At 40.4% G+C, this 288,358-nt stretch overlaps 2 protein-coding genes across 3 annotated transcripts in view; both read right to left on the bottom strand.

Moving 5' to 3' along the window:
• Nucleotides 1-46,397: 46,397 nt before the first annotated feature.
• RSU1 (Ras suppressor protein 1) lies at nt 46,398-220,981 on the bottom strand. Of its 2 annotated transcripts, XM_058532488.1 has the most exons (9): nt 220,860-220,980; nt 220,506-220,617; nt 201,047-201,097; nt 183,479-183,599; nt 177,390-177,508; nt 175,391-175,473; nt 175,006-175,120; nt 133,654-133,786; nt 46,398-47,042 (listed from the first exon to the last, which is right to left on the bottom strand). In XM_058532488.1, the coding sequence occupies exons 2-9, from the start codon at nt 220,612-220,614 to the stop codon at nt 46,940-46,942; spliced, it is 834 nt and encodes a 277-aa protein (XP_058388471.1). In that variant the 5' UTR covers nt 220,615-220,617; nt 220,860-220,980; the 3' UTR covers nt 46,398-46,939. The 2 variants fall into 2 exon arrangements, with proteins under 2 accessions (XP_058388471.1, XP_058388472.1); XM_058532489.1 differs by lacking the exon at nt 201,047-201,097 and having other exon boundaries at nt 220,860-220,981.
• A 7,565-nt stretch (nt 220,982-228,546) lies between these two features.
• Nucleotides 228,547-288,358, bottom strand: part of CUBN (cubilin) — a 258,176-nt gene continuing 198,364 nt past the window's right edge. Inside the window, exons 55-67 of the mRNA XM_058532490.1 lie at nt 287,661-287,817; nt 286,032-286,181; nt 274,965-275,165; nt 272,332-272,461; nt 269,606-269,823; nt 251,233-251,441; nt 241,921-242,083; nt 241,327-241,532; nt 238,382-238,529; nt 237,275-237,456; nt 234,023-234,188; nt 231,963-232,198; nt 228,547-229,037 (exon numbers count right to left, since the gene is read on the bottom strand). Of these exons, the coding sequence (XP_058388473.1) occupies nt 228,930-229,037; nt 231,963-232,198; nt 234,023-234,188; nt 237,275-237,456; nt 238,382-238,529; nt 241,327-241,532; nt 241,921-242,083; nt 251,233-251,441; nt 269,606-269,823; nt 272,332-272,461; nt 274,965-275,165; nt 286,032-286,181; nt 287,661-287,817 (2,274 nt within the window). The 3' untranslated portion in view covers nt 228,547-228,929. The remainder of the gene's footprint in view (nt 229,038-231,962; nt 232,199-234,022; nt 234,189-237,274; nt 237,457-238,381; nt 238,530-241,326; nt 241,533-241,920; nt 242,084-251,232; nt 251,442-269,605; nt 269,824-272,331; nt 272,462-274,964; nt 275,166-286,031; nt 286,182-287,660; nt 287,818-288,358) is intronic.

Raw genomic sequence — 288,358 nt, forward strand, 5'->3', positions numbered from 1 at the left:
GTGGCATCAGAATAGAATGGTGTATTATTTTGCTAGGCTGCCATAACAAAGTACCCCCCCAGTACAGACTGGGGGGCTTAAACAACAGAAATTTGTTTTCTCACAGTTCTGGAGGTTAGAAGCCCAAGATCAAGGCGTCGGCAAGGTTGGTTCCTTGGGAAACCTCTTTTTTTGGCTTGTAGGTCACTGTCCTTTCCCTGTGTCTTCACATGGTCTTCCCTCTGTGTGTGTCTGTGTCCTAAACTCCTCTTCTTATAAGGGCACCAGTCACACTGGATTAGGATCCACCCACACGGCTTCATTTTATCTTAATTATCTCTTTAAAGGCCTTGTCTTCAAATACAGTCACTTTCTGAGGTACTGGGGATTAGGACTTCAACACATGAATTTTGGGGGGACAAATTCAGCCAATAACTAATGGTCTAGGTGTGGATATGCCCAAGAGAAAAAGGAATGATGAGAATTCCAACTGCCAGCGGGGACAGGGACTTGCCATCCCTTGAGCCTGGAGACCTGTTCAGCGTTTCCAATCCAAGTTTGGCTGCATTTTCTGCATTTTAATTGCAGCAACAGATGAGCTATGGATATAGGCAATGCTCCCCTCTAGGTTACCATTTCCAGGGAGTTTAATGAGTATGACTTATTCCATGTTACTAAGAGATCTGTATGCCGACTTTGACTCAGTCGATTCTTCCTTTGAAATTATCTCTAATTTTGAATTTTTCTTCCTCCAATTGCTGTCTAAAGCAGGTCTTTATGACCACATGCCGGGCCCCTCACAATAGCTTCCTGCATGATCTCCTGGCCTCCAGCCTCTCGCAGTTCTCATTCATTCTACATTCGGAGTTTAGATTCTTCTTCCCAAGAGACTGTGTTCATTGTTCCTCCCATCTCCTGGAATCTTCAAAAGACTGTCAGCCTAGTTGTCTCAAGATAAATCCTCACTTCCTAACTTCATGCTAAGGGCACTTTTATCACCTCGCTATACCCTGCATATGACTTTAATTTCTATTGCTACCTAAAAAAACCTCCCCTGAGTCCCCCTAGATCTATTTCCTCACTTTCTGCTGACGTATCTCATACACATTTCCAGCCCGAGTCCTTGTTTATGTTACCTCATCTGGAATATCTTCAAAGGCCCCAGCTCTTAAGGGACTTACAATTAAAAGAAAACTTCTCCCTGACCGTTCTGTCTAAATAGTGTTTCATCCATCGAAATCCAATAACCCTGCTTTGTTTTTCTTTATGGTTCTTTATGGGCTGAATTGTCTCCTTTTTGGAGATGGGGTCTTTAGAGATGTGATTAAGTTGAAATGAGGGCATTAGGGTAGGCTCTAATCCAATGTGACTGGTGTCCTGTATTAAGAGGAGATTAAGACACAGACACACACAGAGGGAAGACCAAGTGAAGACAGAGAGAGAAGACGGCCACCTACAGGCCAAGGAGAGAGGCCTGGAACAGATCCTTTCCTCGTGGCACTCAGAAGAAACCAACTCTGCTGACACCTTGAGCTCAGATTTCCAGCTTCCAGAACTGTAAGAAAACTAATTTCTGTTTTTGAAGCCCCTCAGTCTGTGGACTTTATAATGGTAGCCCTAACAGACCAATGCATGTGTATATATCACTACCTAACTTTTAAAATTTTTTTGTCTATTTCCTCCAACTAGAACATCAAGTTCATAAGGGCAGAAACTTAACTTTGTTCACTGCTGTATCTCCATATCTGGAGCAGTGCTTGGCATATGGTAGGTGTTCAATAAATAGAGTTTGAAATGCCATTCTATATGCCTGGCTCCAGCCATCTCTGCCTAATTTTGGGGTTTAGCAAAGGAAGCCCATCTGACTATAGATAAAAACTGCATCCCAACCCCAGCTGTATCAGTAACAAAGGTAGCACTTTGGTCTCCATTTGCTTTATATTATTTCTCAATTAATTTAGAACTGGGGCAAGCAGGAGGAGTGCTGGTTATGACCCTCACTCCCTAATAACCTGCAGTATCTTGCAAATGGCAGAGGCTCAATGAATATTTTATCCAGAAATGTCCTATTTATGTTTCCTGACAATTTCCATATATGTATATTTTGATTCCCAGCTTCTAAAGGGCAGGGATGGTCTTCAGTGCCTTCAAGTCTGCCCTCTGGAAGCAGTGGCTCAATAAATCTATGAACGAATGACCCAAATCCACACTCTGTGGAGCCCTGGGGAGTATTAGCGCCGTTCTCAATGACCCCCCTTCTCCGAGGGTTTTCTCACTTCCCTACCCCCGTCTCTCCTCCACAGTGTACAGAGCATGGAGGTGGAAACAGGCGAGTTTGTACCCTGAGTCTCTCTCCTCTTCCCCTGGGCCACAGATACTGGACCAGAGATGGACACTCTGCCTCTTGGGTTACTTCTCCCAGACACGTGGATGGAGACTGAGACTCAGGACGGCCTCTTCTGGCTGCCTTTTTTTGTATACTTCGGCAATGGAAGGAGGGCAGTCGAGGCCCACCTTGTGGCACAGGGAAGGAAAGGCAGGTCACAGAGACAGCGAAGGAGTATGCGGTCAGGCAGAGAGGAGCAGCAACGGGGGCCCCGAGGGCTTTCCAGGAGCTTCCAGAAGCCAACTTCCCCTTCTGCCCATCATTTCCATTTCCACCCCACACTCCTGTGTCCCTGTCATCAATTCCCCTTCCTTTGCTTAAATTAGTTTGAGTGTGTTTCTGTTGTTTGCAAAACAAAACGCAAACATAAAACAAAACAAACAAAAAACAAAACCATTAACTCACTCACTCCTGTGATAGTTTTTTTGAGAAACAGGGGTCATTCCCTTCAGAAAACAAGGCATAAAAAGCCCTGTCCCCCTCCCCGATCTCTCCAATCACCCATTAAAGCCGTTTGCTCTGAGGGAACTGGGGAGCTGTTGCTCTGCATCAGCTAACATACAGCGTTGGACCGCGTTTCTTCACAATTCTTTCCAAATAGAAGAAAGTACACCTGTGCTCCAAAATCTACCAGGAACACTCAGTGTTTTTAAATCTCTTTTTCTAAATTGCCTCATAAATCCTCGCTGTTCTCAGGATCACCCTTCTCAACCATCCCAGCTGAGATGAACTCAGGTGGCTATCCCAACAGTTCCAAGATGTTCAATCTGAAATGCTAAACAAAGATCTTTATGGGAAGAAGGCGTTCATTTTTTTTTTCTCCTGTTTACAGCTACATTGTTCAAGAGAAAAAGGCGGGGGAGAAAGCCTTGTGTATGAAATGCAATTCAGATTGGACTGAAAGGACAAAATTGTTGGACTCATCTTCAAGGACTCCCACCCATCTTCATTTGTATCTTATTGATAACCAGTTAGGAGGCTGCTGCAATAGATCAGGCCAGATGGCAGCTTAACCAGAGGTCTCAGAGGAAATGGTGAGCAGTGGTCGGTGAGAGCCCAGTGAGAACAAGAACCCAGAGGCAGAAAAAGAAGAAATAGATCATAGACACAGAAATGAAACGTACCAAGCAAGGATCAATTGTGTGAAGAAAATAAAAGCAGGGGGATGGAACACTGCTCTGTGGACTACCTTAGGACAGGTAGTCAAGGAGGACTTCTCGGAGGAAGTGATATATAAGGTGAGACTTGGAAAATCTGGAGGGATAAAGAGTCCAGGCTGAGGAAGTAACTAGCAAAGGACCCTCCATTGTGAGCAAGACTGACGTGCTAGAGAACCAGAAGGAAGGTCAGTGTGGCTGGAACGGAGTCAGGAAAGGGAGAGAAGAGGTCAGGGAGTGGGAAGGGGACAGCTCCTCAAGGTCTCTGATAATATGCAGCCATTCAAGGGGTCTTTTTTTTTTTTTAACGTTTATATAGGATTTGTCCTTTTTAAAAAAAATCAAAATTTATTTTCTAGAGCAGTTTTAGGGGTACAGAAAAACAGAGCGGGAAGTACGGAGTTCCTATATACCCCTCCGCCCTCCACACACAGCTGCCCCTGTTATGAACCTCTCTGCATTAGTGTGGTGCATTTGTTACAACCGAGGAACCAGTATTGATACATTATTATTAACTAAAGTCCATAGTTTCCGGTTCACTCTTTCATTAAAGGGGCCTTAGCGCAGGCAGGGGGATGGAACTGACATGGTCTCGTCTACAATTTTGGAAGACTCAGGTTCACAAGGCTGTTGTTACCCGTTGAATTGTTTCTCCTCCCAAAATTCATATGTTGAAATCCTAACCCCCAGTACCTCAGAATGCGACTGCATTTGGAGACAGGGTTTTAAAGAGGTAAGTCGGGTAAAATGAGGTCATTGGGGTGTGCTCTAATGCAGTATAGCTAGTGTCCTTATAAGAAGAGGAGATTAAGACACAGACAGACACAGAGGGAAGACCATGTGAAGACACAGGAAGAAGACGGCCACCTACAGGCCAAGGAGAGAGGCCTCAGAAGAAACAATTCCGCTGACACCTTGATCTTGGACTTCCAGCCTCCAGAACTGTGAGACAATAAATTTCTGTTGCTTGAGCCCCCCAGTCTATGGTACTTGGTTATGGCAGCCCCAGCAAACCCATACAGCTGTGAAGAACTGCCATAAGAAAATCTACCGGGCGATTTCATGCAACCAAGTATTTTCCAACAATTAAAATCAGAGGACCCTCTTTTTTCTATTGACTACCGACCCTCTACAGGCTAGCATTTTGTAGGTCACATGTTGGGACACCCTGAACTAGAATATAAGCTCCATGAGGGAAGGGACTTAGTTTTCATCATTGCTGTATCCCCAGCATCTGAAATTGTGTCTGGAATTCAGTCAATATTTGTTGAATAATGAACTAAGCACATGACTTTATGCCTTTCCACATACATCCATCTCCTGTCTATGTTCTACTCCAGGTTTCCTTTACAAATCTTGGTACCACCTGTCCTCAGGTGAAAGGTGAGAATTACCTCATAGCTTTCCTTTATTTTCCATGAACATGTCACAGGGAATGCGGGTCAACACCATCCAAAACCAGCCCATTGATGCCCATAGCTTCCACAAGATTGAAAAATGCCACGTGCTCCCTGGTGTTTCCTTTTCATCTAAACCTTATAATTTTTCTATTTACATATTTTCTACAATGCTAAAAAAAAAACTGAATAAAAGGAACAGCCATAAGCAAACAGATACCAATTTTTTCTCATCATTCTGACCAGGGAAGTCTCTAGAGGTACCTGGTTCTCTGGGCGGTGTGTACCAGGTAACTGTACTCTCTGGAGAACTGCTGAATCATCTGTAGAGTGCTGGTGTGGCAGGCAGACTCTATTCCTAGAATTCAAGTCTACACAGTACCACATGAAAACGAAAAGTGGTCATCTTTGTTCCATATGGGTGTAAGAGTAATTTATGAGATATCTAGGAATAACGATAATACCTGTTCTAGGGATTACCTGAGGCTATTTATAGCAGTCTATCACAGTAGTATCTATGGTCGTATGTGTGGCACTAGGATTATTCTGAAAGAAGGAACGGAGGCTCACTTCAGCAACTGAAGCAAAAGAGTGTGTGTCAGAAACACGCACATGGGGCCGGGCCGGTGGCTTAGTGGTTAAGTGCGCGCGCTCTGCTACTGGTGGCCCGGGTTCGGATCCCGGGCGCGCACCAACGCACCACCTTTCCAGCCATGCTGATGCCGCGTCCCACATACAGCAACTAGAAGGATGTGCAACTACAACATACAACTATCTACTGGGGCTTTGGGGAATAAAAAAAAGAGGAGGAGCATTGGCAATAGATGTTAGCTCAGAGCCGGTCTTCCTCACCAAAAAGAGGAGGATTAGCATGGATGTTAGCTCAGGGCTGATCTCCCTTACAAAAAAAAAAGAAAGAAAGAAAAAAGAAACACGCACATGGGCTAGAGCAGAAATCATCAAAAAGTAAGATGTCTCCAGGGGCCAGCCCGTGGCGTAGCGGTTAAGTGCGTGCACTCTGCTACTGGCGGCCCGGGTTCAGATCCCGGGCGTGCACCAACGCACCGGTTTTCCGGCCATGCTGAGGTGGCGTCCCACATACAGCAACTAGAAGGATGTGCAACTATGACATACAACTATCTACTGGGGCTTTGGGGAGAAAAGGAAAAAAAAAAAAAAGGAGGAGGATTGGCAATAGATGTTAGCCCAGGGCCAGTCTTCCTCAGCAAAAAGAGGAGGATTGGCATGGATGTTAGCTCAGGGCTGATCTTCCTCACAAAAGAAAAAAGAAAAAAAGAAAGATGTCTCCAAAGACTGGCTTGATTTTTCTAGTGTCCACCTTCTCTCTTAAGTATCCCTTCTTGCTTTCCTAATGCTGTGTGAGGCCTAGATTCTCCTCTAGGTCCTAATTGCTCATTCCTTTACCTGTTCTCAGATTCTGGAGGGAACTAGTTTTCTTTGCTTAGTTAGTGTAGTGACTTTGGGCAGAGTCCTTAGGACGAGGTTATCTCAGGTCATTGGACAGACTTATGCCCAGGCTGCCCTGGACCACCTCACAAGCTCTACAGGTTGTGAATAGTGACTCTGGGGTTGCCCATGGGCCATGTGCACACCACTGGTCCAGTCAGAGACCATTCTTTCAGAAGGAGTAATTGGAGTGTCCGTGACCATGGTAGGCATGCCCGAGATGCCTTCTTTTGCATCCCATTCACTTGAATCTCAATTGCCACTTAAGTTCTTCCTTGAGACTCATGGTCTGAAACGGTACACAGGGGTTGACACAAGCTTAAGATATCAAGGATGATCTCTTTATTGGTTATTCTCATATCCATTAACTTTGTTTAATTTACTTTGCCAATTATATTTCATTTGCACATACGATAGTATATGCAAATCCCAATCTTGTTTAAAAACTTCAAATATATCTTAACTTGAATGCAACATCTTGATAGTAATTTCTAAATACATATCTTAACTTGTAAACAAAAGCCTGATAGCAAATATAAAATGTGACAGTAAGTACGTGGTTAAAACATTGTCAAGTAGCTGGGACTGACATGGTGACGTAGTGGTTAAATGCGCGCACTGTGCTTCAGCAACCCGAGTTCGCAGGTTTGGATTCCGGGCGTGGACCTATGCGCCGCTTATCAAGCCATGCTGTGGCAGGCATCCCACATATAAAATAGAGGAAGATAGGCATGGATGTTAGCCCAGGGCCAATCTTCCTCAGCAAAAACAGGAGGATGGGCAACAGATGTTAGCTCAGGGCTGATCTTCTTCACCAAAAAAAAAAAAAAATTGACAGGTTAAACGATGTTTTAAGAAGCTGACAACGAAAACTGACATCTCTATTTCCCTTGCCACCTGAGTGAGAGCACGGCGTTGGCTCACAGGATTTGAGGAAAATTGAAAGTTTCCAGCAACAGGAAGCATAACTCTCTGCCCCTCCACAGCCCTTTTGACTGAAGGACACACTGTCATTACAGCTCAGACAAATGCCCACGTCCCAGTCCCTTGCCTTCATCTGAAGGTAGCAAGGAGAAAAGAGTCTGTCTCCTGAAAAACAAATTCTGCAAGTTCCAAAGATCATCTCAAAGAACCTAATTTATTTTCCAGCAACCTCTCATAAACGCAAGGGCCACTGGATCTCAGCAAAAAAGACAGTTCTTGTACAAGCCAAAGAATTGGGATAAAAAAAAATTATAAAAGCATCTAGTCATTAAAAAAACATATCAATAGTACTTTTTAGATGTATAAACATTTCATAAAAAATCTTCTTAGTTATTGGAAAGAAAAGAGGTGCCAAACCTGAGAAATGGCAGCTTCCACTGAATGTGTGAACGGGGAGAGAAACTGGTTTGTTTCTCACTGTCTTTGTGAATCCTGTTTTCACTGGAAAAAGGCTGTCCTGTTTCTCTTTTCACTATACACTTAGCAACTCTGCAGCCAGATTTCTTTCAGAGGAGCGAGGGAGATTGGTGAGAAGCAAAGTATGAGTTTTCCAGCATTTGGTTGGCACCATGCTTGTTAAATTGGTTTATATCACTTCCTATTCCCCAAGAACCCCAAATAAACTCTTTAAAAAGAAAGAAAGATATAGACAGAAATCAAATGTCTTTTTTTCCCAAAAGGATAATAACAACAAGTAGTTGCTTTACATTTTAACACAATCTGCCATAGTTGAACTTTAATCTTAGACGTCCATTTTGTTTTGTTTTGTATTTGCTTTCTGTTTATTTGTTTTTGCTGAGGAAGATTAGCCCTGAGCTAACATCTATGCCAATATTCCTCTATTTTGTATGTGGGACACTGCCACAGTATAGCTGCCAACAAGTGGTGTAGGTCTGCACCCGGGATCTGAACCTGGGTCGCCAAAGTGGAGCACACCAAACTTAACCACTAAGCCATGGGGCTGGCCCTTAGATACCCATTTTTAATTTTTTTCAAAAACACCTGATATAAACTAGGAGTCATGTTTCTGCCTCTTCCTTTCTTTCTTGCTCAGCCTGGATCCCTTTGGCAAGCATCCTTCTATTTCCCTTGGCTTGGGCAACAACATATGCCAACTACGGTGTTTCCTCCATATTTCCTGCTTGTCAAAAGTGATGCTGGTAGACTGCATCTTCAAGCATCAGTGTTGTGTTAAGGGAAAGGGCTGCTGATGGCAAAAAGTAGGCTCCCTCTGCCGGTTGTGGGCTTCCTCTGCAGAAACAAACGTCTGAATATCCATTTAGAGGCTGGATTCTTTCATCCTCCTGCCCAGCCACGAATGCCTTTCTCACAATGGAGGTGAAGAGGGTCAATGAACCTGAGACCACGGAGACCCCACAGAAAACGCTGGAGTGGATCCTTCTGAGGAGGCTCTCTGAGATTTTCCATGCAAAACTTGGGATTCTGGACTGAGTTAAATTATAAGGTTTATCGCTCTGAAAGGGACAGATGGCAGACCCACCCTGAAATAGCTTTTCTGGAAGAGTAACACATGGTAAATTGCATTAATTGTAATAATTGCTTTTTATGCCTTGATAAAAACTGGCAAAGCCCTTCAAAGATCTTCTAATCATGGCAAATTAGCACAGCTCCCCTTAGCAGTGACAGAGCTAGGGAGCTATGGCTTTGGCTTCTGCTCAGAAGCTGCAGGATTAAAAATCATAGGAGCCACTGGCTCAGGAAAGAGACGGGTCGTTGAGGCCCAAGATATACACAAGCCAGAGAAGTATCTAGTCCCATTCGAGGCCAGGTTGTAGGTATTTCTCGTAGGTACATATTTGGTTAATTTAATAGTCATGGACAGAAGGATTTAGAGAAGCTCCTTCCTTAGCATATACTGCAGGTGAAGGTTATGTTGATGTCACAACTTCCTTCCTTTTAAACTCAATGGAACAAGGGAGGGTGGTGGATGGCAAACTTTCCTGCAACGTCTATATTTTTCTTCTGTAATTTAACTGACCACATAACTCAAGGAGAATTTCTATTATTGAACAAAAGCTTTCCAGTTTTTCCTTTTCGCTTTCTTCTACGAAGACTTTTATGTCTCTGCTTTATTGCTCCTCCTTTAAGTATGTTGAGTCAAACTTCTGCTTTGTGCATGGAATTAGTCTACAACTTTGGGGATTTTCCATTATTTTAATCTTCCAGGAATATTTCTCTTTCTCTCTTCCCTCACTCCTTCAACAAATGCAAGAAACCTTTACGGAGAACGCACTAATTTCGGGCATTCTAACAGTGTGGGGCATTTTAATGGCGTGTGGGATTCAAAGGTTATTTATAGCTAACATTTTTTGTTTCAGATGCCATTCGAAGTGCTTTTGCAATATCTCATTTAATCCTCACAGCAACCCTGTGAGGTTATTATCATACCTGTTTTGCCAGTGAGAAATCTGAGGCCCAGACAGATGAAGTAATTTTCTCAAGGTCACACAGCTCATAAGTGGCAGAGCTAAAACTTGAAACCAGGCAGTCCACTTCCAGAGCCCCTGTTCTTCATGGTCTCAAGGACTAAGACTATGAGGATGTGGCTGGGCAAACTGGTAAATAAGCAAACAATTTCAGCCCAAGATGTCAAGGGCCCTATTACACATATGCAAATGTTTTAGAGCAAGGGTCAGCAAACTTTTCCTGTCAAGGGCCAGATGATGAATATTTAGGCTTTGTGGGCTATTAGGGTCCCTGTTGCAACTACTCAACTCTACCACAGTAGCAAGAAGGCAGCAATAGACGATACAAAAACAAATGAAGTGGCTGCGTTCCAATAAAACTTTTTTTTATAAAAACAGGTGACAGGTTGGATTTGACCCACAGGACTGTAGTTTGCCAACCTCTGTGCTCTGTGTTAGGGAATTATAAGGAATTGAGCACCAACCTTGCCTACAGGTAAGACAGAGATGTTTGGGGGCCGGCCAGATGGCGCAAGCGGTTAAGTGCGCGCGCGCTCCACTGTGGTGGCCCGGGGTTAGCCGGTTCGGATCCCGGGCGTGCACCAATGCACCGCTTGGCAGGCCATGATGTGGCGGCGTCCCATATAAAGTAGCGGAAGATGGGCACAGATGTTAGCCCAGGGCCAGTCTTCCTCAGCGAAAAAAAAAAAGAGGAGGATTGGCAGATGTTAGCACAGGGCTGATCTTCCTCACAAAAAAAAAAAAAAAAAGACAGAGATGTTTGAATGAAGCCTTGGCTATCAGGCAACAAAGGAGAAAGGTTTTCCAAGTAGAAAGAAACATGTTTGAGAATTGGGGACATCTGATAGAAAATGGATATTTGGGAAAGATGTGAAATTGTGAGTGATGAGAGATGTATAAGACAATGGCAGAAAACAAGTTTGGAAAGGAGGATTTGTGCCTATGTGAACAAATAGTTTATCGTGAAATAACTGCTTTCTAAGTGTGGTTGTTTTATATTTTTTGTGGGCTTTTGGTTTTCCCGTGTGAACAACTTGTTCCTCTTTCTCGATACAACTTTGATATTTTCCTCTTAATGTGTCACATGGAAAATGTCTTCATATGCAATTTTATCAGCAAAACAGGAAGAAGAAAAATCATAGAGGGTCTACCACCTACACATAGATAAACATGGTCAGACAAACATGATATTCCAGAGATGCTGGACTGAAACATTCTAGGAGATACGCAGATAGAAGATGAGGACAAATTTTTATCTTTTGTAAAACCCTGTGGGTGTAATTTTGCCATTAGTCAAGATGGATGTTTCTATGTTGCGACATGAGAAATCTGTGGGAACATCAAGGGCATAACAAGAATGCTGCAGGGAAACGAGTTGATTCCATTCTTTTTCTTGGGCTGTAAGTCAACCAAAGTTGCTTATGACAGCTTGCTGATGAAACATGATTTATAATGTTCATAGACACTTGTCCAAGTTATTAAGTTTATTAGAATTATGGCATAGGTCTGAAAGCCGTTGAGTACAGTGTTGGATTGGAGTCTCTAAAATCAAATGATCTTCCCAGGGGTCTATCCGGGACAGCTTCTCACAACAGTTGAGTCTCTCTACGATAGAAAAGAGTGGGGGCTGGAAGATAGATCAGTTTCCCTCAAAACTTGGGTATGTCCTCTCTACACAATCAAGAGAGTGCCTTGATTTTAAGATTCCCCATCTGGAAAAAATAAATTAAAGTTTCAACTGAAGCACTGAGTTAATTAGATGATATTTCTAAGTCAGGTGCCAGGCTAAGAGGCAAGTTTTCTCAAAAGAGAAAACCAAAGAGGATTACATGATTCATAAGCCCCCACCCACATCCAGGGGAAAAAAGGGTATAAAAGAGAGCTATTAGGGTGCTTTGAGCCCCACTTCACCACAGTCATTCAAGGGAGCAAGGTGGAGAGACTGCCCTGCACTTCAAGCCTAGTGGGGCTTCATCTGGACCCCCACAGTTAGAATGACATGGTGGGGCTCCTACTTCTAAAGAGCAGAAGGCAGGCTGGCTAGGTGAAGGAAAGATGGTTGAGTTGGGGACCACCCTGCCTGCAAGAGTTTGAGCAAAGGATCCACCAGTGTCTCTTGTAGAGTGGAAATGGGTCATGTGGGAGAGAGCAGACAAGCAATATTCTTAATCCACTCTAAGATGGCTGCATAGCAGGTGAACGGTCTTCAGTGGAAAGAGGCTGGAGGTGAATCCAGATTCACAGAGGTTGAGGAAAGAGCACTTAGAGACCAACGGGAAGAGAGACTCATTCTCCCTCATAAGGGAACTGTAGGTGGAACAGCCCTGAGGATGTCTCCAAAGAATCCAGAGAAGCATCCACAAGGGAGAGAAAGTGTTCAACATCTGCCAGCCCCAGAAAGCAGGAAGCCAACTTGGATAGTCCCAGTCAAATAAGAACTTTCCTGCCCACCTTCCACCCTCTCTTTGTGGCCCCTCCCTTCCTTCTGCTGCAATGGTGGGGGTGTGAGAACTTAGCAACATGGCGGCAGAGGAGGAGGGCAAGGTAAGTAAACAGAGCAGAAACTAACCACATCATCTTCCCCAATGGCAACTTCCAGACTCCACTAGGCCCGAGTTGGGAGAAGGAGGAGAAGCATCAACTTTGACCAACTTTAAAGTATTGACTCTTGCAACTGGACATTCTCATCGCTAAATTGAATCGGTCTGCTATGACCTAAGAATGATCAGAGAAGTCACAAGGTCTGCTAACATTTTTTCATCCAAGGTAAACAATGAAGGAGCCTCACAAGGAAATTTAAGCAAAGGGGAAATAAAGTTGCTTTCATTTTGCATTTGTGCTGGTCCTGGGCCTGGTTGCCCCCAGATCCATTTTTTTTGTCCCTCTCCACTCTGGTCAGTATCTCAGGGCTGTGGTAGCAGAATTCTAAGATGGCCCACATATCTTCACTCTGCACAATCTCCTTCCCTTGAATGCGGGCAGGATTTGTGAAAATAATGGAATACTCAGCCCCTTGATTAGGCCGTGTTGTAACTCTGCCTTAGCAGACTGGAGAGGGAGAATCTCCTGTTGGCATGGAAGAAGGAAGCTGCCATCTCGTGAGAGGGCCAGGTGGCTAGGACCTGAGTGTGACCTATTGGGCCTGTCTAGACTCCACACCCAGCAAGAAAACTCAGTCCTACTCAGGGAGATTAATTCTGTGAACAACCTGAATGAGCGTGGAAGAGGACCAGAGCCTCATATAAGACCACAGCCCTGGTCAACACCTTGATGTCAACACATGAGACCCTGAGTAGAAGACCCACCTAATCCAAGCCTGGACTCCCACCCAGGCAAAATATGAAATAATCAATATGTGTTGTTTTAAGCCTCTAAGATTGTGGTACCCTGTTATACAGGTATAGAAAATTAATACAGGAGAGTTGATTCTGGGAGGCTGCTTTCCCAGGCTCCCATGTCAGCTGGGCTCCAGCTGGGTTTGGTCAGTGAGAAGTGCTGCAGAGAGATGGAGGTGCTGGGGGGAAGAAACCAGGGTATTTTCCCTGCCTCTCTGCCGTGGATGGCCTCTGGGATGGTCACTATGTTTCCTTGGTGGTTCCAGCTGCCACCAGGGTCAGGTAAGAACTGTCTTCCCCGACACACCCCATACCCTTCCTCCTTTTCCCTTTTAATGGTTCGACATGTCGGAAACTGTGATCGGCCAGATGGAAAAGAGAAGTAGAAAAAACAAGGGGCAAGAGGCATAGAGAAAAAGCTCATCACACTTTTCCCTGACTGCAGGTGCCAGTAATCCCACCTCTTTTCACCCTCCCTCTTGCTCCCTGATGTTGCCAATTTCTGGCTCATCTCACTGCTCCCCATTTAGCTTCTCATCCATTCCACACTTGGGTAACCCACTATCTGCATTATAGTCCTTATTTTTAAAAACTCAAATGGTTTCTGATTCCTGGTTAGACCCTGATAGAGCACCCCGTGGGTCATGCATGTGTGTGTGTGTCTGTCTGTCTATCTCCCTCCCTCCCTATCTATTCATCTATGTATTTAAGTATGTATATGTACATATGTATGTGTATGTATACATGAATTTTTTTTAGTAAAAGAATGAGCTAAAGCAGGTTCAATGGTCTACTAACACTTGCAGAATGCTTTCAGGTTGGTAACAAACTTCTAAAAGAATACATTGCTTGCATTTAGGAAAATAAGATGCTGAAGATTTTCATAGACCGATCTTTGATTTGATTGGGCACCCCAAGTTTATTGTCTTGCCATCTAACCTATGACCTCACAAATCTTTGGATGCCCTTAGTCTTCTGGACTATAAGCTGAGCCAGTTCCAGGGACTCTGGGGAAAAATTCTACCTCCTCCTCCTCCCACACCATCCTCTCATGCCTTCCACATGCACTTGCATCGCTGGCCTAAATCCACAAAGCCCAGAATTAGCAAGCACTAGAAGCAGGGATACCCAGGGTATCCTGGTCATTCGACAACATGTTTCATCGACAGTAAAATAAGACATTTCAGAAACCTACTCAATTGGTCATGCTGGCATATTTTGCTGTAAAATGGAGACACTTCCTCAAAGGGGTGAATCCCTAGACCATTATAAAACTTCAACTTTCTTGCCCTTTTTATGGCATGCCATTTATGGATTAAATTTACAAAAAAAAAAACACAAAAAACACGTTAAGAGGAAGGAACACTCAGACACAAATGCTCAACAACCCAACAAAAGTGCAGCTGCTGCACCATCCCTTTATTTAACATTTGTGTATGTATTAAACAGCCCGTCAGTGACCTGGACTGTGGATGAGGGCTCCATATGGGCTCTCAGTTTCTCACAGAGGTAAACTGTTTTATAAATGCTGACTCAATCACGAGACCTAGCCAGATGCCTCACTCATCAATAGCCCAACGGTAGCATTAAGCAGACAGAGAAGGAGAGAATGATTCAGTGTGATCTAACTCATAATGGAGGATCAGTATAGCCACCTCCTGATATGCAAGTTTTATTTTCTACTGGCTGGCCTACCCAGTGTTGCTAGGGAGAATCATTAATATGGCGTGGAAATCAGCTTCTGCCATTACCCACATGGGGCCGTGATAGACATGCCCATATGAGAAGAAGATTGGTTACAAATCAACAGGCAACGCAGAGCACTTACCTTTCTGACCTTTGATTTTGAACTCACAATGATGCCGTGCACAGAAAAACCAACAACAATGGATTCAAACGTGAGCCGATTGTTTCTACAGAATGCTTTTGTTGACTTTTGACGAATTCTTGTATCTGTAGGCAAGCTCTGGCTACAAATGACAAATGAGCATAGTTCTGACATGACTGTTGGTTGATATTTTTGTTTACGTTAATGAGTAAGAGGAAAGTGGAACAAGAAGGAAGATGCATGTTGGAATTTCACTCATTCATCAATGACATGAGTGACTTCCTTGCTGAATCAGGTAATAATTTTTGAATTCTAGAATACTGCCTCCATTTTTTGTGCTATTCACAATGAAGTAGCTACAACTACAACAAACTTTTAAGTTTAATGCACATGGTTAACATTTTCTCCATCACCTAATCTTAAGTCTAGAAAATCAACAAAACAATAAATTAAGCGCAGATCTATAGTGCTTGTCAATTTCCATGGTGTAAATTTTAGTATGTAACCCTCAAATGTTAATTACTGAGCTGAAAGCTTGATGAGGGCAAGTCAGACTCTACCTGCTATGCTTAATGCTGCATCCCCAGGATTTTGTACATCTCATGGCACATGGTAGATGCTCAAAAGATACTCATTGAAAGAATGAAGAAGTCCTCTCTATCTTCTCTATGCAGAAATAAAGAGAAAATAGAAGCTCCTCACCTTTTGGGAGTTATTTTATTAAAATTTCCTGTTTTAGAGTTTCTTGTTGCTTTTGGTTCCCAAATTATGACTGAGATCTGGCCACCCCGAAGAGGCCTAAGGGCGCCTTGCAACACTTTCCCTTTCCTTGGTCAAGAACAGAGATGGTTGAAGGAAAGAAGCGAATCAGAAAATCCAAATGACATTTCTGCTAACTTAGTTCAGTACAACTTCCTGGTGGAACAAGGACTTGCGTAATGAGGAAGAGATGGAAACCCATTCTAAACTTGCCTTCTTCCTCCTCCTATTTGTCCTTCTTCCTTCTCATATTTGTATCAGTGATAGTTTTTCTTTCCCCCTTAGCATCTTCATTCTGGTCCTAAGTGAACACTGCCTGCTTCGAGTCTTCTCTTAAATATCACTCTGCTAGTAAGGCTTTCCTTGGCCACCATGTTTAAACAGTCCTTATCTCACATCACCATAATCTCTACCCCTCTCTTCATTTTTCTCTAAAACACTCTACATACTATATATTTTTATATATAAATTATCTATAAAAATTTATATATTTTTTCTCTAAAATATTCTATATACTATATACATGTTTACTTGTTCGTTTTCTGTCCCCACCCCCCGTCCTCTTGCTAGAATGTAAGTTCCATGAGGGTAGGGATATTTTTGTGTGTGTCTATTTCACTTACTGCTATATGTCCAGCTCCTCAAACAGTAAACGTTTCTTAAGGACATGAACAAATGTATTCATCGCCTCTTTTGAGCCATAAACTGTGCTAGAGGATATGTCACCACTATCATAAGACAGATGTGATTCTTACCCTTAAAATTTATACTCTCTGGGAAGACCATTAAACAAAAATCACACAACTAATTAATTAATTATAATTTTATGTAATTTTAAGGAAAAGTACAGGGATATTAACCTAATCTTAAAGTTATGGAAAACTTTAAAGATACAGATTTTTAGGCTGAGAGCTAAGGGAAGGTAGGCAGACACAACCAATAATCAGGAAGAACAGCCACAGAAAGGATGATCAAGCACACAAGAACTTAGGGAGCACAGAGCCACAAGTCCGTCTTGAACAAAGCTGTTTGCTAACAAGATCCAGCCAGTCAAGAATAAATAAAAATGAAACCTTTAGGAATGAACAAACTATGGTGGAACAACTAGCCATAAGCGTTGAATCTATTGAGACAAAGGATTAAGAATAAATATAGTGGGAATTATGATTATGGGCCACAGTGGAAATGTTATAAACCTTCACAACATAAAAATACTAACATAATCACAAAAATAGGAAGAGGAAGGGGAAATCGTAGAAGGAAGTGTGTTAATTTCCTCATCTTTTGTAGCAAGGAGTTAGCAGATTCTGTTAAAATCAAAATATGTAGTTAAAAAAATTATCATATCATTGCTTGTTTTCTTGAGTTTTGAGTTGTCTTTCTATATCCTGGACGCAAGTCCTTTATCAGATATGTGCTCTGCAAATATCCTCTCCTCGTCTGCAGCTTGTTTTTTCATTCTCTTAACAATGTCTTTTGAATAGCAGTTTTACATTTTTGATGAAGTCCAATTTATCACTGTAATAACCCCAACTTGGAAACAACCCAAATGCCCATCTACAGGTAGTGATAATCAAATCGTAGTATAGACATACAATGGAATACTATGCAGCAATCAAAAGGAATAAACCACTGATGTACACAGTGATGCACACAGATGAACCTCAAAATAATTATGCTGAGTGAAAGAAGCCAGACAAAAAAATAGTACATACTGTATGATTCTATTTATACAAAACTCTAGAAAATTCAAACTAATCTATGTGATAGAAAGCCCCTCCCTTTGACTGGGGAGGGGAGGCAGGGAGAGGGAAAAGGAAGGGATTTGCAAAGGGGCATGAAGAAAGTTTTGGGGGTGAGGGGTATGTCCACTATCTTGAGGGTCGTTATGGTTTCAGGGGTGTGTACACACGCAAAACTTACCAAATTGTACGTTTTAAGTATGTGCCACTTATTGTAAGTCAATTATACCTCAATAAAGCTGTTATAAAACAGAATGATTCTACTAATATTTTGTGTTTTTATTAACTTTAGAGAGGTTTTCTAGGAAATAATATTACTTATGGTGAAGAAACCTGTATCTAAAGTTTAGTCCTTTCAGTTTCCCTTAGGTTTTAAATTTTTTTATAAATTCATAAATGTAAAATTTTTAACTTAAAGTACTATGTATAATATCCCATTTCGATCAAGTTTTAAGACTCTATCATGCCACTCATGTAGAAATATACACAAAGTACATTTTATTTGTATATATGTGTATGTGTATATGTATTATATTATATATAATATATATATGCATGTGTATATATAAACCGTTTGAAATAATGTTACATGTGAATGATAGTTATTTTTTAGTGGTGGGTTAATATTTTAAACATTATATTTTGAACTTCTCTGTATTGTTTGAGTTTTTTTCAAGCATGTATATTTTTTTGTAAACAAACATAGTTATTATGTTATGAAGAAGAAGGAAGGTGAGGGAAGCCGTAGGAGGAGGCGCCGCTGGCAGGAGGAAGGGCATTGACGCAATGGGAGGATGTGCGAGAACAGCCTGGAGGAGGTGGAGCTTGGCATGGAAACACACAGACAGACAGACACAGTGCAACACGAGGGAGCGGCCAGAGATGAGGTGAGGACAGAAAGGGATCCTAATTCTGTAGGACCTTGCAGGCTGCTTCAAGCATTGAGGACTTTATCCAAATTTGAAGCAGGGAAATGTGATGAGATTTGTATAATAAAACTATCAATCCTTTAAAAATCTACCGAAGTGGCCGCTGTCTTACAGAGGCGAATAATTTTCCTCTTAAGAGGAAAATAATCATTGCTAGTAAACTTAATTTAAAAGGAAACAAAGGGCCAGCCCGGCAGTGTAGTGGTTAAGTTCGAGGCACTCCGTGTCGGTGGCCTGGGGTTCACGGTTTGGGGTCAAGCCATGCTGTGGCAGCGACCCACGTACAAATTAGAGGGAGATGAGCACAAATGTTAGCTGAGGGCCAATATTCCTCAAGCAAAAAGAGAAGGATGGGCAACAGATGTTAGCTCAGGGCCAATCTTCCTCACCAAAAAAAAAAAAAAGAGAGAGAGAGAAAAAAAAATAGAACATAGGGTTTTCACCTGAAATGAGGTGCATTTTTTCAGTCCTACTGGACTCATCTATGCAGTCAGTATGTTTGCCCTAGCTGGCATCTGTGGCACTGAAGTGGATTCTGGTTTTTGCATTTGGTTCTACCACCATCAGGAGATTACATAGGCATTGTCAAATATGTGTTTTCCTGCACAACATGAAAATCAGGCTTTGATTAGTTATAAAAGATAAGTAAGCAGAGAGAGATGCAGAGGGAGGAGGGAGAGAAGGGGGAGGATAAGGAGGGAGGGATGGGGAGAAGGGAGAAGGAGGGAGGTATGGGGAGAGGGGAGGAGGATGAGGAAGGGGGAAAGGGAGAAAGAAAGATAGAAAGAATTGGAAAACTAAGCATAGCTGAGTGAAGCACATAATGGAGCTCAAGGCAGAAAAAGAGACAGAAAAAGGAAAAAAAAGAAAAAGAAAGAAGGAAGCGAGGGAGGGTGGAGAAAAGAAACAACACAAAACGAAAAGCATCAATGGCAGCAGACGGGAGCTGATCCCTTCCGGCCCCGGCCTTGCTGTAATTATTTAGTTCAACTGGTTTGGGCACCAGGGGATGGACCCCAAAGGGCTTGGATCAGGCCCATTGCTGTGACCAATTAGTTTCCCTGCGTTCCCTGCTCTGCCTCAGCCACTTTTCATCACCTCAGGTCATGTACTTCAGTTTGTCACACCCCAGATTATTTTTCTATAAAATGGGAGCAGTGATATTTTTATCTACCTCGTGGGACTGCTTTTAAAAACCTGTATAATTTCCTTGAAGGAAACCAGAATGTCAATATTTAAAATAGAATTCTCACTTCAGAGCTAATGTTTTTGGTTTTCCCAGTTTGTCAATAAACAAAGATTCACTAAGGGTCTATGTTTGTGTTCAAAAAGCTCTAGCCAAAGTTCAAAGCTGTGGAGGAGACAAGAGTAGGTATGAAAAAGAGCCCCTTTTCATCAAAATTCACAACTTCTGGTCTTCAAATGACAATGTTAAGAAAATGAAAAGGCAAGCCACAGACTGGAGAAAATATCTGCTATATCTATCTATCTATCTATCTATCTATCTGATGATGCTTAACATCATTAGTCATTACCCACAATTAGATATCACTATACACCCATCAGAATAACCAAAATTAAAAAGACTTGACACCACCAAGTGTTGGCAAATATACGGGACAACTGGTGGCGGGGATATAAAATTGTTCAACCCCTTTTGAAAACAGTTGGACAGATTCTTATAAAGTTAAATATACACTTACCACATGTCCTACCACACTACTACTACATATTTACCGAAGAGAAATAAAAACATAGGCTCACACAAAGACTTCTTCATGAATGTATAAAGCAGCTTCATTTATGATAACCAAAAAGTGAAAACAGACTAAATGTCCATCATTAAGTGAATGGAAAATGGACACACACATGGGCTATCTTCATATAATGGAATACTAAGAAGCCAAAAAAAAGAAGGAATGAACGACTGATACTTGCAACAATATAGCGGAATTTCAAAAGCATTACACTGAGTGAAAAAAAGTCAGACACAAAATACCACAGTCTGTAAGATTCGATTTATATAAAACCTAGGAAAGACAAATCCAATCTATATTGACAAAATAGGTTAGCAGTTGCCTAGGGCTGAGGAGGAGGGGAAGTTGACTGGGAAGAGACAAGAGAACTTTTGGGGTGAAGAAAATGTCCTATATGTTGATTGTGGTGGTGGTTACATGGGTGTATAAATTTACCAAAACTTATTGAAATGTATTCTTAAAATGGGTGTATTTTATTGTATAAAGGATACCTCAAAAAATTGATTTAACTTTCTAAAAAAAAAAAAGAATCCTTACATCAAAGGGTGTGCAGTCTAAGAGGCATTATATCCTTAGGGAATTTTATTCCAAATTATATCAGTTTGAGGAGGGGGAGAACTTTCTAGTAGGTGATCTTAAAGCCTGTTCTAATATTAACATACTTTCTATATTAATGTTACCATCAATCATAGCTCAATCTATAAAGCAACAAAGATGCTAAGTAAATCAAATAGCATACCAACTCCCTCTACTGACATCTTGACTATCCTTTATAATGTCATTTGCCTTCAAACAAATCAAATTTTGTCCTAAGAGGTACTATTCATAATATTTGTACCATCAGTTTTTCATTTACTGTGCATACTGGCTAATAGCAAGGCTTTTTAAGCTTAAGAGACTTAAGTGACACTTGAAAAATATCTGAGATGAAAAATATAGGAGATGAATAATTTCCTTAATCAGTATAATCTCCAAGAAATTGATTACCACAGTTTATAACTGGTTCATGGGAATATTTTTAAAGTCTTGGACGACTGTAAAAATAAATGTGTTACAAATGATCATTTATATTATAAAAAGAGAATTAATAATTTAAAAAAAGCTACTTTTTCATATCCCTTCCACTCAAATTATTTCCAATTACTGTCACTCAATTCTTTTGTGGAATTTCTTGCCATTACCTTTTCGTGAAAAGTTTGGGCTCTGGTGTATCCACAGGGAGCAAAAATCGTCACTCTACTGCAGGGAGCGCTGCTCACAGCAAAATAACAGACCTCAGTTACCCAAGAATGATGATATTTCCTTGCTGTCTTAATCCTTGCGGAATGTTCCTTGTCTAGTTCATGCTAAAGGTGCTGATTATAACCCTGTCAACCAAGGTGTGGCAAAAAAGGTCCCTTTTGGTCCCAAGATACAACAGACTGCAGTGTTAGGGGATGCAGAGATCTCACGCCCACCTTTTGTTTTAAATGTAGCTATTAGGGAAACTGAATGATAAGAATGAATTGAAAGTCTGCTGGAGTTAACCAACACCAAGACCCTGCTTGACGTGGAAAATAAGATTTTTGGTTTAGCATCTACCTCTGGCATCTCTTTTGGGATCATATTGAGCAATAGGTTTCATTCTTGCTTGAACCACATCCATCACTCCCTTAAAATGAAACAAGTGCCTATTGTTTGCCAGGCACTGAGGAAAGAGTTTTAATTTAATCCTCCGAACTTCTCTACAAAGTAGTCTTGACTACTATTTTTTCCATTTTGCAGAAAAGAAAACTGAGACTCAGAGTGGTTATATAATTTCCCCAAGGACACACAGCAAATAATTAGAAGAGGTAGGAGTCGAATGTAATCTGTCTGACTCCAAAATCACCAAGGCATGCTACTTTTCTTATTGGGTAACTTGGTGGCTACTTATTCAGGCATGAAGGACAGTCAGACCATGTGCAACAGGAGAGAGATTTTGCACAGAGAATATGCAATAGACTCATACTAAATCTAAAAGTCCATTTGGGATATAATTTTGACCTTGCAATCTACTGCAAGGATATTAAAATAAGAATAGTTGTTATATATGTTAATCCTCTACTAAAACTATACTAATTTTCAACAAGTTTGATCCAAATAAATTCATTTTTTAAGAGCTAATTAGCAAATATTTTGGAGGGCAGATTGGCAGTATCTAACCAAGTTTAGATTGTACATTTTTTTGACTCAGTATGTCCACTTCTAGGATCCATTTTACAGCAAAACTTGTATACATATCGAAATACATATATGTACAAAAACATTCTTTGCAAAGGTGATCATTCTTTGCAAAGGAGCAAAAATTGAAACAATCCAAGGAGGCGTCATTGGGGATTGGTTAAAAAAGTTTTGCTACATTTATTCAATGGCATTACCTTGTAGGTTTAAAAGAAAGAGGTAGGTTTACATGATGTAGGAAGTTATCCAAAATATATTAGGTGGAAGCATATGTTGCATAACAATATGTATACTATTTTTGTAAAAATAAAAAGATATATATTTGTATATGAATAGAAAAATCTAAAAGGATACATGCTAACTGTTAACAGTAGTTATCTCTGTGGGAAAAGATTGATGAGATGAGGGAGAGGAATCTTTTGTCATCTTAGGTACTCCTACATGTTTGTGATGAGAATGTGTGTGTGTTTTTAAATAAAAGCAAAGTATTTGAATTTATATTGCTCTTTACTTTTTATAATATATTCATATATATACATTAAAAAAACTGAATACATCTGGATAGTGGGGCTCAGATTTATTTTTAATTTTGTGTATACATATTTTTATACTTGAAAATTTTCCTTAATGAGTATGCATTAATTTAATAATCATCATAAATTATGTGAGTCCCTGGAGAGACATCCCCCTGTCTGGAATTTGGCTCTATCAGCCATCCCAAATAGGTTAGACTGAAGGAGTGGGATTTTCCTTTATCTCATTAGGCAAAACAACACATTCTCAACCTAAAACATTTGGCTTGACCAAACAAAACGGAGTGTGGGTTTTCTGAGCATACATAGGCATCTTCTTATGTCTCAGATGGCTTGGGAATATTTGTTTGGGAACATTCTCATCCAATCAATCAACACAGACTTCTTAGACATTCATTTTGCTTGGTAGGTAAGGTGCTAGGGTGAAATACAAGAATGAGACAGGGTATTCACCTTCAGGGAGAAGGCCAGGATCTATCTGAACACAGAAATACACATACAAGGAACAGGAGACAATATCCTACACAACTGCTGAAGGTTTAAGGTGTGTGATACAGACTGACAAGCATTATAGGCATTAAGGAGCGTCAGAGAAGATGTAAGGAGTAGACAGAGCTCATGGCATTGCAGCCCACTTGCCTCATTTGACACATGAGCTCCTTAGGGAGCTAAACTGAAGTTACTCAGTGGAGCTCTGATTGAGTCCTGTCTCTTGTACTCGTTCTGCTAGGCTAGGTTTGCTTAATCTCGGCACTGTTGACATTTTGGGCCAGATAATTCTTTATTGTGAGAGGCTATCCCGTGCACTGCAGAATGTTTAGCAGGATCCCTGGCCTTTACCCTCTACATGCTACTAACACTCCCTTACCCAGTTGTAACAATCACAAACGTCATTGCCAAATGTCCCCGGGAGGACAAAAATCATTGTCAGTTGAGAACACCGTACTAGACCAGGCTGATTTTGGATCGATTAAGAGGAAAGTGGGAGCAATTAAGATAGGGGATGAGAAGGTAAAATACACTATCCATTTTGGGGAGATGGGCAGGAAATCAGCCAGTCTGATGGAACCAATGCACATTAGTGAACAGCGGAAAATATGGTTACATAGGCAAAGTAGGATAAGGCTCTGGAAATACAGATGTACTTACGTATGAAAGGAAATACGAGGCCACTGTAAGTTTGAATAGGAAAATATCATGATGACATAGCGTTTAAGGGAGACTGGCTCATCTGCATTATAAAGATAGATTTTCTCGGGGACAGACTGAATTCAGGGAAACAAGTTGAGGAGAAATAACAGTACCCTTGGCAGCTAAGGGAGTAAAATAGGGTGGTGCAAATGGGAACAGAAAGGAGTGGCAATTAGATATATTTTATAGGGAACACGGACAGGACTCGGCTTGATATGGAAGGTGAAGGAGAGCAATGGATCAAAAGTGACAAAGTTTTTGATCCTATGTGACCACAAGGAGGGGGGTAAAAGTGACAGGAGTGGGAACGTCAAAAAGGAAGCCAATTTTCATTCATCGGTGATCATGAGTTTCTCCATAAACATGTTGAATTTGAGGTCACAATGACACATCCAAATGGAAATGACAAGACCATTGGAGATGAAGACCAGAGTATTACGATAATTATTCTACATTTACCAGTCCCAAATGTGGAGACATGACCTCAAAATGGTGAGATCAATTTTGTGGATGGTTTGTGGGTTTGTGAATCTTTTTTTTGCAAACACAACTTATACAAAGCACAAAGAACTTAAACTCACAAACTTAAAAAACACCACCACCACCACTGATGTGGCCCAGACCACAGGTACAAAACACTTTCAATCCTATTAATTTCTCATTTAGCCATTCCCTCGTGAAGAGCATATAGCATACAGGCTGAGAAGAGAAGATTATTTCTCTGAGGAATTCATTTTATGTTTTCAGATATCATCATCATCCAGAGGGATTTATTTATTGCCAAATTAAACTCGAGCTATATCAGGTACTGCACAAAGATAACAGCACAGATGTGGTCCCTGGCTTCTAGACCCTTACTTATACAAATAGGTAAGGTATTTACAGATAGAATAAAAAATTCCAAACAACACAGAAATAGGAAGTATGCATATTGTGTACAAGTTGAAAGCATTGGGGAGGAGAGTAGTATTGGGGAGAGAATTGCATAATCATACAGAAGGGCACCAAAAGCAATGCAACATGAAAATGAGGCAGTCAGGGGACCCCGCCACCCCACTGAATCACAGAATCACTCCATGATCTTCAGCAAATCAATTCAATTTATGGAGTTTTCATCTCTCCATCTGTTAAATGCCACTGATTATCTGTTTGAGGACACATTCATCTATTTGCTTATTCAACAAACACTGATTGAATTTTACCTCCATATGCTGGTCCCTTGTGAGTGGATCTAGAAATGTAAAAATGAAAGTGACATAACCCTTACCTTCAGAGGGAGGAAGTTGGTAAAATAACATAATAGGAGGGAAATGTATCAATAAGCATGCTCTTGACTACAAGCAACAAAAGATACAACAAAACATGCCTTAAATAATAAAGATATTATCTCACATCAAAAATGGTCTCAAGGTAGAAGATTCTAGGGTTGGTTCATTCAGTGGCCCTGTGTCATCAGGAAGGACCCAAGTATTTCCTGTCTTTCTACTCTGACATCCTCAGCATGTTGGCTTCAGTCTTTAGGCTTGTCCCTCTTCATGGACAGAGATGGCTGCCACAGCTCCAGGCATCATGTTCCGAGCAATTTAGATCAAAACTCTGAGACCTAAGAGAAGTAATGTGATTATAAAGGTGCTGGCACATAGACATTACTCAATGGATGTTAGCTTTTCTTCTTTTCGATATTATGTCATACTATTTTGCTCCAGAGAAACTGTTTGTGTTAGTTTGCCAGGGCTGCCATAACAAAGTATCACAAATTGGGTGGCTTACACAACAGAAATTTATTGTCTCAGTTCTGGAGGCCAGAAGCTTGAAACCAAGGTGTCAGCAGGATTGGTTCCCTGTGAAAGAAGGATCTGTTCTAGCCTCTCTCCTTGGCTTGTGGATGTCTATCTTTTCCTGGAGTTTCTTAACATTATTGTCTTTGTGTGTGTTTCTCTTCGTTGGCATTTTTTTTTATAAGGACACCAGTCATACTGGATTAGGGGCTCATCCTATTCCAGTATGACCTCATCTTAACTCATTACATTTGCAATGACTCTATTTCCAAATAAGTTCACATTCAGAGGTACTGGAGGTTAGGACTTCAACATATGAATTTGTGGGGGACACAATTCAACCCATTACACTGCTTATCAATGTGCTTTAGCTCAGGCGTCTTTATTTACTTTTCCTTTTAAAAAAGAAGAAATATTTCCTCTTTAAGAGAGAGGAAATAAGAACTTGGCCAAGTGTTCCATGTACTAGGTCTCTCTTCTAGTTAGCAAATTCCCTTTCTCTGACTACGGGTGGATTTATGATCCACTTGGAGGAGAAAGCCATTGAGGGAAATTTTGCATATACTGAGCTCTTTTTACAAAGAATTATGTTGTCTTCCCCTGGTTTTATTTCCTTTACTCTTTTCCCCTCCAACTTCATCTCACTTATTTTCTTGTTCTTTTTAAGAAAAGAAAAAACAAATCCTATTGTGTTCATTTGCATTTCTTCCCAACATGGGGGAGAAAACCAATGGCCACGAGTCTACGAATGTGCTCCTGTTTGTTGCCATCCTTTTCTTCTGTTAGAGACTGTGCCTGGAATTCGGCCATGGTTTATGTCTATCACAGAGTAAAACAAAGCATAATACTTTTTACCAACTCACACATTCTCCCGGGTGCAGGAAGAGTTTGTAAGCTATTAAAAGTCGTGTGAGAGCTCTCAGCTGCTTGAGGGAAACACCAAGACCATCTGCCTGGCCTGTCCTTCCTTTACCTAGGGCCATAGTTGCTCTGTCCTCGGCCTAGAGAAAAGCTGGATGGAAGAGAGCCCTGGGTTTCATTTCTGGAAAGGGACTGAAGCTGAGAGGGGACCTAATAGGACTCTCCCTCCTGCTTCCCAGCAGGATGCAGACTTCTTCCTTATGCCAAGCTGAGAATCAGTCTGGTCTCAGCTCCCTCACTTAGCCCAGCCTCTGTCTACCTCCCTCTTCCTTTTCCACCACACCTACTAGTGTTTAGGAATCGGAGCTTTTTAATTTTGCAAATCTGAACCATCCAATCTGGAGCTGCTTCCACTCGTGCAACCTGGCACATTCTCCGCACCCACCCGGTGGGATGCAGAACTCGGCATTTGCCCTGCCATTCAAGTAAAACAATCAGGTTTATTCACTGTGATTACTCACAGATGCCTTATTCATGTATACGTACAATTTTTAATTTCAAACGAAGCTTTCTGAAAACCAAATTAAATACTTTTCCTTTCTTTTTTAATGCTTACCATTAATATTTTTTAAAGAGAAATGCAGAAAGTTTTAGCATATCCAACAGTGTGTTCCATGAGTTTCCTGGTGGGAGGTGATAAAGGCATTTTTTTTTAACGGACTAAAAATGGTTAGCCACAACACCATGAAAATATCTCAGAATGTTTTAAAGTGAAAAAACTCTGTGACATGGAAATAGCAATTTAGAGGGGGGTCCAGGGGTTGTCGGCAGCTTTGAACGGCTGATTTTAGTCTTCTCTGGACCTCCCTCATGATTTCCAAACCAATTTCCATCTACTTCAAAAAAGCAAGCCTCCTGAGGTACAGAGGGGAAAAAGTATGGGACCATTTGTTATTTTGGACTCAGTTGGATGATTCCAACTGAGGGAGAACATTAAAATGTTTCAAGAAACACAGCCTTTGAAATACAGTAATAGATTCACATCTATCACAGACTCTTCCGTAATATAAACCCCCTCAATGGAGGGCAGAACCCTTTTATGACTCTGCATGCGTCAGATCCCACCCCCTAGGCACCTTTTTAAGTAGTGGAATTTAGCTAGAGCCTTTACTGATGCTTATCAACTACTTGCGCCACACACAGATCTAAGCATAAAATTATAGTAGACAACATCATTCTAAAAACGTCTACCATTTGAAACTTTTCTATCAAAAAGAGGGTGGAAGTACTCTGCTTTGCCATATATCCCTGGAGGGGGATTAACACCACACTTGTAAAGCGCTTTGTGTCTCTTAACAGGAAGATTTCCATTGATATGGCTGGAAACCAAAAATAATTTAACTTAATTTGCATGTCCAAAATGGAAGTGTGATGAAGGAGACTTAATTATTACTTACTGTCACTTCAAATAATATGGAATAAAATGTGAATCCCATCATTCCAGTTGTTAATGACCCAAATTATTTTGTTGATATGCAGATTTTTCATGACCATCTTTCTGCTACCCTTCTCTTTCTCCTCAATTTTATTCTAGTAGTTTGAGGAGTTGGATGCCCACGAACCAGCCTACTCAAGGACTTTCACTCAAACATCTTTCTAGATGCTTATTTATTCTGGTCACTCCTTGTTTTTCATTTACTCAAGCTCCCACTTACTTAGCGAGAGCTGCTTAGGGCTTGTAACATTTTCTTGGAAGAGGTGGAGGGTGCCAAGGGCTGGAAGAGAGAGCAGGAGAGACAAAAGTACAGTAAGATGCTTCTGTGCATTTCAACCAGATTTAATGTTTAAGCCATCCTAGAACAATGATAAAAGAGCAATGAACTGAGATATACAAACCTATCATTTAGCACCACCATATTATGTTGGGATTCTTTAAGTTTAAGTGAAACAACACACAAAGACCCAGGTACATATTAGGGGCGAGGAGAAACGAGAGAGAGTCTCCTTTCTTGGTCTTCTATCTCTTTGTTACTTTGGGAGGGAAATCCAGTCCCGACATGAACAGATTGGCCTAGAGAGACCCGCTGACAGTATATGTCTCTGTTAAGTCGGGTTAGATGGCTTTTTACTCAAATATAGTGCTCTGCTTCAGGCAATCTTCAAAATGTGTACAAAACCACCAGTTCCATTTCACTAGCCCTTGATTGTACTTGATCTTTCTCTAGGTTTTGCCAACAAACAATGCTCATCTTTGGAAGAGTTTACGCTCAATTTTCTCAGATAGCTAATGAAGGGGGTTTGTTTTTGCTTTTTAGGGTTGTGTTTTCCCCCAACTCAAATAAATCTCTGAGATTATCCAAATAAACATCCTGTTATATCACGTTCCAGATGTGAGGGCTTTGCCATGTGGCCATCAAGCCAGCTGTGATTTGATCTGAGGGGTTTGGCTCCACATGTACAGGTGGGGCTGAGGGGTTTGCACCACAGCAAAGTAACTGATACGCCATGTTCTTAGGCTCTGATGCTTTGCCTTTGGTGACTCCAAGTCCTCCCCAGACATCAGATCTCCTACATCACACAACTCCTCAGACAACAGACAGAAGAGACAGGTGTTGTCATTCTCACCTTTCGGATGAGAGAAGCGAGGTGCACTTACATATGGTGATTATGCAAGCTCCGAGGACAGACCACATTAGCATACCTTTCCCTGGTTTGTTTCTGTTCTTTCCCTTTAGTATTTTATCAAATGATCCCTGAATTATGTCTGGATAGCCTGATTCTTGTCCTGACTTGGCCGCTAAGTAGGTGTGAGTTTTGAGTTTCTGGGATCACTTGATTCTGGGCTTCAGTTTTCTCTTCTGCCAAATGCAGGGGCATGAGATTTGGATGAGATGGTCTCCAAAAACCTTATCTGAATGAATCCTCCCAGGTTCTTTGACATCCTGTTTTTATACTATGATCTTTTTTTAAGAGGAGGGGGAATGTGAATAAGATGGCAATATTTTACTTCTCAAAGCTTTGATTAAACAAAATTGGCTGAGTAGGGAACTTATATCTACCCTTGTCTCCACATCTAATGGCATAAGTTGCTAACTATATGCAAGGAAGCATTTCTTGGGAAAATGTGAAAAATGTAAATGTGGTAAGAACTCTTATTATGCATATATATGATCTCTACTTTATCAAGTTGGTGATCTCTGTTCTCTTACAGTCAGAAATCACAGAGAAAAAGAATCAATGAGCTGCTAGGAGGGCTGTGTAACTGCCCTTGAAGAGTAAAACAGCAAAATAAAAGTTTTAACAGAAATATTAATTGATTCAGTGGGATAATTTGGTGCCTGGTCTTATTCTGGTGTTGTTATATAGCCCTGCATTTATAACAGTTTGCTAAATGATGGTGCAATGGGGAACTTAATTTGTGTTAACTGCTCTTCATGGTAAAATGAAATTGATTATCTTTTTAAAAAGTTAGTGGCCAAAACAAATAACCAGATTAAATACTGCTTCTCAGTTTTTGGTTTCCTACAAAAACTTTTTCAGAATGGACGCACCATTGCTGTGAAATAGAATGGCCGCCATTTTGCTATCTGAGGCCAGTAAAACAAACATTGGTATTGTTAACCTTGGTATCCAGGCAGCAAAGTAGCCTGACAGAGCTCATCACCCAGGTGTTACTATGCCAAGGCAGTCTGATACATCTATTCTCTGCTTCTTCAAAGTGGTCTTCTAAATATCTATATCAGATCATATGAATTCTCTGCTTCAAATCCTTCAATGGATTCCCTTTGGGCTCCTGATGACATCCAAACTCCATAAGACGGCTGAGGAAGCCCTGTGTTCATCTACTGCTGTGTTTCTAGTGCTGGAACAGTACCAGCCACGTAGTAGGTACTCCATGAACACTTGTTCAATGAATGAAAATCCTGTGTGATCTGGTGCCTGCTCACCTCTCCTCCCTCTTCAGTCTTCTCCAGCTACTCCGGCCTTTTTCCAGTTCGAGAAACGTACCGAGCTCCTCTTCTGCTCAAGGTTTCAGCTTGACCTCTTTTTCCCTCTTCTTGTCTGGTTAACTTCTACCTTCTTTCAGAGAAAACATCATTCCCTCAGGTTTTCAGCGACACCCCAATCTTATTTGGTCCCTTGTATTATTCTTTCTTTTGTACCAAATTCTTCTCTTTCAGAGGATTATCACATTTGTGATTTTATAATTATCTGTGTGAATATTAGTTTATAGATGGTTTCTCTCGTTAGGCTAGACTATTAAGTTCCATGGGGGCGGGGATGGTGTCTGCTCTGTTTAAAACTATATACTCCACAGTTAGCACACTGTCTGTACATAATGCATGCTCAATAAATATTTAAAAATTATTTTAGAGCAACCATTGGCATGCTAAAGTTAAAATTTTATTTATTTATTCTAAATATTTGATACATGTAGATAATTTTAAAAAAAGATAGACAGTGAAAAGTAAATCCCCAGTTTCTATCCCGAGAGGCAACCTCTGCTGTTACCTATATATGCTTCCAGAGATAATCTGTGAGAATAAGCACATATTCCACATATATCCAATAAATGTTCTTTGATGAATGAATGAAAGAATCACTTCTATTATCACAAACCTATTGTGAAAGATTCTTAGGGAGCAACTGGATGTGAGCTTTTCATTCTGTTCATAAAACTGTACCTAGGCAAAAAAGAAAAAAATAAGATAATTTAGCCAGCTCGGAAAAAAGTCTGTTCATGTTGAGTCTTTTTTGTCTTTGTTTATAGCTCTGGATCAGAAAATAAGCGTGAATACAGAATGTCACCCCATACCTATAAAAAAATGAGATTTCTTTAATGAGGTAACCAAAAGTTATTCTTTCCTCAAAAGAGATCATTCTATTTTTAGCCTTTTCTGCAGGAAGAGAAGCTACTTGATGACATAGGAATCATCCAGGTTCTTAATTGGGGAACTGGATGCACAGCCAGGAACAGGGTAAGGCATCTCTCTTAGCACTTCAGGGGCTCACAGTCCAGGCCGATACGCTGGATCCTAGGATGGTGGCCAGACACAGTCGAGGTCCTCCAACAACGGAACGAAAACCGCAGACAGCCGTAGTCTGGCTCTGGCTTCTCCGTTCTGATCAGAGGGGCAATCGCTGCTGGCCATGCATTATGTTCTGTGGTCCTCGCTGGCCTCTTCCAGGAAGGCAGCCCAGTTCTGCTCTGAGCTGGTTCTAGATGCCTGCATTCATTTCCTAGGGCTGCTGTAACAAGGTACCACCAACTTGGTGGCTTAAACTAACAGCAATGTATTCTCGCAGAGTTCTGGAGGTGAGAAGTCCAAGATCAAGGTGTCAGCAGGGCCATGTTCCCTCTGAAGCCTCTAGGGAAGGATCCTTCCTTGCTTTTTCCAGCTTTTGATGTTGCCAGCAATCCTTGGTATCCCTTGGCTTGTAGCTGCATGGCTCCAATCCTGTCTCCATGGTCACTTGGTCGTCTTCTCTGTGTGCATCCCTCTGTTTTCATATGGTGTTCTCACAAGGACACCAGTCATTGGATTTAGGGCACAGCTAATCCAGTATGACTTCATTTTAACTTATTATGTCTGCAAAGGCTGTATTTCCAAACAAGGTTATATCCTGAAGTTCAATGGACATGAAACTTTGCAGGGACACTATTCAACCTAGCCTAATACCCAAGGCAGATGACTTGTGACCAAGAAAAGCCAAAGGCTAAGCTCATCTGAACACCTCCATTAATGTGGATGGCTCCCTCCCATAGCAACTTCTTCCCGGCCCATGGGAACCCCGGTATCTTCATGTGTGTCCTCCACGCTCCTGCAATTTAAGCCACCACTCTCTCACACTGTTTGTTCAGGATCAGGTGTGATTTTTATTGCCTTTCACCCAAGTCCCTTCCATCACTGATCCCAACAAAATAGCAACAACAAAGCTGCATACTGGAGCTGCTAAATGGTTAGACAATCCGGGAGCTCAGACCCCGTCTCCAGGGCCTTCCCTAATGGAAATATCGGTCTCGCAGCCGCGTTGTGTGATTTAAGAAGTGGCTCTTTGTTAAAATCGTGGTTGCATAGTGACAAATACAGCGCCCACACAAGCAGCGAGACTGTCCGCCTGGTGTGGCAGGGCTATTTTGGGTGGCACTCCGGGGGAGTTGTGAATGGATTGGGCTGCTGTCCCTACTTTCAGCTGTTAGCCGTGGAAGCTGCTTTCCTCCTGGGGCAGAGATGAGCCAGTTTTGCTGACAACACCTGTACATGGAGAATGCCAATTTCAGAGCACGCTGGGCAGTAGAAGCACCAAGAAGATGGTGCCTCCGGAGACAGATACAGTTGGTCCTGTGAATGTGGAAACTGAGAGGCTTTCTGGAGTGGGAGAGCGGAATTCTTGACCTCAGGGAGCTGTCTGTACTGTCAGCTGCGTAACCAACGTTATGGTTCTTAAGTAGTTGGTGATGAGCAAATTTCCTAACTAAACGCCTTTTCTGATAACCCTACCTTCTCACCTGACCCTGTTTACTTAGTTTACTCCCATTTCCTGGTCCTGAAAACTTATTGAGGATACCAGGGTGAATAACATGGGATCTCCCCTTGGTCTCTGAGCCCCTAAAAACAAAGTCACAAGGGGTCTGATAATGCCAGGCCAAAATTGCTTGAAATTGAAACCCAAAGACACATTGCCACCTATTTCAGGAGCACTGCTCTTTGGGTGGGTCATGTGAGAGAATCTCCTTTGGAGTGAAATCTTTCCTTGATGGGACAGTGTGTAAAGCATGAAATGCATTTCTGGATGAGACAGGAAAAGGCAGAGCTATTCTCAGGAGTCAGGCTTATCTTGCTTTGGTCAATACATCACTGGGCCGTCAGAGAGACGCTGTCACCTTACCAAGCATGGGGGACAGAGGCACTGGAAACCAAAGGTCCAGCCTGTAAGCAAATGGGACAATGCTTCACTAACCTGGCTGTCATCATGCACTGACTTAACGTGTTAATAAAACGAACACTTCAGGAGATCAAAAGCAGAAACTCCAATTTAAGAGATGATGGGAAGGGAAACTGCTGCCTTTTGGAGAGACTAAGGAAGTCTTACTTGACAGCAGAGTGGCAATGCGGGGTTGAGGCAAGAATATTTGCTTTAGAATCAAAAGAACCTTCTTTTACATCCTTACTCTGTCACTATCTTTGGTCCCTTACGAATGTTTCTTAACCTCTCTGAGTCAAATTTCCTATAAAATGAGGATGACCACTGAGTGAGAATGAAAGAAAACATAAATAAAGTGCCTGAGGGGCTGGCCCTGTGGCTTAGCGGTTAAGTGCGCGCACTCCGCTACTGGCGGCCCGGGTTCAGATCCCGGGCGCGCACCGACGCACCACTCCTCCGGCCATGCTGAGGCCGCGTCCCACATACAGCAACTAGAAGGATGTGCAACTATGACATGCAACTATCTACTGGGGCTTTGGGGAGAAAAAGGGGGAAAAAAAAGGAGGCAGATTGGCAATAGATGTTAGCTCAGGGCTGGTCTTCCTCAGCAAAAAGAGAAGGATTGGCATGGACGTTAGCTCAGGGCTGATCTTCCTCACACACACAAAAAATGCCTGAGACATGCAAGTTCCTCAATAAGTGCTATGAGTAATATAAAACATATTCAGGAAAAAAATTAAGCAATGGCAAATTACCAAATTCTGTTATGTATGAAATAAGCATGAGGTAAGAGGTAATGTCACAAAATATTTATATGCAGTATTAATAGAAACATGACATTTTTAAAGAGCACAGGGGTCTCCTATTATTATTGATGGAAAGATCAATGACATACACATGCACACATATATATTTATATCTATACACACATATATACACTATATTTGAAGGTCAATGACACACATATATACACTATATATACATATACATAGTATACTATATAGCACGATCTTTTGATCATATTCTAGGTGGATAAATATACACATATTAATGCCTAATTTGAGGTCACAAAGTGTCCAGAACAGAACAGACACCAGTAGTACTTTGGCTGCTGGTCCTGCTGTGTTTAAACATCACTTTCCAGAGAAGTGGATCTTGGTGAAAATCCACAGGTTCTTTGAAATTGACTCACACTGACCAGAGCACTTTGGAGTTTGCTTTTGGACCCTTCCTGTGGACTCACAACAGGTAAATTGGGGTGCAGCACCCCTCAAGTTCAAGCTGCAACAGAAGAGATTAATGGTTATTTGAGGAAGGTTTTAAATAATCAAGTATGAAACAATTGGATCCTTACACAGGAACCCGAAAATTCAGGTAAAAGTTTGTTTGAACTTTTACAGGGTTGAATAAAGTCTCACCTATAATATTCAGAGACTATTTTTCCCTTATGGACATTTGGCCTTGATAAAGTGGACTCAAAGTACAAAACAGAAAACTCTAAAGGAATGTCTAAGATTTTCCCCTTCCTTCTTCCTTAATGATAGCTTTATATTATTCTAATGACAATAGTATTGAATTTAATTAAACAAACATTTATTGAGCTCCTAGTGTATATCAGGCACCATTCTGGAGATACAACAGTTAATGGAATAATCAGCAGATTTTTTCTATAAAGGGCCAGACAGTAAACATTTTTGGCTTTGTGGACCATACGGTCTCTGTCACAACTAGCCGGCTCTGCTGTGGTGGCACAAAAGCAGCCAGAGACAAGAGGTAAATGAATGAGAATGGCTGTGTTCCAGTAAGACTTTATTTTCAAAAATAGGCACGGGCTGGATTTGGTTTGTGGGCCATAGTTTGCTAATTCTTTTCTTCATGGAACCTACATTGTAGGGATGATAGAGCCTATATTCTAGGGATGATGGAGCCTACATTCTGGGGGTGGAAGACAAGTAATAAAAAAAATAAACTACAATTTAACACAGGGTGGGCAGGGTAGACCTTACTGAGAAAGTGACTTTTTAACAAAGATTTGAAGCTGGTGAGGGAGATATATTTGGGAGAACAACATTCTAGGAAAAAGGATCAAAAGCACAAAAGGTCTGAAGTGGGAAGAACCTGGAGGCCAGGGTGGCTGGAGTAGAGCAAGTGAGAAAAGTGGGAGACGGAAGGCCGATCATGTATGACCTTGCAGACCACAGTCACTGTGGCTTTTACTCTGAGTGAAAGGAGACAAGGAGACACCAGTGGGAGATTCTGAGCAGAAGTGTGTTGTGATGTCTGTGTTAAAAGGATCACTATTGAACAGAGAGGGTAAGAGGACAAGAGTGAAAGTAGGCAGCCCAAGCGGAGGATGGTGCAGTAATCCAGGTGAGGAGTGAGGGTGGCTGGACCAGGGTGGAAGAAGGTGAGAAGACTGCAGTTTGGTTATATTTTGAAGGTAGAGCTCAGAGGACTTCCGAACAGGGTGTACGTGCGATATTATTATGAAGCTCTGTTAGAAACTTAACTGTCAGAAACTTAACTTTGCAAGTCAGTGCAACAAGTATTGAGTGTAAGTAAAACAAGAAACATAGTATGTGACTGTAAGTAAGTAAAACATAGAAAGTTAGGGTCAATTTCTGTTCTATATTTCCAGCAATTAACATCGAAACAGTGACCGAGAGAGCCCAGTTCCCTCCGGATTCATAAGATTTTCATTCTATATCTATTCCAATTTATCAAAGTGAGGATTCACCTATGCTGAGTGGTTTCCAAGCAGCTTCGATTCCACAGAGGGAATCTGATGTGACTCCAGGTCAGTTGCTTGATCCCATAGGGAACGTTTCCCAACATGGGTTCCACGGATTAAAACTGCATTGTAATGTTTAGTGAAAAAAGCGGTTCTGTGGTCAAATTGCCCAGCATACCATAGCTCCTTCTCAGAGATAAAAAATGCCCAGTAAGATGGCAAAGTCTCTGCAACAAAAAAACCCAAAAATCTCTTTAACAACCAACTTCTCTCCCCAACCCCAATCTCTTCCAGTTGCTTTCACTTTCTCTATTTGCTCCTATCTTAATGGAAAAAAAAAATCAATAGACTCATAATAAACTGAACATTTAACTTTCAGTAGAGAAAGAGAAACACTTCTCTTCTAGACCTAAGAACCATTATACAATTTATTCCTAAATAATCCTGCCCTGCCTATCTCACAGGGTAGTTGCAAGGACCGAATGCAATTATGTACATGAAAGTATTTTGCACACCATCTCTAAGGTATCCAGCACATGGGAAAGGCCAGTGTTTTATATAAAGAGGTGAAGAACGAGGAAAGATGTTTCAAACGAGGAATACAAAAATATCCATGGGCTCCCACACAGGCTCAGAGCACTGGAGCAGAGGCTACTTTGAGAAACTACAGGGCATCGCCAGCAACAACCAATCTCATCGTTGTCCTGAAAAGGTCAGGTTATCTTTGTTAGAAGGCTACCTTTTAGAGAGAGTGACATCACCAAGATGGCGACATATGTTGTTCCTGACTTTGCTCCCCACTCACAAGAAGAACTAACAACTATTCATGGACAAGACACCACTGAGAAAATCCTAGAACACGGCGGTGAGGCTGAAGTACCCCCTGCACCACAGAGACTGCATTAGAAGGGTAAAAGGAGCAGCTACACACTGACCAAGTTGCCCCTCCCCCAGACCAGCACACCACCACACAGAGAGATCTCCCCTGAGCCTACAGTTCCTCCAGTGGGAAAAAGAGAGCCTAGGGTAGACATCCAGCTCCCCCGGTAGGTTGCTTCTTGCGAGTCTCCACTCTGGGGGATTCTCATGGGGAATACAGGGGAATCTGCAGGGCTTGACCACTGGGAATCTGATTGTGATGGAGAAGGGGGGAGAGGCTTGCAACAACCAGTGCTTGAATTTTGGCAGAATGAGTTCCTACCTGTAGAGCCCAAGTAGTAGTCCCAACCAGTGACTTTGCTCATCTGCAGAGCTAAAACTGAGGTGCAGTCTGACCAGGGAGCTCAGTGGGGGACAGGTCTGCCTGATTAGGATCTTCAAACAAAGAGCCTTGTTGGCCCTGGAGCCTGGTCTGCCCTGGGCCCAGGCAGGGGAGCTGAGTCATAGCCTGGCCAAATGCTGAGTGTAGCTCCTGACCCCTCCCAACCAGAAAGCCTTGTCAGAACAACTGGAAGCTACTTGGCCCAGCAACACTCAAGTGGAGAGTTGGGCAGGCAGAGCTAATCATCCGCAGAGCAGAGCCAATAGCACCATTCAGCTAGGGAACTTGGGGTGAGGTCACTGGAGTCAAGATCACAAAAAAAGAGCCTTTCTAGGCTTGGAGCTGGCTCTCCCATTCTACCCAGCCAGGAGAGCTAATCATAGCCCCACTGAATGCTAAGTGTAGCTCTGGGCCCCACCTGACCAGAAAGCCTTGTTGGGAAACCTGGGAGGCAACTGGGAGCTGACTTTGCTGCTTCACCCAAAAAGGGGAGCTAATTCAGAGCCCCACCCACTGCTGAGTGTAGCTCCCAGCTCGCGTGACCAAAACACCTGGAAAGCTGTGTAGTCCAGCAACACTGGCATGTAGGGTCCAGCAGGCAGAGCTGATCTACAGAGCAAAGCCAGTGGCACCATTCAGCCAGGGAACTTGGGGTACAGGTTGCCAGAGTCAAAACCAAAAAGAGCCTTGCCAAGCTTGGAGCTGGTTCCCCCCTCTACCTGGGCAGGGAAACTAATTCACAGCCCCATCCATTGCTGAATACAGCCTTCAGCCTGGCCAACCAGGGAACCCACGCAGAGTACACAGGAATTGCACAGCCCATCCCAAAAGCCCTGTTCAGTGTCAGTGTCACTTGAACAGAGAGCACAGACCATGGCTTGCCCCATCTACACAGCAAAACTGGTGGTCTCCTCTGGCAAGGGAATTCAGTGCACTGTCTTGCAGGATTTGGGTACCTAATCAACAAGTCTTGGGGCTCATTCTGCTACTCCACCAGGGCAGGGAAATTAATTCATAGCCCCACCTACCTCTGAGTATAGTACCCAGTACCAACTATCTAGAACACCTGACCAGAGAGCCCAGGCAACCACAGAACCCATTCTACAGCTTCACTTGGGCAGGGAACCAAGCCAGTAGTCCTAACCAACTGTTCTCAGCCAGTGGCAACGATCCGCCCCCACCTCAAAGCTCAAGCAGTGGCCTTGCCCAAAAATTGATCCTGAAAGCAAGCCCTCCTTGCCCAAGGACATTACCACTGGACACATGCAGAGACCTAAACTGAGATGATGGGTAAAGAACTATCTCTGCCAAAGCAAACCTACAAAGTCTGGAAGAAGAGACCACTTACTCAAACACACAGATACCAACACAAGGAATCAAGGATCATAAAAAATCAGGTAAATATGACGCTACCAAAGGAAACTAATATAACTCCAATGACCCTAAAGAAATGGAGATCTATGAACTGTCAGACAAAGAATTCAGAATAGTTCTCTTAAAGAACTTAAGAGAACTACAAAAACACACGTACAGGTAACTAAATTAGGAAAACGATACATGAACAAAATGAGTAGTTCAACAAAGAAATAGAAACTATAAAAAAACAACAGACATGCTAGAGATGAGAAGTACAATGACTGAACTAAAGAAATTAATAGAGAGCTCCATAAGCAGAAGTGGCCATGCAGAAGAAAGAATCAATGATTTAGAACACAGGACGTTCGAAATTATCCAGTCAGAGGGGCAAAAGGAAAACAGAACAAAAAAGGGTGAAGAAAGCCTATGGGATTTACATGACACAATCAAAAGAAACAATATCCACATTACGGGAATTCCAGAGAGACACGAGAAAAAGAAAGGGACAGAAAGTATATTTAAAGCAATAATGGCTGAAAACTTCCCAAACCTGGGGAGAGAAATAGACATCAAGACCCATGAAGCCAAAAGGATTCCAGATAGGCTGAACTCGAATAGCACCACACTAGGACACATTATAAATTGTCAAGTCAAAGATAAAGAATTTTGACAGCAGCAAGAAAAAAGAGACAAGATATATACACGGGAACCCCCATGAAACTAGTGGCCGATGTCTCAATAGAAACTTTTCAGGCCAGGATAGAATGGGATGATATACTCAAAATATTGAAAGAAAAATACTGGCAACCAAGAATTCTATAGACAGGAAAGCTGCCCTTTAGAAATGAAGGAAAGAGAAAAACTTTGCCCAACAAACAAAAGCTGAGAAGTTCATCACCACTAGACTTGCCTTACAAGAAATGCTAAAGGGAGTTCTTTGAATGAAAGTAACAGGATGCTAATTAACATCATAAAAACGTAAGAAAGTAATGTAAAACTCATCGGTAATGGTAAATATATAGTGAAAGTTATATTCTGTAATATGATAATGGTGGTGTGTAATTCACTTACAACTGTTGTTTAAAAATTAAAAAACACATAGCAAAAATAATCATAACTATAATAATCTGTTATTGGATACACAATACAAAAAATGTAAACCGTAGAATCAATAACCTAAAATGTGAGGGAGAGGAGAAGTACAAGTGTAAAGTTTAGGAATGCTATCAAAGTTAAATTGTTATTAGTTTAAAATAGGGTGTTATAATTTTAAATATTTTATGTAAGCCTCATGGTAATCATAAAGGAAAAACCTGTAGTAATTATACAAAAGAACATGATAAAGAAGTCAAAACATACTGATACCAAAAGACATCAAAACACAAAAAATAGCAGGATAAGAAGCAAAAAAACAATGGATCTAGACAACAGCCAGAAAACAATTTACAAAATGGCAATAGTAAGTCCTTACCTATCACTAATTACTTTAAATGTATATGGATTAAATTCTGCAACCAGAAGACATAGGATGGCTGAATGAACCCCTGAAAACAACAATCAATGACATGCTGCCTACAAGAGACTCACTTTAGCCTTAAAGACAGACATAGACTGAGAGTGAAGGAATGGAAAAGATATTTGAAGCAAACGGTAATAACAACAACATGCAGGGATAGCTATACTTATATTAGATAAAATGGAGTTTAAACTAAAAATGGTAAACAGAGACAAAGAAAGTCACTAAATAATGAAAAAGGGGTCAATCAATCAAGAAGATATAACAATTGTAAATATTTATGCACCCAATGTCAGAGCTCCTAAATATATAAAGCAAAACCTAACAGAGATTAAAGGAGAAATAAACAAAAATACAATAATAGTTGGGGGCTTTAATACCCCACTCTCAACAATGGATAGATCATCCAGATGGAGAATCAATAAGGAAACAGCGAATTTGAACAACACTATCGACCAAATGGACCTCACAGACATCTACAGAACATTCTATCTGACAACAGTAGAATACATGGTCTTCTCAAGCACACATGGAACATTTTCTAGGATAGATCACAGTAGGCCACAAAACAAGTCTTAGCAAATTCAAGAAGATGGAAATCATACCAAGTATCTTCTCTGACTATAATGGAATGAAACTAGAAATTAATAAGAGAAAAACTGGAAAACTCATGAATATATGGAAATTAGACACTCTCCTGAACAATCAATGGATCAAAAAAGAAATGAAACTAAAAAGTATCTCGAGACAAACAAAAATGGTAACATAACATACCAAAACTTAGGAGACGCAGCAAAAGCAGTTCTAAGAGGGACGTTCACAGTGATAAAAACCTACCTCAAGAAACAAGAGGAGCTGGCCCAGTGGCACAGTGGTTAAGTTCACGTGCTCTGCTTAGGTGGCCCAGGTTCACGGGTTCGGTTCCCAGGTGAGGACCTACACCACTCATCAAGACATGCTGTGGTAGTGACCCACATACAAAATAGAGGAAGACTGGCACAGATGTTAGCTCAGGGCCAATCTTCCTCACCAAAAAAAAAAAGAAGAAGAAGAAGAAGAAACAAGACAGATTTCAAATAAGCAACTTGACTCTTACACCTCAAGGAACTGGAAAATGAACAAAGCAGAAGAAAGTAAGTAATAAAAATCAAAGCAGAAATAAATAGAGAACAGGAAAAGAACAGAAAAGAATAACAAAACTAAGAGTTGATTCATTGAAAAGATAAACAAAATTGACAAACCTTCAGCTAGACTAACCAATGGAAAAAGAGAACCCAACTCGACCAAATTATAAATGAAAGAGGAGATATTACAACTGATACCACAGATATACAAAGGATCCTAAGTTGCTACTAGGAACAAGTATATACCAGCAAACTAGACAACCTAGAAAAAATGAAAACATTCTTAGAAACATACCTCCTACCAAGACTGAATCAGGAAGAAATAGACACTCTGAACACACCAATTAGGAGTAAGGAGATCGACGCAGTAATCAAAAATCTCCAAATAAAGAAAAACCCAGGACCAGATGGCTTCACTGGTGAATTTTACCAAACATCTAACCAAGAATTAAGGCCAATCCTTCTCAAACTCTTCCAAAAATTTGAAGAGAAGGAAACACTCCCAAACTCATTTTACAAGGCCAGTATTACCCTGATACCAAAGCCAGAAAAGGACACTACAAGACAAGAAAACTACAGGCCAATATTCTTGATGAATACAGATGCAAATATTCTCAATAAGGCTTGCCTTGCTAGTATAGTGGTTAAGATTTGGCGCTTTCACCGCCACAAGCCAGGTTCATTTCCCATTCGGGGAACCATGCCACCTGTCTGATGATTGTCATACTGTGGTGGCTTCATGTTGCTGTGCTGCTGAAAGCCATGCCACCAGTCTTTTAAATATCAGCAGGGTCACCTGTGGTGAACATGTTTCAGTGGAGCTTCCAGACTAGGACAGACTAGGAAGAAGGACCTGGCCACCCACTTCTGAAAAACTTTGCCACGAACACCCTGTGAATTGTCTGATATAGTGCCAGAAGGTGAGAGGATGGTGCAAAAAGACTGGGCAAGGTTCCACCCTGCTGCACACAGGGTCAATGATGAGCCAGAGTCAACTCAACAGCACTAACAACAATAAATTCTCAATAATTCAAAGAGAATTCAGCAGCACATTAAAAAGATCATTCACCATGATTAAGTGGGATTTATCCCTGGGATGCAAGGATGGTTCAACATACACAAATCAATAAATGTGATATTTAATAGAATGAAAGAAAAAAATTATATGATCATCTCAATAGACACAGAAAAAGCATTTGACAAAATTCAACACCCATTCGTGGTAACAACTCTTAACAAATTAGGTATGGAAGGAACGAATAAAGGCCCTATATGACAAGCGCATAGCTAATATCATACTCAATGATGAAAGGTTGAAAGCTTTTTCTCTAAGACCAGGATCAAGAAAAGGGTGCCCACTCTCACCACTCCTACTCAACGCAGTCCTCAAAGACCTAGCTAGAGGAGTCAGAAATAAAGAAACAAAAGGCATCAGAATTGGAAAAGAAAAAGTAAAATTGGCTCTAGCAGATGACATCATTTTATATACAGAAAATCCTAAAGACTCCACCAAAAAAACGTTACATCTAATCAATGAATTTAGTAAAGTTACAGGATACAAAATTAACACACAAAGATCAGTAGCATTTCTACACACTAACAACCAATTATCTGAAAAAGAAAGAATATGATCCCATTTACAATAGCATTGAAAACAATAAAATACTTAGGAATATATTTAACCAAGGAGCTGAAGATCTCCACACTGAAAACTCTAAGACATGGATGAAAGAAACTGAAGATAAACAAAAGGTGTCCTGTGCTCATGGTTTGGAAGAATTGATATTGCTAGAACGTCCATACTACTCAAAGCCATCTACAGATTCAATGCAATCCCTATCAGGATTCCAATGGTGTTTTTTACAGAAGTAGAAAAAAACAATCCTAAAATTTATACAGAACCACAGAAGACCCCGAATTGCCAAAGCAATCCTGAGAAAGAACAAAGCAGGAGGCATCACACTTCTGATTTCAATCTATATTACAAAGCTAAAACAATCAAAACAGTATGGTACTGGTATAAAAACAGACATTAACGAATGGAACAGAATCAAGAGCCCCCAAACAAATCCATGCACATATAGTCAACCAATGTTTGACAAGGGAACCAAGAATATTCAAAAGAGAAAATATAATCTCTTCAATAAATGGTGTTGGGAAAACTGAATACTCACACAATGAAATATTATTCAGCCATAAAAAGGGAAATCCTGCCATTTGTGACAACATGGAGGGACCCTGAGGCATTATGCTAAGTGACATAAGTCAGAGAAAGACAAATACTGTATCATCTCACTTACATGTGGAATCTAAAAAAAAGAAAAAAACAAAATTAAAACAAAACAAAAAACCAAACTCATAGAAAAAGAGATCAGATTTGTCGTTACCAGAGGCAATGGGTGGGGATGATGGAATTGGATGGCAGTGGTCAAAAGGTACAAACTTCCAATTATAAGATAAATTAGTACTAGGGATGTAATGTACAACATGATGACTATAGTTAACACGGCTGTATGGTATATTTGAAAGTTGTTAAGAGAGTAGACCCTAGGAATTCTCAACACAAGGAAAAAATTTTTTTTTCTTTTTTCTTGTGTATCTGTATGAGATGACGGATGTTAACTAAACTCATCGTGGTAATCATTTCACGATATATGTAAGTCATTATACTGTACACTTTAAACTTATACAGTGCTGTATGTCATAATTGACAATCTCAAGAAAACTAGGGGAAAAAAGCTACCTTTTCAACTGTGGATATTTTGTTAATTCAGATATCAAGTAACAGAGTGCATGAAAAGGTTTGAAAATCCACTTTAGTGACAAAAGAAAAAAAAAAAAGACCACCACCCTGAGATTTTATATTACAATTTGAATTTAAAAATGTGATATTTTCCGGATTGCATAAAATACCAATTTCATTTTGAAAAAATATGCATTTAATATTTTCTGATTACAAAAGTATACAGGCTTATTATAGAAAATTTAAAGTACAGAATAAGTATAAAAAGGAAAATTAAGAAAAAAATCTTAACCTACCATACAGAGATAATTTATCAGCCACAGTTCTTTTCATTTTACCGTGCATACACATTATAAACACAATTTCCTTTTTACACAACTGGGTTCATCTTTATATACCATTCTTAAATTTTGCTTTTTTACTTAACTGGATGATATGGTTAGCTTCCTTTGCCCTTAGGTATTGTTCAACTATTTTTAATGTCTTCATAAAAGTTTATCACGTGGATACCACAATTAACCCTTCTTCCATTGGTAGGCATTTGGCTTTTTCCCATGTTTCCATTGTGTATACAATGCTATAACGGCCCTTTCCAAACACTGTTCTTTTTGTGCATCTCTGCTAATTTCCTCAGGATAAATTCCTAGAAATAAAAATCCTGGGTGAGAGTATACAACTTTAAGGTTTTGCTACAGATTGTCAAACTACCACCACCTTTCTGGAGAGAAATTTATATTCCCAATACTAGTGTATAAGAAGGTGTAGCTCACGTTACTCCTTTACCACTTAATACTGCCTTAAAAAAATATCTGCACATTTCCCATTGTTACACATATCTTATTTTTGCTTTGTATTTTTTTGATGACTAGTGAGTCTCGACTTTTTTTCATGTTTCTTGGAGATCTTCCTCCTTGTGAATTTGTGTATTGCTTACATTTCTATCTAGACTGTTCATCTTTTTAAAAAATTATTCCTAAGTGTATATTGTTATATTTTTACTAATGCTTTGTTGCTAGTTTTAGATGAAGTCTTTCCAATCAACAGCAGTAGAGGCATCGATCTTCCTCCCGCAATTTCATACGCTCAAAAATGAATTTAAAAACTCAGGCTGAGGCAAAGATTGCACCTAGAAAACTCACATGAACCATATACCCCCAAACAGGTGATGGCATCTGGAATTCTTCTTCCCACAGCGAATTCTATCAGGAAGTCATCCAGAAACTAGAAGTGTAGACCTTGATTGGCGCCCTCTCTTATTTAAATGCGAAGTCCAATTACTAAGTAACTCAGGAGTTTTGGTTTTGATTCTGGCTTTTTACATGTTCCAGTCGTCCGGGTCCTGGGGGTTCAACTGTAAAACTGAAAGGAGATGATGCAGAGTAACCACGATCCATCTGAGAGTAGGTGACATCTTCACACATCTTTTGTTTCAAGACATTCTGGTGTTGACAGCCCTCTTGTTAGTACAAAACTGCTTGGATTTATTTTCATTTACATACTTATTACTGCTGATTAGAACAAAGCTGCCTATCACAGATGTTAAACAACTGGGTGTTTAATGACTCTGCAACTGCAGTTTCTACACTGGGTGTGGTAAAGAGTGTGCACATTAACACGACTTCTTTGGCATCATCAAAGTCACTTAGAAGAACGCTTTGATGTGAGCAGATTTTCTGCAGTGACAAGAAACATACTTGAGTTTTTTTCTCTCTCCGTTTCACAGCTCTTGTCTACCAGCCACTGGCAGAAGTCACCATTTCTTCAGCTAAGAAATGCTGCGTTCCAAAATCCTTTGGCAGAATCCCCTAGAGATTTGTTTTTCTGCTCCTACCTAATTTAGAAACAGTCTTCAAAGAAAAAAAAAAAAAACCTGACAAATCGATGTGAGAAGAAACTAACTCTGATTTAATTTTGCATTTTTTTCATGGAAAGTTTCAGAGTTTCTTATCTACAACCAATAAAATTGGGCAAGATAATTTTGGGGAAAAAAGTAAACAAAAATGTGTATACCCCAAGATCAGATTGTTCTTTATTCTATTCAAGAGGCAACGTGTGATACAAATGCAAGATTTTATTAAAATCATTTGTAAGTTAGCATATCTTGGTGGTGAAGGAAAACTTTTAATAAAGCAAAATAATGAGTTATGTGAATAAACAGAATGAACAGTGTTAACTGTGACATTTAAATGATTACATGATTTTAATTATTCTTTTGATAACAAGCAACTTTGTGAACATCTATTCAAGGAACTGAAACCTGTGCCTACTATGGAATTTGCAGTTGAATTACAGCTTTGTTTCCAGCCTTTGATAATTTTAAGGAAATGAATGGAAATCGTTTTAAGAACTTATAAAAATCTAGCACCTACCAAAAGGATTTAAAAGGTAAGGTAGAAAGCACTAGAAAGAGAAAGTGAAAAGGAGAAAACACACACACACACACACACACACACACACACACACACATTGTATTTATTTGTGGGACAGAGCAGAAGAGAACGGAAGTCACAATGAGAGAAGCGACCAGAAGCCCAGCTCATGCCAACCCCTTATTTGTTCTTGGCTGTCAGTGGTTTCCGGCTGATCTTTTTTGATTTGTCATTATTTTTCTTCGGCGGTTCTGGGTTTGCCTGCATGTGTCTGCCGTAGAGGCTGAAAAGAGAGAGGGAGGGAAACAGTGAGGTCCACCTTACTAACACAAGATAAGCTTCTACTGGTAGAGCTTTAAACAACAGATTAATCTCCAGGAATATTCAGTAAGCCAAAAAAAAAAAAACTAAATGATCACTTCTGTTTTCTCTGGATCATACATTGCATTTAAGAATTTAAAATTCTTTTATACAAACACACACACAGAGCACATCATGAAGTCCAATTCTGGACAAGTCTCTTGGCATTTTACACTAACTCAGCAGAGTGTGAAACACTGCAGGAAGAGAGACCCAGGACTGTGAGAACCAATAATGCTCAGCCCAGTGTTCCAGACTGAAGCCCAAAAGGCTTGGAGTGTTTAAGTCGACAGTGACACAAATTGGGTCGAAGTGAAGAGATCGAGTGTCCATTTAGTGAAAAGCGAGCGTCATGCCTGGCCCAAAAGCCCACGGGCTGGATAATGTGACAGAGAGCAATGGCGTCCGAGCCTGCTCTGGCTGCTCACGCATGATTGATGGCGCTGGGATGGCGACCACACATCAACGCCACGTTAATAAGTACGGCTGATTAAATGTTGACAAAGTGCCCTACAATTACGGCAGACGGCATTCATCGCAGAGCGAAGCTAGCTCTGTGGCTGAGAGGATTGAACCGAACAGCAGATAGTAATTAATCGATAATTTATGAGTAATTCTGATTAAACTAAATTAAAAGCCATCCTAAAATAAATACAGCTCAACCATAACTCCCCTTTATTGATATAACTGTGTCCCTGAGAAAGCCTTGTGGGGGGTCTCAGTTCCTCCAGAGGAAAGGCATTGGCTGACTCTGCTTGTTACAATTGCCTTGTGCCAAGTGAACGAGGGTTGACACAAAGACTGACCTCCCTACGCGAGGCATCCCTTGTTCTAAGGTCCACTCAAGGAATTGACACCCTCTCCTGAGGCTCGCATTTTGCCAGGCAAACTGGTGGCCGTGCACAGTGTGGCACTACTTGGCATATACTGATGCTCTCGACGACACCAACACCATGGGTGATGGCCAAGGGATGGAACTGGCATAGAGAGTTGTCCCACTGATTGAGTGGTTAGGGAAAGTTGGATACTAGGGTTTTGATAGGTTATACTGTATTCTATCTTCACCAGAAGAGTCCAAGCATCTCCTTAGAACAGATTCCACCGACAGTGGTCATGACCATAGGTCTCTGCTCCCGAGGAGTTTAGAATGCGGATCTGGAGCTGGCAGCAGACAGACCCACAAGCTGGAGAATGTATGTCCAGCCAGGTTTTGGGGATGTTTTCCAGGTCGAGGAGAAGGCCATCTCTTGTGTCAAGGAGGTACCATATGTCCTAGATAGATAATGTTAGAGCCTGCAAGCTAGCTTTCAACTTCTGTAGAAGTTTGCTTAGAAGGCTTTTTGCTAATCTAACGGAGAGGGAGGCCCAGTCCTGCCCAGCCTGCCAGTGGGCCACCCTGTGTGCCCACAGGAGAAACACCTCCTTCCCCAAGAGAACTTGCTACCCAGGAAAACAGATCTTTAAACCTACACAGGTCCCCCTCCCCCACACTTTGAAAAGGGCCACTGATCCCCTGAAGTCTATGTCATGGACACCCGGGGGGCCTGGGTCCCAGGTAAAGAAGCATTAGCTCAGGCAGAGAGGAAAGTTGAGCCGCCCCAGCTTTACTGCTGTTGTTGCCCCAACCCCTAGTGGTGTCCTTGTCCCAATTCCTGGAAGCTGTGATTGTCACCTTACATGGTAAAAGGGACTCTGCAGAGGTGATTAAGTCAAGGCTCTTGAGATGGGGAGATCATCCTGCATTATCTGGGGAGAGGGGCCCAATGCGTGCACCCGCTTCCCTCACCATTCCTCCAGCATCTCTCCCAGATGCATCAAATAGGTAGAAGAAACCCTGAGCCCAAGGAGACTCATCCTTTATATTCTTCACCTTTATCAACACACACTGAAACATACCTATCCTCTACTAGTCCCTGCCCTTCCCCTCCTCCTAGGATGTTGATTTCTTCAAGCTCAGGGTTTAGCGCTGCAGTGTGACATGTCCTGGAGGCCTCTGGTCGCCAAGCTCCTCTCACCTGGCACAAAGCACAGGTCTGAGTGTGCTCTGTGCATGCACGCGGTCTCAGTACCTTCAGTTACACAGCCTTCTTACAATAGCCTCAGGATCTTCCTCCATTTTCCAAACCCTTATCCCATAAGGGAAAAAATACACGTGTTCTTACTCAATGACAACATCAAACTTTAAGGGTTACAAAAATCTGCAGAAATACAACTCCACGGTTCACGCACCTGGAAACCTGGCGATACTTAAGTGTCAGGAAAGTGGTATCAACAAAAATAAGAGGTGAGGGGAGGGAGAGGAGAAGATTTGGAAGGGCCTGCCACGTGCCATGACCTGAACGAGTAAGAGCCAAAGTGGGCATGGAAGGCTTCCAGAAGGAGTGGCTGTTTTGCTGGGCCCCGACAGTGGTAATCTGGCAATGTCATTTCAGAAAGGGCTGCAAAAGCTGCTCAGGACTCAGCAAGGCTCCTCTCCTTTTCAGGAAGGAACTGGAATGTTCTAGTATTTAATGCTTGCCTTTTTTTTTTTTTTTTTTTTTTGTGAGGAAGATCTGCCAATCCTCCTCTTTTTGCCGAGGAAGACTGGCCCTGGGCTAACGTCCATGCCCACCTTCCTCCACTTTATATGGGACGCCGCCACAGCATGGCGCACCTGACAAGCGGTGCGTCGGTGCGCGCCCGGGATCCGAACCGGCGAACCCTGGGCCGCCACAGCAGAGCGCGTGCAGTTAACCGCTTGCGCCACCTGGCTGGCCCCAATGCCTGCCTTTTAATATTCAGACCTCACTGTGTGTCTGGGCTTCTTGGGGCTACACTATAAAGGGCCACATGGGAGACAGCAGTCCCGGGCAAATGATTAGCAACCCTAACCCCCACTGTGTCTCAGTTTCTTCATCTATAAAATAACGATGTCGTTTTCCTCGCCTGGTGGCCATGGTGCTTAAATAAGCCCTGCACCATGGCAAGCCTACTGGAAGTGGCCAGTGAATGCTTGTTGAAAAAGAGGATTGATGTGGGGTTATAGTCAGAGTGACTAAATAAAGATAATTCTATGATCACTTTACTTCTTTAGGGCTTTTTCCTCTGAAAAATAACATGGAATTTTCTATCCACGCCAAATCCCCAAGCATCTCTGGGAGAAAGGTTTTAATCCTCTTTGAAGAACCCAACTAAGGCAGAGCTAAAGCATCGCCCCACTTCCTGGGTGAGTCACCACAGAGCTGGGATGACTGTGCCCTCGTCTGCGTGATCCCTTCACTCCTCCAGCGGAGTGGGCAGATGGGAGTCAGCGCTTGACTGAGTGGCTGTTCTCACGTGGAGACGTTGCTGTGGCAGAGCAGTAACGACAAGCATCTTAGGGTCCGAAATTGGGCTCCTTTCCTGGCTCTACCAGTAACAGCCATGGGGCTTCCATCTGGTAAGTGTGGTAAGCAGAATAATGGCCCCCCAAAATGTCCACATCCTAATCCCTAAAACCTGTGAATATATTATATCGCAAAAGGGACTCTGCAGGGGTGATTAAGTTAAGGATCTTGAGCTGGGAAGATTACCCTGGATTATCCCAGGCCCAGGGTAATCACAAGGGTCCTTAGAAGAGGGATGCCAGAGGGTCAGAGTCAGAGAGAGATCTGAACATACTACATTGCTGGCTTTGAAGATGAAGGAGGGGGCTACCAGCCAAGGAATGCAGGTGGCCTCTAGAAGCTAGAAAGGCAAGGAAGTACATTCTCCCCTAGAGCCTCCAAGAGGACGCAACCCTGCGGACACCTTGATTTCAGACTTCTGACCACCAAAACAAAAGATAATACATTTGTTTTATTTTCAGCCACCAAGTTCATGGTAATTTGTTACAGCAACAACAGGGAACTAATACACTAAGTAAACCTCTCTGGGCCAGACAGGGCAGCCTATCAGTGAGAATTCTGCTCCATTTCAGCAGGAAAAAATGGCAAATTTCTGAGGTAGCAGCTCACTGAAAAGAAGGACAAGTTAAAAATTAAGTTTCAGAAAGGGCACAAAGTATGCCCAAAGGAAAGATGGGTGCTGTTTCGACCAGAAGAATGGGAACAGGCAGGCAAACTGTCCCCTCTCCACTACAGTCAGACTGGATGGTCCCTGCCCCCTCCATTCTCTGAAGCTAACATCCATGGTGCTTGTTTTGAATATACCTAGAATTTAATTTACAGAGGTGACTGAGTGATGACATGGAGAGGTCAATGCCACTGAAAGAAGTTTTATTTATATTTATATGCAGTTCCCAAGAGGAGGAGGCAGGCCATGGCACAAAGGGCCATGTGGGGAAGCACCAGGGTTCGTCAGGAAGCAGAAGGAGTGAAGGAGGGAGCACGGCCCAGAGTCTTGACTGTGGTTTCATGGGAAGAATGGGTGAGGCAGGGTAGGCAAGTTTGAGCAAGTTTAGGATTGGATAGTTCGAATAACTGCCATGGGCTCTGGACTATAGGGGTGGTCTCCAGCCGTCTGGCACCTGGGCCTGGGATGACTTAGGGCAGGGGAAATATTGGTTTGTGAGTTAGATAAAGGAGGTGGTTGTAGGTACAGGCTTTGTATTGGTTGTTTTCCATATCAAAGGCATGCTAGCAGAGAAGCTGTTTGCTGTCTCTAGGAGTTAAGCTAGGCCAGGGAAGGGCAGTCTCTCCGCAGCCAGCGAGACCCCGAAGATGTCAAAGTATCATAAAATACAGGAAGCAAAAAACATGATTAATTAATACAGCCCACAGCCTTCAGCATGGATTTTTGTCCTCCTGACTGCCCCATATCCTCCTCTCAGGATGTACTTTTTCCCTTAGGGCCTTGGTGAGTACAGCTTCCCTTGCTCAGCCTGTTCCTTCCACCTCCTCCACCTGGGTGAACCCCAACCATCCCGCAGACCCTGACAAGCACACCTCCCAAACCAGCATGTCCCCTCAGTGCTCGGCTCAGGTCCACCTGTCCTGCCCCAGAGAAGCCCACAGCACCCTGCCCTGGGGATACCGGGGTACAGTCCCAGGGCTTCAGTCACCTCTGCACTCTAGCACCCTGCTTCATCCTGAATAACGTGTCACTTTGGGAAAGCGACTAACTTGCCAGAGTCTGATGTCCTCATTGGCAAAATGAGGATGAAAATTCCCAGCTACCTTGCAGGGCTTGGGGGAAGATTAAACCAGACATGGAAAAAGTCTTGTCCGTGCAGGCACACAGCACGCGTTCAGAATGGCAGCTGCCGCCTTTAACCTCTCACAAAGGTCCAAGACTCAGGCTAAGATGGCCGGTTGCTTCCACTTCTCAGACGCTGTCTCCACGCACAGAGCACAGCCAGGAATCCTGCTTTGCCGTCACGTGCCTTTGGAGCAGATCCCTTCTCAGAGAGGCTGTTGGTGGGTACTGAAATCTGGCCAGGCCAGCTTGAGTGTTGACAAAGGGAGCCTGGCTCGAGGTCACCAAAGGGGCAGCAGCTGCCAGTGGGCAAAATGCTCAACCCAGAAAATGGAAGGACCCTATGGCACAGAATCTTAGAAAATCTTCTCTCCCCGGAAATCTGAGGTTTATACAGGGTAACTGGGAGATGATTAACGAGGGGAAAAATCAAAAAAGAGCAATCTAAAGTGACAGGAAAGGACCAACTAATGCTCAAGACTCTGATGAGCAGTCTTCTGTCGCTGGAGAGAGTCTCAAAGGCAGGATGCCCATGGATGCTCTCCGCTGTGGGAGATGAGCCAGCAGCAGTGCTCGGCTCACAAGGGCTCTCCATCCTCGTCTGCGTGGGAGTGGGCCCTGTCCTGAGCAGCCCCCTGAAGAATCCCTGAGGACTATCTCTGGGGGAAACATTCTGAAATGATTCCACAGACTGCCGGGGTCACCAGACTGATCACTTCAGAGGCATCTTGTTAAAGCAGCAGGCGCACAGGCCACTTTAAGCTCCATGCCACTGAACACCAGAGCTCACTGACATCTAAGATTACACAGCAAAAACTCCAGTCCGCCAGAATCAGAATAAACCTTGCAATAAACGTTATATTCAGCAGGATGATATCCATGCTTTTCTATTACTGATACGTAAATTTTATCTAATATGGGCATCTTCATTTTGAGGGAAAAAAAATCCATATGAGTCTTATCGTTTCCGTTGGATCCAAGGATCTCTTGTAGACCCTCAACCCCTTCATGGCTGCAGCAATGAAGTCACAGTGGACAGCCACTTTCTTCTTGAATATTTCCCCACTTGGCTGCAGTGCATTATCCTGGTTCTTATCCTCTCTCCCAAGACTTCTTCTGCCCTTGTGTTTCTGCTTCTCTCTCTTTGTCTTCTCTTCCCTAGAAAGATCATCGAATTTTGTAGCTTCAACAACTATCTCCGAGCAGCAGCCCTCCAAGGCACTGCCATCTTCAACCCCTGCTCTGCCTTATTCCCACTGGAACGCTTAGTTATTAAACCCAACCAAAGCACATAATAGTTTCCCACCCCAACTTCCACAGGTCTGTCCTCTATATCCCCAGACCTTCAGGATCAGAACGTTCAAGTCATTTTGACTTTGCCTCTTTTTTTCGCTCATCATATGAACAAGTGTGATTGAAGCTTCCTCTACCTTAGAAATTCTTAGCCTGGGACCAGCGAAGCATCTGAAATTCCAAGCAAAGCTGTATGTGTATCTTTCAGCAGAAAGGGAACACAGCTTTCACCAGCTTCCCAAAACATTCATAACTCAATGGATCAGTTAGCCGATTTATGCTTATTCTTATTTCCACCATCCTATGATTTTATCCATTCTGTTTTTCTTCTACCCTAATACAGACCCATATCACATGGACATTTGATTATTATAACGGGTTCCTTCTTGGTCTCCTTGATGTTGATCCCCTCCCTCCTCCAATGCGTCCTACACACAACTGACAAAATAATCCCCCCTTAGTTAATACATAGAAAACAGCATCCACTGCCCACTGGATCAAATACCCCGCCTGGTACGTGGCATAGAGCAGCCACAGAATATGCCACATAATGTCTAACTTACCCAATTTCACCTCTCTCTCTCTACTAACTGACACGAGTACAGTCACGCTGGTCCAGAGGAGGCCGTGTGGAGTACAGGAAAGATCGATCAAGTGTGAGTTCTTCCACCTGTTAGCTGAGTAAACTTATTGAGTCCTATATCCTTCCAGAACCTGTTACCTTACCCGGAAAATGCGAATATCTGCTCACTGTCTACCTCACAGGTGCTTTAGCAATCAGACTGGCTTAGGCTCACTGAAGTGCTTTGAAAAATAAAAAAGGGCTAAATTAGTGGGAGGCCTGGGAATCGCCTTCCCTGCCAGCCAACATTCTTTTGGGTGTCTCTGATTTTTGCCAATCTGTGTTACCACTGCCTGGAATGCCAGCCTGGGTCCTGTCTGCAATTCAGATCTCATCCATATTTTTAGGTCTTTCACTGTTTCCTCCTCCAACCCCACCCCAATTTCTGCCTTCACAAAATACTCTCAGATTTATCAGGATTTCACCATTGAGTCTTTGATGATACATAAAGTGATTCCTGCTCTTGGCTCATTATTTCGAAGCATCAGTAGAATGCCTTGATATCATACAATCTGCCTTCACGTCACAACAATCCAATGAGGCAGGGGCTTTTATTATTATTTTTCAAATGAGGAAACTGAGGCTTAGGAAGTTTAGACTTGGATCAAACCCAGGGAATTACTCCAAAGTTCAAACTCTTAATGCACTAAGTTATCTCGTCTCCCATCCTTTTGGATTTCTCAGTTTTGTCTTCTTAATAAGTCTACCATTTTCTTGAGGGCAGGGACTGCAGACTTCACTTCTTTTGTGCAAGAATGTTGGAAGCACATTGTGTGCTATGTAAATATTGTGTTTCAGAATGCCAGGTACATGAGAGGTACAATATGCTGTTCTTAAGTCATTTGCTCATGTCATATGCATCCCTCCTGTTGTTTTGGGTGTTTCCATGGAAAGTCCTTATACAGACCAAGAAAAGAACCAATTTTAAAATCTAAGTATATGGCCAGTGACAATAATGGAGAGAAATAATTTTGTTTATAATCTGTAATTTTATGGTAGGATGCTAAATTTAAAATCTCCCCAAATAAATCTGTGGACAAAGTGTGAAGCCTGGATTATTAATAAGCATTTGCAATATCTTTATTTATCCCATCTAGCAGCTATGAGGGGCTGGTGACAGAACCTTAACACATAAATTGCTGAGTCTTAAAGGAAAAAAAATTAACAGTCACCATATTCCCATGAGAAGTCTCATTAATTCAAAAGGCAATGATTTTTTGAGATCAAACTTCCAAGAGATGGTTCCGTGCAACTCACTAATGGCCATACATGTCTTCCACATTCTTCTCCATTATAACCCTCACTGCTCTCCATCCCCAACACACAATGTAAAAAGAAAGTATAAACATACACGTACAAATGGCATCCATATAGCCAAAAGGAATTTGTACCTGGCTTAGGACAGATATTAGGCTATACAAAAACAAAAAAATATAAAGCAGGTTTAAAAATACCCCATATATTCTAGACTCACTATCTGCCCCACTGGAGGGGAGAAATGAGGATGCTGGCAGAGCAAAACTAACAATCTCATGCACAAAAGATGCTCATTAAACTTCATCATCCTGTCTACTCTAATGATGCTCTCACTTAATAAAAATTCCCCGAGCAGTTGCAAGGATATTAAGGCAAGGTCTTCGGTTATGTATCAGAGGCCTGAGCTGTCACCAGCAAGCATGCAGTTCAGGGGGTGTGCTCCCTGGGGAAGGAGCACATACAGCTTTCACGGAATACACGCAGAGAAAAATCGATAACTGCAACTTGCTTCCCTGCTTAAGCATTTAAGAAAATAGGTAATCCTTTTAAATTAAACTGCAAAGTGCTAAATGTTGCAATTTCCAGAATAAACTAAAAGCCAAAGGGAAACAAGTCTAAGGGTATTTGTAAGTTTTCTAAACAAGCTACTTCCTTAATACACTTCATTCCTGGAGCACTGGAGAATATTTTTTATGAAAATTATTATTTTGTGATCTAATCCTTGGCATTCATAGAGATTAAAAAAGAGACACCCCTACCATATATGTTTGTATGTGTTTGTAATAAACACATAGATATACAAGCTATTCATAAATATGATGAAGGAAGGAATTACTTTTATATGTGCATTTATCCCCTTCAAAAATTAATCCTAAAAAAATATTACTATTAAAATTCACTAACTTGAATCTGGCTCTTAAAAGCGAAACAGTAATTATCTAAAAGATCTCTTAACGTGGACATATGTTAACACTGTATAAGCACAAATTATTGTTTTTGTCCATATCATATAATCCACTTTAAATTTCACATCCTGCCAAACGGACTTGGCTGGAGAGATTATGACAGTTGGGGTTAGAGTGAGGCATTACCCAAAAACCTGAATTTAAAGGCAATAAGAATGTTCTCTCAGTGTTAAATGATAACATCAACACAAAGTGGATTAAAGCAGAAACATGAAAAGTCCCCCCAAATTACACAGCACAACTCTTAGTCAGCAAGACTAGACCAGATCCAGACCAGGGGTATTAACAAAGGTGGAGAGAGAATCTGTCCATCAGGAGAGTGCTGGTGTTGGTCATGGGGAAATGCTGGCAGTGGGCATCTAAGCATCCTCCAGAGAGGCAGCGAGGACCTGGGCTGGGAGTTCTATGCACGCCCGGACAGGGCTCTGTCTCTTAGAGGAAGCAGAGAAAACAAACATGGCACCACCCCTGTGTGGTCCAGCCTCCTGCCACTACCCTCCACGTTCCCAATCCCCAGCCCATGCGGTAAACAAGTCAGGCCCCTACCCACTTCTGAGGTTTGTACTTGCCATCCACTCTGCCTGGAATGTTCTTCCCCAGGTTTCCCTGAGATAGGCACTATTACCACCCCCATTTTACAGTGAGGATATGGATGCACAGAGAGCTTAAATACCTTTGATGTGAATGGCTATGCTGACCCAGTTTTAGTGTCAAAACAAGACTCAGTCTCAACCCCTTCCCTTTACCCTGGGCACAGTAACTGGTTCACACATGAGCCTGTGGCCGATTTGAGCCAACTAGAGAAAGACCTAGGACCTTAGCACAAACCGTTGGGAAGAAAAGTCCTTTCTTTCCTATTTTACTTGAATAGGAGCTACCAGCCATGTTGACATCCTGTAAAGAGAGCCTGCCTGGGAGAGAAACCAGCCCAGACAAAGCAGAATTGAAAGGTGGAGAGAGATGGGGTCCAATGACAGTGAGCCCTGACATTACGTCATGCCTGAAGTCTATCGTATTGTTGGATTATTTTTAGTATAAAATAACCAAATAATCCCCACTCCTCTTAGGCTTTGTGTTTCCTGCAATCAAAGGAATACTGAGTGCTGACTGACACATCAGTCTGGTCTACTTCCAATGTGAATTCCTAAGAGAGATCTTTTTGCCCACGTTATCTATCTTTGACTACATTCATTTCCATCACACCAACAGTCACAACATTATTTTGTCTATTTGATTACTTGTTATTTCCTGCCTCCCTTAACAGAACGTTAACTTCAAGAGAGCAGGAACCTTGTCTGTCTTATTAAGTATCTTCTGTGACTGGTATGCCATGGGCATGCCATGAACGTTTGCTGACTGACTGAAGGAAAGCATACATTGTTGCATTTACTAGGATGTAATAGAAATATCCAACTACGAGAATGTCTTCCCAACTGGATGAGGGACAGTCTTAATCATTTTGTTCCTCCAGTGCTGGCCACACACTAGTCACCCAATAAATATTCACTGGTGAATTAAAAGAATATCTTAGCCAAGGAACATTTCCCAAAGTTCTCAATTCCATGTGCTCCGAGTAATTATACATCAGTTTCCCATTTAGAGCTGTCTACCCAAAGAATACGTGCTATGCAGGCCAAGGCAAGAGTTCTAGTCTTTGGGGGCAGTTATCCTCTGTTATGGAATTCTGGGTCCTCTATCAGTTTCTTCTGTGTTCTCTTCAGTTTCTGCAGGACTTCTGAGGCTGAAAGGCTGAGGGTGAGACTGGGCAGTAAATGCTCCAGGGTGCCATTCTGAGGCCATTGGGAGCCCATTCCTTCACCTTCATGTGGAGATCCTCTTTCACAGTGCTGTAACCAGGGGTTTCCATTAAATTCCTTTAAGGTACAATAGGCTTTTACTGCACATTAATCACATTTGATACTGGTAAAGCTAAAGATAGTAATTGTTTATAAAAGAGAATTAAGTTAAAATGAAAATTATAAAAACAGTGGGTTTTTTTTTTTAATCCTTTCCTTTAGACAAATAACTTAAAAATCAGAATGAATATTTATTATCATGGAAGGATAAGAGTCTTTCTGGCCACATGTGGTTCCTTCATGAACAGCTCAGCATTGTTCACGACCTCTGAAGTTATCAAGCTAATGATCACAATAGCAAAACTCACGTAACACTTATTACACATTAGCATTTACACATGAAGTTTCTATGGCATTTTCTATACAGTCACTCATTTAAGCCTTACACAATACCACACGAACAAAACCATGCACATTTGTCCTGTGGCTCTAGATATAAAGGATATTACAAATACAGAGCTAGTGTCACAGAACTAGGAATACTAGTGTCTAAACACAGAAGCCTTTGCTTTTCCTTTGTTTTGCTTTTACTATAACGACAAATAGTGAAAGCACATATAGAGGTATTACTACTAGTATTTCTCCTCCTCTTTGGAGCTAACAATTTGGACTCTCTGTTCCTGAGACTATTCCTCCCTCTGTGTTTCTCTGAGCCCAGGTGACTTGATGATTTGACCATGGCAGGTGACTCACGGCCAGGTCAACAGAAAGCTAGACATCTCTTTTGATTTAAGGATAAGCCAGTAAGTGCCAGAGTGCAGGGCAAGCAGCTCTGAATTGGGACTTGGAAGGCTTTGGAATAAATCCACTAACCAGGTGATTTGTTTCCCTAGACAGAAAGTGGGGTGTTGGGACTTAAAACAGTAGTGGTAACGATCCAGCACGCACGCCCTCATGCAGCGATGGGGCACCTAGACCGCACCCAGAGCCCACTTGGCACGCTCCAGGCAACAGCTTCAAGTTGCTCAGACTTGGCCATTTTAGTGGCCTTACGCACATTCCATATGAAACTTGTTAGTGCTTTCCTTTTAACCCATTTAACCCTTAAGCAAAATCGTGTTAAATGAAACCTAAGGTGCCCCCTGTGCTCTGGTCACATTATGTCACAATGCCTGAGATTTCAGTCAGCATTGTATCATCTGCCCCTCTTCCCTGGCCATGGATTTCCCATAAGGCGAGTCATGTTCCACTTACACACAGAGCAAAGAGAGAGAGAGAAAAAAATAATAGCCTTAGGAATCAAAACCAGAAAGCATCCATCTACCTACGGGGGGACTTACTCCCTCAGTGTTTTAGCCACGAGGCTCTCACCAGGTGGACTTTAGGAAGAAGCCGATGCAGGCAGCTAAACTCTATTCATTCTCTTAGGCCATTTCCCTGGCAAAGCCGAATTCCCTCACCTAAGCCAGGCTCTCTCTGAAGTGGCAAACTCCATCCCTGGAACGCGGCATGGCAAGCTGATTTGTGTTTTTCCTCCATTCCTGACCCCAATCTTAGAAGTATTGACCAATGGTAAGGAGAGGCTAGCAGAAGTGGGGGAGATCAGCTTTGGGTGGGCAAAGAAGCAGTGGTATTGGGAACAAGCCAACAACTGTCAAAAGAATCACAGAGAAGACATCCATGATGAGTCTATGGATTCCACCTTTCTTTTAGTTTCATGTTCATGTTTCTGAGTTTTGTGGAAAAAACATACTCCAAAAAGGAATGGAGGATTAAAAAATACTCTCAGCCCTGATATATTCAGCACATTTAGTATATGTCATCCACTTCCTCCTAGTTTTTTTTAATCAGATTTTTAAGACTCTCAGAGAAATTTATGGTCTTCAAGTGCAAGAATGTTAAGAACTAAGATGTTTGTGGTTTATGCTTGATGTTAAAAACGATCTAGTACAGGATTCCACGCATCGGCAATACATCTAGGTGGCACCCTAGGAATACGTCAAGAGGAGGACTAGACTCTCCCTCGGGGCTCAGTCTTTAGTGTTTTGCTGCCCCAAGAGGCCTTGTAGACTCACAAAACTGTGGCTGTGGAAGAGGAGAGAAGAGCTAAAGCTTGTCACAACAGACCTTTTCATCCAAGAATCTCAAGTGTTTTATCCAGGAATCCCACCCACAAAACACTCCTGGAAGGTGTCAGAGCATCCTAAACACAGATGGTGAACGTGAAGTGAAAGGATAAACATGCGGCAGAGATGCCAGAAGACCAGGCCTCTGTGGATCACCACCTGGGGCTGCTCTGTGGTTGTGACACATTGAATGGTTGTGACCATGATGCGGCCCACGTGATGACACTTGGGTGAAAAATCACAAAGGCTATGAGTGCCCGACAGTTATTCAAATATTAACAAACCACGTTCTGTAACAATTGACTCAAATTGACCTAAGTTCTCATGAAAGAATATTCTCCCCTAAATAGCTATTAATCAAGATTGCTGATCAACTTATTTTCCACGGAATTGTAAAATTAGCCCCTTTTAGTCAGTAGTACCTACTATATTGAATACCTACAATGAGGTCCTTTTTTCCCCTCATAAATATTTCAGAAAGTTATTTTTAAAATCTCATTTTAAACCATATTGGTACTTCCAATTTGTAGAGACATATTCTATACTCTCACATACGTATAGAATAGCTCTGTCAGAAATATGAGATCCACAAATGTAACCTTAAATTTTCTAGTAGCCACATTAAAAAAGTAAAAAGAAACAGACAAAATCAATTTTAATATCTTATTTAACCCAATATATCCAAAATATAATCATTTTAACATGTAATCAATATACAAATGGGTGATCTATTTTATCATTAATTTAATGATAAATGATTTAGTATATTTATCATATACATTTAAAATTTTTTGTACTATGTGTCTTTGGAATCTGGTGAATATTTCACTCTTATAGCACTTCCCGATCAGATGAGCTAGAATCAAGAGCTCAATAGCCCCATGTGGCTGGTGGTTACCATATCGCACAGCACAGATAGAGACCACGTGAATATGGTGCAATGAGCCATCTTCTTGGACTTAGATGAAAGGCATTTTGAAAGTTGATGGACCACTGCCATTTGGTTACTTTCACTGCTTTAGAAAAAGGAAGGATATAATATATACACACACATACACACAAACACACACATACATATACACACATGCACACGCACATTCTCTCTCCATATTTTATTTTCTAAGTAACCCCATTTATCTAGAGGTTCTCCCAATATCTTTAGTCATTTGTAGTAGTTCTGAAAATGAGCCTGGAAAGGTCTTCTGGCCAATACAAATAACTCCTAAGTCCATGAAGACTGCTTGGGTGCAGGGAAGTATAGTTAGTCCCTCTCTTCCCCTAAAGCAAGAAAACATCAAACAACTGTAAGAGCCACAGGCCCTCGGCCCGCACTGGCCGGAGCGCACCATCCGTGGGGCCTACACTAGACGGGGCTCAGGCAGCAGGAGCTACAGGCCATGGAATTCACGAGTTCTGCCATTTCCCAGGCAAGTTGGACTTCCTTCCCGAGCTGTGCTCTTCTGGAGTGGCAAACACTAAATCTAGCCTCTGGCACCTCCTGCTGCTCCCCCTCCCTGCCCGTCTCTGATCTCTGCGCCAGGCCCGGGGGTGGGCTGCAGGGACATGACAGAAGCCCACTGCAGGTGGCCCCGAGGTGGGACATCACAATCAGGCTTTTATAAAGGAGAGAATAAGGTGCTTAGAAGAGAGAGAGGACAAATATGAAATCTGCTGCCTGCATCAGGGACAACAGTATTTTTAAATTTCCCATTCCTTGTTGAGGTACTTTTTCCATAAAACTCAGAAATACAAAACCGAAAACTAAAGGAAGCGTGAGACCCATAGACTTGTCCACTACTGAGCTCCCACACATGTCCTCATTGTTCACCTGACAATGTTGACTTGTTCCCACATACCACTGCTTCTTTCCCTGTAATGACACAGCCCCTCACCCGCGAGCCTCTTTGGGTTCCCTGCTCTGCTTGTATTGACCATGTCACTGAGGGCTGTCACGTCACCCTTGCCTCTGGGGATATCGATGGTGAGCCTCTCTTGTAGGGGACACTTCACAGAGTGGACTTTGAAACTGCCCACAGTGAGAAAGGCTGGTCCGACTCATGAATAAGGGCTGAACATAAGGGTCCTGGACACACTTAGCGGCTGTGCAGCCTGGCCTACTCTGAGCCTCAGTTTTCTTATCTTAATACAGGAATTACACTTGGATGCACCGTTTACAATTGTGAGGGCTGAATGAGGAAATCACGTAAAGAGCCTATCACTGTGTCTGGCCACATGTGAGACATGAGACATTTCTTCATTACAACCACTGTAAGAGAGGTTAAGTCACTTTTGTAGGATCTTATATCAAATGGAAAAGAAAGGGCCGAGCCCTGGTGTGTCTGATTTCAAAATCCAGACTGCTTTTCCTGTGTGTGTGTGTGTGTGTGTGTGTGTGTGTGTGTGAGAGTGAGAGAGAGGGAAGGAGGGGGAGGGAGGGGGAGGGGAGCGGGGGAGGGAGGGGGAGGGAGGGAGGGAGAGCACACACACCTGTGTGGAAGTAAAAATGTCTGGCAGATTGCTAGAGAGACCTGGTTTTGAAGTTTATCTCTAATAACCGGCAGCTGGGTAACCCTGGAGAAGTTACCAACCTCTCTGAGCATACTTTCTCATCTGGAAAATGGGACCGATCATAACAGTATACACGTCACAGGGTTGCTGGGAGGACGAAATAACAAAAAGTGCTTAGCAGGTACCAAACGGATGCCCAGTAAACCCAGGCTATTATGCACTGTGCTCAGAACTGGGTTGTCCATTCTAAACTTGGTTGAAACCAGAGATGCAAAATGCCTTATGGTTGTGTGCCCAACATTTTCTGCAAAACACAGTTTCTTCCCGAAGAGATACATGTTTTTAAATGTTGTAACATGTATGCTTGAGGAAAATATCAAATGGCAGAGAATGTAAGGAGGGAGTCTTGGATATAAAACTACCAACAAGTTTAGTCACTTTCTGAGCCTGGTCTTTGTTGAATACGACATAAAACCATGCTAGTCTATGCCAAAGATATCATGGAGAGTCTTCCTGGAAGAAGGTTCGCTCTCTTTTGCTCTGTCCAGGGTTCTGAACGGGCAGCTCACCAATTGAAATTTCACTAATCGAAAAAATGAATAAGGGTACTGAGTACATCTTCAGTCCTCCTCTTGCTTCAGCTCCTCCGTTCACAGGCTAAGCTGTTCTCAGGTCTATTCAGATGGGAACCACATTACGTAAGAGTCAATAATCTTTATGGTAACTCTGCAGGGAAAGTGTCATTTGTTGTAATGAACACTGATCAGAAGTTAAGCCCCTAGCTACTCTCTCTGTTATTTTTCATTATACTGTTCCTTGCTCTGTTATATTTCAGGAGTACTGAGGGAATTCATCCAACTATGTTCACAAGTCAGCTCTTCGTTACTCAGATGAGATTCCTTTAAGATGCAACGGAACAATTTGCAAACACACTGATTCTTAAGGAAATGCATCAGATGCTGGTTATATGTTCTCTGCTGATGCCAGCGGGTGCCCCTTCTTCCCCCTGGTTGTTTGTCCCCTTAATCTGCTATTTTTCTCTCTATTTACCTTCCATTCAATTCACAGTATGGTTCTCCAGGCCCAAATCCGAGAAAGTACTAACAATGTGTTTCTGGATGTTTTTTCCTTCAGTAATGATGTTTCATTCAATTCGACACCCAGACTAATGTTTCCAAAATCATCATCCCCTCTCATATAGCTCTCACTTGCAAACACCACTGTGCTCACATGATAGTCATTCCCCCCTCTGGCTGCTTTAAAGGGCAGTAATTCCAAAAGGGACACCAGCGAGGGAAGGCTGGAATGTTGCCATTTTTTAAAACCCAATATGAAGAATTCATTTTGCATGTTGTCTACTAAGCTTGAGAGCAGAATTTCCATATGTCTTCTGTGCTTTGTGCTCTTGCAATTGCTTGTAAGTAGGTTGTGGGTCCTCAGAGGGACCACGTCACTGCCACGCCTCAGAGGTCACCAGCGTAAAGGCTTATGAACTTTCGGCCACGAACAATTGCAGGCTTTCCCACTCTTACTGGGTATGCAGCTTCAGCCCATCTGATACTGGGCGTCGCTACTGTTCATCAGGCCATTAGCCTCCATCCTGTTTGCCACGGTGCCAGAGAATAATTTAAAATATTAAGGATAAGAAAATAGCACCTGCAGGCACCAAAGATCTGGGCTCGCCACTCTGGGTATCTTTTTAGACCAGACTTGGCTGAGAATACTCCCTTTTCAGGGAAATCTAGCTCAATGAACTGAAATGTATTCAGAGAGGCGTGCTGCAGTAATGCCGTATTCTCTGTGACTGTACTTTCCTCCTGATACACATCAGAGAAAAGCTGAGAAGAAACTTTTATTAAAATGTCTACAGCTTTTTAAAAATAACATTAAAAACTTTCTTCCAGACATGACACAGTGCTTCTGGTGAGTGCAGAAGACTATCTACTGACGGATGTGAAGATCACACGTACCATAAACACATGTGAAACGATTCCACACCAGGTCATATTCTTGGGGAATTTTGTAGTTGTGGGAAACGTGGGCACAGAATCAAGGCCAGAAGAAAAGAGTTCAGAACACAGGGAAGGAGAGTGGTTCCTTTAATGCTGAGATGAGCTGTACGCACCTAACATTACGAACAAGGAGGACAAAACTGGCAAACCAAGTTCCCCTGTACTTAAGGGAAATAATCATGCTGGGTAGGTAATCAACCAAAATCACCATTTCAAATTAAGCGTAACACATGAAAACAGTAAAAAAGCAAAAAGCATCAGAAAATTTTAGCAGATATTAAATCGAGAAACAGCTAGCATTTGACGAGAACAATTACACACACCAGAAGCTAAAAAGAAGCTCTTTCAGAATGGAACCATAGATTTATCCCCCTATCAAGAGGAATCACTCAGGAATGTAACATCATACAGAACCGCAGAGGTTAAATTAAACCGCACTTTAATAAGAAATTAAAGTGAACGGATAGATTGAAGGATGTTTAAATAAAAATATCATTTGAGGGGGCTGGCCCAATGGTGTAGTGGTTAAGTTTGCACACTCTGCTTTAGAGGACCAGGGTTCGCAGGTTCGGATCCCGGATGCAGACCTATGCACTGCTCATCAGGCCATGCTGTGGCGGCGTCCCACATACAAAATAGAGGAAGATGGGCACAGATGTTAGCTTAGGGCCAATCTTCCTCACCAAAAAAAATCATTTGAGATAACACTTATGTAGTTTAAAAATGTTCTATACATTCTGCCAGCAAACAAGTATCTACTTTTCTTTTGTAACAAAGTACGCCACGTTTCCACTTCACAGTCTTGTCAATTTGGTTATAGTTATGAGTCTTCACTAGTGGAAAGGCTGATGGTGACTTAGTTCACTATCAATTACCCCTTTGTGACGGCGACATGAGTACAGTCATGCTCCGAATAATAACATTTCAGTCAACGATGGACCGCATATACGACAGTGGTCCCATAAGATTAGGACACCATATAGCCGAGCTGTGTAGTAGCTATAGCATCTAGGTTCGTGTAAGTACACTCTGTGATGCTTGCGCAACAACAAAATCGCCTAATGACACATTTCTCAGAACGTGTCCGTGTCGTTAAGTGATGCATGACTGTAACTCTGTCACTAAGAGTGAACCAATCTAGGCACACAGCAAGTTCCTTGACCTTTTTTTTTCGGTTGGTAAGGCTCAATCTCATCCCAGAGGCATTTGTATTAAAAAACAACAACAACAAAGAGAAGGAGCAGACCTACTGCCTGTTTCCATCAGTACATATTATTTTGGCGGGGTACCCCAAGGACGTATCCTGTACGTTTCTTTCTTTCAACCAGAGGTGGCAGGCCAGCCCTCTGCCCCAGGGTACAGCAAATCGACTCTGAAAGACTGCTGACCCCAGAGACACTGACACATGAACACTTGTACGTGTGCAGAACATGGACATTTCTTAGCTAGAATTATAGAGAAAAAGGAACTTGGGCAGTAATGCAAACTCTATCTTTCTTCATTTGTAAATTATAAATTCCATTTTTTCAAAGAAATAGAAATATATTGCAACCCATTTAGAAATTCAGAAGAGGGTTAAAAAGAAAACTGCCAGAAGTCTCCAACTAAAACATAATTTCTATTAGTATTTTGGTAAATTTCTTTCACGTTTACATCCAAAGTATTTTTTTAAACAGTATTAATCATAGTTTACAATTTTATAACTAGGTTTATAATTTTGAACAAAAGTTATAGCATCAGTATTTGCCACATAATCATAAACACAATTATTGACAGGCTAGTTATGAATTCATACTGCGTTTCATAATTAATGTAAATATTTCTTTGCTTGGGGACAGACTGCTTCCGACATTCTTCTTTAACAGAAAAGCCATTTTAGCAGTGTGGCTTGGGGCAAGTCATTTAACCTAAGCTTCAGTTTTTCTCAATGAAAAAAACAAGGGTAAATGATATTAACCAGCATCATTAGACTTTTGTGGAAGCTAAAAGAGATAATACATTTAAATTAATACCTTGCAAAAATGTAGTCCTGTTGATATAAATAAGGGATAACACATGAAATCATTTTCCATTGGATTTTCTGAAAATGAAGCATATCTGTATATAAGCTAGAAACACAGGAGGAGGGGAGGGAAGATCCTGTCTTTCATTTACGAAGGAGAGGCCTTTGGGAACTGACATCCGGGGCGGAGACCTAACTAGCCTCTACATTGAAGGGACTAGGTGTGCCCCAGGAGGTCTTAGGAGGGGCCAGGGCCACTTTCATTTTTGGGATAGGAGAGTGACAGGGATAGTCACAAAAACGCTACATCATCATCTCAAAAAGTACAGCATCTTTTAAATATGCATACTTAACAAAGTAACAATTTAAGACAACAAGGATAACAAAAGCAACACAACGACTCATGTATAACACAGTGGTTCCCAACCAGTCACCATTTTCCCCTCCACCAGGGGCCATTGGGCAATGTCTAGAAACATCTTCAGCTGTCACACCTGGAGGTGTGCTACTGGCATCTAATAGTTAGAGGCCAAGGATGCTGCTAAACATTCTACAGTGCAAAGGACGGCATCCAACAACGAGTTACCCAGCCCAAAAGGTCAATAGTGTTGAGGCTGAAAAATCCTGTTGTCAACAAAACTTACCAGTAAAATTAAACCTGAAGCCCTTACTGAATGTTAAAGCCAGGGAGAAATAGGTCTGTTTCCCTCATCCTGTCTCAGCCCCCGCTAACACAACATCTCCGCCAAGCCATGTTTCCCGGAGGTGTTCCCTGAGATGACTGTACATGTACACAGACGCAAGCTTTCAATTTTAATTACTATGCATATATTTTTATTAACTGCAAGTGATGTCAATCTATCATCTAGAATGCTGCTATACAGTTTCTTTTAAATCAATTCACATCCTTAAATTTATTTTTAAGGGAAAATATTAAACCTTATAATAACATAAGTGCTATTGGATATAGCAAAATCATTCTCCTAAGTTTCCGTACTTATTTTTTATAAAGATACCATTCACATGTAGCCATTTAAATTCAATAAAAGGCTGATGATGCCACGAGGTTAGTAAAACTCTCCAAGTTACGAAATGAAAAGAAAAGCACAGATCTGCTATTTCCAAGGTTTCCTTTTCTCTGAAGGGAACTGTGCTTGGGGTAATAGTCAGGGATTTCAGGACCATGGCATTAGGACAGCATTCCGAAGATGGCAACTGATCAGGACTTTATCTTAAGCAACAGGTAGGATTCCGAAACACTCAGCGAAAAACTTTCTTAGTTGGGAAGAAGATTGCTCTGGATGTCTGGATTTATTTAAAAAAGGTTGTTTTTACAAACTAGGGCTAGAGAAGGTTGACACACACACAAAAGTGCAACCTGAACGGAACCCAGCACTCAATTAGAATAGATGTGAAAAGAAAGAGTTCATTGGCAGAGTTTGAGGAGAGAAAAGCTCATCAAACTCAGCTCCCTCAGATGAGTCTAAATCTGAGAATGTCGACCCAGAATGTGGATGACTTGTGAACGACCACGTCTCAGGCTCGAGGTTAAGGATTCTTGACTTAGAGCTCTCCTTGGATCATCTGGAAGAAATACAAACTAGCCAAGAAAGTCTGTAAAGGAGCATGGAGAATTGCAGCTTTCTGGACCCAAGGCCCCTGCATGAGAAGACCCACGGCACTCCGCCAGGCGATTTAACACAACTGTCCATCTATAGATATGACTCAGCGATCTCAGTTTCCAGGTATGAAATTAAGAGAGAACTGCAAATTGGACTACAATTTGAGCTCGGAAAAAAACCTGTGAAAATTAACATTCTATGTAAGGCAAAGTTGAAAGAAAGTACATTACAACTGAATCTTCATATAATCCTTCTTCAATTGTTAGTGATTCAAGGAACTAGAATTACAGTGGATATTAATACATCAATGTCAAAGGAGACTTAGAAAGTCGGAACATGGACGGGGATTTTGAGGTGCTTCATGTTAAGCCCCTCATTCTAGGTATAATTTTATTAAGGAGCTGAGTGATCATGTCAGGAACACATAGTGGATGGAGTTTCTGCTTCAACCACTCCCCCCATCTCTAGCTCAGGGTACTAAGTCTCTGCAGAAGGCCATGTTTCAGCTTTTTTTTTTTTTTTTTTACATTTTAAGTAGGTACAGGTTATTTTGAGTCAATTTTCTTATTACACATTTTATTATTTTCTATGTTCTTGAGGTTATTTGCAGCTACTGTATCACTATGCCAAAAACAGAATATAATGGTGTACCACTGGCCACTATTCCCAACTCCATGTTCAATGACATCCTGCTGGCAGTTTTACCTTGGCCACGGTAGGAGTGTTTACACCAGGGAAACTGGAAAACACTACAAATCATGGGTTGATACATGGTATTGCTGAATATCTAGACTTAAGAAAGTGATGGAGAACATGTTAACAATGCAGATTAAACTTGAAAGTACATGCTGTATGTGGCCACTGCATGGTGTACAGCACAAAAAACATTTAGGAAATATTCCCCTATACAATAATGTGTTTGTGTAGGCATGAGCAGCACCAACAGAAGCACTGATGCAACAGCTGGTGAAGAGATTCGGCACTGAAGAGCTGAAGCGGACGTACTGGCACGATGCCCCTTACTTCGGGGTGGCCTCCTCTCTTTCCTTCCACCTCTGTGGGCTGCCCATGGCTCCTCTCTCATTGGAAATCTTGTCCTTCCACTTCAGAGCACAGCTGTAGTCATCTCAACTGTTTCTGCCCATGATCATTGTTCCTTCCTCTGAACTCCAACTTGCCAGTCTGCTGGGTGGTCCTCAACCTTCTTCTGTCCACCCCACCATACCCGGGGATATAACACCCCCCATCACCTACACTGGCAGGCTCCTGCGACCCTGGCAGAGGAAGGGCCCCTGTGTAGTTTGGAAAAGCTCCCTCCCACCGCACTGCCCTACTCCCCCTTATGCCACTGATACCACCCAGAGGATGCTTCTACTTCACTGTCCTGAAATACTGGCACTCTCTGTTGATACACACTCCTCAGTTAGATGGAGATCCTCAAGGCAAAGACAGCATCTTATAAATCTCTGTCCGCATAGCCTGGTGCTGTACACACAAAGTATACTTAATAGATAATTGCTCATGGGCTGATTGATTACAAGAGGCTCCAACTTACTCCCTTCACAAGTTTCTAAGACGAAATATACCACAAAACTGAAGGATACAGCTGGCTTCCTAATTAATATTAGTCACTTGGCAGTTCTTAATTAAGAACTCTAAAATAAAGGCCCACCTTTCTACCATGCCAAGTAGGTACCACCTTCATTAGTATTTGAGAGATGCAACCACAACTTCATCTTTACGCTCTTTTCTCTGCCCTGCCAGATGGGAACATTAGTTGCATAGTATTTATTAATATAATAAACAAAGACAAGTGCACGAGCTTGGGGAAATTCAGGCAGTATCAGTCACTTGTACTCCTTTAGTACAAGCTTTACATGTAAGTTGAAGGAATGGTCCTGCTTCTGAGAGGAAGAAGATAAGGCTCAATGCAGAAAGCAGGTTCTCTCCCCCTGTCACCACCTACGAAGAACTTCTGCCCCCAGGGGGCCAGTGTGTCCCCACCAGGCCTGCCCCCGCCTACTCTCATGATGCCCTGATACTCAATAATCAAGGCTTCCCTGTCCAGGCCTCATGCCCTCTTGGTATGGGTGGGGTGTGGAATTTTTAAACTGGAAAAGATCTCAAATGAGAAAAGTCACTGTCCCACTCAAGATGGTCACACAGCCATTGGGGGTAGCAAGGCAGTGTTCCGTGAGAGCAGAGTCCCCAGTGTGTTCTGATTGAGAAGCACGTGGTCCTTTTCTTGCTCTGCATGTGAGCAACAATGATGAACTGGTGAGTGTTCCCTTCTTCAAGGCCCTGGAATGGGCATCACTGCGTGACCCACATCCATGGGCCAGTACAACAGAGGCCACTTTCACTCTCAAGAGTGGCCAATCAATTGTGTCACCTTACTTATCAGGTAACAAGAAAGTAGGAGGAAATCAAGAAGGCGTGGGTGAATGGTATCAACAGGTTAGACACAATCCCGCCTCCTGAGGGCCCATTCCAGCTCTAAGGAATGGGAGGAGGAATTTGCCTTCGAAGTCAAAATGAATGTGAAACCCAGTTCTGCTCCTCAGAGGCGAGGTGACCCTGGGGCAGGGGCTCAGACTCAAGCTTCCTGATTTGCAAAAAGGGAATAAAAACTACATTGGAGAGTTGCTGTGAACATTAGATAATGTGTGCAAAGCACCTGGACACACCAGATAGCAAGCAATGGTTTTTCAATAAACACTTTTCCTCCGAACATCACAATTCTAAGAAACGACCCACAAAGCCCACACGTGCTCTCGTCTGGTGACGCTGGCCTGTCTTGACGCGCCGGGGAAGATGGAGCAGTGGGTTAAACACAGGGATTCTGGAGTCAGGGGGAACAGTCCGCTACTTCCTGGCTATGTGCCTTTGGGAAAATTACTGATGCTTTAGTCGCCACATGCGGAAAATAGGCATGAAAACCACAGTAGCCTTGCCTCTTGGGGTAGCAATGGTCTCCTGCAGAATTGCTAGAAATCTGTGGGGGTGTGTGTGGTTGTCCTGATGATTTAGGGTGCTCCATCAGCATTTACTGGGTGAAGGTGTGGGACGCTGTGTCTTTGGATAAACAGGCCAGGCCTGCAACGTTAAGAGTGGTCTTCCCGGGTACAGGACTTCTCAGTGTCCACTGGACATTCGTGTAGATGGAAGCCCTAGAACTTAAATCTGTTTTATGTATGAACACAAATATTTTCTGTCCAGTATCAATGCAATTTTTGTGCAAATAGAGGTGGGACTGTATTTTGTTTTGTTTCTGAAGCTTTACTAAGAATTGGTCCCCATTTTGGAAAATCACATCACTGACATCGAGACTACTTACGACATTTGAGTAGCTAGTACATCTCACCTCTATCAGTCTGCAGGGAGCGCTGTCAAATTCCCACAGAGGATGTCTATGCACAGATGCAAACACGTGACTACTGCTTCCCATCCTCCAGTGTAGCCAGGAGCAAGCATTTATATACTGAATGGATTCAATAATAAACTGTATTCCTCTTACTTCTCCTTTATGTTATAGTTGGGGAATTACAATGACTTTTTAAAAAAAATCACATGTGGAGAAGGTTATGTTATCTACGAAATCTATTTCAGGATTGTAGTGGCATGACAAAAATACTGGTTACATAAAGGATCTGAGAGGTTTGAGAAACAGTGCCCTTTCTCACAGGGTTGCTGAAAAGATTAAATGAGGTAACTGAAATCAGAGTACTGAGCACAGAGCCTAGCACGTAGTAGCTGCTCAAGAAACACTAGTTACTATTAATACCATTAATATTACCAGTAACCACCTTTTCCACCTCACATTGCCTGACTACCCATGAGTATAAAATGAAATTCACTTTCTGGTTTTCCAGATACTCCATCCAAAGGTGAGATCGGTGACGGTGAAGGGCATTCTTCTCTGCATCAGAGGGAGACTAATAACGTATGGCAAGACGCCCAGAAGGGAGAGAGATTTCTCCCAATAGCTCTGACACTCACAGAGGGTGCTTCATTAGCTTGTCTGTTACAAACCACTTAAGACACATATTTATTGACAGCAACCTGCCAATTGATTAAACATCTCAATATATGAAGCTGACTCTACATTAATTAGCAGTTTGGAGAACATGAACCCAGAAGTTAGGATGGATAGTTCTGGAAATCCTTGCAACACTTCCATTTGCTTTAACCTTCTGTAAAATATCAACACACTACAAAATCAAGGAGTAATAATCTTCCTCCGTATCAGAACACGTTATGTATACACGCATACTAACACACTTACATGCACACATTTCACAGTAGATTCGATTTACCTTATAATCAATTTATGTTTTGCACATAATACCTAATTTTTTTCAATATAAACCTTAAAGACTTCACTGAACACATAATTTAACTTGCTCTAAATGAGCTAAGCTTCAATTTTCACTTACGAGTTAGAATCAACTGATTGCAAGAAATTTTCTATTTTTTACTCTATACTGTGTAAAATTTTGTGCATTTTAGAAACAGCCATGAGACAAGGACAAAAGGCATTTGTTGCTGCATACTGTGTATTTGTTCTTAACGACAAATATGAGTAATCATTTTATACAACATGTATGATTTTTTCACTTTGGAGCTGTTTTATAAAAAATGTGAACCTTTAGAGGAAAAAACAAAGGGGCAGGGCATCCTGCAGTTAGCTACAAAGGAGAGCCCTGAGAAGTTTTTGCCTTCTCTCTTTTGATTAATTCTTATTTTTTATTACTTTGACTTTATTGTTTGACTTGCAAACAATCTAAAATGATTTTTTTTTCCCAAAGAAAAACAACCATTTCTTCCTCAATTACATAAAAAGTAAGGTCCATGGAAAAAGATTTTTATTTTACATTTTCTGTGTTCAGGTCACGTTCTTTCCTCCTGAGTGTCACGTTCTTCAGCACCTTATATATATTCCTCAAATGCTTCACCCTTGGCCACAACACTATTAATATTGCTATCAGGAAACGACATTCAAGTGTGCTCCTCTGCCCAGAGTTCACTTGCGGACCTGGAGACGTGCAGAGCTCCCCAAACTTCAGTGTGCGTAGGAATCACCGGGGAACCTGTGCACGGCATATTCTGCTTCAGGGTGTCTGGGGTGGGGCCCGAGATCCTGCACGGCTGACCAGTTACCAGGTGATGTGAACGCTGCTGGTCAGGAGACTATACTGGAATATCAGGGGCTAGAGGATTATGTCACATTTTAATGAGTGAAGGTTTATAACTAGAGCCACTGGCAGGAAAATGATCTGGCAGCACTGCCTCCTCTGCGCAGTGACACAAAATATTCAATAACAAGACATAAAAAGGGCTACCTGAGTACACGTCTTCAAAGTGATCGCATTAATAGTTTCAATCTTATTCTACCCACTATGCACCCAGTGATGACTGGACTGATCCTTTGTGCCAAGTGTTGTGGCCAGAGAGCTGATTAGAACATTGGTCAAGTGGTTCTTCATACAGAAGATCTGGATTCAAATCCCATCTTAACATTCATGCTGTGTGAACTTATAGAGTTACTTCATCTGAGCCTCCATCTCCTCATCTGTACAATGGGGACATATAATGTACACACATGATAAGGGTACCAAATAATAACAGAACCTCCCTTCCAAGGTTGTGGTAAGGATTAAATGAGATCACGTCTGTTAGGCTGGACATGTTGTAATTACTCAATAGATGACAGTTGTTATTACTGAAACCCCAGCTCTGACCTCAGGCAACTCAGATGACGGTATTTTTGAAATTCATCTTGTCCTAAATGGAAAAAAACATTTTTTTGTTGGGTTTTCTTCCCCATTTTGGTAACAAAGTCATTGGATTAAACTTTAAAATCACTGGTTTTTACCCATTAAAATAAAAAAGCATATATTTTTAAAAATTTAGGATGATCTAAACTCACTTTGTTTAAACGTCTTGTTTTACAGATGAGAAATTGGGGCTTGGCTGGGGCAAGTGAGTTGGCCAAGGTGACAGAAGTGGTCAGTGCCACAGAGGGGCTCAGAACCTACTGGAGGCGCCAGTCCAGGCTCTTTTCAGATTGACAGCATCACTCTGCCCAAAGTCACTCAGAAGGTCTCAAACAGAGTTGATGGAATCCAGAGACATCCACCTATTAAACTGCTGATGTATGTGGTATTCTAATATTTGAAAATTAGGAAGTGCGAAATTATGATTCTTGTCTCCATTCAAAAGACACGTGCCCAGCTGGTAACACAGCTCCTGGGCTGTAGTATTTATCTGGCTCCTCTGTGGAATGCCAGAGATTTGCCATAAAGCACAGTTGGGAACTGAACCCCTGGGGTGGGGGGCCCATGTTTTCTTTCCCAAGATGGGTATAGTTCCTGGCATTCTTTAACTCTCAGCAAGTTTTTGTGAACCAGTTAGTGAGTGAAGGAGTGTGTGAATAAACGAACATGGAAACTCATGAATACATCCAGGCATTCATGCTGTTGGCTTGGTCACCACCCTCCCCAGCCCTCCCAACAGCCACAATGCCAACTCCACCTGTGCCAGGTGGATCTCTGCCCCGGCACAGCCTCCCTTGAGCAAACTAGGACAGACTGGAGGTTCTGAGTCTCTTTAAACACAGAAGGCCTTCTTCTCCAGCTCATGAGAGAGAGAATTGAGGTCACTGAATTGCTGCACGGCAAGAATTAAAATTATCAAGAAAAAGTTGGAAAAGGCAAAGAGAAATCAGATTTAATAAATACAACTCCCTTAAACTTCCCTTTCATCTTATCTTGCATTTGTACCTTGGAAGCAAGAAAAAAACATCAGGAAATTCAACCCAAAGTGTAATTGGAGAAAAATTTCAAGGACTTTAAAATAGCCCCTGATAACAGAACTGTGTCCTCAACCACACCTTGTTCTGCCATGGAACAATGCGATTTATTTTTACGCACCTGTCTTTGTCTGTGTGTTAATTTTCCCCGAGAAATGACGCTGTGCTAAGAGTAGTTCATGAACAGTGACTCGTCGTACTGCTGCATTTCCAAGTAAAAACCTAAAGGGAAGTTTATGTTTCTGCTAGACAGTCTGTCTGATGATTATCTGAGATGCAACATTAATCAAACCTTATTTTATATTATTTTATATTAGCCACCTAATTTAATAAGAAATTATGAATCGCTTAACTTTCCTTGAGAAAAAAGCCTAATTATAAAATCCATGGAATCTCAAAAAAAAGTAGGTGCCTTTTTTTTTTTTTTTTACTTATTCTTTAAAGATTATTCTAGAATGTATGCTGGAACATTGCCTGTGTCATATCATAAGCCCTGCTAAAGAAAGCCAGCTTATTCACATACCTGTATGAAATAGCAGGAAGTTTCCTGTTCTTATTTTCTCTACTTTTCTGCTTTCCCCACTAATACTTGATCCCCTTCCTACTTTTGGACAATCTCCCAGTGGATTATTATCCTTTCCAATGATCAAGGGTCTGATGGCCTCCTTCTTGTTTGCCCCCAATGAGAGCCAGTGAAGTATCCATGTTCTTGCGTCACACGGCCTCCATGAAGTACCCACCTGCCTTCACGTCTACACCTCATTAATGTAACTGTTGATGGCAAAGAATTAAATGATACCCAAAGCCAGTATTAGCACCGGTTGACTTCCAAACCATCCCTTTGTGAGCTGGGCAGCTTTGTTCACAACATGACCCCACACTAGAGGTGCTTTTCATGATTCTTTCTCCAGTGGTCATGATCCATTTAATTGAAAATAATTCCTCCCAGGTGGAACCTGCTAGAAAGATTTCACAAACCTGGGACACAGTGTGAAGTCAAATTGGATAATCAAACTTAGACATTCTGAGAACACCTCCCCAAATGTCACTTCAAGTTTAATCAATGCCAGTTTTCTGCTTTGCACAGAAATACCAAACTCAAACTTCTCTTCACCAGAAAGTAAAAATTAATTAACCACTTCTTCAATCCCTTTCCTCACAACCATGGGTTGAGTAGTTTTAACTCAGAACACAGTTAACTCAATCCAAGTTTCCTGGCCTAATCTGCACTGCTTTCAGTTGTTACAAAAAAAATATTCCTTTCATATTTTATGGTTTTTCATTTTTCCCACCAACAACAAACATCAACAGATTTGGGTTCAAGGGCCCCAAAGGTTCCAACCATAATTAGCATCCAACTGTGTGCCAGCAAACCATTTCTGATAATTAATTTGGCCATCACAGAGAAAACTGTCATGTTCCATGGGAGAGGATCAGAACACAAGCTTTTGCATGAGAGCTGCAATCCCATCGTCGGCAGGGGACGGTTGAGAGCATGTCTCCAGGGGGAAGCCTTCAGAGCACTGAGATGATTTAAGCCACAAACAAGCCCAGGGTGCAGCGGCGCTGGGTCCTGCTAGCATGGCAGGGAGCACAGTCACTCTTTAGAGATTGCCCTTGCCCAGTGGCGTCCACCATCAGGACCACTGCCATGTATTTCCATGAGCCTCATAATAAGAGGAAACAGGGGGGTGATTTTTTTTTTTTACCATGAATAAATAGCACTACCAAAGGAGGATTTCTAGAACACCTTCAAACTCCAATGGGTCCACCATCACTTAACAACAGTTCACTAATTTTAGGTTTGCCATTTTCATTTAAAGTGAAAATAGGCATTCAATAATTAGGCTTACAAGCCAGAAAAGAAAAAGAGAAACTCATCTGGTGGGGCAATGCAGAATCCCATAGCCCTTTGTCTGTACTGCCGGTGTACTACCACTGTATTATTTCACTGAGTTACATTCATGGTGGGCCTGGGACTCCTCCTTGACCCTACTTTTGTACCCCTGGAGACTGTGTGCTTCCTGTTTCTCTTCTAATACCACATACCTAGTACAGATAGTCCAGCACCGAGTGGGCATGCTGGAAAGGTTTATTCCATCTATTTTCAAGCTTGGATTGGTCTGAGCCAAAAGAATGGGGGAGAAGGGAGCCCGGACTGACACCCATGGAAATGTGACAGGGTGTGTGCTTCTAGAAGCCGTCCAGAGAGGCACTGGAGCTAATCTAATTAGCTGTTGCCTTGACTGACAAGCTCTTCTGCGTCCTCTCTCAGCATGGGTCCTACCCCAAAAAGAGTGGGTGGGAAATTATTCAATGCTTATGTCTGTCACACTACTATTACATATCAAAACTTGCATTGATATTACTCTTGCCTTCTCAAGATGATCTAAGAAAGAAAAAAAACTCAGGATTTTCTTTCAAAAATTTTTCCTTTTGTCTCCCCTACTACACAACAAAACCAAAGAAACAAAACCCCTACCAACAGTAAACAACAAACCAGATTTAGAATTCTGGGTAAACTATGGAAAACCAATTGCTTTCTGAAACTGTTTGAATCAACTACTGAAAAAGCAAAGCCTTTTAAAACACTTTGATACCGACTGTTCACTCTTCTCTTCTAAGTGGAGGGAACATATACCTCCTTGGTTTATTAGTAGTACGCTGGACATAACTTAAAAAACCTGGAAGGCCTTTTAAAAATAAGTACCTGTTTAGGATCCGAAGGCATCCACCACGGATTACAGCAGGCAAACAGCACCGTCACCAGCATCGTATTACAACCAGGCCCAACAAATGACGCTCAATGCATTCTGTCCAAAGCAAACTGCTCAGTTCTACTAACTCTCCTGTAAGAACCCTGAAGACAAATATAAATGCAGAAGCTCTTCTGCTTTTGAAATTAAAACTCTTGAATCTTCCTAGATACAAATAAAGCCATGTGCCAGAGCAATAAATTGTCATCTGTGCTGGCCACCATCGGATGGTACTACTGGTTGGTTGGAACTACTGGTTCCTGTAGACCAGAGTTTCTCAATCCCAGTGCAAAGGCATCGTGGGCCGAGAGAATTCTTTATTGTGGGGACTGTCCTGTGCACTGTAGGATGTTTACCAGCCTCTATCACTGGCCTCTACCCATTAGACACCAGTAGTAGGCCCCCACACCAGACATGGCCACCAAAATGTCCTTTGGGGAAGAAAATTCTACTGGTTGAGAATCGCTGCTTTAGAATTACAAATAAATGGACTTTTTAACAGCCATGAAGAACACTAGATGAATGTGAGAAAGGATTCATCTTCACAGCTCAATGTAAAGATAAATCAGGACCACATAGGATATGATGGTCCCTGACTGGGGAGAAAAAGGCTTATCTGTGCTTCTTCAGATCACCAAGAAAGAACAGAAATAAAATGTTTATGGTGCCCACGATCCACCCCCAGCTGGGGGGGAGAAAGAAAACCAAACAGAGCTGCCACCCCATGATAGCTGGGGGTATGCTTTTGTTTTTAGATTCTTTCTTCATTTCATGGAAGAAAGGTTACACAGCACTAGCTTGGTGAGGCTGCACCCTGAGGGAATGTTCTGGAAAGCACGCGTGTCCTAGTGAATGTGCTGAGGTAGTGCGTTCCACGTCACTCTAGGTATTCAAGCAGAGGCCAGATGACAATTAGGCCAGGGATGCTGCGGAAGGGACTCTACATGCCTCAAGAGTTTGGTCTAACTGACCTCTAATGTTCAAACCCAATATTCCATGCGCCTATGAATGCCTTTCAATGCTCAGACTCTTCAGGGTCCCTTTTGAGAAAGCTGTGACAAGCAGAGGGCACTCGCCCTGCCCTGTTAGGGTCAGGATCTCACAACCGCAGAACTCTAAGGGGTGAAGGACACCAATCGGACATCTACCTTCGCCACCGCCCACAGTTTAGTCAAGGCTCCCCACCTGGTTCAGAGCTATCTCCAAATGGTTCTCCTCTCCCCGGTCCTAATCATCATTAACTGAAAGACAAATTACAGAAGAAAGTGATCTCACACTGATGTTCAATCTGTCTTTTCTACCATCCTCTACTTATCAGACAGCTTCAACCAAGGGAATCACGACTCCTCAGTCTTTGCCGAAGTGCAACCTTCAGCATGCAGTGCTAAAGTACAAAAACAGGCAGCCAGGAAGTCGCAGATGGAGATTTGCACCAACGTCCATTTACGTTTACAGACAAGATCTAGTGCAAGATGGCTATCGCTGCTGTCGCGGGAAGGAAACGGAGAAATTTTCTCTGCTCTTCGCTGGAGAGAGCCCAGGTAAACAGAACACCTGCCCAGTAGTTCTGCAAAAGTAACAGAGGCCAGTGCTTTGTTATTTTAGTTTCAAAGCAAGCCACAGCCATCCAACAGTGGATGTGTAAACATTTTTTCTTAAAACATCCAATTGCATCTCTCAATATTTGTTCTAACCAGAACAGAATGGGAGCTATTCATAGGTATACAACTTTTTATCTTAAATTTTGAGTGGAATCCTGTATCACCTTACGACGATTTCTTTTAAAGAATATGTGATTTTCACACACAAATATGTGCATCATATAAGCCTAATCATTTTGCCTCTGCACCATATGTTCTAGATTTTCTTCCTGTGTCCAGTATATTAAATGCCGCTCAACTCCCACAGATTAAAAATGTGCAGAGATGTGGCTTTCTGTCTGTTTATTATGATGTCATTGAATTTCACCAAAATTCATAGAATGTGGGATCTGGAAGGTACGTTACAGATTACCTAGTTTATTTCCTCCATGTGGCTTTTGGGGAAATTGAGTCCATAGTAGTTCAGTGACTTTCTTGATTCACTAACGACTAAATTGAGACTCTGAATTTCAACTCCCTTGCACATTCCATTTACTATAGCTTATTCTCTACCCAAAAGGGTGAAGCATTTGCCTGATTACTTTTGCAGAACCACTTTAGAAAACTGGCAGCTTCTTACAAAGTTAAATATATATCTATTCTATGACCCAGTGATTCTGCTTCTAGGAATTGACCCAAGGGAAATGAAAATATATGTCCGTAAAAAGACTTGTACAAGAACGTTCACAGAAGCTGTACTAATAGCAGCCCCAAATTGGAAACAACATTAATGTCCAATAATAGGTAAATGGATAAACAAATTGTGGTATACTTCTACAATGGAATAGTGGTTACTTTTGCAGATATCCTGGGCAAGTTCTCCCGATACACTAAGAAGAAAAAGGATAATCCAAGTCTCTCGAATTATCACCAGAAGCCCTTTCTATTCCTGGCCATCCTATCTCATTTCTTCATTCCACTCTCCTTCTCCTAGCCAACTATTATATACTCTCTTCTTTCTCTCAAACTTCTAATCCTTGATACTTCCTCATCCATCCTCCCTCTGAGCTGATAACCTTGCTCCCTATTTCAATAAGGAAATGGAAACACTCTACAGAAGTTCCATCCATTCCCAAGACCAGTTTATCAACCTATCCGTGTTTGCTCCATACACTCTGCCTTCTCTCCTGTCACTCTGGACGAATTGCCTGGATCCCTAGCCAAGGCCGACTCTCCACTTGCATTCTAGATCCCAATCCCTTTTACCCAAGTGATGACACTCCTCCAGCAACTGCCCCTCCTACATCATCTATTTCCCCCACTCTGCTAGCCATTCATATTAACCTAAAACACTTTGTATTACTGCCCATCTTGAAAACATCATCCCTTACTTAACCCAGCATCCTCTTCCAGGGACTGCCCATCTCCTCACCTCCACTTGGAGCAAACTCTCAAAAGATTTATCTGTGTTGAACCCATTCCAGCTAAGCTTCCAACCTCATTTCGTCACCAAAACAAGCTCTGAGCTTGGATGAGACCTCTACAATGTTAACTCCACGGCCAACCTCAATCTTGTCTTACTCCAATTATCAACGGCAATCGGCAAAGCCTTTCAGCTTTTGAGACCTCCTCGAGGCCATTCATTCATGTGGTTTCTGGGACACTGCGTTCTCTTGGTTCCCTTCGTGACTGGCATCTCCTTCTCAGTTCGCTGTGCTGGATTTTCCTCCTCTCATTGACTCCTGGGGTGCTTCGGCTCAGTCTCTGACTTCTCTTCTCTTTACACACACTTCCTCGATGATCTTCTCCAAACTCCTGACTATCAGTCATTCTGGACACCACTGACACTCATGTTTCTATCTCCAGCCTAGATCCCAATCCTGCCTCCAAACCAGTAGGGCCACCTGCCAACTGAACACCTCTCCCCTTGGCTGTCTGAGAGGCAGCTCCCCCTTAACTGTTCCCAAACTCCCCCTCTCTCAAATCCACTCCACTCCCAAGACGGACTCCCCATTTTAATAATGCCAACGTCATTCTTCTAGTTACTCTGCTATAATGTAAAATCATCTTTGACTCCTTTCTTTCTTTCCTATCCTACATCCAATTCATCAGCAAATTCGTCAGCCTCCTCCCCTCCAAATAAATAACCAGTGTTGTACTACTTCATCATTTCCACTGCTTGTCATTTCCATCTGGGCCAAGCCACCATCATCTCCTGCTTGGTTATTGCAATTGCCTCTGAATTGTTTTCTCTGCTCCACTTTTCACTTCCACTTTTCACTTCACTTAGCAGCGATCCTTCTGAAAAAGTGACCAGCTCTTCACACTCTTCTGCTCAGAACATACCAGTGGCTTCCTGTCTCATTGAAAACAAAACCAAACTCTTGTCCCTGTCACCCTTTTTCTTCTTTTTGGTGCGGAAGATTGGCCAGGAGCTAACATCTGTTGCCTATGTTCCTCTTTTTTTGCTTGAGGAAGACTGGCCCTGAGCTAACACCTGTGCCCATCTTCCCCTATTTTGTATGTGGGGCGCTGCCACAGCATGGCTTAACGAGAGGTGTGTGGGTCCATGCCTGGGATCCAAACCCATGAAACCTGGGCTGCTGAAGCAGAGAATGCAAACTTAACCACTCTGCCACTGGGCCAGCCCCCTCTGTCACCTCTTTGACCTCTCAATGGCCTCGCTGCTGTGCCACAAGTCTGATTCTCCCCAGTGGGTGCCCCTGCCAGCCCCACTTTCTGGAGCAGTCTTTCCCTAAGTTTCTGCACATCCTTCAGGTCCCTAAGGCCTCCTTGACTCTCCCCACCCGCTCCCTCTTATCAGCATCTAACATAACACCCACCCATTGTTCACTGATCGCCTCCCCCGCTAGAACACCAACTTCACAAGGACAGGGATCGTGTTTTATTCCCTGTTGGCTCCAGGGCCAGTAATAGGTACTATAAATACTGGTTGAGAGAATAAATGAATACAAAAGAATACTAGGCTTTGTATTGAGTGGAATCTGTTCCTTCTACTTCTTGCAAGAGAAGCATTATAAACAAATTCCATTAACACCTCAGCTCACTGAGGCCTCCGCTGAAAGCTCTCTGTTCTCCCAATGACCCTAAGAGAATCAGTGGCATCAAAGCAAACCATGAAGAAATTCAACCTTGCCTCCATACGAAATCAAAATAGTATCTATGATATGCAAAGTTACGTATTAATTCAATCAACATTTATGAATATGTGCCTATGAACGTGAAGTAAAGAGGAAAAGGCAGGCAGCTAGAGCCAGAGGAGGTTTCTTATAGGGCTCACTGTCTCCCTGTCTGTGTGGTGGAAATTTGTTGTCAAGTCCATCCTCCGCCTCCCCCCACCTTCTCAAAAGCTTAGACCAATCTAGAAAAGTTAGTGCAGAAAACAGAGGGAACATACAGATAACCACAGGGCTGCAGTAATATAAAGAAAAGCCACTCTAGGCATTATTAATAAATGACAGTGAACACTTAGAAGGCAGCATAAACACAACTAGCAAAACCACTGAAAATGAATACTGCAATAAACCACAGACTAATGATAATTTTCTGCAATTAGCAATATGGACCCTCCAACAAAGAGGAGATTTTCCCAGCACTGAGGAAAGTGACAGGAAGAACAGACACAAAGAGCAGTATCCACGTCACCAAAACCTGAACAATTAACGAATCTGGCACATTGTTTCTCTGACACTCTATTTCCAGACAGATAAAAGCAGAAAAATAACCATAATCTGTTACAGCTTTATGGTACTTTATAGCCTGAAAACCACATGAACATACATTACTTCTTTGACAAAATTTGTGCTGTGGACAGAATGGTGGAACTATATACTTTTTACGTGTTTTATATATTTTTATTTATATTTATATACTTTATAGAATAAGAAACTGAGAGTAAGATACTCTTCCAAAAACCGTTCAATGGTCAAGAAAGTTTGGGTATGCCCTCCCCCGACACCAAAGATGAACGCCTGCAAATCAAAAAAGTTCCCCCAAGGTTTCTCAAGCTTATTTGAACATAATACCTTTTTGGCTTAGAACCTATTAATATCTTTGCATCTTACGCAGAGCATCCTACCCCAAAGATTCTCCAATATCACTTCACGGTTTCGAAAGACCTTCTAGAACTGAAGCCCCCAGGGATTTATGATTTAAAATAAAATCTTTATGAAAATGACAAGTATAAACTAGCCCCACACCTGTCTGCTGTAAAGCAGTCAATCAGGAGTCTGCGTTTCCTTGCTCCCATGTGGGGTCAGGGGCCCAAGGTGTTCTCACAGGGGCTCTTGAAGACGTTAGTTTTAGATGAGATGAAGACTGTGCTTTCCTTGAGATGGCAACGGACGCCCAGAGGCGAGGATGCACGGAGGCTTTCCAAAACCTTAGTTAAAGCATGACACACATGCCATTAAAATAACAGCTTCTGACACACACAGAAGCCTGGCGGGACTGGGGGGAGGGGCAGTGGTAGAGAAGAAATTCTACAAGAGAGCACGAATTCAAACCCCCTATAGTCTTCCCAACTGAAAGAATGGATGTGGACCTCACTGGATAATTTATACTTATTAAATACGTGTGAAATTATTGTGATTCATCTTGCTTCCAGTTTCTTAAACGACTTTGTGAAACTCAGGCTTGGAATCTACAGGAATAACATAATTCAGTGTCAAATGATCTCATTATTAACAGTACCCTTTTTATGCCAAACGATCTCGGACAGTTATTTGGCAGTGATCCTGAAGGACTCTGTTCCTTTTGATGAGTGGTAATATATGGGGCAAATTATTTATTCAATGTTATGCAAATGGAACTTCTGAACTTGTTATGTATAAATTATTAAGTTACAAAACACCACTGCTAATAAAACTGTGGCTACAATAAGTGTGATTAAAATCACACGTGACGGAGACCTATTAGTCAAAAATGTGTCAATTCATAGAGCTATATGCAGCTTATCCAGTTACTGTAATTAAAATATGCTTCATCACTAATTGCCCTATAAACCCTCAAATTTCCCTGAAACCGTTTGCAGATGATGGCAAAACAGCAGCTCTTGCTATCATACATCTTCTAGTACTGGTAACTAACAAAACCCCGTAATAAAAAACTTTCTATCTGTTCTAATGCAATCCTATGGATCAGTAATAGACTTATAGCTGGCAAATATTTTGGTAAAATTAATGTGTGTTTAAAGGTAGAAAAAAATCCATGCACAGAAACTGAGGGGAATAACAATGTTTCACATATTTCTGCCACCATATTAACTAATACAGCAAAAAAGATCCTTGATATGTCATTTGCTGACTGATGAGAGCACAGCTCTGAGACTCAAGCACGGAATTTTATTGCTGAAGATATTTTCATCTGCAACCAAATCACCAGGGAAACACTTTGTCAAACAACTTCATTCTGCATGGAGACTTTGTGACAATATTGGCATCCTAAGAATTTGTTCGGGTTTTTCCTATTGCATCTACCTGTCTGCGCCCAGAAATATTTACAGCAACATTGCAATTCATGCAGACATTCGGTTTAGCACCTAGAAACAACCCAGCCAGCTCATGTTTTATCTCGCCAGCGGGTTTAAAATGAGTGCTCAGAAGTTGTATGCTTTTAATATAAATGAGACAATATATTTTAGAAAGGTTTCATACCAAACCCCCATTTCAGATTAACAGGAACTGATCTAGCACTGGACCTCTGCAAAGTTATGGACCGAAGTTTCTTTATAAGCACCCAATCTTTCTGCCGGAGTTGAACCAGAAAGTTAGGAAAATTAAGAAAGGAGGAAAGAGGAAGATAGAGGGGGAGAAAGGAGGGGGAGAGAGAGAGACACAACGGGGGGGGGGGGGGGGAGGGGGAGGGGAAGAGGGGAAGGGGAGGGAGGGAAGGAAAGGGAAGGACGGGGGAAGAGGAGGAAAAGGGGGGAACAGGGCACAAGGCTTGCTGGATTCTGGTTATTTTGAACTGAACTTTTAATTTTAGACTCCATATTTATTTTGCCTGCGAGAACACAAGCCATCAAAACAATCTTTGACACTTCACCCTCCTCCTATCCAATCATCACGTAAGTCCTGCCAAATTCTCAACCTTAAATAACTTTCTCAACCTCTTCATCACCCCCTGGTCCAAGCTACCCTGTCTCTTATCTAGGCCCTTGAGATGGCCCAGCAAGGAGTCTCTCCACTTCTACTGGCCCCTTCACTCAGTTATATACCGTAGTCTAAAGTGATCTTTTCAAAAGCAAATCTGGCCACACCCTCGCCCTTCACACTTGCCATTTCCCTTTGCTCTGGGATAAAAATTCTCAACTTGGGCTACCAGGTGCATGAGGCGATCCCCACCAGGCATTCTGACTTCATCTGGGACCACTCTCCTTGCTTCAAGCATAGTCAGTTCCTTACAGGGGCCTTGCCTTCTGCTGCCACAGGGCCTTTGCATGTGTGGTTTTCTCTGCCTGGAACATCCTTCTAGGCTCACCCCTGGACTCCTTCGCCTGGTTCACTCCTGTCACTGTTCAGAGCTTTGTTTGGTTGTCAAGTCCCCTAGTTCAAGCTCTTATAGCATGGTGTATATTTCCTTTTCCACATTTACTACAGGTTATACTATACATCTATTTATGAGACTATTTTATTAGAGTGTGTCTCCCCTACTGCACTGTACAGTTCCCATGGGCAGGGGACCTATCAGTCTTCACCTATGAATCTTGTGAATTTAAAATTGGTGCTAAGTCAATGCAGTTGAAGATTCGAATGGAGCTCAACAAGGGGTCCTCTCACGGCATTAATACTGGGCAAGAAGGCGTCTAACATCCTTCCCACCATCACCACCACTAAAATCAGGGCTCTGTAGAGCCACACAGGGAACCATCCAACAGGATAACCTCCCACCAACTAGCTGTTTATGTTATCAGGTTCTTTTCCTCAGAGAGAAGAATTAAAGAAGGTTATTTATACATAGACACAGACACACACACACACACACACACACACACACACACACACACTCCCATATATGGTACTGGTTGTTGTAAATACATCTTAGGACACTCATAGAGCGAGGACATGGTCCTTGTTAACTGACCTGGCTCTCGAGGCGGGGATCAGAAACCTGCCCCACATGGCCGAGGAGCAGGGGTCCACGGCCTGGCACAGGGCTTCCTGTACGCTGGCTGCTGTAAGATTAAAAAGGGTCCTAGGTGATTCCCTTCAGCTCTAACAGTCTAAGATACAGTTCACTGTTGTAAACTTGGCATTATATGTTTACAAAAACATAACCTGCTCTTGATTTTTCATGTATATGGAAACCGGGATGGAACCGATCACGGCTGGCAGTCTGATTTTAGTCTAACTCTGACTTTCTCTGTCACCTAAGATATGACCTGGTGATAGAGAATACTGATACTCAGTTTCTCTTTAATTAAGTTACTAAAAAGCAATCAGATGTGCAAAGGCAGGCAGGTAGGGGAGGAGGGAAAGAAGCCACGGACGTGGTCATAGATGATCTGGAAAAACAAACCCTGAATGATCCAGAAGAGCTGTAGAACAATAAAGAGCTCTCTGTGTGGATCCACAGAGGGCGTCTTAACGGTGGAAACTGCACCAATGCCAGCCTTTGACTTGGGACTCCGGGTAGCAATCGAAATCTACCACCAGCTACAGAATCTGGGTCTCTAACTTTATCCAGCAGTGATTTTTCACAGACTGTCTGCTGCGTGCTGAGGAGGAGCCACTTTCTTTTGTCTTAAATTTTCTGGCCATTAATTATATCTAGGATGGCATGTTTTCATATGGTAAGTAAACAAGAAACATCATTCATGTGGCTTTGGAGGAATATCACTATTGTGTATAATTAGACCATTATTCTTGAAACCCAATCTATAACATTCTTTTCTATTCATACAGATAGATATTCTTAAAAAGACCCCCAAATAAAAGTACTAATCTTAACCCTATTTCCAAGACTAGCCACTATATAGAACAAAATCCTTGTGAATTCTCTATTTTGAATTTATATATGATTCTTTGCTCGTCTTGAGATTTCAAACATTTATGTTCTCCCTTACTTTTTAAAAGTCAGGTTTACTAGGATATAATTCATGCACAGCAAAATCTCAGGCTGATTCTTTAAATAACAAGCCAGAACAAAAATCTATCAATGCTCTAAAATTAAAATGGTAATTCTAAGAGACGAAAAGGTAGAAAGTCCTTTTTGATCAGTGCATATGTTTATTATTTAATTTGCTCACAAGACAAAAAAAGGGATCAGTATTTTCATAATGAAGGGATTTATAAAACAGGATGGCTATTCAGTGACACTACCACGAAGGGTAGCTAAGTATCTGTACAGAACTGCTTCATTTAAGAATCAGCGTGCAGGGGCTGGCCCCATGGCATAGGGATTAAGTCTGGTGCGCTCCACTTTGGCAGCCTGGGTTCATGAGTTTGGATCCCGGGCGTGGACCTACACCACTAGTCAGCCACGCCGAGGAGGTGACTGACATACAAAATAGGGGAAGACTGGCACAGATGTTAGCTCAGGGTGAATCTTCCTCACCAAAAAAAAAAAAAAAAAGAATCACAGTGCAGCATGAGAAGTCAGTCCAGTAACACCCAGCCACGTGGATCACACAGATTTGTCTGGACGACGTCGAACATATAACGATGGTTTACAGAAAAGGATAACAGACGTGATCTGTTACTGAGAAGAGAAATACCATGATGGCCACCCTTTACTTCAGAGGGGATTTTTAGTGGACACTTTTAGATATAAAAATTATTTTCAGTATGTGAATAATGCCCATATATTAAAGAATTCATTAAATTACTTAGCTCTGCACCTTATGAACCACAGTTCCATTTATGATAATGAATGAACTGCTTAAAGTACATTATTGTATGAATTATATATTATATAAAAAATTAGTCTAGGAACAATTCAATGGTGAATTTGTTACCTTACTCTGCCTCCTTCCAAGACTTAAAGTGACAAACAACTTCTGTATCATAATTCACTCCCACTCAAATAACATAAAGTGATCAATATGTACAGTGATCCATCGATCCTGGTGCCACCTGTATTAACTATGTCACTTTGGGAAAGTTACCCAACTTCTCTGTGCCTCAGTTTCCAAATCTACAAAATGGAGTTAATAAGAACACCTGCCTGGTAAGGTAGTTTTTAAGCTAGATTAGAAAATACAAGAACAGTCCCGTCCCCCCACCCCACCCCACTCCAATAAATGCCCACATGCCCAGCCCTCAACGAATATAAGCTATGGTGATCATCACCAACAACTGATCCACTACACTCCCAGATGGAGATGACCTACAAATTATATAGGAAGTTCATGTTTCCAAAGAGAGTTATCATCACCATAAAAATGTTTCTTGATAGTTTAAGGGATCTGAATTTAAACACTCTCCTTTCCCACTAAATAGATTTAACCACAAAGACCTCAATCGTAGGTTACATGATTGGTGTGGTACACGGATGTCCCATGTGCCAGGCACTCTGCCCCGTGCTCCCCATGTGCTGTCTTCTTTATTCCTCACAGCAGCCCTAGGATGTGTGTACTATCACTGATTTTACACGTTACAAAAGAGGAAACCGAGATGTAAGAGAAGTGCAAGGACTTGCTCAAAGTCACAGAGCTGAAAGTTGGTGATGCTAGGATCTCAACCAGACTATGGGTCTCCAAGGCCTGTGGCATTAACCGCCACACAGAGAGCAAAGTTCTGATTTGTGCACACTAAATCGGTCTGAAAAAAGAAGGAAAGGAAAAGGAATATTTATGGTGACATGTAGAGTAATACTCATAGCAGAAGGGACTAGGAATAAAAGTTTTCTCAGTGCTACTAATAAAAGTGATTTTTTAAGCAAAAACATGTATTATGATATGTTAAATTACATTTAAGAAAACACTAGTACTAATAACTGAGCTATAATTATTTTACGGCATTTCTGCAATAGCCTATTTTTTCCTGAAAGCAAAGCAGAAAACCCTTTGTTCCTGATCTAATTTTATCTATAGGAAAATAAAATCAAAGAAATTGTGTGACAATATTTAATAGCTCTGATTTCTCAACAACTTCTTCTTAAGGGGGGAAAAAAAGCAGTGATGTTGGAAAGATTCCAGAAGTTTCAAGACACATTTATTTTTCCTCAAGCCATCTCATGTCACAACCAATGGGCAAAATCACTTTATAGGGCTTTCTAAAATATCGTGTCAGAGTTGCAATTTTAGTAAACGTAAATAAGGATTTGAGCAAGTCAAGGATGCTGCAAGTCACTTTTCCTGTGTATCTTTTAAAGACGATCTGGGAGAGTCTTTAAGAGACAGAAGCGTTCTAGGTGAAATTTAGTACAAAAAGTGGGTTTTTTTTCACGCTTCCCAGAAACTGATCTTTTTTCTCCAAAAACCATCATAAAAGCTATCAGAAAGAGAAATAATAATAAAAAAAACTCTGAAAATCAAACCATTTAATCATAAGCAAACAGTAATACATTTTTCAAAACAAAAAAATTTCTTTCACATATGCAAAGGACCTAGGGAGGTCATTTCATATTTCATAAATTGAAGATTACAAGTCACGTTTTTTTCTAAAAGGAATTTTTTTTTTCAGCTATCAACCTGGCAATAAAACGGATTCTCACATGCATTCAGAAGCAGAAACAACCACAAAAGCAGTTTCTGGACCAAATGGACCCAGCTCTTCTTTAGCTGCTTTGTGATCTCTTGCCCGGTCTTACCTGATACGAGAAAGCACTTTCCCCAGTCAAGAAGGTTGGAGTAAAGAAGGAAAACACCAGGTTGGAAGTGCTACGTTAAACTGTAGCCTAAAATATCTGAACTGTCAAGAATCAAGACCCACAAGAGCCACTGATCACTCTTAATATAGTCAGGAGCCATGTCTCCTCATCCTTGTATCCCCCTTCTTGGTTCAATGCCAGAGACATAACTGTTCACAGATAAACCAATACTGCCTCTGTGACTCTTCTTCCTGATCAATCCCCTTCTCTCCAGCAGAACTGAACCCTTAGGTACCCAATGTTCTCTGCCCACACTTCCATCATAGCTCCCCAAAGACTTTATTTCATGTATTTGTTAACATGTTTTTTCCTTCCTCCTACCGTGTATGTCACTGAGGCAGGGCCCAAAGCTCTTTCCAGCTTCAGGGGTTAGGACAGCCATGGCACATGTTTTCAGATCCTTCTGAGTACTAGTTTCATCAGGTACTACGGGAGTGAGCATCAGTTTGTAAGATACTGTAACTAACAAAATTAAAATATGTCAACAAGCACATGAAAAGATGCTCAACTTCATAGCTATTAGGGAAATGCAAATTAAAACCACAATGAGATATCATTTCATACCCACTAGGATGGTTATAATAAAAAAGACAGAAAACAACATGTGTTGGCAGGGATGTGCAGACATTGGAACCTTCATACACTGCTGGTGGTAATGAAAAAAGGTGCAGGCGCTTTGAAGAACAGTCTGGCAGTTCCACAAATGGTTAAAAGCAGAGAGAGATACTGTGAAACCCAGCAATTCTCCTCCTAAGTATAAAACCAAGAGAAATGAAAATATATATGTCCACATAAAAACTTGTACACAAATGTTCACAGCAACATTACTTATAGCCAAAAAAGTGGAAATAACCTAAATACCTAGCAACTGATGAATGGATAAATAAAATGTGGTACAACCACACAATGGGATGTTATTTGGCCATAAAAAGGAATGAACTACTAATACATGGTATACAACATGGATGAAATCTTGAAAACATTATGCTGAAGTCAAAGAAGCCAGTCACCAAGGACCACATATTGTATGATTCCATTTATATAAAATGTCCAGAATAGGGAAATATAGAGATAGAAAGTAGATTAGTGGTTGCCAGGGGCTGGGGAAAGAGTTGGGGATGAAGCTAAGGGGTGTGGGTTTTCTTTTGGAGGTAATGAAAAAATATTCTCTAATTGACTGCGGTGATAGATGCGAACTCTATAAATATACTAAAAGTCACTGCATTGTACACTCTGAATGGATGAATTGTATGCTTTGTGAATTACATCTCAACAAAGCTATTATAAAAACCAACAATACATGAGCTCTTTGGCACACGTGCAGCAACTAGCAGCTAAACTACGTGCTTACTTCAGGATGAAGTCTCTCTGAATCACTTTTTTCTTTAGTCTCTCAAGAACTGATCATCTGGGGGAAACTAAGGCAGATCAAAGACAGTCACAACTATCAACATCAGCTAATCTGATTTCTCAGATGCTCACTAATCTGCTGACTCTCTGGATATACTGCTTCTTGCCTTTCTGCCCCATATTGCCTGTGAAGATACGCCAAAGCTTGCTCTGAGTCTCTGAATTGGCGACACTTACAGGAGTAGACACTGAACTCTCCAGTCAGTCAAGTTCATAACTTGTTTGAGGAAGCAGGAAGGAGACAACAGGGAGGGAGGAAGGTATATGGATGACTAAAGCAAAGTGAGATGCATTTTTTCTGAAATTAAATAGGAAATTCAATGATTCGCTCTCATACTGAAAAGCAACAGCTTACAGAGAATTAAATGCACCTGGAAGATAGACAGAAGATTTAGAACAAGAGTTTCTGTAATTCACACTTCGCGTTGAAAAGCAAGATACTGTTTTTCAATTACTAGCTTTGCTTAATCTAACTATTAAAAACAGGAGACAGTGGGGTGAAAAATGTTAAATTTGCCCATGTCACAAAGTAGAAAAGCATTAGTTATGGCAGATGACTTTTAGATTTCAGTTATTTACAAAGACAGACTTTTCTGTAGTATATTCATTTTCTTCTTTCCACTAGATGTCCTATAAAATGAGATTCTGTTTTGAGACTTTTAAATAGTTAAGGGAAATCCATTTAAATGTTTCTTTAAAAAAATACCATGAGAACCTTACGAACTTGCTTAATCAGAGATTTAAACAATCTCATCTTTATTTTTAATTTATTTTTTGAACCATCAATGCAGCTTTAACTTAAAAAGGTTCTCACTGAAATTTATTCATAAGACAAATACTCTAACAAAACGCAGATTAGAAGTGGCCCTTGTGAATCACCAATATGCAGCATGTGTGAACACTGAGAATTAAATTACTCTCCTTCTCTGAGATAGGCATCTTATTTCTTCAGTATTCAAACAACTGGGATAACTTATTTATCCAAATCAATTAACAAAATTAAAAAGAAAAAGCACATTCAAAGCAGAGAATCTTATCAGTATTTAAAAAGTAATATTTACCTGAAAGAATCCAAGACACAGCTTTGTAAACCCTAAGAGGTACTGAAAATCAGAGCTACTAAAAAAAGACAAAACAAAAATGAAAATTTTAACTTCCCTGTATGGGAGAGGCACAAAAAGAGAGAAAACTAAATCAAAAGCTTTGTTACCACTATCTTGCAAATCAGGATGGGGAAAACGTCAAAGAATAGAACAATCATCTCCTGTCTTCTCTATTAAGTTCTTTACAGGCAAGTGATTTTTCTAGGGCAGTAGAGAGAACACAACTGAATTCTTCACTGGACTCAGTAAGAAAATCCTCTGCAGAAAAAAATACAACCATCTTCACAAATTATAAATGTTTGACGAACATCCCGGTTTTACTGGAAATCACTCCTTAATCTTGTTTGAAGTGAAATTTTATAAGAGACAAGGATATTTATCGGAAAAAACAAACTCCATGCACACACGGTGATAAAGCAAATTCCCACCTTGCCACTATCAAAAACTTTTATGGTATTTAAGCCTATTTCAGGACTTTTGTTTAAAAAACAAAACAAAACACATCTTGCCATTTAAACTCGTTTCAAACTCCACTCCCTCCAAAGGATGAATTAGGACCGGGCAATTCTCATCACGGAGAAATGCACTTGTAGAGTGCTTTGTAAAATTACACATATGCAATTATCTCATTAATTTTGACAATAATTAATTCGCTCTTTCCCTCAGCTCAATCCATAATAATGAAATAACGCTAATACAAAACTAAATTAAAACATGCAGGCATCTCCATTCTGTAAAAGCAGAGACCATCTCTTTGGCTTCATTGTGGTTATTTTTTAAATTCCCTCTATTTGCAGGCACGCTACAGGGTTGACAGGGGCATAAGCAGGTTCATATAGCCTCATTAATCACCTTTCTGTTACAATAGAGGTTGAAATGAAGACTGTACAGTAGCACAGCTAAGCATCATTTTAACAACAATTTGCTTCCTACTCAAAATACTATTGACCTATGGTCAATGTTTACCAAACATGGCACACAGTAGGTGCTTCACAGATGTTCACTTTTATTGAGAAAGATAATGATAAAGGTATCTTTTGAGAAGAGACTCTTATAAGTAGACAGATACAGAAAAGAAGGGGCAAGAACTGAGTTTAACCTAACACACTGAAAATCAGCAACAGCAAGGAGTCCTGAAAAACTTTTTATGTTTTTATCTAAAAAGAGAAAGCAGTGAATTTTTCATAATATATATTTCATTCATGTTTTTAATATTTATAACTGACACACAATTTATGAACAAAAACGTGGACGAAGGAATTTATTTAGATTTGATTTACTTGCATCATCTTTATTAGATAAATTTTTTATTGTCACGTATCCAAGATGATCTTCTGCACATGAATTTTTACTACGAAATAGTTTAAAAATTTAAATGCTATATGCGTCAAAGTTTTTACTACTGAGCTATCATGTTTCTTTTTATGTTTTTATAAAACTTATTTTTCAAGCTTATGTCAAACACAGCAAATATGACTGAATCAACGATCTGAAATAATCTATTTTTTTCTTTCTAGGTTAAAAGTTGTTCTGTTCTTTCTAGGTTAAAAGGTGTTCTGTGTTTCATGATGAAACTTCCTCATTCATTTATTTTGCCAACTTTTCATCTAAACTTTATTCAAGGAAAAGCCAGTTCAGATTTACATTATTTGAAGGAAAAATGCTAAATGCTCATCCTTCAAGATTATATTTTTTACCTTCCGTTAACATAAGCAGATAAATTCTCAGTGTCACTGCTGCTGAGTCTCCCTGCTATTTTTATTTTCTACTGACAGAATATTCAAAGGTGACAAACGCTGCAGAATAGACATAGTTATTAAAAGCTTCAATTTACAGCAAATAGTGACAGTTTGCTTTTGCTGCTCATAAAGCAAAATCGAAGAGGTGTAAATACACAGGGAAGGTGGAATAAACACACTTTAGATACTTTTCAAAACAGTTCCAATAAGCAATGCTCGTTTGAAATATTACTCCAAAGGTATCAGATTAGGTATTGATTCAAAGAATGAAAACAGAATGATGGCTGGCAACTTTCAATAGTACTATGAAAACTTGACTTATGGATATCTTTTATATCTAAGGAAGGCTTTTTAAAAAAAGCACAAATAATTGACTTAGAAGATGAAGAGTTTTGAACTAACCAAGAATCATCTATTTGCAAGAGGAAAAAAAAAATGAAGCAAATAAACAAAATCTATTTCCAATGCACAAGAATGGCTGGTCTGGGGCCAAACCCAGTGGCCTAGTGGTTCGGTTCAGCGTGCTCTGCTTTGGCAGCCTGGGTTTGGTTCTCGGACGTGGACCTACACCACTCGTCTGTCAGTGGCCATGCTGTGGTGGCAGCTCACATGAAAAAAAGAAGAGGAAGATCGGCAACAGATGTTAGCTCAGGGTGAATCTTCCTCAGCAAAAAAAAAAAAAGGAATGGTTGGTTTGCCGTTGAGTTGAATTTCCTACAACTGACAATAACCCAGACTTTTACTACATTTCACTCAATTTTTTCAGGGGAAAAAAGCATTTATGTACACAAAAACTACATAAATTCTGAGTGATGGCAGGGGTCAGATAATTTAAGACAAATTTCAGAGACAACACTAAAACGTTTCTGATATAGAACTCTTCATAACCCTTAAATGACCTCTCTGGAGGCTGATTCACAGTGGTGCTAAACCATAAAATATATTGCCAGTAGCAGTTAGAAATGGGAAGAGAGACATTAGGAAAAAAAGACAGGAAAATTTGTATAGAAAAAGCAAGCAAACTTTCTCCCATTCGAAAACCATGTCATCAGAAAAAGGAGCTAATTCAGAAAGTCTGTTCTGAGGCTATAGAAAGAGCCCTGACAACATGAAGAGGTGATTCACCTGCCCCAAGGCAAAAAAAACAAGTAAGAGTCTGGAGTAATGAACCATACCCAAACACAGACAATCTTTTGCCAAACATTCCAAAGTGATGGGAATGTTCTATATCTTACTGGAGTGCTGGTTACATGGATATATTCATTTGTCAAAACTCATGGTACTATATACACTTATGGCCTGTGCATTATATGTATGTAAATTATAAATTACACTTCAATCAAAAAAAGAAAACTTATAAATGTATGAGCAACATATGCTTATTTTAATGCATTAGACGCAAAATTAAGTCTTCTGTTAATAATTTTTTTGTGTGTGTGAGGAAGACTAGCCCTGAGCTAACATCTGATGCCAATCCTCCTCTTTTTTTTGCTGAGGAAGACTGGCCCTGGGCTAACATCCATGCCCATCTTCCTCTACCTTATATGGGACGCCGCCACAGCACGGCTTAACAAGCAATGCGTCGGTGCGCACCCGGGATCCGAATCGGTGAACCCTGGGCCGCCGCAGCAGAGCGCGTGCACTTAACCGCTTACGCCACCGGGTCGGCCCCATTCTGTTAATAATTTTTTAAAAATCGTTCTTAAGTAACAGAAAAACATAAAAGGGAGAGCTAAGGAAATCTAGAGGAAAAAATAGGAGTGGAACAGAGAGATAAATCATTAAACTTTGAGTCACCACTGAAAAAAAGTATCTTTCCAAAGGCTCAAATAGTACTCGTGGAAGCAAGTGAAAAAAAGAGAAGGAATAATGCCTGATATTCGTATAACTCTGACGTATATTATCTACATTTAATAAACAAGCTTTTGTGTTATAGTAGGCTATTAACAATATCCCCATTTTAAAGTTGATGCAATATACAGAGTAGCTCAGTGATGTGCCTAAGGATACACAGGAAAGGATATACAATTAGGAAAGAGCCAGGATACAAATAGATCTGTAAGACTCCCACACACAATTTCATCTCACAAAACAATACTGTGTGTGCACGTTGTGTGTGTGGTGTGTAAAACATAAAAATAAAACCACTGTTAGCTTTATATAGTAATGATGAGGCTTCCTGCCTCGCCTCTACAAAGGATGGGCGAGTATGAAAATGTGTTAAAACCTAAGCACATGAACTAAAACAATCAAGAATTTTTTTTTCTTAAATATTCATTCATTCATTGGTTTAAAAATCTGCAAAGTTACACTTGGGTAGGCAAATAGGTATCAGCTGAATACTTACAGTCTAAAGGGCTCTTTGACTAGAAATGTTGAGAATAATTGTATTATTTTAGTAAAACTTTTATTACGATTTGATTTGTTAGTTCTACTTGGTTTCAGAAGAGAAGGAAGAAGGTAATGCCAGACAAGACTGCATTTTCTCTGGATTGTGCTTTTTGAAAATCTTATAAAAAGTAGGATAGAATGGTACTCTTAAAAGGATTTCATACAAGTTCACCGAAGCCCGAATGTGACCCAGAGCTAATGGATGCTGGTCCTGGAAGCCGTGTTCTCACTTAGACCCCTCGGATTCCTAAACACACAAATAAGATTCTGCATTAATAATGCCCTTCTTTCCATACGCCCTGCAGTAACTCCAACTGCCTAGCCTAAGAGGGTCAGCGTGACCTCGAAGCACAAATGATGTGCTGTATTTGGCTCATTGTGCCTCTCTCAACTTAAAACATACACACACACACACACACACACACACACACACACACTCCAAAATGAAGGAAATCTGTTAGTGTGGATTTCAAAGTCACAATCCTCGATACAACTCGTGTGCACTTTTTCCTTCCTAAATAGAAAAATCTATTTGGTGTTTTTCAATAAAATGTGCAAAATGCAACCTAATGCTTAGTCAATGGATACTTGTGGATATAATATAGGTGTGAACCATCTGTTTCAATTCAAGTGTGACAATCCTTAAAATTTTCTCTCAAACGAAATTTTATCTTCTTCCACAATGAGAAACGGGAGACCAGAAATGGGACGATGAAGGCAAAACCACTGCTAATATACAACAATCACCAAAATAATACAATACAGAAAAGTGTGGTGCTTAACAGCACGGGCCTGGGCTTCAGACAGACTCTGGTTGAAAGCTGGGCTCTGTCACCCAGTAGCTGCATTACTGAGCGCAAAGAACTTAATCCGCTGACGCCTCAGTATGCTGATCTATGAAGCAGAGCTTTATTTTCTGTCAACTTCATAGATTATTCTGAGGAATCAATAAGAAAACCTGCATGAAGAGCTTAGCAGAGTATGTGGCATACATGTTCAACAGCTATATAATTATATATAATTTTGTGTATATGTACACATAATAATGCATATGTAATTACCAACTCAAGTATTTTGAATACTGCTGTGATAAAAATACAAGAAGTATGAGGTTCCTTTTTTCCTTCAGACTTTTTTAATTATGAAATTTTATTAGAATATTTGCATGTTGGTGAAAATGATAAATAATTAAGTTACAGGTAATTAGAGAAAAATTAGAAAGTAATAAAAAGTGTAAAGAAACAACAAAACTATACATAATCCCACCACCTCAGAAAACTATTATATTTAAGGTATATCCTTTAAAACTTTTTTTTTTTTTGAGGAAGATTGGCCCTGAGCTAACATCTACTGCCCATCTTCTTCTTTTTTGTTTTTATTCCCCAAAGCCCTACTATATAGTTGAATATCCTAGTTGTAGGTCCTTGTTCTTCTATGTGGGACACTGCCTCAGCATGGCTTGACAAGAGGTGAGTAGGTCCGCGCCCAGGATCTGAACCAGCGAACCACGGGCCACTGAAGCGGAACAGCGAACTTAAACCTCTATGCCACCGGGCCGGCCCTTAAAGCTTATTTTTAATACAAATTTGCATACAGGTATATGGCCTGCTTTTTAAATTGGTAATATGTTATAAAAATTCTCCCAAGTCATTAGTCTTACGCAACACAACTTTAAATGGTTGCACAGCATTCAATCATATCATTGTTTATTTACTCATCATATATTGAGGGACTTTGTTATTTCCAACTGTTGCTATTATAAATGAGGTTAAATTTTTGTTTGCTTGTTTATTTGTTAAGAGTACTTCATGTACAAAATAAAGTGAACACCAGCTAAAGAATTCCATTTCTCTTAAGGTTTTAGCCAGTGGTTGTAGGGTGGGGTTGTTAGGAAATCAATGTGTTTAAACAAGTGATTTCTTGGTAACTTCAGAATTCCTTTCCATCACACAGCCTTGACCAACCAAGTGTACACAGCATATGCCAAATCGCGTACTTGAATTAACAGAGGTAAAACTGGAATGACCTACCTAATAGAATTGGCTTTCAGTGTACTTTCATAGACACATTATGTAATACAAAAAGAAAAGTGGGTTTAACAACAGGCAGAAATTTTACCCAGCATTTTAAAGAAAATTTTTTGGAAATATGTTGTTTAGTAAAAAAAAATTTCCTTATTTCTTGTACTATTTAATCAACAAAATTAGCAATCAACAGAAACAAAATGAGAGACAGACATTTTAGTAGCTGTCAATATTTTTCAATACCATACAAATAGAAGAACCAAACAGATAAATAATGTTTCAAGGAAGAACACCCTTCACTTTAAATCCTGGAAATATGCAAATACAATATAGCTTCATATGCTCAGAAAACTGGTTCTTTATTCCTCAGAGATTTTTCTGTCAATGTAACAAGCTAAAACAAAATATGAATGACAAGTGCACATATTTAGCTGATGGAGAACACAGGGTCCACCAGGAACCACATTAATCTCTCATAGAGGTTATGTGACTTCCAGGCAGAAATATTGATTCAGACCCAGCCTACCGCCACAAAGTTTGACAAGTATTCAAATCTGAACTGGCAAATTTCTCCCCAAGATGGTAACTTCTAGTACTTCCATTAGCTTATCTGGCTAATCAGGTAACTAACCTGATTATCTTGTTTAATTCAAGCATTAAGAATTTTTAATAAACAGGCTGTTGGGTAATAAGAGTATGTACACATATACCTCACTAGATAATGGAAGTTATCCAAAAACTCAGAATCAAAAGAACTAGGCAATATCATCCATGTAGTTATTCTACGTTAGATTTTTAGCTTTGTGGGTTTTTTAAAAAATTTTTTAATATTAATACCATTTAATACCATAAATCTTTATCATACTTAACAAAAAGAACAATTCTAGGTTAGATTTTCTTCTTCTAGATCAGACTTTGGTGTTTGTTTGCATAAACTGAATTCCCTTTATTTCCCCTCTTCCACAACCTTCTTGAGCTGCTCTGGAGGCCATCCCTACAGACAGCTCTTGTACTCGTGGTCATCAAAGTTCATAATCCTTCCCTACTGGTCCACGACACGGCACAACTTAATCCGCTACTGGATTCTTCTAGTGCATAATTAGGTTTTGTGGCATGATTTCTCTTCATCTCAAACACAAGGATTTTTAGTGGTTTATGCCTTTTCATCACTGTATATCTTATGTTTTAATTTTTTCATTTTGTATGCCAATGTGTCAAGTTCAATTACAACAGAAATAAAAGCCCAATATATGGTCCTATATATGATCCTAGAGCAAATAACCCTGAACTATTGCTGGAGGCAAAAATGATAAAACTGAGGCTGATCTATTGGGCACATCATGAGAAGGCAGGATTCTTTGGAAAAGACAATAATGCTGGGAAAAGTAGAAGGCAGCAGGAAAAGAGGAAGACCAAATATGAGATGGATTGACTCTATGAAGGAAGCCATAGGCATGAGTCTACAGGAGCTGAGTGGGGCTGTTGAGGACAGGACATTGTGGACATCACTCATTCATAGGGTCGCCAGCAGTGGGAGCCAACTTGATGGTATTCTGATATTTCTAAATATCTAAAATCTACATTTATATAGATAATTTATATTTTCTTAGAAATTAGAAATATTTCTATATTTTTAAAATATTGATATTTTAGAAGACTATTCCTTGAAGTTCTCTTTTGAATTATCCAACCTTGGGGGTTAAGATGAAAAAAAATGATGGGTGTCATCTGGTATGTTGTGGATCTTTCACTGCAGATATTTCTTTCCCCTTGAAAATATAAAACACTTCTGTCCTAATGTTCAAGGTTTGACCAGAGAGTATTTTGGCTTCAAAGATAACTCGGCGCTTATTAAGAAAAGCAGAGTAACATTTTTGTTAAACTACTTTTCTCCTTATGTTTGATACAACGCAGGACAAGTTAGACTCTACTTGCCTGCCTGGGTCTCTGAGGGACGAGATTATGAGAATACGAGAATTCCTGTGGCCCCACGTCCTTGCCCACAGATAGTATGGTTCTAAATTTTAATTTTGCCAACCAGGTAGATACAAAATGGTATCATTGTGGTTTTAATTTGCACTTCTCTGATTACTAATGTGGTTGATCGTTTTTCATGTTTATTAACCATTCATGTTTTCTTTCAAATGTTGATTCACACCTTTTACCTATTTTTACTTTATTCATATAATTTATCTGTTTTAGATACAAATCTATTGTCAGTGATACGCGTTGCAGACTACTTGTAGTTGTGGCTAGTAATTTCAACTTGTTCACGGTACCTTTCTGATAAAGCGAAAATTTACTTTAATGTAGTTGAATTTATCGATTTTTTCCTTTACAATTTGTTTTTTGTGTTAAGAAATCCTTTCCCACTTTTTTTTTCCCATTCTGTATTGCTTTTATTTTATGAAAAAGCTAATTTCAAATCTACATTAAACAGCTGAATACAAAGTCTTAATGAAGGAGGCCTGGGGATCTCATTTGCAAAAACATACGACCATCGTCCTTTGATTTTAAAATTTCAGGAGGGACCCCTCAAATGGCTTTGTGTTTGCATGTTTCCACGCCACAGCATAGGAATAGACTCTTGTATCCACCACAAGATGTTCTTCAGGTACCAGAGCATCAAGTCTCTTCAGTAAGTCATTCTTTGGTAACAAAATTACTCCCACAAATTCTCCAGCCCCTGGCTTTCGCTTAGGTCTTACACTTTCAGCCTCATCTCCATTAATAGTTTCTGTCACAATGTGTGTGATAGTTTGACAAACCTAGATCCACATATAACAGATGGAGAACGTTCAGTAATCACTTTTATAGCCAGTTTCTTCCTCAAGCTCTGAAAGAGCTTGGGGTCATAAAGATATTCTTTTCTTTTTTTTTTTTGGTTCATTGCAAGTTCTATAGTTTTCCTTTCCTTTTAAAACGTTCTGTTTGTGATTCACGGATTCAAATATTTAATCTACCTGGAACTGATGTTCTGTATGTCACAATCTGGTTTCATTTTTCTTTCTCCACATGTATAATCTTGTAACTGTATCATTTATTGAATAGTTTATCCTCTTCCCATTGATCTGCAACACTCATCCTGTCATAAATCAGGTTTTCACATATGCATGGGATTATGTATGGGCTTTCTAGCCCGTTCCATTGGTCTCTTTGTTCATACCTACACTAATACCCTAATATTACATTGTCTTAATTACTACAGCTTTATAACAGACCGCGGTCTCTATAAGGCAAGACATTCCCATGTCTCCTACTCTGGTTCTTCCTCTGGAAGGTCTTGGTTGTTTCTGACCCTTCACTCTCCCAAACAACTGTAGGAGTAGCTTGTCAATTTCAACTCTCTTTTCTCTCTGGCTGCTTTTAATGTCTCCTCTTTTGTCTTTGGTATCCTACAGTTCTACCATATGTCTAAATATGATTTATTTATGCTGCTTGGTAGACAATGTGTTCCTTCTATAGAGGATCCCAATCTTTCAACATTTCTGGAAAATTCTGTCCTTATACCTTAAACGAATTGCTTCTCCACCACTGAGAAATAATTCTCCACAGGACTCTCATGCTTCTGCACATTTTGTGAGCAGAGGCACTGACAGCTTTAGTTCTAGGATAATTTTTCAAGGATGTTTGTACAGCAAACAACCTTAGAAGACAGAGACAGAGTCTCCCAGTGGAGCAGAGGACAGATTTGTTTACTGCCCTGGAGAGTAAAGATGATGTCTCCTGCCAGGGCAAAGAGCAGATCTGCTTACAGTCCATTTTAAAAGACTGGGGTTTCCTAAGCTGAAGTGTCTTTGGGTGTGACTCAGACTTACTGGATGCCCAGTGTCCACTCGGACAACTAGGCATCACCCCCACGGGATCTGGGGAGCAGGAAGAACTGGCTTGAACACAAAGCTCACGCTGCTCATTGTGCTGTAACAAAGTCCTTTGTCTCTGACCCAGGAGTGTCGTGTCTTAAAACAGCATCCACGAAATTATAGCAAGCTAATTTATTAAAACAAAAATAAAATTGTTTATAAAATTTATTTATAAAGTTTTATTATGATAAAATTCCAGACCCTTCACAGTTCTTGACATCCCCCATTTTCAATATTTTAACACTCTGGATTTCAAAATAGACAAATGTTACATTCTGTCTATGTCTAAATGTTACATTCTTTTCATTCTGTCACCCCTACGTCTTACTCTCTCTTTACTATTTTTCACCTCCTTTGTCTCTCTGTTTCATGTTGGGTAATTTTTTCATGATCCTCTAGGCCATTAATTCTCTCTTCAGCTGTGTACAATCCTCCATGTAACTTATCTACTGTTGAGTTGAGAGGATTATATTTTTTATTTCTTGCAATTCTATCACTTCTTTTTCAAATCTTTCTGACCATTTTTTGTCATTCAATTTACTTAAACTAAAAAAAAACAAAGATCACTCATTTCTCCCAACCTCCTACCCCCTGTGTTTGGCAACCACCAATCTGTTCTCTGTATCTGTTGAGCTTGGATTTATTTTTACTATATATATTTATAGATTTCACACATAAGTGAGATCATACAGTATCTTTCTTTCTCTGTCTGACTTCCACTTAGCATAATGCCCTTGAGGCCCATCCGTGTTGTCACAAATGGCAAGATTTCATTTTTTATGGCTGAATAATATTCCATTGTACATATATATACCACAATTTCTTTATCCACTCATCTATCAATGGACACTTAGGTTGTTTCCATGTCTCGGCTACTGTAAATAATGCTGCAATGAACACGGAGGTAGTACATGTATCTTTTTGAGTTAGTCTTTTCATTTTCTTTGGATAAATACTCAGAAGTGGATTCGCTGGATCATACGGTAGTTCTATTTTTAATTTGTCGGGGAACCTCTGTACTGTTTTCCATAGTGGCTGCACCAATTTACATTGCCACCAATAGTGCACAAGTGTTCCCTTTTCTCCACATCTTAGCCGACACTTGATATTTGTCTTTTCGATAATAGTCATTCTAACAGGTATGAGGTGGTATCTGATTGTGGGTTTGATTTGCATTTTCCTGATGATTACTGATGTAGAGCATCTTTTTATGTACCTCTTGGTCATTTGAATGTCTTCTTTGGAAAAACGTCTATTCAGATCTTCTGCCCAATTTTTAATCAAATTGTTTGGTATTTTGCTGTTGCACTGTATGAGTTCTTTATATATTTTGGATATTAGCCCCTTATCAGATATATGATTTGCAAATATCACGTATCTGCAAATAGTGACAGTTTTACTTCTTCCTGCCTAATTTGGATGCCTTTATTTCTTTTTTCTTGTGTAATTGCTCTGGTTAGGACTTCCACTATTATGTTGAATAAAACTGGCAAGAGTGGGCATCCTTGTCTTGGTCTTTATTATGTTGAGATATGTTCCCTCAATACCCGCTCTGTTGCGAGTTTTTATCACAAATGCATGTTGAATTTTGTCAAATGCTTTTTCTGCATCTATTGAGATGATGATATGATTTTTACCCTTCTTTTTGTCAATGTGGTGTATCACATTGACCGATTTGTGGATGTCGAACCATCCTTGCATCCCTGGAATAAATCCTACTTGATCATGATTTATGATCCTTTTAATGTATCATTGAATTCAGTTTGCTGATATTTTATTGAGGATTTTTGCACCTACATTCATCAGGGATATTGGCCTGCAATTTTTTTTCTTGTGGCATCCTTGCCTGGTTTTTTTAACAGGGTAACTGATCATGTTTGATGGCCTCTTATTCCTTGCTCAATTTTTTCTTGATATATTTCACATGCATTTGTTTTATATTCAGTATTCAGCATCCCAGTGTCATAAAGCATAGGGGATCTAAATCTGTTTATTGTTTCTGTTGACTCGCGTGAATTTTGGTTTATGTCATTCCCTGTTTGGTAATTGCTTTGTTGAGTGTTTGATATTTTTTATGGTAACTCCATATAAGATGAATCTGTAAAAATTCTGAGGGTACTGGTTATTAATGCTTTCCTCCAGAGAGGATTTATGCTTATCTCTACCAGCTGCCAGAGGGATCCACCAATCTGGAATCATTTTATTTAAGTTTTTTAGGTTAAGGTTTCCACGACCCTGCAAGAATTATAAGTCTATACCCCAGATTCATCCAAAAATAAGCTTACAGTAGCAAATCCTCAGCGGAGATGATGATTATGATAATTACTGTTTTTCCTCCCCTTCGAGCGGAAACAAAAACAGATTTCCTCATCTGTTCCCTTTTTTGGTAGGCTAATTTTTTCCAGCTCTGACTCTGACTGAGTGTGTAGTCTCTGTGAATGTTTTAGCTTTGTGAGAGTTTTCATGTTTGGCCCTCCAACTTTACCCAGACACCACGTCTGGCCATCTTTTTCACCCATGGCATTTGAGCTGTGAATTCCTTATGTAGGCATTGCTAACGGGGCAGTCCTGGTCTCTTTACCACACTCCTCCTGTTTCAAATTCCTATGGAGACTTTTTGCCCCTTGGGGATTGCCCTTACTCTCCTATAAGTTCAACAGTACATCTAAAAAGTATGTTCTCTGATTTATTCTGGATCTAGTCTTTCATGATGGGAAGGATTTCAGAATATCTGGTTCCCATAAACTATCATTTCTATATTTTCTTTTTTGTCCACACACCCAAAAAATGGGCATCTTTTCCTTTTTTTGCAAGTGCCTTTTAGAGATAGTTGACCATATGAGTAGCAAGAGAGACTTTGAAATAACGCTTTTCTGTAAACTACAAAATTTAGACCAAAAGCATTCACCCATAAAGCAACACCCATACAGTTAATCTGGATGGTTATATGTTAATCGTATAATCTAATACATTTATCAGACTGAGATTCCCACGTTCAATAAGTTTATGACAAAGCATTTCCACTGACCTCTTCACCCCATATGCCCATAGTGTCTATAGGCAGCATTTCCCTTTGAGAAACAGTGAACTTTTTGGATGAATTTATGATGTAACAAAAGACTAGAAAATCCTCATGAACCAATATTTATTTGTTTAAGAGACATCATAAACTATTTCATACTTGAAAGAGAAGTTAACCTTATATTTTTGTTAAATATATACCAGAGCTTCTTACTGATTCCACAAAGACTTCTCTACATTCACTTTCCTAATAAAATTACACTGCCACTTTTTGACTGTCCTTTATGTATACATTCTAACCTATCTTAACTCTTAACAGACTCTTGGGTGTCTTACTTTTGGCAAATTTTAGTTACAGCTTTAGAAGTATATTTTTGGTGACTTAAAGTACATTTTTTAAAAATCTCAGAATATAGGAAAGAAGAGTCAATAAATGAAAATGCTATCTTCCTCACACACAAAAAAATCAAAAATAAAAAAATGAAAATGCTGTTGAAAGTCTGTGTGCATTTAAATCAAAGAAGCTTCCAGACCTCAACTAGTTAGACATTCTCTGTTAGTTCATATGCTAATTCATAAAGACTTATTTTAATTAAAGAAAAAGCTGGAAACAATTTTTTCCTGCCATTTTAAAATTAAAAGACAAAATAATCAAAGAAATCCAGCAAAAGATGACTAACTATTCTGTGAAGTTAAAGATAAGATTAAATTCGACTATAATCCATGACTGAGTGAGAAGTCAGCAGTGGTAATAAGAATAATTTTGGGGGCATCTCTCAGGAATCCTTCAAAAAACCCCTCTAAGTTTAAAGGATGAGAGCATATTTGCTCAGTATAAAAACTGAAAGGAACCAGAAATAGTGATGTAAGGAAAAGCCCATTCATGTTCCTCGGACTGTTGCTTTTCACTTCATGTGGCCTGTACACCTTTAAATATCTCCCAGCCACATCTGTATGTGCCAGGGCCAGCCTGGCAGACATGCTCACTATCATTCTGAAAAATTTATCCAGGATGCTCCATTCAAAGTCATCCTGTTCTTAACAGGCACACTATGTGTTCACGTACACCAGGAGGAAGGATTGTTTGTAACCCTCTAGCTTCTGCCCCTTTTCATGCCCTCAAAGAGAAGAGTCTTTATCCTGGAGAGATGAAGGGGTTGAAAATAAAGATGGATTACTATCTAAGGTTACAATTTGCTTATTTGGGTATCCACTTTCTTCAATGGAAAGAGCTGCATCAAGACTCTTTGAACATTTCCTCCTAATGCTCTTAGGTAATGGGTTAAAAATATTCTCCAATTAAGCCTCAACACTGCCCTGTGGAACAAGCCTAGGACCATTAGCTCTCTCATTATGCAGTACAGGAGGCTGGGGGGCTGGGAGGCTACGCTGACAACCAAAAAAGTCACGAATATCGCCACTTGTCGAGTGTAACAGCTACGTGTGTCATTAGTTATGCAAAGATCACCCACTGGTCTTTCTTAGTTTCACACACATGGTCTCCATGAAAACACAGAAGGACTCCCCTCGCCATACACACAAATCGGTATGATGACAATCTTTTCACTTTAACCACAAATACAAAACTGCAGCTGAGCCTGAAGGGAAGCTCCTAAGCCCATGCTGTTAACGAGGTGAAACCACCTCTTTTCATTTTCCCCTTTGGTGAAAGGCTGGCACCAGAACTGGGGTGGTTAGCACCTCTAAGAAAGAGAGTGCCCAGGCAACAGTGGGGTCATTTTGGGAGGTGACGAGTAACGGGGCACTTTCAAAGAATAGCAGTTTAATTATGATACGCTCCGGGAATCACTAAAAGGACTGGGGTTAAATATGTCTCCATGAACACTGTTTATGGTACAAACACTGACCTTTCCTTTATTGAGAATTTTATAGAACCTACTAAAATATATGGCTCAGAAGCATCTAATCCATCTCCTTAACACATGACTCTGTTTTATAAGGAAGAAAGGCTTCATTTTAATTTTAGAAGTTTATGAGATCTCCAGGGAAATTCTAGACAACTCCATGGCCATTCCCTTTTCTGTACCCGCCCCAGAGCTACAGCTATCGTTCCATTGAGGCGTTCAGATAGAGCTGCTCACACTCATGGAGGATGGTGCTAGCTCTGGGACAGTCAATCATTTTCTGCATGACTCCTGGGTGTATGGAAAGATATTTCTAGAGGATTAATAGTCACTAGGACACCAAACTAAGAGGAGCAAAGAAGTGTTATATACTAGGGTAAAATGTCTAATACTTCTTAGTTCCTAAAACAATGACCACATCTAGGAGAGGTTCAATGAATGCTTCCTGTCGATAAGCCAGTGCTTTAAAACAGATGGAGCACTAAACCTTGAGCCAGGAGACCTGGGTGAGAGTCTGCTCTCCTGGGGGGTAATCCTAGGGAGGCTGCTTAACCTTTTGGAGCTGCACGTCCCACCCATGCAAAGAGAAGGGGGCATAAAACTAGATTATCTGAGGCTTCTTTGAACTCTAGTATATTGTTATTAATATTCTAGTTTAAAAAGTTGTATTTATTCTTCATTCCTAGCATCATCTTCGAAGTTTTTACCAGTTTAGAGACATGTTACTGGAGACAAAATCTCTTTACCATATGTTATTGCTGAAACTCTAGCCCCTACTTTCTGTGGCATTCCATGATTTGCCATTATTTTTATGAACACTTATAGCACCTGATATTTATAAAGTGCTTACTGTGTGCCTGATCCAGTTCTAAGTACTTTATATGCATTATCTCAGAATTTTCCCTACCAACCCTGTAAGGCAGTCATTCTTATGATTCAATTTTACACAGATAACTAATGCTCAAAAAGTTAAATAAAATCAATACTAAGTGGTGGACTTAGGATATGAACCGAAGGCAGTCTGACTCCAGAACTCACCATCCCAACCACACTGTTACATTGACTGACCACAGCCACACGTTTAACACTCAACAAATAATACCTAAAGCAAACACAGTTCTCCATAAAATCCACACGAAGATCATGAACTTCTACTATCCTTCCACTATGCCGAAGAATTCACATCTTGTCCAAATTTTTAGGTAACAGGAATATTTTGATACCTAAATATTAACAATTTATAATAACTTTTTACACTGAATAAAGATTTTTGTCTAAAATTTATTCCATAAAAAAGTGTAATTTTTCTATAAGCTGGATGATTTCTCCTCAACCTAGGTAAAAGATCACATTAGGCAAAATGGAAAAGATAAAATACTTATTTAGGAGATGCTGATACTGAAAATATTCCATGGATCACTCTAAAATTTAGACAAATTTCTATTACAGTGTCATGAAAATATAGACAAGATAATATATTGGATCAAGGAACAAGAACTCAACAGTTCATCTAGGCAGCCACACAGTTATGAATAATTTTAATACATATGCAAAGTTGGTATTCTGCCACATAAAATAACTAGTCAATTGTGAACCTGAAATATATTTTTAGACTATAATGTGTCTGTCCTTGGAATTAAGTAACTAATTGTCACTTTCATGAATACCACTATTTTTGATTCTAGGATATCTGCATTTTGTCTTGTGCTTTTTTTAAGATTAATTTTGATCTCTTTGCCATTTTATCTGTGACTATTTTATAGATTAATTTTATAACTCAATTTTTATTCTACAGCTAGGTTCTGCATACTAGAGTACATTGCTGATCACTTGCCAAATGCATCTCTATACCCTAGAGATAACACTGCTGAACTAACCTCATGGATATGATCTGAAATAATAAATCCTATCCGCATCACACAAAATATACACAGGAAGACGTGGAATATGTGTAGAAACAAATGCATCCAAAAGACCAAAGAAAGGCTAAGAAGCAAGTACCCATCTGCTGTAATAGAATGAGGGCAGAACAACTACACCCTCAAAGAATATGTTGATTTGACTTACGTTAGCCTTTCCTAATCGTCCATGCTCAGAAGACCGGTTCAGAAAGTTATCTAACTACCTCTGGATTTGTCTTGGTCTCAAGGATGAAACTGACACTTACCAAGGATGAAACTTATACTTTAGCTGCCTGTCTAGTTAAGAAATCAGCTCTGCAAAGCAATATATTTTCTAAGACTCACTTTTCTAACTACGTTCATTATAGGTACAAAAAGGAGTAGAGAATAAAAGTTAAGCGCACTGAACACTTGGGTTCAGATTCTGTCTTGTGGTCTTAAGCGAAGTTACCTCTAAGCCTGTTTATTATAGCCCCACAGTTACTGTGTATTTACCAAGTGATGTGAACTAGTGAGCACTGTGTGTGCATTTTCTTACTTAGTTCTCCTAACAGTGCAGTTGTACTCTAGTACCATATGCAACTGTACTGCGTACAATGCAATTAGAACAAATAATACTACAAAATGTACTATTATTAACTCCATTTTACATATGAAAAATATACGTAGTGAGCCTGCTAGATAGACATTAGGCACTCAGGAGCTACGCAAAAATGATGAATCAAAAGATACACGATCTGAGCCCTCCTGAAGGTTACAATCCAGTAGGAAAAAATGTATTACCTAATCACACAAATAAATACAACAGTAAGAGCAGTAAGTGCTAAGAGAGTTACAAGGTATCCTAATAACAGATGACTGATAGAATAGTGTGGTAAGTGGAGCTCAGACCTTGCAGTGAGGCTGTCTGGATTTGAATTCTGGTTCCACTACTTAGTAACTGTAACCCTAGGCAAGTTATTTAACCACCTTGTATCTCAGTTTCTCCTTCCATAAAATGGGGATAAACAGTACCTACCTCATAGAGTTGTCATGATGATTAAATTATGTGTTTAATAAACAGCTATGGCTGTTTTCTGCTATTATAATTATTTGACTTTGACAAAGGGTGGAGGCAGTGGTCACGGCAGATTCCTCAGAGAAAGGGACATATGATCTAAAATCTGCACAACAGTGGGAATTAACCAGGCAATGGCAGAGGACGGGCGCTGGGTACAAGTGTTTTAGGCAGAGGTAGAAGCATTTGAAACGTTCTATGAGTGCAATATGATATGAACTAGCTAGGTTATCTGAGATAGATCACTTAAGCATTCTGGGATTCGATTTCGTCATGTGAAAAATAAGGAGGGAAATCAGATTATCCCTATGGTTTCATGATCTTTATAATTCCATAAAATTTGAACACAATAAAACAAAACATTTGAAAGGGACTTCAATTGGACATGTTTTACTCCTCTGCCTGGTTCTAAATGCAGCCAATAGATCCTTAGACGTAAATTTTCAGAACATTCCCATTTTATCTCCTTTCTACTCCCCTTGCTCTGATCTCCCTCATTATGAACTTTCCTACATCTGTAAATAAAAAGAATCACACTGCAGCGACCTGTTTTTCTATCTTTGAAGGTAGCTGACATTTCTCCAACTGTAATGTCAATTTTCTGTTTCAGGAGAATTATCCATCGACATGATTCCAGGCAGCCATGTCATATCAAAGGGTCTGCTGTATACAAACATGGCTGGAAACATGTTTAAACTTACCAAACTCGTATAAGATTGTATATATTTATGGCCATAAGATATGTCAATTCACTGAGAAGCAGTGGGCTTTTCCTTCAACACTGCTGTACAGTGCTTTGTGCAGGAGGTCAAGCCTCACTATTTCAACCCACCTTCTATTAGCGTATTTGAAAATTCTAATGTTTAAGATGAATATTTGTACAATCTTCAGAACTGTGTGTTGCTGGTGCTATCAGAGCTTATTTTCAATAACCAAATGTCAGACTAGGGTTAGCCATAATCCTGTAGCCCTTAATACATTACAGAAGAGCAAAGAGATTCAGAGCACGTAAATAGTGTACTCACGAAAATGTGGCCACCCAGACTGCGGAGCTGTGATTCAAATCAAAGCATACCTCACTCTAAAAAAGCCCACACATGTTCTCTTGTAGTGTCTTCCTGAAGTTAACATTTTCTTTCATTTTTTTTTTTCAAAGCACTACACTGCTTTTTAATCATTTTTCATTAACTTCCATTTTGGAATTTCCACCAACTGCTGATCTTGCAGTCTTTCCCCATCCTAGGGAAAGCCAATGTCGTCTTCTAAGCTCATCAAAGAGAAGACTCTCTCTGCCTAACAGTGACACTATATTCACAAAAGCAGCCACTTCTTCATCTTCTCTTCTGCTTTCTTGTTTATACACCAGCAGTTAGAGCAAGGCAAAAGTGCTGGTATTTAACAGAACCCAGTCCACAATAGCTCATAGCCTGATTGAGAGAGGTCCCTAAAAAGTACAGCCTGATCACAAATGGTTTCCAGGGCAAAATTTTATACGATAAAACTAACATCTAGATAAAGCAGGTTCTATTCAGGCCCGTGTAATACAAATCAATTCAATAAATTGTTTTCTAAAGCTGACCAGGTGAGTTTGCTTCCCATTCCTTATGCCAGAGACCAACTAAGGAGAAAAACTTTGATATATTTTAAGTTATTGAGGCGAGCACAGGGGCTCTGGTTTGGTACCTAAAAGCAGAAGAAATAGAACTCATCCCATGTTCCCCGTGCTTGCTACATAATTGTACATGCTAAGGACTCCTTTTCATTCCATGATTAGATCCAAAATATAGGCCCTCCATCTCTGACAAATTCCTCAAATCAGCTAGCAACATAAACACAGAGACATGAATTGATAAGCTGAAAACCTACCTCTTCAGAGCAAATAACCCAGCAGTTAGAACAGTCTGTTGCTGCAGTGTCTTGGGCTACCCTCCAATGAGGGGTTGGCAGGCTGCCGACTAGTAAAAACAGGGGCCCTGGAAGGACTTAGCCAAAAGGAAGATGAACTCTACCTGCAGCCTAAATTGGTTTCCTGAACTCTACGCCCATAAAACCTCTCCCTTATTACATATCTCTCCACTTAGGAGTATCCAAAAACCTCACATTCGGTGTATCTAAGACCAAATCCATCTTTCATGCCCCCTGCCTTGCCTCCTCTGCTTTCTTCTAGTGTGCCCTGGATCAGCACTGGTCAGCACCATGGATAGCTCTGCAGGGAACTTTTTTGGCTCCAAATTGGACTGAAAAGAAAGAATATTTTATAGCTGGGGGGGTTGGTGGGGATTGGGGTGGAGAGCATGGGATCTGAGCTATTTTTATTTTCTTTTTAAGGTCAAGCAATGTGATAACGAGTTTATAGGCACTGTCCTTATAATTCTATGATACAGGCAGTATTAATATTTTTATTATATTTAAAATATTTTTAACTTCATTTGGGAAAAGTTTACCCATACACAAAAGTCAAGAGAACAATGTAAGTCCCCATGTACCCATCATCAGCTTCAAAAATGATCCATTCAGGGCATGTCTTGTTTCATTCATTTTCACTTCTACCCCCCCCCCCACTGCCACCAGATTATTCTGAAGCAAATCCCAAAAATTATATTAGTTCATCCATAAACATTTAAGTATATAACCATAAACCATTATCACACATAAAAAATTAATAATTCCTTAACATCAAATATCCAGTATTCAAATTTCCTGATTATCTCCAAACAATTTTTTTATACCCTGTTTGCTTGAATGAGCTTTTCAAAAGCCATGTTGGAAGTGGCTTTCTTTTATTTGTTTCTTTTTTTTTTGGTTAGGAAGATTAGCCCTGAGCTAACATCTGTTGTCAATCCTCCTCTTTTTGCTGAGGAAGATTGGCCCTGGGCTAACATCTGTGCCCATTTTCCTCTACTTTACATGTGGGATGCCACCACAGCATGGCTTGACAAGCAATGCATAGATCCGTGCCAGGGATCTGAACCTGTGAACTCTGGGCTGCTGAAGCAGAGCATGTGAACTTAACCACCACGCTACTAGGTCAGCCCCAGAAGTGTTTTAATACATTGTAGTTATCATTCTTAAGGATATACAAACTATCTATTTTTGGCCAATAGGAGCCTCTTCAAGTTGGCACCTTGGGTTCCTTTGACACAGTCTTTGATAGCTTCTTTGCTTTCTGGATTGACAAGATATTTCAGGCTCCTGATGGAGACTTGGAATTAGGCATTCTTCTAAAGACCCCAGAGTTCTTTTAGTGGAAAATGATATTTAAATAAAATGATCCAGGAACTAGGGGAGCTAGGTGTGCTCACTGCTACTGTGTTCATCATTTTTTTCTAGGCCTCTTTGGTGGACAGAACAACAAAAAAAATTTTAAAGGAAAAAAGTATATCATGAGTGCTTCCTATCTTTCCAATTAAAATTTAAGACTGTAGGATTTAATTAATTTTTCTCATTTTTCTATTTATATCTCCTTTCTCTTTTGCTGAAAATTTTAGTCTCTAATGATATTAACATAATTACTTATTTTCTTTATTCTATAATACGCAATCATCTCAAAAGCAATAAAAATGTTATTACTAATAACATACCTGAAAACAGTTATTTTTTGCAGTGCTTTTTGTCATTGGGGTTTAATCCAACAAAATGCACAACCAAATCACTGTATTTTCAAGTCATTTAAAACATTTTTTAAACTGTGAAAATATAACTATTACCAAAAAGTGCATAAAACATGTATGTTCATTGAACTAACAGGAGTTTAAAAATGAAGGATCATATAACCATCACCTAGGACAAGAAGAATGAGGTGGAGCCCCTCTCCCTGAAATCTCTTCCCTTTCCTCTAGAGTTAATCCGTATCCTGACTTTTGAATGACATAAAAGAGGCAAAAAAAATCACAATAGACGAAAACTCTAATGTATGAGATAAAGAAAAGAATAGCAAATTTTAAGACAAACAGAAATGATCTAAAACGAAACTCAGGAGGAAAAAATAGGATTAAACAAATTAATAGAACACAACTGAGCTGTGGAACAACCACAAGAGGCTAGAACATATAAATGGAGTCCCAAAAAGAGAGGCGGGGAGAGGGGGTGGTGGTTAGACAAACATTTGGAGAAAAGTAGGCTGAAAAGTTTCAGATTTGATGAAAACTATCAACCCACAGACCCAAGCAGTTTAGCAAACCCCAAGCACCAAAAAAAAAAAAAAAAAAGAAAAGAAAAAAGAAGAGGAAAACCACACTAAGGCACACTAAAATCAAATTACTGAAAAGCTGAAATAAAGAGAAAATCTTAAAAGCAGCCAAGGTGGGGAAAGGGTTACATAAAAAGGAACAAAGATAAAGACACAGCAGATTTCTTGTCAGAAACAATACACATGTGTAGACAGTGGAACAAAATCTTTAAAGTATTGACAAATAAAAAACTGTCTATCCATGATTCTATATCCAGTGAAAATATCTTTCAAAAATTAAGGTGAAATAAAGATTTTTGCAGGCACATGAAATCTAAAAGAATGCATACATGGCAGAGCCACATGACAAGAAAAGTTAAAGGAAGTTATACTAGACAGAAACAGATTTAAACAAAGAAATGAAGAGCATTAAAAATGGTAAATACATAACTAAATAGATCAGATGCTTTATTTTTATTTATATATCTGTAAAAGATATATGACTGTTAAAAAGAATAAAAATGTAACATGGAGTCTATAACATTACTAAAAGTAAAATATATGACAACAAAAGCATACAGCCTGGGAGATAGAAATGAAAGTACATTATTTTAAGATGTCTACACTATATGTGAAGTGCTATAACATCATTGTGAAATGTCAAAGATGTAAACTATAAACACTAAATAAAGCATACAGTAAAATTAAGAATGAAAGATCATGGCTCATAAATCAACAAAGGAGATAAAATGATATCCTAAAAAATATATACCCCAAAAGACACAAAAGCTTCAAGAGGGAAAAGAACAGATGGAACAATAGGGGAAAAAAATTGTAAAAGGATAGATTCAAACCTACCCATATGACTAATCGCATTAAATGTAAATGATCAAAATACCCCAATTAAAAGACAGAGATTGTCAGATGAGATAAAAAAGCAAGATCAAACTATATGCTGCCTATAACAGATCCACTTTAATATAAAGATACAAATAGGTTAAAAGCCAAAGAATGGAAAATTATATACCATGCTAACATTAATCAAAACAAAGATGGGGTAGCTATATTAATATTTGACTAAGTAGATTTCTGGCCAAAGAATATTACTAGGGTTAAAGAATTTCACTTCATAATGAAAAAAGGGTCAATTCATCAAGAGGACATACACAAGTTTAAACATTTATGAATCTAACTACAGAGCTTCAAAATATATGAAGCAAAACCTGACAAAATTGAAAAAAAATAGCAAATCCATAATTATAGTCTAAGATTTCAATCTCGCTCTTTCTCAATAACTGATACAACAATTAGAAAAATCAGTAAGGGTACAGAAGACTCATAAAAACACATTCAACAAACCTGACCCAAATGATGCAAAAATAATTGGATATCCACACATCCAAACAATTAGACCTCCATTAGAAGTCCACGTGGAACTTTGATCCATACCTCACACCATATACAAAGATTAACTCAAAATGCAACATAGACCTAAATGCAAAACCTAAAATTATAAAGCTTCTGGACTAAAACAAAGGAGAAAATCTTGTGAACTTGGATTAGGGAAAGAACACTTAGATATGACACCAAAAGCACAATCCATAAAAGAATAAATTGATAAAATGAACTTCAACAATATTAAAAATTTTATTCTTCAAAAGACACTGCTAGGAGAATAAAGAGAGAAACCACAGAAAGAGAGAAAAGTTTTGCAAAGCATACATCTGATAAAGGATTTATATGTAGAACATATAAAGAATCTCGAAACAATAGGAAAATAAACTATTAAAAAAATGGATAGATTTGAACAAAAATTTCACTAAATAAGATACACGGATGGAAAAAGTTCAACATCATTATTCATCAGATAAATGCAACTTAAAAACCTAATGAGAAACTACTAGAACAAATAAAATTGAAAAGCTGACCATACCAGGTATGGACAAGGATGTGGAGGAACAGGAAATCTCAGGCACTGCTGGTTGGTATATAAAATGATACCACCACTTGGAAAACAGTTTGGCAGTTACTTGAGAAGGTAAATCTATACCTACTATATGATCTACCCATTCCACTCCTAAGTATTTACAGTGACAGTGCATATGAATCAAAGACAACGCGCAAAAGCTCATAGAAACTTTATGTGTAACAGCCCCTAACAGGAAACAACTCAAGTGTCCAGCAACAGTCAACCTGATAAATGAATTGTGGTATATCCACTCAATGGACTACTATTCAACAAGAAAAAGAAATGAACTACTGATACACGCAACAATAACTCTTAAAGTAATTATGCTGAATGAAAGTAGCCTGATTTTTTTAAAAAAAAGAGTACATGCTATATGTCTATATTTATATAACACTCTACAAAATTCAAACTAACATATAGTTAGAAAGTAGGTCAGTGGTTGCCTGGGATGGGGGAATGAAGGGAGGGGTAGAAGGGAGGGATACAGGCACAAGAAAACTTTTGGAGATGACGAACGGGTTCGCTATCTTGATTCTGGTGACTACTTTACAAGTATATATATGCCAAAATGTAACAAACTGTATACCTTAGATATATACTTTACTGTGCATAATTGCTCTTCAATAAAGGTCTTAAACTTTTTAAAAAATCTAATCGACCCAATGTCATAAAACTAGCACAAAAGGTAAGAGTGGGATTTAAACTCTGGCATCCTTTCTCCAGAGCCAGTGCTCACACCCACTGGTCTATACTGCAGAGGGGAATTCTGTGTGCCTCCTGAAGCTAGCTTCTTCTCCATGGGACATTTCACAATTTATTTACAGTTCCTTTGAGGGTATTCAGAAGCCCTCTGGCCCCACAGAAATGCTTCTCCAGAGTCCCCAAGTTCCGCTGGCAGAAGTGTGCACTTCCAGGACCTGGCAGGGCTTTGAGACCAGAAGCCAGGTGACACTGGCTGCGGTTCTGACAGCTGCTGTGCAGCCTCTGGTTCTCTCTTGTAAAGGAGGCAACTCTAGTTACTTTCAAAAGCAGGAATTTTGGCATCATGTAAACAGAGCAGCTACATTTCTTTCTTCCTTTCTCCCCCCACCACTTTTCTTTTTTTGTAGTGCACAAAATTAAAACTAATCCACACTTTCCACCATCTTAGGAAAAATACTTAAAATGCCATCTTTTTCTCCTCAACATTTAGTTAACAACGAAAATTTGACTAGGAGAATTTTGTTTGAAATATACAAAATTAATGCCAACTGTGAGAAAATTTAGTATCAAGTTTGGAAGTGGGGTATTGACAGTGAGATCCTTCTGTGTATAGACAAGCCACATATTTCTTTAAGTACACCATCACTCCTCACCTTTGTTGGGCATCTCTTGAGTTCAACAGGTCACACTGCACCTCAGTGACACAGGTGAGGGAGATAAGTAACAACACACAACCTACAGCAGGTTAGGGCCCCTTCTCAATGCAGCGATCAGGAGACCTCTGGCTCTCCAAGACTGAGTGACCACCGAGGGATTCCTTAGGCCCTTTCACATCCAGGTTCTGAGCTTCAGAGACTGTGTTAAAAATGGTTTTTCTGACTTATCAACAAAACACATTTTGAGGGCCGGGAGGAAAAGCTGCCTCTCCTCCCCTCTCTTCTCCTCTGCTGTTTATTTCCAAGCAATTACTATAGTTCAAAGCCTGCCAATTCACCTTTTATAGACTCTCACACTATCATGATGAAGGACAAAAGCCACACCTGCATCCTGAGGTGCTCAGCAGCCAACACCAGGTCCGACACACGAGGTATCTGTTAGAGGATGGAGCCTGGCTGATTCAAAAATGAAAACGGGCTAACGGGCTGAGTCCAGGTCAAATACCCTCTTACAGTTCTGTTATTTTTTCCCACATCACCCTCTAAAATTTCATGTGCGGAGTTTCTTTCAAAGCCTAGCTAAAAAGAGCTACTAGATTTGATGGGAAATAGCTGGCTAGGGAAGGCTGCAGCCTTGGAAACATCATAGAAACATTTATGGTGATGGAAGCAGCTCTAATAATATCATGAAATCTTAGCAACTCACACACGAGAAGAAAAAGGGAAACACTAAAAATGTGTAATGGATGTGTGATGGAAGGTTTTTAAAAATTTTCCTCTAGCAGAAATGTCTCAACTGTGGGCTACAATGTATAGTTGAAAGAATAACAAGTCTCATTCATCAAGTATTTTGAGAGCTGAGCAGTGCCAGGCACTCTCTGAGGCTCCTGGGACACAGCAGTGCATACAACAAAGTCTCCACTCTTGGAGGGACCCGCATTCTAGCAGGGCCGATCAGTGCAAGAGGGATGATAAAGTTAGGAGCAGGGGTGGGCGGTGGGCTGTGGGGTCCATTGCAGATAGAGCGATATGGAAAGAGTTTTGCTGAGATGACATCTGAGCAGAAAATCGAATGAGATGGAGGAACAAGCCAAGGCCCTTTAGAACTTGAGTATCAGAGTAAAGCTGTTTATGTTAGAAGACAAATATGAGGGCCCAGCCCCATGGCATACTGGTTCAAGTTCAGCACTCTCTGCTTCAGCAGCCCAGGTTCACAGGTTCGGATCCTGGGCGTGGACCTACATCACTCATCAGCCATGCTGTGGTGGTGACCCACGTACAAAAATAGAGGAAGATTGGCATTGATGTTAGCTCAGGACTAATCTTCCTCAAGCAAAAAAAAGAGGAAGATTGGCAATAGATGTCAGCTCAGGGCCAGTCTTCCTCAGCAAAAAAAAAAAAAAAAAAAAGCCAAATATGAGTGCAAGAAAATGAAGAGGTAATAGACAAAACCTCAAAAGGTTGTACTGGTACATTTTCCCTGTTTCACTGCTACTGTCTCTTAACTGAATGGAATTCTATCTAGACACCAGGTGATCTACGTCTTTATATTACTGAGTGGCCCACACTTTTGGTTTCTTTAATATAAAACCTGGAAGGAAGTTACTATTTCTTTTTCTTTTCAGGTATTCTGGGGATAGTGACAAGATTCTCTGAACTTACATGTTTAGCAACTGATTCCAGAACATTTGAGTCTGGAGACAGGAAGAGAAGAAAATGAAGACATGCAAATGTGGGATTACTAGTCATGTAAACACATGAATGATTTAGTAGGTATAGCAAAGGGGGGACTGGATTAATAAATTCTAACAGTAGAGTAAAGCCAAAACAAACTTAAAGATACAGGTAAATGGGAACCATCGACACGAATGCATGCTCCTTTGAATACAGGTAATTTTTCTGCTTTGTCACTTAAGTGGATGGCAGCTCTCATGTCACTCTACTCTACCCTCGATGCTTATTTGGAAAACACGCACTCCTGGACCTCAGATTTTGGATTCTAATGCTATTTTCCACTTAAAGGAACCAGGACTCCTTAGATAAGAGTCAGTTCTTTGTTGGGATAAACGAATAAAAACCTGGGTCTGGAGCTAACAAGAAAACAAAGACATGAAGAGATGAGCTGAGAGAGTCCAGGAGGCCATAATGATGCCCAAAAAGATCAATAATACAGTATGGTAGAGAAAGGCCACACCCTCAAATATGCATTAACTGACTGAAGTCCAGCTATAAAACAATATAAACACATAGCCCACAGCGGATGAATACACGCCCATTGAACCAGAGGGGTAGCCGGCAGGAAAACGGATTTGTATTTGTCAGACCAGAACCACTCACATAAGAGGATGTTAAACCAGAATCAGGGTAAATGCAGGAAGATAGGTTTTCAGGGACTGAAAAGCTACCGCAGGGATATGTTTAGGGACCCCGAATGCTACCTGTGTCTCTTACTCTAGGGTGAGGATGTGGCCTTGCAGAAGGCTGTGTCTGATTCAAGGACCAGAAAAGTCGAATGCTTATGAACGTACCCTAAAGAGGCATACATTAACTTCTCTTTGATAATGTCTGCATAAACTCAGCATTTCCTCCTTTTCTTCCCAGATATTACCCCAGAGCAACAAGGAGAATACGAGATAGTGTTCTTTTATCAGAGAGAGTTTAATTTCTGGCTCTACCACTCGGGTTAACCACTGGTCATTCTACTTAACCTGCGATTGTCCATTTTCTCATCTGAAAGCTGGGTGAACACCTACATCTCATGGAGTCATGAGACTACGGGAGATGAAGCCCATGTGGAGCCCAACAGGGCCTGGACCACAGCAGGAAGTCGATGAATGTCAATTCTCTCTCCTTAGTGTAACTGAGACAACCTCTGTCACACACTAATCCACCTAGATGTGAGTCCAAGAAGAGAAGAAAAATGGGGGAAGGTGGGGATATTGGGAGTAGCTGACTTTATCGTGCAAGTTCTGAATTTCTCCAGTAAAAGATGCTCAAGATTCTTCGTGTTTCAACCACAGTAAAAACAAAGCCACCGTGTTTAATGCAGTCACACGGTGGTCTTGAAGGAGCCTTTTCCCTATATGGCATTGTTTCTTTTTCTAACCATGTTACAGCATAAAATTAACAGTATTTTTACTCCATCAGCTTGAGGTAATATTTTTCTTGTTGCCCTGTCTTGTCAATTAAGCTTGTAAAAATCAAGCAGAAGCTGGCTTCAGAAAACTTAAAAACATACAGTTCCAATATTTTAAGTATTTCAAAACAAAAACTTTTATTGACAAAATTCAGATTCCTTAGGAATTCTCTAGAATGTAGTACCGAAATAAATTTGCTAGTTGCAAGACACATCTATTAAAAGATCACCACTCACGCAGTTTCTATTGAGAATGCCACAAGAGCAGATTAAAAATGCTCCTAATCTCACAAACAGTCTGAAACACACACATCATCTTAGCTTACAGCCAAAAAAGTGAAACAAGAGAGAAGAATTAAAACAAAAAAAATCCACGTCTCAAATATGGGAACCTGGAGCCCAATCACATCCTCCAATATGCAGTCAATTCTTCCAAGATCCATTCTTTCTTATTTCAAACCCTCATGACCTTTCAAATATAGAAAAGCTTATTTTTCCACTACGCAAAATCTTAGATGAGAAAATGCCCCTATATAGAGAAGCTCAATGCAGAAGTACATTTTCTTGTTTTTTTCCTTATTCGTTTTTGTTAGGTGTTTGTGAATGGCCACCTTTTCCCATTTCACATTGAATTCTGAAGGAAAAACAGATTGCTCTAGATTCTTCCAAGGATACGGGAAAGCCTGATGTTATCTGAGAGGTGTTATAAACTATGTAAAATTTCACAATGCTTAATCCAAGAACAAGAATGATTGAGGCGTTAAGTGAAAAACCCCTTCTTAAGCTCTCATTCAGATAGTCCCTTTCCAAGATTCAGGACACAGTTTAAGAGGTGACATCACTTGGAGGATTTTGGGTGTACCTGGTTAAAGAGAGACTGATAAAAAAGGATTCCACTCAATCTAGGCAAACGGATGGAAAGAGGCCATCACGGCAGACGAAACCCATCCTATAGCTACATTCTTTGTGGTTTCTTCCTTTTTAACTTCATGGGCCCTACAGGTAATAATCCAGTAAATAGAGAATACATATACAAAATTTATTAGGTCCAAAGGGTAAAAAGTGAAGAGAATATGCCCTCCCCCCCGCCTCTAGTCATCCAGTTTCCCTCCCTAAAGATAACCAGACATCCTAGTTTACTGTCTCCCTCAGAAATATTCCAAACCTTTACAAACACAATCACACAGTCCATACACCCCATGAAACACTCTCTTGAGGACAAGGAGAAGGCACACAAAACGACCACAGAGCCTGCAGATTCATACAGAGGAAGGTCTCCCTTTCAAACATCATTCATTTACTTGTGAAGTTAAGGAACCGTTTCATTTCTAATATGAGAGTAGAGGGGTAAAAAGAAGAGATCTATATAAATAATGAAAGACTATTGTGAAGACACAATCTGATCTTCACTTAATATTATATATTCAGAATGCGTTTTAACGTTTCGAGTATTGTTTATCATGTACCAGCAAAAACAAAGAACTATAACTTGGTCCATTCTGGATGCCAGAATGGTTCTTCCCTTCAGAAATCAGGGCAACCTGTCAGAGGTTCCTCTACATGAGACAGGTCATTTATGTAAGACACTGAGGGCAGGCCACATGCAAGCCCAGTCACAAAGGAATCATGCGTCTTGCTTTCAAGAAGATTTTAGTCTCTCAAAAGACAGAAAACATAGAAAACATACCATAACTGCACCACCCCATACAAGTAGTATTTACAGAAATAAATACTGAGTTATAAACTAATAAACAGCACATATGAATTCAGCACGATGTCTGTTATACGGTAAATATTCAATAACTGACAGACATTATGATTATTATTAAAATTGCTACTAAGGGAAAGTAAAGGCTCTGACGAAAGCTGACAAAAGGGACCCAGAGTAGATGAAAACTCAGGAAAAAGGTCTCCGAGAATGCAATATTTAACTGGATACTTGAAGAATAATTGGGCATTCAATAGGTAAATATGGGAGGAAGGAACATTCCAGACAGAGAAAACAGCACTTATGGAGATCTGAGGTGGAAAGCAGGTGGTATCTTTGATGGGAAGTAACCCACTGTCTTTCTGGGTCGATTCCCAGCGGGTTTGCACCAAGGCTCTCCAGTGCCAGCTCAACTCTTCCTGGGCACACTGCCATGGTCCTTCCGCCCTAGAGGATCGTGAGACTCCAGTACACTCAAGACAGGGCTAGGGTGATGGAAAAACTCCCCTCCAAGTAGCTCATCTCACATGATGAAAATCCAAGTCTTTTACTATACCTTCAGGATGGTGTCAAAAACAGTGCCAAGAATACAGTAGACAGAAGCCCATGGCTCCCATTTGTCAGAAGGTACACATGAATTTCGTCCACAAGAAGGATAATTTGTCTGCTGCTATTTCCTCATGCCATTTCAAAGAGTTCAAGTTTAGCAACCTTGTCCCCAAGGGAAGGACTAAGCTTGATAACTCTTAACTTTGGTTCATGACCGTAATGAAACTCTCAAGAAAATGTAGATATTGTTTCAAAACAAACGGTACAAGCTTAAAATTAGAACATGATGCTTCCTACCTTCTGTATATTTAGCTTCCTCAGTCTTACAGGGAGACCAAACACAATATTCTACTGGAAAAAAATAAAGAGAAAAGGTTGTACCAAAGAAGAGAACTACCACCCTGCTGAGTCTTTGCATGAAATTATGAGTAAGTTCTCTGATGCTGGCTGTAAACATAACACACAACCGACAAAAAGCACAGTCTTAAACGATCCTTTACATGCCACTTTCTCTACCCTATTAAGATGCTCGTTGTTTCTTTGATTTATATGATAATAAATTTTTGATGACTGGTAAGTCTCATAAAATTGCTCTGGTGCTGACTACACTGATTAATAAGTCTGAAGAATCGAAAGTGTCAGGAATTCATGTGTACGAATAAGTTACTGCCAAACATAGATTAGGTATTCCATAAAATGTAGAATAAAAAGGTTGATCTGGTAATTTTATCTTGTAACCATTTTCCTGTAACAATTTATATCTGGGGTCATCATCGTCTTCCGTTGCCTTTAAAAAAAAAAAAATCAATAAAGTAAATTCAGATGGGGGGTAAATTCAAGAATTAAAGTAAATTTAAAAAATAATGAATTGATATGGACACTAAAACATGCTTCCCAGAAAAATAAAGAAATCAGAATTAGGAATCATTGCTGGGGGGACTCGCAGGGATGATCTAGCTTGACCCTCTGGCTTTGAAGATGGGGAAGCTGTGAGTGGGTGAGATAAGGTCATCTGCCACTGACAGACTTAGACTAGAAGCCACCTCTAATTCCAGTCCTCTAAGAACAGACTTTGTTTCCTGTTCTTTTCCCTCACAGTGTCACAGCAAAGTACGTCACCGTGTCTTCATGCCACGGTGCATCATATGAAAATACGCACTCCATCTCTGATGTCTCTCTCCACACTGGGGAAGCAAATCAGCTTTAATAACATGAGAAGAGAATTCTGTGACCCATTATTATTAGTCTTAATCTTGCCCTTTAAGACTCAAGAAATTTCCTGAGACAAGGCAGGAAAAATGGAAAGTTATCAGGGCTCCAGATGTGGTTACTGGAACTCCAAGATGAGACAAGAAATCCCTGACTCCATACCTTATAGGGCAAATTCCAGTAGCTGCCACTCAAGACCACAAAGTCCCAGGGAGAAGATTCCATGCCTACTAGTGGGGGTCCCATCGAACAAACAGCCAGGAGGCACAGAAGTCCTCCACACTGCATCCTCCCTCCCTAAGATTTTGGTGAAACAAATAACATGGGGTCTGTGGTTGGTACTCTCTCTGTCCCTCCCTTCTTGAATTCTCTAGCCAGATATGACCAAGCAGGAGATTTTGTTAGGTGCCTTTCATTGCCAAGGGATCTTCACTTTAAATTCTAACCAGCTTCTGTTTTAACACAGTCTATTCTTAAAGATTAGAAATACAAACACTGACCCCTGTGCCAGGAACAAGAGCCTATCCTATGTGTCCCTAAAATGAAACAGTGGTAAATCTCCATGTCCTGGTGGAACATACAACTCTGAAAGCCAAGCATGGAAGAGAGGCATGGGGGCGGGGAGTGGATCAAGCCTTACGGAGTCATTTAAACACATTCATCAATAAACGGAATTTGCCTACCCATGAAGTTGTGGGGGCTACAGAAGAAGAGAGCAAAGAGAAGGTGGAACAAACTGATAAGGAACTGAATGCTATTTCTGGGCATTTGAGTAACAACAGCGTTATGGGTTGAATTGCGTCCTTCTCGCAAAAATTCATGTTGAAGTCCTAAGCCCTTGTACCTCAGAATGTGACCTTATTCAGAGACAGAGTCTTTACCGGGGTAATCAAGTTAAAAAGAGGTCATCAGCGTGGGCCCTAATCCAGTATGACTGGTGCCCTTATAAAAGGGGGAAATTTGGACACAGAGACAGACACACACAAAGAGAAGACGATGTGAAAACACAGGGAGAAGATGGCCATCTGCAAGTCAAGGAGAGAGGCCTGGAATAGATCCCTCCCTCACAGCCCTCAGAAACAACCAACCCTGCTGACACCTTGGCCCAGACTTCTAGCCTCTAGAACTGTGAGGCAATAAATTTCTGCTGGGGGAGCTTAACAAGCCAAAATTCAAATATCAGCAGGAAAAAAAAAAAGCCACAGTGCTTATTCAGGAGACTTGCCATGTAAAATAACTAAAACCTCAACAATAATTTATTTACTCTCTAAACAAACACCATCTAATTGGGTAGAGAATTAAAGTCTGTACATTTGAAATGTGATGGAAGTGCATATGTTCCAAGTGAGACTATTTAAAAATTAACTATTAGAGTGGAAAATGAGATTTTCTTGACCACAAACCTTTTATACCATGAGTCTTAAAAAAAATATGAAATAATGTACAAACACAGTAGAATAAAATATGGGAAGTTATTTCCTTAAGGCTTGATGAATAAATTGGGGCATCAACAAACTCCTGTGAACACAATTCACTTTGAAGCTTTTTATCTGATAAAGTTGATTACAACTCCTTTCATAATATTATGCATTCTAAACCAAAATATCTGACAATACTCTTAACTGCCCAAAATTACCAAAAAAACCCAAAAAACTCTCCAACAATGCCCAACCAGAATAAGAGACCGGAGCTCAATAAAAAACCAGCATGTAATAAAACAAGATATTACTGTGTAGAGAATAGAAATCAGACAGTTTTGTCTGATTATAAAAGCGCCACTTAATTTATCTCTCAAATAAACACAGCGAATGCAGGCAATAACTCATCTCGGCTGGATAGAAAGCATCAAGCATTGAACTTTAAGAGCACTGGGAGTTAATAAGGGTTACCAATATGTAGGGCTGACCAATTTCATTTCATTGAGTAGGTCAATATTCAATAGTTCAATATGATTATAACAAGGGAATGTCATCTAAAAATGGAACTCAAAATAGCTCTTCCTGCGGAGGAAGGAACCTGACACATTTTCCTTTTGGACATAGACTGAGTCTAGCCTGTGTTTATTTTCTTTCTGTCAAGTGAGACAAATTATCTATATTCTGTTTACCTTAAATTGATACTGTAATGTATCACCCTGTACATTACAGCCATACAAGACAGGCTGAACGTAAGCTTGACAGTCGACATACAAGTGAGGAGGAGATAAGGGGTGGGAGGGGAGAGACACGATTGTTCTGCTCTTTAAAATCATATGTAAAAGCCTTTCGTAGTTGAGGTTCAGAGTAAACATCACTCGTCTCCCTTTGGTGTAGCAGCTGTGTTTTCTCCCCATTCACCCCTCTAAATTTATTCACAACTCTTTAATGATGCGTGTGCTAGTCATTGAGTAAAATGCGGAAAGATTGACAGAGCTCCTGCTCTTTGGTCCAGCCAGATCCCACCAGGTCCCTGCAGAGCTGGCAGGCCAGCACAGCGTGCCGGAGGCGTGACCACATTAGAGGGCCAGACAATGAATGTGGATATGGAGAGAACCTTTGCCAAGACTGCATCTGTATCTAAGGCACGTCAGAGTGAAAAACATTCCAGAATATGCATAGGATGGGGTTTCCTAGATGCCTTCAGGAATACCAGTGAGCCTCTTGAAGCTGGTGTTTAAACCCTTACAAGGTTCACCTTTGACCTTCACAGGTTTAGTGGGGTGGAGGGTCCCTTCTGTAACTCTCCCAGAATCCAGGTGCACTGGAAAGGTCAAATGGGAAGCACCTTCCACTGAAACAACTGAACTGTTTTGCATGAGCTATGAAATTATAGAAAAGTGAAGCCTTATAAAAGCTTGTAAAAACGATGTATCAAAGAAATTGTGAAAATGCACAAAGAAAAAGAAAACATATTAACTACCTGTGAAGTATATCTGAATAATAGTCCTACACAAGTTCAAAAGCAGAAAAACCAAAATCCTTTTAAATGTAAAATACATTAAGCAATCTACCAAAAAACTTGGAAGAGGGGCCAGCCTTGTGGCCTAGTAGTTAATTAAGTTCAGTGCGCTCCACTTCGGCAGCCTGGGTTCAGTTCGCGGGCATGGACCTACACCACTCATTGGCAGCTATGCTATGGCGGCGACCCACGTACAAAATAGAGGAAGACTGGCAACAGATACTAGCTCAGAGCAAATATTCCTCAGCAAATAAACAAACAAAGAAACAAACAAAAAAACTTGGCAGAGAGAAAACCGTTATGTACTCTTCCTCAAATAGTCTGTTTTCCTCCTGTTACCTTAAGAGGGGAGGTATTAATTTATCAGAGCAATTAATAGCTCATGGCCACTATGGGAAACAGTTGAGTGACTAAGTCAAAGATCAACAGTTGATATGATGACCTGACTTAACATTCATTCAGTGGAATAAACATTCTTTAACTGTTCACACTTGCAACATACTACTCTGACAAAAAGGAATACTATGTAATTTTACCACACAAAGTAAACACGAGATAAGAGATGTAACATCATACTACCCAAAATATAACATATTTTATGGGTTTCCCCTTTCTCTTTGATATTTCTTAGCAATATTCGTTAAATGCAACATATTTGCATGCAAATAGGTCCAGAGATGTCAAAAGTTTGAATCATATTTTGTATTATGGAGGAAATGTGATAACACATTTATTAACTTAACAGGAACCCAAATATACATATGCACCATCTATAAAGGAAATATAAATTATCAGGAACCCAATACATTGTCAACTTTTTAAAATAAAAACAAGCTTTATGTTAAAAGCTTTAGGAAAAAAATACTTCTTCATTTTCATGTCTACTATAAATATTGTTTTTCTCTGGCTTAATTTGAGCTATTTTCAGATACAGTAATGAAAAAGAAAAGTCTACATTGTTCTGCATATCAACTGTCACTATGTAAAATTCACTAACCGCTGGAAAGTAACCCTCTCCTCCATCCTTCTGCAATATTTATAAAACCATCTCCTAGTTCTGTGCACCCATTTATACTTCATCAGAAAATAATAACATTTACACAGTTTTGTTAGACATGATTTCCTTTTGCAAAGAGCTGTCTTAATATGAATGGGATCACCTACTAAATTTGAAATGCTTTAGCCTTTTGGGAGACCAGATATATCTGTTATTTAAGGATCTTCTAGGCCACTGACTCAGCAGTCACTTGAGGATATAGTAGTTGTTTAATAAATCCCATTTATGTCCATTACAGCTTTAACAGGTTTTCACACAGTACAGGAAGAAAAAAAACATTCCTTAGTTTTAATTCTACGAGTAAAACAACTAGAGAAACAATAACCAGCAGGTAAAGTATTCTTCCTTATAAATCACACAGGACAATTTATTTTGCTAGGTTTCTAGTGAAGAGAAATTGCCAGCATTTTCCTCATCATTGCCCACCATTCACCAAGCATTGCTTTGTTAAAATGTTTCCATTAACTAACACAAATAATAGTATGGCCATCTTCATTTAAGATTAAAAAACAAAATAAAAAGCAAGTGAGTGTGGCACCTCTCCCTAGAGAGAAAAGATAGTCACAAGACAGGAAGAATGATGGAGAAGCCTCCTCCAAGTCATGCCACTCTGGAAATGAGGCTTTAGGACTGCCATGCTTTGCAAATTGCAGCCTTCATGAGGATGCCTGTTTTCCAAATGCCTCTTTCAGCCACATATTTTCAGCCTAACATTTGTCAAACCTCTTCTTTTGTTAAGAGTTAACTTGTCAGCTTCTAAAATGGCTTGCGGTTTCTATCCACCTTCCTTGATGGAAATGTGAAAAGTGTGAGTTACTCCCTTTCACAAAGAATCTTGTCAAGAATCTTGACTCCAATCTGACTTCTCCTCCTGGGGAAAAAAATCTACCTTCTAGAAAGTTAACAAGCGGTGACTCTTCTATCATAATTCTGCTCCACGGAAATAAAAGAAGTCAAATATGGAGAAAACCACCACCAGATACTGAGGTAAAAGGGGATTGTGTAACTCAACAACAGCCCGAAAATGCTAATATGCTTTTAGGATTTGATCCTCAACCAGACTGAGCAAATCCTTTTACTTTGACAGAGGAAGATTAACTGATAATGAACGGGCAATGTAGTAACACCAGCCAACACGTTCCCTTTGCTGAAAGAATGATAAATAAACAAAGAGCAATCTCTACTTGGGAAATGATGATGAAGACATGACGAATGCCCAAAATGTACTCAAAAGAACAATGTTCTGCAGAACTATACCTCAACACTCTCCCAGCCACACCTACCCACATCTCCTCCTGCTTAACTGCACAAGTTTCTATCGCCATCAAGTTAAATCAGCGCAAAGTATTTTAATTCTTCCTAAACAGTGACTTCACTGTTTTGTTTCAAATGTCCATGTCTCCTCCTGGAGTCCATTAGAGCCTGGAAATCAGATAATCCATCTTCTCTGCCTGTCACTGCTCTAGACTCGGAAGGCCTCTGAGGATGTGCTTAGAACATGAAGGTCGCTGTGAAAGTCGACCACAGACGTGAACAGAAATGAAACTGGAATGCCAGTAAGTTCTGTACTGCTCTCATTGAGGTAACGGGTCAATTGGTTAGAAAAAAGAAAAAAAAAAAGGAAGGAGAGCCACTGGTATTCTAAGTGCCAAAACAAAATTAAAATATGCTTTCATGGCAGTCTAAAGATCTATACATAAACAAAGGATTTTTTATTGGGGGGCTGTATGTGGCTTATATAAAAACAGACAAAGAAGCAAAGATTAGAAACTACAGGTTTTAGAATACAGGATCTAAGACTAAGGTACTGAATGTAAAATTTCCTCACTTTAAACAACACAAGTGTAATGAATAAATTGCCTCCTTGAACGTCATCACGTGTACAGATTTTACAAAGTAGCCAAGTACCTACTAATTAGAATAATATATTTTTTCAGATACTAAAACTCCTCTAACTATGAAGTGGCTGCTTAAAAAAATTAAAGAAGTTGGATTCTAGTTACATGAGGATATATTGATATATATCTATTCATATAAAAGAGGACTTCAAATTTTAAAAATCAGTGAAACATACGGTGGCGTTTTTGTACAAGTACTTTTTAAAAAAAGACTAACAGAGCCAGCCCTGATGGCCTAGTGGTTAAAGATTGGCACGCTCTGCTTCGACAGCCCAGGTTCCCTTCCTGGTCGTGGAACCACACCACCCACCTGTCAGTTGCCATGCTGTGGCGGTGGCTCACATAGAAGAACTACAGGGACTTACAACTAGGATATACAACCATGCTTGTGGCTTTGGGGAGAAGGAAAAAAAAAAAGACTAAGAGTTTGACTTAGTGTCTTATTTAGTTAATAGCCCATGTTTTGGGCTGGTATGTTTGATAAAGGAGTGAAATAACTCCTATGGGAAAATGCGAGGAGGACAGAAAAGCTGAAATACAGAAGTGGTCACCATTCTTCTTCCCAAGGAAGAGAGAAGAGAAGAACTCAAGGGGAATTAACCAAGCGCCACTGCCCTCCAGGAGCTCATGGCAAGTGTATTCTCCCAGTAGATGCTCATGGAGACACCTCTAACAGCAGTGATCATGGTACTGATTGGTCCCCGTTCTAGGGGGAAATGGTTCTCCTATGCTTACTCAAGTTTTTTAATGGTGGTCTAACTGTATAAAAGATAATATAATTCTCCATGAGGAAATCAAGCACAGAAAAAATGAGCTGGTAGGCAAATTGCTTAGATGACTCCAATCCTCAAATATAGGATGCTAACAATAGAGATAAGAATATATACATCAACTATGTTACTGATTAAAATGTTGTCATATATTCCCTTTCAGATAACCGAGCCATTAACTCATTCAAAGCAACGCACCTCTCATTCATCCAGAATCCTAACCATGTTCAAATAAATAGAGGTAGTTTGCAATAGTGTATAATGGTAATTCATTGCCTAATGATGACTCTGAGGTAATACAAAATGCATAAATTCACAACTTAATCTTTTAAAATGAAATTAAAATTAGATGCACTTTCTTATGCAATGTATTCTAATTTTCTGTAAATTACAAACTCATGTATGGTAAAATAAAAAATGGTTAACCAGAATTATAAACAGAGTATTTCCCCCAATTCTGGATTAATTGGAGCTTGTCTGTGTATTTTTATGTATGTTAAAATATATACAATGATTCTAAAAAGATACCCTACAAACCAAGCTCTATGTAGCCTCCCATTTACTAACAAAAAAATTAGACCTTTATCTAAAACCGATGATAGCAATGATTAACAATTTAAGAGGAACAAAATGAACAATAATCTGCTAATTTGCAATTATATTTTCACACATTTTCATAAGTAACTAATTTCCAAGGCTGAGCTATATTTTTATTTTTTAAAAACTACATATTTATAATAATAGCACATAACTATGGGTCTTATGAAACAATAACACACATCCAATATTTGTCTCATTCTACTCTTAACGTAAGTCTTTAAGATATATTGTAAATGTCATGGTATTATCTTAGAAGAAATCTAAACCATGCTTTAAGCTGCCTTCATATATGAGAATATGCTCTCATTTCAGTCATTTTAACCTATTTAGTTTTAAGGCAATTGTTCTTCACAGCTCATCTTCTCTGTGATGCTGTCACATGGAAATATGAGCATGCTAAGCCCTAGATGTGTAACCAGAAGCATGGCGTCCGGGGAGGAGGGCTATAGAGCCACAGCTGGCCCTTCAAAGACAGGGATCCCATCCCTTCAGTCAGTACTGACCCACTGCCCCAGCAGAGATTCCGTGAGGGCTGTGTTGAGTTGGGGGCATTTTCCGATACCAAAAAAAAGAGACTCCTAAGCAAATGTGATCTCTAACAATCCTCCAGCTCTCCTCTAACAGTTGGATGTTAAATTCTCAAAAGTTGGTAAAGGATACAAAAACAGATTAAACCTGACTCTGGATGTTTTCAAGTCTTTTGAATTTGCTTAAAACTAGAGGTAACTAGATTTCAGCATTAGGGGTCATTGAAGCATTGAGATGAATGATCATTTCAATGTCAGGGGGTGAGATGAAGGGAAAATAATGACAGAAGATGTAACAACAAGAGAGCAGGTGGGGATGGTGGAATTCCTTCCAACCCCGACACAGTGAGGAAGAAAGACGTGGGAATAGTTACGTTTTAGGGCTGGCTCTCTTCAGCCACCCCTGTCCCATGGCGAAGACTTGAGAGACTCTGATGCTGTGACTTTAAGCTAGCTGATTCCTCCTCCTCGGTTTCTGCCTTTCTTTTTTCTCTCAGAGAGATTATCATCTCACAAGAGCAAAAGCTTCTAAAGAATAGAATGATGCTTTCCTCGTATTCTCTATTGATTTTATAAATAAACCGCTTCACAATTTTGCTCATAACATTTGTTATTCTTCGCCTTCAAAGGAGAAAAAAGTATGTTTTGATCTTAACGTGTCTGGCGAATTTCCTTAGTGCCATGAATATTCAACTAATAAAATACCTTAAAAATTTTCGAAACAAAATTGCTACAAATTCCCTTTGAAATTGTCACTTAAAAATAATCTATAAATAACAGAGACAATTACTACAGGTGGTTATTAATAAAACATCTGAAAATGCTATGAGCTAACTGCCACCAATACAACAATGTCACACGATAGTTTTTAAAATGGCGTAATTACAAATACTATAAAACCACAGTCTATTACTTTAAAAAATCATAGTCTACTTACTATTTGTATGTCTCAGAACGGATATATTCAAACACATGGGACACGCCAAGCTGGAATTGGTCAGCAATTGGGGTAACCCAGGGATTGTTCTCTGCTTTGAAAACCTGCTTCTGACCAGTTAAATCCAAGTTTCCTGAAAAGATGGAGGAAAAAAAAGGTGACGGTCATTTCATCCAACACAGATCAGGAAAGAAGTCCTACCAGTAACCACAGCACAATTCTAAGTACCTTTTGGGTCATTTGATTTGATTGTTTTGAATTTCTTATCCCAAGTCATTACTGGTACAGAAGCAATGTTGGTGATAGTCTCCTAGTCCAAGCAATTAAGAACGGAAGAAGGAAGGAAGGAGAGAGAGAGAAGTAGTGGAGGGAAGAAGGTAGGAAGAAATTAACTTGGAAGGAATTCTTACAAATGTAACATATGCTTTATTTTTCTAGGTGTTTGGTACAGACACTAAAATGACCCCATCCAAGATTGAGAGAAGTGATAATACGAAAACCTTCTGAAACTCTATCAATGTACATCACCGCTTGTCCAATCTGATCTACACCCAATCAGATCAACACCACTTTTTTCACCAGCCAAAGTAGAATATGAGTAAAGGAAGATAAGAATATTGACCAAGTAAAATTATTATTGCATTACTCAGGTACCATAAGCACATCTCAGAATGAGCACTAAATGAACCTCATTAACATGGTAGTGATGGAAACTCACATTTGTAGAGTCCTTATCACTTTACAAATTACCTTTTTAAAGCATTTCCTCATTTGATTCTCCGGCAATCCCTAAAGTCAGGTATTAACATCACTTTATAGGTGAAGAAATGGAAACTGCGGGAAATTAACTAATACGTCCAAGATGAGAAAACGTCAGAGTGGGGATCTGAACCTGAGGCTTCTGACTCCAAATCTCGTATTTTTCCTATGTCTGGTGAAACCTTCAAGGTTACATGTCAATCTAGGTCAACCAAGGATGAGTTAATGAAGCTGACAGAAAAAAGCCAGCAAGTGCGCTGCATCTGTTGATGATTGGTCAACTCTATTTTTTTTTTTCCTTTTTGGTATATTCAAATATGGAAAAGGCAGTGTGTAAAAGAATTCCCTATAACATGCTCACCTATGAAAGACACAGGGCAGAGAAGTTTAGCAGCAGAGATGTACGTGGTTTTACTTGGCAGCAGACTTACTAAAGGCCTTTCTCCAGAAGTCCTACGGAGGAAGTCCATTTTCAGACTCCTAGTCTACAATCCAAGGCTATTTGAACACAGATATCCAGGAATTATTCTTCCCAAGATACAACCAAAGTAACACGTTTGTCCTGTTCTCAGGCTCTACTGCCAATTTTGTTGTAACTGGTAACTCAAGATAATGAAAACACATTCTGGGATGCAAGTATACCATGAGGCACATAATTTCCTAGCTGATCTGAGCTTTAGAAATGAAAAGATAAATAAAAATTTTTTCTAGGAAGATGATGTAATATTTCTTCTTAAAACAAAAGAAGTGATCCTTTGAATCTGTCTTCTTCTTTTTATATGAACTTATAGCTATTCAGAAAAATGGTGAAAGGACCAATATAACAGTGTTTACAATTTCATAAAATGCTTGCAAAGAAAACAGATATTACTAAATATTAAGAGTGGGTAATTCATCATGATCTTTCCAAAGCTACTTAGAATCTGTTGGTGTTGAGTCGAAAAATAAGCAGATACATTTCTCTCCAAGATTATCAATATTGTCAATTTCTTCATCTTAATGGTTAAACATCATTAGGCAGATATTAAATCATTTGGGAAATTAATGGGCTTTATCCTCTAAACCATGAGTCAGAAAACTGCCTAGGGCAAATGAAAATCCAAGAATTGCACATATTCTGCTTAGCTGGGTATCTTACTGGGTGTGACCTTGTTGGCAATGGATTGCCATTTATCTTTTTTTGGTTTTATCTTTACTGGGAGAGGGGGTTTTTAGCTTCCCAGGAATGAAATCGATTGCTTGTTTAAATTTCTCTATAATTCTTATTTCCTCTTAGGATCTCATTGGCTATACTCTATGTCCTGTCTTCCATATTATTCTCTCATTACTTCTTTTTCTCCAATTTCCACTCTTCTTAAAAATGAATATCATAGAAATTTCTGGAAAAAGTCTTCCATTGAAAAACAAGTCTGTATTTCTGGATTGTCATGTTTTAAATGCACAGTGTATACGTTGCCCACTGTTCTTAGGAAGCACACTCACTGGGAGAAGGGCCTACATACCGGGCAATAGTACCATGGTGTAGCAATTCACCAGTAAGTTGGGGGTGGAGGCACTAGAGGTGAACACATCTCTCTTAAAACATCCACCTAATAAGCCACCTATGCTTACATAAAACTATCTTCCTGCTTCTAAGCTCTGCCCATTGACATCAGCATAGAATCCACTATGAAAAAAAAAACAACTGAGACCTTTGGAAAAATATATGTATTTCAAAGTGGATAAGAAAAAAAAAGCCACGAAAAGCATAAATTGCACAAGGAAGTGAATGTATTCCTGAGCAAAGGGGATCTCCCTATTAGTGGCTACTCTGCCCTAAATATCTTTCCTCCTAGTCCCCCCAAATTGGTTATCCTAATGAGAAATACAGTCTGAATTTCTAATAGGTAGGATTTTATCTGTTGAACAACCATCCTGGACTCCCCATCATTCATACATTACCATGATTAACTCAAATGGATTGCTTTCCCCCTTGATATCTGGTTTAGATGGGAATCATGGGAATATGATTTATTTATTTATTTATTTTTCCTTTGTAGAGGATGAGTGGGAAGAGCTATATTTGGAGCACAGAGCATTTCTCAGCCTGCTGTTATTTTCAGGGCCCTGGGTCAATGTGAGAGCAACATGGACCTGGGAGAGGACCTAGGAAGGATCCCACAGAGAAGCCCCAGCTATTCCAAATTTTCCCAGGGATGAGGTCCATGAGACAGTGAGGAAGAAGATTCTCTTTTTTCCAGGCTGCATCATAAGCTCCCTTCCACCCATGTCCAAGGCTTGCTCCAATAATCCACAAGTACAGGTATGTTATGAGCAAAGCAGGCTTTAATGGATTATCCTTGAACTTAACATACAGGTGCACATTGCTCTGGGAAAGAAGAGCCTGCACTCTACTACCAACAACCTACGAACCCACTCTGGAAGGTAAACAGCCTCTTGTTAACTTACTAACAGCCTCTTATTAACCCTGCAGTCCTTTTAGTGGTAATCCTCTGAAAGTAATGTACTCAAGTTCTATGCTCCCTGATTGCCACACGTGGAAGACAGACCTAGGGGAAGAACACCAAGAAAGGTCAGCCATGTTCTCTGGGCCCTTTTGTCTGCAGACTCGAACCCCCTGGAGATCTGTCAATCCTTAGCAATGTCTCTATCTAAGCGCTGTCAGTGGAGACAGAAGAGGTATAGGGGATTGCTAATGACATCTGCTAACTGGAGCAGGCAGGAAACGCAGGATGAGAGCTAGACACACTCCCTTCGGGGAAAAGGAGTCTCATGCTGATGTCTGAAAGTAGGGGTACATGGAGAGGACCATGGGCTATTCATGAGCGTCTTCATTTACATCACTTCAAAGTCCCCTGCACATTCTAGCTGGAGTGGGGGCGGGGAGGGGCTGGGTTACCTCCCCCACCCCCATTTGTTTATTTTAGCATCTAACAACGCTACTGAGTCAAACTCACAGGTGCTTCGTAGAGCTACCAGAACTGGGGAGCCTAACAGAAAAAAAACAATTCAGGCTCACTGCGGGAAAAAAAACAAAACAAAACAATAGCTTTATGGTTGATGTTGTGCTTTCTTTTTAACAAAGAACCATGTTTAACGTCCACAGCAAACCTTAAAGCAGGCAGATGACAGAGATGGAAACCGCACGAGCCACACCGAGCACTGACTCTTCAAAGTTATAACCGGGCTTGGCATAACAGGGCATGCTTATTTTGTTTTTCAACGTAATGTCACCGGTGGATAACATAATACCCGCTTCTGTGCAGTTGTAATCCTCCCAGCCGGCTATTTGTCTCGGGCTTTCTTACCTCACTCGGTGCCAGCCCGGGCTGCAGCAATTTCAGAAGAGGGTTAATACAATTAGAGTAAAGCTGGGTCATTATACTGCGTGAAAAGATGACACCCGTCTCATATTGGCCTAGCAACAAGTTACCCTTGCCTCAGCAAGGCTCATCTGTCAGCTGTCTGAGGTGGGTTCCCTTTTAAGTAATCACATGCAGGAAGCATCTCACCCCACTGTCAGTCAAGCAGCAATCGCCGTAACCGCCGCACGCTTCAGTGCCTCTAGTTAGGAGCCCTCACCCATCTCCTTTATTAGAAGCCTGAGCGGCGCTCCGGTGGTGTTCTAACAAGGATCAGGCAGCAGGATTAAGCACTGTGACAAAGAGGATCTAATAAGCTAGAAAGTGGTGCATCTACAGACACGCTGGCTGGCTCCCAGACAGAGATTCACTGTGCTCACTCTTCAGTGGGAAGGCCCAGGCCACAGGGGAAGCCAGCCCGCGCCGTGATTAGCAGTGACCCTCTGACTGACGCCGCTATGAAGATCATATATCACTCAGAGGCTTATTCTGCAATTGCAAATTGGATTTTCCATTTTATTACCTGCAAAAGGACCACATATGCTTCTTCCCAAAGCCTCTAGTAGAGTGAGCGTTGCCGTGCAACTATAATTTTGTAAACACTAAATCATGCAAAACCATCATTCTCCTTGCTAGTTATGGATGTGATTGAATGCAATTGGCAATTGCGGCCCCATTAACAAGCATGCTCGTTTTCACTCATGGAAATCTGTTGTTTTCATAATCACACTGTTAAGAATTCTTCCTGAGTACTCAAAATCCTGAAACATGTGGCCCGGTAACACTATTTATCACATATTAAGCAAGCGAGGGGATCTTGGCAAATTTCTCACGTCATCAAAGCAGCGTTCCCTCCCTTCCTAATTCCAAAATACCACAGGGTGCTTTTTAAATTAATGCACTCTAAAAGCCAGACTGTCTCACTCATAAAAATCTAAGACCATGGACTAACAAGGTAAAATGAGCAAACTATGGCTGACTGGGCAGTCTATCATTAGTTCACTAGATTTGCCCAAACCCAGGTAATTGATTCACTCTTGAAGGAGCCTAGTTGGGACACCATGACACTTGAAAGATCACTTCTGCTCTGCAGTGAATCCGCACACAGAAGCGAACCATAAATGACTTCAAAACAAAAGTGATGTTTAGGGCCGCTCCATATACGGAGATTCTACACATAAAACTTTATAATTCTCATTGCCACACACTAGACTACTAATTATAGAAGTGCATGTTAATAGATAATAGCTAAAGATGGACGGGTCCTACTTTTTCATCACTTTACTGAGTGGAAAGTGATCAGAAGGCTTATAAAATGACGCTTATATGGTAATAGTAAATGTCTGCAGTGATGAAACACTGGAAACAACCAGAATGTTCATCAACAGGTGGTAAGCAGAATAACATATGCTATGGCCACACAATGAAATGTTATTCAGTTATTAAAATGAATAAGCTAGATTTATTTGCATGTATTGACCTAGAAAGTGGTCAACACTATAATAAAAAAAATTTAAGGGTATACTAAGTTTGTTATGATTTAATTTTTGAAAAAAGTACAGAAGAAATAAACCCCATGTACGTGTATAAGGAAATGTTCGTGTGAAAAAGAAAAAGAAGAGAAGGATACATATTACATTGTTAACGCTGGTTTCCTCAAGTTGGTTTCCCAACTAAGGTGGGCCAGGATATGAACCAGCAGAACAAAAGGTAAACTATTAATTTTCTCTTTCGAGAATTCCACGTTATTACATGTATGGTTTATTTTTATAACTAAAAACGAATCAAGCGCATTAAAAGGAAATCGTCAAAAACAAATCCAAAATACGTGAGATGCACTAATTAGTACAAAGAAGTGCATCTTGTTTGAAATGGCATCATCCAACCGCAGTGAACACCTTTCTTCATAGATGATGGTCTATGACGCCCTCACGGGAGTGAGAATCTAGGTCTGAAGCTGTCTTTCTTTCTGTGCATCATCAATGCAATCAAAGCAAGCTGGGATGCCTCATGACAGCTCTCAAATTTATTCTCTAGGGAATTCGAGACCACACTGTCATTCTGGCAATTGTCTGCTTAGCCTTTCTGGTAACACATTTTCATTTTTTGTTCAGTTAATACATACAATGCATTGTTCCTTTATGATACACACTTAATAAACGGTTACTCTTCTGATCTGGTCAGGGGAAGAGTATAATTTAAATAAAAAAGATTTAAAAAAAACACCCTGCCAAATGGGTCCAACAAAAGCGGCATCTGATTTATGCGTATGCCCGTATGAATATGCCCAGACGCCCTTTTACCAATGAAGACAAATAGCATTTTACATGGTTTCCCTCTGGTGCTCTTCTTGGCCCTTTGATATCTGTGTCTCAGGGTCAGATGGAATAGAAGCGTCTCCCAGTCACCTATAAATATGACTCCCAGCAACAGAGCAGTGGGCACTCCCAACGCACACTACTACCATCGCTTTATCTTGCAAGTCCCCCTCTACAGATGTTAAATAAATAATTCATGTTTTAAACCTGGTATTCATGTCAGATTTCCTAATCATTCTTCTCAATGTGAGAGGTAATCTTTTTTTTGCTTGCCAGATTTCCCTTTTATTGTTTATGTATACTATCAAGCACAGACAAGAGCCCAGTGGATGTGACCAGAAGACCTGGCTCCTAATCCCAAGTACCATTCATCAACTTGGTGACCAAGAGACTCGGGGTAAATTCTTATGCTTTGCTGAGCTTCAGTTTCTATCTGCCGAGTGGGGATAACAGTACCAATTGATAGGATTGTGGACAGGAGCCAAAAAGTACATAAAATGACTCTATAAACTGGAAAATACTATACAAATATAAAATATTCTTTTCATTATTCATTATTATAAGTGAAATGTGCAAAGGAGAGAGAATGTATATTTGAAAACAATTTGCCTAAAACAGGGATTTGCTTAAGGAATTTATAACCTCTTGAAACTGAAAACACAGTAAGTTTTTATTTGCATGGTGGCGCTCTTCTGGGGAAAGGGCCCCTGTTCATAAGCCTCTCAAAGGTCTGTGATCAAAAGTAGGATTAAGATGAAATTTAGGAACACTGATTTCATTTCCTAGAAGATTGAATGATTTCTAAACAGCAGCAGTCTGAGTTAGATCCCAGTGGGCACTCCCTCACCCTGATCCTCACTCAAGTCCCCCAGTCCACGGGGGTTGAGTTCAGGACACCCTCCCGACCACCTGAGAAGCTGGAAATGTCAGCACCAAGGGAGCGCCAGTTACCCTGGAGACCCCAGGGAGAAGACACTGATTAATGCAACACAAACTAAAATAAATGTATGCTCAAAGAATAAGTTTCAGTATCACAACTGTTCACAGGATTGATTAAGTTATCACAAACCAGCCTTCATCATAGCTGTTTAAGTTAAACATATAAAGGATTGAGGCCTTAATGATGACAGATTTTTTCAGCTAGTTGAGCATTTAGTTAACAGTCTATTTCAGATCCCTTCAACCATTCCCTCACTAGCAAGATTTAATATTTAATTGACTTGTGATGCTATAGGCAGAAACAATGTGTTTTTCTCTTCCTAGGAGGCCCTCTGGTCCTTAGTGACTCCCTAAAGCCCGAGGTACCCGGGCTCACCATCACATCCAAGCTGCCCAGTTATTTTTGTTCCACAGCACATCTTTAGAAGAGTCACAGTCCCCTTTCAACAACACTTGCAGAGTCCTTGGGAGGCGAGGGGCAGGCAGGATGGAAGAAAAACTTTAGTAATTAACAAGCTTAACGACCAAGAGACAAGATCCAAGACAGTGTCTACCATTTACGTTTGTGAATACAAAGCTGTCAGCCAATACAAAGACCAGAAAATGTCATTATATGCTGTTCACTTACAGTTCATAAACATCCTCCTATCAAACCAGCTCATATTCAAAAGGACTGTAATTCCCAAGTGGGCCAGGGTTCGAGGACTGGACACTTGCCTACACTGCTGGTCAGAGTACAAATTGGCACCTCTTTTCTGAAAGGCAATTCGGCAATATATATTAAGAGCTATAAAAATGTTCCTACTGTTTGACCTAGTAATTCCACCCTGGTAATAAATTCATGCTAAGGAAATAATCATAGATATTCACAATGATTTATGAATACAAATTTTCAATGTAGTGTTGCTTATGTTCCTCTTGAACATCTGTAAACAACTCAAAAGTCTAAGGAGTTGGTTAATAAATTATGAGACACTGATACGATGGCATAATATGCAGCCATATGATTAAAAATGTTTTCAAATAAAATTTAATGACATGGGGTAACAGTCAGGACATAATGTTGAGTTGAAGAGTAAGCTATAAAACTTATATAGTATGATCATATGTTTTTTAAAAAAACATACGTATACACATACACACATACGAAGACTAGAAGAAAATATACACCTAAGTGTATACACCCATGAATAGAGAAAAGACTAGAAGGAAATATACTGAGAATCTTAACAGTGATTATTTCTGGAGGGTAGGATCATGAAAGTTACCCTTTTCTGTGTTTCTCAGATTTTCTAAAGCAGTGGTTCTCAAACTTGGCTGTGCATCAAAATTTCCTGGAGGCCTTGTTAAAACCTCCAGAGTTTTTTATTTGAAGGACTTGGGTGAGGCCCAAGAATTTGCATTTCTAACAAGTTCTTAGGGGATGATGATGTTTCTCACCCAGGGACCACACTTAGAAAATCACTGCTTATTTGTAATAATAATCTTGGTAATCATTCTACAATGTATATCAAATCATCATGTTGTATGCTTTAAATATATACAATTATATTTGTTAATTATTCCTTACTAAGGTTAAAAAATATTTGAACAACCAAAGCTATTAAAATTTTAAATAAAGCAAAAGAAGATTAAATCTACTTAGAGTACTGAAAAAGAAATCTGAATTTTTAGATAGTATTACCAGTTCCACTAAAGGTGTCAAAAGAAAACCCCAACTCACAAACCAACGAATGCTTACCATTATCATCATCATAATGATGACAGCTATTATTGGTTGAACACACACTATGTACCAGATGTTTTTTTAGGAGCTTTGCATACATTATTCCAAGTGGTCACAACCATCTTGCATGGAAAGTATTACCTCATTTTAAAAATAAGCATTTTAGGGAAATCACTACATGACTACGGAAATTTAAACTACCCAGGGAAAGTTTTTTTTTTTTTTTTTTTTTTAGTGAGGAAGGTTGGCCATGAGCTAACATTCGTTGCCAATCTTCTTCTTTTTGCTGAGGAAGATTGGCCCTGAGCTAACATCTGTGCCCATCTTCCTCTATTTTGTATGTGGGATGCCTCCACAGCATCGCCTGATGAGCGACGCATAGGTCCGTGCCCAGGATCTGAACCCGCGAACCCCAGGCCACCGAAGCGCAGCGTGTGAACTTAACCACTACACCAGCAGGCTGGCCCCCTACCCCGGGAAATTTTGATCAGAGGAAAAGGCGGAATAGGTTTGAGTCTGGGTAGGACCATCACAGACAAGCCCCTGGGGACAGGTTAGGAGCGGTGGGTGCCAGGGTCGGGGTGTGGATGTTGGAGTGGTCTATATTAATCTGTTTATAAAAATGGACATTCCTACACTATTGCAGAGAAATAGCCATGACTCATGTTTCACAATGTCCATGGCTCATTATAAGCCCTTCTGAGAGGCCTCACATGTTTCTGATAGTTTTAGGGAAAGTTAGGGGTGGAAGGCAATGGGATTATGCCCCTGACTCCCATCTCCCACCACTCTCCTGCCACATTATGACATCAGCACCAAATGAAGACACTGCTTAGACGTGGCCAGCAGATCTGAGACTCTTCCCTTTTCACCCAACGTCTGTAACTGTACTTTGAGAGTCCATGAGTACAAACATACGACCCGGAACATTACTTAGATGGAATCTGCTCAAGATCTGGATGCAGTAAACTCGAGAACCCATTAAGGAAAGTCTGGAGGGTGTGAGAGGTTTGTGAGGATGGAGTCATAAACATATCCCGATTTTCATCGACTTTTAATTTTCAAATGATCTAAAAAGCAGAAATGACTTCTCAGATAACTTCATAGGAGAAAAAAGGTCAAACAAATATAGGCTGATTCAATCAGTGTGAAGATGATCGCATAATCTTAATAATAATTATCTTAATAACCTTCCCAAATGGCAACAACTTATCTTTCTAATGTCTAACCTCAAAAACAGTTGCTAAAAAAGTATAGCAATTTTCCAGCCAATAGGACTAACGGTGAAGTTTAAATGTCGTCGTAATATATTACTAGGCATTTGCTCATATGGAAGTATGAAATGAAATTAACTTTATTTTTTTATTTATATATAAATACCCTTGAATCCAATTTTATTAAAGGTTAAGTAAGGGATCATCCTACTACACAGAACCTAAACTTAAGTTATATGTAAAAATGGCTTGTTTCGGCTTTGCTCCTCGCTCGAGAGCTTATATTTTTATTACTTCGGTGCCATGTGCTATACTCTCTGCAGAGGCTGTAGATGGTAAGAGTGCAGATATTATGTCATATAAAATATGTACTGAGATAATTAAGAACTGTGAGTGACACAAATGCTAAGTCTACATGGAAAACTGCAATAATTGTAACTTAATTTCCAGTGAATTCAAAATTATTCACACTAAAAAATATGCCAAATGTTTTTTAGGTTATGTACTAACAATCCATTTTAATGCATTTTGATGAAAGCTACTTTCACTTATTTTCAAGTTTAGCAATAATAGTTCAGAAGCAAGATGCAATGAGAAGAAAACCACAACTATCTGAAAGGAATATTTCCGTGTGTGTAAATACACACAGACACGTACACACCCACATACACAGTCACCCTACTTGAGGACTTAAGAAATATGATAAAAGAAAAACTACATACCACTGCAGAAAAATCATGTAGTGGAAGAAAAAAATTGATAAGTTTCTATTTTTTTAGATAACTACATACTTTTTATCAGTACAAATGATATAAGGCAAATAAACATCTCAAACTAATATAAACAAGAGTGTCTTATTGTCTGGTGCTAATTCAGAGTCAAGCATAAGCCAAAGATATAAACTAATATGTTTAAAAAATTTAACAGTGAGGCTTAAGAAAAATGAAAGCAAAATAACTATATACATAACTCAAGGTAAAAAAAAAAAAAAAAAGTTCTACTACACTTCCCAAGGATCTACTCAGACAATTAACCAGTCCTAACATATGAAAAAGCACTAACTATAAATAACAGAGAGAAAGGGAGATTTACCACAATCGGGGATTCGGGTGAGGATGATTACATCAGGAAATTTCTTTCCAGTATTTTTGGAAAGCCAACTGTCTTGGGTTAAAAATATGAAATACCGTCACAGTTAACAAACAATAAAAAAGGAAATTACTATGATACTCTACTCAGGGGAAAAAACAATCAACAAATTGCAAAATCATTTTTAATGTGTGAAGGTGATTCAGAGGCTCAATTTATTCACTAAAAAATAGAGCTCAAATTAGCCAAGCCCTGGCTTGGCTCCAGGCACCGGCATACTTCTAAACAACTTTACTGGTTGCTACTGGTTTACACAGTCTTGTCAACCCCCAAATTTCAGCTTTCTATTGTCAATTCCCAAATTTCTGACTATCCTGTTATTCCTTATCATTATCATCATGAAAACTGGTTTCAGAAAAAAGAGAAATAGAATTAATGTATTTTCAATGGCAAGAACTATTTTAACAAAAAAATAACCTTAAGTAGTAAATAAATTATTTATATGTGACATTTTATACATTATTCACATTTATCATTTTATTTAATCTTCACGATCTGAAGACCTAAAAAGATGTTCGCCAGCGAAAAATTTCTTTTTGGCACTAATTTGACATCAGCAAATATGAACAAATGGTGTCCTGTGGCTTAATCAAGAGCCAGGTCCCCTTAGTCGATGATGTAAATTTAAAACAGTAAATGGTGAAGTCCAGGATAAACGAACTAGGCCCAAACAGCAGTCAGAATCATGCTTCAATTTTCAAACTGTGGTTTAAAAACAATGGCATGCAAAAATCACTCACAAGAGTCCAGACTCACTTTCCATCAGACAGTGTGTGACTTACTTGTGATGACCGTGCCTTACTTGCAGATGTACCGTGGCCTTTCTTGCTTCTAGAAGCACCTACCCAAATGCCCTCTCCCCTGCCATTCCTGACAAACCGTAATTTCATTCAGTGTCACCTCTTCCGAGAAGTCTGCCTGGACTTCCCCACAAAGTTGATCTCTGTGATTTTTTCTATCACAGCACCTGTTTGTTTCACAGTATTTATTACATTTTATAACTATTTTGCTGGCTTTTTTTTTCTTGGTCTGTTTCTCCAACTCCACTGTAAACTCCACAGACACAGAGGCCATGATGGTCTTGCTCTGCATGGTGCCTGGCACCAGTGCAAACGGCCCTTCTCAGAGTCTCCTCCTAGCTCCTCTTATAGCACTGACTGCTGTGGCCATCCTCCCATTACATAACCAAACTGGAATTATAATCAAATTGTTTCCCTTCCAGTGTCCCTCATTAAAGAGGATGGGAATTTTGTCTTACTCATTTTTCTTTCCCTGGTGTTTTGCACACGATAGGGATGCACTTTTCAAATGGGATAAGATTTGATCCCTCTAAGGGTGTCTCTCACAGGATCTAAAGGGAAAGGTTTTTAAAAACAACCATACACTTATTTATCTACACCTCACCCAGCCCCCACCACAGATTCTGCTATGTCCCCCTTGCCGCCCATTGGACAGTAATGACACCTCAGAGATGTGAGTGAGCTGGGCATGGAACGGACTGGCTGTGAAGGGCAGAGAAAAGAGATGGAAAGCACTCAAAGGTGTGTCAAATTGGCAGAATCTTAGCACTTGTTTACGATATATGCGATTCAACTTCAGGCAAACATAAAAAGAAAACAAAAATGTTTGGCTTATGTGATAATCTAATAATTCAAAAATGAGGAAAATGCTTTTGTGCATTTAAATACCAGAGACTACCTTCGATGTTATATGTATATGATCTCAGGCCTCAACGGAACCTGCAAACTGTGGAGATGCCTCCCATTTAAGGAAAATGAGGTTCAGAGAGGATTCCGTGATTTCTAGAAGGCCACAGACCAGTAAACTGGAGGGCTGGGATTCAAATCAAGGTCTGCTCCTTCCTACATGACAAGGGCAACTGTCAGAAAGGACCAGTTTGTCTGTTTGCTCATTCTCTTTGCTTCTCGTGAGTCTTGCCTATTTTTCCTCCTTCCTCTCTAAAGAAAAAATGACAGTGACAGTACCTCGATGTGCATTAGGCTCAGGGCAACTAGCTGATTATGCCTAAAACAGCACATAACCATGGTTATGACATAGAACGTATAGCTTATCATATGAAATATCTTGGGTAGCAAACATATATATATTATATATATATTCCAGAAATGTATCTACAAATATAAACACCAAATAAAAATCAAATATCAAATAGAACTGCAAAGAAACACTAAATCACTACAGATGGTGGCCAAATTACATAGATGCTCTTTGACTATTTCACAAGACAAAACAACACGTATTATTACCACCAAGAATGTTTAGGGAATGAAAAAGTCTTATTAATTTTACATGGTTAACTTAGGTTGAGCAGAAAATCCGCCGTACTTTCATTCTTGCTAAACATTTTCTCATATACTGGAGTTTCTCAAATTCCTAAGTCTACTATATAGAAAATGAATTGATCCAAGGACTGCGTGTCTCACTTTCACACGTGTGCCCATGCACGTGAACATACACACACAACTCCAGATATCACATTGGTTTTTAGAAGCTATTTTATATGCCACTGTATTAGTTTGCTAGGGCTACTATAATAAAATACCACAGACTGAGTGGCTCATACAACAGAAATTTATTTTTTCTTATTTCTAGAAGCTGGAAGACTAAGATCAAAGTGTCAGCAGATCTGGTTCTTCCTGAGGCCTCTCCCCTTGGCTTGCAGATGGCCACCTTCCCACTGTGTCCTCCGTGGTCTTTCCCCTGTGGGAACACAACCCTGGTGTCTGTCTGTCCCAATTTCCTCTTCTCGTAAGGACACCAGGCAGACTGGAGTAGGGCCCAGCCTAAGGGCCTCGTCTTAACTTAATCGCCTCTTTAAAGGTCTTAGCTCCAAATACTGTGACATTCTAAGGTGCTGGGGCTTCGGGTTTCAACATATGGATTTTAGGGGGGACCCAATTCAGTCCATAAGAGCCACTATCTTCATTTTCTAAATAGTCAAGTAACTGGAGAAGCCGAAAGTCTGCTCTAGATATCTGCTTCTGATTAATCAAAGTAGTTTATCCATTCACAAACATTAGTTTAGTAATTTGTGTGATAAGGATAAAGAAGAGACTGTCCCTAAGGAGCTTATGGTCCAGTGGTTTAAATGGATACACACAAGACAGATAATCCGAAGACAAGAGCACTTGATCCAGAGCAGAGAGGGTGGCAGAGGTTAGGAATGACTCTCCAGGGGTGATACTTAACCAGTCTCTAGGAGTCTCTAGGAAGAGGGGAAACTCACCAGAGTCAAAAAGCAAAAACCAGCATGAGAACAGGGAAGAATGGGAGCTGAGTCTAGAGGGGTGGGCAGGGGCTGGATCATCAGGAGCCTTATCAACCATGCTAAGGAGCTTGGGCTTTCTCTGCACATGCTCTGAAACACTGACAGGTTTAACACAGGAAAGCCATGAGCCCAGAGCTCCATTTTTTTGTGTTTTGTTTTTTGATGAGGAAGATTGGCCCTGAGCTAACATCTGTGCCCATCTTCCTCTATTTTGTATGTGGGACACCACCACAGCATGGCTTGATGAGTGGTGTGTAGGTCCGCGCTCAGCATCCGAGGCCGCAAACCTCGGACCACCGAAGAGAAGCACGTGAATTTAACCACTACACCACTGCGCCCGCCCTGGGACCCCCGTTTTTTGATAGAGCACTTTAGTCATTCTGTACAGAAGAGCAGTCTTTGCCAAAGACACAGTGGAATGCGGCAGTGAGTTCTGAGCTGTTTCCCAAGCAATTTGTCACTCATGATAGTTGAATGATTTATAAAATGTTCTTTATAAATTAGGCTAGATCCAAGACTAACTCTTTAATATCAATATGCTCATATACTTGGGTGAGAAATGGGTGGAAAACAGCTAGCATACCAATAATTGCAACGGGAAAACAATGCTCTGGTAATCCTTATCCATTTCCATTTATTTCCATTCAAATCCCAGATGCAACATTTACTAACACTAAGACCTTGGACAAGTCACTTATCCTCTGTGAGTCTCAGCTGCCTTGTCTGCAAGATGAGGATTTTAACTGTTTACCTCATGGGGTTCCTAAGGGATTAACAGTTATTTAACGTAAAGCTTTTAGAACAGTGCCTGACACACAGCACATACAACAGAAATGTATACTATTACTACCACAGCAATTGCTATCACTACTTGACTATTACCACAAAAAAGACAAAAGATGAGAACTTCTGATCTAGAAAACTGATTTGAAAAAGCATAGGAACTGATACCCAAGCTTTTAGTTAGCAAATGAATGAATGGTGGTGTCACCAACTTCAACACAGAATTCAGGAAGAGGAAAAGAGCACAACTCCAGGTTAAACGTGGCACACCTGGGGAGCATCAATGTGGAAAGAGCCACTAGTAGGTACTAGGTAGTAAGGTATCTAGTCTGGAATATCAGCCAGAGAATTAGCTAGGTTGAGAATATGGAACTAGGACTCATGAATAAAAATACTCACAAAGTTAAGCATCTTCAAGATACAGGTCCATATAACACTTACAGAAGAATCAAACAGCCAATATTCTGGATAATATAGGTTAGAGGAAATCAAGCGTTCCAAAGAGCACACTATCTGTATATAACTCAAACTACTACATTTTATATATAATATGATTTATTATATGAAGTGACATAATTTGAGCTGGGAGAGTACAGTGCGTGGCGGTCTGACTTCAATTATTCTTACTGGCATTTTCAACTATGGGTACCATTTTGGTGGATCAGAAAGGGAAGGATACAATCAGATATAAAGGTTAAATTTCTCTTTAATTCTATAATATCCAGGTTTTTTTCATCCTTTGGATAAAATATTTCCTCAAACATGTCGCTGTCACTTGAAATCGTTGTCAACTGTGTATATTCTTTAAAGAAATACTGCTCCTTTGTCAAAGTTACGGCTCTGTCTTCAGGGGGCTGCCATGTTGGCACCAAATTACGCACAAGAGAACAAAAAGCACCTCACTCCAGTCCAATGAAGCACAGAAGCAGGAACTCTGAGGGCAGTTTTTAGATGCTTTTTGATGATGAATGATAATATTAAGCTCCTACGCGAAGGCAGCATACAATAATTCTCCATTCCCTGATATTAAAATCCTATAAAGGAACAGACAGCTAGCCTCATACCATAATTTACCCCCTCTGGTTAAAGCACTCTTCTGAGATCGCCCACTTCAAAGAAGAATGGGAAGTTTCAGATAGGGTGGCAGGTGTCAGGGCTACAGCAGGACAGAAGAGAGGTGGGTCTGCAGAAAGATGGACCCGGAAGGGTGGAGGCACAATGCCGGGCGAGTAAGACAGAAGAAGGCTGACGGAGGTGACACCAAAAGAAATCAAAGTCGACCCACGCTTCTCCCATAGTGGTGAATCTGCACGACCAGCCTCAGTAAAAGTACTTACTCCCAAGATAACTTATGAGACATCCAGTTAAACAGGACGGAATAAAAGCATTTTTCTGTATTCTCCTTCCTTAAAAATCTGTTGGGAGAAGGAAGAGAATGATTTCTTAAATGAAACAAGTAAAAAGTCACCACCTCACATCACAAACTATGACAAACAGAGGCTGAATTCAGGGAAATTTAGACCGAAAAGAGGGAGAACATTGATAGCTGACATACAGCATCTCAGAATTCAAAAACGATACAGATTTTTGTAACAGTCCTAGAAGCAGCATTCAACGAGCCTTTGGTTGAAGTGCTAATATCTAAGGGTGAGGGTTTGCTAGAAGAGAAGACAGAGCAATGAGTACCCCCAGAGAAACCCTGTTCCACAGCAAACAACAGAAGAGGAGCTGAGGATGAGCCACTAAGAGCACCGGCCCTGTGTGAGAAGGAAGTGACCGGAACGAGGAGCAGGATGCAGTGGTGACACTGACGTGAGCCTGAGAGCCTCTTATTCCTCTGCTAGCCCCAAATGGGGAAGGTCTGAACAGTGAGGGGGACGTTGCTTCAGCAAATACATAGCTCAAAGGAGAACTGGGGCTGAGGCATAGATAATTCATATCACGGGAACAATGAAAAAGATAAAATACAGCTATACACAACAATATAAATAAATCTCAAACATAACGTTGAGTGAAAGCAACCAGAATACATACTCAATGGTTCCATTTATAAAAATTCAAAAACAGAAAAACTAAATAATAGCATTAGAAGTCAAGAGAGTGGTTACTTTCGGGTAGAAAGGAAGGCCTAATGATTGACTGGAAGGAGGCCCGAGGGGGACGCTGAGACTCTGGTGGTGTTCTATTCTTGAGCTGTGTAGTTGCTGCTTGAGTTTTTGCAGGTTGATCATTCATCAAGCTAGAAGCGTATGATGTATGAACTTTTTGGTACATGTGTTATGCTTTAATAAATAGAGGGGAGAGAGAGAGAGGGCAGAGAGATGGGAAAGGGCAGACAGGGGATGGAGAGAGATAATCGGTGAATAATACTATAGCCATCTTTGTAGAAAAAGCAAGTCTCCCAGTAAGTGGAAAAAATCAGGCTGGTCCCTGATGTCTCTCCAGCAACCTTCAATGTCAAAAGACAATGTCCACAAAGTTCTAGGAAAAAGCTGATTTGAGATTTTTATACCCAGACAAATTATCTATCAAATAAGAAAGGATACACATTCTCACGTATGCAAAAACTCAGGACACAAAATAACCTCTTTGATAAAAAGCAACTTGACAATTAAATCCAGCCAATTAAACAAATCAAAAAGCTATCAACCTATCTTGAAAAATATAGTTTAAAAATGTACTTACATATATTTATGTATAAAAGTTGTGTGTATGTATATATATGTGTGTGTATATATAGATTCACATACACACATATATAAATATAAAACACCTAAATATTGTCCATAATTTTTATTTTCACTTTTAGAGTGATCTTTTAGGAATTAATATCTTCATATTATTGGGCTCAAGTAGTAAACCTTCAGTAATTTCTGCCTTTGACTTTTTTCTTAAATTCAAAAAGAAATTAGCATTTAAAAAATATTATGTTTTTCTATTTATCAATATAGTTACCTTTCTACCTCTTAACCCACCCTTCTGTCCGTAGCTGAGACATATATTGAATGATGGTCACCAAAACATAATAATTGCTATTTCAAGTTGGTGAGATTTTAAGTGAATCTTTTAAGCTTTCTGAATAACTTATGTTCATTATTTTAAAGAACTAAAACATTTCATAATAGCAATATTATTTTTTGCCAGATTGAGTTAGTTAGAACCAAAAAATGGTGTCCCTTCCTTTTGCCTACCGCCAAAAAAAAAAAGACTCAAAATTAAATGTACCTAAAAAATGGACCTCATGCTCTATGATCTACATGTACCCACTGGATGAAGCGAGCCACTAGGTTCAAGAAAGATCAAGCGCCTTAATGACAAAATAGGATCCCTCACAAGAAAAGGAACTGTATATGATTTGACTATTTTACCAACAAGATGACATATTCCAATTAAACTTGTTTTCTTGTTATCAAAACCAACACTCTGAACTCCAGAACATTTTTTCTAACAACTTACCTGAGTTAATGAGGGAAGAGTTACAAGTAAATAATTAATGCACATCCCTCCCAACCCAGGCTGCCAGTTGTCAGTTTCCGCCGAGACGCCCACCAGCGAAAGAGCAGGTCGCTACCCTCTCACCTGCAGGGACAGCCACCGGCGACTTCAGAGTCGACTCACCTGGGTGCGAAGAGTGCCAGTGTTCCACTTGGACACATCTTTAGTAATAATTACATAGAGGAGATAACCGGGATGGTGACAAATGGACGCAAATTCCCCCAAAGCACCCAATTCAACTTTTATATTCAACTTAAAAACAAACTCCCACTTTTCTGACATAAATATGTGTTTCTGGCAAATTCACAAACACAATGAGGGCCAATTAAAGTTCACACCGAAGCTAGTGAGAATTTTAGTATTCATTTTCCTTAGACACGGCAGAAGGCTGCTCAATTGTGGATTACAGCCACACACATCTCAGTATTACTGATCATGCAGGGTAACAATGGAGCTGGAATTTCAAAGTTCACAGCTCTCAAAATACACACAATGTTTAACTCAGGCCACTGTTTTTTGGCACAAGTTTCAGGAGATTCTTAAGGAGAACTTTTTGCATTTTTCACTGTGAGAGTCATACTGTGGACTGGGCCCTGAAATTTCCAGTGGTGAAATGAGTAAACATTAACAGTAAAGTGATAAAATGAGAAAAATTTTAAAACAGTATTCGAGACACCAGTAGCCAAGCAGCGTCGTGCTAATGACTTCTACTTTTAGATGACAAGTCGTGCTATTTAAACAACCAAATTTCACTGCAGACATCCTTCAGAAATAGGTACCAAGGCAACCATGCTGATGCCAGGCTGTGGGGAGCTGTGGGGGACTGGAGGAGGCTCAGTATATGCACTCCATATACTGATAATGATCCAAAACTCCACCACAAACTTAAAAAAATTATCTGAAGAAAAACTAAAAACTGGACCTAATTCAACATCCATCTGGCATCTCTGAAAAAGAAATAACTTAGGGCTCCCTGTCTTCAAAAAGTCTGATATTTCAAAACTGCAAGGAAGGAAGATTCCAGTCCTCTGAATGAGATTATTCTAAGAGATCTTGTGGTTGACATTTTGGTGTTATTTCTGGACACGTCACTTTTGGCTGATTACTCAGGTACGAAATATTAAGCTAGTATTCCCTGTAACTTACTTCTGTTACAGCAGCTAAAACTATGACATTGCTGCTGTCAAAATACATCATCAAAGACTCCTATTTCAAAATAGTTTTGTGTCAAAAACTATTAATCATAATATCAATATATAGAATGAGGGAGGCAAGCAGTATAAACTTCATATCTCCCCGATATGAATAATGAAAATCAAGTCATACATACACCTACACACTTTATCAAGCCCAGACCTAAATTCCAATGGAATCAGGATCCTGAAGTCAAGAGGTGCCATGAAACCAGCCAGCTTACACGATTCTGAGGCTGAGAGTGGGCCCACCAAGAGGTGGGGGAAAGAAATTATATTCACGAATGTGACTGCATTCTGAAGCTCATGTGTACATTACTATATGCGATAGGCTGACTAAGAGCCTCCCAAATATAGTCATGTCCCAATTCCCGGAATGTGTGAGTGTCAGCTTATATGGCAAAAAGGACTCTGAGGATGTGATTAAGTTAAGGATCCTGAGACAGGAAGATGATCTGGGTGGGCCTGATGTCATCGCAGTGGTCCCTCTATGAGGGATGGGGAGGAATCAGTGCGAGAGAAGGCATTGTGATGAGGGAAGCAGAGACTGACGTGATGCACTTTCAGATGGAGGACCACAGACCAAGGAAGGCAGGCAATTGCTAGAAGCTGAAAAAAGTAAGGAACTGGATTCTCCCCCACATCCGCCTGAAGGAACCAACTTCGCAGACACCTTTATTTTAACTCAGTGAAACTGATTTCAGACAAGTGACCTCCAGAACAGTAAGAGAATAAATTGATATTGTTTTAAGCCACTAAGTTTATAGCAATCTACTACAGCACCAATAGGAAACTAACACACTCTGCAAAAATATTCTGGGTAACTAACTACATTAGCTCTGTCAGCTGTTCACAATGTCCTCTTCCTCAGCTTAGGAAACTTTTCAAGGCCTCCATACACTATTCATAAAATGTCTATGAAAGCTGTTGCCTCTTGTTACACAAAGTGAGCGTAACATAACACATTTTTATCTTGGCACAGAAAATCTGCAAATTAAATATGTTTTGATGCTTACAGAAGCTATAAAACATTATTAGCAATATCACAAAACAAATATATACTATTTCCATATCAGATCCATAAAATAGGCATTGTTCTGTTAAACTTCTATTAACTTCCGTGTCGTTCTCCTTCTATTGGTTTTCTTCTGTGTATAGTAGAGAGTTTCAGAGAGAGAAAAATTAATAGATAAGCTCCTGGCTACAGAAGCTGGGGAAGGGTGTGGTGGGGGAGATGAAGCTAGAAAGCTAGAGGAAAACGACTCTCTTCCCTGCTCATTATAGCCACAAAGGAATGAAAGATAAGGAGACAGCTGATGTCATCAAAACATAAAGATGCTATGACTCTCAGAGGCTGTAACTCAGGACTTCAGGATAGTTAGGCATTTCTTTTTATTTTTTTAAAGGCATTTATCTCATTGTTTAGGTCAAAGACTGCCTGCAAAAATGGCTGCAACAATCCCCTCCCCGCTCCCATCCTTAGTTCCTTTGCACATTGACTCTGGGCTCAGTCAGGTGACTTCCTTTGGCCAATGGGACAGTAGCAAATGTGAACCAAGCACAGACTTGGAAAGCGCCTCCTGCACCTGGGCACTGCGGAGCCCTTGGTCAACAGCCTGCCAGCCCCTAGACATGTGAGTGAGACCATCCAGGATCACCAGCCATCAGCCAACCCCCGGCTGACCCCAGAGACATGAGGAGCCCAGTAAGTACCAGCTGAGACAGTTCTGACCAACACAAGTGTGAGCAAATAAAACGGCTTTGTTTTAATACACTAGGTTGTGGGGTAGTTGGTTATGCAGTAAAAGCTAACTTGATATAGTTTATGAAGCTAATACAAATACATTGTAGAAATTTTGAAAATTTTTTTTAAAAAGTAGAAAAATAAAAATCACCTAGAATCCCAACATACGAAGACACTAATTACTAGCTTTCTTTTTATTTTCTCTATAATTAGAATCACACTATAAATTCAACCTAATAATGGGCTGTTATAAGTATTTCCCATGTCATTTTATACTCCATAATATACTAGAGTTTATTTAACCATTCTTAGATCATCGGACTTGAAGGTAGCTTCAAAATTTTCACTCTTATAAACACTGCTGCAAAAAACATATGTGTATAAACTTGTCTGAGTTTGTGATTACTTCTTGAGGACCAAGTCCCAGAAAAGAACATACTGCCCCAAAAGGTGGGAAGCTTTTATAGTGCCTGATATATATGGTTAAAATACAGTCTACGACATCACACTAATCTGCAATCCACCAGCAATGTACGAAAATGTTCATTTCCCAAACCCTCACCATTGCTTTATATGATTACTTTCTAAAGTCTTGGTTAACTGATACACTAAAAAAGGGCAACTGGTTTTTTTGTTTGTTTGTTTTGTTTTGTTTTGTTTTGTGAGGAAGATCAGCCCTGAGCTAACATCCATGCTAATCCTCCTCTTTTTGCTGAGGAAGACCGGCTCTGAGCTAACATCTATTGCCAATCCTCCTCCTTTTTTTCCCCAAAGCACCAGTAGATAGCTGTATGTCATAGTTACACATCCTTCTAGTTGCTGTATGTGGGATGCGGCCTCAGCATGGCCGGAGAAGCGGTGCGTCGGTGCGCGCCCGGGATCCGAACCCCGGGCCGCCAGTAGCAGAGCGCGCGCACTTCACCGCTAAGCCACGGGGCCGGCCCGAGCAACTGGTTTTAACTCACATTTCTTTGAATGCTGGTGAGGTTGACCAGTTTTCATATGCTTGGCCATCCATCGTCTCTTGTGAACATCTGTTCTTGCTAATTTTTCCCTACTGACGTATGTGAAGGAGCTCTGCCATTTATCTCCAACACCTCCAAGAATGGTTAAGATAAGCTGATACTGTGGGGTGGGGCCAGGACAGAGTTTTTTTGTTTTTGTTTTTTTTTTGTGTGTGTGTGAGGAGATCAGCCCTGAGCTAACATCCGCCAATCCTCCTCTTTTTTTTTGCTGAGGAAGACGGCCCTGGGCCAACATCGGTGCCCATCTTCCTCCACCTTATATGGGACGCCGCCACAGCATGGCCTACCAAGCAGTGCGTCGGTGCGCGCCCGGGATCCGAACCAGCGAACCCCGGGCCGCCGCAGCGAAGTGCGCGCACTTAACCGCTTGCGCCACCGGGCCGGCCCCAGGACAGAGTTTTTTAAACCCAGTTCCAACGCTCATATATACAAGTTTTTTCCCCCAGGGAGAGTCCATAGCTTTCATCAGCTTCCTTCAGTAGTCCATGATCTCATAAACTCTGAGAACCAACTGGGCTAAATGGGGAAGAACAGCATGAGCAGGTTTCACTATGGGGATGCTCAAAATTGTCCAACCAGCAACAGAACACCTAGCCAAATGAAAGGCAGAACTTTCGATGAGTGCTGAAGGAAGACAGAGTAGGAGATGATTAAATTTGTATTTAAGTCATGGAATTTAACATTAACACTGCTTTCCTTTTTTCTTTTATTGCTGCTTCTTCTGCTAAGGGCCAGCTGACGTCTCATCTCTGCTTGCTGTGGACCGTTTGTCCCATTACTACTGAAGCACTAACCTCCAAAAGTGATGAAATTTGGAAGTGGGGCCTTTGGGAGGTAACTAGCTCATAAAGGTGGAGCCTTCATGAATGAGATTAGTGCTCTTATCAGAAGAGACATAGGAGAGACAATTCTCTCTCTGCCATGTGAGCACACAGCAAGGTCTCCTCCTGCAAACCAGGAAGAGGGCCCTCACCAGGAACCAATCAGCTGGCACCCTGATCTTGGACTTCCTGCCTCCAGAACTGTGAGAAATAAATTTCCGTTGTTTAAGCCTCCGGGTCTACGATATTTTTGTTATGGCAGCCCAAGCTGACGCCTTTTTAAACTATCTGAAGCCATGCTTATCTTTGCCCAGACTGCAACCCTATTGCAATTACATTTGTTGTTCTAATAGTTCCTTAACTTTTCTTTAGGTTTCATTAGGCTATTAGCTCTGTGGGAGAGAGACCTGTATCATACCTTTTGCGTCTTTCACAAGGCCTGAAAAGATATGAGAGAATAAACATTTAATACACATTTAATAGATTCCAGAAAACATAAGTAATGGTTAAAAGCATGGATTCTGACAGATAAGGGATTTTTCTACCTGCGTGACTTTGGCAAGTCACCCTCTCTAAGGCTCAGTTCCCTCATGTGTAAAATGGATAAAACAGTCACTCCACCTCATGGGAATATCTTATTTAGAATTAAATATCTTATTTAGGAGATGCAAGCACTCATAAATCGTAGCTATTACTATCATTATCATCATCATCACTGACACATTTTCAACTTTATTCATTTATGAAAACTGATCAGTTTAAGACAACAAAATGCAGTTATAAAAATCTTATTAACACAGATAATTCAGTGCTATTCAAAGTGGCGTTTGCTACAGTTAAGGCAGTTATCCTGAGGTTATGATTTGATAGTGCAAAATCTAGCAATCTGAAAAATGAGGAAGTTGTGATAAATTGAGATTCAAACATAAAGAACTGTTATGATGGATTCAAACACAGACCAGAAGATTTTTGTTAAAGAAGTAGGTGAACAGCTAAGTAAAAAAAGTTGACCTGAGTCAGCAAAAGTTCTGTAATATCAATTAAAAGCATGAATGAATGGAACAAGCTTGATCTTTTGGTCACTGTCCCAGGAACACAGTAAGCTGAGAAATAACATCCTTCAAGAGGTTGTAAAGTGGGGCAATTCACTTTTCTGCATTCTTTTACAGCAAATTACAGCTAGCAAAGTCTTTTGGATAGCAATTGCTTGGGTCAACTGATACAACCAAACAATGAACCTTTAACACCAACCATTGATCTTGCTAATTGCATCTGCCACTATATTTGCTTCTTTTGTTTCCAGGCAGCCCTCTTTCCTAACACTATTCCAATTGTTAAACGGTCAGAACACACAAAGTGACAGATTTAGTGCTTCACTGGCAATTTATACAACTGACTGCTGTTGTTGTAGTGAATCATGATTTATTTGTCTCACATTGCAGCACATAACTTTTTAAATGCAAGGGGAAAAAAGCCAACACCTCTTTAAAGTTTATATACGACCATCTACCACTGTATCCTATGAACTAGATTTGAAAGAGAACCGATCAAATGAGTGATGGATGTCTTTTCTCTTTCTGCAGCTATAACTTCATGCACAGTCCATTCATGTATCCTGGGCTCAGTCATTGTTCTTTGTCTGCATGTGATTCAGAGGAAAATCTGGGAGGTATACATAAATGACGTCCATAACTGTCAGCTAATAGAACCTAGAACAAAGGGTTAAAACTAGGAATATTTGGGGTGTAGAAATTTGAAGAGTCCATAGACAGATTTGGGAGCATCTTAAAATTCTCCAAATTATATGTAAAATTTCATATGTGAAAATACATATTTTGAGGAGAGCAGCTCTACAGGTTTCACTGGTTTCTCAAAGGGGTCAGCGATTCTTGAAAAGATCAAAAATGATGGCTTAAGGGAACTTGACCTACTGTTGCAAAATAAAAGGGATTGGAGGCATAAACAGGCATGTGAACAATGAACCAATCTCAAAGGACATCAAGTTTTACACCAAGGTTTATAAATAAAGAGATGAGAGAAACAATTGGTGCTATGGGCTGAATTGTCTTCCCTTCAAAAATTCATGTTGAAGTCCTAACTCCCAGTACCTCAGAATGAGACTGTATTGGAAATAGGGTCCTTACAGAGGTGATTTAGTTAAAATAAGGTTATTAGGGTGGGCCCTCATCCAATATGACTAGGGTCCTTATAGAAAGAGGAAACTTGTGTGCACAAAAGTAGGACAACCATGAAGACACAGAGAGAAGGCAGCCATCTACAAACCAAGGAGAGAGGTTTGGAACAGATCCTTCCCTTAACGGCCCTCAGAAGGAACCAACTTTACTGACAGCACAATCTGGAACTTCTAGGCTCCACAACTATGAGAAAATTAATTTCCACTGTTTAAGCCACCCACTCTGTGGTACTTTACGGCAGCCCTTACAAACTTATGTAGTTGGTCTTAGCTATAACAGTGGGTTAAGAGACAATTCAAAAAGTAATAAAGACTGAGAGATTATTCTGGGGGTTAAAAATGTGGTAATATCAAGAATGAAAGTGGAAATGGTCTTAATGAACAATTTGGAAGTAATAGGGAAGATGATATGCATGACAATGCTTCCATGTCTGTTACGGCACCCAGCCAGTGAGTGCAAGGTTGAGGGGATAAACTGAGTAAAAATAACTTCCTGAGGCTACGTAAATGAGCAAGAAAGAGGCAGAAAAATTACACCCGCCTACACCATATTACACCTGCCCACACCAAAGATTACCAAAAATTAATCTGGACTTCTGCTTCGAGCCATGATGAAGTAACTGGACAAAATGGATAACTGCTTTCAGATACTGGGCAAGACAGCCCCAGACTATGATCCCTGAGAGAAAGGAAATGAGAAGAACCCCATGATTACCCTAATTTTCTCCTGGAAGCACTTCCAGATAGTCACGCAGGAAGTGGGAGATCAAACCAGGGTGGTTTTGTAGAGAGATCAGAGTTTGAGACTACTGATGTAGTGGGAATCTGTGGGGCAGGGTAGTAGGAAGAAAGGAACTATAAAGGAAAAGAGCCTCAGAAATCTGCAGAGGGTTCCCTTGAGTCTTTGGCTGAATAATAACTGCAGTGTCCAGGGCAAGACTCCTCAAGGCTAGGAAAGAAAAATAAAACAAAAACAAACAGGGAAAGAACCACAGAGGAGATGTAAGCCAAACAATTACTGGAGTTTGCACAGGGCTAGGAAACATTCACTTTCTGATCAGCCAGAGAGTAGAGACCTCACTGAACACCCTGCTCATTAGATACAGATCCCAGAAGTCTTAGGACCAGGGCTGATCTAGCCCAGGCATAAAAGCTAGTCCAGACCAACCCTGGTCAAGGTTAAAAACAAGCCTTGAAAGAATCAAGCTGGTGACAAACAAATTAATTGCTTCCCAACAGCCTACAAAGAGAGATGATAACACCCACACATTCAAAAATATACTATTCAGAATGTCTACTATATAGTAAAAAAAACAATAGTAGACATGTAGAGAAATAGAAAAAAGGAATCTATCAACAACAGAAAAATCAGCCAACAGAAACAGATTCAGAAATTGCATTAGCAGACAAAAATGTTAAAACAGCTATTTAAAATGTGTGCAAAAATTTAAGGGAAAACATGAACATAATAAGGGAATAAACAGGAACTATTAATAGAGCAATGGAATTATAAAGAGAACTATATGGATATACTTGAACTGAAAAATACATGATTGGAGATGAAAATTTCACTCAAGAGGCTTATCAGATTAGACACTGCAGGAAAAAAATCAGTTAACTTGAAGACAAAGCAAAAGAACTATCCAACTGAAGCACAAAGCAGGAGGTAAAGGTTGAAAAGAAACAAAACAAGATAAAACAAAAAGTCCCGTGCAGATGACTTGTGGAAGACACCGAGCAATCTAACATAAGTGTAATCTGACTTCCAGGAGAGGAGGGAGACGAGGGCTAGCTAGCAAAATAAGTAAATAAATAAATATAGAAATAATGGCTGAAAACATCAAATTTGATGAATATTATAAACCCATATATCAAAGAAGTTCCATAAAACCCTCAAGGAGAAGAAACAAAGGAAACCACAGAAAGGCACATATGAAACTGCTGAAAACCAATGACGAAGAGAAAATTTTAAAAGCAGTCATAGAAAAATAGACACATTACATACAAAGAACAATAGTAAGAATTACACCAGAACAACGCAAACCAGAAGACAATAGAACACTACTTTTGAAGTGTTGAAAGGAAAGAAACCACAACTGTTAACCTAAAATTTGAAATCTAGGAAAAAAAAAATCCTTCAAAATGAAGACAAAATAAAGATATTTCAGATGAAGAAAAGCTGACAGAATTTGTGGCCACAAAGAACTATACTACCAGAAATTTAAAAGGAAATTCTTCAGGATGAAGGTAAATGATACCAGATGGAAGCTCGTATCTACTTCAAGGAATGAAGAGCACCAGAAAAGGGAAATATGTCAGTAAACATTAAATATTTTTTTCTCCTTTATTAATTTAAAAGATAGCCAATTTAAGAAAAAACTATAACAATATTACTGGAAATTACATCATATCAACCAATTTGACCTGACATTTACAGAACACTGTACATAATCTCAGAGGTACATAATCTTTCCCAGTGCACATGGAAAATTCATCAACATAGACAGTGCACATGGAGAATTCAACAGCCTGGGCCAGAAAACAAGTCAATAAATTTCAAAAAGATGAGAATCATATAGATTATGATTTATGATAATGTAATTAAATTAGAAATCAATAACAAAACGATTATAAAATATTCAGATATTTGAAAACAAAACATTTCTAAACAACCCACATGCCAAAGAAGAAATTACAAGGGAAACAGGAAAATATTTTGAACTGAATGATAGTGAAAACAAAAAATTGTGGGATGTAGCTAAAACAATGATTAGAAAGAAATTTATTTCGCTAAATGCTATATTAGAAAAGAAGAAAGACTGAAAATCAATGATCTGCACTTTCCCCTAAAGAAGCTAGAAAAAGCCAAGCAAATTGAACTCAAAATCAGGAGAAGAAAAAGAAATCAATGAAATACAAAACAAAGAATAAAGGAACTCAATGAAACAACACTGGTTTTTCAAAAAGAATAATAAAAATTGATAAAATCTAGCTAGACCAATCAAAGTGGAAAAAAGAGGAGAAACATAAATTACTAGTTATCACAAATAAAAATGAGGACATCATTATAGATGCTACAGACCAACTTCGAAGAAATATACAAAATCTCTGAGATATGCAAATTACCAACTAACACTAAAAAATAGAAAATCTGAGGGTCAGCCCGGTGGTGCAAGCAGTTAAGTGCGTGCTCCGCTGTGGCGGCCCAGGGTTCGCGGGTTCGGATCCCGGGCGTGCACTGACACACCGCTTGGCAAGCCATGCTGTGGCAGTGTCCCATATAAAGTGGAGGAAGATGGGCACGGATGTTAGCCCAGGGCCAGTCTTCCTCGGCAAAACAAGAGGAGGATTGGCAGATGTTAGCACAGGGCTGATCTCCTCACACACACAAAAAATAATAAAAAACATAAATAAATTTAAAAAAATAGAAAAGCTGAAGAGCCTTATATCCATGAAAAAACTGAATCCACAACTTAAAACTCTTCCACAAAGGAAACTCAAGACCCATATGGCTTCACTAATGAATTCTTTCAAATCTTTAAAGAAGAATAAGTATCAATTTTACACATTTTATGAGACCAGGATATGCCTGATACAAAAACCATACAAAGATGCTGTAAGACAAGAAAAAAACTACAGACCAATATCCTTCATGAACTGAACAAAGTGGAAAAATTTTAAACAAAATATTAGCAAATCAAATCCAGAAATATATAAAAAGGAAAAAAACAAAACCACATGACCATCTCAATAGATGCAGAAAAAGCATTTAACAAAATCCTACACTCTTTCATGATAAAATCACTCTCCAAACAAGGAATAGAATGGTACTTCCTAAACTTGGCAAAGGTCATCTACAAATAACTCACAGAAAACAAACTTAATGGGGAAAGACGGGATGCTTTCCCCCTAAGATCAGGAATGAGATAAGGATGTCTGCTCTTGCCACTCGTATTCAACATCTGGGGTCCTATAGCTCAACAGCGTACATTAGAGATTCCAAGTGATATAATCCAATTTGTGATTTTATAAAACCACCTTGACCGTGTGAAGACTGGACTGGAACGATCCAGGCAGGAAGCAAGGAAAACAGTTGAGGAGGTTCTTACAGCACCCAGGCGAGAGAGGAGGGCGGCGTCCTCTCCTGTCTCAAGGATGGAGGCTCAAGTTTAACACTGGAGCTGACATTCTAGCAGGTATGAGTCGTAATTTCCATTTTGTCATTTTCATCTCTTTGTTTAGCTGTTTCTTTCAAAGATTCCCCACATGAGGGAAGAGATTATGTCTATTTCCTTTACCACTATTCCCCAAACCCAACAGATTACAGGAAAACACCACACACAGGGCCAGAGGTCAGAATCTGACATGATAACGTAGATAGGGGCTGTCCAAGAGAAGGGCCGTTCTTTTTAAAACAGCAAATGTAAAAGGCAACAGAGAGAGTACTGACGCCTATGAACATCAGCAAACGTGTGTTGAGAATGAGCACGGGCTTGTCCACTAATATCAGAATGCAGGCTACTGCCTAAAACTTTATGGAAGCACAAATGGCACCAACAGATGCTTTCGTGCAGTAGGTAGTCAACTTAAGGAATTAATACTCAGTTGAAAACATAAACAACTCTGGAAAGATCTAAATAAACATAGATATGAAAGGTTGATCCATGATGAGTTATGATAAGGCATGTTTTTGGGTCTATCACTAAATTTCTGGTGTGGACAACATGAAGGACATCATCCTTCACCCCTTCCCAGCCCCAGCCCCCCAAAGAACCCCATACTCACACATGCAGCACCATTCGGGTCTGATTCAGTAGAACATGGTTTGTTTTTTTATATAAGAATAATAATATGTGTAAGGGGTTCTTTGAGGGAGTGCTACATAAACGTAAGATATTATATATGTATTCAGGTGATAGGAACTATATTTACAGATATGCCTCTGCAATAAAAAAAAAATTAAATCCGGAATCTCACTACTGCTGGTATTTCTCCCAGGGCAAGAATACATTTAGTGTCCTATTAAATCAAAGGATGGTCCACTGCAAACAGCAGCATGCTTTCCCAGCCGGCGTTAACACAGATTGATGCACACGTTCAATCACAGTGAACCAGACATTGGGCTTCCTGAAATTTATAATACAGAATGGAAACATTTTATGTGTTGCAACTTCCTACCCCCTTTAAAGCAATAACTCACCAGGCAGAAATATAATTCACTTAGCATTTTTAAAATCCACACTTAAAGCATTTTCCGGGGCTCAAGATTCACTGAAATGGAATATATAAAATGGAACTTGTTAAAAAATATCATGTAGGAGACCTGACGGGAGTCGTTTTTGATTATCAACTAAGACCACGGGAATCAAAGAATAGGACACATTATTTTTTGTCAAGTATGGCAAAAGGAATATTAACACAGAAATAAAATGTAAGAGCATGTGATATAATTCACGTCAAAATTCAAAGTTTGGTAAAGATTTTCTATCCCTCGCATTTTCTTTATTTTTCAAGAATAGAATAAGGCATATGTTTAGAATCACTGCAATATGTCATCTAATGATAAATGATGCCTTTTTATTGGCTCAGTGTTGATACATTTATGGATATACTATTGGGAGGAATACTTATTTTTGAAGTCAAAAGATATGAACTAAAAATTTGACTCTGTCAATAACAAGCCACGTCAATAATGTAGCTTTGGGTGAGTCACCATCTCCCTACATACCTTCGTTTTGCCATCTTTCAACAGTGGCCAAAGAGCTCTCCTTGCCTACATTATAGAACTGAGATAAAGCCTATGAAATTATTTTGTGTAGAAACTGAGGTATTTATGTAATTCTATCTAGCTTAAAACTTCAAAAATGTTCACGATAAATTGATAAATTCAATTTTGCACAAGTGGCACAGTTTATAACTCCATGCAGAAAGTACCTGCCACTTACTGCTCTATTAAGCTAACATATCATGGCATTTGACAACCATTTCACAGGCTAACAATTGTGTCTTCTGGGGTATGTATCTTCATTGGTATCTAATCCACAGAGCCTTTTTTTCATAAAAAATGCTATTTCTTATATAGACTAACATATTTTACTTTGTCCTAGAAAAGGCATAAAACAGAAGCAGCAAACGGTCCTACCCTTGGTTAACCTGGTGTAGTCAGCACAGATTGTGGCCTGAGTTCTACGTGCCAGCTCCTAGTCTAACTGGCCATGTGATCTCAGCAGGTTACTCAACCTCTCAGAGCCTTATGTTCCCCACCCACAAAATGGGGACAAAGCTCCATCGTCCCATGGCTATCGTAAGATTTAAATGAGAAGATATGTATAAAATGCCTAATGGGACAGTTTATGCGGTCAAGAAATATTAGCCCTCTCCTCTTGCATCCTTTTGGCTTCTTTGGATCAACACAGAAAAACTAAAATAATAAAAACAAAATAGTAACATATTTAACCCATAAAGGATGTTAAACACAACAAGCAGGGGCTCCAGAACCTCCTGCCTCTCTTCTCCTCCTTCTCCCTGGCTCCTCTCAGGACATCTGCATCCACTTCTCCCTGCTGATCAAGACTCCTCAATCACACCCAGGCCTTGATGGCAACTTTCTCTGAGGGCTTCCAGCAGGAGCGTCTCAGAGCCAGAATCAGTTCCTTTGTCTAAAGGGTAGAGACAGAGATAAGAGTATGACTGAAAATAATGATAAGAGGAGTGACAGCAGGAACAGTTGTTATGGAGCCAAAATGCACTGAATGCTTCCTGTGCGTGGTCACTGGACTCCTGCACGCGGCCTGTGTTTTCCACATTGGGAGACTCGGTCCAGGAGCAAAATCAGTGTTTGCAAACTCAAGTATATACAGGGGCCAGTGAAAGGAATGTAGTAAGAGGAGGAAAAGAAACAATAATGCAAGTGAGGGAACTGGACCAACAGCACTTCCAAAAAGTCTCAAATTCTGGGCATTTTCTACAAGTGAGTTTGAAACGAGACTATCTTTCTTGTATAATTTTAATTTTGTACACCACTATCCAGACCACATCGCCGGCAGCATTCCAAACTAAATTTTATAAATCTTACAACTGCCCAGTGAGTAACAGGATAATTACATTGTGCTATATTTTTGTATATTAAAAATTCATTTTAAAAGGAAAACAAAATATACAAAACATCGTATAATTCTGTTACGTAATTTCTTCATTTTCGTTTTATCAGGAATCTAAGTAGCTCAGGTGAGGATCCTGGCGATCTAGAAATTGTACCCCAGTTGGAAAAAGGCCAACTGCGACTTAGTTACAGCCAGTGATTAACACGTGGGTAAGTGATTCACTCAAGGTCACTCATCCTGTGATGCTTGGAGATGGGACTGCGCCCCAGGCAAGCTGACACCACATATCACACTCTCAACTATGCTGTCCCATGTCTCCACTTCATTCACAAGTCTAAGATGGGCAAATCAACAAAACCAAGGAGAAGACAAGTAGAAAAGATGGCAAATTCAGTAGTACCACTTCTCAGCCTAGACAGATCATGACCCATCTCCACCTTTCACAAGTAAAGGATTTTGGCAGAGAAAACCAATTCTGATAACAACAGACAGTGGCCTGGGGTTAGGGCAGGTAGAATTCTCTCCATTCTCCAGAATGGAGAATCTAGACTAAAAAAAATTTTTTTAACTTCTTCTTATGCCCTTGGTGTCCGATTATTCTGGAGATGGTTAACAATTGCCATTACACCTTTTCTTAAGAAAAGAGTTAAAAGACTGCACAGGATAGCTAAACTAGTTTGCCCAACTCCAGAAGAGTCAGATTTCACACTCTGGATCTTTAGTGGTTCTAATTTATAACAAAAATAAGAAAGATTTAGAAAGATGGACTTATATATTGTGCTGTACACATGAAACAAATTACTAATATGTAGAAAAGTGACAAAAGGATTACAGTGTATGCACACATCAGTAATATTAAAAAATGTGAACAATTAGTTTAGAACAGTGATTATCATGAGTTCTGCGAGGAGAAAAAATCATCAGTGAAATGAGCACTGTCACAAAAGGTAACAAGACTGACAAATTAAACAATTGGAAAACAAAGTTGCCTCTTGCAGAGAGGCAGTTTAATGTCAACATGGGATGAAAAAGTGAGCCTAATTTGGGACAAGTTCATAGTCATACAAAGGATGTCAAAAAGTAAACAAGTGAATGAATGAAGGAATAAATTAAGGAAGGAAGGAATGAAGCAACCAATGGTCCAAGAAAAAAGCTAACCACAGAGCTTTCTAGGTAGAAGAACCAGGTGACCTGCTCTCAGCCTCAATTATAAAACTCACAAAAGGGCACAGACATGGAAAATCATTAGTGAAATTAAAAGTGTATTATTAAAATTACGATGTGATTGAAAGTGAAACTCTTCTTGCCAGCGTCTCGTCCACCCTGTTTGCCATGAGAGCCCCTCCATCTGACCCTCACTCTCTCCTCCCCCTTTTCTTCCCGTGCATATCTCTGACACCTCCCATGCTTCTTCTCAGCTTTCACACAGGAGAGTAATTCAGTCTTTCTTTTAGCCACTTGATAAACCGAGCAATCACAGCGGGTAACAGAGACTTTAGCTTTTGGACCTTTTTGGTCATTCTCGCTCACCAGGTGGTCAGCGACTAACTGCTTCTCCCCTGTCAAAAGGTGGGACGTGGGGCAATCACTATGCTTAGACTGTTTTGGAAGAGCCCAATTCTCAGAAAACCAGTCTCTAAACAGTCAGAGTTTAATAGTATAATAGTCCACAGGGGTGTGTGTACATGTATACACACACCTGTGTACCTGTGTTCATTTACCTAATATTTACTGAGCAGTTGTACTTACTCCTGGCACGGGGCTAAATTCTTTAAATGGATTACTTTAATTCTCACAACAACACTCTGAGGTGGGGGCTATCATTACCCTCATTCCACATGAGGCACAGAAGGTAAAATAACATCCACGGTCAGAGAGCAAGGAATCGGGATAGTGAGACTGGAACCCAAGCCTAGTGATGAAGAGACAAACCTTTACAATCTACTGCACACATTACAACATGTTTTAAACCTCTGGATAAGATCATTGGGAATCAATTGACAGAGTGACAATAACACACGAGATGATAAACAAGACACTTACAATCTGGGACTTGATTGACCAAAGTGAGAATGCTGCATTGCCTTCTTGCCTGCCTCAGTAGAAAAAGGATTTTCTGTAGCTGCTCAACGCCCATAAAGAAAAGGATTAAGAGGTGTAATGAAGGATTTTAGGCTGGTATATCCACTCTTTCTGAATTCTGTTCATTCTGGAGAATACAATTGGACGGAAATTCTCAATTCATGACATCACTTACTCTCTGAATGGGATTAATATTTGTTTCCACCCTTCACAAGCATGCTAGAAAGAATACATAATGAAAATTGCTATTGATTACTGGCACATACAGTAGGACATAAGACCAGCTAGCTCCCTCCCATAGGCTGCTCAAATTGGTGTAGATAAGACTCTGACATCTAAAACACTTTGCTTTGTTGCATGCCTAGCTGACCAACGCAATTTCCTTCTCCAAAGGCAATTATCTGGCTGACAAATGCAGGAGAAGAGGTCCCACGACTGTCTCGAAGCCAAGAAACCAGAAATGATTCCATCAAGGGCAACTAACTGAACCCTGGAAAACTTAGGAAAGAGACCATACAAAAACATACATCTCACATCTCCAGCTCACAAGACTACAACTGTCTCACGTGTGAACGAGAAAATGCAAAAGCGGAAGAGAAGACGGCTCACAGAGCCACCAGCTCTGAAATCACCATGAGGGTGTTTACTCTGAGGCTTTATCTGTGCCGAGGATTGGTCAGGATATCTGCCTTTCCTTCCTCCCCTACCAGTGCAGACCCTTTCTCCACTCCGCTGATTAATTCTCCCACTAATTAAAAGTGGGTGAAACGTCAGTTAGTCACGTTGCTGCTTTCTGAAGTAGAACTGGCTGGCTGAAGACACTGGTCCAAAAGAGACTTTTGGATTCAGGTAGACTCAGGAGTACATTTCAATTGTGTCTATTTCACTCCTTTGCTGGCAGAGTTAGCAGCTGCCAGGAAAAAACGGTAGCCTCAATCCGCCTCGTAAGGGAACCCCTTTTTCCTATGAAGCAAAAGCACACCCATTGCCTAGCACTGGGGAGCTGTCGTGGGGCCAACCAGGGGTGCCACAGTCCCTGAGCTGGCCACAGATGCTTGCCTGGGAGGCAGCCCGACCCATAAAGGTCCTGGATCCTTATGGTTTCAGTCTTTAGGAACCAGTGCTTCGTGCCTTTACCTTCTATCCTCTACAGTCACGTCCAAGGGATCTCATCCAATCTGTGGCTTAAATTACATTTAAGCTGATAATGCCCAAAGTTATACACGCAGCCCAGACCATTCTTCTGAACTCCAGATTCTAATAGCCAGTTGCCTTCTTGAACAGACATCCAAAAGGCATCTGAAACCGAGGACACCCAAACTCAGCTCATGACTAGCTCCTCTCCTCCCACATCTCCCTAACCTACCCTTCCCACTATCTTCCCCATCCTTCTAGTTCCCCAGCTTCAAAACCTCACAGTCAATCTTCACTCTCTCCCCCCTCATCTAAATCATCACCAATTCCCATTAGTTCTGCCTTTGAAACAGACCCAGAATCTGACCATTAATATGATCTGCATGAACGCAGAAGGGCTGCATTCCTTCTGGAGGCTTCAGGAGAAATTCCACTCCCTTGCCTTTTTCAGCTGCTGGAGGTCGCCCATGTTCCTTGGCTCCTGGCCCCTTCCACACAGGACTCCAACCTATTGCTTCTGTCATCACATCTTCTACTACTGTCTCTCCTTTTCCTGCCTTCCTCCTCTAAGGCCTCTTATGATTACACTGGGCTCACTCTGGTAGTTCAGGATAATCTCCCCATCTCAAGATTCTAAATCACATCCGAAGAGTCCTTTTACCAGGCAAGGTAACATCTTCCTACGTTCCGGTGATAAGGATGTGAGTATCTCAAGGGGACCATTATTCAGCCTACCAAACCATCTCACTCAGAGTAAAAGCTAATGTCCTTACAATGCCCCACAAGGTCCCATGTGACCTAGTCCCACTTCCTATCTAAGCTCATCTCTTCCGACTCTCCCCCCACTCACTCTGTTCCAGCTACACCCGTCTTGCTGTTCCTCAACACACAAGCCCATCTCTGCACTTGCTGTTCCCTCTGCCAGGAAACCTCCCTCCCTTCTTTATGTATCTGCTTACATGACACCACCTTAAGAGTGAGGCTTTCTCTGATCACTCTGTATAATAGAGCAATAACATCCCCCCATGAGGATACTCTCCATGCTTAATTTTTTCCCAGAGCACTTAGCATCATCTTATATGCTTGCTATTTACCCATCCATCTGTCCATCTATCCATCCATCCACCCACCCACCCACCCATCCTCCCCCTCTAGAATGTCATAAGGGGTGTTTTGTCTCTTGGTTTATCCTCAGGAAATAAAACATGAAGCAGGGACCCAATAAACAGTTGCTGAATAAGTGAATTTTACTTTATTTCCTGGACACAAGACCTGGTGTAAAATAAGAACTTAATAAATGTCTGAATGAATGAATAAATGAATGGGTGAATAACAGACCCAACTCATATCTAATTTCCTATAGGTATATGGACTAACATCAAATCAAGTGCTTTCCTGTTTAGGAACCAGACATAATGGTTGAAGTAACTTATTCAGGGATGCACAACAAAAGGAAAGTAAGACAATTACATATTAAAACTCCCACCAAGGCCCTGACTTTTATTTTGTGTCATCCTTGCACGTTCTCAGATCTGACAAGTCAGAACTCATCTGGAGTCTCTTGCTTGGCTCAAATACTCTTACCAACAAGGTTTCAGGTTAACTCCGGATTTATTTTTAAAGGAAATTTCACAGAAATCTCAAAAGCATTTTACCTTGCGTATTCAGATTATGTAAAAAAATGAAAATATGGGGGAGAGATCGTTATCCACACTTTAACGTAATGCGCACCGGAAGCAGATCTGCAGCCAGCGGATGCAGCAGGGACAGACGTAACAAGCTTCAAGTCCACCAGTCCCCAGCAGTGCTCATCGACCGGCCAGGCAGCTCCAATGACCCCCTTAAGTATCGAGTACACAGACAAACAAAAGACATTCCTCCTGCGGCTGGATGTTTATCAGGGGAAAGAACCACAGGGACAATACAACTGGCCTGGAATGGAAAAGCAGAACAGCAATTGCTTTCAAAGAGGCCATCTCATCTGCTTTTTGCACAGGGTTATTCTAGCCCTGATGCTCCCACACCAGCACAGCCAGCCACGCAATTGGCCACATTGTATCCTCTTCCCCTGCCACCATTGTGGGGAGAGGAAGGATGGGTAGGTGTTGTGTTTTGTTCAAACATGGAAACCACTTTCTAGGAATCCTTTTAGTGGCACACAGATGGGAAGGAATACACTACAGTGGTTAGGAATATACTGGGCCTGGAGGACAGGCTGTCAGGGTTCAAATCTCGCCTCCACGGCTCACTGTGTCCCTACGGACAGGTCACCAACCCTCTCCTAGCCTCAGTTTTCTCTCCTTTAAAAAGTCGCCTTACTAGTCTTATGACAATTACAGAAGACAAAGCAGAAAAAGCACTTGAGCGTAGTGCCGTGGCACATGAGGCCTTAACACACGCTGGCTGTTATCATAATAGCTATTTATTACGTTACTAAGTATTATTCTTGACTTTTAAAAAAAAAATCACTGTTCAAAAATAAATAAAACATCTGTCTTCATCTTGAGTTTAGATTTGTAACAGAAACTCCTGGGGGTTTTTCATTTATTTCCAGCTAAGTGTTTGCCTGCAATTAGGGAAAATTCCCACCAGACAGATGTTGAAATTAAGCTTTTCTAGGTGTGGCTCACAAAAATAAAGCATTCCTTCTCAATTCTACTCAAATAAAAAAATATATAATTTGTTATTGGAGAGCTTAACAGGAATGTCAGACAAACACGACTACATGCAGTATTTAAATAGCATAAGCAATATGAGTAAGATTTCAAAATATTTACGTATGTATGGGTTTAACTAAGCATTTTTCTAACAAATTATCATGTGATAGAAATCACTGATTAATCTAATGCCCTGCAGTGCCTGATTGCTCGAAAAATGAAATGAAATAAAACAGCAACAAAATACACATTTTTTCTCATTTCTCCTAATCACACTAACCAAGGATGCACGCCAGAAGCACTGAGGGAGCTTGACCAACTACACTAGAATTAGTCTCACGCATGGAGATTTTGATCCAGCAGATTGGGAGGGAGCAGGTATTTGTATTCTGCAAAAGACCCAGGTATTAGTCATGCTAACAGCAATGGTTCACGATCACTATACACATCTTTCCTTTGACAACAAGTTTGCCTTAAAATTTTTTGCAGGGGCCAGCCCGGTGGCGTAGTGGTTAAATTCACGTGCTCCGCTTGGGTGGCCCGGGGTTCGCGGGTTTGGATCCCAGGCGCGGACCTACATCACTCATCAAGCCATGCTGTGGTGGTGACCCACATACAAAATAGAGGAAGACGGGCACAGACGTCAGCTCTGGGGGAATCTTCCTCAGCAAAAAGAGGAAGATTGGCAACAAGATGTTAGCTCAGGGCCAATCTTCCTCACCAAAAATACTAAAATAACTTTTGCAAAGATCTTTTCTTGACCCTGTAGCCTGCCTCTAAGGTGAGACTTGGTTACTTGTAACTCAGTGAAGAGAATGCAGAGACTTGCCCCAGCCCTTAAAATCAGCACAAATTCCTCTAGATTTTTTACACCAACAAAGGAGCTAAAGGAGATGGGAAAAGTGGGGGTGAAACTTTACATCTGTTCCATAAAATCAGGTGCATGCTTTTCCTTTAGACCAGCGCTGCCCAACAGAACTTCTTGCGCTGATGGAAATGTTCTCTATCTGCGTTCTCTCACAGGGCAGCCATGAGCCACATGTGGCTAGTGAGGACTTGGAATGTGGCTCATGGCTTCCATACCAGACAGCACAGCTCTGGACAAAAGTCAAACTCTGCCTGCTCATAGCCTTCCCAGCACCTTGCTAACACCTCCTTTCATTAACCCACTCAGCACATGTTCCTTGAGCGCCTCCTTCACGCCTACCACATGGTAGGCACTGGAGAGAGAGCAGGGACAAATGTAAACCCCTGCTCTCATGGACCTTACATCCTAATTGATAATAACTGGCCTCTTGAAAACCACCAGACACATTTGAGGTACTTTCTCAAAGAACTTCAGGTTAAATGTGTGTTTTAAAATTATGGTATTTTGGAGCAGAAATGCAAATAGTCCGAGTTTGGGAAACAATGCAGTTCAATGTATTGAAGAAATGAGAGGATTCTGAGAGTCTGCACGAGAAAAGAAAAGTGAACTCATGGAGCTCTTCCAGAAGGGCAGCATAACCTCGGTCACAGAATAACTAGTTTGGATGTTATTTCTGAGGGAGGTCATTAGCCCACCCTGGGCCAGCTGAATGACCAGGCAAAGTGGTAATATTCAGCCACTATGAGAGTAGGACTGAGAAATTCCCAGCTAGAACATATTTAACAGTTCCCACTGGAGATGGAATCAGGAGACAACCAACTTCACGGCTAGAAAAGGTATTTTTAAGCAGCTATAATGCATACTTTATTTGGTAAAAGTTTTCAAGGGATTAAAATAAAAAATTGAGAGATTAAAAAAAATAAGTGTGATGGTTTGATCAAAAAAAAAAAACACAAAAACCGGGGGCCTGCCCCGTGGCGTAGTGGTTAAGTTTGGTGTGTTCCGCTCCAGCAGCCCGGGTTCGTGAGTTCGGATCCCGGGCATGGACCTACACTACTCATCAGCCACGCTGTGTCGGCAACCCACGTATAGAGTAGAGGAAGACTGGTACAGATGTTAGCTCAGGGCTAATCTTTCACAGCAAAAAAGAAAAAAGAAAAAAAATCACCAGCTAGTAAAGGAGGGGCCTTAAATAAGACCATTACCACTAACCTCAGGCTCTTTTCACTACACCAGGGGGGCAGCTGAGCTGGGTCATCTTTCATCAGCAGTTTCTGAGACACTGGGTGCTGTAGCTGCTGAACACAGCACCAGGACAGGTCTAACCCATAACAGTGACCTCTGGCCAATGACAAATGTTACTTGAAATGATCAGAATTGGGTGCCTCAGTGGAGGGGACGTGCCAAGAAGAGAAGAGACGGTTGTTCAGCATTGCTGCATTTGGATCATCGTTATCAATTAAACCCAGAACTCAGACCATTCATCACCAACCTTACCTAGCTCTGGGGGCAGAACGGTCAGGCGGTTCCCCTGAATGTGGAGTTCCTTAAGCTGAGTAAGCTCCCCGATTTCCTTAGGCAGCGAGATCAGGTCGTTATCTCTAAGGCTGAGCTAAATATAAGAAAACAAGGAGTTGTCAAAACAATTTTCACACCAAGAGGCGCTCAACAGAATCTCTTGTCCTCTTTCATGCCCTCTTCTTACAAGGCTCAATCCTTCCAATTTATTTACAAGTGTCTGTGGATGAACAAGAAGCCATTTCAGGAGTAGTGGTTTATTCCTGCAAAACAAACCACACTCCTGCTCAAATTGACTTGATTCTACTCCTACAAGGGCTGCAGAAGTGAATTGATTTTCTCAGAATTTAGATAAATTACTTACTATCTGCAACTTTGTGAGCTTCCCAGTATCTGGCGGCAGGATTTCAAAATCGTTGTCACTTAGATAGAGTGCACGCAGGGTGGCTGCAAATTAAACAGCAATATATAAACAGGGTGGCACGGAACTCAACCATTGGAGGTCTGATCAATACAAGCGAGTCAGCTTTGATTAATAACCCTGGCTCGGTGAAAAGCTGGTGACATACCTAGGGCTCCCGATAATAAGAAGCAGGTCAAACTTAGATGTACTGGCTTATTGCGGGGCTGGTGTATTCAGGAAAACATCTATATCCAAGAGGACTGACACAATGAACAAGTGTGGGCACCAGCAGTCTCTGGCACGGAGTTGCCATGCGCTTTCGGAAAAGATAGCTACTTTTCTTCTATTACTTCAGGTTCACATTTATTGCTTGATTTGCATCCAAAGTAAAACAAAGAAAACCACTGTGTCATTTTATATCAATACTTGCTGTAAAAGGGCTCTTTCGTGTAAATGCGACCAGTTTAAAGATAAATAACTAAAAGACTTTCCGGTGATGGAGGCCACAATCGTAGTTCATTGTTTCCATAATCAGACTAATTATTATTACTTGTTTCCATAGCCTTAATGACAAAAATAAATGAAAACAGAGGGGCTAAAATGACGACATGGAGCTTAAAAAATAAACAAAACCTGAACTTAGGCAGAATATCAGTCATCAGAAATTTGTTAACAATATTGCACAACGATACCATGATCCCAATCTACCAAAGAGTAACACCCTAAAGCATCTTTTTACCTGCATTCAAAAAGCAGGAGTATAATCAGATGCATGTTTTGTTTGTTTACAGATATTTAACTGCATTCCAATGTCTGAAAACTCGACAGAAGTGTACGTTAACATACATAACAAAAACAATTGCTTACACGGCCCAAGAAAATATTTTAGAGTTGGTTTCACATGCTTGAGAAACTTTGAGAGAGAGAGTATACATACGGTAAAAAATGAAATGTTAGAGACTAGCTCAGAAAATTCAGAATTTCTTGATGCCATGTATGTCACTATTTGGAAAAGCAGAACTCTCATGGAAGGAAAGCAACTCTTTCCTAAATATTTCCTGAGTTCTCGGAAAATTCAGTTTTTCTTAATCGTTATGAGCATCTGCAGCAAGAAATTCACTTGCATATAAAGTGTGTTCATCTGTGCCTAACAATTTCTTAATTTTTTTTGTATATTAGACAAGAGAGACTATTATCAATAAGAGCACTTTTTAAAAGGCGTAGAACAAGAATCCTGGCTGGAAATACTTAAAATTCTGTGAGAGGTTTATTAAAGGCTATTTTTATAAACAATTGCTTGGAATATCCTTGGGTAAACAGCCTACAAAGAGTTAAAAACACAGCCAGTCCTGATGGCCTAGTAGTTAAAGTTTGGTGCTCTCCGCTTCGACAACCCAGGTTCGGTTCCCAGGCACAGAACCACACCATTCATGCGTCAGTTGCCATGCTGTGGTGGCAGCTCACACAGAAGAACTAAAAGGACCTACAACTAGAGTATACAACTAGGTACTAGGGCTTTGGGGAGGGGAAAAAAAAAAAGAGAGAGGAAGACTGGCAACAGATGTTAGCTCAGGGAGAATCTTTCCCAGCAAAAAAAAAAAAAAAAAAGTTAAATGCAACATGAGAGGACACGTTTTTGTTGTTTATTTTTTTTGCACATTCTTTAAAAAGGAAGTCAAGTTCCTTAGCTAAATATGAGACTTGATCTCATTTAGGTACATAATCTCTACCAGAAAGGTAATATGACATTACCAAGTCCACTTCAGCACAACGGTGTCAGATAACTATACATCACATATACATACTGCTGAGCTATGAAGGAATATTCAAAAGGAATCTGTAAAGAAAAAAATATATATTCCAATAATTTCTCTTGGAGTTTGGGCCCTGGCAGATAAATTTTACTTTTAGAACGTCAAGTACCGTTTTAAGGAGATTTATAGAATTAAAAGTTTCTTACTCAGGTAGAAGAAGTTTCCAGGAAGAGAATTTTCATTCAAGTTGTTGTAAGTCAAATCAAGGACCTCCAGAGCTGGGAGGGAGCCAAATCCTCGAGGCAAAGTGTTTAGTCTGTTCATGCTGCGGTTGGGGAAAAAAAAATCCAAGACGTCACACACAGAACGTATGTTTAGACAGAATATTCAGATCACCTCTATGTCACAGGCCTAAGAGCCAGGTGTGAGAGGCTGAAACCTTAACAGAGGCCATAATTCTATAATCACTTTATGTTCTTTTAACCAACCTAGTAATTTTGGTCAGAGAATCTATATGTTCACGAAACGTTTGAAAATGTCTTAGTTGTCATTTTCTCCAATGGTGTTGCTCAATTATTGTTTTCCGTAGAAACTTAAATCATCACAAAATACCTGTCCTTCTAGAGAAAAATTTCCTTCTGAATGTAGAAATAATAAGAGCTCAAAAGATACATATTAAGCCTTGTAGTTTTCAGACTTTTGCTTTATTTTGTTTCACTTATTCCTCCCAAGAAGAGAAAAACAATCACTTTTTCGTGCAACTACTAACATTCAAAATTATCTCTAAATAGAATGGTGGTTGCCAGGGGCTGAGGGAGGGGGAATGGGGAGTTGTTGTTTAATGGGTATAGAGTTTCAATTTTGCGTGATGAGAAACTTCTGGACATCTGGCTGCACAACAATGTGAATATACTTAACACGACTGAATCATACACTTAAAATGGTTAAGATGGTAAATTTTATGTTATGTGTATTTTACCACAATTGAAAATAAAAAACATATCTATCTCAAATGAAATCTAAGGGAAATTTTTTTCCATTACTATCTTTTATTATTTTCTTCAAGACCCTTATTTTTCGTAATGCAGTTCCCTTTGAGCACACTTAAAAGCCGGCTTAGACATAATTTTTTAAAAAATCTAATATAGGCTGACAGATATTGAAAGGTGGGAGGGACTGCGACACTAAAAATAATTCTAGAATCAATCCTTCTCATATTAGATACAGTCCTGTCCACACCCACCAACCAGGCCTCAGAAGAAATAGCTGCTAGCAGAGGGAGAAGCCAGGAGAAGAGTGATTTCCACCTCTCGAAGGGGACGAAGTCCTGGGTTCACTCTACACTCAGCAAAACAACTTCCATGACAATTTATTGTAATGACAACAACCAGTGTTTTCCGCGAATTCACAATCTTTGAAGCACACTTATATCAAGTATTTCACCTGGATCACCAAACCCATCGTCTAATACAGGCAGGACAGCGCTTATAATTCTCTCTCTAATGCTGAGATGAAAAAACAGGCCATGAGAAGTTAAATACCAAGGACTTCTGACTCAACTGATGAGGGTAACATGCATCTGAGAGCACCTAGCACGCATGGCAGCCAAGGCAGCCCTAATCCCTGGATTCCAGTGCAAGGAATCTGAGTAGACCGAATGAAAACCAGATAGAAAGGCACAGAAGTATAAAGTAGGTGCTTCTTTCTTTAAATATTGCTCTAAGATACTCATTTTTGAAAATCAACAATAACCTTTTCCTCTCCAAACACAGTAGTGCACTTCTGACATGTCAGGCGCAGGAAATGCATGGTTAGACTTTCTTAGGGGGAAGAGGCATCTCACCAAAGGGAAAGCTCCCATCTAATCTCCATCCGAGAGCAAGGCCGAGCCTGTCCACCTCCTGGTGGCAAGAATCTACTAAACTGCAGGTTCTCTTTCTCCCTGAGCAATAAACCAATGCCCCCAACCAATACCCCCAACAGCAGAGCCCCCACGCAGCTGAAGCAGTAAGTGACGGCAGTGGGCCCACTAACCCGGCAGGCAGAGAGGAAGCCCTAAATTAAATGCTTCTGAAGGTCCAGAAGGAGTGCTGACAATAGTCCCAGCTACAAACAATGCAAGGAGCTGCAGGGACTACCGGCAGTTTTTCTGGACACCAGCGCTTGCACAGCAACCAGAAAGCACATCTCTCTGCAGAAGGACAGGCGACAGGTGCTGGCTTCCCCTACGATGGGTGCTAACATCCATCAACATCTACACATGTGAAACGTGTTTCCAGGGCCCTCTCCCAGAGCACTGGCACTCAAGGTTTCCATGCGAGGTTATAGGAGGGGCAGTGAAGAACAAGCCAGGTTGGAAGTCCAGCTAGCTGGGTGACCTTGGGGAAGTTAGTCAGCTTCTCTGAGACCCAAGGTCTTCAACTGTAAAATGAGGATAGCAATACCTTCCTGGCAGGATCACCAGGAGCATGAGAGAGAAAATACATGAGGCACCTAGCAGAATTCGTAGCTATAAATGGGTTCTCAAGAAATGTTAGCTCTAACTCCAATTATTTTTCAGGACGTTGGATAGAAATTTTCACTCAGCCTCAAAAAGACAAGCTCACATTAGGAGAAGACCACTGTGGAGAGTCTGAACCATCAAGGATGGTTTTCCAGTTTGCACCACACCAGCTTACTCTCCAATCACTCCAGGTATTTAAAGATAAAGTTGCTCATGGCTCAACCATGCCAAACGGTGTATATTCTTCTCTGAACATTTTTCAAATGTGATTGGAAATGGGAAAATACCTGCATATGATGGAGAAATTTATAAAACCAGATAGTCGAAGGGTGTTCAGTATCTTTTTTCTCTCTCTTTTTCAAAAGCTAGGAAGGCCCCCATTAATGCTTCCCTTTTGGAATATTTTGATCTCTGGAGGTCCTCTTGGGCTCCTCTTGCTTCAACAAAACCTCCTTGGCCAAAGGCAAAAATGTCTCTCACCTCCATAGTGACGTGCTCACACACTTAGCAAAAAAAAAGCCAAAAACCCACCCAAAAAATCCAAATCCACCAACACTCAACACTGTGCTTGGTGAAAACTTCTAAGTGCTCACGAGATGAGCTCTAGCATCCCATTAGGTCAGTTATTCCAGAAGAGTTGGTCATGGTTTATTATCCCACACAGAAATACTTACCAACACGTAGGCCTGAATATGACTTTACATTTTTGCAAAGTAAACCCTCTAAAATGAACCACGTTTAAAGAATTAATAACATAACTAAACTATCCTTTATTTATTCAGATGGCCTATAAGTTTTTTCAGGCCTTGGCAATCATCAGAATAAACAGCAAATACTATACAAAATTTCAAAAGCAACTTCTAGTGGGATATGCTGTTTGGATCATGCATACACGTGGCTAACTGCTCTGCTGCCGGGTCTCCTGTGTGTATGTTTGATTCTGGCTGCTTGTTCTAAGGAGTCCTCCCTCCGTGACTTGCCTTCAACAGGGCTGTGCGGGTTTAGTTTTTTATGCCATCTGAGGACAGAAGTATCCTTTATTGAAACCCATGTCAATTCCTTTCCCAGAGGAGTAAGAATTTTGTTCCAACTTTGACCACCCTTATCTATGTAGCTACGTAATTAAAGACAGAAAACTTTACACAATCAATTAAGCACTGAGAACCAAAGATGGAAACAGCTCCAAAGATGACAAAGAGGTAACTAAGACGCATTTGATGGAAAGGAAAGTTTAAAACTCTGTCCTAAGCCGCCTCGAACCCAGCCAAACAAACCTGAGCTGATTATCTTTTCCCGAAGCTGAGTCCACATCTACACCCCGATTTCAGCTGCCCACGACAGACATCCAGGGATCGTCCCATCCCATCCGTTACCGTCTTCTCAGTTTTACCTCCTATCAAGTTTTCACATAAAACCCTCCCGTGCCTCCACTGTCACTGCCCTAGTTCATCAGGAATGCTAATCTAGCATCTTACGGGTCTCCTGACCTCCTGGTCCTGCCTCCTTCCAACCTCTCCTCCACATGATCTTTCATATGAAATCTGACCTTATCTCACACTGCTACTCCGCTGTGCAAACTCCTCTATGGTCACTAGGATAAATCGGAGCTCCTTTATGTGACATACAAGGCCCTTCACTAGCACGTTGACTCCCTGTCTTTACCGACATTTATTAGTTTATAGTCTGCGTCCCCAAGTGTGATGTATGCTCCACAAGGGCAGGATGGCCGGTACTGAGGACAGGGCCAGGAACATAGTTGGGAGCTCAAGAAATACTCATTAAATGAATAGCGTCATTCATGCTTCTCATCTTCTACCTCACCTTTCTACCTCACCGCTCCCTGCCTCACACTTTACACTCAGCAACACCACACAACTCGCAATTCCTGGAACACGCAGCGCTCTGAGCTTTTAAATATGTCATTCTCACAATCTGATTTGTCTTCCGTCTGCTTGTGAGTCTGAGAAACTCGTTCTCATGCATCAAGTCTCAGCTCAAATTTCAGCTGCCCACGACAGACATCCAGGGATGGTCCCATCCCATCCGTTACTGTCTTCTCAGTTCCCCCCAGAGGAATCCCTCTGAGAATCTCACCTGTGGACTAATGTGTTCCTTGTCCCCCTCTCCCACTGCCCTTCGACAACCTCCAACACGTCAGTGACCCAACTGTATACTGTCACTGCTCACACACAGCCGGCTCTGCCCCTACACTGAAGGCCAGGGAATGTGACTTTCACCTTTGATCCCCAACACTACCAAGGTTCCTGATGCAGAATAGGCACTTACAGGGTCATAAAATAAATGAATGAATTAATAAAACGAATATGATGATAATAACAGCTAACATGTACTGCTTACTATGTGCCAGGTACCGTTCCTAGCACCTTAAATACAAATAATAAAGCATTTAATACATGATGAAGAAATTAACAGTAAGAATATATCTAGTTTTATCTATCTAGTATATAGATCTAGTTTTAGCTTCTTTCTTACATGCACATTAAACTTGAGGACTTAATAATTTTCAAAACAAAGATATAAATGGAGCATCTTTTCTTTGCTGCTTTGCCAGATGGGTATACAGTCTCCATTATTTGCAGGAGAAAAAGCCATCTGATCTAAAGTGATATTTCCCCTCCTTTAGACTCTACTTCCCCTCAGATGTTAGGAAAAAGAATGCTGATAGATCTTACAAAGATTGTCTCTCAACCAGAGTGAACATCAAAATAAGAGTGGCTAACCAAACTCCCTGTACAAAGAAGGAACTAAAAATCATTCCATGAATGAGACTTTTTTTTTTTCCATGATGGCTTCCTATTAAGTTGATAAATATCTGGCCAGCTTCTATTGCCACTCCATGTAACTCACTAGCCTAACTAGAGCATCTCATGGCTATAATTTAATGAATATACTACTTCACAAAGAGGATGAAGCATGAGCAGGCCGTTTCATCTAATAGCTACAACAAGGAAGCTGGAATTCAGAGGCCCAAGTTCTGGTGGCATCTGTGGTGTCTGATGGAGAGGGCATGGATCCATGACAATGGAGGTTTTCTGTCTAGCTCGGTCACCAGCCTCAGGGGCAATCAGAGCAAGTCACTTAACCTCCCAGAAGGAGCTTGGCTTCCATTCCATGAAATGAAAGCAATAATGCCCGCCCTCCCACATCATTGTTGAAAGGGTCAAATACCAGCATGAAGACTTTGAAAACTGTAAAGCAATATATGGTATTATTATTATTCACTGCTACCTGGTTCTCCAATCTCAGCTGAATCAAAACTCCTCTCTTCACCTTTGTATCAAGAAAGACACAGGATTGTAACGTCTCGACTAAATTAAAAAATTGCAAGAATCAATGAAGATGTGTTAGGAAATGTACCCTCCCCTCCGAAGAAGGAAGGTGCTTTGTAAACTATTTCTACTTAATACAGAGAGAAGAATCAACCATATTACAACTGGTCTGAGCTGTTAATGCTATGCCAGGAAGTCCCTTCCCGGTCAACATAACTGAAATAAAATTTTATTGGAAACAAAATACAGTAAAAAAAAACCTCCCTTATTGCGCCAACAATTAGCTTCTCGATTAGCTCTCAAATAGATATGTGCTAATGTAGGCCACGGAAAGGATGTATTAAAACAATAAAACTTTTTTAAAAACCTAAAACATGAAAAGAAATTAGAAACCAGCTCCTCCTAGGCAATAATACAAATAGCACCCCCACTCTTGCCCACAGCCCCTACTCCCCTTCCACTTTCTTCTTCTTTTCCCTTCTCTTCCTCCCCAGATACTCACCCGAGGTTCAGGTGTTTGAGTTTTTGAAGGCTGCTGATCTGTGTGGGCAGTTCCTCAATCTGGTTATTAAAAAAGTTAAGTACTTCCAAATTCTTCAGTTCTGCTATGTTTGGCGGCACGGCTACGGAAACAAAAATGCTGAGTGTGAATGCAGGAACCTCGCTCCTCGCGAGGAATGCCAGCAGCACATTTTGTTTTTCCTTCACATGCAAGAGAGCTGAGACTCCAACACGACCGTCTAATTCACATATACATCTTACTTATGTTTTGTAGGGTTCTCTTAGGTAGTAACTCACCACCAAGTAGAAATGGAAATGTTTCTTCAAAGGGCAGAAGAGAATTTCTGTGCCATCAACAGCCTATAAGTGAATATTACAAAGCATATACACTTTTATAATTGTCCTATAATGTCTAGTAGGTGCAATTGTTTTTCTTCCTTTTGGTTTCCTCCTAGCTCCACCAGAAGAAAGCAAATTCCATATTCCTTCCTGAGTCATGATACATTCACCAAGCTGTTTCAATAATCTGATATCTGAAGAGCTGTTCTCTTCACACTGCACTAAATCACAAGAATTTAAGTTCAACTTTAAATGATGAAATATTCAACCTACCTAGCTTCTGATTTTGGCCTCTGGCCTTTGCACCTTGATCAACACACACAGACACATAGAAACACACACACACGTTACATCAGATTAGCAAGAGATCAATGCACCGTTATTATATAAAAATATGAAAAAACAACTCAGTAGCATGATAGGAATACTGGTATGTGGATCAAAATTGAAAATAAACCACTGGAGGCCTGAAAGGTTCCTCCTTCCCTGGAGTATATACTTGCAAATACCAACTTAAACGCCAAAGGCAACTTTACCTCGAAGTACTAACTCTCAATTGGTAGCAGAAAGACTTTCAATAGATTGCACTTCATCTATCCCAATCGTTGATTCAGTCCTTCTACAAAGATTTGCTATTGGCCATGAGCTCGTCCACAGTTCATGTATACTCTAAGACCAAGACTATCCAGGCAACCGAAACCACTGACATGTGCCTTGAGTAGAGCCTAGGAAAGTGTCATGTCTTATGTTAGGACATTTACCTCCCATCCCCCAGCTCCCTCCAGGGGGTGCTCCAGAAGACTGGGAACACCTGGGGGCAGCTTTGCTTAGAACCACTACAAAGGTGGGTGTAAAATTCCAAACAGACATCTAAAATATTTAAGGAGATAGCCATTCCAAGAAGTCCAGTGTGTAACTCGCAGGGGGACATAAGTAAAGAGGACGGCACACTGTTCATCAGAGTTTTGAGTTGCTGTTCTCAGCTTTACAAAACGTCTAAGGTAGCAACGACCTGAAGAAGCGGGAAGAAGGCTTGGCAAAAGGGAAGGGAAACGCTCTCATTGGAGGAAGGGATTGTGAAGAATACGAATCAGTCTGAACTAAGGTGCTTGGGAAGACGCAGTGGTCCAGAAGGAAAATGAGCAAGGTGTGGAGTAGTTACTAAAGTGGCTGGTTGTGGGGATGGAGATAAAAGGACAGATTTTAAAGGGATAATTGAGGCAGCTGCAAATTACCTAGAGAAACCGCACTCTTGGATACCAACGTGAATGCATATGAGCCTTACCTGTACAATTTGGCTGCAAAAGCACATTTTTAGGTGCGTAGTCAATAACGTACTTTTGTGCAAATGAACAGTATTCACTTTGCGCAAATGATCGTGAAGACCTTCACCAGGCTGTGCCTGTTGGATTGCTGGGTGTCAGCTTACCTGTCCCGTCCCTGGACCATGAAGTGTGTGGAGCGCAGCCCTACAGATGACTACAACCCTGCTCGGAGACCTCACCCCTTGCCCCATTCACCCTCCAGCTACCATTAAGCTTCTCCCACTGCATTCATCTGATAAGTTTGAGGAGCAATAAAGAAAGTTAGTGCAACCTGGAGAAAACGATGATCTCAATTTAGCCACAAACCAAGAATAATGCAGCCAGAATTACTGCTGCCTTCCCAAAGTTACTTTGCCAATGCAATTAAATGCTGGTCTGAAGGTATCGCCCTTTTGACAGGATGAGAGATTATTTCACTCTCCTTGCTAAATCAGTCCAATTTAAAACTGCAAATTATGCTAAATGTGATTTAGGGCTTCGTTTTGTGGACAGAAACAATAACCCCACATTCAATTTACTAAGCTCTCGCAGCCTTTTCGTATGTGTGTGAATTTTTTTAAGACTCCACTCAAGCTGGAGGGGGAGAAAATTACACAGCTAATATTCTCCCTAAACTATAGAATTTTTCCCCCTGGCCACAGTAAAAATCAAAAGAAATTCACATTCAGACCTGTCTGGATGGGATAACATATATTCAGCCTTTCAACCAATATTTAGAGAATACTTATTATGTGCACAGTGCCACACTTTCAGCACCTGGCATTTCAATACTTCTGGGATAAAGTAAGAGAGGCATGCTATTTAAAGAAAGTAACTTACAAAAGAAGGTGTATCAGAGTCGAGAAATGGAAACAGCTTTAGTGCTTGGAAAATAAACTAATCCCAACAAAACTGTCCAGAAAAAAAATCACCAGTTAATGATATAGGTTGTGCAATACCTAAAGCATATATATACAAAGCATGAACAAATTTAGCTAATATGAAAAGGTAGCAGCAATATATCACCAGTCAAAATATTCTCATGGAATTTTTCAAGACATGTATGTGACATGTTAACAAGAAGTATTTTATAACTAAACAGTGAGCATTATATTTCTTATTATGCCTTTGAAACGTTCCTTTTCATCAGTCTGTCCAGATTCTGACTGTGACCCCAGCTGTACACACGTGGTCTCCAGACAACAAGGAGCTGAGCACACAAAGAAACAGCAGAGCAGTGAGATGCGTGAACACAGGAGTCCTGGTCTGGTCTTCTCGGGCTGGCTCCGGCGTCCTCTGACTCAGCCCTAACTCGCTGTGTGTCCTTATTCAACTCACAACCTCTCTGGGCCTCAAGTGTAGAACGGGAAGGCTGGATTACAACCATTTCTAAATTCTCTTCTACCTGGCTTTAACATTCTATGATTCTAAGAAGGGCTGGATTACGAAAATCAATGACATGAATTTAAATAATGCAACAAATGGGGCCCTCAATTAGGGAGCTCGGTCATGTAGAACTTTGCTTGTGACAGAGAACTGAGCATCATTTTCCGTCAATGACGGCTGCTTTAATTTTGAGATTTCAGTTGCTAGATTTGCGAGCAAGGTCCCTAACCACTCTCCGGTGTTCCCTGGCTCCTAAATGCCACATTCTGCTCTAGTTACGAGATCGGATGACTGCTGGGGCTGCTCTTGGCTCAGAGCTTCGACTGTGTTTTGGAAAAGGTGACAAAATGTGGTCATGCCAGGAACTGTGTTCAGAGACTGGTCTCAAAGCATATCTTCCGGCATTTATAACAATTCAAACTAACAAGCCCAGCAAGACTCTCTTTTCCTCTAAGTTCTCCTAAATCTAAGAATCTGAATGTTATTCTAGAGTTTCGTCTATCTGAGAACTGTGTGCCGGCCCCACTCAGCAATCAGCCCCTGCATAGTCTCTGGACAGTTTCACAACAAGAAGCCCAAAGCCCACGGGAGGCTCAGAAGTGGGGGCCAGGAAGGGGACTCGCCTAATCTCCTGCATTAACGTCTCCTTATAAAGATCTCTCAGGCAGGCAGCCTCAGAAAAACTGGACATAGTGGACAGACCAGAGCCCCAACTCTAAGACACAGCTGCCCCAGCTCTATTCCTGAGTAACAGCTGACTCCTTCTAAAGGGACATGTATCTGTCCTCATCAGTTACATTTACAACAGGCATAGCTACGAGGCACCGCACAGCTGAAGCGTAGTCACAAAATCAACATTACACTCAAGAATATGCTTCCCTCGGGGCTGGCCCAGTGGCGTAGTGGTTAAGTTCGTGCACTCTGCTTTGGCAGCCCGGGTTTGCAGGTTCAGATCCTGCGCGCAGACCTACGCACCACCGCTCATCAAGCCATGCTGTGGCGGCATCCCACTTACAAAACAGAGAAAGATGGGCACAGATGTTAGGTCAGGGACAATCTTCCTCAACCAAAAAGAGGAGGACTGGCAACAGATGTTAGCTGAGGCTAATCTTCCTCACCAAAAAAAAAAAAAAAGAACATGCTTCCCTCACTAGCTAGCAACAGCTCACCACCTCCCCCCAAGGGAAAAGCCTAAATCAACTATTGTTAGAGCAACTGGAGGTCCACTCCAGGAGCATTTTGTTCTGGGATAAAAAATTAATAATTCTACAACCAAGAAGTTATTTTTAAAGCATTCTGGAGTTTATCTACACAATAATAAATAGCAGGGCATGCTCTGGGGCTGGGCTATCCAATATGCGGTCACTAGTTACATGTAAATAGCTACAGTTAAATCTAGACTGGGAATAGATAATAGTATGGAGATTCCTCAAAAAATTAAAAATAGAACTACTACACGATCCAGCAATCCCACTTCTGGGTATTTATCTAACGGAAATGAAATCATTATTTCCAAGAGATATCTGCACCCCCATGTTCACTGCAACATTACTTCCAATAGCCAAGATATGGAAACAACCTAGGTATCCATCGACAGATGAATGAATAAAGAAAATATGACACGTGTGTGTGTATTCACACACACATACATACAATGGAACATTATTCAGTTATAAAAAAGAAGGAAACCCTGCCATTTGTGACAACATGGATGGACCTTGAGGGCATTATGCTAAGTGACATAAGTCAGAAAGGGAAAGACAAATAGTGGATAATCTCACTTATATGTGGAATCTAAAAAAAAAAAAACCAAACTCATAGAAAGATATCAGATTTGTGGTTACCAGAGGTGGAGGGTGGGGGAGTGTGGGAACTGGATGAAGGTATTAAAAAGGAAAAGATAAATTTAAATCTAGACTAGTTGAAATTAAGTAAAATTAATAATTCAGTCGCTTAGTCACACTAGCCACATTTCAAGGGCTTGATAGCCACATGTGGCTAGTGGCTGCCCTACTGAACAGCATGGATAGAGAACATTCTCACCAGTGCGGAAAGTTCTGGGTAGGCTGCTCTAGAGCAAAGGGTCTGAAACCTTCAAGTACGTCAGAATTACTGGAGGGCCCGTTAAAACACAAATCGAGGGGGAGGGGGTGCCTCAGAGTTTCTGATTCAGTAGGTTTGCGATGGGGCCTGGGAATCTGCCCCTGGTTCCAAGGGGACACTGATGCTGCTGGTCTGGGGAATCATATTTTGGTTCAGAAAATTTTTAATTCATTGGTGACATTAAAATCATTACTCCAATACATATGACCCTTACCCCACAAAATAATGCTGAGTAAGATGATAATAATCAATCTTATCCAGATCAAGACTCCTCTGTCACCTCAGTGAGCCACTAAGCCTGGGGGGTTGATAAAAAGTGAAAAAAAAAAAAAAAAAAAGACACTCTAGATGGTAATTCACTCAACCCTGCGGCTACAACCAAATCATTTCCCATCAACTTCTGCTTCCCTACACAGATCTTTTCGGTGAAATCAGTATGAAGTAACATGGACAACACTCAAGAGGAAAAAATACTGAACTCCCCAGTTCATCAAATTAAGTCACTTGGCAGCAACTTCTTCATGCCCAAGTGTGGCCACGTGAAGAGATGTCACTTGCTATACGTCTGGCCTTGGAAACACTGGGGCCTAACTGGAGGGTGCTGGGTGGCAGCGACAGTACAGACCAGCTGGGCTGCAGCCGATTGGAGGCTTTTTGAGCAAAAGCCTTTTGCGGCCCCTGAGGCAAAGAAACGCAACTGTGATGAGTGACAGGCTCTGGGAGCAGCAGGCACCACGCAAAACATAAGGACAGGGGCTCGCCTGCATGCTGCCCACGGAAGGGCCGGTGGGTCACGCGCTGGTCTTCAGAGCCATATGGTTAGCCCCGACAGCCGGGTCCCCTTCAGCTACAAAAGGGTAGTCAGAGACCCTGCACCACGTTCCCACCCACGGCTGCCGGGAAGCCAGCAGCTGCTCAGAACACATGTAGGTTTTCATCATGAGCTCAGGCATGAAATCCAGAGGTGAACTCTACCCACCACCTCCACCAAACTTCTGAGCAGTTAGAACCACGCTCTGCCCAACTCCTTTCGCAGAAGCACCCAGACAGTTTTTAGCTCTGGTGAGTCCTGCAAAGGAGAGGCACCAGGCTAGGGCAGGAAAGCCAGGGGACCCCACCTGCGTGTCTCCTGGAAAACCGAATTCACGGTTCAGCCATTGCCTCCTTTATGGGAAACCTGGGATTTCCACCCCAAGTGCAAGAAGAGGGAGACTCAGAGTGGGAACCAGCTGCCCACAGCGAGGACACATATTGGTACATGGCCCGGGGTGGGCACGTCCCTGCCATGCAACGCGTGAAACTCTACTGTCTCGTGCCCATTTGCAGTGACTCCAAAGTGCCAATGACTCTCGGACCAAACAACGCCCAAAGACACCATACGGGATAAGGTAAAGCAAAATAAATCAAATAGCACTGCTTCCCAAAACCTGACACATTTATATAAAAACAGGAGATTTCTGTGTGTCGCCATAACAAATGAAAATGCCCAGTCAGATTTTTACACACTTCTGCTGCTTTAAAAAACGTCTTTAAGAGAGAAGGATAAAAGGATAGTAGAAGATATTAAAATGAGCCCAGTTATTTAGATTCCTAAGTTATACTACTACAACAAAGTTATTAGAAAAACTGCAAACAACATGAGACTAGGTGAGATTATTCATTATACACAGTGTGGAGGGTGGGGTGACCATTTAGGAAGAAATAGTGAAAACAAACATTTAAACATTTTTTTTCCCCAATATTTGAACACTGTGATACTGGATAACAACCCTCCCCCTTTGCCCTGAATGAGACAAGGTGGGAAGAAGCCAAATTAACAGAAACTACTATGGGACCACATAACGACGTTTCGGTCAACGATGGACCTCACATATGACAGTGGTCCCATAAGATTAGTACCATATAGCCAAGCTGTGTAGTAGGCTATACCATCTAGTTTGTGCAAGCACACTCTACGATGTTCACACAACAAAATCGCTTGATGCATTCCTCAGAACACGTCCCCGTCATTAAGCGATGCACGACTGTATCCGAAATATGACTTGGAGCATTCTTGGCCAAAATAAAAGGACAGCTCTTTTAATCCTTAGCTACAATGGCTGCAAAACGTTAGTCTATTCACACCACAGAGGCGATGTCTAGACTAATTATATAGATGCCAATTCTTTCAGCAAATTAGGAATCCTAGTCTTGAATGCCATTTTACTGATTACGTGTACAGAAGAATCTCTTCACCCTTGCATACAAATAATTATGTTCTTCAGAATTTTATATGCAAAAAAAGGTCATTTGTACATATAGTGATTAAGGACTTTTGTTTTCTGGCCAAAAACACAAGGTGGATAATGAACTAATTATATCTTAGCATAAGTATTTGAAGTTCAAAAGTAGACTAATGATAACTAGCTTTACAGATTTTATGGGATTTCCCCCAAAGCAGCTATTAAAACAGTGAATTACACTAGTTACGGGTTATTTAAAAACATAAAGCTTATGAAACAGTAAAGCAAATTCTCATTTAAAAGGATCTACATGTTCCTCAAGGCAAAAATAAAACAGCAAAATATCTAAAAACTCACGCAATAAAGGCCAACATCCCCCCAATATTATTAGCTTTATAAATGACAATACTTTCAGTTAGTCAACAGTATTTACTGAACACCCACACCTAGAAGTGTATACTTATTGTATTCTGTCATGGGCCTCCTTAACATTCTGCAGCTTAAGTATTTTACTAACCAAAAATATCCCTGACTCAATTTACTGCAAAAAGAAAAAAAAAAAATGGTCCTACTCTTTCAGCAGCAACGAGAAAATCAATTATACAAAAATTAAAGGAAAAAAGTTACAAGCAAGCAGTAAGGTAGATTTTATAGTATCAAGTCAAATAGGCAAAAATATATGTCCCTGGGCTATAAAAAGTGTGTATGCACAGCCACACAAATCTAAAAAACTGACAAGCATGGATTTCTTCTCCTCTGAGGATGCAAAACTTAACGTCTGAATCTTGCATTAACTTCCCAGAGAGAACCAAGGAAGGGTCTACGCAATCTTCTGGAAGACTCTCAAACCCTGACCTCTTTCAGGAACACACTTTCTAAACGACACCCCAGCGCTGAGGGGCTACACCACTAGCAAGCCAACACCTCAATAAATAGCTTTAATTTGGGTGCTCGGTCAGAGAAGCAGGACTAATACGAAAAGCAATGGCATTCGATGGCCTGGGAAGCAGTGGCATATGGTGAAGGGCTAAGAGAAGGACAGAGGCTCCTTGAGGAAAAATGCCTAAGAAGTTCTGAAACCCGCAAAGGGCACTAAGGAAAAGGAGAAACTTGAAAAACCTTCAATCAATCAATGGAGAATGCAAGCTCAGAGACATAAAAAGAGTTCTCTAGGCTCTTAAATAAACAAATAACATTATAATATATCTTATACACACACACTCTCGATCCTCCATTATTAACACTAAAAGGGAGACAGTAGACAAGTCACATTCTCACACACACACAAAACATGCTTGCCAAGAGTTCACGCCTTCTTTTACAATGAAGAATGACCTCAGCAGGAGGCCACACTGGGTTGCTTCTCTTCATTCTTCACCTCATGTTTCCATTACGGGAGGGAGGGAGGGAGGGAGGAAGGAAGAGTGGGAGAGATGCCCAGTTTAGAAAAATCCACAAAACCCACACAGTAGCTTTGATACTCTGCCCTCAACAATAACAACCGTGCTGTTTAACCTTAGGAATTCTCCCTGCTTTCCCACGTGAACAAGTCAAGACCCAGAGCCATGGAAATGCTTCAACCACAGAGCTCTTACCTAACTGAGTGGGACATAGGAACTGCGCACATGCATCGCTGGCAGAGGCAGCAGAGGAATGGGAGCACAGAGGTCCAGGAGCCATAACAAGCCCTGCCACCTTCCAGCTCTAGTTACCTGACCACTTTCAGCCTGTTGCTTCCACCAGGGACAAAGCAGGGCGTCAATTAACCCTAATTCTTTTCTCCCCTTCCCTCCACCCCGAAGTCATGGTATATGTAGGGTGTGGTCCTTCAGACTCTAATAAGCTGGGGCATGGGGGGGGGGCACCTGATATTTTATTATCCACGCAGCGTTGCTTCAGTTGACAGGAAAGGAGGGCTTCATGGAGAAAGGTGAGAATTCATCTCAACTTTCTAAAGGATGAGCAAGATTTGGAGAGAGGGGCAGGCACTTCAGAGAAGAATCAGGTGATCAGAACAGAGAATATACAGGCAGGAGAAAAAAGCTAAAGGAACAGCAAAAATTTAGACGAGAGGGTTCAGAATGAAAATAGCTAACAAGGAAGACGATGAGTTTGTTGATTAGTGGTCAATTGTATCAGAGTGGTGTTTTGTCCTATTAAACTGATTGACAAAGAGAAAGAAAAATTGAAATGGAAAGGCATCCTCAAGGTTTTATTGGAGTTGAAAAAAATATATATATGCATTCCACTCAAGATCACAAATTCTTATTTAACAAAATTTAAATTTAAGCAGATAAACTGAGTAAAGCTTATGAATATTTTTAAAAAGCTATCAAGAAGGAGTTGCACATTGCATTAAAAATAATCTTTTTTAAAGTTTTGTACAAATTTCCAGGAAACATGTCCTTTAAGTAACAGCATCAGCATCTACACTGCAAATATTATTTTTTTGTGTGTGTGTGAGGAAGATCAGCCCTGAGCTAACATCCATGCTAATCTTCCTCTTTTTGCTGAGGAAGACCGGCTCTGAGCTAACATCTATTGCCAATCCTCCTCCTTTTTTTCCCCAAAGCCCCAGTAGATAGTTGTATGTCATAGTTGCACATGCTTCTAGTTGCTGCATGTGGGACGCGGCCTCAGCATGGCCGGAGAAGTGGTGCGTCGGTGCGCGCCTGGGATCCGAACCCGGGCCGCCAGTAGCGGAGCGCGCGCACTTAACCGCTAAGCCACGGGGCCCGCCCTACACTGCAAATATTCTAATGTTATCTTTCCACTACGGTAGGATTTCTAAATCTGAGATACATGCACCTCGAAAGGATTCATGGATGGTTTTAACAGGATCCATAGACCTGTCGAAATTCTAACCATTATGTGCATTTTTCTAGGGATCATGGACACAGCCTTCACTCTATTCTTAAAAAAAGTCAGTGACTTATGAAATGTTAAGAACGTATATACCCAAGTACTGCACCTCTTAGAATATCCTCCTCTACCCTCCTCTACACTGCACACATACACACACACACGTTATCCAGGAGAGACAGTCAACAGATGATTTATACATACAATGTTGCTGTTAAATCAATTCTGTTTGAGAATTTTATGGTAAATAGTAAAAGAAACCCTTTCCAAGATCAGCTTCCCTAAAAGGGCTAGTTTTGATTTGGAAAATGACAGGTTCAACCTGCCATCACATTATTTTCTCCATAGCCTGCCACCATGCTGTAATTCTCATAATTGAAATTGTTCCATTTACAAATATAATGTGAAGAATCGATACACTACACTTAAACTCGTTTTCTCTTGGTACAGAGCAGGACTCCAAGAAAAGGGATTTTAGAATAGGTACATTTTGGTGGATGGGGCTGGCAAGAAAGAGATCAAAGGACCACTGTCTCTGAGTCGAGGGCATACCATTGAGAACCAAGAATCTCCAACTTCACCCATCGGTCTTACACTGCGCTGGTTTTAGACTGTGGACCAGTCGATTATTACACATGATCATCTTGCATACTTACTTACTAAAACCAAAAATAACAACAAATTCCCAACTGCAGGCAAATTTTTTATGGTAACCTAACCACTGGTACCATCCAATAGATAGTGTTTAATTAATAGCTGTCAGACTCAAAAATACTATGTATATATTTTTTCAAATCCAATCTTTCAAATGATGGCACGGTAACAAAATGATAAATGTGCACTAATTAAAAAAATAAGCTATTGATCAAAGCCTCTGTATTATAAATACATTTATACCCTGTTAAAATGCAAACAGCAAGTTGTTTTGATATCGTCACAAGATAAATTCGTGACACAGAAACAATTTATTTTACATATCCCCCCTCATAGTTTAATTTCATACAAGCCATGCCTAGAACTTTTGCATAAGGTATGATAAATAAACTATGAACGGGGAAATAACTAGACACTTTGGAACAGGAAGGTGCTGGAAGACTGGTGAAGGTCATTCTTAAGAGTTGGGACAGTTAATTTTTCTCATTCATCTCAACAATCTATCATGTCTGTAGAAAAAGGTTTCAATTTATTATGCTTTTTAGAAACTGCTTAATTTTCTTCATTATAATTGGATCTGCATATTTTGAGAATGTAATATTTTCATGTGGAGCATGCTGCTTAATTCATTTATAATAACACTTATGGTAGATACGCTATCAATATACACATCTGCATAAAACTTTAAAACATTATATTAACTTTGATGTATTGTAGAACATTATCGTTGATAATGAAATGATTGAAATCACTAAAAAAAATAGCCTAGCATTTGTTCACTATAATTTCAAATTCATACACAAGCTATAACTAATAGGAAATAGTCTGTTAAAAAAAAACGCACACACACATTTTGCCATAAAACTTAGGCTTACTGCCTGCCTAGCTGTTTCCGATACATTAAATGACAAGATATGGTCACATTAAGACCTGAAATTGCAGGCCAAATGGCTAATACCTCAAGATAAGGTTTTACATGACAGTTAAAAGTTCAAAGTATAAAACTAAACAACCACATTATAGAGACCCACACTTAGGAAAGGCTGACACACAGCTGGCTGCTCAATGTTTGCACAGAGCAAAAAGATATCCTCTGTATTTCTTGCACCTCTGTATTTCTTGTACTTAACCCTCCACACGCATGGGTCACAAAATGAAAAATACCATTGTCATATTTAAGGGGCTAACAATATCTGTATATGGACTAGACTGTAAGAATAAAATTATTTTTAAAATTAAGAAAAGCTTCACATTAAAAAATTAATGCTCAGAGATTATTTTATCACTGATACAGAATGTAATTCATTTCATAATGCATAGCATTCTTCCCTACACAATGGCATTTAGTAGTAGAATCAGATAAATATGTACAAAATGCACATTTTCCTGAATTTTACATGGTTATTTTTTACTTAAAATCTGGTTACGTACACACATATTTTAAACTTTCTTTCACAGGGAAAACAAAAATCTCACATATCCTCAATACAAAATACTACAGAAGGCAATAAAATTCTTCCAATTTAAAGATAATAGAAGAAATTAAAAGTTTCTAACTTGAGCAAGTAGCCATAAGAAACACAAAAATTATATGTGAAACTGAACGTATAATTTTAGGAGCAAAACAGAAAAATAACATACCTCCTTATAGAAGGATCTACCTTAATTTTGGTAGACATCACTATGCAAATGGGAATAGCAACATGCCCTGTTGGACAGAGCCGAATAGCTTGCAAAACATTCATCTGATAACACAAATTTGGTTTTTAATCTTTAGGCGCAAGATCCGGGAAAAAATACATATCTCAACAGTGACCCCTAGTGGACAAGTCTTAAAATGGCTGTCTCAAAAAGAAATTCCTCTTGAAGAACTAAAACAAGTAGACAGACATGTACAAAACTAATGCTCCCAAACACCATAACAACCAAGGACCACATTAAGGAGACAACTGAAGAAGACTCAGCTAACACCATCTTACAAGAGAGGGTAATCACAGAGGCAGGGGATGGAGGAGGAGGGCAGAGACACAGGAAGACAGCCTTTGGAATAATTGCTCCGTTTCCATCTTTGGAAACACTGAGAGCAAGCAAGCCCTCGGGTGGATCATCTCAGTTGGCTCAGACTTAGCACAACTCATCACCCACCAATCCATTAACCAACTGGTATTGAGTGAGTGCCCACTTCATATTCAACATGCTTTTGGCACCTTTGTGGGTTGGGATACAAACTAGCATAACACAGGGTTCCTGACCTTGAGAAACTTATACAGTCATGCACCGCTTAATGACATTTCAGTCAATGACGGACCCCGTATACAATGGTGGTCCCATTAGATTAGGACCATAAACAGCCCAAGCGTGCAGTAGGCTATATACCATTTAAGTTTGTGTAAATATACACTCTGATGTTCGCACAATGATGAAATCGCGTAACGACACGTTCCTCAGACAGCGTGGCATGTCTGTAATATAACTAATTACATGAAGAAATTAGTAAATAATTTGGGACATTTAATATATAAAACTAACTTTAAGCAAAAGAGTATGAGACTCAGAAGCCGTGACACCTAGAACAGTAAACGGAGGCTTGATGAGAATCGGAACTCAGCTGAGCCCAGGAGGGCTGCAAGGTGGAGGAAGTATCCATGGTCGGTCACGATACCACCTTTTCCTACCTGCCTGAGGAGTGTCATCCCAGCACATCATTCCTTAACTGTCAAAGGCTCCGATGACTATAAAGATGATAGGGACATCAGTTTCCAGAACATCAGGTAATGTTTCTTTAGAGCACCCACAGTCCAGCACATTTGAAACAAGCCCATAATGAGTAAGAAAGAGAAGTTTGTGATGGCCACATCTAGTCAGTCCCTCTACCAGTTAATCCTGAAGAGACCGTCCAGTTTCTCCACTGACCTCTCTCGGGCCTTCCCCGCCATCTGCTGCTTCCTCCCCTCCACCATTACTGCCTTTTATAGGTAATTCCTGGGAAGCCACTATGTGCTCAGGAACAGGCATTAAAAAAGAATAAGAAATGGTCCCAGCTTTCCAGAAAGATAAAGATCTATTTGGAGAGAGAGAAGAAACATGAAGCAATAGGACAAGGAAGTGCTTCAACGGTGTTAAGAGTCCATGTACAAGAGGAAGAAAGGGGAAGAAAGATTTCCAGCTGGCCAGGGCAGTCAGGGGAGCCTCGAGGAGAGGACGGGGGATGAGGGCGAGGAGGCCACTGCAGAGCAGAAGGGAGGAGACAAGGTAGCACAGATGCTGAGGCAGGGGTAGGCATGGAGACAGAAGGCTGATCAGTCTTCCTGAATCAGCACGTGGGGAGGAGAGGCTGTAGGATGGGGGCCAGATTAGGGCAGGTTCTGAAGGTCAGACAAACTGAGCGTCTTCCACCAGATGTGTGGTATCTCAGGAAAAGGGGTGTTTCCAAAAAGAGAGTCTGGTAGTAGAACCTCATCTTTACTCTGAAACCATTCCCACTGGGCCAGAAAGGACCTCTGTTGGGTTCCCAGATAGTGCCTGTGCAGTCACACAGAAAGGTGGAAGGAAAAGATTCACCTGCTCCTCTGCCTCTCGTCTCCTTAAATACGTCATGGTCACACATACACAGGAAAGTTGTTGCAGGCACGGTGATTCCCCACAGACTCCACCAAAACCCATCAGCACTGCCCCAATCCCCCAGGTTTAAATTTACATAGTGTCATTGTAATAATGAGGTAGCCAGCCCTGGTGGTCTAGCGGTTAAGATCCGGGCTCTCACCACCATGGCCTGGGTTCCTTTCCAGGGCAGGGAACCACACCACCCGTCTGTCGGGTGTCATACTGTGGCGGCTGCACGTTGCTGGGATGCTGAAAGCTCTGCCAATGGTATGTGAAGTATGAGCAGAGTCACCCACGGTGGACAGGTCTCAGCAGAGCTTCCAGACTAAGACAGAGTAGAAAGGAGGAACTGGCCACCCACTTCCAAACAAAATTGGCCATGAAAACCCTGTGAATAGCAGCAGAGCATTGTCTGATATTGGGCCAGAAGGGGAGAGGCTGGGGCAGAAAGACTGGGCAGCGTTCGGCTCTGCTGCAGACAGGGGCACCGGGAGTCCGAATCCACTCGATGGCATCCCCAACAACAACAATGAACCCCCAACAGCGAGTACCTTGACAATTTTGAAATATCTTTTAAGAACTCTATTATAGAAAACTTGAAGAATTTCTGCTCACAAAATCTCGGGGAATTTAATTTAAGGATCACTTTCAGCTTCCTCATGGCCTCATTCGCACGGTGTTCAGTGGACCTGTCGATGTCAAAACCACCAGCAAGGAAAGGAAGTCACCTCAGGGCCACACTGTCTCGATGGCCCCACAGACACTGATTCGAGTGCATGGAGCCAGATGGTGTCCCCAAATCAAGGTCCCAGTTTGAGTTAAGCCAGTCATTCCTTCCTTTAGTACACAAGGGGAAATGTCAGAGGACAGTGTAATTGGCATACTAAGAGAAAAACACAAATACTTCTGCAAGATGGAAGCAGTGCTGAGGGGTTTATCTTTTGAGTCCCAGTGGTTTTAATGTAGCTTTGTCAGCCAGTCCCTATTAAAAACCACGGCAAGTGAAAGACACTGATTACAATAAAAAGTGACAGGAGGGTGTACTCAGCCAGCTACATTTAATGCATATTTATATTTCCATCAAATGGACATATTTACTATAAATACTTGAAAAACCATAGCAAAGTCATTCATTTAAATGCCAGAAAAATAGTAAAAGATGCTAATTTGACCTTAGTGGAACAGATCGGGTGTCACTGACACCACTCACAATGGCTTGAAACAGAATTTACCAAGACGATTAATTAGAGTTTACGGGATTAGGTCAAGACTGTCTCAAACGGAAAGAAGAAAAACAGGGAAGGAAGAAATATGAAGTTTGGATCCATTCACAGTCAATTCAGTAGCCGACACAATTTAACTCCCTATTTATGCCTCTCTAAGCTGATCTCATATTATATGCCCGGAGAAAGAAAGTGATCCATCGATTCCTGAGATTTCTATCTTTGTGGACATGTAAAAAGGAATAAACTACAGCTATCTGAAAGATTTTTTTAAAGAACAGAGCAATTAACGATATAAAAGGAATAAAACATGGTTTGCTTTTTTGTACAAATGTAAACTGTTTTTACTCTAATAATGATGTAGATTAAACAATGGTAAGCTTGGCAATTAAGAAGTATTTTTATGAACTATGTGATGGAGAGCTTCACGAATTTCCGCTCACAAAATCTTGGGGAATTTAGGGATCACAAAGTTCACCCTTCAGAACAATCTGCAAATCCCCTCTGAACTGGGATCAGGGTCCAATGGACAGCAGGACCATTTGCTACAAAAGCCATGAAGTGGCAGCATATTACCTGTTATAAAAATGATCACACGTGAGCGGCAGCCCCCACTTTCAGCTTCTGTGGCCACTGCGCCTCAAACACGACAATCGTGCCACTCTGCCTTTGCCTTACAAACAGGCGCTCTTTGCTAAAAATGAACTAATCTGCCTGTCTCCTGCACACGAGGGGCCCTGACTGCCACTCTTAATTCTCAATAATCAACAGCTCGGTGACATGGCTTCGAGCTGTACATAATGCACATACACACATAAATTCACGACAGAAATCCCTCAACATGACATTCTGCTCAATGTCATTGGACCCGGAAAGCTCCCTAACAAATTCTCGCCACACGATTAGAAAATCATTCAAGTCTGCAGGAAATATGGCGAGCACAAGGAAGTGACAGTCAATTAGGAACAAGAAAGGAGAGTGGGTCCTCGTCATTAAAATCTTTAAAGCCACAGCCCCAAGAATAAAACGGCCCAGAATCATCCACATGAGATATTCTTACAAAAACAGACATTAATTCTACTATATGGTAACCATACCATGGTACTACCAATGCCCCAGAGAATTTTTCTTGGAAACCAGACTCAAAAATTTGAAAAAAACTAATGCAAATGTATATAATTTATACAACTTTGTCGGTTTTTTCCCCCTATAAATCAGGGAAGGAAAGTATAAAACAGTTAAATATCCCAAAGGAGGAAGATGAAAGCCAAGAACTCTTATTCATATATATATAAATATATATATATATATAAAAATATAAATATATATATATATATATATTTTTTTTTTTTTTTTTGCTGAGGAAGATGCACCCTGAGCTAACAACTGTGCCCATCTTCCTCTATTTTGTGTGTGGCCCACTGCCACAGCATGGCCACTGACGAGTGATGTAGGTCTGTACCTGGGAACTGAACGTGGGCCGCCAAAGCTGAGCGCTCCGAACTTAACCACTAGGCCACCAGGGCTGGCCCTCTAATATTTTTTGATAAGTTTTTTTTCATGAAATACTACCAAATAGCCCAGCAGTTCAGGTCACCGCAGCCTCTAGCATCCCTGAATGGGACCATTTCCAGAGAAACAGTGTCATCTTCTCTCTTCAGTTTACACACGATAGGAAAATGATCCTCAAAATAGAGCAAAGTACAAAATACGGAAGACAGTATGCTCCTGTATCTTAGCGTCACAAAAATAAATTTTAGGTTTCCCGAAATAATCATTTGTCATTAGTGTCTTTAAAGGAAACAAGAAAATCAGCAGTATCACCATATTACCTAAAAGGCAGCAACTGTAACAAATGATGAAGTGAACTCACTTGTTAGCTTGTTGTGGCTGAGGACCAGCTGTGTGATGTGGGACAAGGAGACTGTAAAAGAAAAAAAAAAAAATCACACAGTCAGTAAATGCACCCAAATTATACCTACACTCCCACAAGGTGACGTGCTAAATTATCCTCGCAGGTTGAAGTGTTACCGCTCACAAAAATAGAAGCAAGGCTTCATATAACACTGTCTGTTAAATGTTAAACCAAATTAAGAAAAGTCACGCAATTAGCGGTGCATTAGCACAGCAAGTTAGAGCTAATGAGATTAATGTCACAGATCAAACATTACAAGGGCCAGTTAGCTGTGCGGGGAGACCTGGTCTGCCGGCCTAGCCTCAGTGACCCATGTCAATATCGAGTGCTGGTCAGAAGAACCGGCCAGGAGTGTGGAGAGGCACACGCCCTCACCTGTGCTAAAACCCATTACATCAAGACGGAAAGACCATGTGACAGAAGCCTGGCAGCACCAGACTGCATCTATGTCCACTGTCAACCCAGAAACTCTTCTGCACACTATCAGATGATCAGAATTAAAAAACCCCAAATTTTCTCTAAAACTATTTTGGTTGACGTTTCACAGCACCTGCAGATTGCTCACCAGTTTCAAACATTATCACAGAGGTTTACTCTGCTGAACAAGATCAGATTTGCTTAAAAGATGGTTTTTCTAACTATAAAGAAGGAAAACAGACACAGATCCACACACACACAAAAAAAGCCCGAGAAAAAAGTAACCTGCCTTCCATTTTGGGTTCTAAAACTTCACCGTATGATCAGCATGACATATATACATAAATAATATGTTTTATATATATAATTATAATTTATGTTAAGAAACATATTTAGACATTTTTCCAGTATTCTTTCTATAAGATTATATAAATATAGTAGAGCTTTTTCCTAAGGGGATGGGATGGCAAAAATTTTTCTCAAGAAAAATTGACGTCTCAATGTTGGAGCCCAGCATGCTTAAAAGAAAATGAGTGTGGATCACTCTTGACCAAAACTTGAGTGTTTTTGTTTTTTTAACCATCAGAAAGTTATAGAAAAGCTAAAAATTCAGTACAAAGACCTGTTTTCCTGCCCTGAACCATCTGAGATGACGCTGCTGGCCTGATGCCCCATAAACTTAGGGTATTCCTACAAATAAAGACATTCTCCTACATAACCACAGTGCAGCGCTCACAGTCAAAAACGTAACACGACACCTCATTACCATCTAAACCTCAGCCCTCATCCAAGTTTCACCAAATGTTCCGATCATTTCTTTCACAAAAAAAGGTGTAGCTCAGAATCCACACTGCATGTAGCTCTTTAAGTCATCTTTAGTCTGAGTTTCTCTTTCCTTGACTTTCATGACCTTGGCAACTGTGAAGCTTGCAGACCAAGTTATTGTGTATTATATTCTCCATGTGGATTGTTATTTGGTTCTTCTTGATTAGATTTAGATTAAGCATCTTGGGCAGGAATATCAAAGAAATACTATTTCTTCTCACTGCATCCTATCGGGCAGCACCCGATTTCAATTTGTCCCATCACTGATGATCTTCCCTGATCACTTCTGTCTGCCAGGCTTCTCCACTATAAATTTATTCTTTTCCTCTCTGTAACTAGTATTTTGTGAGGGGGTAGTGGGGATGAAGAGGGAGGGCACTTTGAAACTATATAAATGTCCTGTCCCTTACCACACTTCCAACTTATTTGTGTGTTTCGTGGTCCCAACCAGGGCAATTCTGACCCTCATGGGACATCCGGCAACATCGGGAGACATTTTTGGTTATAACAACTGTGGCCACTAGAAAATCTAAACTTGCACATGTGGCTTGCATTATACTTCTGTTGGACAGCACTGGTCTAAAGCAGTGGCATCTAGCAGGCGAGACCAGAGACGCTGAGAATTCTACAATGCTCAAGGCAGCCGACCCACAACATCCAGTCCAAAACATCAGTCGAGTTGCTGCTGAGAAATCACGATGTATTTATTTATACTTGCGTGGCCTTGTGGATTCCTATTTTAGTGAATGGGTAATAAATGATCATTATTATTTATGTTGATGTTCACACTGCCCCTGATTTGGCCAGTGGGAGCCCATCCAAGCTGGCTGCTAAGTCCCTTTGACATGTCCCCATGGTTCTTGGAGCAATTCCTCACTTTCTGGCACAAGATTCGAGCTCATCCTGTACTTCTTCCGCCACAGCCTGGCATCAGCCATTTCTCCAATGAGCTCTGATTCTCTTTTGTGGACAATGGTATTTATAAGCCAAAATCTGGGCACCAGATATGCTCGTGGCTATTTGCGGGGTCAATATTCTCAGCCCGTCTCAGCGGACAGAGCTAGAGAATAAACACACACACACACCCTTATTGATTTCACTATTTACATCAGTGAAAACCATCCAATCCCAATACATTACACAGTTCATGCTAATCCTTTCACTTCCACACCTGTAACTCCCTTGTCTAACAGCGAGAACTCCGGCTTCTTTTACCTTTAACCTACTTATGTAATCAATACTTCTATATATAACTGCATCAAGTACAGCTCTCTTACAGCTAGACTGGGGCAGCGCTATGCATATCTGCAGGGACACTCAGAGGTCTGGTACTGATTCTTGATCAAGATCAGAACGAGCTGGGCCGGCCCTGCGGCTTGGCGGTTAAGTGCGCGAGCTCCACTGCTGGCGGCCCGGGTTCGGATCCCGGGCACACACCGACGCACCGCTTCTCCGGCCATGCTGGGGCCGCGTCCCACATGCAGCGACTGGAGGGATGTGCAGCTATGACATACGGCTATCTACTGGGGCTTTGGGGGGGAAAAAATAAAAATAAATAAAGATCAGGACCAGCAGCCTAGCTAGAGACGTGTACCGTTCCGCTGAACGCTGAGAACACGCTGGAGCGCCCAGGGCCAGCCTGTTTACATGGTTAGGGCTGTGCAGATTGACGGCTCACATCTGACCATAGGGTGCATGACCAGTTGGGCATAAGACACACTGCTGGGCATTTTTGCCCAGGCTCTCCTGAACCCCACATTCCTCGCACGTGTCTTAATGGCTCGTAGCTGGAAATGAAGTATGTCATGAGCAACTGAGAAACAACCCTGGGGGGTCACCAGTGAGCCCCTCAGGCCCCTGATGCTCACCTGTGCTTTCTCACTCCTGCTAAACCATATCTTGGGCCTATTAAATCCTAATGTGAGGAGGCTCTGGGGAATCTTCTGAGTCCTTTCAACTGTGGTGAACCACACAGGAACCAACCTCCCCTACATGCCTTCACCCGACCTGGACACCTTCCCAATCTGCTCAGAGTTGCCCTCCTCACCTGTCCCCTCCACAGCGATGCCCTCCTCACCCTTTCCAGTCTTGAATCTCCTAAGCCAGGCTCCTCTACCCTGCACTGCTGCCCTCCTCACCCCGCTCATGTTCCCACACCCAACTCGAGGCCACCATGCCCCCCAAACCCTAAGCACCTCTCTCTTTCTGTCCTACTTACTGGCTTTGGACTGAACCATTAGGGAAGGGGGAAGAGAAAGGCAAAGTGGAAGGAGAAGAGCATTTTTGTGGTTTTTAGAACAATCACAATGGTATCTTCTCACAGGACATTTAAGATTTTAGTCACTGCAGAACATCTCACACACCTTTATTTGTAAGAGTTAAGACGCCTTGTCCACCAAATAAAGCATTCCTCTATCTCTCAGGTATACAGTCTGATATGAAAAAAATAACTCAAAGAGCTGCCCTCGTACCAAAGCAGATGAAACAGATTCATAGATGTATGAGTTAAGACTACGGTCAGCTTCTTGTGAGAGCAAACCACAAATCACAAGGGTTACACAAAACAGGAGACTCTCTCTCACTTACACACATGCAGTCCAGAGGTTCCTCGTATCTTGTTGCCCAGCCATCCCCTCTGCGTGGATCCCACCTCACGGTCCAAGATGGCTGCCTGAGCTTAGCCATCATGTCAGCATTCCCTTCAGGAAGATGGAAAGGAAAAAGAAGTCTTCCTCTTTTAGGATACTTCCAAGAAGTTGCACACGGCACTTGCATTTGCAAGCAATTAATCAAAATTTTGTAACACAGAGACGTCTAGCTGCAAGGGAGGCAGGGACCTCCCTTCCAGGTGAACGTGTGCCAGCTAAAAATGAGGAGTTTTATTATCAAGAAAAATGAGGTAGACTGAAACTGGCAGACAACTAGCAGCCTCTCACACCAGCAGACCACCCCACTGGAGTGTCACAGAAATCAATTCTGATTACACAAGAAAACTGATAATCCTCCCATCTCCTCCTCCCTTAATTTCTCCTAAAACATCACAACTAACTAATTAGAAAGAAAAAAATTTTGCTCTTCTCCCAGTTAATGTTCACAATGAAAGATTTAATTAGGGAAAGCTGGTTCTTTTCAACCATTTCATTGTGCCAAGTCCTTTTTTTTTTTTTTTTTTAATAGTGAAGAGAAAGTCAGCATTGCTTCACCCGATCACACCACCAGAACATATTTTTCTTTCTCACTATTGTTACAGGACTGCAGGGTAACGTAGTAAGAGGAGAAAAATTAGAGTAAAAAAGAAAAAGTTAATAAAAGGTCTTTGAGGAAATATTTAGGGGAATAAAGGACTCGGGGCTGGATCTGCACGGAGGGCAATTAGGTTGGACAGAATCAAAATCACAGAATCACTCAAAGCCTGGTGCAGGCAAAGAATGAGTAGCAACAGCTATATTTATACAACCCACCACTCCCTTCCACTTGGCGAAGGTGAGTTCATTCTGAGTCTAGTATGGAAACCACGCTGCTAAAAAAAGAGGGGAGAAAAGGTCTACCAAAATAGAATGGATTATTTAATAATACAAAAGCCACCCTAGTCAAACACATTGGGAAAATGGAAGCAGGCTGTACCTTCTGACCTGCCCTGCACTCTTAATCACACACGGGGAGACCCTCCACTGTGTCAATACCGTGCTCTGATGGTCCCGCCCACCAGACCTGTCAAGAATGAGCAGTGCCAGAACAGTGAGAGCAAGCTTCTATTAAAATTCCTACAGCAATATTAAACTATGCTTTGCCCAGGCATCTTCAAAGTACAGTATATTCCAAAAGTCAGCTAAACAACTAAGAACTGTGTTGATGCACACAGTCAAATGTCACAGGGCCTTGGCTATCATTCAGCATTTAGAAATGGTGTTTGGGTGAACACTGTATCAGGCCAACATGAATAGTGGGGAAGCAAAATCATAGGGAGGGAGGTGTTTGTGGGGAAAAGTGGGTGGGGTGAGGTTGCTGGCAGTGTACCTATGATTTATGATGGTTCATTCTCTAGCCAAGAAGGGAGTCGGTAGGGAAACACTCAAAAAGGAACTGGTTGGTTCAATAAATTCACAAGAAAGACAATCAAGGACTCATCCGGGCATTCATTGACTGGATATTCACTGAGCATGCTCAGAGTGCCGACAGTCTCTACCTTGGAGACTCTCTTAGAAGTAATGTCGACTGTACATCCTGGTTAGCCCTTGGATTATGCCTAGTTTGGATGACAAACTACACAGTTACTCAATTTAGAGAGCAAAAAACATGCACCAAAATCCTAAAATGTAAGATATAAAAGGATCATGGACACCAGGCAAGTCTATTGGAAAGGATAATGGCAGTTCAGAAGGAGACGCTACTTATTGTGGGATGACACATCCAAAACCACTTTAGGGCACAGGACACCATGCACTGAAGCTGGACTTGGAGGACAGGCGGAAGCTGGAGGGAATGGAAGCAATTCCAGACTTATCTGAGCAAACAGATGGAAAATAGGGAGGCTACAGGACCGGAGGGGGCAGCTAGTGTTTTAATGGAATAAATCCAGAAAAATCAAAGGACTAACTAAAACACTCTTAGATAAAGAATCATCATTTCTAGATAACACATGGAAGCAGATATCGTTATTTAAAATAGGTTCAGTTTTTTTTTCTTCTTCTTCAGCATAAAGTAGGCAGCATGAGAGAAGAAAAATCAGCATGATGAAATTCTCAGCACCATGACATTATAGACTTGTTTTCAAAATAACCCAACATATCACAATGATGGGCACACTGGAAATTGTCTCTCGAGTTTTCAATTTGGCAAATTAGAAAGCAAATTATTCCTTTGGTAGCACTTCCAAGAAGGTAAAAAGCTTTAGCTTCACAGTATGACATTTATATCCTGAGAAGAAAACACGGCCGGGATGAGACAAGGGGACTCATGGGATTTGAAAGTTTCTGCCATCTCGTCACAGGTCAGAATGGGCCATCTTTGGGTTCCAAATGAAAGGTTCTGTAACACTGGTCACAAAAACTGGACTGCAACCAGCCATTTATTTTACAGACTGTGTTCCAAATGGAAGCAATCAGAAAAATGTTGCTTGCTTAGAAGGCAAGTGGTTTACCCCTTTTTGACAGTTCTTGTGTTATCAAATCTCACCATGGTGGAAGAACCACCATACCTCCCAGGATATTCGAAGAGGGCCACCTTGTTTGACAACTCTAGAGGTCACCATTCAAATTCTGGGCCACTCTACAGATTACATTGACAACAGTACCCTCTGTTAATTCATTCCAACTGAAGTTGCAGACCAAAAAGAAGAACTAATTTGAACTTAAAATACAGGACGGTCTAAACGGCTTTTCCATTTTGGCTCCCCAGGAGGCTAGAAACAGCAACAGCCCTAAATAACCCTGATTCAGAAACTCCACAGGGATGTGGGGGCCGGCCAGATGTCAGCTCCAGGAAGCCAGGCTGACCCATTCGGGTTTGCGTCTCCTGGATGCGTGATTAAAATGCCCGCCCATGTCGCACGGCTGGAGTTATTTCACCTTTGGTGGTAGGCTACAGATTCAGATCCTCTTAAATATGCAGCTTCGGACAATACATTAAAGCGAAGACAGACAATAAAATGTTTGATACCAAGATATAATACAAATATCATATTCATCGACACACCCAGAATCATAAAAAGCTTTCTTTCGCATTTCGTTCATAATTTAAAACTTCGAAAAAAATCACCATGGTATGAAACTTTCCTTTATTTCACAACTAATTATCATGGAGAGTTGGAAACTCAGTAGCAAGTTTTCAAAATTATTTGACTGAATTCTATTATTTGCAGATAAAGGGGCTATCAACCATAATTAACTGCTCATTCACCCAACAGAAAGCAAATTATCATATGTGGCCACTGAAAAAAATGTGATGCCCCTTTCTATACATAAATAACCGCAGAAAATTCACGTGTTGAGAACCCCCCATGAACTGCTCACTGACTGGGGGTTTCGCATCCACCGGGACATTAAGTCGAAAGATCCTAGACCCAAGGGACTGTGTTATTAAAAATGTGGAGCCCAGGGGCTGGCCCGGTGGCATAGTGGTTAAGTTCATGCACTCCACTTTGGCAGCCCGGGGTTTGCGGGTTCGGATCCAGGTGTGGACCTACGCCCTGCTCATTAAGCCATGCCGTTGCAGCGTCCCATATACAAAATAGAGGAAAACTAGCACAGATGCTAGCTCAGGGACAATCTTCCTCAAGCAAAAAGCAGAAGATTGGCAACAGATGTTAGATTAAGGCCAATCTTCCTCACCAAAAAAAAAATGTGAAGCCCACATCATTCCTGTCCAAACACATCACTTTACAGTCTCTCCCTCTGGAAAAAAGACAAAGAAAAATTCTATTTCTGGGGGCTGACCCGGTGGTGCAAGCGGTTAAGTGCACGCACTCCGCTGCAGCGGCCTGGGGTTCACCAGTTTGGATCCCGGGCACGCACCGACACCCCATTTATTAAGCCATGCTGTGGCAGCATCCCATATAAAGTAGAGGAAGATGGGCATGGATGTTAGCCCAGGGCCAGTCTTCCTCAGCAAAAAAGAGGAGGATGGGCATTAGATGTTACCTAAGGGCTGGTCTTCCCCACAAAAAAAAAAAAAAAAATTATATTTCTGAAGATGTCTGGAAAAATTAAAGAGAAAAATATAGTAAGCCACCTACAGTATACAGTCATTAACTGCTCCTGATTTCTAAGTAGGATGGAATTAACAAATGCTCAGTGAATTACGACTGTTTTGCAAGGTACTGTACTTGCTGGGGTGACAGGGGTAGAATGAGTGAGACAGTTACTGCCCTCAAGGAGCTTACTCTGTAATAATAAGGGGATGCAATTCATAAGGAAATGGTGGCCCAGAGAGGTAAAGTGATTTTTCTAAGGTTCCACAGACGACCAGCATGAGAATCGAGTCCAACCCAGGTGTCCAGATTCCAGATCTTGAGCTGCTTCTTTCCAAACTGGGAAAATAATATTCACACCTGGACCGAGTGCTCTTTTCAAGAGGCTGGAAATTCCTATCATAACAAAAAGCGTATAAACCTGAATGGAAAAATTCTTTTGTATCTTGAATAAAATATGACAGCGACATAAAGTGACTCAAAGCAAAGAATACGCAGCTTCAAGCAGTGTGAGACCCAGACTGTAATCCCATGAGATCCTGATAAAAATCGCTGGATTTTTCTGGAACACAAATTCCTCATCTTGAAAATGAAAGGCTGAATTAAATTATTTGATTCTATAAAACAAAAGAGAAAAGATAAAAAGGACCTAGTATTTATGGAATGCCTACTGCATCAATATGCTAGGCTGGGCACTGTATAGCCACTCCCCAGAATCAAAAATGTTAAAATAATTAAGGTAATAACAATAGCTGACGCCTACCAAATGCTTAAAATGTGGCTGGCACAGATCTAAGAACTGTATTACCTCATCTATTCCTCACAATAACCCCATAGGGTACCACCATTATTAACCACTTCCCTCCCAGTTTTAGATGAGAAAAAGGAAGCACAGAGAGGTTAAGTAACTGCTCACGGCTGCAGAGCTAGGAAGCAGAGAGAACCCTTTCAAAGCTGTTTCCAAACAAGAAGCTGACTAATTCTGACCGTATTTTTTTTACTGGCCCAAAAAATATAGCAAATATCCACAAATTGCCAGTTATATGCCATTTTAAGATGTCCAAAAGATAAAAAGAAGTCCTTAGTTCACAGGTTCATTTTTTTCCCCAAAATGAAGACACAGGTAGTACCAAATGTGCATGCTTTCCATTTCAGACAATACAGTGTATTCTCAATTCCTGGATTCCAGCAGACAAACAAGAGAGCCAGGTGGGGCACAGGTACTCTCTTGTCTTCCCAGGGTCTGATGGTCGACATTTCTGATTCCTCATTTCTCCTCTCGAGCAGAGGTTCTCTGCCTCCACCTCGACCTTCCTCCACACTTCCTACCCTCAACCCAAGAGCCCACGTTCCCCCGTAAAGGCAAGCCCCCCTTACAAGCAGGCAGAGTCAGAATCGTACACCTGCTGCCTATACCGAATCAGGCAGTTCTCGGGGCTCAGAGTCACAAGTCCTTCAAGAGTCACTAAATATTTGAAGATGCGTGCCACCTGCTCTCACCTGCACAGAAGACAAGATTTGGTCTCGTGAGCAGCTCATCGTTGATCTCCCCTGGGCCTCCAGCTTCTCTCCCCATGTCATCCCCTATCCTGACCTCCACCTGCCGCCTCCTGCAGTCTCCCGACCGACACTCGTCGTCAGCTGCCCTGAGCTCAAACCTGAGTGTGTTTTTTCTGACCGGCTACAGGTCTCCCTAGATCCCTCCCAGGCCTGACGTCTCCTCCATCATGCCCCAGCCTTTTCCATCCACATCTCTACTCTCAACACACACAGATCCAGCAAACAGATGTGCCCCGGACGGTGTCCACAGACCCTCGCCTCCACTCCTCACCCCAAAGGCCATTCGACTCTTCACCTCCAAACCTCCTGCCCTACCAGAGCCCCCACCATGAGATCTTCAAGACAGCCTGTGTCTCAGCTTCACAAATGCAAAATGTCCTCATTACTGGTCATAACGATCATTTTTTGGGGTACCTACTCTGCACCAGCTACGACACAGACATCATCCTTTATTTGAGGAGCAGCGTATTTTTCCCATTTTACCAATGAAGAAATTGACACACACAGATGCCAAGTGATCTTTCTAAGGACACGTTATTAATAAATAGCAAAGTTGGGATAATAAAAACCATGACGCCAAAGTCCGTGCTTTGAGCCACAACATAATCCTCTCTCCTTAGGTCAACCCTAGAGGTATCCAAAACCCCTAAATAAGAAGCATTATGACAATGTCTCTCTCCTTCTATGGAAGGTCTAAGACTCTAAGTGAAAAAGAAAAGATGGCAGACAGGGAGAGGACAGAAGATTCCACCACACGTCCCCTGGTCCACTGGAAGAGGGTGGAGTGGGTGTTGGGCCCCTGGCTAACATGACCTCGTCCAGCCTCCCTCTAGAGACAAGGAACAGACTGTCCCCAGAGTGAGTGTGGCCTTGCCGACACCTTGATTTTGGACCTCTGGCCTCCAGAACTGTGAGAGAATAAATTCCTATTGTCTGAAGCCACCCAGGTTGTGCTAATTTGTTGCAACAGGCACAGAAAACGAATACACCTGGACTGAAAGAAAAAGTAAAAAATCTTTTCAGCATCTAGGAAAAAAGACTAAATGTTTACAGAGAAAATAAAATTAGATTATCGTCAGACTTTTGGACAGCAATGCTTTATGCAGAAGAAAATAGAATAACACAGGTACAATACTCCAGGAAATAAATTGTGAGTCTTTATATCCAGTAAGGCTGACTTGCGAGGAAAAGGGCACAGACCGTTATCTATCATCAGAGTGCAAGGACTCCGGTAATATTATCCTCTTGACCTTCCCTGAGGAATCTACCAAAGTACAAGCTTCAGACAATCAAAATAATGAGAGAAATACTGACCCAAGGACTGGTGATGAGCATAAAGTATACAGGTACCTGTATGGTGGGTTCTCCCCAAGAGAACCTGAGTGAAAGAGACGTGTGTCACCTCCAGACCGAGACCCTCAGGACAGTGGGTTAGCGCCTCCACTCTCGGCTCCCTTAACAAGCTAAGATCTCCAAGTGCTGGCCATCCAGCTCTGAGCAAGCAGATGAGGACGATGTCCGAGGTGGTACAGAGAAAGGAATGGAAAGGAATCAAGCTCCCTGAATGCTACAAGGAACAGAGATGCCCACCGATCTAGAACACTCATCTTGGACTGTGCTGGGAAAGGGAAACAACTTTTTTATTCTTTAAGCCACGATTTTGATGGATCTCTTGCACGTGTAGCTTCACCACTGACTTGAATCATCACCATTTCATTGCTAACAGTGAAAATTTTAGAAAACCTCACAACAGCCACATCTGTGTCACAGAACAAGACGTCGGAGGTGGACAAGCTGTGAGACTCCATAGCTCAGGCTCCCAACACACAGGCCAGAAGACACGGGAGCCTGTAATAGAACAGGAAGCCTAGTGATCGACTCCTGCATCTGTCAGATTAAAAACCAAGTCTGAATGCTGGGAAGACGGGGGAAGCATGGCAGCACATCTTAGAAATCTTGATCCCACAAAAAACAGAGTAACCAGAGAGCGATCAAAAATCCAAGGACACAATTTACAACAAAACTAGGGGACAAAGTATCCCCACAAACTCCCAAATACGAGTGGGTGGAGACAACCAACCAATACCCACAGGACCGACATGACATCAGTATCTGTGAGGTGAAAGCAGAGAGAAACAAAATGGCGCCTCACCAGCCTCAGAACAGAGAACCCCAGAAGAGCCAATCAAGTCACTAGAAACCCCCAGTATCTCAGAATGTGACGGTCTTTGCGGACAGGACCTTTAAAAGGTGAAGGTAAAATAAAGTGGCCCTAATCCAAGCTGACTGTGTCCTTATGAGAAGAAGAAAGTGGACACACAGAGGAAAGACCATGTGAGGACACAGCGAGGTGGCAGCATCTACAAGCCAAGGAAAGAGGCCTCAGGAGGAACCAACCCTGCTGACACTTTGATCTTGGACTTCCAGCCTCCAAAATGGTAAGAAACACATGTGTTGTTTAAGCCCCCAGGCTGGGGTATTTTGTTTGGCAGCCTGAGCAAACTAGAAAATAAATAATGTTATACTACATTTGTCTCTTTGGCTTTACCAACACCTCAAATCTAAAATACTGTTTTACATTATTAAGCATTACACACTGGTGAAATCTGCCTGAAGGGGACACTGCAAATTCCATTTTGCTCCCATCTTTTGTGGGGAAACACGCTGACTGATCAGCATCCCTCCATTCAGAAGCCCTTGAGTCTCCAGCAGAGGCTTCAGGCCTGCAAGGCAGTTATGAAACACGCTAGTATTAAAGATGCCTTGGGTCAGACAGAACATAACAGAGGTGAGCTTTCTTTGACTGTGAGCTTCATAGATAAAGTACCATGAAAGAGAATATCTCTTCACCCAAGAAGGAGGCAAGACGAAGGCAGGAGGAAACAACCGCCAGGCAGCAGTGGCCCATGGGGTATGCGAGGGTGTGTGGTCTCCTGAGGAACCCCTGAGCAAACACAGAGGCTCAACACTGACCCCTGCTGGCCAAGCCCTTGATCTACATGGTCTGTTCCTCAGTCACATTTTTATGCCGTCTTTTGCTTTAAAAAATAAAAAATAAACCAACCTCACAAACTTCCTATACAAAGAAGTAACAGGCCTTTATGTGATCTAAAGAAATCATCTCTAGTTTTTTGCTTTGGAAGAGTGCATCTCATATATCTAGATCAGATTTCCTTTCAGGTTTATGTGAATTTATGAGAGGAGGATACTGGGTCTGGTTTTCAATTATTATCCATATCACTTCTAGCACTGATTATCACAAATAAGAGCTGGCTACAACGGCAAAGCAGTGTGGGTTATGGTTTCTAATGGTGAAAATCTACTTCAGATCCATTAGTTTTCTTAACACAGCAAATATTAATTTACCACTGGATAATTTAGAGATTCAATATGGTGGAAACTCCCACAAAGATTCTGCTTAGATAGTGCCCATGATGAAAAAAACACATTCGGGGCAGGCCCTGTGGCACAGCGATTAAGTGCACACACTCCGCTGCTGGCGGCCCGGGTTCGGATCCCAGGAGCGCACCAACGCACTGCTTGTCAGGCCATGCTGTGGAGGCATCCCACATAAAGTGGAGGAAGATGGGCACAGATGTTAGTTCAGGGCCAGTCTTCCTTGGCAAAAAGAGGCGGATTGGCATGGATGTTAGCTCAGGGCTGATCTTCCTCACAAAAAAAAGAAAAAAACACATTCAATAAATAGCTATTGAATGACATACGGTATTTTAATTATCAGTTGAAAAATTGCCAAGTTTTTAATTCCTGTCATTCTGTCAAGCACGTCACAACTAAAATTCTGTGAAATGCCCTGCTGTCCCCCAGCCACCACCCACACTGTCGATGGCTCTGAACTCACCATTTGAGGCCACTGTGACCCTGTCACACTGGACATGCCCAGCCAACTTTGCCTGGGAATTCTGAGTGGGGTGACGAATGAGGCACTCATTCCTGTGCAGTGAGACAGCAGGCAAAGGCTACTGGGGAAGTGCCATCACCAAGAATTCCAACAACTAAAGAGACATTGTTTTGCATGTTTCACACAATCAGACAAAAAAGATTTTAAAATACTAACAATAGTGAATACTAAGACTATGTGCTATGCTAGAGACTGAATGTTTGTGTCCCCCCAAAATTCATATGTTGAAATCTAATCTCCATTGTGATGGTATGACGAAGTGGGGCCTTTGGGGGGGTGACTAGATCATGAGGGTAGAGCCCTCATGAATGGGATTAGTGCCCTTATTTAAAGAGACCCCACAGAGCTCCGGCACTCCGTGCAAGGACACAGCAAAAAGATGGCTGTCTACGAACCAGGAAGCATGTCCTCACCAGACACCGAATCTGCCAGCACCTTGATCTTGCACTACCAGCTTCTAGAACCGTGAGAAATAAATGTCTGTTGTTTATAAGCCACCCAGTTAATGGTATTCTGTTACAGCAGCCCAAACAGACTAAGACATGCCAGATGGTGTACTAGATACTTTACGATTCACAGCAATTCTATGAGGTAACTACCCATATTATTTCCATCTTATAGACAAGAGACCTGAGGCACAGAGAGGTTAAGTGACTTGCCCAAGGTTACGCAGCTAGTAACAAAAAAGCTGCTTACAAGAAAGAGGCCACGGCTGACTGGAGCCGATAATGTCAAATGACTAAAAAACAGCAGAAGGTCATTATTAGGTAAGTTACTCCAAAGGGGTCATAAGTTTTATTTTTATTTTCTATCTGGATGAAACATTTTCAGTTTTTACCCTGTCTTAAATCAAAAATTGAACACTCAACAGTTCTATCACGTTCCTGATGGTTGCAGACTGCTCTCCCTCTGGAAAGTTGGGGAGGAGTCTGTGGAATGGGGACAGCGGATGCTCCCTCTCCCGGCCATACTTTCTACCCTGGCTCACCTGAATTCTTAACCAAAAGCAACAGCATCCTTCGATAACAGAGGTGTGCACACTGGCCCAGAAGAGACACTTGAACCAGGCTGGATGGGATGGCCGGGTTAACACTGAGAACTGGGAGGGCTTCTCAGAGGCGGCGGCACAAGAATGGAATCATGTGGATAGGTAAGTCATTCCTGCTTTCAACAAGCATTAACGGACAAGGCGAGAGAGGAGATGAGCTGGAGAGAGAAAAGGGAAAAGGCTTCCCAGGCCAAGATACCGCATGCTTAGAATCACAAAGGTGGACATATACATGCAACTTAGAGGAGTAAAAAAATAGAAGGTCTTAATGAAGATTATTGCTAAAACGACATGGTCTTCGCAGCTCTTTTATCTTTTCCCCAAAGACATCCCACACTGATAAGAACAGGATGACCTAACAGGGTGACCACGTCCAGGCTTTAGAGGGCCTCTGAAACAGCCCTCCCAGATAACCCATAATGACGTTTGTCGGTTACTTTGCCTGGTCCTTTAGAAAGATCGCTCCCTCAGAGGCAGGTTATTTGTCTTTACGATTTATCTGAAAGATATTTTAGTCTAACCAACAAGGAAACTGATCAAGGCTTCACCACCCAGAGGGCGATAAACTCAAAGAGATTAAAAAGTCACAAAAGACTTAAATAAAAGAAATTTTAAAAAGTCTCCCAGGCTACTGACAGGACTCTCTGCTCACATGGAAGCTGACTGCAGGACCTTCAAAAGCAACTTCATCACCCAGTGAAGACAGTGCTGCTTGGGAGAGAGCTTCTGTAGTGAAATCTCTTTAATAATAGGAACAAAATCACTACAGTATTCTTAGAAGCTTTAAGGAGAATGTGTATGCAGATCAAATGCCGTGTAGGAAAGAAATGAATGAAAAGAAAGAAACTGAGGAGTAATTTCAAAAAAATAGCAATCTCAATCAACAACAACAAACAAACAGAGACAGAGATTGGATTAGTGGTTACCAGAGGGGAAGGGGAGAGGGAGGAGGGCAAAAGGGGTGTCAGGGCATGTATGTGGTGATGGATGGTAATTAGTCTTTGGGTGGTGAATATGACGTAGTCTACACAGAAATCGAAATATAATGATGTACACCTGAAAATCATATGTTATAAACCAGTGTTACCTCAATATAAATAAATAGAACTTAAAAAAAAGAACCCTAGGCAAAAATGCCAGACACTCCAGGTTCTAATAAGCCACAAAGAAAATATTAACATACAACACAAATGTCTCAGCCAGTCTAATGAACCACGCTATTCCTGGTTCAGGCCACAGACTAGGTTGGACCTGGTTATACTGGAGGCTCAGCGGGCTTTATGCGGATATTCGTATTAACAGTTAACTTTTACTGTGTGCTCATCATCAGTTCCAGGCTGGTGCTGGGCGGCTGACATGTATCAGTGCACCTGGCACGAAACTAGTCCTACGAAGATGGTACTTATGCTTCCTCTTGACGATGCGGAGCTTGAGGCTCAGAAAGGTTAAGTAGCTTCTCTCAAGTTACACAGTGGTAAGGAGAGGATGGAGACTTTGAAGCCAGTCTATTCAACTCCCAGGCCCCCTGCTCATGAGCAGTGTACTCTTCTGCCTCACTGGGTAGGATCTGACCATATCCAGAATCTGGCTGGACTGGTGGAAAACTATAGAACCTGTCTGCCGTCTGTCTCCAGCCTAGGAAGTTCTCCCCATCAGAAAGATTTTGGTACCTAAACTGAAAAAAAAAAAAAAAAGGGTTTTTTTTTTCTTTTTGGTGAGGGAGACTGGCCATGAGCTAACATCTGTTGCCAATCTTCCTCTTTTTGTTGAGGAAGATTGGCTCTGAGCTAATATCTGTGCCCATCTTCCTCTATTTTATATATGGGACGCCACCACAGCATGGCTTGATGAGCATTGCGTAGGTCCATGCCCAGGATCCGAACCTGCAAACCCCGGGCCGCCGAAGCGGAGCACGTGAACTTCACCACCATGCCACCAGGCCAGCCTCTGAAAAAATTTTTAAAAGGCAATTTATTGTCTCAGAGAAAGTAAAGTGCTGCGTTTATAAGACATGACTCTCCCAAGCAGAAAGATGGACAATTCATATGCCTTATCTTCCAAACCTAGTTCTTGCTTATCTTTTGAGAAATTAAACAGTCAGGATCATGAGGGGAAAGCCTGAGATGCAATAACCATTCTCTGTCCATGCAAATGAATTGTCCCGTGTTTAACCCTGACACTCATAAAATCACAGTTAAAAATCATGTTCACAGCTAAAATTTTATAAGTAACAGAATATGGGAATTCTTACATTACAGTTAATGTAACCATGTCAAATACTTTAATATACAAAATATTAAAATACAGGCCAGGCCCGTGGCCTAGTGGTTAAGTTTGGCACGCTCCACTTTGGCGGCCTAGGCTTGGTTCCTGGGTGCGGAGCTACACCACTCGTTGGCAGCCATGCTGAGGCAGCGACCCACATACAAAGTAGAGGAAGACTAACACATATGTTGGCTCAGGGTGAATCTTCCTCAGCAAAAAAAAAAAAAAAGTAAGCATTATGTACAGTACTGATAAATGAGCCCCAATTGAGGAATGGGCTTCTGAAGGCACCCTGGAACCCTCCAGGCTCCAAGAGTCCAGAAGTCAGGGAGTTATGGGAGAAAGTAGCCACTCCTTGGGTCTACACACACTACAGAGGAGGCAGAATCTCCAAATTCACTTCCACGAACTCCCCAGAAGCACTGTGGTTCTTCCTTAAGCCGCTTCTTTCAGAAAACTTAAGAAGGATCTTGCTTTTCAGCAAATAATATTACACCGGAAACATCTTTTTCAGGAAGCAAGTGGCTATCTTTGCTTCTTCAATAAAAGCCAAGGCTTCAAAGAGATAACGCAAGTGAACCGAAATAGCTACACCACACTCCCACTACTTCTAAATATTACATAAAGAGTCCTCTTCAAAGCTGAGGAGAATAAAGTTCCTCTGCTGAAAGCAACCTCTTTCTTCAACCCCATGAGAAAAACAGAGTTGAGAGCAGAAAGCCATGAGGCCAAGAACACAGCTGAGCCAGGCCTCCTGCCTGCCGCTCGCCATCCTCTTCCTCTACTGCAGAATGCTCTTGATGACCATCACGACCACAGCAGAGCCAGCCAGGCCAGCGCAGGGACACATCCAGATTCGTAACTGCCAATTCAGAACCAGACATCCGCTCTGTTGCTGCCACCGAGAAGCAACCACCACGGAGACAGGACAACACATCCCAAGGGGCTGAGATGCTAATTAGTACAAAAGCTAAGTTTAACGGCAGGTGTCTTCCTAAGGGTTACCAAACACAAATCGTCTAAGCTTTTCAGCCCTTTTCCTTCTGCTGAGATGTATCGACAGCACCAACCCCAATCTCTGTCCCAGGCACAAACCAGGGATTCACAGTAAATTTGACTCCGTGCTCTCCATGCCTCACAAGCAATCCATCATCTTTCAGGGTCTCCTGGACACCTCCTCTTCTCCTCCAGTGTCACATCCCAGTCTGGATCTCATAAACTTGCAGGCCTAATCCATCCTTCTTTCCTTCATTCATCACACATTTCTGAGCTCCTACTGTGTTCCAGGCACTATGGTAAAGGCAGCAAACGTGAATATTGCACAGCTTTAGTCCCCCCAGTCTCCCAAAGGGAAAGAGACGTTTAGATTAGGAATGCATTACAATCCTCTGTAACAAGAGTCATGAAGCAAAGCACATCCAACTTCACAGAGGAAGGAGTGACTGTGTCTGCTTGCTACAGACAGAGAAGGCTTCACGTAGGCTGTGACATCTGAGCTGACCCTTCACAGATAAAGTAAAAGCATTTCAGGTGAAGAAAGGCGGAATGCAAAGCAACAATACTTGTAAAGGCACGAAGACCCCAAAGAGTGCACCCTGGTTCAGGAAAGGCAATGGGTTCAGTATGGCTGGGACGCCAAATGCATGGAAGGGACAGGAGCTAAGGTAGAGTGTAGTCAGATTCAGACAGGCCTTGCATGTCACGTCAAGGAACCTGGGGCATGACTGTTGGTACTGAAAACCAGGAGGAGTGTTTAAGGGAGAAGGTCCAAACAGAAGCCACATTCAGCCTGAAGAAGTGTTTTGTTTCACGTCTAAAGTATTTTTCAAATATTGGAATTAGTTGCCAACTTCTAAAAATCAGGAAATTTGATGTGGATTCTTGGCTTCTTAAAAAAAAAATCTGACAACACTGGGCCAACGTCCCCAGGTGGTGACAAGTGTTTGGATCTGAGTAGCAGGTGTAGCAGCTACCCCTTCAGATGGGATACTATTATGGAGTTCGTGACCATCCTCACCTGGCCCCCGCAGGCATTTGAGTTTGCAATCCCTGGTTTAAAGGAGAGTAACACAATAATATGTGTTACAGGAAAATAACACTGAAAGCAATACAGCGACTAAACTACAGGGGCAGTAAAACTGGAGGTGAGAGAGAAAGTTAGGAAGACATCACAATAGCACAAGCAGGAGATAACAAAACAGGAGATTACAAAAGCCTGAACTAAGTTAGGAGAATAAAGATCCAGAAAAAGGTAACGAGTCAAGAAACGTTTAACAGACTCCAGGCACAAGAATACCTATCATGTAACTTTTGTGTGGCGTTTGTTCAAGGGCCAAAGACTATATTAGGCGAAAAGAAGAATGATTCAAAAATGATTTAATTAAAACATAAAGTGGGTATTAAGTAAACTGTGGGGAAAAGCCACCCAAATGCCATAAATCAGCACAGACATCTGAGGAGGTTCAGCAGGAACAGTCTGTGTGGTTCTTATCCCAGCTCTCATGTTCATTTTCCAGTGGGAACAGAACAGATTCTGACTGCAAACTTTCTGAGCTGAGCTCTTGACAAGGGGTGTTTACAAGCAGGGGTGGGATGTAACCCATTACAACCTCTCATACCACGACTTGGCAGTTACTCGGAAAACTTACAAACCCTTCCAGCTCCTCCCAGGGGAAGGTCCTGCCCGAGAACTTACACAAGCCGTTGACGTCCAGCATGTTGGAGATGCCCCGGTCGCTCATGTCCACTTCCGGCTGGTTCTTCTCCCGGCTCTCCTCCACCAACTTTTTCAGAGACTTGGACATGATCTGTACCAAATGACAACAACAAAGCACGTGAGCGACGGCCAGGAGGGTGCAGGGATAGAAAGGAGAGAGCCTGGCTGGCACTTTCTGTTGTTGCCCTGGCCCTGGAAAGTGGGCATCAGCGGGCAGAGTCCGAGCGCAGGGAGGGGGATGGGACAGGGCGGGGCAGGGGAGTGGGGAGGGTCCAGCACCACTCCGGCCGCGCGGAGAGAAGCAACCCCGAGTGCAATGGCACGCACACTCACCGCGGAGGGCAGCACCTAACAGGTTGGGCGCGGGAGCGGCCGGCTTCCGCAGGGCGCACTTCAGCGGCAGGAGATGCACAGTAACTGAGCAAAACGCGCACCCCAGCGAGGAACACGCCCTGGCCCGGCGCTCGGCGCAGGCGCACACCGCGCCGCTCTCCGCTCCACGCCCCGCCCGCCCCCGACCCTTCCCAAATTAGGAGAACAGTTTACTAGACGTGGCTCAGGGGCGAGGCTCCGCCCATTAAAAAGAATGTGTACCCTGCGGCCGACCAATCACGTCCGTTACTCGGCCTTGAGACTCCGCCCCACCCCGAGGTTAGTCCAGCCCCCTGGAATCCCCGGGGCTCGGGATTCCGATTGGACCGGAGTGAGCACGTGCGCACTAGGTTGACGCATGCTCAGTTCCTAGGTCGAAGCGCACAGTGCTGTGGGCGGAAGCGGGGAAGTTGGGGGAGCGACTGCGGAGGGACGTTTGTAGCTGAGGTTAGGTCCTGGGGAAGTTTGGAGTCCATTTCTGTCGGTGTCCTGCTTCTGTGAGTGTGGCTCCACTTACCAGAAGTTGCTACCCTGAATCCTTTCTCCACAGTTGTGCCTCCCGCTGCCTTATGAGCTCCTCTACGACGAAAACTCGGTGGTGGTCTGTGTGTCCCCTGCGCCCAGCTCGCAATCATGGACCTCTGTGTCACAGGAAGGGGAGCATGGTCGGATAAATAAATGACCTCTTTTCCTACACTGCACTCAAAATTATACCATATTTTAGTTTGCTTTCTGTTGAATGATAATGTCCTTATACGATTTTCATTGTTTTTTCACTAGAGTGTCTAACTGCTTTTCTTTTTCTTTTTGTAACCTTCTTTACCCTATGCCTAAGATCTTGCCGCTTTTCATTCCTCTCCATTGCTTGAAATCCAATCAATTCTTCCTGAGGACTTGAGGAACCCACTAACTTACTGCTGTAACTGATTCTTTCTGTCCTTGCAGCTGAGTGGCTATCTGTGATTTCTTTTCACTTGGTTTCTGGGTTGAAACTGGCATTTCCTGTCTACATCTTGCTAGAGTACCTCTCAAGTAGCTTTGTCTAACAGGGTGCGTAGGAGGCACAAATTTTGAGTAGTTACATGTTTTTAAATGTCCTTATTTTGCCAATACCTTTATTCATTTGTCTAGCACAGAATTCTAGGTTCAAGATGAGTTTCTAAAATCCTGAAGGCACAGTTCCACTGACTTCAGCTTCCAATGTTAATGCCTAGAAATGTGTCGGTCTCCTCAAAAGTCTTTGCGGGGAACTGTTGTTTTCTCTTGGGAAACATTTGTAATTTTTCTTTTTATTATTCATCATGTTCTGAAATTTCACCATAATATCTCTGGTTGGTGGTCTTTTTCCACTTAATCTGTTTAGCACTCCTGGGGTCCTTTTCAGCTGAAGATTCATTTCTCTCTTCCTCCCTGGAAATTGTTTCTGCTGTTGCTTTGCAATTTCTTTCCTGCCATTTTCTCTGATTTATCACTCTTTCTGGAAATCTTGTTAGTCAGATGGCAGCCTCCTGGGCTGATTTGCTACAGTTATCTTTTTTCTCATATTTTTTCATTTTTAAAAGTCTTTTTAGCTTAATGTCCTGGAATATTATCTCAACTTTATCTTCCAAATCTTTTATTAAATTTTTGAAAATTATTTTGGCTATTAACAAAAAATACTAAGTCCTCTTTCTTGTTCAATAGCAGCCTGCTTTTGTCTCATGAATGCACTCTCTTCTCAAATATCTCTGAGGATAACAATTTGTAGACCTCTCTCTGTTTACTAAATTATGTTTCCTCAAGTGTCCCTTTTTATATGTGTGTACCTAGATTTTTTTCCCATTCATGCTGCTGTAATTCTTCCTCTGTCTGCTGATTCTGGGTTGTCCTTTCATATTCAAGCATGAAGTCTAAGCTGACTTTTCTAGATAGCTGGTGTGGTTTCTTTCCTCATCTGTTGTTGATCTGTATTTGTTTCCCTCCTGGGTCAGCATTAATTTTCCCTGAGCTGTTGGTTAAATTTCTTGAGAGCTGAGAGCCCAGTTTTACAGCTGCCTGTAATCACAAGGCTGCCTTTGCTGGTGGAGGGAAATTGTGAATTCTGAGCCACTTATACAATTCTGTTACTTCCTAGCTCACCCTTTCACCCTGCACCTGCCAGCCCCGTCAGATAACACCTGGAAAGTAGAGTCCCAATTCTGCTGCGTTTCTCTCTGGAAATTATTTTGGGCTGCAGTTTCTTTCTGTTTCGTTTGTCAGCATGCTTCCATTCACTTCCTGTTTTCCAGAAATTTGCTTTCACTCCCTGATAATTTTCCTCTCAGACTCTTCACTTATACCCGTGCTATTCTGAAGGAAATGTGTCCCTAAATTCCCGATTTTTATAACATGGAAATAGGCCCAGCTTCCTCAGTATGTGACCTAGGCAGTTATACAAAGCTCCGGGCTTAGATGGGCCCCATGCTTGGTTTAATGCCCTGCTGTCACCAGCTTGAAACATTTAATAATTATTTTAACAAGAGGCCCTGCATTTTCCTTTTGCACTGGCCCCTGCAAATTATGTAGCCAATCCTGCAAGAAGTCAATATTTATCAGAGCATAAAACCCTGCCACGGCATCACTGCCAAATGCTCTATGCTGAGATAGAATCTGTGCTTCAATACTTCAAAATTAGAAGGAATGTACTACCACTGCCTCCCCTCCGCCCACAGAGTGAGCCAATCAAAGATAGGGTATGGAAGATGCCTGGTCCACCTGAGGCACGCCAGACTATGACTACTGGTAAATTCACGTAAATTATTTCGTAAATCATTAATTCTAAAAATGCTGTTTTTGAGCCAGCCCTGATGGCCTAGTGGTTAAAGTTTGGCACTCTCACCACTTCAGCAGCCTGGGTTTGGGTTCCTGGTCATGGAACCATACCACTTCATCTGTCAGCTGCCATGCTGTGGCCGTGGCTCACATAGAAGAACTAGAAGGACTTACAACTATGATATACAACCATGCACTGGGGCTTTGGGGAGGGAAAAAAGAAGGAGAGAAAAGAGGAAGATTGGCAACAGATGTTAGGCCAGAGCAAATCTTTCCAAAGATCTGCACCAAAAAAAAAAAAAAAGCCTTTTTTATTCCCTAAACCATATTTATAATAAACGACTTACTAAGTGACATATAAATAAAATTATCAAATTAAAATTTGAAAAGCAAATTCTTCATCAAATATAGAAGAATTATCATATCATTTTTCTTCCAATAACTTCTCCATTAAATTGACAGCCATGGGGTGACGTGTGATCTCAACAAGTAAAAAATTTTCTTTCACTAACATTATTTTTAATGCTGTATAATCTTTAAGTTTTTACTCAACTAACAGCAATTACATTAAAATTTTTTCTAGGTCATATAACAGTGTCAGTCTTTTTTAATAATTTCAATAGATCTGTGAGGATAGTTTGACTGTCATATTTAATAAGTTCACACCTAATCCTTCAGGCCGGGTGGGAGGCACTCTCTGGGGTGGTTGCCAAGGTTAGAATCTCAGCTCTGTCACTCAAGTTTTATATAATTTTTTCATACCTCATTTTTCTCAACTATAAGATGGGGCTGATGGTTCTTAGTATTCTATTTCAGTGAGTAATACATAAGAATGATGCCTGGTGTAGAGCAAATGTTATATAGATATTAGCTCTCATTTTTCTTAATAAAATTAATGATGTTAGTATTCCTTTGGTGAGTGTGTGGCAGATTTTTAACAAATTCCTCCCATTAAATGGAGTTGAAATTTAATAGGAAATTATTTCAAGTAGAACCCATATCCTGGGCATCTCCTAGCCCCAAACCGTCATTGGCCCCCTCCATTCCCTGGGGCATTCTTCACAAGAATGCCTGAAGTGCCAGGAGATTCCACTGGGTCCAGAAAAAGCCTGTGGCCACCTCACCCTGAGCTATCCCAGCCAGTTCCCTGAAGACCAGATGAGGGCGACTCTGACCAGCAATGGCTCAAATTAACCCTGAAGACCAGAAGGCATGAGCACTGTCTTCCTACTAAGGTCCAGTTGTTTATGGAGACAGGAAACGGGAGGGGAGAGAGATCAGATGGTGGATGGAAGCCTGGTTCCCCCCATTCTGGGTCCCAGACTATGAGGAGATAGAGATGGGTATTGCCAGGAGAATTGAATCCAGAATGGCCACCAGCTGGTGCTGAAACAGGGTCCTACAGTCCCCCTCTAGGCCAAGCATTAGCTCTTGGGTTGCTGGATCAGGGGAAGGCTGGAGGGAAGAGGTGAGGTTGTGGTTTGGCTCTTGTCCCTGCCCTGCTCCTTCTCAAATAGGGTGTCTAAAGTTCCCATTCTCGTGTGGAGTGGGATGGAGTTAGAACGTGACCTTGAGACTGTCTCAGTTCAGTGTTTGATCAGTTGTGGACAGCAGACATTTCCTTTCCTTTACATTTGTGCTCTTTTAGGTTCCTTCAGACCTATGTGGACTAACATTTTCCATTAATTTCTAAGTAAGACTTCCCCTTACCCCTTCCTCAAATCCATTCATTTTACACTATGGCTTTTTGGATTCCACTTACGCACCTGAAAGCAGCATTTTGGTGTATCTCAATATTTTAACAACCAGAACGCCTGTACCACTATGAACTAGTTGATTGTTAGCTCTGTCCAGAGGTCCGATTACTAACAATGGAGCTTCATGGTGATGCAGTCTGGGAGCAGGAAAGTTATCACTTAGCCACCAGATCTGGGAAGTTGGCTTAATGTAAGTTTCACAGAAAAGGAAATTGAGGATTTTGCCTCAGGACTGGCTCAGGAAATCAGGTAAGATGGAGCTGGGAAGTAGGCTTTTTGAAATAGGGAGACATCAGTTGATGGAGTGTATGGTTGTCTTGTTTACTGGTTTATCCTCAGTGTGCTTAGTACCTGTCACATAGTAAATAAACATTTATAAATGAGTGAAGTAAATGTAAAGCAGAACCAGAGGACATGCGATGGGTCTTACTAATGAGAGATGACGTTATTTTATATATAGAAAACCCTAAAGACTCCACTAAAAAACTGTTAGAACTAATAAATGAATTCAGTAAAGTAGCAAGATACAAAATCAACACACAAAAATCAGTTTCATCTCTATACACTAGCAATGAACTATCTGAAAGACAAATTAAGAAAGCAATCCCATTTACAATTGCATCAAAAACAATAAAATACTTAGGAATAAACTTAACCAAGGAGATGAAAGACCCGCACACTGAAAACTATAAGACATTGATGCAAGAGATTGAAGAAGACAAATAAATAGAAAGATATCCCATGTTCTGGGATTGGAAGAATTAACATTGTGAAAATGTCCTTACTACCCAAAACAATCTACAGATTCAGTGCAATTCTTATCAGCATTCCAATGGCATTTTTCACAGAAATAGAAAAAACAATGCCCCAATTTGTTTGGAACCACAAAAGACCCCGCACAGCCAAAGCAATCCTAGAAAGAAGAACAAAGCTGAAGGCATCACACTTCCTGATTTCAAGCTATATTACAAAGCCATAGCAATCAAAACAGTATGGTACTGGCATAAAAACAGGCATATAGGTCAGTGGAACAGAATAGAGAGCCCAGACATAAACCCCCATATATATGGTCAACTAATTTTTGACAAGGGAGCCAAGAATACACAATGGGGGAAGGACAGTATCTTCAATAAATGGTGTTGGGAAAACTGGATATTCACAAACAAAAGAATGAAACTGGACCTCTATCTTATACCACTCACAAAAATTAGCTCAAAATAGATCAAAGACTTCAATGTAAGTCCTGAAACCATAAAACTCCTAGAAGAAAACACAGAGACAAACATCCTTGATATTGGTCTTGGCAATGATTTCTTGGACAAGTCACCAAAAGCACAGGCAACAAAAACTAAAAGAAACAATTGGGACTACATTAAACTAAAGAGTTTCTGCACAGCAAAGGAAACCATCAATAAATTGAAAAACCAACCTACAGAATGGGAGAAAATATTCTTTTTTCCTTGTTTAAGTATTCAATGTAAAAACTGCACAGTGATATTGACTATGCTTTCTTCAGCCTGGTGTAGACACCTCCTCGATATTCTAATGAAAAGAGATTCTCACAGTTTTGATTTGGGATCAAAACTGATTCTCTTGAACTAAAAAGCCTGACTTATGGCCTATCAAACATACATTGTACATCTGCTTAATCATTAAAGTAAAGAATACACTCTCTTAAAAGAATGTATACTTACCCTCCTATGCCCTGTTGGTAATGGCCTATTGGTAACGCCCAGATTAGTCCCTTCCCTGACATCATGGTCACATTGACCTGCTAATTTGCAACGAAATACCTTTGAAATTTTGATGAAAATGTATCCTGGGTGTCTTTAATATATGTTCTTTGTTCTAAAAAGATAAGACTGTACTGAAAACCATGCTTCCCTGGACCGCTTTCTAGGGCCTTTCCGAGTTATAATCCTCACTTTGGCTCAAGTCAACTCACCTTATTTCTCTTATCTATAGAATGGTTATTGTTTATTTTGCATCGACATTTTAATATGCGTCCTAGGAAAGCGTCTCTCTCCAACTGAAAATGACTCTTGCAGATACCATTACTTTCATGATGCCATCTAAGATTAAATCCTCTTTTATTGTTTGACAGCTGCATATGTTAATCTTGCTTTCAGATAAAATTCATATGTCATTTCATATGTTATTGTTAAACTTTTTCCATATTCTGTATCTTCGTGATTCATTTTTAGATAAAAGAGCAAGATCTTCTATCTACCCCTAGCAAATTTCATCTTGAGAGTTTCAGTCCATTGTTCCAGCCTGTCAAGACCCTTTGGATTTGATGGTGTTATTCATCGCGTTCACCATTCTTTCTTTTTTTTGTTTTTTTTTGTTTTTTTTTTTAAAGATTTTACTTATTTATTTTTTCCCCCCAAAGCCCCAGTAGACAGTTGTATGTCATAGCTGCACATCCTTCCAGTTGCTGTATGTGGGACTCGGCCTCAGCATGGCCGGAGAAGCGGCGCGTCGGTGCACGCCCGGGATCCGAACCCGGGCCGCTAGCAGCGGAGCGCGCGCACTTAACCGCTAAGCCACAGGGCCGGCCTACCATTCTTTCTAATAGCATGTCGTCCATAACGTTGACATCTCTCTCCATAATACAGAGTTAAAGGAAGCAGGAATTTTTAAGGTGAGAATGTCTTATTTATGTGGCTCTGTAGTGTGTGCAGAAATAATTTCTCTGGCATTTGAGTATTAGAGTAAGATGAAATCATACATTCCACAGCTTCTTTCGTTCACGTGGTCCCATGTTCTTAATAAGACTTAACTTTGCATATTTAACATAAAGTCTCTTGCTTTGTTAAAGGCAGCAGAACACTTTATAAAAGTGTTGCTCAACTACTTATAACTTCACATTTTGCATTGTTAACCTAGGAACAGACAACGGTGGTACTTGTGGAAACTGAGGCACAGAGACATTAGGTAAGCACTTAACTAGCAGAACATCTCTCTATTAGCTCTGGAATTCCTATCCTGAAAGATTTGTGTACTTCATCAAAATGTAAAAATTCAGCTTGAAAATTTCTATATACTCCATAATAAAAGGCAAAATTTTAATGAGTTAAAATTAATGCAGCGTCACTGTGTACAATTCAATAATGTTTATTACCCATAATCTGACATTCACAGTGAAAATCAGACTTCCGTCTTATCATTAACTGTTGAAAATTTACATCACATGTGCCATAATCATTTCCAACTCTTTAAGGAATTTTTGAAAGTCTTCAGCTCAAAATATTAGAAGTAAGGATGATGTGTACAGCCAAGAGGCTGCATTCTACATTCAAAGAACTATATACAAATATTGATTCCACATATACTTTGGTGAAAAACATAAAAGTTCGAATTATTCACAGTGGCATAGGGAGGGCATCGTGTTTCAGGATGGCAGAATTTTGTCCAGCGTGATGATGTCCAGTGGCCTCTGCAGGAGAGCCAAAGTGCTGTGTAAGGACAGGGCATTCTGAATTTAGCTGTCCCAAGTTAACTGGACTGCTGATGGGCGTGCTGCGTACTCAGCATGAAATTTTATGAAGACGCGATTCGAGGAGGCCACAAAGGGAGCTATGTTAGTGTCCTAAAATTGAAAAAAAAAAAAGAAGTAACAAATTATATTTTTCACAAATTTGAACATTTTTCTAGAAATGTTAGCATAGTAAAAAAGTACTAATGAAGCTTTATAGAATTTACAGTAAACCTGCATATATTTCTGGAAGTAATCTTGCTAAGAATTAATGTAGACACTTTACAAAAGAATATTGCTGGGGGTGGGGGTGTCAAGAGGATATGGGGAGTGACTGCTAATGGATACAGTGCTTCTTTTTAGGGTAATAAAAATGTCCTAAAATTTATGTGGTGATGATAGCTACACAACTTTGAATCTACTAAAAACTATTGAATTGTACACTATAAGAAGATGAATTATATGGTCTATGAATTATATCTCAATAAAACTGTCATTAAAAATGGAATTTCCAATGCAAGTTCTTACTGAAATTTTAATTTTTCTGATGGAAATACATACTTATATTTGCAACTAAAATGATCATATGAGTAAAGTATACTACTTTTCCCCCTTAACATCTATAGTTTCCTTTTGGAATTTATTTTCATATCCTTTCTGTGGAACAATGTGTGTTTTATGTATGTGTAGTCGGGGGGCAGGTAGAAGGGTCTCAGTTTTCTCTCATTTCCTAATCATTCATTTAACAAATATTTATTGAGAGACTTCCATGTTGCAGGTATTATTTTTAGCACTGGGGATATAAAAAATGAGCCAAACAGACAAAACGCCCTGCTCTCATAAATCTAATATTCTAATGGGAGGAGGCAAACTAGGAACCAAACAAGTCAGTAAAATTCACAGCAGGGCGAGACTGTCCTGGAGATGGGCACATCCACACCAAGTCAAGGGGGCATTTGGGGGCCCTGCTCCTCTATTCTGCTGGGTCCACTGCCATGGTCCTACCCAAGAGTCATCACAACACAGACTTATTTCCAAGACAGTAAATTACTCAAGTGAATGCAACACAGAGGGTTTTTTTCCTTAGATATATCAAGGTATATACAACATTGTATATGCCCATGAGCATGCACTTTTTCCTTCCATTTTAATCTGCTCCCAAATTTCCACTTGTTATTCTATGTTGACAAACTACTGTGGACAGTTCACTGAAGTTTTAAACTCTGCATTGAGCCTCCGTATTTTTCCTGTTATTCGTTCGTGTTTCTAGACATTCAGATTCTATAACTGAGAGTGATACAGGATTTCCCCATGAACAATGATATTTATTTTATCATAAAAGTAAACATCTTCAAATCGTTGTTTGATTAGCAATCTAAGGAGCGACTTCCACCATCACTCTGTAAGTAAACAGACTTTATTGGACTTGAAATCCTAAAGAAATTGGTAGTATCTTTAACTTAAAAAAGAAACAATTACACTTGAAACTATGTCCATATTTATAAAAGAAAATGTAGAACTGGGAAAATATCGTAAACAGAACAGTTTAGAAAAACTGATATCTCTAGTTATAGACTGCGATTTAATGTCATATTGGCTTATGTGGCAGTAAGTTCTCCTCTCAGTGCCTCGATTTTTTTTTTATCTGCGAAGTCCAGGTTATCCTTGTTTTTTCCACCTCAGGATTGTCACTGTGGGGATCAAATGGGATTGGATGTTTGAAAGTCACTGAAAACCAAAGGAAAAAAAAAAGCCATACAAATATAGACTAATGGTATTGTTAAAGTGGTCTCTTTTCCTCCCTTTTGAAATATTTACAAATATCAACTAAATGTCTAAGACCTAGTCAGCTTCTAAATCTGATGCTTGACACACTTCCTGGGGTCTCTTTTCTGTGGCGCTCTGTGAATAATAGTGATATAGTATTTACTGGTCAGGTGACCAAAACATCTCCCTAAGTAGTTTAACTCTGTATGTAAGGATATGGCTACTGGAGAGTTTATCAAAGTGTTATCTACAAACCAGAAGGACTTCATTAAATTAGGCTGTATCTATGTAACACAATGATTAAATATGATACACCAGTGTTTTTATTGATATGGTAAAACGTTAGTGATACATCAGTCAGTGGAAAAACCACAGCACAAAACAGTATAAAATATGTGTGTATATGCAAACATTCCAAGAAAGGTGTTTTGAAGAATATATGGGAGAATTCCCAGGGTTTTGGAAAAATGTATCTATTTTCCAATATTTCTGAAAATAACATTTTTCAATTTTACAAATAGTGTTATATTTTTTAAAAAACTCTCGATTTCCAACTGGTGTAATTCTCTGTCCAGTTTGATTAGAAAGCCTGAGTGAGTGAAGAGCAGAACAGTAAGAAACAGATACCTCTCATCACTCCCATTTCCCTTACTTGAAAGCTCTGTATCTACTCGCAGGTAGAATGAGAGGGCAGATGCGAGCAATACTGAGTCAATGTCAGAATTCTAACTTGATGTTTAGGGAAGATCGGGCCCATCAGAACTTTACGAAAACAATCAAACTACTAGCCACCAGACCAATCTTTAATATCTCTGTGTATTTCTTCAAAGAATTCCTGCAATTTTCAGCAAGAAGTAGATGAAATGGAGCCAGGCGTCCGAATTTTCTATAGTACTAATCATGCAGAAAGAAACATGAGTATTCAACCATTGAAATCACATATGGAGCTATTAAAAAACAATGTGCCAAGGCTCCTCCCCCAAAATTCTGATTCAGTAGGTGTGAGCGGGTACCGGAAGTCTGTAATGCCAAGTACTGCTTAGGTGATTCTGATGTACCCTACAGTTTGTAACTATTACTATTAATTTAACATAATGCCCATTAGGTGGCACTAGAGCTCCCAAAATAGAAAGGAAAGGCAGAAAACTGTACCAAGTTTCTAAAAGTACATTGTGCTTTGTACTTTGCATGTGTCTGCCTTTAAAAGTGTATACTAAGTTACTTTCATTATTTAAACATATAATGGTAATTTTAAATGTTTGTTTTACTCACTGCACCACAATATGGTCCAGAGGATGGAAAATTAGCATCCGGTCCATCATAGAGTATGAGATAGTTCTGGACACAGTCTCCAGAGTCATCAATGCTGATAAAGTAAAAGCTGACGGTGACAGGTCTTCTCGCAGGAGCAATGATGGCCCATTCGCAGTGAGTGTTGTTTGGGTAAGTGCCCGGATAGCCAGGGCTGGTGAGCAAGCCCCTGTCTCCGTAGAGAGTTCCACCACAGCCTGCAAGGAAACAAAATCAGGAAGTTTGATTCAACAAAGTAAAAACTATCCCATGTGCTTTAGTGCATTTGTAAGGTAATAAGATGGTTGTTATTTTGTTAAGGTGCTGAGACCCTCTGCAAGAATAGCGGAGGCAGGAACCCTTTTCCAGTTCCTTCTTTGGGCTACATCCCCTCCTCACCACTTCGACCCCCCCATTCTTCGCCCTCCTCTTCCCTCCACCATAGATTCCTTTCCTTGCACATCATGACTTAGGGACAACTTCCTCCAGGTCTGCTCTTTGAAAATAGTGGGTGGAGAACACAATGGGAAAACCAAGAAGTTGATAAAGTTACTGTAGGAAAGAGTAATTAAAGTTGTTTTCGTGTACTTTTGATGGTGTAGAGCTCTCTATATGTAGTGAATCGATGATAATGACGTGGGTGAAGTAAAATTAAAAGTGAAATTCCAGGGCTGAACTGAAAAAGAGTGTGTTATTGCAAGTTTTTGGCAGTGATTACTTTCTTCTAAAAGTGACTTTACCAGGCTTATAACTGACAGTTCCAAGACTGACATACTCAAAGCCAAAGCTCTTTAAGTATCAGTGCTAATTTGTTCAATTTGTTATTTGTATGCTAAAGCTATCATTATTTGGACTAGATAGCCCTGGGGATCCAGATCTGGTCCACACAGGAAGAAATTGCATGGCATCATTAAAAAGCACGGGGCTGGGAGTCTGACCTCTGGGGGTCCAGTCCTGCCTCTGCCACAATCTCGCTGTGCATTTTGGGAAACTCATTAATCCTGGTGTTTTATTTCCTCACCTGTAAAATTAGGGCATTGGAAATCATCATCTTTAAGCATCTTTAGGTGCCAAGATTTCATTATTTATATTTGTCTTGATAGAACAATTTTCTTGTCCCTCAGTATATTTAAAATGAGTCATTTTTATCGTTCTTATTTTGAAAGTTTTCAGATAGTTTGGGGATGTTTAATAACAGTATTTCTCCTTTCTTGAGTTAAATATATTGACATTAAATTTCCTGCAGTTATTTGATAAACAACCAAGCAAAAATGCAGAAAGGTACCTACTGCCCTGAAAAAGCAATTAATTTCCAGGACTGCCAAGAAATGACAGGGACTCAAAGAGCCTAGCTGCTTATGTTTTCACAAGTATGTGTTGGGAATTTGGCTTTTTGGTAAACTTTTTTTTTTAATTCTCAGAGAACAACCTTCGTGAACAAACCACAAGTTAAAAATAATGACAAAATCAGGGCCGGCCCCGTGGCTTGGCGGTTAAGTGCGCGCGCTCCGCTACTGGCGGCCCGGGTTCGGATCCCGGGTGCGCACCAACGCACCACTTCTCCGGCCATGCTGCGGCCGCGTCCCACATACAGCAACTAGAAGGATGTGCAACTACGACATACAACTATCTACTGGGGCTTTGGGGAAAGAAAAGGAGGAGGATTGGCAATAGATGTTAGCTCAGAGCTGGTCTTCCTCAGCAAAAAGAGGAGGATTAGCACGGATGTTAGCTCAGGGCTGATCTTCCTCACAAAAAAAAAGAGAAAATCAGAATTTATAAAGGAATGTTTAAATCTTTCTACCTTATCTATGCTTTATATATAAATATATATTCTTTAATACAAGGTAATATATAGAAACAAGTAAAAGTAGAATTACAAAGAATCTCTGTACTTTGTTAAAAAATCTGTTTTTATCAGAAAATAATCAAGTATACAGATGGCTAAAAATATAAAGTCACTTTTAATTGTCTTTTTCTATTAGACACCTTATGTTTTTCTCACCTACGTTACTTTCCCTCACACGGTGCACATGTCTTACCAGAGGGTGACGAGGTCCAAACGATTTCATATCCACGACTGGAAACTGTGCTGTCAGTCTTAAATCGTAGGTATAGTTGATTATTTTGAGAGAAGATCGGATTTGGCAACAGAGTTCCACAGTATACGCCGAGCAATGGTGAACTGCTACCACTCCCATTTCTTACCTTTAAAATGAGTCATTTATTATTATACTTAAGCATATTATACTTTCTTCTCTGATTTATCATTGCTATACATTAAGACATGAGACCATGTCTTGATGTCTTTGAATGACAACTTTTCTGGGAAAAGCTCTGTCTTCTTATGTACTTAAGAATGAAGGATTTTCTGAAAATTTACCCGGAAGTCACTTTTACTTGCAGAGGAGACAAAGGTTCAATTTGTAGATCAAAAACCACTTACATTTGGATTCAGAGACATCTGTGAATTTTAAAAAGATGGAGGGGGGGGGCCGGCCCGGTGGCGCAAGCGGTTAAGTGCGCGCGCTCCGCTGCGGCGGCCCGGGGTTCGCTGGTTCGGATCCCGGGCGCGCACCGACGCACTGCTTGGTAAGCCATGCTGTGGCGGCGTCCCATATAAAGTGGAGGAAGATGGGCACAGATGTTAGCCCAGGGCCGTCTTCCTCAGCAAAAAAAAAGAGGAGGATTGGCGGATGTTAGCTCAGGGCTGATCTCCTCACAAAAAAAAAAAAAAAAAAAAAAAAAAAAAAAGATGGAGGGGGAATATTGCCTGCTCCGTTTCCAGTCAGTGCTTTAATACTTTGTTCATTGTACCATGTGTGTGTGTGTGTGTGTGCACGTGTGTGTGTGTGCACGCGTGCGTGTGCTTTCCCCTTGAAAATTAGTTGGCTGTGAAAAAAAAATCAATCTACAAAGGTGAATAAAGTTCAAAACAAAAGGAATTTCGGTATGGGAAAAGGACTCAACTCAATAAATCTATAAAATTTTATATTTTAAAAACACATTCTGAAGCTGAACGGATTTCTTTTTAATTCACTGCCAGGAGTAGACACACATAAAAACAGGAAATGAGTCAGTGTGTGAGTGTGGGTAACCATACTGTGAACTCAACCACATTCCCTCCTCACTGCTTCTACTGCACATTCACAACCAGCCCTACTCCGAGGAGGACTCTTAGGGAGTATTAGAGAAATGTTATCCAGGCAGTGTGGAGTTGGAACCACCTCAACAGGTATGAACGATTTTATTGATATATGCATTCAAAATCTTGGAAGTTCCTCCATTCCCTTTATAATTTCATAGTTTAACATTTGTTAATTGCTGGTTGTCTTAAGTCACAGAGTTTCTTCAGAAGCGCAATGGCTAGTCTTGTTGGGTGGTGTTGATCTGGAGAGATTCCTCTTAGGGCTATGTAGTAGCCCGTGGGAGAGAATAATGCCTTTCAGGTGCTTTTTGGATTATTCTGCTAAGTGTTTAAACAAAGTGGCCTTGCCATGGATGGAGTAGCCAGTTAACTCCCAGCAGACAGAGAGGGCTGCCAGATTCAAGGATGCTGGAGGGCTAACCCGCCACCACTATATTCTTGACTCTGGGTCTTTTTCCTCTGGGTCCTCTTTTAGAAAGCTGATGCTCTGAGATGAGGAGTGAGATATCAATTCCATGCTAATGACTCGTCCTCTTCATTTCTCTCTTCACAGGAGGAAGGGGACAATGAGAGCAGTAGACATCTCTGGGACTTCAGAGAACCCTAAAGGGGGAGGTGAAGTCACTGAACTCAAAGGGAGATTCCAGATGTGATCCAGAGCGTGGCCTTTACGTGGCAGTAACACAGTCAGAATCCTCAGTAAGAAATTTCCGTTTCCACCTGAACGGAGTGCTGAGGCTTGCTGGGACGGCTGCCAAGAAACCATCACCACAACCTTCCTGCCGAAAACCAGATGCAGCTGCACTTTACGGGCCTAAGTTGCAGTTTCCTTTGCTTATTGGACAGGAAGTTTCAGATCCATTTCTATGGAAGAAGGAAGGGCAGTTGGGGAGCTAGCCTTTACTTCCCAGATGCAGAGGCAGACGGCAAATGTTAACTGCAGTCAATAATGGTCAACTCAGGCTTGAGGTGAACCGAGGGCAGCTGCACTGTGACTCTGAGCTGACTTGATTATTCCGTCCTTTCTCCGTATCCCACTCTCCCCGCGTTTCTGCTTTACGCTTCACACGAATGTCTAGACTCCATGGTGGGTGAGGTACAGAGGTCTGAGTTTACTACCCTGGTTGACACCAACAATATTGTATTTCTCTCCTTTCCTCCCTGCTACATCCATCTCCTCCCAGTTTCCTGCCATGGTGAGTATTCCCCATGAAAAAGGCATGTGCTTCCTCCCAGTACTTACTACGCTGTAGGCTGAGAATATTCATTAACAAAGGTCTTAGATTAATTCTATAGGGGAAGGCCTTCCAGGATAATAAAACTCCATATCTGGTGTTGAGGAGCAAACAAACTTTCTGGAAAGCCTACTGAAGACTCTTACGTACATGAAACAAAGCCCATTTAGAGAGCTTCAGGCAAGGTTTAGATTCAAATTCAATTCACAGAGGAATTCAGCATCTTTGTAGATACAAGTCTTATACCTCAGTTAATTTCCTAAAAATGAAGACATTTCCAACAGAGTTTACAAATGACACCCAGGGGAGCTTTTGGGGTTTTATGGCAAAATATAGGCACGGAGCTCCATACACTGTCTGTGTCAGTTATGGGCTCATTCAAATAGTGTTGTTCACTGTTATGTGAACAACAACATAACAGTCCTTCTCACTTAAACAATGGAGGTGATGTTGAGCAGAAAGAACGAGAGGGAGCTTCTTAAAGTCAATGCAATCGTCCACCTTCAAAATAAGCACCTTGCACTTGGACATCCCTCTGGTCCTTCTGGTGTGAACTCACACAGCACCTCCCTCAAGAAGCCTTCTCTGTCCCCAGACTGAATTAGGTGCCCCTAACCGTGCTGACTCTGTTAGTCCTTTCCACACTGTATGAGAATTGACCATTTCCTGTCTGTCTTTCCCATTGGACTATGAGCTCCTGGAGACCCGGAATATGTCTTGTTCCCTGTTGGATTTCTGGTGCCTGGACCTAGAAGATACTTGGCAAATATTTATGGGATGAAACAATAATGAATAAATTAATGAAATGAGTAAGGGATAGATGATTAGCAATAGTAGAAAAAAAGGTGAGAAATCTTGTGATCCATCATCTTTTAAACAATTCATTTACATGATCATCAAAAGCATGTTACCTCCAAGAAATCATGTCTGCATTCACTTGAGTACTCGATGCCAAATGAATGAAAGAAGAGGGAGATTGTGTGGTTCTGTGGGGCTGTGAGAATAATAGTGCAATCCATGTTATTGTTATAATTATCCGGCCATCCGGGACTCTTCAGATTGCCAAATGCCTTGTTATATTCTCTGTTGCAATCTTAGAGAAAAAAATATTCATAATTAATGTATGCATCCCAATATTTAGTGCTCTTGCAACTTGACAGGAATAATTTTAAAAGATCATTAAATTTGAACAAACTTTAGAAAAAAAGCTAATCCAGCCTCTTCATTTACCTTTGAGGTAATTGAGATCCCCAGAGGTGCAATAAATGGCACATACAGCAAATGGAGGCCAGTGTCTGGTTAACATAAAACATCCCCATTTGAAATAGGAAATATGAGCACTCTCCTTTAAAGATGAATATTCTAGCATTCTCTGCACTTTTCTGATCACACCGAGGTGCAGTTGGCTGACATTTAGACTCTTTTTCAGGCATTAAGTCTCTACCTCCAAGACAGAGTTTTGCATGAGGATTTCCCTTTAAATCTCTTGGTGAATTATTTATTCTGATAGAACTAGCAAATTGTTGTTTTTTACCATTTTTGATAAAAATACCCAAAGTATTTTTGTTTGTTTTCATCAAAGGCAGCTTTAGTGTTAATCAAGTTTAAAATGTACGTTAAATAAAGTGTTCTCTGGAAATAAACATCTCAGTTATAGGAATCAAATACCCTTTCAAGGCTTCTTGGTTTTTACAAAATAATTTCTTAAGATAGAGTGATTTCTATATGTGGTCAAGTGGATAATTAATAAAATAACTGGTGTATTTTTAAATTAACTACATGAACTTCGAAGAATATGCTGGCATTCTAAACATTGTAATTAATATTATATTCACTTTACCTCTTCATAAACCAGCTTTAGTAATTTGCTAAATTGGGCCTGGTTTCTAGTGAAGCGTCTTACCTCACATGGGTGTGGTTTATGTTAACAAACCCTAATTCACTCACAAGAGTCAATTCTACTGGTGATTACAAAGACGGCAGTTTTTCTGAATAAAAGATAAAGTCCCAGAGCTCACCTGCAATCTGATAGGTAAAACCCACTCTCGAGCTTCTGTTAAACACTGCAGCTTTGAAAATGACAATTGCAGTTCTCATAGAAGAATAAAACGTGGGTGCCGCGGAAGCATTTCTGCCACAGAACTGAATTCCTGGATTTTCATTACTCTGAAATGAATTGGAAGCCAAGTCACATGAGATTTAGTTTCAGAAGAGAATAGGTCAGGGGCCGGCCCGTGGCTTAGTGGTTAAGTGCGCGCGCTCCGCTGCTGGCGGCCCGGGTTCGGATCCCGGGCGTGCACCGACGCACCGCTTCTCTGGCCATGCTGAGGCCACATCCCACATACAGCAACAAGAAGGATGTGCAACTATGACATACAACTATCTACTGGGGCTTTGGGGGAAAAATAAATAAATAAAATTGTTAAAAAAAAAAAAGAAGAGAATAGGCCATAGCAGAAATTAAAATGCATGTACAAGTATGGCTTAAACGTTCAGCCATGGAAACTAATCATAGCGTTTGAAGCGCTCTGCAACAAGACTCACATTGGTCTTGGAATCCACAAAACTTGCCTACTGAAGACAAGACCCTTCCCCTCTCAATGCCGCTTCGTAGCCAAGGCCTGGGCCATTGCTCTGAGCACATCTGGGCTTCTCCATAGTCCTGAACTAACCCAACAGTGCTCCTCGCCCTCGCTACCCCTTGGCAAATCTACTTTGGCGCTATTGTGAATCCCACAAGGCAGTTGGTGCCGGTAATGAGGGCCCTATTTCCCTTTGCAAAACCTGGGCAGCCCTCATCACCTCCCAAGAGACTAGGATAAACGCAGTCTAATGCCTACCAACCCTTGCATAAAAACAACTCGCACCCAAGTCAGGACACTTGCTGCCTCTCCCTCACAGGAATGCCTCTAACACCTGTAGTTCTTGGGCACCCACTGAAAGGCCCACTTCCCACCCCTGCTTGCAAATTCCTGTTACTGATGTGTGCTTCTGCCCCGCACTGGCTCCTGGGGTTGGTCCTTTCCTAACCTTGCCTGCTGTATCCTCTGAACTTAACTGCATTGTTAATCACCCCCTGTATATATCCTAGCTTTTTCACTTCGTGGCCTTGAGTGAAACCTGGATCCCCAGCAGCCCCCTGGTGGAGGCCATTCTTTTCCCAGACTCCACAATCCATTGAGTAGGAATGGTGGTGGTGGGATGGGGTGGATTCTCTAGGTTGCTCACTGCAGCGTCTATCCTTGCATCAAAGCTGTGAGGGTCTCTACATCTGGCCAAAGATACTCTGACCCTTCTCATCTTTCTCAATTACTTTCCTTCTGGTTACTTCCCTTCATTAATTAAAGACTTGTGGTGTCTTAGCTCTTAGTCATTTTCTGCACCCCAGTTCCTTTCTTAACCCTTGGAGGTTTCAGTGTTCTTACAGAAGAGCCATTACACATCCTAATTTGCATTCCTTACTACCAATGTCTTTCATCTCTACTCTCTGTGGTTGCCCTCTCCAATGCCAGCTATCTAGATAGATGTTTTCATCATCTATAATGCCTCCACATGATTCTTTCATGATCTCCCGACTCTATCTGCTCTTTCTATTCTTGGACACCTTAAGAGTTCCAGTCTCTCCCAGTTATCAATTTCTTATTTTTCTTCCCTACCTAGCCAGGCTGAAACCCTTTGTTCTTTCCTTTATGCATTCAGTCAAAGGACATTATTCATTCATGACAAATGTTGGGTCTTATTTGAGGCCAATCTAGCTGCTATGATTGAGCTGCCTTGTGCTCTCTAAGTAGCATTTCTGCACCCAGATGGTAGTTGGCCTTGATGCCCATTGTCTCAGCTTCGTGAAGCAATGGGAAATTGAAAGAGCTTTCACCCAAGGACCTTGTTCCACTTGGCTCTAAGTCCTTCCAGGAAGGATGATAACCTAGCACCTTGACCCCTGTGGGAGCCTAGGATGGATCTCAGTGTCTATGCTATTCAGTAAATCTGGTGTCTACTCAACACCCAGCACTTCTCAGACCTCTCCACGTTGAAGTCAGCAAAACTGGATTTTTCTACCCCCACCAAGATACATGTGCAAACCGGGGGACCCTGGATTTATAATGAGAAGGATCATGAAAACTCAGAAAATGATAGACTAGATTCTCTATTACTGCCAGCACATGGAGGTTCAAATATGACACTCTTGGAATAAACTGGGGTAGACTGGTTGCTCCTCAAACTGCAGAGAGACAATCCATGTCCTCCCAGGTGTTCCCCCAGGTATCCATCCTCAGTTCATGACTCCTCACTTTACATACGGTCCCTGCATAATCTCATCACTCTCATTATTTCAACTACTGACTCCTGGGATGATGACACCCAAATCTTCAGGCCTTCTGTCAATACCACAATTTCATGTCCAACTGTCTTCTTAACATCCTATCCCACAGGCAATTCAGACTCATCATTTTTTTTTAACCAAAATGGCTTTTTCTCTCTTACATTACCATGAATATAGTCCCACTGAACCGGTGCCAAATGAACTCAACTGATTTCCTTGTGTTCTGCATTGTCCCCTTCAATTCATCCTGTACATAGATCGCACTAACTAGAGAAGTGTTTCTCCAACTGTGGTCCATGGAGTACCAGTATCAGAACACCAGGGATGCTCATCAAAAATTCAGATTAATGGGTGCTATGTGAGAAACCCATCTCTGAGGGTGAGGCCCATGGATATGCACTTTTATCAAGACACTCAGATGTTTCTGATGCACATGAAAATTTGAGAGCTCCTGACCTATAGGACCAAGTTCAAGTTTCTTAATGCCTAAATAGACAGTTTTGTATATGGCTGAAAAACACATCAAGCTGAGAGTAACTTTGAGAATTTATTTAATTATGCCTTCCTTACTTCAAGTGTTTTGCAAATACTGGTGAAAAGGTCACTAGACATGATGCTCATTCATCCTACAATTATTACCTCCGGTGAGTCCTGGAACTCTAAGTAATTCTGGTCGCAGTCTTGCGAGAGCAGCTGTAAAGCCCACACAGTTATTGTGACCTGCTGATGTGGAGGAGCTTCAATGACCCAAGTACACGTGGAAAATGGGACATCTGGGTTTGATGAATTGGGCGATGAAACACTTTGTGGGGTCCAAGTTGCGTTATATGTTCCGCCACAAGGCACTGAGATGGGAAAAAAGAACAACTTACAAGATAAATTTTACTCATGTCTCATCACACACACAATATTTAAAATTCTGCCTTTCCTACCCTTCCAGCCCAAAGGAGCTATAGTTACATCATTCTATGAAGGATTTAGGGTGTATATTCTTGACTAAGAATTGTATCAAATTTGTATCATACATTAAATACAGAGTAATTAACACAGTGTTTAGTAATTGACATTGAGTTTAGATAGTAATTAACATTGAGTTTAGTAATTAACATTGAGTTTAGTAAATAACATTGAGTTTAGTAATTAACATTGAGTTTAGATGTAAGCATGGCATTATTTTTAGTGCGTAAAGACACATGTATTTCATAATATATAAAAACATCTTAATTTACTCACTGTCCACGATGGTATAGGTAGCATTAAATCCTTCCCTTTCTAAACTTATGTCACTGACAAATTGAACGGTAAGGAAGTTACCAGAAGAGACAAAGGGAGCAGGTAGGATGGAACCACAGTATGTTCCAGCCAACTTGGCATTTTCACTATCCCCATCATACAACTGAAAAGAAAAATAGTTCATTAGTTCTCCATTATTCACAAAGAAGTAGCATATTTTACGCTAAAATGGACGTGAGGCCACAATAGGTCATGATTCAGACTCTTACATTGATGTTCCTAGAGCTACTCTTAATTTAGGAACAGAATTGCTATTGAATCAATTACATTATAATGATTTTCAGTAAAAATCTGGTATGATGCCTAAAATTTTTTTCTCACTGCGAAAGTAATATATGATTTAAAAAATAATGTGTATTAGAGTCAGCAAACCCATCACTGGCTTCACCTCCGCTCTCACCAGGGCGCTGGTCCCAGCCTGGAATCTCTTGCCTGGATTCTCACGGTCGCCTCCCCGTGGAGGCCCCTGATTCCGCTCCTCTCTCTCTTTGCCTGCTCATCATGTCAGCCAGAGGATAGAGTTAAAATGTAAGTCAGACCAGGTCACCGCTCTGCTAAGTCACCTAACTGATTCCCACCCCCTCAATTTAAAAGCCAAAGTCATTACCACTGCCTTCAAGGCCTGATGGTATCTGCTCTCCTCTCCCACCCCTGACCTTTCCCCTCTGATATCATACTGTCTCTGCTTTTGTTTTCTCTGTTCCTTGAGCAAACCAGGCCCTCTCCTGCTTCGTGGCTGTTGGATTTGTTGTCCCCTTGGCCTGGAACATTCTTCTCCTATATATCCATACAGTTTGTTCCCCTTCATTCCTTCAGGCCTTTATTCAAATATCATTGACTCAGTAAAGCCTTCCCTAACCAGGCTATTTAAAATGTAAACTCTCCATCACTCTCTTTCTCTTTTCCTGCTTTATTTTGTCTTCAGAGCATGCATGACCTTTACATACTAAATATATTACTTATGTTATCGTCTTCCGCTCTGGAGAGAATGCAAGTTCCACGAGAGCATAGCTTGCTGTCTCTTCTGGTCACCGCTGTGTCCCCAGTTTTTACAAGAGTGTCTGCACATAAAAGGCACTCAATAAATATCTAATAAAAGAATAAGTGCTTTGATTCATTTTCTCACTATCCGCTCCTCCCAAACCTGCTCTCCTAAAGTCTTCTTTACATCAGTACATGGCTCAAGTCTAAACTTAGTCATCCTTGATTCCTCTCTGTCTCTGCCCCGACCCCACATCTATTCCACTCTACCCTCAAAATCTACCCCAGAGGGCTCCATCTCCATTGCTACAGCCATCGTCCTTCACCTTTATTATCGTAACGTCTTCCTAATAGATCTGTTTCCGCAGAGTAGCCACAGTCTTCTCCACCCAGCTGCCTGAGCGTTTGCAAACTAAAATCAGATTATGCTTGTGCTCGACCTAAAATGCTCCAGTGGACCCCCAGTGCACCTAAAGGAAAGCCCGGACTCTTTACGGTGGTCTTCAAGCGCCTACCTGGGCTGGCCTGCGGCTCCTACCCCTCTGCATCCTGTAAGCCCTCCGTCCCAGGACAGTTCCAGCTCAGGCCTCTGCAGCCCCTGCTCCTCCTGTGGGGAGCACCCCCTCCTCAACTCTTGGACAGACTACTCCTCCATGTCTCAGCTCAAATGTCACCTCCTCAGAAAGCCCAACCCTATCTCATGTTGCCCTCCCCCAACGTCTTCCTGTTCTAGTTTCTTATTATAACCAAAATGTATCCTATTTGTTGCTTATTTACTTTTTATGGTCTCTCTCCCAACAAGAATGTAAGTCTCAAGGGTGGGAAGCCTGATTATTCACTGTGGTGTCCCCAGCACACCCAACCTTCGACAAAATCTGTTGAAATAGTGGGTGCTTGGATTTCTCTCAAACACATCACAAGAAAACAAAGTTTTTTCCAGCTGAGTAATCTTCATGGTATTTCTGAAACAAGTATGTATGTGTAGATCCAAATATTAAATTTATAACAGAACTATGATGTGTTATAAACCTCAGGATAGCCATGACCATTGACATTATTTTAAAATGTTAGGAATACATAAAATAGAAATGGTTGAAAAGAATCATTTCAAAATAACAGAAAAATAAATTTACCACTAGATGGCACTGTCTCTCCTGCTTAAATGTGATTTTAGTTAATTTAGAGCCAGAAGAGCCTCAAGAGGTGGGTTATATAATCCCCTCATTTTGTAGAAGAGTAGATTTGCCAAGTTTTAGGTAATGTACTTTTTCTGGTAAACAAGTTAAAATTTTATTATAATCATGGCTGCTTTTATCATCACATTCATATTAGCAAACATTTGTACTCTATGTACTGTGTGCCTGGTCTCTGTGCTGGGTCCTCTGTATACAAGGATGTGTATACACATCCCCCACTTAACTGCAGTTTCACTTTCCGCAGTTTGTTACCCGCGGGCAACCACGGTCTGAAAATATTAAATGGAAAATTTCAGAAATAAATAATTTGTAAGTTTTAAATTGCACGGTGTTCTGAGCAGCATGATGAAATCTCACGCTGGCCAGCTCCGTCCCGCCCTGGACGTGGTTCATCCATTAGTTGGATCCCTAACCATCTACACTGTCTGCTCCTGACATCCAGCCATTGACGTCACTGTGGCTCGGTGATCCTTTTTTCTGATGTATCATCAGAAAGTTAATAGTAGCCTAACGCTACTCACAATGCCTGCGCCATTCACCTCACTTCATCTCATCACATAGACACCGTATCACCCCACATCGTCACAAGAAGAAGGATGAGTACAGTACAATAAGATATTTTGAGAGTGAGCACATTTGCATAACTTTTATTACAATTTATTGTTATTATTGGTCTATTTTATTATTAGTTGTTGGTCATCTCTTACTGTGACTAATTTATAAACTAAACTTTATTATAGGTAAGCATGAATAGGAAAAAACATAGCATACATAGGGTTTGGTACTATCCGTGGTTTCAGGCATCCTGTGGGGGTCTTGGGATGTATCCTCTGCAGATAAGGAGGGACTATTGTATAAGGTACTTTCCATACATTCAAGACACAATGGGACACTCACAAATTAGTGAGAGAGAAAGTCCCATAAATTAAATATACATATATACATATTTGTGTGTGTATGTGTCAATTATATATAAAATAAAGAAAAATAAGTACTACAATAAAAGAAGTTAATGTAACAGAGGAACAGATAATGGAGTCAAGAAAGACCTTACACAGACATTTGAATTGGTATTTAAAAGTAAGTAGAGACCTTCCAGACCTACAAAAGAGGAACATGACTTGGAAGGCCACAGAAGCATAAAAGGCACGGCATTCTCAACAACTCTCAACCCTTTGATGTGCCTGGGGGTTAGAGGAGAGAATAGAAGGGGGACTGGGAAAGCACATTAGGACAAGTCTGTGAAGTTCCATACGTTTTATGTGAAGGAATCTGCATCTTCTCCTGTAGGAGTTACAAGATCTGATCTGGGTTTTGAATAGCCAACTGGTAAATGTGACGGAAGAGAATTACACAATACCTAGCCTTGAGCTGGTGTTTGCATGAGATCATTCACTGCCACAATGAGATTTCCCCTAATTGAGCTGCAATAGGCAGGTGTGGCCTCTGGACAACTGGCATGGGCTCCTGGACTCCTGTGTAGCTAAAGCCAAGATCTTCTCCATCTGCTCTCCCATTCCCTGATAACTCGAAATCTCCACTACGGACTTTCACAGGGTAGCTCAAGACTGAGTTGCAGGAGGTGCAGGTACAACGCTGGAGACGGGGAATCATACACACTGGGACATAAATGGTGCCTGCAGGACTGTGCCCTTAGGACGTACACAATCGCATGCTGCAACTTGCATCCTGGGGGCATAGGTTGCCTGGTGTAACTGCTTTAGACCTGGAGCATGGATTATGTTCTAAGTCTTGTGGATGTAGACAAGCACTGAGAAGAATTTTGTGTTTTCTCAGCTTTTAAAACTCTTTGATAGTGGAGCATATTAGAATATATTTAAGATCCTGAAGGAATTGCACTAATAATTTTAGTGGAAGACAGCCTCTGACTGACACTACTGCAAGATCCTGCACTTTATCCAGCCATTAATTTGAGCAGTAGAAGAAAGTGGGGAAGGAAATTTGGGGATTTTAATTTCTATGAACTTTTAATGCAAAAGGGCAATAGACTTTGACTTTGGACATCAATTCTATTCAAATTTAACTTAACAATTTTATTTATTTGTTTATTTTTTGTGAGGAAGATCAGCCCTGAGCTAACATCCATGCCAATCCTCCTCTTTTTGCTGAGGAAGACTGGCCCTGAGCTAACATCGTGCCCATCTTCCTCCACTTTAGGTGGGATGCCGCCACAGCATGGCCTGACAAGCCGTGCGTTGGTGCGCGCCCAGGATCCGAACCCGGGCCGCTAGCAGCGGAGCACGCGCACTTAACGGCTATGCCACGGGGCCGGCCCCTTAACTCAACAATTTTAGACATTAAATTCCTTAGGACTTTATCTTTTAATATTTCCCAGGGAATTTGATAACAGGAGGATTTTTATACTCTTATTTGGAGCATATATCTACATTGCATCTTACAGGATCTTCATGAATTCTTTGATTTTATTGAGGAGTCTCTGTTAGAGTGTGCTAGACAACATGCCTGGGCATAATTTGGGATGGGAAAGAGAATAGAGAGTGATTTTTCAGGTTTGGGGTTGAACTCTGATCCATTTTAGAACCATCTGGGAAAAAAGTTATACTGGTCCCAGTGGTTTCAGGAAGAGCCACAAGAAACAATGATTAGAATCAGCTCTGTAAATGTAGGAATTTTATATTATTATTATTGTATCTCACTGTTCTTTTCCAGTGCTTGGAACAGTGTTTGGAAAGTAGTAGGTGCTCAAATGAACATTCATTGACTGATTGACTGACTGCATGAATGAATAGTAGGAACCACCTCATAAAGATACAGCCCTGAAGCCTTGACAGATTGCTGATCTCCTCCCCAAGACGGACAGCCCCTCCTCCCAGTGGCTGACCACAGACTGAATGGTTAGCCCAGTGGGTTAAGATAGATGTTCTCACTGGGGACAGTACCATCCCCTAGGGAGTGTTTTGCAAAAGTGTGGTGTCTTTGGGTCATCGCAGTAATTTGAGACCATAACTGGCATTCGGTATTTAGAAGCTGCATTGCAGAATCCCATCCTGCAATTCACAGGACAGTTGTACGAAGTGAAGATTTATTCTATGTCCCACATAACTTCTGAATGTTTGCATAATAAAGCTGTTTATAATTACATGACCCCAGAACCTAAATCTATTCCATATATAAACAAAAAAATATTTTTGCAGAGTTTTAATATGCACCAAATCTCCAAGAATGCAATTACTGTGTAAGTTGAGGGAAGACTGTACTTTGTTTTGTTTAGAACTAGTTTTTTTTAGTTTTTCCACCATTTTGGAAATTCATATTGCAGATGGTGATGCTGCTATTGGCATTTAAATTGCAAGTACAGCCCACCTGTATTAGTTTAGATTTATACTTTTACATTCGCTATGATTCCACATAGAAGAAGAATCTGACTACTCTATCACGTGACTGAGCATAGTTGTGTCAGAGCATTTACATATTGAAATCTGCGCTATTTTATATACTTTCCTTTTATGTCTCCTTTTCGTGGCATTTAGTACCTTATATTGATTTTTTGAAATTATGCATATCGGATAGGCTATAGCATAAAACGACTTCGCTTCAGATGGTCAAGGAAGCATTACAAAATATTGGCTATAAAACAGGCATTGAACAGGGTGAGGAGATGCTGGGAAATGTTAGGAAGGAGCCATCTTCTTTCCACTATTTTCATATTTCCCGGCAGAGGAACGTGAGTTAGGGTCATAGTCCTGAGCCCTCTCTGCTGTTTCACTCGCTGCTCACCACAAGTGGAGTGACTTCACTGATGGGCAAATTGATGTCATGAAGCAGGGCAGACACTATGTAGCTCACAGCTCGTCCTTACCTCCTTCTCTTTGGTAGCCAGCCTCATATAGGAAGCACGCTCTTGTGACTTTCCTCCAAAACCCAGCTCAGCCACCCCATCTAGGAAGCCTTTCCTGAACCCCAAATGAAGTCGATCATACCCTCTTCCGCTCTACTTTTCTACGTGGTTCCTATTTATCATCTTTGTCACGTCGTATAATAATTTATAGGCTTACATGTTGGTCTCCTCCACTTTACAGCTCCTTGAGGAACCACATCTTTAACTCTCCACAACTCTAGTGCGGGGCACAATGCCCGGCACATAATCATGCCACACGACTCTTTATGGAATGGATCTGATGTTAATTTCAACCACTCCGTGAAACACACAATTCACTATGTACTGCAGTCATCTTAATAACTTTCCAAATCAACCCTTTCAAAAACAACAGTGATATAATTACAAATGAATAATGGAATTGGCATGTTTTCACTTGTATATCTACCTTCAGAATTGAATTAAATTAGCTTTTCTAAAAAGTGATTTGATTACAACAACTAAGATACAATCTAAAAGGAATCGAATGTCCTATTTATCACAGAATCTCTTTAGTAAAGATACTTCTAGGCTTCACATTCCAAGGACTATTCTTTGATCTGCCAGTTTAGTATAAGCTGGAAAAGTTGCCAACTGAGAGAAACTGCTTTCCCAAGAAGGAAAACAAGAGTAGATCTGAACAGAATTTCTTTAAAAAAAAGACATGTTATTTTGAAGCTAGAAAATAACTCCTTGTTTTTGATATTGCTATTTCTGTCCTAAATGACTTGAGGAAATTCAGAAAATTACTTGTTGTTTTAATGACATTATCAAATCACACTCATAGAAATGGATCTTGAGAATAAATCCAGTCAACCCTCCTCTTAGCAGGATCACACCCAAAACATTGCACGTGAATTTATATTTATAATAATGTATATGTGAATCAATTATTTTTAATTTTTTAAGAAAAGGAGATTTCCACTGCCTTCATGCCCATCTGGAATTACACAAAGGGGGAAAAAAAGAAATAGGTTTGCTTACAAATTATATGTCAGGCACAGTGCTGAACACTCTAGCATACATTATCCTCAAAACAGCCTTGCAAGAGAGATATGATTATGTGTTGTTGTTTTTTCATAGATAAAGTGATGAGGAATAAGGGAGATATGGAAATTTGTTGGGTGGCAAAATTGAGTTTGAGTCCATATTATCTGTCTCTAAAGCTTATTACCTTCCTGTAAAATCTGGGAATCTCTTGAACAGTCTTGAACATCAGCTTTACTGTTGCTCTGGCCATTTTGGTCTCATTTTAGAAAAGAAGAATTCAACTTGAACTGACATTCCTTATTATCTCTAGTCTTTTATGAACTCCCTCTGACCCAGCTTCTGTGCCAAGACTTTATTTAAATGGCTGTCATCCAATCTAATGAATTTTTTCTTCATCTTAACCTTTCTTGGCCTCTAATTTACAATTTAATAGTATTGACCACCCATCCTTGGTAAAAGAGTCTTCTCTCTTGACTTCAGTGATATTACACTATTCCTGGTTTTTACATTTTTTTCGTAACTCGTCTGTTTCTTGTCCTGCCACTTTTGTCCTCGCCAACTGCCTTACTGTGGACATTTCCTGGAATTGAGTGGGAGCGTGGCTTTCCAGCCCTATGCTGTCTCCCTCAAAGAAAGTCTCATTTCTCCTGATTTCAGAAGTGCTCTGTTGTTGTCTCCTCTTTATCAGTGCTGCTGTCTTCTTGCTGGAGCTTCCTTCCACTCCCTGCCCATGGGCAATCCCACCTGTCTACCCGGCTGTCACCCAAACTGAACCAACATCTTACAAACCACGGTCTATTCCTAATAATACCGACATTCTTCTGGTCTTCCTGGCTTGGCACATTTCATAATGAAAATAGAAGACAGTATATCATTAAGTGCTCAAATGTGTGTTCCATGCATGAGTTTTCCTTCTCTTCTCTTAAAAGAAATAATTTCTTTAAAATTTAAGACAATTTTTGAATTAAAAGTTTCTCTTGCACCAGGCTTGTCATCTCCGCCATCTCTGCACCCTCCTTTCCTAATGGTAGCCTCTCCCTGGGGTCCTAACTCCAGACCCGCCCCTTGACAATGCACTCTGAACACTGATTCTAGGTTAGTCTTCCTTAAATACTGCTTCCATCATACCATCCATTAGAAAACCTGCAATCAGTCCTATTTCCAACTGCGTAAAATCTAATTCATTAGTTTGACTTTCAAGATCCTTTGTAATCTGGATATTTCTTCACTTAGGCAATCTTATTTCTTGCTACTCTTTAGTAATATTCTGCTCTAATAAAGACAGCCTCTTCACTCTTTCAAGAACATGCACATTCCAACTTCTATGCCTTTTGTTTTTAATGTTCATCTTGCCTAGAAGCCTTTCTCTCCTGACTTGAATAAGCTTTCTCTCATGCTGTGAAGCCTTCATGTTCACACCAGATTATCATGAACCTTCTTCTCTTTTAAACTTACACGTTGTTTCAAGCCTGTATCCAGTACATTAGTTACCACTTAAATATCGACTATCCTGAACCGCTTATTTTTGATTTGCGTGTGTCATCCATTAATTTCGCAATCAGATTTAAGCTCCTCATGAGCAGAAATCGTGTCATGCCTGTTTCTCCCCTAAGAGTATAGTAGTAAATATTGATTGATGCTACTTAGCCCTTTTAATCTGAATTTACATAGCCTGACAGATACAAAAATTTAATATTCAAGTCATTAAAAATTGAATATAAAAGTTTCTTGATTTACTTTTAATGGGAGTTCAGAACTAAAATATTTTTCACATCTAAAGGTAATATGAGAAGTAAATACATAAACTTTAAAATTAGATAAATTAAGGGGTGATTATTCGCATATAGACATTGTCAGTTATTTTAGAACTTGCCAAAGGTCCTTTGAGTATCTCTTTCCACACAAATCATCTTCCCATAGATCATCTCTTGACAAGGCATGGATGAACAGTGAATCTTAAGGCTAATGTTAGAAGCCACACAAAATCTTTGAGTCATCCATATTAAAGATTAATTTGATCTGAAGACAGAGCATCTGTAATATTATATATCACATCACTGAAGAATAGGTCATTTAAAAAATTAGTAGTACTCACGATTTTCAGGACTTTCTGTGTGGTATAAACTGGAGTACACTATATAAATGTCTGGGATTAGAAAACTCTGTTAAGGAATATAATAGCCTTACCTTTACATAGTCATAAATGCATCTTTGCAAAGTAGTTGCTGCCTCCAGAGCAAATGTATTGAAGGTGAGCTTAATTACTTTGTTTACAGGTGCCGTTATGAACCATACGCAGTTTAAACTCTTGTCGTATCTTCCGTTCTTATCAGAATCAGGAGAGGCAAAGGTATAATTTGAACCTGTCAGATAACCACCACATCCCTGCCGAGGCCCTGCGTTAAAGCAAAGACACATCACTATGTAGACCAAGGAGACTAGATCTTAAATTTTATGTGGGGTGTTTTAAAAATCATATAGTTTCTATCTTCTTTCACACTTTTATAAACATTATCAGATTGTTCACTGGGCTTCAGTGGGCTTATACACCTGCCTTAGCTTGTTCATTACTTACCAACCCTTCAAGCGCCTCCTTCTACTCACGCATAGTTGCCTAGAAAACTGGGTAATCAGATTTGGTTCTACATGCATTTGTAGAACTGTTGATGTGATTGACTGAAGCTTGTTATATCCTTGAAAAATCCAATTTTATACAAAGTTAGGTATTTTGCATACCCAAACTGGTGGAAACTGTGAACACCTTTTGCTTTTCTGTTCTGCTTTGAGGAACACTATCAGCTTATAAACTGAATTTATGAAGAATTGACCCAACACTACAAGAAAATGGGCTCCCAGCAACCTTTTTATTTAACTAGTCTGTTAGAAAGAGACTGAGAGGCATTTAACACTACAGTCTAGTTTATATTGAATCACACTCTATATTCAACTTTTTCTTTTTCAAAAAGAAAGGGAAGCTGAAGAAAAAGAACTTTATTGGAGGAAAAAAGTCTACTTTGAAATAAAAAATTGAAATTCAGAATAAAGATACAAAAGAGAGATAAAGAATATTCTCAAGATGACTAAATGGTCAAGTATTGGAACAAAATCCTCAGAACATAGGACTCAGTTTTGTCCATTCCACAGCCTAAGCTGATGCCTCAAAAATGATGTAAGAGTACATAGAAGAAAGCAAAACTTATTGACAATTTCAAGAGAAACAGTGAGGATGGGTTAAGCTCAAAACAACCCTAGCAAGAATAAGGATTAAATAGGTGCTCAAAGTAGTGTTCATAAAGCTTGCACTCTACACAAATACAGATCATAACTAGTTCTAAAGTTAAATTTCACTGACATTGGCCTTTCATCTATTCGTCTCATTCCATGTATCTGTTAACAGTGAAAGGATTGCTTTCAACATTAGGGGACGCTATGATGTTGGACTTGGAGCTTGGCAGGAAATGTAAACAATGGCAGCCCTGCTCAAATGCAAAGGATATCAGATGCACAGAGTATTTTTCAGTATAGGTGCATTATTTAGTAGGTCAGGCTGCCCTGTCCATAGCTTCTAAGTCAGGTGAAACTATAGATTATTTGCACAGTCAGATGTTTCCTGGAGTTGAAATGCTTCCAAAGGCCTAGTCCCTGATGTAGCCACAGACGGTATCTAGGACAAAGTTATTCTGAACCCAAGGCAATGCACAGTGCTGTACTACACATTGCTAATAATTCTGCTCATATGAAACAGGCCTGCACACTAAAGAAAGAACTGGAGTTTGCACAGCTTTTATTTCAGTGGGGACTAACTGTCACTTAAGCTTATTGACATGCACAGCAGAGAAGAACAATTACTTAGGGTATTCATGAATTGATAAATTTATTTATCTATTAAATATTGTTTTAATATTCAAGGAAATATATTTAGTACTGACGTGGGAAAAGATGAACAATAGTTCAATAGCAGTAATAAGACATAGGTAAATAATGATGATACAATTTAGAAAACGACAAGTGCTATGAAAGTTGTGTTTTGCAAAAAGAGGGAGATTACTTCAGGCTATTAGGATCTGAATGTTCAAGGAAGAAGTGTAATTTGATTTGGGTCTTGAAAGATAAAGAGGACAAGATCATGTAGAAATAGGATCAGTATTGGCAATTCCAGGCTGAAAGAACCTCATAACCAAAGTTAAGTGGACAAGAATTTACATTATATGCATGGGAAAGCATCACTCTGTTTGTGAAAACAATAGAGCACAGGAAGAAGAAGAATGAGAAGTATTAGGAAACAGGATGGGCTGTTCCATAGAAGGCCTCTAATGTCAGATTATAGAATTTGACCTTTAGACTTTCTTCTGTGGATAATGGGGATCCACTTGAAAGGTTCTTGATCAGAGGAGTGGTAGGGTCAGAACGCACTTTCTAGTTGTCTGATCTAAAAATGTATCTGGTAGTAGCATTTGCATGTAAGGGAATGGGACTAGAGTAGATGAGACCGAGTAAAAGGACATTGCCATGGTCTGGGCTGGAGGCAGCAAGGATCGGTGAGGAGTTGGAGGTTTGTATACAGGCTTTGTTCTATTAATACCTCAGCTTCAAAAACTAAATGTTATTTTTAAAAGTTCAAGCTATATACTTTGTCACTATTTGTTTATTAACTGTTACTAATAAATTAACAAGGGCAAAATGACAATTGTACTTGGGCACAGTGAGTGCCATTATACACACTTATTATATAATACTACTACTGCTAATAATAATAATAATAATGTCATAAGTCAGAGACTCCCTCACTCCAGGGAACCCCAGAGCAAGAATCCTAAGTCGTTGGCAAGTCCTGCCATAGATTGAGTGGTAGATTGGATGATTCTTAATTCTTCAGTCCCTCTCTTTGCAGGGCACTAGAATGGACAGAATGTATTTCTCTGTCCACTTGATGTTAGTCTTGGCCATATGACTGGCTTTAGACAATGGAATATTAGCAGTCATGAAGTAGGAAGAGGACTTAAATGGGCTTGTGTTTTTGGCTTGGCCTTTTGTGTTCCCATGATCCACCAAGAGCCCTGAGTAAATGCTGGAGAAAGAGAAAGTGGATCCATATAGAGCAGACCTGCACCCAGCCTGACCTCTAGAGCCAAGTACGGTCAACCTGCAGCCTGGAACGGAGGCAGGCGAACCAGTCTGCAGACCCATAAGTGAGAAAAATAAATGCTCTAGCTGATAAGCCACTGAATTTTGGACGGTTTGTTATGTAGCAGTATTGTGGCAATAGCTGACTAATACACAAACAGCTTGTTTGAGTTATCAAACTGTAATAGAACACCTTGCTTAATTCATAAAATATACGCACAGAATAAAGAAAATGGAGAACTAACATTATCATCAGATAATCCTGGCCAAAATTATCAAATAATTGAAGTAAATATAACATTATATGAGTGCACTTATATGAGTAAATATACTACTGTATGAGTTAGTATTTGACTATAATTGAAGTAAATGTAATATTATTTTATTTAACACCTTCTGGTGTTTGTATGGTACAGAAAGTGGGGTAATTGCTCTAATTCCCCCACTTTAATATTTGAACATTGTACAAGTGCTCTGTGTTTCTGCTCCTCCAATGGCAAAATGGAAATGTAAACATATGTCTTTAGGGAAACATAAAGATGAATATTAACAAAAGGAGTGTTCTTTACCAAAAAGTGCTATTGCCACATTACTATTTCTGTATTTCAACAATAGTAGGATACATGGGAAGAATACGGGAAAACTCTGTGACTCTGAAATAGTTTCATACCTAAGAAAATAATATTTGCTTTACTATATTGATACTTTGAAATTCCTTTTTTTAACTAGTGTAAGATCTCAACCTTGACACATTGCTTAGCATCATAAATCCGTCATCTTCCCCGTTACCGCCCATTCTTCTACCAGCCAGCGAACTCCCATCCATCAGCACCTGCTCCATCAGTCAGGTCGTGTCAGAAGCACTCCGTAATGACACTCCCTGCGCCCGAGAACAAATGCCACTCTAACCTTCTTCCCCAGATTGGAAACACTTCCCATAAAAGAGCCATTTCTTTAGAGAAAGAAAACGTTTGCCTCAAGAAATATGGGAAACATAAACCCATCATCAGCAGTGAGACCTGGGTAGAGATCAACTTAATTAAAAATCAGTAACTGAATCCTACATTATGTCCCTCCAATAATTAAACCTCAGAGTGAGGCTGAAGCCAGAATAAATCTGATAAAGTCAGAAATAGCTATATTATCGCAGAGGAAACATCTTGAAGGCTTCAGTGGAGTCAGATACATTTCTAAATCGTTATCTTGAGAATTGACATTTTTGTGGCTGACATTTCAGCGAGGTCTTCTGGATAGGATCTCTATCCGTCTCTGGACAGTGACTCCTGGGACAGGCGGTGGAGGGCTGGCCATACTCGCAGATAAAGATCAGCCTGACTTGAGGCATTTTCCCGTCCCCAGTGAGCCAGCTGGAACTTTAGGCTCTTGTGGAAGGAAGCACAGGGAAGCAGAACGTAACTGCGTTTGAAGCCGGTGCCTTGGGGAAATGGGAGCACACCACGACAGCTTCCTTTCAACCACACAGGGACCCCCGCTAGAGCTCATAATCCTTTCTTGGAATCAGTCTTACTGTGATTTTCAAAGCTGCGGTATACAACTGCCCTAAAGCAGTGAACCATTTTAAAAATTCAACTAAGTTTCAGATGAACATGTTTTGTCTTTTTCTTTAAAAGTAAATTGGATATTATTCTACTCCCTAACCTCAAACATGTACAATCTTTTAGGGATTATATTTATGCTATGCAAGAAAAAAAAAAATCTTTTTTTTTTTTTTGTGAGGAAGATCAGCCCTGAGCTAACATCCATGCTAATCCTCCTCTTTTTTCTGAGGAAGATTGGCCCTGGGCTAACATCCATGCCCATCTTCCTCCACTTTATATGGGACGCTGCCACAGGATGGCCTGACAAGCGGGGCATCGGTGCGTGTCCGGGATCTGAACCCGGGACGCCAGCAGTGGAAGGCGCACACTTAACCGCTACGCCACGGGGCCGGCCCCAAGGAAAAAAAAAATCTTAATGGCTTTTGCAACATGAGTTGTGTGGGGTTTTTTCACTTGTCTGTTTTTAGTAACTTCACTCAATTTGACTCATTTTAAATATCCTAATTGGAGACCCAGCCTAACTTAACTTAGAATGTGCTATTTAGTCTGGTTAATATTAGGGAAGCATAAAACTAAAATACTAAAAGAAAGTTAACTTACTAAAAGAAAGGTAATTTAAGCAGCTAATCAGTAGCTATAGTGACCAGAAAAAGAGCAATTCAATGCATAAAGAACTTAGGATAAGGAAAATTTTATTTTTTTTTAATTTATTTTATATTATTTAAGTATTACTGAAAACATCTTACGTATGCATCACTAGTCCCAGTGCATTTCATGAGAATCATTCTCGCCAACTTTGAAATTTTAAAAATGATTTATTAAGCAAAATGATATGTTCATATCAGTTGATGCAGGAAAAGGATTTGACAAGATCCAATACACATTCATGATAAAAACTCTCAGCAAACCAGGAATAGAAGGGAATTTTCTCAACTTGATAAAGAGCATCTATAAAAATTCTACAGCTAACATGATACTTACTGGTGAAAAACTAAATGCTTTCCTCACGAGATTAGGCACAAGGCAAGAATATTTTTTCCTTACCACTCTTATTCAGCAGAGTATTGGGAATTCTCACTACTAGTAGGCAAGAAAAAAAATATACATACTGAAAAGGAAGAAATGAAATTGACACTATTTGCAGATGTAAAGAATATGGGTGTAAGAACAATACATAAAAATCAATCATATTTCTATATACTATCAATGAACAAGTGGAAAGTGAAATTAAAAACAAAATTGCTTCAAAGAAAATGTAATACTTAGGTATACACAATGAAACACATATAGGATCTGTGTGCTCAAAATTACAAAATGATGAAGGAAATCAAAGAAGATCCAAATAAATGAAGAGACATATGAGACATAGAAAGACTCAACATAGTAAAGATGTCAGTTATTCCCAAACTGATGCATAGGTATAAGGCAACTCCCATCAAAACCCCAACAAGATTTTTCTGTTGACATAAAGAAAGTTTATTTTAAAATTTATATGGAAAGGCACAGGCTCTCAAATAGCTAAACAATTGTGACAAAGATTAAAATGGGAGAGATCAGTCCACCTGATATTAAGGCTGACTATATAGCTATACTAGTCAAGACGGTGTGTTATTGGTGGAGGGACAGACACAGAAAACAGTGGAACAGAATAGAGAACCCAGAAATAGACCCACACAAATAGGCCCAAACAATTTTCTACAAAGGTGCAGAAGCAATTCAATGGAGGAAGGATAGTCTTTTCAACAAATGGTGCTTGAGCAACTGGACATCCATAGGCAAAAAAATTAACTTCAACCTAAACCTCAGATCTTAAACAAAAATTAGTTCAAAATGGATCCTAGACATAAATGAAAAATGTAAATCATAAAACCTTTTAAGGAATCATAGCAGAAAATCCTTGATGCCTCAGGATAGGCAAAGAGTTCTTAGCCTTGACACCAAAAGCATGATATATAAAAGGAAAAATTGATAAACTGGACTTTATCAAAATTGAAAGCTTTTGTTCTAAGAAAAGCCCTGTTAAGAGGATGTAAGGATGAGCTACAGACGGGGAGAAAATATTTGCAAACCACATACCTGAAAAAGTAGTACTATTGAGAATATACAAAGACTTCTTAAAACCCAATAGTACAAAAACAAATAATCCAATTAGAAAATAGGGAAAAGATAGGAACAGATATTTTACCAAAGAAGAGTTACACGTGACAAAAAAGCACACGAAAATTGTTCACCATTAGAAAAATGCAAATTAAAACCACAATGAGATATTAATACACGCCTATCGGAAAGGCCAAAATTAAAACATATACACACAGAGTGACAGCTCATTATAGAGTACGGCACTCTACAATGGGATGACCAGGGTTCGGGGTCCTAAAGTATAGATAGCTCAGAAAGTACTCTACAGTGACTTGCTAAGCAAAATGATAGAATCCAGAGGACAATGGAGTAGCATCTTGAAGTGCTGAATGAAAACAAACGCCCAACTAGAATTCAAACTAGAGAAAATATCCCACAAAATTTAAGGCAAAATAAAGCCTTTTATGGAAAAACAAAAACCAAGAAAGGTTTTTACCAGATTTGCAATAAATAAAAAAACACTAAAGGGAGTTCTTCAAAAGAAAGAAATTGATCCCATGGGAAGCATAGAAATTCAGGAAGAAAAAAACAACAATGTTAAATATACACAATTACTAATTGCACAAAACAATAGAAATGTTTTATGTGCTTAAAATATATGTAGAATTAAAATAACTGATATTAATAGCACAAAAGACAGGAAATGGCTAAATGGATTTACAAGGTTAGAAGGTCCTTGCACTTATCATGAAGTGGTAAAAAGACTAATTTAAAATTAGATTCTAATGGTTCAAGGATGAATACTGTAATCTCTAAGGTAATCACTAAAAGAAGAGTAACAGAATGTATAAGTAATGATTTTAAAAAGAGAGTAATAAAAACTGATCAATTCAAAAAAGGCAAGAAAGGATAGTTAAAGAAACATAAGAACATGTGGGACAAACAGGATCCAAGATGGTCTATTAAAATTCAATAATGTTAGTAATTTTATGCAAGATAAACACATGAAATTCTCCAACTGAAAGACAAAGCAAAACAAAACCCAAATATATTCTTTGGAATAGAGAAAGGTTGAAAGTGGAGAGGTTGAAAAATATACTACGCAAACATGAGCTGAAAGAAAGCTAGGGAAGCTGTTCTAAATCAGAGCAAGTTGACATTAAGGCAAGAAGCATTTTAAAAGGATACTGAAGAGGGGCCAGCCCGGTGGCGCAAGCGGTTAAGTGCGCGCGCTCCGCTGCGGCGGCCCGGGGTTCGCCGGTTCGGATCCCGGGCGCGCACCGACGCACTGCTTGGTAAGCCATGCTGTGGCGGCGTCCCATATAAAGTGGAGGAAGATGGGCACAGATGTTAGCCCAGGGCCGTCTTCCTCAGCAAAAAAAGAGGAGGATTGGCGGGTGTTAGCTCAGGGCTGATCTCCTCACAAAAAAAAAAAAAAAAAAAAAAAGGATACTGAAGAATAACACAAGTCGATTCCCTAGGAAGATATAATAATTTTAAATGTATATGTGCCACATTACATTTCCTCAAAGTAAAAAAGAACGAAACGCTAGCCCAGACCTTTCTACTGAGCTTCTGATTCTCATATCTGACTACCTACTGAACATTAGCTGATATTTTAAAGGCATCCAATTCTCCATACCAAAACCGAAAATTGTTATTTTCTCCTCTAAAACCTGGTCCTCTCTTGGCAATTTTATTTTTGGATAGTGGTATCACAAGATATTGTCCAGGAACCCCTAGGGTCATCTTTTCTCCTGTTCCCTCACTACCTTGTTCAAAGACCACTGTGTCCTATTGATTCTACGTCTCAAGGATTTCTCCTTTTAACTCCCTTCTCGACTTTCCCATTGCCCCTGCTCTCATCATCCCTTATTAAACTATTGCAATACTTCCCTAATTTTTCCCTGCCAGAAGTGCTGCCTCTATTTCAAAACATCATCCTCACAGGTTCTAGAATGTGCTCTCTAAATTCTAAAACGAATCTAATTAGGTCATAGTACTCTCCAGCTCAAAACAATTACACACAACACACAACACAAGGCCCTCCATGTCTAGCCCCTACTTCTCTCTCCTGTCCCAGCTTCTATTGTTCTCCACGTTATCGCCCAATCTGCAGGTCAGTCTGGAGCCTCTGAAATGGGATGCATCTGTAGCTTTATCTTTTCCATAGAATATCTGTTTTCCTAATGAATGACTTGACCTCCCAAGTTAATACTATTTACAGCCAAAAGTTATTGTGCTAGATGACTGCCAGGGAATGTTTTAGTTTAATCTTCACCACAGCGCTATGGGGTAGTTACTATTAGTGTGCCCATTTTACAGATGAGAAAATCAAGACATAGAGAGGATAAGTAACTGTTCAAGGTCAGACTGGTTGGGATGTACAAGAACTGGGTTTGAACCTAGGGAGTCTAGCTCCACAGCTTACCCTCTTAACCATCACACTATAATTCAGAGTTCACATTCTCTCTGATGCTTTCTCTAACAATCCTGTGGTCTCTTTACTCAATACCAAAGTGCCACAGATCCCTTCTTTTCTGCCTCCACTGTCCTTTGCACATACTTCTGTCAAAAAGCATTTATCATACCAAATTTACAATTATTTGCTGACTCTTCTACTTCAGTGAACTTCTCAAGAATAAGGACTTTGTTGAATTCATCTTTGTATCCTCAAAGAAAAGCTCATTGCCTGCATAGTAAGTAGCTGGTGAATATTGTTGAATAAACAATGAGGGAATGAATAGAAAGTATAAATAGTTCTTATTACATAGATCTTTGCTTTCTAGTCTAAGTTGATAAGGGGCTTTCTTGAAATTAAGGAGATTTCTTGATTTATAAAGTTGTTACTATATTATAAACACATTACATATGTGTGCATGTGTGTGTATGTATATATGTATGTATATATATAAATTTTTTTTGTAACAAAATGACTTTTTGGTCCTATGTATTAAACTGTTTTTAAAGCTAATTTAGTTGACTTTCGTGGTATATTTGATTTTGAAGAAAAAGTTAGCAGAACGACAATAAAAATATCACCAAAAGATTTAAAACACTGCCTAAGGGGTAGTTTTTGAGTAGGAAAATGCTTCTTTAGCTAAACATGTGCAATGATAAATGACGTAAGGTCTGTTACCTAAGAAAATTTAATCTCCAAGTGTTAGATTTCAGTAGGCAGAGAAAATTTAATCACTTGTAAAATTCAGGATACATTAATGTGCAACAACACTATTTAAAAGAAATATAATTTTATTTACTCAACATTGACAATTACAAAATTGAATGTTATCAAAAATTTGAAAATGTTCTCTTTAGAGAAAGCGGGATTAACAGCAATGTGCTATTTAGTGGTCAGAAAATAGGTTGCAGTATGACAGATGTGGAATTCATAAAACCAGACCAGTATCCAATAGCTTTTTAATAATAATTTAAACAAGCATATGGAATTGTTTTGTTGTTCTTGTGTCTATTTTAGGTTGTGCTATTGCTATTCCAACTTCTCTTACTCTGGTGGCTATACTATGTTGTGGAGACAGGCATTACTTTCCCAGCTCTGCTCAAGGCTTAAGTGACCTTGGCAAGTCACTTAGTTTCTTTGTGACTTAGTTCCCCAATTTGTAAACTAAACTATATCGTAAGAATACCAATCAGGGTTATATCATAAAAATAAATGTCCAAATTCCCTCATTTTGTTAGAATCTTGTGGTAAGGAGTTTTACTAAATTGGAGGCCATAATTTGGGGATACAGTTTTTTTTGTTATATATTTATTACCTATATACTCCAATGCAATTATACTCCACGTAGCGATGCTAATTCTTTACCATTATGTCATGAGAGCTGATAAGAGAGATGTGACATTTGTCTTATGGGCTTTTACTGTATATATACACATTATATATAACATATTATATTAATATATATTATATCATAATGTTTAATTATAATATACATATATTATATGTATATAATATATGCATATATATTACATATACATGTATAATACTATTTATAAATATAAATATTATTTATAATATAAATACTATAAATATATAAATATTTTACAAATCATAAATATACTATATATTTGTATAAATATGTACATATATGTTTATATTATAAATAATAAAGCATATTATAAGAAATATAACTATTTTATAATACAAAATTATAATATAAATATTATACATTACAAATATAATATAAATATATAATTATATCAAATTATACTATTCATAAATAGTATATTTTATTAAAATATATTTTTCCTTTCCTTATGGACAGGAGGAAACAGTGACTGCTCTAGTTATGTGCAATATTTATGCAGTAATAGAATATTACCAAATACACTATTCGGGACAAGGTACAATTTGGAATGCTGCTATTAGAAACAGGCAGTGTCAAACAAGAGGATGAAAGTGGAGAAAAAGAGCTCTGTCTACCCCAGAGAGAAAGAAAAAGAAAGTCAGTCATTTCTTGTAATGACTTGCCTCTCAGAAAGCTCACCGCCAGCACCTCTCTTCTTCCCTGGATATGTTGACTGATGGCCACAGGGGCGATGTGGGCTGATTAGGAAAACAGTGAATTTGGGAGACCATCCTATCTGGTTCAAAGCTCGGCTTTACCTCTTACAAACCCTCTGACCGCAGACAAATTACTCAATCTCTTAACTTTTTACTTCCTCCTTTGTAAGGTGGGATGATCCCTGTCTCCTGGGTAGTCGTGAGGATGAGATGAGATAATCCAGGTAAAGCCCCTGGTGTAGATGCTCCTTGACAGGTGGCCATTGTCATTACGCACTGGGACTTCATGACAAGCCTCCACTTGGGAGTGAGCAGAACGTAAAGCTACCACATCAAGCTAACAGATTTTTTCATACACCAGAACAAAGAGAAGAATACAGTCCCACAGCCCTAATAATGTTTTGTTTCTAAACAACTGATTTAAAACCAAATAATTTTTTAAATGTTTATTGTTAACCAGATATGGTTTGCTTTTATGCTCCCGAGAACACTAAATCAAAGCCGGGCCAATCTGAGTAAGGATACCGATTATAATAGAGATTCTATGGTTACAAATAATTTAACCCAAAATGTCCAGCTATCTGAGACAAAATTTTGGTTGCATTTTGAAGAGGGCTGGTGTAGCTTAAAGTTATGAAGAATAATTGCTTCCCAGCTGTTGTTCACTTGGAGGTTTTTCAAAGTGTTATCTTCTAATTGACCATTAACTCACTTTATCACTTAGCCTGGTCTCAACAATACCATCTGGTTTTATTTTCCAGTGACAGCCCTCCTCTTCAAGACCAGGAGCAACAGTCTGGTCATTCCGCGGGGCACACACTCTGATGTTGGAATATATTTTAATAAAAACCTTTCCTTTCTTTTTGCTGATCTGGAATTTTACTCCTATCTACTTGCTTTTGTAAGATTTTAGCAAACTAAGCATTTGTTGGTTTCTTTATGATATTCCCACATTCTCAGCTCAGCAAAAATAAACCCTTTTCAACAAAACCCACAAAGAATAAACTGCAGATAACCTTGTCTTTGGCATCATCTCCCAAGGGAAGTCCAATCACCAGTGAAAGTTACAAGGCTTAACAAGGACATAAACAAGCTTAGTCTACTTTTCTGCAAATGGGTTTACAATTTCAGCTCATCTCATTTTCAGACTCCATCAGAGGGAGTAAATGACATTAAGAGAACAGACAAACAACACTGCTTTCGAGTAATACCCCCATTATTGCCAAACGGAAAGTTATCTGAGCCGTGATTTATAAAATTATTCAAGTTATAATTCAACTATCTTATTGCACTTGTACTTTTAAAAGTAATGTGGTTTGGCAGCTCATACAGGCTGCTAAGAAGCATAGAGACATACACACATCTATATTTAGTGTCATTAAATGTTTTTAAGTTCGTTCATTTACTGTTTAGCTACAGAATTTTAGTTTATTTATTTATTTTTTCCCCCAAAGCCCCAGTAGATAGTTGTATGTCATGGTTGCACATCCTCCTAGTTGCTGTATGTGGGACGGGGCCTCAGCATGGCCGGAGAAGCGGTGTGTCAGTGCGCGCCCGGGATCCAAACCCGGGCCACCAGCAGCAGAGCGCACGCACTTAACCGCTAAGCCACGGGGCCAGCCCGAGCTACAGAATTTTAGAATGCCTCTCAAAGTCCAAACTTAGCACCCAAACTGTGCAACTAAAAAATAACTAGAAGTCAAAGTCTGAATTTGACATGTTGTTATATTTTTCTCTATTTCTTGTGACCATATTTTCCATCTTTGGGGGCCCAGAAGCTCATCAGCTTTCTCTGTCTCCCTTCCCTTCCTTCTCTATCCCCTCTTAGAAGTAAACCCTGTTCAACTTCCTCAACTCCTTCCCACCTCTGCCACCTGTCTTCCTTTAGCATGTTTGAGAGAGATTTCCCAGAAGTTAAGGTAGCAGGTAAAAATCCAGAGACCAGACACACATGACCCAAATGTTGAGTCTGATCCTGTATTCCTAATTCTCTAAGGATGAAAATGATCCAATTTACTACCCTACGTAATAGATGAACTATGTAAACCATGATTGCATTTTGAGAATGAGGTGAATCTAGATATAATATAATGTATACTATATCATATGTATTATATATAATATCATGTAATTATGAAGTAGGCATAAATTATCCACTTATTTTTTAATGCATTCATACAGCCAACTTAATGGAGTAACAGTTACGTGCTAGGCCTCTGCAAGGCCTTAGAATTTAATTAGAATTTAGCTTGTGATTTCAGATTTAAGTCATAAAACGTACTTTAGCGTTTGCTGGTTAGATTTCAGTGCAAAGGGAGTAGGAAAGTACAAGAAATCATTGCACCATGGAGTGGTCCTGCTGATAATAACGACCCCTGCCACCCCCTCCCCCACATTAGAGATAGGGCTACGGAGCCCTGCAGAAATCCAGGACTTCAATACCACTTGCTAATACAAACCGCCTTTCTCTTTGACATCTAAGGTACTTTACAGGAATTATCTGCTTCATCCCCATCACATTCTTAAAAGGCAGAAAGTAGTAATATTTCAAATGGATCTTTTTTAGTGGATAAAACTTGAGCTCGGAAATATTATAGGACTTTCTAAAGCATCTCACCAGGCAAGGACGTAATGAAGCAATTGGGTCTTGGCCACCTCCTTCCTGGTCTACACCTCTTCCCATTTGGGCGTGATTCCACCTTTGGGGACCATGATTCACTTTGTCCTTGTTAAACATGAGCTTTGGTATTTTTGCCTTTGTGTCATAGCAAATGCTGTGAGTCTCACCTCAATGCCACCTGACTCTCTCCCATAGGGCAAATACCCAGCATGAAGGAAGTGGCCCTCATTTTCAGCACGTGGGCCGTGGGCAACAGGAGGCTGAGAGCTTTAGTCATGTGTCCAGGGTCTAACAGCCTCAGGTGAAGTGAACCTCTGGTCACTGACTTCTCCTTGTCCCTGATATTGCCATCTTCTCCAAGGTGACGGCCTTGTCCTTCTAGGACATGTCATCCTCAAGGGGTCACTCTTCACTCTCTCCTTGGCAACTCACTGATCCAAATGCCTACAAACCTCATGCCCAATTGGGCCAAGTTCAGTTTTTGACCCTGACACTTTGCTCAAGTGTTATAGAACACATTACTTAAGAAAACAAATGAAATGACTATGGTACTACACAGTAAATTAATGTACTTTAAATCCCCAATCTAATCCTGTATCTAGAAGTTTGGTGTCTAATGCGATGAGCATGTCAAATGGAGGCTTTGGTGGTTCAAAAACACATTTGCAAGTCCAAAATGCTTCCTCAGTGACACAGTCATAGCTGAAGCATACCCTGGCGGTAAAGGAGGGGCAGAAACTCAACCAGCAGAAGTTAATAGAATAAAGCGTCCTTATAAGTATCTATTTTGCACTATGGAGCATGCCCATTTCAGCCAAATCCACAGGATGGATGGCTTTTTAAACTTGATGGGATCACAGACACCATTGACAATCAGATGAAAGCTATGCACTCTCTCGAGAAAAATGCTCAGATGTGCAGATGATTCCAGGGCTTCACAGATCCCCAAGGCCCAGTCTGATCACTTTGCTGGTTATCACTCATTTGGGATCAATTATTCATGTAGTGCTGGAGAGCATGGGGAAACCGGGGAGGCAGATTTACTTTGCTGATAGAGATCAGCTCCTAGGAAGTGCCCGCGTTGCTTTCCCTTACATTATATCCCACGCAGGTGACCCTTTGACAGCAGAAGTTCTCACTACACATTTAGTAATTAGCAACAAACTAGAGGATATTTCCCCCACATCTGTTCTGACCCATTAGCAATACAAATATAACAAATGCACAAGAAGTTTACCTAATAATCCCATAATTATATGAACCAGCTCTTTACTGACTTCTGAAAAATTAAAGCAGACGTATATAAAATATCCCCAAGTGTGTAATCTAAACAGCAAATTTGCAAAACTCTGGTGTTTTAATCAAGATAACTAAACTGTGCTGTCCCAGATTAAGTGGTCTCGTCTTCACAGCGATTATTTACTCTGTGAAGATACTGTCTTCCAGGTTGAACCGACAGCCTTGGAAACGAAAGTCCACACAGCTGCTCTCCCTGTCTTCACAGCAAACGCAGGGTAGTTTGAAATGGATGAGATGGAGGTGCCAGTTGCACCCTGTGGGCCAAATCTAGGCTTTTTATCCAGATCTGTAACTAAAAGATTCTATAAACCCTAGAATTCAATCTATTCTTATTGTTCCTCCCCTTCCTCTCACCACAAACAACAGAAGACAAACAAAACTAAACTAAAACATTACGCAGAATGATCAGTAAACTTACATGGGTGGTCTCGAAAGCTTTATCACAGCATACAATACAAAATTACAACACAGGTTTTCAGTAAACAATTACCATTAAGCATTACTCAAAATTACTTCTAACTATTTCCAAGTGGCCGATGGTGTTTATGCAGATGAAAAAAGAGGGGAAAGTCATCATCACGAAATGCAGCAGTAGAGTGATGCTGGCAAGTACTGCAATTCTATTTCTGCTCTCTGCACTTAAGCCTTCTGTCTAACTGTGACCAGACGAAAACAGGAATCGACTGACAGTGTCCAATGCTTGTGGATGAACAGGCCCTCTGACAGTGTAAGACTTCCTTCTGTGCTGCTTTAGTTCAGTAAAATCACAATAAATCCAAAAATGTCTTCTATGTAGCTCAGAAACACGTAATGATTTAATGAGGCGAAGGAACACGGGCTAACTTTGGAACTCATGCAGATAACAACTGTGTGAAGTGTTTTAAGACTATTTCAACGGTCATGTGAGAATACATTAAGGCAAAGAAAAACAACTTGAAAGCAGATAGCAAGAGCAAATGCAAATATACGCCATTCGATTCTAAATTCTGTGCTACAGGCAAGAATACATGAGTTCTTTTGCGCAAAAAATCTCCAAAGGAAAATTAATTTTTCTTTCAAAATAGCCTTCTGTGTTTTGTATGCCACTTCACTCAGGCAGTTCTATTAAGGCAATACTCTGTGTCTGCCCGTGAGATTGCTTCAAGTTATTGTTGATACAGCTAAGTAGGGTGGGTGGCAAAGTGATTTTCTGACACAATTTTTGTTATGATACCTGAGGTTTATTGTGAAGCCCTCAAAACACAAATGGCTAATTGCTTCCCTCAAGAAATGCATAAAAAAATAACATGCCAAATGCAAAGACGTTTAAGGGAAGTTCTGCTTTGTATCAGAGGGATGAAGGTTATCCACAGGGGTGAAGAGAAAGGAAGAGTTTGGACTGGGAGTCAGGATTCTTTTTTTTTTAAGAGCACTTTTTTTTTTTTTTTTTTTGCTGAGCAAGATTCTCCCTGAGCTAACATCTGTTGCCAATCTCCTCCTCACTTTTTTTTCCCTCCCCAAAGCCCCAGTACTTAGTTGTATATTCTAGTTATAAATCCTTCTGGTTCTTCTATGTGATCTGCCGCCACAGCAAGGCTACTAACAGACGAGTGGTGTGGCTCTGCGCCCGGCAACTGAACCCGGGGCTGCTGAAGCAGAGCATGCCAAACTTTAACCACTAGGTCATCAGGGCTGGCTCTCAGGATTCCTTTTTGTGTGTGTGTGAGGAAGATCAGCACTGAGCTAACATCCGATGCCAATCCTCCTCTTTTTGCTGAGGAAGATTGGCCCTGGGCTAACATCTGTGCCCATCTTCCTCTACTTTATAGGGGACGCCGCCACAGCATGGTTTGACAAGCAGCGCATCGGTGCGCGCCCAGGATCCGGGCCCGTGAACCCTGGGCCGCCGCAGCAGAGGGCACGCACTTAACAGCTATGCCACCGGGCCAGCCCCTCAGGATTCTTATTGTAGAAAACTTTCCAGGTCTATCTGAGTTTTCACAGAATATGTGATTTGTTTGGTGAGCTCTTTGGTTTCAGAACACTAATCACATCTCTATTCAACTGGAAGAATCGAAACACAGTCTAAGATATAAATTATCTTAGACTGTGCCATTGATGCCATGACTATAGATAAACAGAGAACTGATTAACTATCTTACATTTTAAATGATTCAAAGTTCTGAGTTAATTTTACAGAGATAATTACTTCTCACGTGCAGTGGGAATAAACTGAGATGCTGTTTTTGATTTATCCTCACACCTAGCTTTTCCTTTCACCTCTAGATGACCCCCGACCACTATCTCCAGCCCAAATTGCTTCTCAAGTTTCAACTTCCTCCTATAGTTCTCCATTTAGATATCTCATAGCCCCCAATGCAAAATGCTCCAAATCTATAATATTTCTTCGCTAAATCTCAGCCTCCTAAGGCACCATCATCCAACAAGTTACTGGTAAGAAGTCATCCTTAATGCATGTCCTCATGTAATGCATCATCAGGTTCTAAACCCTGTACTTCCAGTATATTCTACCTTCTGAATATCTCTGAGATTTCTTCTCTTCCTTCTGTTTTCATTCCCACTATGTTAGTTTGAGTCATCAACATGTCCCACCCGGAATTCTGTGAGAAGCTTCTTCCTTCTCAGGTCATAGGGTCCCCCAAGCCTTCTTCCACCCTGCTTCTGCTATGATCTTTCCAAATATCAAGTCTGGAAAGTCAAGTTAAGTCATGAAGCCTTCACTTAAAATTCTCCAAGGCTCTTCACCATTTTAAGGAAAAAGTCAACACAGACTAGGAAGCCTTCTTTCTTTCTTTTTTTTTGTGAGGAAGATCAGCCCCGAGCTAACATCTGTCAATCCTCTTTTTGCTGAGGAAGACTGGCCCTGGGCTAACATCCATGCCCATCTTCTTCCACTTTATATGGGACGCCGCCACAGCATGGCTTGACAAGCGATGCATCAGTGCGCGCCCGGGATCCGAACTGGCGAACCCCGGGCCGCCTCAGTGGAGCGCGCGCACTTAACCGCTTACACCACTGGGCTGGCCCCGGAAGCCTTCTTTCTTGATCTGGCCCTTGCCTGCCTTTAGGCTCAACTTCCACCACCATTCCCATGGGTGAAAAAATGAAGCTCAGGTCTCATCTGAGATGGCTATGTAGACAGACTCTACCTTTGTATACTAGAGAGGTACATTTGTTGAGTGTTCTTTTAGAAAAGAAATAAAAATATATCATACGTAATTTTTAAAACCAAAACTTTATGTGACATATTCCTCTAAACTTAAATGAAAAGCAACTTCAGTCAGGTGAAAAAAATTAAATAAAGCAGAAAATTAACAGTCATGAAAAATAGATTTACATTTCTAAAATTCTTACCCAGTGTCTGCTGGAAAGATACCTTCCAACCTCTTGCTGTTTGAAATGAGTTTGTCTTGAACACCAGGAGCATACTATTGTTGCTGCTCTTAACATTTGGTGGAAGTTTGGAACCACAGAATTTGCCAAGAAGAGAATCGCTGACGTTAGAACCATCATAAATTGCCAGGTAGTCTTGGGAGCAGAAGGTGGAGGGAACCACATCAAAATCATTGAACCTGTGAAACGAACCTTGTTAATACTGATGTTCTCCATTTGGATTTCCATTAAATTGTACCTTTAGCTCTTGCAAAAAAAAATATAAGACAAAGACAAAAAGCAGAACATCCAAGCTTTACTTGATAGGAAATATTAGAAACAATATACTATTTTACTGATCAGTTTAAAAGTTTAGTCAAAATTTTTTGAGTGACTACAATATGTCAAAAAGTGTGATACGCGCTGGGGATGTAAAGATGAGTAAGATACAGTCCTTAACTTCCAAAGTTTACAGTCAAGGATATATTAAGTCTATTTGAGATTAAGTTTTGACAAGTTGAACTGATATTTATTTATCATTTCAGCAACACTTAGTTTTCCAGTCTCATTAAATATACGGTGTTTACTCTGGTCTCTTGTTATTTTGTGCCTTGGGGTTGTTTGTTACCACTTATAAGCTATCCTAACAGGTACAACCCTAACTTTTCCTTCATGGCCTAACACAATATTTTAATCTAGGTCTTATGCTTTATCATTTCAAGTAACTATTCCCTGAGTTCCCAAACAAGCAAGGCTTCCTACGTGGCTTATCTTCAGGATTTTATGATGAGTTTATTAAAGTTTATGTTTTTTAATCTGTTTAAATTATTTGATATCCTGTCCTCATTTTTGTAGGTTCTTCTTCTTTCTCAGTATTTTTTTGCTAGCAGCTGTAATAAACAACATACAATACAGAATAATTTGAAAATATCTAACATTAAAATACTTCCTTTTAAGAGCCTTAAGAAAAAAAGGATCGGCATGACATGAATCCACAAAAAAATGATAAAGATATGAGTTTCCAAGACTACTCAAAGCTGTTTTGGTTTTTTATTTTACATCATTTTCCCAGGAGAGCACAGAACATATCTGGAAAGTTCCATTGACAGAAAACCTTATGAGGCTCATCTCAAAATGAGCACAACTTGAGAGCCTTGGTAGAAGGATTTATGTTTTACTGATGTCTACAACTTCTGCAGCACCTAGAATAGTATCTGTTTCATAGAATGTAGGTTCTCAGAAAGAGTATAATAAATAATTTTCCAAACAAGCTGATGCCAACTTTGACTGTGGTGAACCCTGGGGCCCAGGCAAGAAACAGAAAGAAAAAACATACACACACAGACACACACACAGACACACACACACACACACACAGACACACATATATATCAAGTATAATCCCACACATGTAAGAAGCAAATATTATGCTACAATGGTAAATTACAGGAACCACCCCTCATGCTTCTATTCTGGGCAGGTGATCCCTTCACAGGCCTCGCACTCCTGGCTATCTGGCAGTCTTTGTTTATTCTTTTGTTCTTAGGATTTAAGGGACTTTTTGGCTCTGGGGCACCCGTTTCCTTACAAATAGTCCCAGGTAGGATACGCAGTTTTCCTCAAGGTCCAGTCTACAGACCACTTACTATCTGATACAGCAATCAAATCAGGCTTGATGAGACCTGACTCAGAGTGTGAGGACCCATTTGATATATGAGGCCCCTGAAGGTAAACTGCAGAGAGTTTATGATTTTTAGGGCAGAAAGTGATCACAGACATATTGGAGGGAGGAAGGGAGGAGTGCTCCTAGCCTATCAAGCATCTATAAAAAATTCTGTATTGCCATGAACTCTGCCAACTTTCAGAGTTTTCCAGACATGCTGTATATCACTGAAACACAAGAGTTAGAAATTTGTCATCTTAGATGAAAGCAATTTTGAACTTTATCCCCCTGGAAAACTGGACGTAGCATTCTCTCAATCAGTCTTGTTGGGAGTAAGTAGGCTTAGGGGAGAATTTAACTGATGAGGTAAAATATCTCATATAGTACCACTTTAGAGGTATTTTGATATACAAATAAAAATGAATTTCTTAAGTAGTTGGAAAATCTACTCTTTGAGAGAGAGCATAGGGAAATATTAAGAACATAGTTTTGGGAGGAAATCTGATATAGATTCAGATTATGACTCTTCATTTAATAGTGCATCACTTTGGGAAAATTATTTGACCGTTTTGAGCCTCAGTTTTCTCGTCAGTAAAATGAGATTAATAATATATACCTCATGTGACTGTTTTAAGAATTAACTAAGAGAATTATGGAAAGTGTTCATTAAAGTTCCTTGTGTATAATAAGTGCCCAGCAAATGGAAATTGTTTTCTCATGCCCTCCCCACATCCTTTGATTTCAAGATAGGCTTATAACTTTACACCCCTTTATATGATGCTCCTTTGAAACTGCTGGAAAATTCTAACAATGGTTTTAATTGGTGGAGTTCCTCTGTTTCCCCCTTAATCACTACTGGCTTGCGTGGTGGGTAGAAGGCCCATTTCCCAGGTTTATTCTACCATACAAGAACCTCACTCTCCCTTCCTCTAGATTTCCTTATATACTTCTGATGAGAACCAATGCTCTCCACCATTAAAGGAATATCTTCGCTGCAAATAGAGTTGAAGGGATTTTCTTAGGAAGGTAAATACGTCTTACGTACTTGAGCTGAACCACTCTGTCATCTCTAACGGTGATGGTATACAGACAGTACATATTGTCAGGGTAGTCTGAGTATGAGTAGGCAGGGCTCCTGATGATCCCCGTGGAGACATTGAACACACCACCACAAGCTGCAACAGAGGACAGGGGAACATGCAGAGAACAGTGATTACTCAGAGATGCGGAAAAATAACGTTGAGATATTCTTTAGTCTTGTCCCTTTTTCCCTAAGAGAGATGACAACTATTTGTCTTAAAGCAACTTAAACCTCCCTTCATGGTGTTTACAAATAATTCTGAGTTTTCCGTTGAGGTAGGGGGAAGAGACACTAAGAGAGTAGAAGCAGGGAGGAATATTTTAAGGCATAGCTTGGAATGGAATAAGTCTGAGTGAAATTAATGGCCAGAGAGAAAATAACGAGAAAGAACATTTCATGTGTTGGGTGTAACTGTCCTTTCTCTATATTTAATGGACAGATTCAGAGGGATTACAGTGATAACCGGAAGTTTAGAAAAGGCATGCAGAATCCAAGGTACGTTGTGGAATATGAACCCAGGAAGGACTGCAATCTAGAAATCTTAATATAGATTCGAGTCTCCTCTATCAAAGAAACACTATTATAGGGTGAAGTACTAGAAACTGTGTTTGGAACATTCAAGTTCAGTTCCCTCTGTGGACTCAAATGCATAACTCTTGTGTCCTATGTATTTCTATTTAGTTATGAGACTGGTAAGGACTATACTTGCCTGAATTTGTATTCTTTGTCCTCAACAAGCATGAGGAGGGAGGCCCACTCTCTACCCTGACTCCAGCAATCCATAGTCCAGAGCCCTTAGTTACACCCATTAGTCAATAAAACAACAGCCAAAAAAAGACGATAAAATCCATTATAAAAAATATAAAATTATTGTTGTTTGCTTGGCCTTACATATAAGGAGGATCAGATTCTGCCACCTAATGATGGAAAATGCCCTACTCTCATGGCAGTGAGAAAGGTTTGTATTTATTTTACTTTGCAATTCTAAAATGATAATGGGGTTAGTATATTTTGATGATATTTCTATGGTTTATATACTATTTATGGACATATTCCATTTAGATCTCTTAGAAATGATAAACAAATTGTGGCTGCCATTTAAGATTATTAAGTTATTTATTTATCTGTTTGTTTGTTTGTCTATTTTGCCTCCGCTGAGCCCACATTGCAGGGAAAGCTGTTCTCTGTAAGCCCATAAATATTCACGTGCTCAGACCCCTGGGTACATCTGTACTGAATTCAGTGTTAGATTTGTGTAGCCTTATTCTATTTCATCTTGTACACAATTATGTGGTCTCTGAAAGCGTATCAATGCCTAAATAACTCTCAAATTTGTACATTGTCAGGATTTGAAATCTTAATGTCAACAATACTCTTTAAATGAGACTCTCGTAGTATATATATTGAACTTTGCACATAGTGTTTTAGGAAAATGAGGGATTAAAGAGCAAAAGAATATTAGGCAGGGATGTAACTCTCCAAAACACCAGTTGTACTAAAAGAATAAAACACACTAACCCTTCCCTTTATTCAGCAGGACAACTAGGGGAAGGAATGTTCATTGCTCAGTTCTATTCTGTTTGTGCCAACAGGTTGTGTGCGAAGCCACACACAACCATACTCCACAAATGGGGGGTCAGGACTCAGGTAGCAGTGAACGCATCATGAATGTGAACGAATGTGAAGGCCTTTTTCATGAGTAAATAAACATTTTCAGTCTTCTCTGAGGATGGGAACAGTAATTTATTTGAAAGATGATTATTCAACTTTCTACCTTTAGCAACGGGTTTGGTCAAATAAAGACAAAACAAAACAAAGATTTTGCAAGATTTGTGTGTCCATTTCACTGAAGCAGGGATGGACGATGTGGGAAAAATGCTGTCAGCAAACTAACCAACCAAGTTCATTGCAGGAGAGGAAAAGACTATTCAAAATAGGAAAATATAGTCTTATGACTTTCAAATGAAATAGATCAAATTGTCTATAAAGAATGAAAAGATCCTGGTAGCTACAAAGGTTTTTGCCCAGCCTGTGTGACTTGTCTTCTTGCTTTGCCTTCGATATGGAGAAATGGCAAATTATAACATAGTTGAATACATCAATCTTTGCTTTTCCTTTAAGCCTGGTGCTTTTTGCATATTCTTAAAAAAAATCCTTTCCTACCAGAAGATCATAAAGATACTCTCTTACATTTTTTTCTAAATTGATAAAATATGGCTTTTCACATTAGCAAAGTGACTTGGGGAAATGACAGAGGCACCTGGATAGTGCAGGCCAAAAAGGCACCTTTGTGTAATGTACAAACAACCAAAGACAGCCGAAATGTTCGTTTTAACTTTAATCGTCAAAATAAATCTTAATCCTCCACTTGACTGTCAAAGAGTAGTTCTAGCCAAAGTTCACGAAAAAGAGCCTTCCCACTTTTTTCAAAAGAAAAATGTCTATGTAGTTTTGGACCATGTATCTAATTGATAATTTTTTCCCTTGAAGTCTCTGAATCTTCGAGTTGGTGATGTATGAATCACAATTAAAACTCCTTATGGAAACTGCTCAAGAAAAGAAAGAAAATTCCAAACTACGTCATTATGGCGACTCACGGGTTATCCTGTAGGAAAACTTGAATCCAAAGTCTGTGGTGTGCGCGTTAGAGTAGAAGTTAAGCAGCAGTGGACCAGAAACGGAGACAGGAGACAGGATCTCATCGCCACACACGGTGGCGAAAGGGGTAGAAGTCACGCTGGAACCCCTGATAATGTGCACGCCGTCACTGACACAGCTTCCCGCGGTGGCTGAGCGAGCTGGACGAAGCAGGGAACAACCAGCATTACAATCAGAAGCAACACAATCGGTGCTGTAAACATTCAAACAAAAATGTGATGCAGATCCACGCAATTTACGTAGAAACTAACATGAGAATCCAGAGCTATTTTGGTAAGTTGCTATTAACTTGGTTTCCTGATGAGATGATGTTTACCCTGGTTACAAAGCAAGCACAGTACGAGAAAACAGACAGAACTTCACAATAGATAAATCCCATTTTGAAACAATCTAGAATTTTCTTCCTGTATGTATAAAATGGCTTCTTTAATTCAGTGATTATAAACTGGGGACAATTTTGCCTCCCGGGGACATTTGGCAATATCTAAAGACATTTTTTGCTGTCATGCTGGGGTGTGCTACTGGCACAGAGTGGGTAGAGGCCAGGGATGCTGCTAAACATGTTGCAAAGCTCAAGGCAGCCGCACACCCCCTGCCTTCTTGTCACAACAAAAATTACCCGGCCCAAAATGTCAACATTGGTGCTACTGAGAAACCCTGCTTTAACTTGAAGCTTATATACAAATAAAGGACTCCTATCATGGAGAGAGAATTAGAAATCCCTTAATGTTCGTTGGACAACCATTACAAATGTTCACACAAACAATAGTAGCTTAAGAGTTTAGTGATATATATACTCCAACCCATCACAAAGAGAAATACAAAATAGAATAAACAAAAAATTAAAAAGACTTTCATTACTACAACTTATCCTGTCATTTTTTTTTTGTGAGGAAGCTCAGCCCTGAGCTAACATCCGTGCTAATCCTCCTCTTTTTGCTGAGGAAGACCAGCTCTGAGCTAACATCTATTGCCAATCCTCCTCCTTTTTTTCCCCAAAGCCCCAGTAGATAGTTGTATGTCATAGCTGCACATCCTTCTAGTTGCTGTATGGGGGACGCGGCCTCACCGACAAGCGGTGCGTCGGTGCGTGTCCGGGAGCTGAACCCGGGCCGCCAGTAGCGGAGCACGCGCACTTAACTGCTAAGCCACGGGGCCGGCCCCTTATCCTGTCATTTTTACAGGTGAATTATACCGTTAGAACATTAATTGGGATCATACTGAGCATGATCTTTCATAACCTAATTTTTATTAACATAAAATAACATCACGCATTTTTATGTGATTAAGTATTCTTTTAAAACATTGAATTTAATGCACATATCAAATTCTAACATATGGATGCACCATATGTTCAACTAATCCTCTATTGCTTGACAATTCTATCTTTTCCACCTTTTTGTGATTAAAAACACTGTCGAAACAAACATTCTTGTAGATGAATATTTGCAGAAGTTTCTCATTATTTCATCAGAATAAATTTTTAGAAGTTGAGTTACTAGTACTAAGGTAAGATTCTTTTCTAGGTTTATCAAATGGCCCTTTGGAAAGGTGCGGCCAGTGCACAGTCCCACAGCACTTTAGGTATCTGCCATTTTCCGCAATTCTACATTTTCATCCCCCCGTAGAGAAACCTTGTACCCATTAACCACCACTCCCCATTTCCCCTCCCGCTCTACTGCTCCTCCAGCCCTAGGCAACCACTAACCTCCTTTCAGTCCCTATGGATTTGTCTATTCTGGACGTTGCACATAAACAGAATCATATAATATGTGGCCTTTTGCAACTGGCTCCTTTTCCTTAACATGTTTTTGAGGTTCATCCATGTTGTAGCATGCATCAGTACTTCATTCCTTCAAAGGCTGGATAGTATTCCATTGTATGGATAGACCACTTTGTTTATTCATTCAGCAGTAGATGGACATTCAGTTTGTTTCTACCTTTTGCGTACTATGAATAACGCTGCTCTGAACATTCATGTGTATGGTTTTGTGTGGACATGGGTTTTCAGTTCTCTTGGGTACACAAGTAGAGTGGAATTGTTGATTCATAGGATAACTCTACATTTAACATTCTGAGGACCTATCAGACAGTTTTTCAAAGAGGCTGCACCATTTTACCACCCCACCAGCAATGCAGGAGGGTTCTAATTTCCCACACCCTCACCAACTCTTGTTGCCTTTCTTTTGGTGAGGAAGATTAGACCTGAGCTAATATCTGTTGCCAATTTTCCTCTTTTTGCTGGGGAATATTGGTCCTGGGCTAACATCTGCACCCATCTTCCTCCACTTCATATATGGGACGCCTTCCACAGCATGGCGTGATAAGTGGTGCGTAGGTCTGCGCCTGCGTCTGAACCTGTGAACCCTGGGTCACGAAGCAGAGCACGTGAACTTAACCTCTACACCTCTGGGCCGGTCCCTGTCTGTCTTTTTTATTTAGCCATCCTCGTGGGTATGAAGCGGTAGCTCATTGTAGGGCTGATTTGCATTTCCCCATAACTAATGACGCTGAGCATGTTTTTATGTGCTTATTGCCCATTTGTGTATCTGTTTTGAAGAAAGTTCTCTTCGGTTCGTTTGCAATTTTAAAATTGGGTTATATGTCTTTTATTGCTGAGTCGTAAGAGTTCTTTTACATTCTGGATACTAGCATGGTCATAAGTTTCATTTCTCTTGGGTAAATACCTAGGAGTAGAATTGCTGGGTCACAAATTAGGTGTGTATTTAATTCTATAAGAAACTGCCAATCAATTCTCCCAAGTGGTTATATCGGTATACATTCTGGAAGTATGAAACTTCCAGCTGCTCTGTGCTTGTCAACATTTGGTATTGTCAGTCTTTTTAATTTTAGCCATTCTGGTGTATGTGAAATAGTACCTCATCATGATATTTAATTTACATTGCTCTGATGAGTAATGATGAGGAATACTTTTCATTTTCTCATTGACAAAAATAACAAAAAACATTTTTATTTCATATGGATGCTAAGTTGAACGTATATCTAACACATATATCCTGCACACACACACACACACACAAACTTTACCTACTTACAAATTCCCCCTTGGAACTGACCAAAACTACATTACAATACTTGATATGAGTACATACTATGAGACAGTGGACTCTGAAATCAGACTGTCTGTTTGTTGATAGAAAACTCTTGTAAATTAAAGAAATTATAATAATATTTACTTTATAATTTCAAGTCTCCTGGCCATAGATCTTGGTTCAAGGGTGGGCATGTGACCTAAGCCAATCCAATCAGGGTAAATTTCAAGACCCTTGTTTGGAACCTGGAATAGATAACTGCCTGCTGGTAAATATAACCAACTCTCTGAGGGTAAGACAGAAGCCTGGATTTGTAGCGTTTGCCAACTTCCGTGGTATAAATACTCCCACTATAGCCAATTCCAAGCTACCAACGTGAGGTCATTAAATGCAGAATTTGAAACATAGGAGCACGATTGACTCTTGCAAGGTGGTACAAGCCAATGACACCATACCACTGGATAGACGCCCTCTCTCTCTCTGGATGTGCAAGAGGAGCACACAGCCCCCACGGTGAGGGCAGAGACCCTACAGCCAGGAGAAGAGCCAGCCTTAGGGTGAGGCTCACACTGGAGTAGCACAGACTGAGAACAGAGAAAGTAAAATATTTGATGACATAGCTAGATTCAGCAGATTTGAGACATATCCAACTTTGAGGTTTTCCAAAAGTAAAGCCAATACATTGTCCTTTTATATTTAAATCAGGTTGAATTAGGTTTTCTGTTAATTGTGCCATAAAAATTCCTAATTGATATAGTATGGATTATCATAATCATAATCATTGTTATTATTTTTTATAGAACCCCACCATCTTGAGCCCTGTTGATAGACTGATTGATTACTCCACGGTAGGATGTCAGACCCCACCATCTAGGCCAATCAGATGTGTTCGAAGTGTAACTGAGTGAGAGGCAGCCAATAGTAGGAGCCAATGATGTTCAACTCAGAAAACAGCAGCAGTCGTCTCTTGACGCGTGAAGGAAGCCAGGCTGTAGTCAGGGAAGATGAAGTCGTCATGCAGAAGCAGCAAAGAGAGGGGAAAAGAGAGAGCCTTCTGAAGGATTCTTGTTCCTGCTTCCACTTGTTCTGGAAGCCCATTACTCCCCTTATTTTTAAACCTTCCTTTGATGAGATGAGATAACTCAGTGTCCTTCCTACAAACTCTACTTTATATCTAAGCTAACTTGAAGATAATCTACGACTTTTAAATGAAAGAATCTTGATGAATGCATTTTTTTACATATCTGTACATTTAAAACTCCTCTCCATTTTTGGATGTATTATCTTAGAGAAAATTGACATTTTTAGCAGAAAATATCTATGCAATTTAAAACTCATTTAAGGAATGTATTTGGCTCCTTAGCTAAGTTTCTATCCAACTTGAAGAAAATTTGAGGTATCAATCCAAGATACATTTGTTAAATTAACCTCAAAGAATTTCTTCATTTTGAAAATCCTAGAATAAAAATGCTTCTAATTGAGCATAAATCTCCAAGTTAAAAATGTGAACAACTTAACTTCAATGACCTTACTATGTAATTAGCAGCAATATGATGTTGGAAAAATAGGACAAAAAAGAAATACATTACACTTAGATTCATGGTTTGAATACTGCCAAATTATGTACCTTAATTATAACCTCAGAATTTGTCTTCTAGACATCAAAACCTCCACTGGAATTCTAAAAATTCATAGTAGATGAGTTTGAGAATCAAAAAACATTACACATTAGCTAAAAAAATATCTTTAGCCAGCAACAATTTATAAAGTTGTAAAAGCAAAATCACAGAATGACAGGAAATATTGCTTATGCTAGATTAAAATCTCAGTTCTACATTGGTGAAATGATCTGCTATGCAGGTATCCTTTAAGTATTAAAGAGTTCATTTTTAGGTTGTTGCCCTAATAATATAGACTATCACAGTGGTGGATGTCTTAGAAAATTATGGAATGGCTGTGAAACATAAGGTAAAGTATGTCATATGCTTGATTATGTTTCCAAAAAATTAATTAAAGGAACTAATTCAATTATAGAAAGTTCATTCATGAAATAGCAATGGTATATCTATATCAAGACATAATCAAAACTCATTAACTGTTTATAAGAGGTCTGTATTCAATAATAAGGAAGTTGGGCAGGGGAGAGGCAGAGGAAGCTGAGAGGGGATTTTAATTTTTTTGTAGATGGCAATAGAATATAAAATAACTAAACAAACCATTCAAGACAATCTGCTCATTCTCAAAGCATGACTCAATAAATTATGAAAGTAATGATATTTGGCAAGTTGCTTAACGGATTAAAACATTCTTGTATCCTTTCTAGCAGTCATTTCCTTAAGGTAAGATGTCCTTCCAAATTTTATCCATAAGAAATAGAACATTACATAATATCATATTTGTAAAGTTATCTAAAGTCTAAGGACATATCAAGGATTAGCATAAATAAGGTAATATACAAGAAAATGAGATAAAAATGATGTCAGTAGGCATCAAGTAATTCACACATATATATCTTTTTCTCAAGCTCTACACATCACATCACTGCATTAAATCAAAGACATCAGCCTGATTCTTCAATGAGAAGACACTTGGTGACAAAGACCACCGGCATCAGAAAATGATGTTAAACACTTTTCCATAATCCTAGGGGGAACCAATTGAATACATAATCAAAATATACACAAAACTCTCAAGTAGAATATAGTTAAACGCAACCAGGATGATTACCTTCTTGGAAGAGAAAGGAAGGTAGTCAAGGTTTGGAAAAAGTTTTTCAAGTAGCAAGATGGATATCAAAGTTGAGTTTATGGCCAAGAGGTAGCATTCAATGAGACATATGAGATTGTCAGGAGAGAAGGACCCTGAAATTGAACGATACTTTCTCCTTGGACTAGAGCCTGTGTCATGGGACAAGGAGCTACAGTCATTCTTAATCCTGCCTTTAGTAAATGTTTTGATGTATATTTATTAATGAAATCTCTGAGGTGTAAAACAATCCTTCATGATTTGTTTTTATGACTATTTTTCATCCTTCTGAAAAACTTCAAAACGTTTATTGTTTGAAATGGGTAAGGCTTATCCAATGTATTGAAATATAATTTTTATCATATTCTTCTGGGCTTTATTACAGAGCAATGTTCAATTCTGGATTCTATCATGATTCCAAGAACTTGGAGAGAACTGAAAGGAAGCCAAGGATGAGTAATTCAGCAAATAGTATAAACTGGTGGAATTTAGATTCAGACTGCAGTTTTTCTTCAGAGTCATAGATAGAGAGGCAGAGACACCAAAGAGCGCTGGAGATAAATCCTTTTGGTTGGAATATTTTAACACTGTAGATAAGATAAAGTCTTTACAGTAAAGTTGCAGAGGTTCTAGGGAGAGACACGTGAATTAGGGGGCAGCAATGTCTAATTAGCTTTGCTCCAAGTAGCTTGGAGACTGAACTCCTCAATAGAGGAATGATTCAGCAGGAGAGAGAAGCATGTGCTAGTATAGAACTAAACTCCACAGAGTGTGAAGGCCAAAGTCTTATAATACAGACAAAACAAGCAAGGAATCTCACATAACTAAACTGTCTCCTCTAGTGCATGCCAATTTGAATAAAATATCAGTAAGAACTATTCCAAAAGAGCCATTGCCCAAAGCTTTCTAAAACAATGGATTGCGAAATGTGCCTACATTCTGATTTCTTTAGAAACAATTGAGAAAGCAAAGAGAAGAAATGGTAACTAATTGAGTAATGCTACTTTTTTTTTTTTTTTAACTTAGATTAAACGGGGAGTGGGGAGAATGTGAACTAAAACAACTGAGAAAACTCAATTATTGTGCTTCTTGGTAGAAAAAAGGGAAAAAAGGAAAAATACTAAAACTAAACTTTCCTTCTTCCTTTTAGCTTTCTATTAGGTGTAGCTTGTAACCCAGGACTTCTAAGTTAATAAAAGAGAATTCAGGCAGATATTACATAGGACTTCCCATCTGGCTGCTCTGGAAATCTAGCCCTATTCTTGGGGCTTCTGAGGCCATCCCTAGAGGATGGTAAGCAAAGCATTTGTCCTTCTGGTTCTCTCCAATCTCTGTGCTAAGGTGCTATTCTACTGTCTGATTCTTATCAAGAGATACTCTGGATCTGAGAAAAACTGAGTTTAGAATTTGCCCAGATGTAGGATTTTTTAGTTAAGAATTTCTAAACCCCTCATTATCACAAAGATGCATCAATGTCATTATCTAGTTTCAATGATAGAAAAATCAAGGTATAGAAAGCCTTCACCTGCCTTAGGTTACCTCATCTGCTAAGTACTTTATCTATGAAGTAAAGATAATAATAATAATTACAATAATGGCCTATAATATTCCCAGCAATCTGGAGGCATCTACTTGGCCACACAAATAATGAAAACACAAAAATATACTTTTAGACTGTTCAGTATTTGGGAAAATAAAGTAAGTATTTATTTAATAACATCCGATTCCAAAATAAGTACAAACATTGGTAGTTTCTCTCTCATATTTTGTTAGCTTTTGTCTGTTTCTGGTGTTTCATTTTTGACCAGAAGAAACATTTTGAATTTGTCAATTCTCTATTTTATTTGACAACTTTGGAAGACACTGTTAAGAATACCGAGAGCTATTTTAGTCTTGAGATTACACTCAGAAAGAAAAAAAAATTGTCTTGTAAATGCTCAAATGGAAATTTCTTCCATGACTTTTAATTGATTTCACTGGAATTTTTATACTTTGGTAGTGATTATGCAGAAAAGATGAGAAGTTTGTAGTTCATAGAATGATAGTATTGGAAATGTAAAAATAATGAGAAAGTTTAGAGAGACTTAGGCCAACATAAAACATCATAACATACTTTTAGAGAAACTTGCGGTAGTGGAAAGTAGGCCACAAGCTTTGTAGCCTCCCTGTGTGGAAAGCACCAGTGTGTAGCTCAATAATCAGTATACTGGCCTGAATAGTAAAACCTTTCCTAACCAGTTGTCCGTGTTTAGTAGACACAATGTACGAACCAGTGTGTGTCCCCTTAGCATTTTGTAGCCTGACATAGCCCATCTTTTTCTTGCCAAATCCACCTTTTGTTCTAATCTAGATCTAAAGAGCAGATCTAGAACCCTGAGTGCTGCCTAGGTCAATGCTGGCTCTGCTGGCCTGTTGGACTCAGAATGCTTAGTCATTTGGACAGAGTGTCTCAGAAACAATTTCTATGGCCTATAGTAGCTGGAAAGGTCAATGCTCCTACAAAAAAGCTGTGATTTTTCTTGAGAGCATTTCTAAGTTTTATCACAATATACTCCACATGAATTCTTCAGGCTCACTTTAGAAGGAGTGGAAGGTTCTTTTTACTGTCACCAATGAATCTCTAGCTTGTTGATGGTATTCAACGAACATCAGCACTGATATGATTAGTAATAAGAATCTAATTATAAAGTAATTTTGATTAATGTTGCCCTTCTTGGGAATCATCATAGTTCAATTAATCCATAGCCAGAAATCACTAACTTAGCAGTTTGAAAATGCTGAGTACTTTTAACACTGGAAATGCACAAGACATTATCATAAGGATATAACTTAATAAAAAAATCAGTCTCTTCAACTGGTTGAGGATTAGCAAATTCATTAGTAGGAACAGAAATTTAATCTGGCAACAAATATCTTACTTGTCTAAGGGCATGTCAGGAGATCCTGACTGGTGGTAGCAAAAATAACAAAACAACAGCCATTCTGATGAATTATAGTTCACAAAATACGTTCCTACAGGTATTATCCGATTTTACTAACCACTATTTTATATTTTTAAAAAATTAAAGTGATTATCAGAAAGAAAGGATACGTAATTTGCACAAAGTCATGTGATGAGCAAGGGGCCAACCTGGCATTGAGATCCATCCTAAAATACTGTGCTCTCTTCCCTACACACCCCCATCAGATATCCACAGGACACGGCCCTTTATCCTACTCATCAGCTAAACTCAGGGAGCTACTGTTTGGGGTCAGTGTAGGTTCCCTTGTAATAATCCATATATCATTGGTATTGGCAGTGCTTTCTACGGCTATAGTATATTTACCAGTGTCTCCTTCTTTAGTCTAAACAACGTTGGCATTTGACATTCTTGTGCTTATGTAATTTAATGAGAGCAAATGCACAAACAAATGCAGAATCCAAGCCCTATTATTAAAACAACTTTCCCCCGATTATAAAATTAATAGAAAAGGTAGAAAGAAGAAAATAAATATCATCTATAGGCAAAAGGGATAATTAGGCACATGTGCGTGGTGATGGACTGTAGTTAGTATTTGGGTGGTCAACATGAGAACATGATGTAATCCATGCAAGAATAGAAGTATAAGGATGTACACCTGAAATTTATACAATGTTATAAACCAATGTTACCGCAATAAACAAAAAATTAAAAAAATATATGTCATCTATAAATCTATGGCACAGTGGTAACAACTCTTAAAGCATTGCCTAAAAGCCTTACAGATTTTATTCACACACCTAAATGTGTTATTTTACATATAAAATTGGATCATGTTATATAAACCGTGCTACTCTCCCCTAATACTTTATATATCATGAACATCTTTTCATATTACTGGGATTTTGCGTTAGCAAAAATGCTGAAAAGATTACATTTTACTTCATATTCCATTTTTACAGTGACAGACATCAATTTATACTTGGCATTTTCTAGCAAACTCACGTGCCAAAAACTACAACTTGTAGAGATGTAAGAAAAGGAGCTCATAGAAAAAGGATAAAGTGAGAGGCTTTGTATAATTTATCAACGTATCAATACTGACACGTCATTTTTATTTTTAGGAAACATAAATTTCCCAGATGCTGAATACTGTAGAACTTTTTGCTGAGTGTAACTTTTCACTGCCATGGGAGACTAACCCAAAGAGAAAGAAATTTTGATTAGGCCAATGTAGCTTAACAAATTTACAGATTAACTGTAATTTGGAAATGGAAAGTTAATTTGTAAAAAATATTAATATGACTGAGTAGCTGAAAATACCCATCTACTTGAAGGGATCTTTTCTCTGTGGTGTCATAGCATCCATTAAACATCTAATTGTGTCTATCGTCACAGCCCGGCCCAAGCCAGCAGCTCCAGGTTCCTATTGCTAAAACCTATTTCCTAGAACCAGGGAATGAACCCAAAGGGGCACTTGTGGTGAGGGATTTCACAATTCTCATGGGATTGATGAAGATGAAAAAGAAAAAAGAGATGAAAGGGTGTCCCATGGTAATATTTTTAAAAAGTAGAGCACAGGCGCCAGCCTGGTGGCGTAGCAGTTAAGTGCTCGCACTCCACTTCGCTGGCCCGGGGTTTGCAGGTTTGGATCCCGGGTGCACACCGACGTACCACTTGTCAAGCCATGCTGTAGTGGCGTCCCATATAAAGTAGAGGAAGGTGGGCATGGATGTTAGCCCAGGGCCAATCTTCCTCAGCAAAAAAAAAAAAAAAGAAAAAGTAGAGCACAGATATTTATGAAATTTATTAATTCATTCACTCATTCAATATTTATTGAGCACCTACTTTGCTTTAGCAAAATAGTTTCCCTTGCTTGTTAGTTTACACTGTGTGCATGCACATGGGTGTGTGTATGCACAGGTATGTGTGTAGAATAAATGCAAATGAATAAATTAAAGACTATTGTTAACATGTAATACATTTCAGACCTATTCTCTTTAAGCAATTTATGTGATGCTTGTGTTCTTAAAGCTCTTGCATTATTTTTTCACTTCTGGATGGAACATATAGAATGGTACACGTGTTCTTAAAATATTAGATAGAATTTGAATCGACTTTACATCAAATACACCCTACAACATTTTTAATATTTTCTTCAAATGGTGATTTCAGACTATCTCTGCCTCTACTTATCATTCCTTCATTTATTAAGAATCAATTGTAATTTACGTAAGAATAAACTTGCCTTCCAAATGGAACGACACAAAAGTCAAGAGGACCACGGACAGGGGATCAGCCTCTATGATGTAGGTGCAATTCATGTTGTTGTCATATTGCTTTGGGTAGTTTGGAGAAAAGATGTAACCTGAAGGGTTAGTGAAATTACGTCCACATCCTATGGGGGAAGAAAAGCACATTATCACATTATCAGAATATTGTTCTCACATTTAGTATCTTTTTATCGGTGAGGGAAAGACTCAAACTTCCTAAATTCTCTAGAGACGTATTCCCTGAGATACTTCATACAGAAGAAACAATAACTAAGAGAATGGAGCTCTGATTTAAAAATAAATATACATGGAAAATTAGAAGATTATACATTTTTTAGAAAATGATGCAGACTTTTGGGCTAGTAGTAGAAATTTTACCACAAATCCATCGCAAATCACTCAATTTTAAGATATTGAAAGAAAGGATAACTTAGCAAAGATTTAATATGATTCATGTAGACAGAGAAATAAAAGTGATGAAAAGTGATTTGTACCTGATCAGTGCACCTAATGGTGTGAAAATATCTCATTATGAGAAAACTATGTTATTTCCATTACCATTGTCATGTGGTCACAAAAACAATATCTGCTTTAAAAAAAAACAATTGAGTTTACTACTCCCAACTCCTATCAATTTCTCACATGAATCCCTGGTGTCAGAAATAGAGAGAACTATCATTTTACCACTAAAATGACATTTGTTTTCATGTCATTAACTAGTTAGTCCACATCACTTCCTATCACATATGAAAATACTGGTATCCTTTTAAACCGATATTAAAACACATAATAGAGTTACACACACATACGCATACACAAGGAACCAACTGGAAACCCAAGATTAGGCCTGGGGTTGACTTTCATTAATTCCTTTGCACCACCCTCATTCATTTATTCATGTCTGAAATACCCGTTCACTGCATTGCTTCCTCTATTTCCTTTCATCAAGCTTTTTCCTAAACAGCGGTTTGCAATTAGTGGCTACTCCATTTAATTCAGCCAACTGACACCCACCAAGGCTTCTCAGGCTTAAAAACAGCTACACTGCCCACTAACCTACCTAATTTGTGAATAGTAGTCAGAGAAGGAAGGGAAAATTCTGAAGAAAGTGGCTCCTGAGATTTACTGAGCATGAGAATCATCTGGATGAGAGCTAAAATATGCAAGTCCCCACCCATGGAAATGCTGAACTCAACAAGTCTGGGGTGAGGCCCAGGAATCAGTGGGTTTTTAAAGCCCTGGGTGATTTCGATGCTGTAGTCAATGAGCTGCAAGCCAGGCACACTGGTTGTCAACTAATACCGGCCTTCTGGGTTTTTGCTGAATTACTGCCCCACTTAGGATTTTAGGGTTATTTTTAGACGTCGGCTAGTGGAACTCAGGCGTTTTACATCATTTCTCAGTTGACTACCGTTGAATTCGGTTCCATTCTCAGTGATTTTGAAGAAAGGGTGTGGTCTCAAGATCAGGTGACCCACCCATATTCTTCCCCTTGGACCCCAGTTCCAGCCAACCCTGATACAGCCCCCAACTCTTCCCCAAGCCTGCCTGCGGCAGCCATACCCTGCCAAGGACCTCTGAGTTTGGCTTTTAGGGCTACTTACGGCTTACAAAGGATGCAGAGAAGCCCTGAGCTGGAGCCTCCTGAGACTGGAACACGGCAGTGAACGCATTTCCGGGTGTGATGATGGAGCCGGGAGACACGTTCCCACAGCTCGTGACTAACAGGGCTTTGCTGGCCTCCTCTGTTCCTGCCCACACCTAGCAGAGCCATAAACGGGACTTAATGCTCAAGGTTTTCCCCTTCAATATTTTAACGTGCTTAGGCTGGAAATTAACGGTACTCAGGTGTATATAGACCTAAACATCATAGTACATAAAACACATGCAAATCTGCAATATTTTCTTTTAAGAATATTTTAAGCTACTTTTTAATAGCATATCCCATTCTTGACTCTTCCAAAGAGATTGTGTCGGTTTTCGTATCACTAGGCAGTGATTCTTAAAAAAAATCAATCACTACGCAGTTTCCTCTAGCTTTCTCCTAGTTGACCCGATCTAGCTGAGCTAGCTGGGTGCGGAGAGAGACAGAACAGCAATGTGTGCTACTGTGGTGCTTACCATTCGTCCTGGCTGGATGGCAAATTGGGGGTTGCAAGTAGAAAACATGTACCAAGCAAGAAGCCCATGGAAATTAATATATTTGCAGAGCATGAAGAAAGTGGACATGAATTCCAAGTACTGTATACATGTAATTAACATAAATTGAAATAAATCATAGAAGCTGTTGAGGGAGGAAGAG

The sequence above is a fragment of the Diceros bicornis genome, chromosome 36 (assembly GCF_020826845.1).
Source record: "Diceros bicornis minor isolate mBicDic1 chromosome 36, mDicBic1.mat.cur, whole genome shotgun sequence".
Taxonomy (NCBI): Eukaryota; Metazoa; Chordata; class Mammalia; order Perissodactyla; family Rhinocerotidae; genus Diceros; species Diceros bicornis.

Coding starts and splice junctions, on each gene's coding strand:
- RSU1 (XM_058532488.1), bottom strand. CDS start 220,614: ATGTCCAAGTCTCTGAAAAAGTTGGTGGAGGAGAGCCGGGAGAAGAAC. Junction 201,098..220,505: donor GCTGGACGTCAACGGCTTGT/GTAAGTTCTCGG, acceptor TTTCTTTTACAG/TCTCCTTGTCCCACATCACA. Junction 175,474..177,389: donor TGGAAACTTCTTCTACCTGA/GTAAGAAACTTT, acceptor TTTAATTTGCAG/CCACCCTGCGTGCACTCTAT.